At 49.8% G+C, this 286,163-nt stretch overlaps 4 protein-coding genes across 7 annotated transcripts; 3 read left to right on the top strand and 1 right to left on the bottom strand.

Annotated features, from left to right (window-relative positions):
• The first annotated feature begins 21,704 nt into the window (after positions 1 to 21,704).
• On the top strand, positions 21,705 to 37,114 carry LOC135982135 (uncharacterized). Of its 3 annotated transcripts, XM_065587422.1 has the most exons (6): positions 21,705 to 21,795; positions 27,319 to 27,599; positions 27,713 to 29,077; positions 29,176 to 29,232; positions 30,284 to 30,403; positions 30,534 to 37,114. In XM_065587422.1, the coding sequence occupies exons 4-6, from the start codon at positions 29,190 to 29,192 to the stop codon at positions 35,354 to 35,356; spliced, it is 4,986 nt and encodes a 1,661-aa protein (XP_065443494.1). In that variant the 5' UTR covers positions 21,705 to 21,795; positions 27,319 to 27,599; positions 27,713 to 29,077; positions 29,176 to 29,189; the 3' UTR covers positions 35,357 to 37,114. The 3 variants fall into 3 exon arrangements, with proteins under 3 accessions (XP_065443494.1, XP_065443496.1, XP_065443497.1); XM_065587424.1 differs by lacking the exons at positions 27,319 to 27,599; positions 27,713 to 29,077 and having other exon boundaries at positions 21,706 to 21,795; XM_065587425.1 differs by lacking the exons at positions 21,705 to 21,795; positions 27,319 to 27,599; positions 27,713 to 29,077; positions 29,176 to 29,232 and adding an exon at positions 29,744 to 29,895.
• A 17,478-nt stretch (positions 37,115 to 54,592) lies between these two features.
• SCARA5 (scavenger receptor class A member 5) lies at positions 54,593 to 207,107 on the top strand. Its single transcript, XM_005284098.4, has 9 exons — positions 54,593 to 55,046; positions 60,352 to 60,470; positions 88,298 to 88,426; positions 133,231 to 133,905; positions 148,497 to 148,577; positions 154,926 to 155,024; positions 175,304 to 175,351; positions 198,210 to 198,404; positions 206,375 to 207,107. Exons 2-9 carry the CDS (start codon positions 60,359 to 60,361, stop codon positions 206,509 to 206,511), a joined length of 1,476 nt encoding a protein of 491 aa, XP_005284155.2. The 5' UTR covers positions 54,593 to 55,046; positions 60,352 to 60,358; the 3' UTR covers positions 206,512 to 207,107.
• Positions 207,108 to 240,058: 32,951 nt separating this feature from the next.
• On the top strand, positions 240,059 to 256,807 carry PBK (PDZ binding kinase). Its single transcript, XM_005284099.4, has 8 exons — positions 240,059 to 240,212; positions 241,696 to 241,772; positions 242,352 to 242,454; positions 245,782 to 245,924; positions 248,551 to 248,720; positions 249,756 to 249,885; positions 252,786 to 252,968; positions 256,171 to 256,807. The coding sequence occupies exons 1-8, from the start codon at positions 240,178 to 240,180 to the stop codon at positions 256,374 to 256,376; spliced, it is 1,047 nt and encodes a 348-aa protein (XP_005284156.2). The 5' UTR covers positions 240,059 to 240,177; the 3' UTR covers positions 256,377 to 256,807.
• A 2,796-nt stretch (positions 256,808 to 259,603) lies between these two features.
• ESCO2 (establishment of sister chromatid cohesion N-acetyltransferase 2) lies at positions 259,604 to 282,024 on the bottom strand. 2 transcript variants are annotated; one of them, XM_005284101.5, is made up of 11 exons: positions 281,786 to 282,024; positions 278,141 to 278,206; positions 275,485 to 276,514; positions 270,629 to 270,719; positions 269,640 to 269,700; positions 266,466 to 266,598; positions 264,800 to 264,931; positions 264,390 to 264,479; positions 262,387 to 262,530; positions 261,795 to 261,976; positions 259,604 to 260,595 (listed from the first exon to the last, which is right to left on the bottom strand). In XM_005284101.5, the coding sequence occupies exons 1-11, from the start codon at positions 282,007 to 282,009 to the stop codon at positions 260,463 to 260,465; spliced, it is 2,286 nt and encodes a 761-aa protein (XP_005284158.2). In that variant the 5' UTR covers positions 282,010 to 282,024; the 3' UTR covers positions 259,604 to 260,462. The 2 variants fall into 2 exon arrangements, with proteins under 2 accessions (XP_005284158.2, XP_005284159.1); XM_005284102.5 differs by having other exon boundaries at positions 281,684 to 281,867.
• Positions 282,025 to 286,163: the final 4,139 nt, after the last annotated feature.

Raw genomic sequence — 286,163 nt, 5'->3', positions numbered from 1 at the left:
TCAGTGCAAAAAATGTTAGGCAAAAATAGTTTTGTGCATGCATAGGAAAAGGAAAAGGGGAGCAATGCTGGGAACACTGAGCCTTGGGGGGGCTCTGGGGGATTGGACTGTCGCTTTGGTGGGGGTGCATGAAAACTCTGTGGGCACGGGGGTGGGGGCAGTTACACCTTGTGTAAAATTAATATGGCTAATATAATGTTATGGAAATTAAACTATTTCCCAGGACATGTGCAGTGTATATTGGAAAAGAGGTAAAAGAAATGCAAACAAAACGTGGTACTTAATTAAAATCCTATTAGGGCTCCAAAAGAAGCCACAATAAATTGTGCTTTCTTTTTCAAATCTCTGTGTGTTTTAAAGCAGGAGATGAAAGTGAAAAGTAATGAGAACTCTGGTGGAAGTGAAATGTGTCCCTTTTAAGACAGTCTCTGTGTAAATGCAAATTACCTAACTGATGGGGGAAGAAGAAAACTACCCATAAGTAGCAGCACAAAAAATTTGGAAATAATAAATCCATCTGGCCAGCAAACAAGCTACTAGAAGACTCAGATTATGGCCCTCCAGAAGAGGGAGGTGAAAAAACAAGTCAAGCCTGAAAATAAGGGGGACAGGTTAACCCTAACGGGGTGTGTGTGTGTATGGGGGGGGGGTACAAAGCCAAAATCTAAAGCTGTCTCTCAGCTATTACCTGAAAATAAACGTAAAGCTTGGTACAGCAAAAAAACGATTGCAAACCTGGTCTGTTGTACAAGAGGGGAAACTGAGGCACGCCACCTCATAAATTTCATAAATGACCAGTGAGTGGGGTAATTCACTAGCCTGACTATAAAACAAAATAAGAACAGCCTAAAGGTAATTCTTCTGTTTTTCCTGCAATTAGCAAGGACATTTGTAAAAGGAATTGGTATTATTATTAAGCAATAATCTGTCCCCACCAAAGGGGGTAAAAATTGTTTCTTTTGTTTTTCAGACACTCTACAAGCATGCTGGTGCCAGGGAAAGAATAACCCAGAATACTATGAATCTGTGTTTTGCGTTGTTTGTCTGTGGTGTGTGTCTTGTTGCTAGCATGACGTGGGTGGGGGATGGCTTCAAAAGGCTGACAGGGGTGGAAAATGTGTACGAAAAGGCAAAATGCTCAACGAGGAGGCCAGCACCTGTGTAACAGCTACCATGGTACCTGAAAATAGAACGGCAACTAAAATTCAGCTTGCTAAAAGTTTACCCCAATAAACATCAAATTGTTTGCGCCTTTGAACTTGGGGTATTGTTGCTCTGTTCATGCGAGAAGAACCAGGAAAGTAAAAGGGTAAAAACATAAGCCCCCTAACACGGGGGAGGGGCTGGAGGGAGCTGAGGATCTTGCTCACCTCTGATGCGTGCAGTCCCTTTGTGATGTCAGGACCCGCCTGGTCCTGGCCCTTTATGATGCGTCACTGGAACAAACAGCCTCTCGGGAGAAATCCAGTGGCAGCACCAGCAGGGAGCCCAGTGTCCAGACCGTCCTCCCCAGCACGAGGATGGGGATCACGCAGAGCTGGTTCCGGGCCTGCTGGGACAGCCCCTGGGTGTTGTACACCTGCGTCCTTCTGGTCCTGGTCATCTGGATGGCCATGGCGACCCAGCACAGTTTCTCCAGGAGAAGCAGGATGGTAGGAGGACACCCCCCACCCCAACTCCCCTGCAGCCATCCTACACTCTCAGCAGAGCTTGCCTGGACACAGCCCCATGGAAGGAAGGGAGGGAGGGTGGCCAGAGGCCCCCTGTTCTGACCAGGCCCCATTGGGGTGGCAGGACACATCCACAGAGAGAGACAGGGCCACAGACCGAGCTCGTGGCTCCATTCATTGGTTGTTCCTTACTGCCCCGACCACCCCAGCTAGCGATGATAGAACATTTGCTGCTACCTAATATTGGCATTTACAGGTATATTACAAGTTAAAATATTTATTATAAATTCAAATGAATAATTCATTACCTCCAAGCAACAAGTAGGATAGAAAAACCAGGAGTACTTGTGGCACCTTAGAGATTAACAAATTTATTTGAGCATAAGCTTTCGTGGGCTACAGCCCACTTCTTCGGATGCATAAAATGGAACATAATATTGAGGAGATATATATACACATACAGAGACAGGTGGGAGTTGTCTTACCAACTCTGAGAGGCCAATTAAGTAAGAGAAAAAACTGGGCTATCTTGATTATCACTTCAAAAGTCCCAGTGCAGACCACTGGGGGACACCACTATTTACCTCTCTCCATTCTGAGAAACGGATTATTTATTCCTACCCTTTTAACCAGTTACTGATCCATGAGAGGACCCTCCCTCTTATCCCAGGACAGCTTACTTTGCTTAAGAGCCTTTGGGGAGGGACCTTGTCAAAAGCTTTCTGAAAATCCCAGTATGTCAGTGCACTGCAAGGCCTTCAGTGGCTTTTAAACTTTCCCAATGAGACATCGGAGACATGGTCCAGTTAACTTGTGTTCAGGTCTAACAAGAACCTGCTGTGAGAAACTCGTTTTTACAATGATGCCCTTGGGCCAGCACAGGTCACAGGTCAAAATGTGTCACTTCAACAACTATGGCATTGGGAGAGCCAAAATAACCACCACACACCACAGGAATGTACTGACTATGACCCCTTACTTCAAATGCACTGTGGCCTAGTGGATAGAGCACTAGACGGAACTCAGGAGACTTAAGTGCTAGTCCTGTCTCTGCTACTGTCTTGCTGGGTGACCTTGGGTAAGTCACTGTTCTTCTCTGTGCCTCAGTTTCCCATCTCTAAAAGGGGGCTAATGCTACAGACCTCCTTTGTAAAGTGCTTTGAGATCCACTGACTAAAAGTGATAGATAAGAGGTAGGGCTCTTTATTATCTCATGATATAGGGTGCTTTTCTTAAAGCTCCCACTGCTGGAGTCAAGTGATTTATCTGAGAATCTCGGCTTTTTATTTGATTTGATTTCATTTCATTTTATTTGTTAGCACATTTTAAGCCCTCATGGTTGCAAAGAGAAGCTGGAAAATGTAAACTGTCTGTGGCAGGCTTCTCCGAGGAAGACGAGGCACAGGGATGAAAGGAAGAAACCGAAAGGTAAGCAGCCCCTGACCCCACAGCTGCGGTGGCAGACTCGGGCCCCACGCAAAGCAGAGAAATAGGGTCTATTCCCCCTCCTGCCTCCCCTCTTCCTGCGAAGGCACAGTCATGCCCACAGTCGTGCAGAGGCGCTGGCTGGGGCTCCGTTCACAGGCTGCCCCTGAAATCTGGGGCTCTGGCGCGCTAGGAAGCAGAGGATGCCCAAGCAGCTCAACGTCTCCTTTATGTCTCACTTCTGGCAGGTTTTGGACGCTGTGAGGACGAGTTGGAGGAGGCTTGTGCATCCCTAGAGGCATGGTAAGCAATGCCCCCGTCCATAAATCTGCAGTGGGTCAGTCCCCTCCTCTCTTGTCATGCAGCTCAAACCCCCCCCCCGCCCCCAGGGGCAGTAGCCCTAGTAATCCCTCCCCTGCCCCGACTTATAGACCAGGCAAGCAACTATTCTCCTTAGAATCATGCAATTCATTCCCACTCAGCAGAAGTTGCCATCTCTAATCCACCCCCATGTATCGTACAATGGGTCATTCCCTCCTTGAGCATCATGCGGCTCATTTAGCCTGGGAGGGGGGCGGTAGATTGTGCGACTGGACTGGACCATCCTCCCCTCCCAAGAGGGCGAGAAAATGTTTGAGGGGAGCAGCCCCGTGCACACCAGGGAGGTGAGGTGGAGAGTTCAGGAGGAAGGCTGGCTTTTCTGGTACGGTGAGTAGGATCCGGCAGCATCTGTGTAATGGTCCCACCCTCACCTCCAGTCCCCCAGCATGGGTTCCCAGTGGGATTTGAACCCTGGACCTTCAGCTCTGCAGGACAAAGCACCCCTTAGAGCCTGCACTCAGCTACCTGCTCTCGCTGTTCCACAGCCTTGGCAAGCTCCTGGAGCAGCTCCCCTTGGCTCCCACCCTCAGGATCGCTGAGAGGAGGCTAGAGTACGTGGCCAGACACCTGGATGAAGTTCTGATACCGTAAGGCAACAGCACAGGGGGCACCAGACTGGGGGCTGGGTGGGAGGGGATAGTGCATGGAGAGAGGAGGGAGCAGGGAAAACCAGACACTCCAGGATCCTAAAATAACAGGGGAAAAGTCACTAAGAGGCTTCAGTTTCCAAGGTGAGATACCAGTGACAGTGAGGTGAGGGATTCTCAGAAATTAAATGCAGAGACCACAAGCTGGGTTGTGAGTAGGATCAAATCCTTCTGTCCGGCAAGATCTCCCAGCAGGCGACTGTCTAGAACCTGCCCCTGCTCCCTGCTGTGTTTGAAAGAAACAGCAATCAGATGACCCCCTGGGACGGGGTGTCCACCCCACACAGGACTGGAAGGGGCTAAGGTGGCCAGGCAGACCCATTAACTCCACAGGGTGCCCCTGGAGGAAGAGCCAGGGAGCAGGGAATTGATGGCAAGCAGGCTCAGCTGGGTAGGACTAGGCGGGGCCCATAAAGCCAGGAAGCTGGCAACAGACAGGGGCTGCTGCTGGGAAAGGGCAGCCCCTCCCTGGGCAGAGGGGGACGTGTTTGGAGCTGGTGCACCCAGAGCAAGGAGGGGAGCCAGGAGTGGCAGGAAGCAGTCCAGGGAAGTAGCAGGGAAGGCTGGGAGAGGAAAGCCCAGAACTGCTGGGTTGAGGGTCCCTGGCCTGGAATCTGCTGTAAAGTTCTTTTTTGACCCCTGTTTATGGTCTTGGCCTTCACAACATGCTCTGGCAAGGGTTACACACACGCTCACATCTTCCTCACCCAGACCAATTTTTGTTAGCTAATCTTTCTATTAAAATAGCACTAGGTCCCCAGTCATGCTCAAGGCCCCATTGTGCTAGGTGCTGCACATGTGTGTGTGACGAAGGGGTTATCGTTATAGATCAAATGAGTGCCAGCTCCCCCTCTCAGTCCTTCTTCAGCCAGTTGATGTCCTTGTGTCAGAGTGTGGTGTGCCATGCATGCCTAGGCACTGCCCCATTGCACTACAGTTGGAAGGCTGTGCCCAAGCCCCGCCTTTGCTCAGCAGGGCCATGTCCCATCTCTCTGTCTGCTCTCTCCCACAGGCCGAGTGTGATGACATCTGCGGCCAGCCAGTTCTCCTCTATGGAATCCATCCCCTCTTCCCTCTGGAGTCACAGCTCCTTTTCCCTGGGAGAAGCCTCCGTGACTCGGTCAGAGCCTCTCTGCCGCACAAGGGAGATCATGCCTGCCGCGGGCTGGGAAGGATCCACTCATCCCATCCAAGCCCAGCCTCTCCCCAGGCCTCCTGCCCACAGCAGACGAGACCGGCGAGAGCAGATCACCCCCCAGAAACCCCGCATGGCTCTTCTGCCTCTAGCTCCACAAACAAAACCCCTGAGATCCGACACCAGCCCTCAGCATGCCCAGGAGATCCAGGAACCATGTGGTTCCTGCCCCTTGGGATCCCTGCCTCAAAAGGCCGACGGGATCATGGCAACCCCTGATGCCATCCTGGCCACGCTTGTGCCCACGGCAGTGGTCAAGCTGCAGGATCACTTGGCTCAGAAATGCTCGGAGATCCAAATGCAGGCGTTTCCTAAGATGATGAGAGAGTCTCACAGAAATGCTCCCCTCATGAGAGAGACTGCCCTGCCTGGGCCACTCCGCCCCCCTAGGGAGCCAGACAAACCCAGGACAGCGGCATTGCCAACGATGGGACAGCAGCCTGCCCACCGCATCGAACTCCACATAAGGCGTGAACATCTCGTCATTCAGCGGGGGCTGCTCACCCTGGACCCAGAGCCCCCGGCAAAGCTGCCTCACGCCGTCCCAGCCAGGGGAGCTGGGATGGAGTTCAGTGAGATGGAGACCGATTTCCTGCTCAATGAGGTCAGGGAGAAGTTGGACTGGCACACTGCTGAGCTGCATGGTCTTCAAGACATCACGGCTCCACACGGGTTCATTGGAACTGTGAATTCAAAGCTCTCGAGGGACCAGCCACCAATCAAAGTTTGCAAGAAGTGCCATAAGGTTCAACGGAAGAGACCAGCTGGCTCTGCAGGTGCTGACTTGCCCAGAATTCCACAGCAATGGACTTCAGGAGACTCCTCAGCATCATCCAACCTCAACAAGATGCCAGTGGTGTGGCTCCTTCCAGCAGACAGGAGCAAGACGCAGGATGGAATGGGGAAAATGGCTCCCACCAAGCAACCAAAGATGGTGTCCATTGCTACGAGTACAACAGGGCTTTTGCAAGCTGGGGAGAAAGCAACTGGGAGTCCTGACAGTTCTCCTCCAAAACCAGCAAAGGCCTCCAGAGCTAGGACACCATCCCCTTCAAGGAGCAAAGATCCAGTTCTCAAACGGATCTTAATGTGTCTCAAGAAAACCTTCTCCAAGCTAAAAAACAAAGCGAAGTCCCAAATGTCCAAGGACTCTCGTTCAAGAAGACCTGATACTAAATTTACAAAGCCACGCTTTTGGAAGGCAAGGGCCTCCAAGGGTGTCTTGTAGTAGTATAACGCCCTACCATCAACCCTGCCCCTTGACCCCTTAAGTCCCACACATGGGGGTATTACTTCCGGGGTCAAGGCGGACACATGACCGGAAGCAAAGTGTGTCATGTGACCCCTATAAAAACTACCCGCTGCCCTCTACCAATCGTGATGGGTTTCGGTCATATAGGACTGCCCCGAGAGCAGATTTCACCAATCGGGGGTGTTCTAGGGCGGGATGACCCATCCGGAAAGGGTTCATGTGACCCCTCTAAGAACTCCTCCCACCGCCTTCTACCAATCACGATGGGTTTCGGTCGCATAGGACCGCCACGAGAGCAGATTTGACCAATCGGGGATGTTCCAGGGCGGGATAACCCACCCGGAAGTGGATTATGTGACCTCTCTGAGAACTCCTCCCACCACCCTCTAACAATTGTGATCGGTTTCGGTCATATAGGACTGCCCCGAGAGCAGATTTGACCAATCGGGGGTGTTCTAGGGCAGGATGACCCATCCGGAAAGGGTTCATGTGACCCCTCTAAGAACTCTGCCCACCACCCTCTACCAATCGTGATGGGTTTCGGTCATATAGGACTGCCCCAAGAGCAGATTTGACCAATCTGGGGTGTTCTAGGGCGGGATGACCCATCCGGAAAGGGTTCATGTGACCCCTCTAAGAACTCCTCCCACCGCCTTCTACCAATCACGATGGGTTTCGGTCGCATAGGACCGCCCCGAGAGCAGATTTGACCAATCGGGGATGTTCCAGGGCGGGGTGACCCGTTCGGAAGTGGATAATGTGACCTCTCTAAGAACTCCTCCCACCACCCTCTACCAATCGTGATGGGTTTCGTTCATATAGGACTGCACCGAGAGCAGATTTGACCAATCGGGGGTGTTCTAGGGCGGGATGACCCGTCCGGAAATGGTTCATGTGACCCATCTAAGAACTCCTCCCACTGCCTTCTACCAATCACGATGGGTTTCGGTGGCATAGGACCGCCCCGAGAGCAAATTTGACCAATCGGGGATGTTCCAGGGTGGGGTGACCCGTTCGGAAGCGGATAATGTGACCTCTCTAAGAACTCCTCCCACCGCCCTCTACCAATCGTGATGGGTTTCGGTCATATAGGACTGCCCCGAGAGCAGATTTGACCAATCGGGGGTGTTCTAGGGCGGGGTGACCCACCCAGAAGAGGGTCATGTGACCCCTCTAAAAACTCCTCCCAGCGCCCTCTGCCAATCAGAGTGCAGCACCATTACCCCCATAAGTCCCACTGCCGGGGCAGAAGAGGCCATCTTTTACCAGGAACGCGTGCTTTAGAAATCGTGGAAACATGGACTCCTTCACCACCCCCGTGAGAACTTCGGACTTTGTTTTAGCCCCGAGGGCCTTTGACCATCCGCGGAGAAAGCGCTACATCAGCGACAGTTCCGAGGAGGAGGAGGGAGCGACCGAGGAGGGCCCTTTGACCCAGCCGTTGATGGATACGCCAGAACCCGAAACCCAATTGCTTGTGAGACACCCCGATGAGTGTGGTGGCCTCTTGTCGTCCACCCCCTGGAGGAGGAAGGCGAACACAGCTCAGGGGAGTCACCGGAGGACAAGGTGAATGGAAAAGACGTCGCTCAGGTAAATGAATTATTAAGAAGTGATGGTTGATGATGGCGTATAATGGGGTTAGGAACCGGGGGGGGTGGGGGGTTTGTGTAAATTTAAAAACAAGCAGTGGGAATTTACACTGTTTCTTTTCTGAAAATCTCTCGACAGCTCAACAATGCCTTTCTAGAGGAGCAGGAGGCCCTGGACAGCGTTGCATCAAGCAGCGAAGATGAACTGGGCCCACCTTGGTTTTGCTCAATGCCGATACAAATTGTTGAAGAGGACTCCGAGGATGATGGCTATGAGGAGTTTAGGAGGAGGCTTGGCATGGAACTAACTGAGCCAGTGCCACGTTGTGAACGTGAAAAAAGTCCTGCGGACTATTGTACGCGTTGCTGTTTATGCTGTCCTTAATCACTGCCTTAGGGAAAAGCTTTTTGAAGATTGTGAGGGCTGTGTCATAGCTGCGCCAGCCCAACGGCACCATGAATGTGTGACTTGGACTTCAGTGGCTATAAACTGCAAGCTCCGGGGCCTGTGTGCTGAGCTGTGTTTGGAAATCCTATTAAACACTGTTATTGCCATAGGTTATGCTATGCAATGTCTGTGCCTAACCCAAGAACATTTAGCGCCGGGGGGACCTTGATAAAAAACAACCCCAAGACATTCATTGAGATCTGCAAAGGGCCCCCACTTGGAATGGGCACTGTAAGAAGCCCTACAGAAAAATGTATTTGAACTAAAAGAAAAAAAGAAAAAAAAGAAAAGAAAAGCAGCCCAATTGTGCAGACAACTTATTCCCCCAGCCCAGACCACAAAAGGGAATGCTAGGGAGGGGTGAGCCCATCAACCTGCTGACTATTTTGAAACAAAGAGTTAGGGTGGTATAAAAACCTCAGGGAGCTTGGAGCCTGTCTCTTCCAACAGAAACGCTCTTGAATTGCTGCTGGACTGCAAGAAGAGGTATGCGCCCTGTTTTGAACTCTGAAAATAGATATTCTATAATGCCATTCTTTGGCCATGCCGTCTTAGTAAATAATGGTGCCTGGCTTTATTGCAGTGTGATCTGTTTAGCATGGAACCAGGAACTTTAAGCTGCATTTCACCACCAGGCCAAGGTAAAAACCATTTTAACTATAGATGTGCTTAATACTGTTAAATTAAAAAAAAAAAAAAACCTTCAGGTATTACACAGGTTGTATAGGGATTTGGGGGTAATCCTAACTTAACATTTTTGCTTGTTCTTTAACCTGAAGGCCCAAACACACATGGCAGGGGTGGTGGTGGTGGTGGTGGTGGACAGAACAACCATGTGCCTTTTAAATGTATGTGGGTTTATTGAAAAGTATTTTCAATGGATTTTAAAAGCAGTTTAGTTTTTATTTTGCAAAATGAGATGTCTTTTTAAAAATGTTTGTGGGTTTGTTTTTTAAAGTGGTAGAAATAAACTCGAAACCTGTGTTTGTTGTACAGCCTGAAATGGATGATTTTGTTTTAAAGCTGTGACTTTTCAAATAGAAAAACACCCTAACGAATATTTTATTTTTTTAAGTTTACAAGACAGTTTCATGTGTTTTATAATGTTGTTTGCTTCACAGTACGGTCAAAACACGAGAGGGTAAACAAGCTCAAAAGAAAAAGGAAAGAGACAGCTGAAAAGGAAAATTCACCAGCATCAATGACTGATGGATGGCTGAAGCCCAGTAAATATATTTTGCTTATTTGTTTCATGAGGTTTTGTATTTTAAGTAAATCCATAGGTGTGGGTGAGAAAGATGGTAAAGTTCAGTTTCGTAAAATGTCTTTTCTCCCCCCTCATAGGTACGGGCAGCTTTCCTGACAATGCTGTAGTCGAAGCTACAGAGACACCTCCACCAGAACCGCCAAAGAACCAGGAATCTGCTTTGAGACCTTTAACAACGCTAACACAAAACAGCACAAGCAGGAGCGCCGCCAGCTTTTCTGCCGTCCTACATGGCGGAAGGTCCCGCCCCGAAATGCCGCCCCTCCACAGAGGCGGCGGAAGGTCCCGCCACTGAAATACCGCCGCGGTCGCCGCCCCCCAAATTGTAGCGCCCTAGGCGACCACCTAGGTCACCTAATGGATTGCGCCGGCCCTGAGCACAAGGGTGCAGATGAAGCATCAGGGCAGTCCAAACCTCATATACGTCAAACCCAAGGACAAAACAAAAGATTCTGGTAAAGACCAACCACGCAAACACAACTCCAGTTCCTCAGCGGCCACCACCACACCAAGCCCTGAGAAAACTGAGCAAAAACACACACATTCACAAACCCGGAGCACGCGCTCTAGGGGTTGTGAATAAAAAACCAAGGACTGACAGACCATTCTCCCAACACCATAAGCTCGTCACAGCTCCCCCATATTCTAGTATTTGGGAAAAGTATGATGCTTCATTCAGAAAACTGGTGAAGATTTGGGGAAAATATGAGGCTTTGTTCAGAATACTGGTGGCTGCTATATCCTCAGGGGTCTAAAAGAAAGGAGAGCTGGAAACCACGTCAAAAATGCAAAAGCTCTGGCGGGTGACTTTTTGAAAAATACTTCCATTTTTCCAAAAGGGGTCTCTGAGCAGGCGTGACTAGCCGTGGAAAGGGGCCTGGGTAAAAAGGGCACCCTCAAGGGTACACATCAGCTCAGGTGTAAACAAAAGGGGGGACAGCTCTTGGTGGACAAACAAATGGCGGCCAAAAAGTTCCAGGCCAGGGTCTCAGTAAAAATTTTTAAAAAGGCTAAAGAGGTAATGAGGAAAAAAAACAAAAAGAGATGCCCCCTACTGGAGGCTCTCAAACTGGCTTGTCTGAAAATGGGGAGGTGGAACCCGACTCTCACGCAGAGTCTGGTTTAGAAAATTCCCCAGAGGGCTCTCTAGAAGGTCCCCGTCTCCTCCTGATGACCCTCACGGAGGCCCCTCGGAGTCTGACTCTCAAATAGCATCTGCTGTAGAAGATGCCGCTGACAGTCCCATAGAGGAACCCCCAAGTAACCCTGAAAATGCAGAGGTGTATATGGGGAGAGTGAGAAGTTGGCAACGTGAATTACCTAGATTTGGGGGGTCGGTGTATTGTGAGGAATTTCGTTTTGTCAATCCTGAGGGAATAAATTCAGCTCAGCAGGTTGTTGAAGCCATACACAGGGGAATACAGTTAGTTCTGGATGACGTTAATGGTGATTATGATGATTATGTTCAGTTACGTTTAGAGCCGAAATTTAACTAACCCTTTGTTTTCAGTCAGAAGAACTAGGGATGAGCTGTCTGCTGAGGAGTTCTTAACTCAGGCCTCAAAGCTGCTACAGAGCAATAGAGAGTTGCATCTCGATGGGACGTTTCACCTCGTTGTGACAGTTGTAAAAAACAGGGGTGGGGGCGCTCGTAGAGTTTTAAATTCTATCCGCGGTAGTCAAATCCTCCATAAAAAGAGACAATGTTCAATAGACCTGATTTACACCGGTACCAATCTGTGTTTTGCGGGTGGGCTCTTGGCCGTTATGTCCCACCGTAAACCTACGGACGCGGAATTGTTAGCGGGGGCGAGAAAGTTGCAGGAGAAACTGGGGTGGTCAGATCAAAAAAAGGTTCTGCTCAGTGACGTAGCAACGTTTGAACAGCATTTAGGAGTCAATATACAGGTGGTGCTGTATGCGGCGAAAGGCGGTTGGGGCTTTTTTAAAACGGGGGGCCCAGTGTACCCCAAGACTTTTTTCATCCTGTTGCACGATGATCATTACTATGTGGTTCTGGATGTGAAAAAGTTCTTCTGTGTGAAAAGTTATTGTGAGTTTTGCCACATGGCGTACAGTCACGACCACTCTTGCAGGTATCGTTGCCGCCTCTGTTTGAGCGTAACGTGCTTGGACAGCATGGGCGTGCAGCTGAGGTGTCCTAGCTGTAGACTGTATTATCGATCCAAAGAGTGTTTAGACGGACACGTCGACTGTGTATCGAAAAAACAAGTCGAATGCCTGTCTAAAACTTGGTGTGATAAGTGTCAGTCTTATGTGGACAAGCGGCACAGGTGTAAAGGGAGGCGGTGTAAGCAGTGTCAGGGTTTGATCGCTGGTGATGTAGAGTCACCTGTGTTTTATGGACAGCCTTAGAAAGCCCGAATCATCAGAAAAGTACCTTTTTTTATGATTTTGAATGCACGCAGGAGACTGGGTTGCACACGCCCAATAACATTTTTGTTATGTTCCTAAAGCCGGAAAAATCCTGGGAATTGAAGGCTGATGAGTGTCTTTCTATATTTGTTGAGACCTTTATTGGCAAAGAGTTCCGGGACTACACGTTCCTAGCGCACAGTTCCAAAGGTTACGATGCGTACTTCATCGTTAGACAGTTACTGAAGGAAAAGATGTGCCTAGAACTGATCACTCAGGGTACCTCTTGGGACCAGATTCACCAAAGGGCTTAAGTGTCTAACTGATGGTTTAGGCACCTAACTGCCAGAATCAGGCCCCACTGGGATTCCCAAACCCCCCGCCCAGCTGCTGCTCACCACTGCAGGGTCCTAAACTCACTTGAATGTCATTTACAACAAGAGGGTCCTAGAAGAAGGGTTTAAAACCCTGCCCTACGGCTTTTAAAAATGGATATGAGGTGGAAACACCCCTTTTCTGCAATTCTCGCGGGGCCTAGCAACTGCGGGAAAAGTTACTTTATAAAAAATGTGTTGGATAATGCCAAACAACCACTGTCTGTTATGCTTGAGAATGTTGTGTGGTGTTACAGTTGTTGGCAACCTCTGTATAAAGAACTGCTTGTAACAGCTGGGGTTGCTGACCGAAAACATGTCTAGCTGTGTAAAGAGAAACCTGGTCCTTTTAAAATTACTTAGCAAATCGTCCCCGCAGGTAAGGAGGGCTATACTATGTTCGTCAAGTATCAGGGGGTAGCCGTGTTAGTCTGTATCTACAAAAACAAGGAGTCTGGTGGCACCTTAAAGACTAGCAGATTTATTTGGGCACAAACTTTCGTGAGTAAAAACCTCACTTCTTCGGATGCATAGAGTGAAAGCTTGTGAAGTAACTCCCTGCTCTCCATGTGTCAGTATATAATGCCTGCATCTGTAACGTTCACTCTATGCATCCGAAGAAGTGAGGTTTTTACTCACGAAAGCTTATGCCCAAATAAATCTGTTAGTCTTTAAGGTGCCACCAGACTCCTTGTTGTTTTTATACTATGTTCGGGCTCTGACGATTTAGTAGCGGCCATCTCAGAAATAGCGCTCCAGCTCCCAACTTCCCTGGGGGTGTAATAGATTTTCTTTAACAGAGCTGCCTAGACATGACTTTTACTGGTACCGTCTTTTACTAACACAAATATGAAAGGGGACACATTCATATTGATACATTTAAATAAATACGTTTTATTAATCGCCTGGTTTAACACGACCTTTTACAGCCGCCTGTAAAAATGGACTCCATAAGGAAGTCTGAGCTGGTTCATTCTTCCATTTTGTCCTTTTCCAGATGTTCGTCTTGATACCTGTGTCTCATATCATGCATCAGCTGTTTTTGCTTATGTCTATTTACTCCCACGGGGCTACCGATGTGTAAGTTCTCAAAGGCCTCTAGAAAGGCATCGTCGAGCTGTTGAGAGATTTTCAGAAAAGAAAGTAAGCACCCCACTGCTTGTTTTTAGATTTACACAACCCGCTGGTTCCTAACCCCATTACACCCCATCATCAACTGTCACTTCTTAATCATTCATTTACCTGAGCGACGTCTTTTCCATTCACCTTGTCCTCTGGTGACTCCCCCGAGCTGTGTTCGCCTTCCTCCTACAGGGGGGTGGACGACAAGAGGCCACCACGCTCATCGGGGTGTCTCACAAGCAGTTGGGTTTCGGGTTCTGGCGTATCCATCAACGGCTGGGCCAAAGGGCTCCCCTCGGTCGCTCCCTCCTCCTCCTCGGAACTGTCACTCATGTAGCGCTTTCTCCACGGATGGTCAAAGGCCCTCGGGGCTAAAACAAAGTCCAAAGTTCTCACGGGGGTGGTGAAGGAGTCCATGTTTCCACGATTTCTAAAGCACGCGTTCTTGGTAAAAGATGGCCTCTTCTGCCCCGGTGCTGGGACTTATGGGGTGATGGTGCTGCACTCTGATTGGCAGAGGGCGCTGGGAGGAGTTTTTAAAGGGGTCACACGACCCTCTTCTGGGCGGGTCACCCCGCCCTGGAACGCCCCCGATTGGTCAAATCTGCTCTCGGGGCGGTCCTATGCGACCGAAACCCATCACGGTTGGTAGAGGGCAGTGGGAGGAGTTCTTAGAGAGGTCACATTATCCACTTCCAGACGGGTCACCCCACCCCGGGACACCCCTGATTGGTCAAATCCTACGTGGCTGAAACCCTTCCTGATTGGTAGAGGGAAGTGGGATGAGTTCTTAGAGGGGTCACATGACACACTTTGCTTCCGGTCATGTGTCTACCTTGAACCCAGAAGTAATACCCCCCATGGGTGGGACTTCAGGTGACAGGTGGTCGGGGCTTAAGGGGTCAGGGGGTGGGGTTTAAGGGGCCAAGGGGAGGTGTTACAGTTTGTTTGACGGTAGGGTCCTTATACTACTTCCGTTTTCCATACTACTGAATCCCACCCTGCCAGCATGCCCACTAACAGAAGGGGCCCACAAATTCCACCATCTCCCTAGCATTCAGCGGGCAGCATCAACACAGCTCTGTGTCAAGGCATCAGCCATCCTCCGTGGCCTGCCACGCCCCTGCTAGTCCAGTCCAAACAATGCACCTGGAGGGTGATGGACTTGAACACACAACTCTCAGTCCTGATGTGCAACTGCCCTCTGCTCTGCCCTTCTCCGCTGAGCTCTGCTGCTGCATCCCGCTCTGCTCGGCTCTGCAGCACCCTTGGCGACTCTAGACCTGTGCAGGGGCCAGATCATCTTGCCGAACTGCCTGGTATTTTTTATGATGAGAACGAACCTCAGGACCGTTGCCCTCAAACCCAAGTCACACATACGCCTGCTCAGGCTATAATCCACCCAGTCTCAGTTCCACCCGCGTCATTCGCCTTTCTTTCTTGAGTGGAAGAGTTTCTTCCAGTAATTGAAGATTTGTGGTCCATGGATTAACTATGGAGTTAAATTAACTGCAGATAATTTAAATCACCCACTTACATTTTCTGGTCCTCTGAATATCCCGACAGAAACCCGGAGCGGATAGGAATGGCTTTTGCTACATTTCATCCCAGGGTTTATCAGTTGTATTGGTTTTAGACTGTTTGGCATTTTCCTGCCATTAATCAAGTTCCTCTCGAACCCACTGCTCTGCAGATCCATTCATAACGCTCCATGGATGGATACACAGGCGGCATCACACTCGTTAGCCACCCACTTACCTGTGGCAGTTGGAAATGGGGCCCATGACCCTGAGCTCCAGAAATGCAGCCCTTGAGGAGGGAAAGGAGCAGCTCCTCCGCTATTCAGAGGAAAACAATAAAATCTAATAGATACTTAATCTGGTCTGATGTGCTTTGTGCAACAGAGGACAGCAGTGCATGTCCATACACAGTCCCCTGGAGATGTAGGGCTGGGGATCATTGCTTGATATGGCTGACTATGAATGGATTGCAATTAGGACTGGGTGGATTCGGTCTTGTTACCAGATGTGCCCATTACTTTGGGGTATGCTCATTTATTCGGGTTACTCTTCTGGGGAAGGGGATTCTGTAATTCTATCAGTGTACTGTTTGTGTCATTTGGGTTTTTATATGGAGCTCTACTTCTCCCTTCTGCAAGTCCCCTCCCAATGGAGCTATCCTGCAGGACCTAGGTTCCCCAGGGCTGGGTTTCTCCAGCCCCAGAACCGGATGAACACACTCACACCCACACATACATTAACAAAGCAAGTCTGAGCGGACCGGGTCAATCAGCACTGTCAAGCTGATCCCTTATATGTCTCTGGACTCACTGGGCTGGAGGAAGCAGCACTTTCAAGCTGTCCCCCCTTATATGCCCCATGGCTCCATGGACTGGGTCAAGCAGCACTTTTAAGCTGTTACCCTTATGTGTCCCAGATTCAGCACGTCCCTATCCCCAATCTCACAACACAATCGCACTGGCAGTAACCTACTTGATGAGCAAACCCCACAGTATTTTGGGCATTGCAGGGTGTGACGGGTTGGATCACAGAAACCCCATTGGGAGCTGCCACCTAATATACCAAGACTACCCCTGCTCCTCTTTTCCCTGCCAGCTCAGGACTCCAGCACCCTGAGCCAGGGTGAGCTGAGCTGGACACTCCCGTCTGCTCCAACACAGACCATGGGTCTGAATCACTTGTCCCAGAGCTGCAAGTTTACCTGAAAACAGTTCACAGAAGTGTGCTTGTCTTTAGCACTCAGATGCCCAACTCCCAATGGGGTCCAAACCCAAATAAATCCGTTTTACCCTGCATAAGGCTTATGCAGGGCAAACTCATAAATTGTTCGCCCCCTATAACACTGATAGAGAGATATGTACAGTTGTTTGCTCCCCCAGGTATTAATACATACTCTGAGTAAATTACTAAATAAAAAGTGATTTTATTAAATACAGAAAATAGGATTTAAGTGGTTCCAAGTAGTAACAGACAGAACAAAGTAAGTCACCAAGCAAAATAAAATAAAATGTGCAAATCTATGTCTAATCAAACTGAATACAGATAATCTCACCCTCAGAGATGCTTCAGTAAGTTTTTTCTCAGACTGGACTTCTTCCAGGCCTGGGCACAATTCTTTCTCCTGGTACAGCTCTTGTTGCAGCTCAAGTGATAGCTAGGGGATTCTTCATGATGGCTCCTCTCCCCTCTGTTCTCTTCCACCCCTTTATATATCTTTTGCATAAGGCGGGAACCCTTTGTCCCTCTGGGTTTCCACCCCCCCTCACTGGAAAAGCACCAGGTTAAAGATGGATTCCAGTTCAGGTGACTTGATCACATGTCACTGCAAGACTTCATTGCCCACTTGCCAGCACACACATATACAGGAAGACTAACAGGTAAACACAGCCATCTGCAGACAATGGTCCTTGTTAATGGGAGTCGTCAAGATTCCAAACCATCATTAATGGCCCATACTTTACATAATTACAATAGGCCCTCAGAGTTATGTTTTATATTTCTAGTTTTAGATACAAGAGTGGTACATTTCTACAAATAGGATGATCACACTCAGTAGATTATGAGCTTTGTAATGATACCTTACAAGAGACCTTTTGCACGAAGCATATCCCAGTTGCATTATATTCACTTATTATCAAATCATTATAAAACTATCCCAGTTACATTATATTCACTTATTATCATGTTTTTATAAAACCATATAGACTGCACAACGTCACACAGGGATCTTTAGCTGAGGTAAAAGAAGCGTTGCTGTAGAGTGAATGGGGGAAGCTAAAAACACAAAAGAGTAAAGTTCAGCAAGAGAGAGAGAAGCAACCAACTTTTAGCCATAAAAGTTATTTATTGAATAATAGTGATCGCTACACAAGGAGGGCTAAACCAACATAACATACATGATTAAAGGTTAATACCTAAGGTAGAAAGGAAAACCGAGAGAGAGAAAGAGAGGGGATCTCACCCACTCCATGAGGCTTGAACTGGTCGGGGTTCCCAGATGATGGTGGTAGCTGAGGGTCCTGAATGCTGGAGACAGGCAGAGCCCCCAGCACGATCAGTCAGGAGAAGATGGAGTTCCAGTGGAACTGATGCATAGTTTGGATTTAAGCATCAGAACCCTGACTGGAGGGTGAGTAGGGATTTTTGTAGAGAAATGACAATGGTTGAAGGGAGAACACTAGATTTGTTTATAGGTAAGCTGATGACTCAAGGGTTTTCTTTAGACTAGACAATAGGAGCTGATCCCTCTTGGCTATGGGTGGTGTTTTCTTCCAGGGAGCTCACAATGCAACTAGGCTGCTTCAGTATTTGGATATCAATTAAGGATTCATTACTAGAATTGGTCTGATCATTGCTGAGCTGGGTGTGTGCAGACATAGGTTCATTAGCATCTGGAGCAGAGATTCCCAGGATGCAGTGCTTCCCTGCTTTTTCTGCTCCCAGAATTCAGTGTGGTTCTCTGTTCTCCATTCTGTATGTGAACTGAGATGTCTTCCTGTCCCATCTTCCATGCAGATGAGGCTAGGGGAGTTGTCTCTGCTCTCCATTCTGTATGCAATGGAGATGTCTTCATCTTGTCACCCTTGTCAGGAGGGGTCTAGGTGTGTCTCCCAACGCCCTTCACTGCTCTCTGCAAGTTTTGTCCTCTGATGGGTTTTGGTTTATGCAGAGGATGGGGGGGGGGCCTCTAGGTGCTACTGTAATATTAATAATAGGCAGCCACCCAAAACTTTACCCAGAACTGTAAGAAAACCAGCAGCATCTGACTCTGGAGTGCTTAACAGCATGACCGGCAGGGTCCCTTCATGTGGTTATTAGTGACATTTCTGAGGCTTATTTAAAATAAATGCCAGGATTTGGAGCTATTTGGCTGGGCCATGGGGAATAGGTGTTAGCTCAGCAAGGCCAGGGCAGTTTGGGAGCTCTGGCCTCATTTAGTCTGCACTGGCTTGGCCTAGTAAAAACTTTATGCGCTGTCTAGCCTTGCTCGTTTCAGTGCTGGGATTGGTCAAAAAGGATCATGAAGTTTCCTGTCCAGCTTTGTGAACTGTGAGGAGGAATGTCTCACAGACGCAGAGACTGAGAGCGAACCAGGCAGGCCTTAGCTAAGCCAATGACCCAGGGCCAGGGTTTCACAGGCCGTCGGCATGTCCTGTGCTGAGCACCTTTGAATATCTGGCCCTGGTGGTGGAGGCTGAACCCTTTAAAATCTGCACCGTGTCTCTCTGCGTTGGCGGGACGGTGAAGGAACCTAAGGGGTTCTAAATACGTGAGGCCCCTCCCTCTTGGGAGGAGCTCCCCATAAACGCCTGCAAAACGAACTCATTATCCACCCTCAGAACTCTCCCGTGCCACGATGCCTGCAGAAAACAAGTGAGAACCGCCAAGCTGCTGGTGCAGTGATACCACGGCCTGCCACGCCGACCAGTATTGTCTGATCATTTCCCTGTACTCCCCAGCTGCCCGTCTCCATCTGTCTGTGGTCTCTTGCCTTATACTGAGATGATAAACGCTGTGGGGAATAACCATCTTTTTGTTCTGTGTTTGTACAGCACCTAGCGCAGTGGGGCAGGCTCCTAGTGCTGCAGGAATACAAACAACAATAATGATTTAGGATGGCGCGTGGAGGGTATAACTAGGAGGACTGGGGTGAAATTCAGAAAAGGACGATTTACCCTGAGCAGCAGGAAAAATGCCTGGGGAGATGCGGTGGGGGCTATAGGATAGCGGGGAAGTCTCGTTATTTCAGACTTTTAAAACTAGCCTGGACATAAGAACGGCCAGACTGGGTCAGATCAAAGGTCCAGCTAGCCCAGTATCCTGTCTTGCGACAGTGGCCAATGCCAAGTGTCCCAGAGGAAATGAACAGAACAAGTAATCATCAAGTGATCCTCTCCCTGTCACTCATTCCCAGCTTCTGGCAAACAGAGGCTCGGGACACCATCCCTGTCCATTCTGGCTAATAGCCATTGATGGACCTATCCTCCATGAATATATCTAGTTCTTGTTTCAACCCTGTTCTAGTCTTGGACTTCACAACATCCTCTGGCAAAGAGTGTCACAGGTTGACTGTGCATTGTGTGCAAGAATACTTCCTTTTGTTTGTTTTCAACCTGCTGCCTCTTCATTTCATTTCATAACCACTAGTTCTTGTGTTATGAGAAGGAGTAAATAACTCTTCCTTATTTACTTTTTCCACATCAATCGTGATTTTATAGATCTCTATCATATCCCCTGTAGTTGTCTCTTTTCCAAGCTGAAAAGTCTCAGTCCTATTAATGTCTCCTCATATGGAAGCTGTTCCATAACCTGAATCATTTTAGTTGCCCTTTTCTGAACCTTTTCCAATTCCAATAGATCTTTTTTGAGATGGGGCGACCACATCTGCATGCAGTATTCAAGATCTGGTTGTACCATGGATTAATATAGAGGCAATATGATATTTTCTATCTTGTTATCTATCCTTTTCCTAATGATTCCCAACATTGTTAGCTTTTTTTTGACTGCCGCTGCACATTGAGTGGATGTTTTCAGAGAACTATCCACTATGACTCCAAGATCTCTTTCTTGAGTGGTAACAGCTAATTCAGACCCCATCATTTATATGGATAGTTGGGATTAGTCTTTTCCTTCTTGTATGGGTCGCGTTCCCTGGAGGCCTCACTCCCCTGAAGGCAAGGGAACTAAACCACTGAGAATCTGACCCCGCTGTTGGGTGTGTCACGGATTGAGTGAGACGTGGCTGATTTTTCACCCTCTGTCTCTTTGTTTAATGGTGGCTCAGGTCCCCTTTGCAGAAGGAGCAGGAGCTGGACATTGCAGTCTCTCCAGGGCAGGGACCGTGTCTCCCTGTAGATGCGAGTTCAGCACGTGGCACAATGGGAGTGTGACCGGGTGTGCCATTCATGGGGTGTTCCTTTGACACCTCCTGCTGGTCACTCCGTGGATTAGCTCCAAGGTCAACACCCTTTCCATGGTTGCATGCCGTCACACAGTCTGTTCTCTTCAGGCTGCAGCTCCTCTCTTGTTCCGGGAACCACATCCTCCTCTTTGTGACTCAGCCCCCTGGTCAGGTCACTCAGGATTTCCCCCCCTGCTGGAGTACAGTCCTTCAATTCTCTGTCACTCCTGCAGTGACCCTGGCAGTCTTCCTGTTCCCTGCCCCACTGGTCTATGCCTCACCCTCGGTGGCTGGTAGGGGAACCGGGGCCTGCCCTCTACTCTGGGTTCCAGTCCAGGGATCCTCAGCCCAGCAGTTCTTGGCTTTCTTCTCTTAGTCCTCACGGCTCCTTCCCTGGACTGTTTCCTACCACTCCTGGTTCTCCTCCACCCCACTTCCTCTGGGAGTACAAGCTCCAAATACTCCTTCCTCCTCCCAGGGAGTGACTGCAGCCTATGCATCTCTGCAGCCTCCAAACACGTCCCCCTCTGCCCAGGGAGGGGCTGCCCTTTCCCAGCAGCAGCCCTGTCTGTTGCCAGCTTTCTGGCTTTCTAGGCCTGGCCTATTCCTGCCCAGCTGAACCTGCTTGCCATCAATTCCCTGCTCCCTGGCTCTTCCTCCAGGTGTAGCCTATGGCGTTAATAGGCCTGCCTGGGCACCTTAACCCCTTCCAGTCCTGTGTGGTGTGGACACCCCGTCACAGGGAGCATGATCCTGGCTGGTGCGTTTGGGCACCGCTCTAATGTCCATTAATAGGGGGCAGGGCCAGATTCTCCAAAGCTGCCCCGGATCTCTCCAGCCAGCTTTGCTTTCCCCCAGCCTCTTTCACCCTAGAGCCCGAGTTGAAACTAGCTTCTTTGTGTGACATCCTCCTTTGGGTACCTGGCCTGCCAGGAGTTACTCAGCCAATCCCTGCTCCCCTGACAAGAGGCTGCCCAATCAGGAAAGGCCATTGGCTCGGCAGATCAGCTGGTTTGGGGGTGATGTCATGGCAAGATCCTGGCATGTTGGGCTTCCTGGTAGAAGCCTTTAACAGCATTAAGTGAGTAGCACTGGGAGCGACAGCCCAGGCGCTGGGCGTTGGGGGTAAGTAGCAAAGGAAGGCAAATTATCCCCTGGGAGCGAAGCAGTGAGGAGCTCAGGGAGGGAGGCCAGCGGGGGGGTCTGTTGCTTTGGTGGGTTTGAACCCTGGGATCCCAGGTGGGTTGTGCCTGGCATTGGGTTAGCAGGACAATCCCATGGGGAGGAAGTGGCGCGAGGGGGTTTTACAAAACCCATTGGCACCGTTTGCCGTCTTTCTATTCCGTGTCTCCTAAAAGCCCAGGCTGGGGCTGAAAGCGCCGCGATCCCCCCATGCAGAGTGGCTCCCCGTCACTGGGTGTGTCCAGCTGCAGGCTCCCTCTTTGTCTGTCCTGTCTGACTCCCATGTGCTGGCTCGCCCTCACCCCTTGGGAGGGCCCACTTTGCTTTGCTGCTTGGCGAGGTGCAGGCTCCGGTGCCTGTAGCAGCATCCAGGAGTGGGAGCCACTGGACCACTCCAAGAGAGACGCCCAGCTCCACCCCAACAGCTGGGCGCCAGCTCCTTCCTTATCATCATCCCAGAGCTCATCTGTGCTTGGAGCAGGGCTGCCTGTGCCCCGCTGGTGGGTGCATCTATCCGGGCAGGGAGAAAGTGCAGTGAGTCCAAATCTGAATGCACTGGTTGGTTCTTTCCTTTCAAAAGTGGGGGCCAGTGTTTACTCAGGGGCTGGATTCTGTATGTTTGACATTTTCTTTCCTATTAATCTGTCTAGCCATAACTGGATTGCATGCGGTTTTATCTCTCTCTCTCTCTGTGTTTTTCTTTCCTTCTCAACCCCACAATAGGTGCATTGGGCCTGATTCTGATCTCCAGCTGGTGTAAACGAGGAGTAGCCCCACTGAAGTGAGTTTACATGGGGGTAAAGTCAGTGTACGTGGGATCAGGATCAGGCCCGTTGAGTTCAAGGCTCGCGGGCTGTACCCAGAGCACAGGCGGGTCTCTGATCCCACTTCCCATCTGGCTGCAAATCACTGCCTCCCTGTCCACGCACCCCACCCACCTTTGGGTGGAAAACTCCATTAGCCCCGAGTGGGGTCAGTTAGCGTCACTCCCAGTTCCGGAACATGCCCCGAGGATGTCGCCTTTGGGGGCAGCCCCACCTGAGAGCCAGCTGGGGTGGGACGGGATTGCAGGGGCCTGGCCCGGGGGTTCCCAGGTGGGACGTCCCAGAGACGGAGCGTTCCAAAGAGGCTTCCCCTGCCTTGCTAGATGGGAACAGCAGGCACGAAAGCAGCGAGACGTGAGGAAGCAGCCAGGGGACAGGGGGTGCTGTCAGTGTTGGAAAGCTGGGGGGGGGCACAGTCTGCTTTATTGATGGAGGCAGGAAACGTTCTTTCCTTGTGATGTCTTTAAATATTTATTTCAGATGGGGGAGGGGCAGGTGAGAGAGAGGAGAACTGGGCAGCAGCTGGAGTAGGGTTACCATATCTAATAAATATAAAAAGAGGACCCTCCACGGGCCCTGGCCCCGCCCACTTTCCCACCCCTAGCCCCGCCCCTTCCCCGCCCTAACTCTGCCCCCTCCTCCCTCCCACTCCCAGCCACGTGGAAAGGGCTGCCCCAGCGCTACCGGCTTCACGGTTTGCCGGGCAGCCCCCAGACCCTGCGCCCCCGGCCGGCGCTTCCCCAGCGCAGCTGGAGCCCGGGAGGGGAAGCACCCAGCCGGGGGCGCAGGGTCTGGAGGCTGCCCGGTAAACCGTGAAGCTGGTAGCACTCGGGCTTTGGGCAGCCCCTATGCCTCCGGACCCTGTGCCCCCAGCCGGGCACTTCCCCTCCCGGGCTCCGGTGGCGCAGGGTCCGGAGGCACGGGGGCTGCCCAAAGCCGGTAGCGCTCGGGCAGCCCGGCTCTTAAACAGAGCCGAAGAGTCGGGGAGGAGCAGAGCCGCCATTTTCCCGACATGTTCGGCTTTTTGGCAATTCCCCCCGGACGGGGGTTTGACTGCTGAAAAGCCGGACATGTCCGGGAAAAAGAGGATGTATGGTAACCCTAAGCTGGAGGGCCAAGAAATGCATCGAGCTTTTAAAAGCTGAACCAGCCCTGGGGAGGCTGGAGGTTTCCCCACCTGGGGAGGGCTGTGCAGGCAAATCGCAGCAGCCCTTCCAGACGCACGGGCGCCTCATTGTTCAGCCCAGATGAGCTCATCTGGCATTATGCAGGGCGGCTGCTGCCTCTGTCTAGCAAACAGCAGCGCTCACAGCAAAACTAAATGGAAGTCGTCGGTGGGCTTGTTTTAACCTCCAGCGCCTGCTTCCACAGTCCTGGTGGGCTCCCTGCCCCGCAGCCTGTCTGGCCCTCCGACTGTTTCCAGCTGGGATGCTGGTGCCCCTCAATCCTGACCTGCAGCCCCCCTATTGTCCCAGCCCTGGGCTCCCCACACAGCCCTGCCCATGCCCCTCACTCCTGACCTGCAGCCCCCCGGCTATCCCAGTTCTTAGCCTCTCTTGAGTAAAGAGGTACAATGTGGAGATTTGTGTGGCAATGCTGAGAGATGGACAGACATGCACTGGGGTCTGGGAGGAATCGTTTCAAGCATTCACTTCAATCAGGCCTTCAGAAGGGCTAGCCCGCGGCCCCTACAGCGCACTTCTTCATTAGCAGCTGAGGAACGTGCGTTTCAATGGGAGCAGAGGGGTTCCAATCAAGGTGGCCGGGCCGCATAGAATGTCAGAGCCCCTCCAGCCTTTGTCACTATGTTGACATGGGATCAGCCCGTGCACGGCTGCAGCAGGGGGAAATTCCCCCTTAGCTGAAATGGCAGCAGCCTGGGTTGGGGGGCAGTAACCGGACATTGGGGGTCTGATCAGTAGATCTGACCGGACACTGGGGGTCTTTTCCACTGGACAGGGCACCTGGCCATCCTATCGCACGAGTGTCCAGTGCGCCCACTGCCTGACCAAGAAGATGAACAAGTAAGCAGCAAATAATGCTACAAAAAGGGGATTCACATCACCTAGAGGTACAGGCTGTCTGGAACAGCAGGAAGCAGCCAGCTAGAGAAGGGGAAGTAGGGAAATAAAGAGAGAATGGCAGACAGGGGTTGTGCAATTACTGCCAGAACTGTTCAAACAGAGCAGTGCCCTGGAAACAGGCAGACAGATTGATGGATATCAAGCCGGCCGGCACACAGCTTAGCCTGCACTGAGGGCCGATAGCCAGCAGAGGGAGCCCACGTACAACCAAAGGAGTGTGGCAGCGGAGAGCCAGCAGCGTGTGATTGATCTCGGATAGGCCATAACGCAATCAGGGCCGGCTCTACCATGTTTGCTGCCCCAAGCAAAAAACAAAACCACTCGGACTGACGCTGCCCAAACCGCCAAAGTGGGGGGGGGGGAAAGAAAAGAAAAGAAAAGCCGCCCGGACTGTGCCACCCCGAGAATGGAGGGAATGCCGCCCCGTAGCATGTGCCGCCCCAGGCACGTGCTTCCTCCGCGGGTGCCTGGAGCCAGCCCTGAACAAAACAATTCCCCGTGGAAAAGGCGTCCAGGAGGCGTGAAGTCCAGCAGGACAGCAGTGAAATGGCACCGTTTGTGGGCAGTTTTGGGACGTTCAACAGCACCTGCGAATCGTGGGTGGTTCACCTCCAACGTTTTCAGCAATTGGTAACCTGCAACACGGTTCCAGACAGACAGTGAGTTTCAGCCTTGCTGTCAGTGATGGGTCCAAAGGCGAGCGGACTGCTGCCTGACCTCTGCTTTCCAACTGGCATAAGCGCCGACTGGCATAAGTGCCGACTTTCTAATATGCCAGGGGGAGGGAGGAGCACTAGGCCACGCCCCCACTCCACCCCTTCTCCCAAGGCCCCATCCCAACCCTGCCTCTTCCTGCCTCTGCTCTGCCCACACGCCTTTTCCTCCTCTTTCCCCTCCCCTGAGCATGCCCCACCCTCAGGCCTCCCCTCTCCCCCCCAGCGCCTTCTCCACGCCGCAGAACAGCTGATCCATGGTGGGCGGAAGGCGCAGTGGGGAGGGCGAGGTGCTGATGGGGGGCTGCCAGTGGGTGCTAAGCACACAACATTTTTTTTCAGCACCTATGGTCCATTTTTTCTCAGCACCTAAGTATGCCACACTTAGTGCAGCGATGCAGGGACATTTTTCTCCTATTCCTTTGAAGATAGCAGAACGATACCAGATTCATCAGCAACATCCGGGAAGAAGAGAGTTGGTAGCACAGTTTGTTGTTGCTTTATGGAATTTGTGACATCACTGTCAGTTCGGACAAACATTACGTGACGCCCTGCACAGCCAGTTAGTCTCTGGATTACCCAATGACCAGGACCAGAAGAAGTTACTGACTGTATCGGCGCTTACATTCAAGAAGGCTGTTGAAGTAGCAGTTGCAATGGAGACCGCAGAGAAGGATTCTCTGAAATTTAGAGAACCAAGAAGTTCGCCTCCCGCATCAGCAAGACAGAGGACCACGGGAGCATAAGGAATTTCCATGTGACCATTGTGAGCAAACTGCGCACTCTGAGAAGGATTGCTGGGCGCATCAGGTTATTGGCTGAAAATGCCAGAAGAAAGGACACATCACCATGACACTGACCAAGACCTAGCACTACACGTATTATCAGAAGCGGGAGTCCGAGATAGCATCTGGGTCAGAGATGGCAGTCAGATCTCCAATCCAAGCTGGAGTTAGAGACGACATCTCCTCGATTATCTTTGGAATTTGAACCTATCGGTATTGTAGGCATTTTACCTTGGTGATGGATCGTTGCCCGTTACTTTCCGTTTTTGGACCACATCATGGAATTCTACCATTAGCCGAGTCACAAAGAGCCAACAGAAGCTCCTGGAGCAAGAGAAGGGCTGCAGACTGAGAGACAGAGATGGCGTGCAACCACAGGACGGGACGTCAGCCTCCCAGAGTTAATCCCCCAAACCGCCCGGAGGTGGCACCTGTCACGGCGTCCCCGGGCGATGCTCTGGAACTGCTCCCTAGGAAGCCAGTCAGGACTCTGGTGAAGTCTCCTCTCTGTGAGCAGACTGTCTTCAGGGCAAGAAGCTCACACGGCTTCACCTTCCTGGGTCTGACCTTGGAGCATTCAGCATCCTCTGCCCCTCCGTGCGCTTCCCACAGCGCGTCCGCCCTGGCTGGGTCCTGGCGAAGCCAGAGGGTCCTGCACCCCCACTTCGCAGTCAGACGTGACTCTTAGCCAGCCAATAAAACAGAGGTTTATTAGATGACAGGAACACGGTCTAAAACAGAGCTTGTAGGTACAGAGAACAGGACCCCTCAGCTGGGTCCATTTTGGGGGGCAGTGAGCCAGACAACCACATCTGCACCTCATTCCACATCCCCAGCCAGCCCCAAACTGAAAATGTCCAGCCCCTCCTCTCCCTTTGTTCCTTTCCTGGGCCAGGAGGTCACCTGATTTCTTTGTTCTCCAACACCTTCAGTTGGCACCTTTGTAGAGGAGGGGCCCAGGTCATTAGTTGCCAGGAGACCGAGTGTTGGCCATTTACTGTCCAGACAGCATCACATCTGCCCTCTAGGGCTCTGCAACAATCACACCCCCTTCTCCCAGCACCTAGATACTTAAGAACTGCATCGGGGAAGCTGAGGCACCCACACACTATTCGGAGAAAGCGCTACATCAGCGACAGTTCCGAGGAGGAGGAGGGAGCGACCGAGGGGAGCCCTTTGGCCCAGCCATTGATGGATACGCCGGAACCCGACCCCGAAACCCTCGTGAGTCAGACCGGTGAGCGTGACGGCCTTTCTTTGTCCATTCCCTCAGAGGTGGAAGGCGATTGTGGCTCGGGGGAGTCACCAGTGGACAAAGCGAACGGAAAAGACGGCGCTCAGGTAAATGAATGCTTAAGAAGCGGCGGTCGATGGGTTAGGAACCGGGGTTGCGTAAATTAAAAAACAAGCAGCGGGGGTGCTTACACGTTTTCTTTTTTGAAATTTTTTAACAGCTCGACGATGCCTTTCTAGAGGACCCGGACAGCGATGCATCAAGCAGCGAAGATGAACTGGGCCCACCATGTTTTTGCTCAACGCCAATACGAGTTGTTGAAGAGGACTCTGAGGATGATGGCTATGAGGAGTTTAGGAGGCGGCTTGGCATAGAACTAACTGAGCCAGTGCCACATCGTGAGCGTAAAAAAGTCATGAGGACTATTGTACGCGTTGCTGTTTATGCTGTCCTTAAGCACTGCCTTAGGGAAAAGCTTTTTGAAGATTGTGAGGGCTGTGTCATAGATGCGCCAGGCCAAAGGCACCATGATTGTGTGACTTGGACTTCAGTGGATATAAACAGCAAGCTCCGGGGCCTGTGTGCTGAGCTGTGTTTGGAAAGCTTATTAAACACTGTTGTTGCCATAGGCTATGGTATGCAATGTTTGTGCCTAACCCAAGAACATTTAGCGCAAGGGGTGACCTTGATAAATGCTGTGCAATTTAGTGCAGACCCTGACCGTGTTCTAAGGAAAATGACCAAACCGGAAGATGCCTGCTTAGAGCGTTATATTGACCGTCTAGTCCGCACAAAGAGTTACAGAACCCTGCTTAAGAAAAAAACTATTTGTAAGAAATCTAAAAGGATTAAGTTAGAGAATGGTGAGGGGACAAACATGCGATATAAAACTTGGTAGCTGTAATTTTTTTTTAAAAGGGGGGCTTGTGACTATTTGTGTTTTGTTAGAAGGCCTTTGGCCTTTAAGTGCGCTAAAAAGTTTTAATAAAGCATTTTGGTTTTGGTTTTAAGAAGCTGTATGTTTTTTAAATAAAAAAAATAAATTGTTTGTGAGAATTAGCTCTTGTGTTTTGTGTGTAGCAAAAAGCTGAAATGTATGTTGTGGTGGGGAAGGGGAAAAAATCCTAAAAATGTGCTTACAATAAAACAACCAAGGCTAGTTCAGACATGTGTCTGAGTACAAGAAAGTTAATATGGAGATATACTTATCTCATAGAACTGCCTTTACTAGCAGGGCCAAATATTGATTTGAGAATATTGAGAACCAGAGCCCTAAGTGGTTCTCTTAAGGCTTGAACTCACAGCCCTGGGCTTAGCAGGCCAATGCTTAAACCACTGAGCCATCCTTAGTCTGTTAAACTGAATGGGTTTTAACCATACACACACACACACACACACCCACCCACCCAAACTGGTTTCACTCCCAAATTACAAAAGGGAATGCTATGGGTGGGGTCATTACATTAACCTGTTAGCAAACTATGTTGAAGTTTTGTTTAACAATGGGCTAAGAGGGGATAAAAACCTCAGGTATGCAGCACTTTGTCCTTTTTCAACTTGGATAGCTGCTGGACTGCAAAAAGAGGTAAGACTTGCTGTCTTTAACTCTGAAACTATATATTATAGAAGGCCACTTTTTGCCCAGGCTGTTTTAGTAAATAATGGTGCCTATCTTTATTGCAGTGTGATCTGTTAGCATGGAACCAGGAACTTTAAACTGCATTTTACCACCAGGCCAAGGTAAAAAAAAAAAAAAAAAAAAAAAAACCATTTTAACTATAGTTGTGCTTAATACTGTTGAATTAACAAAAGTATTCCACAGGCTGCATAGGCATTTGATGGTAACACTAACTAACATTTTTTGCTTGTTCTTGAACCTGAAGGCTTAAGCACACATGAGGGGGAACAGAACAACCATGTGCCTGCAACACTTTATCCCATAGTGAAAGGGAACTTTTTTTTACTGTGTATAATGTGATGGGTTTAAGGCCCTGTGGGGGGGTGGATGCGACTAACTAAACCAAAGGCACATGGCTGGGGTCAGAACAAACCATGTGGCTTCTAAATGCCTGTGGGGTTTTTGAAAAAAGTGTATGGCTGCAAACTTGGTTTGGTGTGTTTTATAAAGCTGCTGGTGTGTGCAAGGCAGAGGTTTTTTAAAGTACTTGGCATAGAACAAGGAGCAATGGTCTCAAGTTGCAGTGGGGGAGGTCCAGGTTGGATATCAGGAAAAACTATTTCACTAGGAGGGTGGTGAAACACTGGAATGCGTTACCTAGGGAGGTGGTGGAGTCTCCTTCCCTGGAGGTTTTTAAGGCCCGGCTTGACAAAGCCCTGGCTGGGATGATTTAGCTGGGAATTGGCCCTGCTTTGAGCAGGGGGTTGGACTAGATACCTCCTGAGGTCCCTTCCAACTCTGATATTCTATGATTCTATGATAGGTTTTTTTTTTTTTTTTTTTTACTGTGTATAATGTGATGGGTTTAAGGCCCTGTGGGGGGTGGATGCTACTAACTAAACCAAAGGCACATGGCTGGGGTCAGAACAAACCATGTGGCTTTTAAACTAACAAGAGTTTTTCTGCAAAATGGATTTTTAAAAGCCGTTTTGGTTTTTATTTTGCAAAATGAGATGTATTTAAAAAACCTGTTTGTTGTACAGCCTGAAATGGATTATTTGGTTGTAAAGCTATGACTTTTTAAATAGAAAAACACTTTAATGAAGTAAGTGTAATGTATGTTTACAAGACGGTTTCATGTGTTTTATAATAATGTTGTTGTTTGCTCCACAGTACAGTCAAAACATGAGAGATCCTTAGACCAGAGGGAAAACAAGCTGAAAAGAAAAAGGAAAGAGACAGCTGAAAAGGAAAATTCACCAGCATCAGTGACTGATGGATGGATGAAGCCCTGTAAATATATTTTGCTTATTGGTTTGGCTGTTCTATGAGGGTTTTTTTTTATTTTAAGTAAAATACATAGGTGTGGGTGAGAGAGGTGCTAAAGTTCAGTTTTTGTAAAATGTTTTTTCCCCTGTTATAGGCCTGGGCAACTTTTCTGACAATGCTGTAGTCAGAGATACAAGGACATCTCCTCCAGAACTGCCAACAAACCAGAAATCTGCTTTGAGACCTTTAACAACGCAAAACAGCGCAAGAGCGCAGCTGAAACATCAGGGCAGTCCAAACCTCATATACGTCAAACCCAAGGACAAAACAAAAGACTCTGGTAAAAAACAACCACGCCACCACAACTCCAGTTCCTCAGTGGCCACCACCACACCAAGCCCTGAGGAAACTGTGAGCGAAAACACACACATTCACAAACCCAGAGCACGCACTCTAGGGGTTCTGAACGTGCGCAAACCCGGAGCATGCGCTCTAGGGGCTGCGTTTAAAAAACCATGGACTAAAAGCTTCTGCGATGCTGAGGTATTGCAATCACACAACCAGCACTCCAGTTCCTCAGCGGTCACCACCACACCAAGCCCTGAGGAAACTATGAGCAAAAATGCCCACATTCACAAACCCGGAGCATGCGCTCTAGGGGTTGTGAATAAAAAACCAAGAACTGACAAACCATTCTCCCAAAACCATAAGCTTGTCCCAGCTCCCCCATATTTTAGTAGTTGGGAAGGGGTTGAGGCTTTCCTCAAAAAAGTGGTGGAGGATATATCCTCGGGTAGGCTAAAAGAACGGGATTCTAGAAAGAAATGGAAAAAATATGATGCTTGGTTCAGAGCCATGCTGAAAAACATAAGGGATGGAAAGGGTGGCTCTGAGCAGGCAGGACTAGTCGCAAAAAGTGGCCTGGGTAAAAGGGACACCTTCCAGGGTACACATCAGTTTATGTGTAAACAAAAGGGGGGACAGCGTTTGGGGGATAAACAGATGGCTGCCAAAAAGTTCCAGGCCCGGGTTGTTGTAAAAATTTTAAAAAGGGCTAAAGAGGTAATGAGGAAAAAAAAACAAGAACAAAAAGAGATGCCCCCTACTGGAGGCTCTCAAACTGGCTTGTCTGAAAATGGGGAGGTGGAATTAGACTCTGGTTTAGCAAATTCCCCAGAGGGCTCTTTAGATGGGGCCCGTTCTACTCCCAATGACTTTCATGGAGGCGCCTCAGAGTTTGACGCTCAAATAGCATCTGATGTAGAAGATGCCGCTAATGATCCCGTAGAGGAACCCCCAAGTAACCCCGAAAATGCTGAGGTGTATATGGAGAGAGTGAGAAGTTGGCAACGTGAAGTATCCAGATTTGGGGGGTCGGTGTATTGTGAGGAATTTCGTTTTGTCAATCCTGAGGGAATAAATTCAGCTCAGCAGGTTGTTGAAGCCATACACGGGGGAATACAGTTAGTGCTCGATGACATTAACGGTAGGGTAGGCCCTGATGATTATGTTCAGTTACGTTTAGAGAGCCGTAATTTAACTAATTCTTTGTTTTCGGTCAAAAGAACTAGAAATGAGCTGACTGCTGAGGATTTTTTAAATCAGACCTCAAAACTGCTACAGAGCAATAGAGAGATGCATCTCGATGGGACGTTGCGTCTCGTTGTGACAGTTGTAAAAAACAGGGGTGGGGGCGCTCGTAGAGTTTTAAATACTATCCTTAATAGTCAAATTATTCATAAAAAGAGACAGTGTTTAGTAGACCTGACTTACACCGGTACCAATTTGTGTTTTGCGGGTGGGCTCTTGGCCGTCATGTCCGATCGTAAACCTACGGACGCGGAATTGTTAGCGGGGGCGAGAAAGTTACATGAGAAACTGGGGTGGTCAGATCAAAAAAAGGTTATGCTCAGTGACGTAGCAAAGTTTGAACAGCATTTAGGAGTTAACATACAGGTGGTGTTGTATACGGCGAAAGGCGGCTGGGGGTTTTTTAAAACGGGGGGCACAGTGTGCCCCAAGACTTATTTTATCCTGTTGCACGATGAGCATTACTATGGGGTTTTGGATGTAAAAAAGTTGTTCGGAGCGAAAAATTATTGTGAGTTTTGCCACATGGTGTACAGCCACGACCACTCTTGCAGGTATCGTTGCCACCTCTGTTTGAGCGTAACGTGCTCAGACAGCATGGGCGAGCAGCAGCGGTGTCCTAGCTGTAGACTGTATTGCCGGTCCAAAGAGTGTTTAGACAGACATATCGACTGTGCATCAAAAAACCAAGTCGAATGCCTGTCTAAAACTTTGTGTGATAAGTGTCAGTCTTACGTGGACAAGCGGCACAGGTGTAAAGGGAGACGTTGTAAGCAGTGTCAGGAGTTGATCGCTGGCGATGTAGACGGCCACCTCTGTTTTATGGACAGCCTTAGAAAGCCTGAATCTTCAGAAAAGTATATTTTTTATGATTTTGAATGCACGCAGGAGACCGGGGTGCACATGCCCAATTACATTTTTGCTATGTCCCTAAAGCCAGAAAAATCCTGGGAATTTAAGGGCGATAAGTGTCTTTATGTGTTTGTGAAGACCTTTATTGGCAAAGCGTTTCGGGACTACACATTCCTAGCACACAATTCTAAAGGTTATGATGCATACTTTATTGTTAAACAGTTACTCAAGGAAAAGATGGGCCTAGAACTGATCACTCAGGGTAGTAAACTAATGTGCGTGGAAGTTAAGGCCCTGGGCATTCGTTTTATAGACTCTTTAAACTTCTTGCCCATGAAGCTTAGCAAGCTACCGCAGGCGATGGGGTTTGAAGGGTGCAAAGGGTATTTTCCACACTTTTTTAACACGTTAGAAAATCAAAATTATGTGGGGCCTATGCCCGGTATGGAGCACTATGGTGTAGAAAGCATGATGCCCAAAGAAAAAGCAGAGTTTCTCGACTGGTATCGGGACCACAGCTCTGAGGTGTTTGACTTGCAAAAAGAGCTCGCGTATTACTGTCAGCAGGATGTAAAAATTTTGAGACAGGCCTGTATCCTATACAGAAAAGAGATTATGAAAATGACGGAGAAGGGAGATGTAGTAGAGAAAGAACCTGGTAAATTCACTGAGATAAAACTGTGTCTAGATCCATTCCGGTACATAACACTGGCATCTGTCTGCATGGCTATGTACAGGTTTATGTTTTTGGAGCCTAACACGGTAGCTCTTCTCCCTCCAGACAACTATCACAGGCAGAAAAAGAGATATTCGACCCCATCTATTCAGTGGCTGTTGTATATCTCTCACAAAGAAAATATACAAATACGGCACGCTTTACAGGGTGGGGAACTACAGGTAGGCCCCTACTTTTTAGACGGCTATGCCAATGTTGATGGGGTACGCACAGCCTTTGAGTTTAACGGTTGTTTTTTCCATGGCTGTGTCACCTGTTATTGTGAAAAAGCACAAAATCCTATGACGGGGACATCTTTTGGGTTTCTTTATTACAAGACGCAGCTCAAGACCGACTATTTGAAACGCCTTGGTTTTGTAGTGAGGACTCTTTGGGAGCACGAGTGGGAGGTGATGAAAGAAACCGACAGGGAGCTTGCAGACTTTTTAAACCGAGCCCGGTTACCCCAGCCTCTCGTGCCTAGGGATGCTCTTTTTGGGGGGAGGACAAACGCTATCCGCCTATATTACAAGCCTAACCCCGGGGAAGAAATCCACTATTATGATTTTACCAGCCTGTACCCTTTTGTAAACAAAACCAAAGAATACCCTCTCGGACACCCCGATATAGTCTATGACAAATTTGGGCCCCTTGCAAATTATTTTGGAATTGCAAAAGTTAAAGTGTACCCCCCACGAGGCCTCTTTTTCCCATTGTTACCCGTCAGAGTGGGTGGCAAGCTTATGTTCCCGCTATGCCGAACCTGTGCGGAAACCGAGCAGCGGGAGACATGCACCCATACTGACGAGGAGCGGGCCATCCTGGGGACTTGGTGCACGGTGGAATTGAACGCGGCCATAGCGAAGGGGTACGCGGTGGCTAAGATCTATGAAATCTGGCATTTTAATGAAAAATCTGATAAACTCTTTTCAGAGTACATAAAATTACACCTCCGTCAAAAACAAGAGGCTTCAGGGTATCCCAGTTGGTGCACAGACGAGGAAAAACAAAATAAGTACGTTAGCGATTTCTACCAGAAAGAAGGCGTGCATTTACGCCAACACAAAATCAGATCAAACCCTGCTAAACGCCAAATCGCTAAACTGTTTTTAAATTCTCTGTGGGGTAAATTCGGCCAAAGATCCAACCTACCCAACACCAGCATCGTGAGAGACCCTAACGAACTTTTGCAGTACCTGTTCTCCCCCAATTATGAGGTTTCATCCTGCGAGTTTATCGATGATGAAACAGCGTGCGTGTTGTGGAAGCACGCAAAAGAACGGTACTCTGTTTCTGGCAACACCAACGTTTTCATAGCCTGTTTCACCACCGCTTATGCCCGCTTAGAATTATACAGTCTCCTAGACGGTTTGCAAGAGCGGTGCCTGTACCACGACACTGACTCGGTGATCTTTGTGAAAAGGGAGGGTGACTGGAATCCCCCTCTGGGGGATTATTTAGGGGACCTCACGAGCGAAATTCCGCCAGATCAACACATCACCGAGTTTGTGTCGGCAGGCCCAAAAACCTATGGGTATAAGCTGTCGGGTGGAAAGGCCTGTATGAAAGTCAAAGGTATTACCCTAAACGTAGCAAACTGCGAAAAAATCAACTTCGACAGTTTGAAAGACCTAGTCTTGGACTATTGCACGGGTCTGCAAGAAAACACCTCAAAAAAGATAGAGGTGCAGCAGGCCTCTATCGTAAGAAACAAAAACCAGTGGCAAATAGAGACAAAAACCCTTAAAAAGACACACAAAGTGGTTTACAACAAAAGGGTCCTAGGAGAAGGTTTTAAAACCCTGCCCTACGGCTTTTGAAAAAAAAATGGATACGAGGTGGAAACACCCCTTTTCTGCAATTCTCGCGGGGCCTAGCAACTGCGGGAAAAGTTACTTTATAAAAAACGTGTTGGATAATGCCAAACACACACTGTCTGTTATGCCTGAGAATATCGTGTGGTGTTACAGTTGTTGGCAACCTCTGTATAAAGAAGTGCTTTGTAAATATCCCTTTATCAATTTTGTGGAGGGGCTGCCTGAGGCTTTTGACAATGACCGTTTGTTTCCTACTAATAAAGTAAATATGATTATCATAGACGATCTGATGAACTCGGCTTGTGAAAGTGATGAAATCGAGAAAGCTTTTACCAAGTACGTGCATCACAGAAACCTGAGCATTATGTATATAGTTCAAAACGTATTTTGTCAGGGGAAAAAAGAGTCGCACGATTAACCTAAACACAAAGTACATGGTTCTGTTCAAAAACCCCAGGGATAAATTACAAATCGCTACGCTCGCTTGGCAAATGTACCCCGGCAAAGCTCAATTCTTTCTAGAAGCTTTTGAGGATGCTACCAAAAAACCTTACGGCTACCTGGTAGTGGATTTAAATGCTTCCACACCAGAAGCTTATAGACTAAGAACTGGTCTTTTCCCTCCAGACTGGCCGGCGGTTTATACTTTGAAAAAAACAGTCGGGTATAAAAAGAGAACTTATCGGCAGGCCCCTTTTTAACAGCCAGGGCTGCTACCGAAAACATGTCTAGCTGCTTGAAAAGAAACCTGGGCCTTTTAAAATTACTTAGCAAATCGTCCCCACAGCAAAGGAGGGCTATGCTGTGTTCAGCCTCTGACGATCTAGTAGCGGCCATCTCAGAAATAGCGCTCAATACCTTAAAAGGAAACGTTCCTTTAACACAGAATCAAGTGCGTGTACTGAAAAAGAAACGCACGCTTATAAAAACTTTGTGGAATAAAAGGGTTTCACTTAAAAGAAAAAAGCATCTGGTAAAGCAGTCTGGGGGGTTTATCGGACCTCTGTTAAGTTTTGCTATCCCTCTCATAACGGGGCTTTTAAATAATCGATAATGGAGTATGCAGAAAAAATGTTCCTGGTGCCCAGCCACCAGTTGGAGCAATTAAGGGCTCCCCCTCCGGCAGAGGAAAATATCAGAACAACCGCAACTCGCTTACTGGATGCTGAAATGAAGTCTGTTCTTCAAAGAACTGACTTGACTGAATATGAAAAGGGTAAACTTTACAGCGCCGTGCTTCAAAGGTACCTAATGTACGTGAAACAGAGCGAAGCGGATAAAGGGAAAATAAGTCTGTTTCTACCGGAACAGGAACAAAGTGTAACTGCCAAACCCCCAGAAACACCAAAGAACTCAGACTTTGGTGCTCAGGAGGTGTTGGATAACGTCAATAAGCGTTATAAGAAAAATGCAATAGTATTGCTAAATAAGCTGGGCCAGGATAAAAATCTCTCTTCGTGGAACGATAAAGGGGCTTTTGTGTACAAAGGCTCTGTGGTTAATGGTTCTAACATGCTCGACTTAGTCAGGGCCGTCACCCAGACTCGCTCTGTTCCTAGCAGGCATGTACCTAAAGGATGGGATGTGTTTATGAATGCCATGGCGGAACTGAACGTACCATCTTCCGTCATGGGCAATGCGGCCAACAGAAATCTTTTGGAACGCCTCAAGGCCTCGACTGCTGACACCGGGGTGGATCGAGAAACCGTGACCCCTTTTTTGCCACCTAAAAAACGAAAATTGGCTAAAAGAGCCGAATGGCTCAGTGTGTAACATTTTTCACATTCTAATTTAAAAAAAAAAATGGTAATGTTTTGCTTTAAATAAAACACTTCTATCATTTAAAAAAAAAAATCTGTACTTTTTTCCTCAATTGGTTTAAAAAAAAAAAAAAAAAAACACACCAAACATCATTTGTCTTTAAACCCCTCACCTGGGGTGCTTTATTGGGTAACATGGCTATGAAAATCATTGCAAGATACACATGTCTGGGCTTGTTGAAACCTGTTTTGAGCAAGGCTAGGCATGCCCAAGAATTTAAATTTACTTTTTACAAAATTCATCACCATCCGGTCGTTTTGCACTAAGTCGTTAGAATACAAATTTAAAATCCGATCAAAAGATAAACCCTTGCTACGTTGATGTAAGAAAAACACACAGTGATAGCCACAGGCGACGGAGCGGGGGTCTTGTAATTGTCTATTGTGAAACACCATGTCTGTGGCATTTTTGTTTAAAAATTTCATAATGCTTTTAGGAAACAACACACTGTTCGGGGGGTGCCCATATGAGTCAAAAAACTCTCCACGGTTACGCTCCGCCAGATACAAGGCAAGCCAGTGTTCACCCGGTGGGTTGTGTGGATGCGTGTTCACCACCAAGCCTAGGGGTCTCTGAGACAGCTTGCGTTCTGGGAGCCAATCGCAAGGGAACACATCTAAGAAATTCTTTTTCGTGTAAGGGTTCGTTGATAAGACACGTGAGAGCTGCACGGTGTCCATGTTCACATATAGTCAAACAGAACGTTTCTCCTCTGATTTATTTCTATGACATTGTCAAAAACCCCATACACAATCATATTAACGGTAACCGTTAAAGCCTTCCCAAAACGTATTTCTGCTCTCAGGTTCCCGGTTTTAATCAGGGAATAGTGATCAGCGCATTCCTGGTCGGGAGACAGGTCAAAGGCAAACAAGGTGTAACCCTGTGCAAACTCCTCACGGTCAATTAACAGAGAACGATCTTTCATGTGTTTACCAGCTGTCTGTACCAAATTCATGTATTCTCTCACGCAGCGTCCTGCCTCGAAGTCTGGTTGCAGAGGCTTGGTCAGTATCTGTTCACCATCCACATACAAGGCCACAAAATTAATATCGTAATGTTTAAAATGAAAGGGATTTTTAGCGTAACTTCCGCTAAAGGCATCGTTATCCACAAACCCTAGGACAAGCATTTTGGGTAACTGCCCCAAGAACAGGTTCTCCTGGTTACTGACCCTGCTGCCCGCGGGGATGCTAAACACTTTCATTCCCACGCGGTCCACAGGGTATTTAGCATTAGCGGTAAGCAGGGCCTCCGCGTGCCCCAGACGAACTCCCGGGGCCACCCGTACTTTTTTCACAAAAAGGGACGCTGATACAATGCGCAGTTTAAAGCCTTCAGCCGCACTGCCCATTAAACAGAAAGCGTCTTTACTGCGCGTCAGTTTAATTTTCACATCCACTCCGTTTAACAAAAGTTTTTCTTGAAAAAACAGGTCGCTATGTAAATGGCCCAGCAGCTCTACCGTTCTGCTCCTGGCCGTCAGCTTTGCACGCCTCACAAACCCTAGATTCCCTCCATCCAACTCTGTTTCTTCATGCTGTCCAGCAGTGTCTTTGTAAAACAGGCCGGCGGAAAATTGCGTGGCGAGGGTGTCGTCGCTGTAATTGAGCACCGATTCTATAAAGGCCCTGTAAGGGTAGCAGTTGTTGCTTTGGCTTATGAGGCGGTCTCCCAGCGTAACATCCAACTGACTAAAAATAGAGGCCACGGGGTAATTTACCAGACCCACTTCGGCGTCCGCTGCAAATTCAGTTCCGTCTCCTTTTACAATCTTGCAACACAGGTACAGCAGCGTATTGTTTAAATCCATATAATCTATGCCATTCCCTGCTATAAAAAAGTCAATGGGGGCAGACTCCGTAATGGCCGATAGAGGCGGCACCTCGATGTAGATGCTTTTCTCGATGCTGGTCTGCGTAGGGGCTATTTGAAACAGGTCTAGTTCGGATTTGGTGCACTCTTCAGACCCGCAGTGAACAAAAGCCATGTTGATTAAAATATGTCTCTTTTACCAGGCAAAGCGCGTCTCCTCTTTCGCCCAGGCTTCCTCTTGGACTTTCGCTTATGGCCGGCCTTGCGTGTCAAAGCCCTTCTTTTAAAGGGTTTCGGGGGACCTGTGCGTCGCGGGTATGACGTATTTCTCTTTCTCTTCCTCCTTTTAATGTACATCAGCCCCGATCCTTCCTGAGAAGCTGTATTCCCCACCTTCTGCAGAACAGCACGGGAGACATGCCCTACCACATGTTTAGCTATGTTTTGAGTGGCGGTTTTTACGTGGGGTTTAATAATCTCTAGCCCCCTCCTCAAAAGCGGTATGGCTTTTCGAAAGAGGTTACGAAATATTCCACCCACACCCGCCCCGTACATCACGGGGGCCCCATGATATCCAGGAAGGGCGTGTCCAGCCTGGGCTTTGTAATAGTTTCTGTAGATGGTGGGGTCGCCATAATTTTTTGGGATCACCATAATAGGGTTTTGCTTTTTTTAGAAACCTCGCTCTCTCCGCGGCCGCAGATGCAGCTTGACAATCACCTTGCCGAAGCGAAATGAGACATCTCTGTTCTGGTCTGTCTTTATTTCAATGGTAATGGTGTCGATGTGGTGTTTACTGACAGGGACGTAATGAGGTTTGTCGCAGGTAATGGTAACAAACTCGTTGTTCCTTCCTCGGACAGGGACGCAGCGTAACAGGGGAACAGAAAAGTCCCCCACAAACTGGTGTTCTACAATATCCGTGTATACATACAAGGAGTTAAAACCGCCTGTGATGTCTGCCGAGAAGGGGAATTTTTGAACGTTGCGTTTGTGGCCCAAACCCAGAATGTTAGCTAGCTCCCCGCCAGTAGAAAACATGTACATAAAATCGGAAGATTTAAGTCTCACTTTTCTACTCACAGGATCGTAGTTCATGACCACCTCAGGCGGTCCGGAATGCCGAGCCACGTTGCTGTTCATATGCTCCAGTAATTCGGGTATGGTCGAGTAATAACCTCGCCGTAGGATAAAATTCCACGTTGTAGCTCCAAAGGTAATTTCAAAAGGGGTGTCTTCGTTGATAGTATTCCAGCTGTGCGGGTATTGTATTTCCACTAACCCCACCTCCCAGGCACCCAGGAGATCCAAGGGTTTAATTAGCCGTATTGTAAAGTTCGAAATGGTGTTTTGGGGAAAAACTGCAGAGCTGGCATTGCTGGGCAAAGTAATGTAAAACCCGCCGTCACTCATTTCTCTTTGTCCTTGCAGAAGGAATCTTTTGTTTGTTCGTGTCTAGATGTCACAGAGTTGAGAAGCTTCCACCCAGCTGTTAAACTTATCAGGCCACCCCAACCATTTCACCAGTAGCTGCTTTTTTCTCCCTTTTCCTTTCTCTGCTAAAACTTTTTCAATCCTGTAAATCCTGTCTCGTTTGGGGTTTACTTTTTGTAATTCTTCAGGGTAAAAAGATCCAGTAACTGCCTCACCCTCGTAATCTTTTAAGCGGTATACAGGTCTCTGGCCCCTGGTTAAGGCTTTATCCACTATGAATATCTCATCGGTAAACGTCTGTTCATAACCTTTTTCAAAAGCGCCTTTGGTTTTAGATAGTCTCACGTGGTCACCTTTTCTAAAAGGGGCAACAACCGGTTTTATTTGAAAATTATCTCCGTAAACCGTTTTCCATACCTTCAAAGAATTTGAAGGGTTAACATCAATGGGTCTGGTACGTATAGTTCTGTGAACGCTCTGGTTGTAACTCTTTATAAAGTCAGGTAAGACGTCAATGTAGCGAAAGGTGTTATGGGCTGTAAAATATCTCCACATCCTAGTTTTTAAAGTTCTGTTAAATCGCTCCACAACCCCTGCTTTGACTTCATTATTGGTAACAAAATGGTGAACTCCATGCCGCTTTAACAATCCACTTAAAGGTTTGTTTAAAAATTCTTTCCCCCGATCGGTTTGTAATTTTTGAGGCACACGACCTTCACTGAAAATAGCTTTAAAGGCCTTGAATACTTCAGCACTCGTCTTGTCTTTTAGGCCTAAGGCCCAGGCATATTTGGATAGAATGTCTATCACTGTTAAGATGTACTTAAAACCGCTGTTGTGTTTGGAGAACTGGTGCATATCCACCAAATCTGCCTGCCACTGCGCATCCACCTCTGAAACAATGGTCTTGTTTCTTTTAAAACGTATTCGAGCCGGTTTGTGTAAAGTGTAAGCATCCTGGTCTGAAAGCCATGCTGTTACCTGTCTTCTGTTCAAAGTTTTACTGTGCTTTCTGGCCGCTTGAAAAAGAGGGTTAACCCCGCCAAAGCTCCCAACTTCCCCGGGGGCGTAATATATTTTCTTTAACAGCGCCGTCTGTGTAGACATGACTGTTACTGGTACCGTCTTTTACTACCACAAGTATAAAAGGGGACACATTCATATTGACACATTTGATTTAAATAAGTTTTATTAATCGCCTGGTTTAACACAACCTTTTACAGCCACCTGTAAAATGGATGCCATAACCCCCTACCATAAGGGAGTCTCAGATGGTTCATTCTTCCATTTTGTCCTTTTCGGCTTGAGATCTGTGTCTCAGACATGAGCAAAGGCAGCTAACGCACGATATGTTTACTCCCACAGGGCTTCCAATGTGTAAGTTCTTAAAGGCCTCCAAAAAGGCATCGTCGACCTGTTGAAAGATTTTCAGAAAAAAAAAAAACATGTAAGCGCCCCTCACTGCTTGTTTTTTAATTTATGCAACCCCAGGCTCCTAACCCATTACCCACCCCTCCTCGACCGCCGCTTCTTAAGCATTCATTTACCTGAGCGTCGTCTTTTCCGTTCGCTTTGTCCGCCGGTGCCTCCACCAAGCCACAATCGCCTTCCACCTCTAAGGGGGTGGACAAAGAGAGGCCGTCACGTTCATCGGTCTGTCTCACGAGGGTTTCGGGTTCGGGTTCCGCCGTATCCATCAACGGCTGGGTCAAAGGGTCCTCCTCAGAACTGTAGCGCTTTCTCCACACAAGGTCAAAGACCTTCGGGGGTAAAACAAAGTCTGAAGTTCTCACGGGGGTGGTAAAGGAGTCCATGTTTCCTCTGTGCTCTCCCCTGCTCCTCAGTGCAAAACCTCACTCTCCTGTTAGTGTCTGTTGTGCAACCAGAACAATAAACGCTGGCACAGCAGACAGCTGTGTGTCCATCACCTCCCTTTGCGTCCATCTGTCTGCCTAGCTCCTTCTCCGCTGGCTCCAGCAACAGCACTGCTCTCAACAGAACATGTTTTCATGACCCTCTGGGCCTTCTAACTTGGCTGGATCTTGAGGTCTTTGCTCAGGAAAGACTCCCATTGACTTCAGTGGGAGTGTTGACTGAAGAAGGACGTCACGCCATGGCCTGGGATTGTCATGGTGTTCCCTACCCCCGTGCAGTCCTTGTACCTGCAATGTGTATGCACAGACCCCTACTCTTGACCAAAGCCCCCCACTGAACTCAATGGGGGTCTGCAAGGGAGTGATGGTTTGTGCGTGAACCTGTCTGCCCAGGACCTCACACTGAAGGCCTGTTGGTGGGTGGTGCCTGGGCCTCGTGCTGTGTCTCTGCACAGGGTGAATTCTACCCTTAATGAGTAGGATCAGGTGAGTCGACACAGGTCCTTTGGGCCTGACTCTGGTGTAAATCAGGGCTAGCCCCACTGAAGTAAATGGAATTACGAGGTGGCGAGAATGGCCCACCGGGGAGTCAGTGGAGTTACACCCTGAGGGAAATCACCATCTCTGGCCCTTTCTCTGCACCTGGGCCCAAGCCAGCTGTTTGCCTTGTTAGAAAACGGTGCAATGAAATGTGTTAGACAAATAGACACACACACACACAAATGTTAGAGAAATGATGATAATATCAGGAAACAGGAATTTTTACTTTTTCTTTGGGTCTCTGCTGATGCAGCATTCCAGAACTTAACTGAAACAACTTCAGGCTTGCGTGAAACCTGGCTTGTGTGTCTGACTTTGTAAAACCTTGGTCCGTGTAAACAGCCGGGTGAAATGGGGACTTGGTAACTTCAGGGGCCTCCCAAGACAACCTAACAAGCAAAACCTAAGGCCGCAAAAACAGACCTGTAAGATAAGAGCAACTGGATGGGGCCAGTGAAATGAACAGCGGAGAAAAGATGATAGAAGTAGACAGATAAAAATAAGTTTTCATAGGATAAGCAATAATATATTAGTTTGGGATTGTTATTGTGATTCATGCATAAGAAGGTTTTAGTCAAGTATCAGAGGGGTAGCCGTGTTAGTCTGAATCTGTAAAAAGCAACAGAGGGGCCTGTGGCACCTTTAAGACTAACAGGAGTATTGGGAGCATAAGCTTTCGTGGGTAAGAACCTCACTTCTTCAAATGCAAGTAATGGAAATCTCCAGAGGCAGATATAAATCGGTATGGAGATAACGAGGTTAGTTCAATCAGGGAGGGTGAGGTGCTCTGCTAGCCGTTGAGGTGTGAACACCAACGGAGGAGAAACTGCTTCTGTAGTTGGATAGCCATTCACAGTCTTTGTTTAATCCTGATCTGATGGTGTCAAATTTGCAAATGAACTGGAGCTCAGCAGTTTTACTGTGGAGTCTGGTCCTGAAGTTTTTTTGCTGTAAGATGGCTACCTTTACATCTGCTATTGTGTGGCCAGGGAGGTTGAAGTGTTCTCCTACAGGTTTTTGTATATTGCCATTCCTGATATCTGACTTGTGTCCATTAGTCCTCTTGCGTAGTGACTGTCCAGTTTGGCCAATGTACATAGCAGAGGGGCATTGCTGGCACATGATGGCATATATAACATTGGTGGACATGCAGGTGAATGAGCCGGTGATGTTGTAGCTGATCTGGTTAGGTCCTGTGATGGTGTTGCTGGTGTAGATATGTGGGCAGAGTTGGCATCGAGGTTTGTTGCATGGGTTGGTTCCTGAGTTAGAGTTGTTATGGTGCGGTGCATGGTTGCTGGTGAGAATATGCTTAAGGATGGTGGGTTGTCCGTGGGCGAGGACTGGCCTGCCTCCCAAGGTCTGTGAAAGTGAGGGATCATTGTCCAGGATGGGTTGTAGATCACTGATGATGCATTGGAGAGGTTTAAGCTGAGGACTGTAGGTGATGGCCAGTGGAGTTCTGTTGGTTTCTTTTTTGGGCCTGTCTTGTAGCAGGAGGCTTCTGGGTACACGTCTGGCTCTGTTGATTTGTTTCTTTATTTCCTTGTGTGCGTATCGTAGTTTTGAGAATGCTTGGTGAAGATCTTGTAGCTGTTGGTCTCTGTCTGAGTGGTTGGAGCAGATGCGGTTGTACCTCAGTGCTTGGCTGTAGACGATAGATCGTGTGGTGTGTCCGGGGTTGAAGCTGGAGGCATGAAGGTAGGCATAGCGGTCGGTGGGTTTTCAGTATAGGGTGGTGGTAACGTGGCCATCGCTTATTTGTACTGTGGTGTCTAGGAAGTGGACCTCCCGTGTAGATTGGTCCAGGCTGAGGTTGATGGTGGGGTGGAAGCTGTTGAAATCATGGTGGAATTCTTCCAGGGTCTTCTAACCTCGCTTTCTCTATACTGATTTATACCTGCCTCTGGAAATTTCCATTACATGCGTCTGATGAAGTGGGCATTCACCCACGAAAGCCTATGCTCCCAATACTTCTGTTAGTCTTAAAGGTGCCACAGGACCCTCTGAAAGTTTTAGTCGGGGGTTTCGAGTAGCTAGGTGCACAGCCGAGCAAGCAAGCTGAGTCTGCGGGAAGTTACGGAATGGGGATAAAAGCCAAGTGACTGACAAGTGGAGAGGGCAGAAGAACCAGGGTGAAGAACGTAGCAGAGATCAGAGATTTGGAAGGAGTCACCTGTCCTCAGAAGAGATAATTTGGCCAATTATCTTTCTTGCCTTATCTGTTTTGCCATGTGTATGTGATTCACATAGGTAATCATATTGTCTTAAAACGAACCAAATATTGGCGACAAGAAACCATTTTAACCTAAATGGGAGTGGATCTAGTTTGTCACCCAACAGCATTTTGAATTCCTTTAGTCTTTCAGCAGGGCCCCTGTGCCACAAAAGTCTCATCACGTCGGCCCTCTTGGGTCCAAACTCCAAAGGAAGGTGAGGAGTTAGAATAATACAGGGTGTAAGGGAAGCTATCAGCGTCTGCACAAGGAAAGTTTGTTCCTGCCTCCCTCCTGTTCCTGCCAGGAGCTGGCAGAAACCTGAAGTCCCTTCTACCGTTACTGCTGTGTCTGGAAAGTAAGGCAGGCCCCCAGCTTCCCACTTGCCAGACCGTATTGTCTTCGTTTGCCTTGAGCGTCCTCCTGAACAGCAGAAAATGATCCTCTCTCTGGACGAGATCTCTCCACCGGGTTCTGCTGTCACAGGCGCTGGTATCATCACCGAAGTATATGCATTTACTCCGTATTTACACTGGCGTAACTGAGACCAGCATCTCGGGCCGGATCCAACACCCCTTAATGGGCCTCTTCCCTTTGACGTCAGCCAGCATTGTTCAGCATCTCTGTGCTGCCTTCTAAAAGAGTCACCAAAGAGCTCTGAGAGAGACACAACTCACCCCACCTTGGTCTAGGCTGGTTCCTTCTAAACTGTGACCACACCACACACCGCCCGGCAGCGCCCACTAACCTGCCAGCAGGACTAGGAAAACCTCCCCTCAACACACACTCCTAAGGCAATAGCTTGCAACCCCGACACAGTCCTCAGTGCACCACAATATCTAGTACCGCCCTTATCTCCCACGAGGGATGGGGCAGGACAAAGGGCCCTGCTCCTGCAGACTCACGGGGGGAGACTCCAGAGGCTGGAAGAAGCCAACACCTTCCTGTTGGCCCCAGCAGCTCCTGTACAATCCAAGCTGTGTCTCTTTTTAACTGCAGTCTTGCAGCGTCACCCCCCCCCCCCCCCGACTGCAGCATTCCCTCCTTAAGGGCCAATCACATTACTTTCCCCGCCCCCTTGGGTCCTCCCCTCCAATCAGTGCTTAGATACCAGAGTGAATGTGAATAAGGGAAGGGCTTAGCTAGGCACAGGGGTTCTTGTCCTTAGATGTAGGGGGTCACTCACTGAGTTGCTTTCTGGCCTTAATCAGTTCTATATGGGGCCCCCTGTCCACACAGGGGACAATCTGCCCCGGCCCACCTGCTGGCAGTCAGCTCCCCTCCCCCATTGTGTAGGCATGGAAGGGGTTAAAAGCTGCATCACAGCAGTGTGCGTGTGTGGCGAGGGGGTGGTGAAAACCCCTACAGGGGTGCAGAGTAACAGGGTGTTTCGGGCAGCGTGGGTGTGGTGGAACGCTAAACCTGTAGTACACAGATCAGCCACTAGGAGGCACTGTGTGTGACATACCTTACCTGAGCCAGTAACAGCCACACCTGGCCGTGCATCAAAGCAGACACACCCCTGGTATCTCTCCCCAGGATGGATGCTCTGTAGCCAGGCCAAATCTGGCACACAAGCTGAGCTGCTGGGAGCAGCCCTGCAGCCTGCCGGGCACAAGGAGTCCATGACGGTGCATCGCATAGGAATCACAGAGGGGCTCGGCTGGGCCCTGCAGGGTAGGTCGAGGGCATGGCTGAGTGAAGGAATCCGCTGAGCTCTGGTTTCTTTAGGGGAGGGGGTGACCTGGCCCCGGTTGGGGGTGGGTGGGCAGAGTAGCCGTGGGGAGGTGAACAGCCCCATGTACTGCAAACACTGCTGCCAGCCCTGAGCCCTAGCGGGGGGGGGGGAACCCCTTCCTGTACACTGCCCCTCAGGAGCACATGGGCTGGGAGGACTAAGGGGCAGGTGGAGCGGGCGTGAGGAAGTGCTTAGTGTTGTTTGTGGTGAAACCATCACCGGCATCTCTGGATCTGTCATCCCTGGTTCCCAAACTCGAGCCCACCGTGTGCTTAACTAGACTGACAGGAAGTTTTTCCTAATGTCCAACCTAACCCCCCTTGCTGCAATTTAAGCCCATTGCTTCTTGTCCTATCCTCAGAGGTTAAGAAGAACAATTTTTCTCTCTCCTCCTTGTAACAACCTTTTCTGTACTTGAAAACTGTTATGTCCCCTCTCGGTCTTCTCTTCTCTGGACTGAACAAACTCAATTTTTTCAATCTTCATGTTCTGTAGACCTTTAATTGTCTTTGTTGATCTCCTCTAGCCTTTCTCCAACTTGTCCACATCTTGCCTGAAATGTTCCTCCAGTCGACGCCTTATCACCGCAGAGTAGAGCAGAAGATTTACGTCTCGTGTCTTGCTTACAATGGTCCTGCTAATACATCCCAACATGAGGTTCGCTTTTTTTACAGCAGTGTTACCAAAATAATGAGGCTTTCAAATCAACTCAATGGCAGACCCAAATCACCAGGAGGCAGGGCACTGGTGAATAAACCACAGGGATCACCGTGCCTCTGGTACAAACAACGTACCCTGGGGGCCACAAGGAGACGGCAAGGAAGACAGCCCTTCATCTTGCGCCTGGGATGTGATCGGGCAGGGTGATCACATTGATGAGAATGGGATCTCGACCAGCCTTGGCTGAAGTGGGATGAGATAAGTTGCTCCAGACAGAAGGTGAGCCTGGGAAGTTGAGCTTACTCTCTCGAGAGCGTGTTCTGGTTCGGATGTAACCTCTTGTTTTCACTATCTTGTGAATCTCTGGTGATAACCGTGTTGTTTCCATTAGAAATCTCCGTGCTGGTTGCTGACCCAGAGTGGAACCATCCAAGCTGGGGTGCGCACGACTCTCTTGGGGGCAGCAGACCTGCTGTTGCTATGAGCAGTCAGTGGAGAAGGGGGCTGGGCACTACAGGGGAAACCTTCCAAAGGGCTCGGGAACTGGGTGCACCAATTGTCACCCTGCACGGCAGAGCAAGGTCTGGCTGGCACAGCCCAGAGGAGAGCGCTCGGCTGACTGACAGGCACCCCAGCCTATCAGGGAACTGACACCTGGTTCAACCCAAGTAAGACTCTCATGTCGGGGCGGCCGAGGGTAACGAGGAGACTCACGGTCCTGGGCACCCTGAGAACCATCCCAAAGTGAGTGGGGGAGGAATAGGGAAGGGGCAGTGACCCCAGCCCGAATGGATCAGCTGGGGGTTGGCCGTCCTGGCCCGCTCTGCTGTGGGCGTAGCCAGGAATGCTTTGCAGGCTTTTCATTCTCCTGGCGGCAGCTGCTTTGGGGCTGGCCCGTGCTAGAGAGCAGTACAGCTCAGCGCGCTCCCCTCCTGCAGCCGGGCGTGCGTGAGGAGCGCCCTGTGCGAGGTGCAGAGCCTCTCTTGGTTCCCAGCACCAGCCCCACCAAAATCAATGGGGAAATGACACTGTCCTTATTTATTGGCCTAGAGGCTGCAGCCGAGCGGCCCCTGTTGGAGATACGGGCCCCTCTGTGCTCGGTGCCGGGAACGCATGGAGTGAAAGGACAAGGAGCTCCTCATCGAAGCTGTGGCTGTCAAACGGAGGCGTGGCTCCCTCTCTCAGAAGGCGTGCAGCCCCTGGAAAGCCACGCCCAGCCATGCGGCTGCATCCCTGAGATGAGGGCCTCAAGGACATGAGAAACGTCCATTGGTTCACAATATGGCCAGAATCCTGGACCTCTCCGCCGTGGCCTATCCCTGTACACTCAGGTGGGTTTTCTCAGAAGAAAACGTTACACTAGCGTAACACAGTGGCTGCATGTATTGGGTCTTCCATTGAATACTTGAGCCGCATAGAGCAGAGGTGGCCAACCTGAGCCTGAGAAGGAGCCAGAATTTACCAATGTACATTGTGTGACAAAGTTCCTCCTCTATCTTGGTGGGTCCTGCGCTTATTGGCGGATTTTCTTGCTGCAGAGATTCACCATGTGGGTTGGGGAACAGCCCAGAGACCTTCCCCTCTGGAAGAACCCACAGTCCAGGTCAATTGGGAGGTTTGGGGGAACCCAGGCCCGCCCTCTACTCCAGGTTCCAGCCCAGGGCCCTGTGGACTGCAGCTGTCTCTAGTGCCTCCTGTAACAACTGCATGACAGCGACAACTCCCTGGGCTACTTCCCCATGGCCTCCTCCAAACACCTTCCTTATTCTCATCACAGGACCTTCCTCCTGGTGTCTGATAACACTTGCTCGGGGGGGAGAGCTAGCTCAGTGGTTTGAGCATTGGCCTACTAAACCCAGTGTTGTGAGTTCAATCCTTGAGGGGGCCACTTAGGGATCTAGGGCAAAATCAGTACTTGGTCCTGCTAGTGAAGGCAGGGGGCTGGACTTGATGACCTTTCAGGGTCCCTTCCACTTCTAGGAGATGGGATATCTCTAAAAAGAAAAATTGTGCTCCTCAATCCTCCAGCAGCACACCCTCTTGCTCCCAGCTCCTCACACTCCCACCACAAACTGAAATGAGCTCCTTTTAAAACCCAGGTGCCCTGATTAGCCTGCCTTAATTGATTCTAGCAGCTTCTTCTTAATTGGCTCCAGGTGTCCTAATTAGCCTGCCTGCCTTAACTGGTTCTAGCAGGTTCCTGATTACTCTAGTGCAGCCCCTGCTCTGGTCACTCAGGGAATAGAAAACTATTCATCCAGTGACCAGTATATTTGCCCTCTACCAGACTCCTGTACCCCACTGGTCTGGGTCTGTCACAATTGCCAAATAGCCACCGTAATACGTCAGCAGCCCCCCATCAGCTCCCCCACCCCGCTCCCAGCACCTCCCACCCACCGGCAGCTCCACCAATCAGTGCCTCCCCCTCCCTCCCCGCATCTCCCGATCAGCTGTTTCGTGGCGTGCAGGAGGCTCTGGGGGGGTGGGGGGAGGAGCAAGGGCATGGCAGGCTCAGGGGAGGGGGCAGGAAGGGTTGGAGTGGGGGCAGGGCCTGTGGCAGAGCCAGGGGTGGAGCAGTGAGCATCCTCTTGCCCATTGGAAAGTTGGCGCCTGTAGCTCCAGCCCCCAAGTCGGTGCCTATACAAGGAGCCGCATATTAACTTCTGAAGAGCCGCATGTGGTTCTGGAGCCACAAGTTGGCCACCCCAGGCATAAAGTAAACAACCTACTACTGCTACTGGTTTTTCGATTTTTTTATTTCTATAATCCAAAGCGCTGTAGAGGCTGTTTGAGTCTGTGAGTTCACCAGTGTAACCCAGACATCCCCGTGCAGCTGGTATGCTGCACTCTCTGCTGCCCCGTACGTTAAACAAACTCTGTTACCAAGCGTGCAAAGAATCGGTGCGTTCTTTAGCATGACTTAGTCCGGCTGTTTGCAGGCTGGGCTCTGAATGCCGCATTGTGCCCCATACTCCAGCGTATGGACAGTTTGGCTCGTGGCCACCTTTTCCCTGCAGCCCCCACCCCGCTGTTTAAGGCTGGATATGAAATACAGACCCCGTATGATCACCCTGTACAGACGCATTCCCAGTGTGCCGGGCATGGCTAAGGCAGGATCTACCTGACAACGGACTTTAATGCTCTCTTTGGTCCAGCTGTAACGACAGAGGAATTGGCGACAGGGTATATGGATGTGGGGAGGAGCTGAGTCCTTTTCCAAGCCATTCGTGGCTCCGAGAAAACCGATTAATGCTGTTTGGTGGGACTAGAGGCAACCTAACAGTAAAAGCCCACTAGGGGGCGGCAGGACTCCTGGGTTCTATTCGCAGCTCTATTCCCCGATCCCCCTCTCCAGGCCTCAGTTTCCCCCAAACTTTTTTGCTCCGGGCCCAGAATAGCATTGAGGTTGGTTTACGCACATATCGCTGTAGACCAGGGAGAATTACACCCACCTTCCTTCCGCCTGGGTGGCTAAGACTTAAATCATGACTCTGTAAAATCCGATCAGATGCTCCCCTGAGATGAGCTAGCGCCAGGCAAAGCGCTGGGGGTTTGTCACAAAGGGGGGCAGTGAAGCCAGAGAGCCTCTGATTTTTCTTTTCCCCTTTGTCAAGTATCTTAGGGCCAAGGACCTTCCCCTCCCGGCCGCTCCTCCCCCTCACAAAGAGCTGCTTGAATGAAGTACCGGACACAACAGCAGTTGTTAGTGGTGGAAGAGATCGTGTGAGGCTGTGAACTGGGCTTCCCAGCAGAGCAGACTTCTGGGATTTGGCCACCGCTGCAGAGGATCGTAGCTGGAAGCTGGAGACAAAGTGATCTCAAAGCGCAGCTCCAATCCGGAGTGCACACAACGATGCTGAGAACACGATGGCTGCTGTCTCCTCACACATGCAGAGCACTCAGAGATGGAGACAGAAAGCCGAGAGTTCATGTATTTTATAGCCACAGGCACCCAAAGAAGCCCCCGGGTTTGGGATCTGCAGCCCACAGGAACTTGGGGCGCCAGCCTTGCAGTTCTAGGAAGGCCCCTTGATGCCGCTCTGACAGGATCAGGGGGCAGACGCGATCCGCTAAGTGAACCCGCAGCCCAGGAGGGCTCCCCAGCTGGGGTGGAGCTGGGGTGAGGTTCTGCGTGCGGAGGAGAGGCCAGGTTGGGGGCACAGACAAAGTGCGTTTCACGTCAGCCATTCTCGGCTTCCCAGGGCCTGTAGCCAGCCACGGAGAACGCCTACAGCAGGGGCGGGCAGGGCCCTGCACAGATCCAGGCCGTAGCGAGGGTAAAGGTACCTGAGCCCACCCCCGTGCCGTTCTTGCCCCAAGCGCAGGGATGGGGTATCTGAGAGACTGGAGTAGCTGACATGTTCCCCAGTCGCCCTGCTCACTCGGGAGAGGTTACGTCGAAGGGAGCCGGCCTCCTCTTCCCTGTTAAATCATTCTCATCCGGCTCCAAGGACTAGGAGGAAACCAAATTAAACAGCCCGGCCCCTCCCTGGGCCTCGCCTGGGCAGCTCCACGGAACCCAGCCCCAGGGGGCTAATCCCGGAGACAACCCAGCTGGGCTGGCTGCAGCGTGAGACCGGCCAGAGCTGTTTGCTAGGGACAGCGAGAACCTGCCAGTCAGGGGCACCGTGCCAACGGCCCTATTAACCAGCTAGGCCTTGGCACAGCAATTCCCAAGGCGCCATGTGGCAGGGCCAGCTGCCTGCCAAGGGGCGAGGGGGGTCGGCATTGACGATGGCTCCTTTCAGCCCCCGTCCATGGCACAAGAGGGGCCCAGGAGCTGGGGGGACGATGCTGGGCAGAGGGGTGTATACCCGGGTGGGTGTGTGTGGAGCCCAGCTGAAGTAGCTCCTGAATGTCAGGGGGCAGATGAGGGGCAGGTAGGAAAGAGGATCATCTTCTGTCCCCCCCCCCCCGGAGCCCTTAGAGCAGTGGTCCCCAAACTTTTTACCTCACGGCCCCCCTTTTCCCTGTGTGTACCCCCCCCCCACGGAGCTGGGAGCAGGGCTGCAGCGATGCAGACAGGGGTAAGGAGGCCAAGGCTGGGGCCACAGCTGGGGAGGGAGGCGGAAAGGGACCCTTGGCCGGGGTCCGAGGCCTGCAGCCGTGACAAGGGGCAGATCCCTGGGCATAGGGTGGGCAGCTGGGACCCCAGGCGCGGGGCCAGGAGCGAAGCTGGGGGGCGCTCCCTCCATGCTCCCTGTGGGGGCTGGTCCAGACCCCAGCCATGCCCCCCGAATGTTACTCTGCGCCCCCCTAGGGGGGCATGCCCCACAGATTGAAGACCTCTGCCTTTGAGGGAGGGAGGGGTTTCTTCCCCCTTCTCCTCCCGTCGCCAGGCACAAGGTAGCTCCCGTTCTGCTCTGAGGGGAAACAGGGCCACGTTCCTTCCCGGCAGGGCGGAGGTATTCGCCTCGCCGCTCCGAAACACCGAGAGGCGCCGGGGGAAACGTCTGTGCAGCGTCACGGAAACATTCATGCTTCTGCGAGGTGGGGCTGGGGTCTGCGATCCCCGTAACCCCCACGTCTGCAGTGGGGCTATGAAGCCACTGTCATCATCCTCTTGTGGGGAGGGGAAATACACTGGCAAGGTGGGTCACATCTCTGCTCCATCCACACACACGCTGGTTGGCTCACTGGGGGATACCAGTCTACTACGGCTACCAGCCAATGGAGTTACTCTTTAGCTTGGGTGCTAGAGAGCTGTGCTGTCGGTCCGGGGTTCAGACCCAGTTGAGAGCTCCCACTAGGGCTAGTGCATGTGGCTGGAGCCGGGGAGGCCATTCTTTGTGCCATCCTGACTCTTCCTGCGAAGGATGAGAGGGAGGGTGAGTCAGTATTTCAGGCACTAGCTGGGGACCGGGGTTCCATTCCCCACTCCGCTCCAGACACCCTGTATCGGTGGTTTTCAAACTGCGGTACTGGGTTGTGGAACGTAAGGCGCAGGGTCACAGCGGCTCTGGTCAGCACCTCCTACCGGGCCGTTAAACGTCCCATCGGCGGTGCTGCCCGGCTAAGGCAGGCTAGTCCCTGCCTGTTCTGACACCGCGCTGCACCCCAGAAGTGGCCAGCAGTAGGTCCAGCTCCTAGGCGGGGGTGGGGGGGCATGGGGCTCCGCGCACTGCCCCTGCCCCAAGCACAGGCTCTGCAATCCCATTCGCCAGTTTCCAGCCAATGGGAGCTGGGGGAGGGCGGTGCCTGCGCGCGAGAGCCGCACGGAACCGCTTGTGCACCTCCACCTAGGAGCCGAACCTACTGCTGGCCACTTCTGGGGTGGCGCGCGGTCTGTGGTCCCAAGACAGGCAGGAAACCTGCCTTAGCACCCCTGCTTCGCCACTGATTGGGAGCCGCCTGAGGTAAGCAGGTGCCCCAACCCTGCGTGCCAATCCCCTGCCCCGGCCCTGAGCCCCTCTGAAACCCAGAACCCTCTCCTGCACCCCAAACCCCTCATCCTCGACCCCACCCCAGATCCTGCACCCTCAGCCCAGAGCCCTGACCCTGTCCCGTACCCCAATCCCCTGCCCCAGCCCTGAGCCCCCCCAAACCCAGAGCCCCCTCCTGCACCCCCCAAACTCCTCATCCCCGGCCCCACCCCAGATCCTGCACCTTCAGCCCAGAGCCCTGACCCTGTCCCGTACCCCAATCCCCTGCCCCAGCCCTGAGCTCCCCAAACCCAAAGCCCCCTTCTGCACCCAAACCCCTCATCTCCAGCCCCACCCTGCAGGCCTCAGCCCCGCAACCCAACCCTCTGCCCCAGCCCTGAGCCCCTCCCACACCCCAACCCCTCATCCCCAGCTGCGTTGGGTCACGGGCATCAACATTTTCTTCAACTGTATCACCAGAAAAAAAGTTTGAAAACCACTGCCCTGTATGACCTCGGGCAAGTCACTTAGTCCCTCCGTGCCTCCGTTTCCCCTCTGCCCATTGGGGAACAGCCTTCCCCCCTGGCGGGAAGATAAAGAGGAAGGTGCTCGGATACTCAGGGGACGAGAGACCATAGCTAGGACGAGCCCCTGGCTATTTTCCTGAGTTTTTCGCCCTGTTGTGCATTGCCCTGATACGCCCACACTGTAGCGTCTTGACCACAAGAGGGCGCACAACCCCCCCCAACTTTAGCCTTGGCAACTCCTCCAAGAGCTACAAAAGTCTCCTGCCAAGGAGCAACTTCAGTTCACAGCAGCCCAGCCCTGCAGCTGCCACTGGCTCTGCGGAGCATCCTTCGGTGCCCTCTTCCCCCAGGCCGGGTGGCTGCACACAAGAGCCTGGAAAACCCGCTCGGCTGTGGCGTTGCCTGGTCCTAGAGGAGGGCTGGGGTCTCTCTCCTAACTTCTCCCCCACTGGGAAGAAGCCTGGAAGGAGCAAGGAGGATTTGGGGAAATCTCTGCATCCCCCCAGCGCAACCTTGCAAGAGGCTGACCAGCCCCAGCCGACTATGGAAGGAGCTGCAGATGCTGCCTAGTTCTTTTCTTCCCTCCCCGAGTTTCTGGAGCTCTCGGTAAAGCACAAAGTTCGGTTCCCCTCCCTGGGCCATGCTGCCTCCTAGGAACTAAGAGGAAAACGCCTCGTCCTTCTAGCTGCAAGATTTCAGCCTGCAGGTGAGTCACTGCGCGCAGCTTTACCCTTCAGACCCAGCTTAAGCAACTTCTCCAGGGTGGCAGATTTCCCACGGCAATGGGTGGGCCGGTGAACTCAGGGGGTCCCAGAGTGCGGATGAGGGGGTCGGGCATGTGTTTCAAAGCCCCAGCCTGGCTCTAGAGAGGCCGCTCGCTCTACTCTGGGCTTCAGGCCCTGCTCAGAAGGGCTGGGGGAAAGGTTCTGAACTGGGGTCACTCTGATTCCCTCTTTGCAGCGTCTTTCCCGCCCGGGGCTGGGTTGCTGGGACCGTTGGATAGCAGGGGACACGGGGATTTTTGGCTGCTCCTGGTAATACACTTAAAAGGTCAAGAGGGATTTAAAGGAGCCCAAAATGTTTGTACCGGGGCAACTTGGTTAAGGAGCTGCTTGAGAAGGGATGCATCATCGAAAGAGTTGCCTGGGAAGGAACGTTATCTCCTGATGAGTGTAGGGGGCTGGGAGCCAGGACTCTTGGGTTCTATTTCTAGTTGTACGGTGTAGTGGTTAGAGCAGGGGGCTGGGAGCCAGGACTCTGGGGTTCTCTCTCTGGTTGTACGGTGTAGTGGTTAGAGCAGGGGGCTGGGAGGCAGGACTCTGGGGTTCTCTCTCTGGTTGTACGGTGTAGTGGTTAGAGCAGGGGGCTGGGAGGCAGGACTCTGGGGTTCTCTCTCTGGTTGTACGGTGTAGTGGTTAGAGCAGGGGGCTGGGAGGCAGGACTCTGGGGTTCTCTCTCTGGTTGTACGGTGTAGTGGTTAGAGCAGGGGGCTGGGAGCCAGGACTCTTGGGTTCTCTCTCTGGTGTACGGTGTAGTGGTTAGAGCAGGGGGCTGGGAGGCAGGACTCTTGGGTTCTCTCTCTAGTTGTACGGTGTAGTGGTTAGAGCAGGGGGCTGGGAGCCAGGACTCTGGGGTTCTCTCTCTGGTTGTACGGTGTAGTGGTTAGAGCAGGGGGCTGGGAGGCAGGACTCTTGGTTCTCTCTCTGGTTGTACGGTATAGTGGTTAGAGCAGGGGGCTGGGAGCCAGGACTCTTGGGTTCTCTCTCTGGTTGTACGGTGTAGTGGTTAGAGCAGGGGGCTGGGAGCCAGGACTCTGGGGTTCTCTCTCTGGTTGTACGGTGTAGTGGTTAGAGCAGGGGGCTGGGAGGCAGGACTCTTGGTTCTCTCTCTGGTTGTACGGTATAGTGGTTAGAGCAGGGGGCTGGGAGCCAGGACTCTTGGGTTCTCTCTCTGGTTGTACGGTGTAGTGGTTAGAGCAGGGGGCTGGGAGCCAGGACTCTGGGGTTCTCTCTCTGGTTGTACGGTGTAGTGGTTAGAGCAGGGGGCTGGGAGGCAGGACTCTTGGTTCTCTCTCTGGTTGTACGGTGTAGTGGTTAGAGCAGGGGGCTGGGAGCCAGGACTCTTGGGTTCTCTCTCTGGTTGTACGGTGTAGTGGTTAGAGCACGGGGCTGGGAGGCAGGACTCTTGGGTTCTCTCTCTGGTTGTACGGTGTAGTGGTTAGAGCAGGGGGCTGGGAGGCAGGACTCTTGGTTCTCTCTCTGGTTGTACGGTGTAGTGTTTAGAACAGGGGTTTTGGGGATCCAAGAGGCTGCTACTTTTGTGACTCTGAGCAAGTTACTTAGGCTACCATTTTCCAAAGTAGCCACCAGTTTTGGGTGCTCAAATGTTGGGTCCCCAACCTGGGTCCAACCACGGCTCTCCCTGTACCTGACCGTGCCCCTCTGTAAAACCGGGGCAGTGACACCGTTTCTGCCTGGTTAGTGCCTCAGTGCTGACAAGAGCTGCCCACATGCAGCGTGTGATGCACTGAGTCACTAGCTGCCAGCCTCAGCCCCAGCCCTGCGCAGGGGGCCCATGGGGCAGGGAGAGCACAGGGGGGGACCGCCAGTGAGCTCAGGCTTGGATTGGAAGGTTTCCGTCGAGGGCTGTGTATGTTCAGGACCCCTCGCCCCCACCCAACTGGAGCAGCAGTCAGGGCCGGCTCCAGGGATTTGGCCGCCCCAAGCACCTGCTTGGTAAGTTGGTGCCTGGAGCCGGCCGTGGCAGCAGTGCCCGATGGAAATGCCCAGGGTTTCTGCACCATGTGCCAGGCACGGCTGGTGTTGGCCAGACGGCCCGGCTGGATCTGTATTAAAGAGACTGAAGAACCCGCCTCTCGCTCTGAGCGAATCCGCGCTGGGGTGTGAATGCTCTGTGAGCGTTCAGTGCAGGGCTGGGCGTGTGAGAGCCGAGTGGAGCCGTTTCCCACCAGGGCAGCCCTGCAGGTCCCCCAGCAGATGGAGCCGGAGCCGTTTGCCCGGGGGTCTCGGTGACTAAACCCAGTGGAGTTAGCAGGCGGCAGCTGTTGGTGGCTGGAACCAGAAGGGGCAGGGAGGGGGCTTGGCGGAGGGAGCAGACCCTTATCCACCGTAGCCAACGCCTGAGGGGCACACGTGAGATGAGTTTGGGGGTGCTCAGCACATTCCACCTGGCAGGCTCAGCTCCAACGGAAGCAGCCCCATATTAACCCCCTCCACACCACAGCCCTTGTGGAGAGCGCGTGGGGCCTGGCCTGGCTCTCCTTGGCCAGCGGTGTAATACCCCCCGTTCCCACCCGGCACTGCTTTACCCCCATGGTGCAGGCCAGCAACACGAGGGGAATGGCCGGTGGGGGCTGGGGCCATCAGGCCTGATTCCCCTTTCCCTGGCACCCCGCAGACCCTGATATATTCCTCTGTGGAGCCGGCCCGACTCCCACCGGGGATCAGCCCCATTGGTTCCAAGAGGGGCCGCCTGGCTCTGCGTGAGCCGTGACGACACAGGGCCAGGCCGTCCGCTAAGAGGGTTGTTGGATGGACCCAGGCGACCCAGAGTAGTCTCTCTCGCCTGCCCCGTGTGGGAGGCCAGGCACTCTAAAGGCAGGGCCTGGTGGAAGCGGGGGCCCTGTGTGGGGTTGCCGAATGACCCGGTTCCACCTCTCCGGCCCTCGCGCTCGCAGTAACCACCAAGGGTCTCTCTAGGCCCCGATTGCAGGGGAGTTAACACACGCTGGCAGCCATGTCTGAAATCCCCGGCATGGTCCGGACGCCTTGTGTTTTAATCCCTGGCCAAGGAGGACCCTAGGGTGCTCCAGCTACACCCACCTCCCCTCGTGGAGGGTCTGGGCCGTGGGCTCCATCCCAGCAGCCTGCGCCGTGAGGTGGCTTGACGTGGTTCTAACACGGCTGTTCCCCGAGACCAACCTGGGCTGTGGCAGGCTTGGGCCAGCGCCATCTTGAGTGATTCTGGAGACCTCAGTTCACCCCCCGCTTGGGCACATCTGGCCTCTCCGATGGCCTCAGGGAGATGTCAAGACCTTTCCAGTCCCTGGCTGAGCTGTCAGTGTGTGAAGAATTCATGCGCTGAGACGACCCGGATGATGGGATGGATTGCACCCTCAGCAAGTTTGCAGATGACACTAAGCTGGGGGGAGACGTAGATACGCTGGAGGGTAGGGATAGGGTCCAGAGTGACCTAGACAAATTGGAGGCTTGGGCCAAAAGAAATCTGATGAGGTTCAACAAGGACAAGTGCAGAGTCCTGCACTTAGGACGGAAGAATCCCATTCATGTTACAGACTAGGGACCGAGTGGCTAAGCAGCAGTTCTGCAGAAAAGGACCTGGGGGTTACAGTGGACAAGAAGCTGGATATGAGTCAGCAGTGTGCCTTCGTTGCCAAGAAGGCCAATGGCATATTGGGCTGTGTACCTATTCGGTTCCAGGAAGTGGGCGGGTGGAAGCCTAAGGGGAGGATCTACAGGATCTGAAACCCAACTGATTTTGGGGGACAACTAATAAAATAACAGGGACAGGAGTGTGGTCACATGGTCATATTGGGCTGTGTAATGGGGTGGCTACCCTGCTCCTAAAATAGAAGGGGTTAAAAGCAGCCCTGGAGAGGGCTGTGTCTGGGGAGGACTGATTGGGGAAGCAGCTGCAGCTCGGCCATGCCCCAGTCAGGCCCCAGCCGGCCTGTATAAAAAGGCTTGGTGCTAAGAGCTCAGCAGTCTCTCTCTGTGTTCAGGGAGAGAAGGGCCTGGCTGCAGGGAGCTTAACCAAGTGCCTAGAGTGGAGCAGGGCTGGGGAAAGGCCAAGGGAACTGGGGAGCTCCGGCCTAGGAAAGCCCCAGGCTGCAGGTCTAGGGTAAGGCCAAAGGGGCACTTGAGTTGCAGGAGGCAGCAGGTCTGAACCCCTTTGCCGGTGATGAGTGGCTGATACACTGCAGTCTGCCCCAGCGCGTGGGGCTAGATGGTGACTGGCAGTAGCCCAGACTGACGCGAGGTGGGGTTAGTGGGTGGGGGTTCCCCTGGGTGGGGAGACCCAGAACCTGAGAGTGTGGGGGTACTGCCAGGGGGGCAGCACCTCAGAGAAAGGGGCACAAGGGTCCCGGAGGGACACTGGGGCCCAGCGGTAGTGGATCACTGGCCAACAGAGAGTGCTCCAGAGGGCTGGTAAGCTAATTCCCATGGATGACCAGCAGGAGGCGCCGCGGGGTGAGTCCTGCTCGCTTACAGGCTGCATGAGTAGGAGCATTGCCAGCAGATCGAGGGATGTGATCATTCCCCTCTGTTCAGCACTGGTGAGGCCGCATCTGGAGTATTGTGTCCAGTTTTGGGCCCCACACTACAAAAGGGATGTGGACAAATTGGAGAGAGTCCAGTGGAGGGCAACAAAATTGATTAGGGGTCTGGAGCACATGACTTACGAGGAGAGGTTGAGGGAACTGGGATTGTTTAGTCTCCAGAAGAGAAGAATGAGGGGGGATTTGATAGCAGCCTTCAACTACCTGAAGGGGGGTTCCAAAGAGAATGGAGCTCGGCTGTTCTCAGTGGTGACAGATGACAGAACAAGGAGCAATGGTCTCAAGTTGCAGTGGGGGAGGTCCAGGTTGGATATTAGGAAACACTATTTCACTAGGAGGGTGGTGAAGCACTGGAATGCGTTACCTAGGGAGGTGGTGGAGTCTCCTTCCTTGGAGGTTTTTAAGGCCCGGCTTGACAAAGCCCTGGCTGGGATGATTTAGTGGGTGTTGTTCCTGCTTTGAGCAGGGGGTTGAACTAGATACCTCCTGAGGTCCCTTCCAACCCTGATATTCTATGACCCACATATTTCCCCCCACAACCCTGCAGAGCCAGGGCGAAAACCCTGCTCCATCAGCTCCAAACCCGGAGGCATCTACCGCATGAGCTAGTGGAGAGCCCTGTGTTGTCTGTGTGTCGTCCCCCCCCTCCCCCTGTGCAGTCTCTCACCTGCCTGTTCTGTTTCCCCGGCAGCGAGAGGATGGAGAACAAGGCCATGTACCTGCACACCTTCAGCGAGCGGGAGAATGGCTCCATCTTCGAGGAGTCATTTGATGGAAGGAACCTGTCCAAACTGAACCTCTGCGAGGATGGTAAGTGCCAGGAGAGCCTCCCTGAGCAAGGCTCTGCAGGAACTCTCTGCCCATGGAAAAATGGGCACCACTCCCACGCCCTGGGGGCATGAGCTCCAACAAGAGCTGGTGTTAATCCTCACAGCTGCTTTGGGGTGAGGGGGAGCTCCAGATGCAATGGAACCACTCGGCCCTTTCGCTCAGCGGCCATGTGCACGGAAAGGTAGCAGAGAACTCACCGTGAAAGCTGTTCTCTGCATCTCAAATTTTTAAGCAGATGGACCAAGGCCTGGATGGGCCCCTGGGCACCGAACTTGCCCTCCCCGCACTAGAGAGATGAGGCAGCTGGGCAGGGCAGCTCGGGGGACGCTTGCACGGTTACCGTGTTGTACCTGAGCTGGGGATTTCAGTCCCTAGGACTGTCAGGCCAGCACTACGCACTGAAATCCACCAACACAAATAATGCAACAGTTTCCGGGGCGACCATCGCTACGTTAAGTCTAGGGATCGCGTTTAGGGGTGCAAGCGGGCAAGGGTGCTGGTGAGAACATGAACCCCAGGCCAGATGAAGCGTGGATGTTGGCTGGATGTCAAAAGCCCCAGAGTCCTACCCATACATCCATTGCCTCTGTTTCTGGTTGGATTGAATCGTAAAAATCCCAGACAAGACAAAGCTCCTAGCATGTGCCTCAAGGGGCTTTCGGGTCCCCTGCCCTCAGGAGGTTTCTTCCACTGGGTCCAAAGAGCAGAGGTTTGTAGGGACCTGTTCAAACCAGATAATTATAGAACCATAGAAATGACAGACTGAAAGGGACCTCGAGAGGCCATCAAGTCCCGGCCTCTGTGCTGAAGCAGGGCCAAATAAACCCGGACCAGCCCTAACAGGTGTTTGTCCAACCTGCTCTTAAAAATCCCCCATGATGGGGATTCCACAACCTCTCTTGGAAGCCTGTTCCAGAGCTTAACTCCCCTCAGAGTTAGAGTGTTTTCCCTAGTATCTAAATCTCCCTTGCTGCAGACAAAGCCCCTTCCTTCTTGCCCTACCTTCAGTGGCCAAGGAGAATAATTGATCCCCACCCTCTCTATAACCGCCCAGAACATATGTGAAGACAGTTATCGGGTCGTCTTTTCTCAATACTGCACATACCCAGTTTTTTTAACCTTTTCCTCCAAGGTCAGGTTTTCTAAACCTTTATCCTTTTAGTTGCCCTCCTGTGGACTCTCTCCAATTTGTCCACTTCTTCCTTGAAGTGCGTTGCCCAGAACAGGACACAGTCCTGCAGCTGAGGCCTCCCCAGTGCCAAGAAGAGTGGGATGATTACCTCCCCTATCTTCCATATGACACTCCTGCCAATACACCCCAAAAGGATATTCGCCTTTTTCGCAACTACACCACAATGTTGCCTCATGTTCATATTGTGATTCACTGTAACCCCCAGACCCTTTGCAGCAGTACAATCCCCTAGCCAGTTATTCCCCAGTTTGTAGTGGTGCATTTGATTTTTTTTTTTTCCCCCTTCCTAAGTGACATATTTTGCACTTGTCCTTGTTGAATTGCCTCTTGTTGATTCCAGACCCATTTTCCGATTTCTCAAGGTTGTTTTGAAGTCTAACCCTGTCCTCCAAAGCACTTCCCCGCTTGGTGTCATCCACAGATTTTATAAGTGTACTCTCCACTCCATTATCCACATCCGTAATGAAAATATTGAATAGCGCCCGACCCAGGGAATACATAGTTATGGGAGAATGCTCCCCGAGGGGCTGACAAGTCCCTCCTGGACACCCGGCGTCAGGCCAGGCAGTGTCCTGACGTCCTGCAGCCCAAGCGGGGCCTTGGCCAGACATGTGAAGCCTGGGTCCACGCTCCATTCCGGCTAGCTGCTGCTCTCGGGAACAGGCTGCATTGATTGACCTCACCAGGCTGTGGACTCCCTGCGGGCCAGTCTCAGGGACCACGTCTTAGGGCTTGGGGTGGGGGATGCTCTCGGGCTTTGGGTTTGGATTCAGCTTTGGATATTCCAGCATGCCCTGGTAGAGTGGGGCCAGCTGGAGCACGGACGCGGCTGCCAAGAGAGGGTGGGGCGGAAGGAGTGTGGGGCTGGGACTTGCCTCTCCATCCGGCAGCGTTGCCAAATGGGCGTGGAGAGTCCCACTGCTGGAAGGGGAACTCCGGGCCAGCCCTTCAGCTGCAGAGCTTGGATCTGTGTGCTCATGGCCAGGCCTGGCTGCGGCTCCAGCCCTTTGGCCCAGACCTTGCTCGAGCACACGGCCATTGCCTGCCGCTGCGTGATGAGTTAGTCGCTGACTGCATCAGTGCACACGTGGGACACGCACGGCGCCAGAGAGCGGGTTGCACATGCAACTGTCTGTCTGGCGTTTCCTAACTTCCGAGTGCTCGACTTTGCAGCCTAAAGAGCATTCTTTGAATGTAGGTTTTTGTATGTGATTAATAATAATAATGTGTCAAAATGGCAGCTGCTTAATCAGCAGATCTCTTTTCCCCTGAGAGTCTTGCCGAGCCACCATACTACACCTCCAGCGAGCTGGAGTCTGTCCCTCCTTGGGCATCAATTGCCTCCTAAATTACAACCCAGAACACTTGGGGGAGGGATAGCTCAGTGGTTTGAGCATTGGCCTGCTAAACCCAGCATTGTGAGTTCAATTCTTGAGGTGGCCACTTAGGGATCTGGGGCAAAAATCAGTACTTGGTCCTGCTAGTGAAGGCAGGGGGCTGGACTCAATGACCTTTCAGGGTCCCTTTCAGCTTTATGAGGTAGGTGCAATCCCATAAACAGCAGTGCAGGTTGCTCAGGTGCAACCAACAGCATCTTGGCCCTGCAAAATGTTTATTACTGGGGATAATGCATGGGAAGGGAAGGACCCAGCTTGACTCTCAGATCCCAGGTGAATCTGCAGAGCTGGAAAACCATCACCTATAAGAGCTAGGTATTATTATTTTAACTGGCATGCTGGTCGGATCTGATCTGGAGTCAATGAGCACAAGTTAGAGATTTTAAATGCTAGTTGGTGGAGGAGACTTGTTACTAGGCCATGGGGTCTTTCACCCTGACAAATCCAGCCCAGGTGAGACGTGACCCAAAGCTGTTATTCACAACAAACTGGACTCAGTCAGGAAAGAGTTACGGTTGAGTGTGTGTTTCCGTGGAGACCAACTAACGGCCGAAAATAATATTGCATTGTTTGAAACAAAATTTCTACAGCCCAACCTTAGCAAGTCTGGAAATGGCCAGTGAAAGGATCCAGCCGGTTCCCCACTGCCATATAATCTCTATTACTGACTCCCACCCCACCCAGCCCACCCGGCCTGAACTCTGGAAGGGAGACAGGAAACCCAGCTTACAATGGGACAGCTAATTTCAGCCTTGAATGATGGGCCTTTGTGACATGAGTTTGTGTGTGTGTGTTGGGGGGGGGTGTTTCCATCCTTATCTCAGTGGACAAGCATCCGTCTGGGGGAAAAGCCCCACATCTGTGACTGTCACGAATTGGCCCCTTGGTGGCAGTCTCAGTGGAGATGCCAAGAACTGAATGGGGCATAGAGAGTCAACATCCTCACTTTGCCATTTAAACCACCAACCCCCCCCCCACCCCCCCGGGTGTGTGGTAAAGCTGGGATTCTCGTTGGCTCTGACTGGATACTGATGGATGGGCTGGGGGCTGATCGATCGACCTCTGACTTCTGTGGTAGCTGAGGGAAAGGTGGTTGGCAGGACAGGCTGTCTTGGAGGACAGGGCAGGACTGGTGGCTTTGCTGCAGGGGGCTCCATTTTTAAGCCTTCGTAGGGGGGTGGAGTTATAGGACTGGCTCCACCTCTTAGCTCTCCCAAGACCCACCTCCAGCTAGGGAGAGTTTATAAAAGCCTCCTTGAGTGGTGGCTGCCATGGAAGCACGTTAAGATTATGTTTCTTGCAGGGGGCGGCTCTGACGCTTTCACAGCTCTAGACTAGGCGAGCTGGGTGTGCGTTCAGAGAGACCCCTGGGCTATCCCGGTGCATGACTCATAAAAGCATAAGAACGGCCATATTGGGTCAGACCAAGGGTCCATCTAGCCCAGTGTCCTGTCTTCTGACAGCGGCCAGTGCCAGGTGCTTCAGAGGGAATGAACAGAAGGAGGTAATTATCCAGTGATCCCAGTCGTCCAGTCCCAGCATCTGGCAGTCGGAGGCTAGGGACACTCAGATGATGGGGTTGCCTCTCTGCCCATCCTAGCAAATAGCCGTTGATGGACCTATCCTCCATGAACTTATCTAGTTCTTTTTTTAACCCTGTTATAGTTTTGGTCTTCACAAGATTCTCTCCAGCAAGGAGTTCCACAGGTTGACTGTGCGTTGTGTGAAGAAATACTTCCTTTTGTTTGTTTTAACCTATTTCCTATTAATTTCATTGGGTGACCCCTAGTTTTTGTGTTATGTGAAGAAGTAACTAACATTTCCTTATTCACTTTCTCCAGACCAGTCAAGATTTTGGAGACCTCTATCATATCCCCCTTAGTCGTCTCTTTTACAAGCTGAAAAGTCTGTCTTTTTAACCTCTCCTCATACAGAAGCTGTTCCAGACCCCTAATCATTTTTCTTGCCCTTTTCTGAATCTTTTCCAAGTCCACTATATCTTTTTTGAGATGGGGCGACCACATCTGCACACAGTATTCAAGATGTGGGCGTACCATGGATTTATACAGAGGCAACATGATTATTTTCTGTCCTATTATCTATCCCTTTCTTAATGATTCCCAACGTTCTGTTTGCTTTTTTGGCTGCCGCTGCACATTGAGTGGATGTTTTCAGAGAACTATCCACAATGACTCCAAGATCTCTCTCTTGAGTGGTAACAGCTTATTTAGACCCCATCACTTTATACATATAGCTGGGATTATGTTTTCCGATGTGCATTACTTTGCATTTATCAACATTGAATTTCATCTGCCATTTTGTTGCCCTGTTGCACAGTTAGTAAGATCCCTTTGCAACTCTTTGCAGTCTGCTTTGGACTTAATTAGCTTGAGTTGTTTTGTAGCATCTGCAAATTTTGCCACCTCACTGTTTACCCCTTTTTCCAGATCATTGATGAATAGGTTGAATAGGACTGGTCCCAGTACAGACCATTGGAGGACACCACTATTTACCTCTCTCCATTCTGAAAACTGACCATTTATTCCTACCCTTTGTTTCCTGTCTTTTAACCAGTTACCGATCTATGAGAGGACCTTCCCTCTTAGCCCGTGACAGCTTACTTTGCTTAAGAGCCTTTGGTGAGAGACCTTGTCAAAGGTTTTCTGAAAGGTCCCCTTTTGCATTGGGGCAGTGTGTGTTTGCGTGTGTGTGTGTGTGTGTGTGTGTGCTGGGTGGAAACACACACGGCTGAGCAGTTCTATCAGCCTCTCTACCAGGGACAACTTAAGCATTAGGCACCCCGAAGCAGAGGCTCCTTTTTAAATGTCAGCACCACTTGTCACATTGCATGTTAGTGGCAGATCTGAGCCCAGTCACGCAGCTCCCTGTGCCAGGCTCTAACCATTAGGCCATGCATTGCTCCCGGAGCTTCTCATGAATCTGTTGTCTCCAGACAATAGACACCATCACCATGATATTCCTCGCACACAAGGGGAGCTGGGAGTAGAGTTCTCATCCTTCTGTGACTGGCACTCAGGCCCTTGGCAGTAGTAGGTCTTGTATCCTGGGTTTGGCTCAGCCACCAGAGGGCACCCTCACTCATGCACACACTCACAAGAGTGGTGAAGACGGAACGCAGCAAACTGCTCTGCAGGGTGTAGAATTCACTGCGTCGCGAGCCGGCCGTCTTCCTACGGAGCATTTCTGGCCTAATAGCCCTGCCTGCCAGCAACACGTACTCCAGTGTCTGCCCCAGCACACCCAGTGCAATCCCCCCCAGGTCCCAATCAACCTGGCCAGCCTGGAGACTGTTTCTTCTGGCAGTGCTATGATCACTGCATCTCTGCCAGCCTTGGCACCACGCGCGGCTCTGCTCAGGCCAGTGCTGGTCTCCCAGGAGCTCCCCGGGGAGTTATTGTAGCCAGCCATACATTTAGCCCCAGGTGCATGGAATTGGGTTGCACATTGATCGCCAACAGCTCTGCATTCCACAGGGTAGGTGGCTGGGATCCACTGGCACTTTATCAACCCGTCGCGAGGCCTGTGTGGTCTGGGGTGAGTGCACCGATCTGGGAGGCAGAGCTATTACCACAGGCTTGCACGGAAAAGTTGTAGCTACCACGAGGTGGCAACATCCAGCAGACGCTGCCTGGGTAACGTGTGGGGTGTTCCAGGGGGCAGGATTGGAAGGTCCTGCTTTTTACTGATTGCAGAGGTACGTCATGTCCAGTGCTCCAAGAGTCCCGTTGGTTGGGCTACATTGCATTGGAACATGGGGCTTGGGGGTGACCTCGAATGGACAGAAAACTCCAGTCTGCCTGAGAGGGTTTGTTTGAATGTTTGTACTGAGCCGATGGCTTAATTTTCGTTTGGCTGTTACAACAGGAGATCTGATGCCAGTGTATCGCGGTGTAGTGATCTTCCCCTCCCCCTCTCTGTTAGAAACACCAAAAAATGGTGGTGATTTCTGGTTTGACTCGTGGAATTTCCCTTTCTTCATTCCCCCTTCCTCATTGATATGCAAAAATTTGACCAAACCCTCAGATCATCCCGCATTCCTTTGACCTGCCTTCTCTAACATAAACCTAGAGCAACATGTATCTGTCTGCCTGGGAGTAAAATCCAAAGCAAGACTCTCTCCTGCACATGCTTCTCCCCCTGGGGAGAGGAGGAGAGAACAAACATGGGCCAGATGTTCCTCATCTTCTTCTTTCTGTCGGGCAACCTTAGAAAAGCAGCAGGCTGGGATTATAATTGAATCTAGCGATTCCAAAGACCCCCCCCCCCAAGGTGGTGGTGTCGATGAGTTTCCATTTGTGGTGGAGAGATCCGCGCCTTCCACGCATTGTCCGACCGCGGTTGAGTGCAGTCCACTGCCTGTGGGCAAGGCAGAATCCTGGGGCTTCTTTCATCGGCGCTTCAGTCGGGTTTGGGACATGACAAGCGGCCCCCGAGTCGAGCCAGCGAGTCCGTCCTTGCCATTGGCCTGTAGCACTGATGTTAGTTACTTTCCTTAAGGCGGGACTGGAAGGCGCTCAGATACCAAGGTGGTGAGTGTGGGATAAGTACCTACATAGGGCAGAATAATACCAATATTAACTCTTTATAGAGCATGTTTCATGGATAGATTTCCAGGCTCTCTACACAGGAGAACAGTGGCTGTTATCCGCACGGTACATGCAGGGGAAATTAAGGTGCACAGAGGGGAAGGCCTGCAGCGTGGGGGGTTTCTAGGCCGGTGCTCCTCTGGCCTTCCCCCAGCCCTGCCCACAGTACCTTTTTCTGGCCTCTAACAAGGCCTACAGCCTGGGGGGTTTCTAGGCCAAAGCTCCCCAGCTCCTCTGGCCTTCCCCCAGCCCTGCTCCAGTCTTGGTACCCTCTCAGCTTCCAGGCCCTTCCCTCTCTACCGCTAGAGAGAGACTCTATCTCTGGCTTCTGGCCCCAGCTCTCTTATAAGGGCCAGCTGGGCCCTCATTAAGCCAGACTCGGCCTGATTGGGGGGTGGCCACCAGCTGAGGCCGCTTTCCCCAAACAGCCCCGCTTTTCCTTCCCTGCCACAGCCCTCTCCCCGGGATGTTTTAAGCCTTTTAAGGCAGGAGCAGGTGACCACCCCACTACAAGGTCAGTAAACAGAACCCAGGTGTCCTGACTCATAGACCAGGCTGCCTTATGTCTTTGCTTTCTTCTGTAACGTATTTCAAACGGAAGTGAGACCGGAGTGGTTCCTAGAGGGGACTGGCTCCTTCGCAGCGGTGGTGTGGCGGCTGTAGGCGTCTATCGCAACAGTTTTAGTTAGCCTTGGCTGCTGGCAGGCAAACCTAGTAAAGGAGGCAGAGGGATTTGGGATGGATGCCAGCTGTCCACCTGAGGGCATTTCCTAATGGCCGCGCTGCCACCACCCGGGGTGGTCCGGCTTGTAAAGCTGAGCTGTTTGGGAGACCCGCACCTGCACCTGAATCTGTACAATATTTCTGCAGCTAGAAAGGCAGATGGGCCAAATTCTGCACTCCTGGGCCTAGCAAAGCTCCCATAGACTTCGTGGCTCGGGTCCTGTAGCTCCTCCGCGCTTGCCCGGCTCAGCCCAGGTCCCAGGAGGAGGAGGGACAGCTGGAGAGGAAGGCTGGTCTAGTGGGTAAGACATTCAGAAGCTCTGAGCTGAATTCCTAGCTGTGCCACAAACTCCTGCAAGATCACTGTGCTGTAGGGGTAGGACTGAGCCCTCGGTCTCTCTATAAATTACTTCTGGTGGATACTTCTCCACCTCCGAGGGGGGTTGTGAGACTACCGCCACGAATCCTAGGGAGCTGCTTTGACAGCATGAGGATGGATGTTAGGTGGGGCACTGCCCAGACACAAGGGCAAAGCTTCTGCCCCACAGCGACCACAATCAGAGATGTCACACTGGGCTGGGGGGGCTGCTGGGTGCCAAACAGGGCTGTGGCATTAATACTCTTTGGAGCTCGAGTCTGCCTGCCGGGTTTTGTTGAAGGTTGCATTGTATCTGTTGAAGCCGAGTACTGTTGACCTGAATATAGCCAGCTAGCGGACTAGCCCCATGAGCTCCACATTCTGAGTCCTTCTGCAGCACTGGACATGCCAGGGCCCTGTGAAGGAGTGTGCCACCCCTTAAGGGGCTGGCTGGGTGTAATCCAGGAGGCTCTGAGGCTGGGCTGTTGGAAGGGGGCGCTGCGCTGAGGTGGGAGCAGGTCTGGCTGCAAGGCCTAGGGAAGGGCTGTGACGTCACCGAGCCTACAGGAGGCGATGCGCTCGCTCCTGGATTCTACCCTGCCCAGACTCAGAGACTTCACATGAGTTTGGGACCCCGGAGGACGCTGAGGCAAGGGCTTTATGGGCGGTCTGTTGTGATTTCTTCTTCCCTGAGACCTGCTTCCAGGCGACCGACGGGTTTGGATTAATTTGTTCCGGCTTCCCCCGTTTCAGATCCTTTATAGGGAACATTTTGACTCCCCAACTGGGTGAAAGTAAGGGTGGGGATCACCTGCAGTTCCACACCTGGACACCAGGGGGTGTGCAGGACCGTGCACACCTTTACAGTCTCCAAGGTCTTTACAAACACAAACTAAACCGCACACACACACCCTTCGCCATATTTCTTTTCAGTTTTATTGCTAAAGTTGAAGGGTATGTCTACACTGCAATTACAAGCCCATGCTTGGCCTGTACCAGCTGACTCGGGCTCAGGCTAAAGGGTGTTTAATTGACATTCGCGATGGAGTCCGAGCTCCAGGACCCTGCAAGGTGGGAGGATCCGAGAGCCGGAACATTTATGCTGTAGTTCAACAGCCCCTTAGCCCGAGACCCATGAGACCAGCCAGACACCTGCGGCTGGCCCGTGCCAGCTAACTGCAGTGTTTGTGACTGGCCTGGGCTCACGTAGCCAGTTGGTGGCCCAGCTGAGGATACGACCAAGGTGGCCTGCCTGCCTGCCTGCCTCTTACTCTGACCATCAGACCCAGCCCCCATCCTCCCCCACTTCAGCATATTCCTTCTTCACCTGTTCTCAGATGTGAGTTATTTATAACAAATTAATTCATGGGGGCTTCCTCCTTCGACCTTCGGGAGCCCCCTTGGGCCATGAGATGGTACCCTAATGAGCATCTTGGTGGTTTGAACTGTCGAAATGTCTAAAAATAACTGTAACAAATGTGTGGCCCTGTCCGCCATCCTAGCTGGCACTAGGTGCTCAGAACGTCACAGCAGTAGGAGGGATGGAATTTGGCTCCCAAAATGGAGCCCTTGGAGTTAATGGTGCCTCTCCATTAGTTGTTTGCCGTATAAGGCTTATGACACACTTGAGCCGTTCTGATGCCGTCCTGCCATGGGCGGTGGCACTAAGACCTACGCACCAACCTGCTCGTTACAAAGTGAACCCTGGAAAATGGGATAGCAGCAGCTCTGGGCAAGGCACAGCGAGGGGGCCGGAGCTGGCTGATCGGGGTGCCCCACTGGGCTGGCTACATTGTAAAATCCTTTGTGGGGGGGAAAGAGGGGGAGGGAGAAATATTTGCTTTTCCCCTTGGTTACCGATGAGAGCAAACCCTAAGCCCTGGGCTCCTTTTGGAAGGTTGTGAAAGCGAGAAGGGAGTGGGTGGTTTCGAGGGCTGAGGCCAGCTCCTCGTGCGCCCTCTGAGGACCTGATCTAAGTGTTAATGTCAGAAAAATATTGCAGCTCTCCTCGTTCTGAACCCCCCAGCTCCATCTGTTTGGCCAGTGACAGAATGCCCTGGCCAGCAAATGGGAACCGCATGCTGCTAATGAATTGCAGATTGACTTCCGCAGGAGAGCTGGGGATGCTGCATTTCACAGCTTAATCCCTGCTCAGCATCGCCTCTTAAAACAACGTTTCCTCGAGGGATCCGGCCCCGCCCGCGGTCAGGGAGTGACCTCAGCGTTTTATCATTTCATACGCCGGCTGCAGCCCCTCGCAGCTCTACACCCAGCGTAACCCTTTGGAGGCTGCAGTCGTTTGCATGAGGATCCAAATTGCACGCAGGCTCTGGGGCGGATGAGGCTGGCGTATCACTAGCAGCTCCTCCGCACGCTCTGTCAAGCCTGGGTTTCAGTGAGTGGTGAGCACTTGCTGTTCCGCTGCGAAGTCAATGGGAGCTGTGGATACGCCTTGCCACTGCAAATCAGAATCTCGCTGCCGGCCGGAATCAGCACCACCCAGTAAATAGTGAGGCCAACTGACCGCCAGGGTGCCTGGGTTCTCTTCCCGTCCCTCGCTGTACGGTGCTGCACGGGGCACTCGGATCATTTCACACATGGGGACACAGAGGCTCCCGGAGTTTATGGGCCAGGCTCCCCTCCGTGGCCTCTGATGCTGGGTCCCTCGCCAGAGACGCCTTGGTCTTGCTTGCGGGACGTGCTGACCATCGGCCGCTCCAGCGGACTTGATTTGAAGTTGTGGGTGCTCTGCGGCTCTAAAAAGCGGGGCCAAAATGTCTCGAAAGGGGCACCCCCAAAAACGGGAGGGACCCAGAGTTAGAGGCCACCTTTGGAAAATAGGAGTCTTGATCTCTTGTGCCTCAGTTTCCCCCGCTGTATAATGGGAATAACGTTACTTGATCTACCTTCGTGAAGCGCTTTCAGATGAGGTGCCGAATGCTGTTCCACAGCAGTGCTCAGTACTGTATTGTTGTTATACCCTCTGTGACCGCCTGGGAGGCTATGTGTGACCTTGTGCAGTCTATATGGTTTTATAAAAATATAAGTGACTATAATGTAACTGGGATATGCTTCATGCAAAAGGTCTCTTGTAAGGTATCATTACAAAGCTCATAATCTACTGAGTGTGATCATCCTATTTGTAGAAATGTACCACTCTTGTATCTAAAACTAGAAATATAAAACCTAACTCTGAGGGCCTATTGTAATTATGTAAAGTGTGGGCCATTAAGGATGGTTTGGAATCTTGATGACTCCCATTGTCTGCAGATGGCTGTATTTACCTGTGAGTCTTCCTGTATATGTGTGTGCTGGCAAGTGGGCAATGAAGTCTTGCAGTGACATGTGATCATGTCACCTGAACTGGAATCCATCTTTAACCTGGTGCTTTTCCAGTGAGGGGGGGGTGGAAACCCAGAGGGACAAAGGGTTCCCGCCTTATGCAAAAGATATATAAAGGGGTGGAAGAGAACAGAGGCCTTGGCTACACTCTTGGATTCACAGTGTTGCTGCGGCAGCGCTGTGAAGCACGAGTGTAGTCGCGCCACCTCTCCGAGGGGAATAGCTTGCAGCGCTGTGAGCGAGCGTGCAGTGCTGCAGGCGCTGATTACACTGGCGCTTACAGCGCTGTGCTCAGGGGGGGTGTTTTTTCACACCCCTGAGTGCAGCAAGTGCAACGCTGTGAATTGTCAGTGTAGCCAAGGCCAGAGAGGGGAGAGGAGCCCTCATGAAGAATCCCCTAGCTATCACCTGAGCAGGAACAAGAGCTGTACCAGGAGAAAGAATTGTGCCAGGCCTGGAAGGTGTCCAGTCTGAGAAAAAGCTTACTGAAGCATCTCTGAGAGTGAGATTATCTGTATTCAGTTTGATTAGACATAGATTTGCGCATTTTATTTTATTTTGCTTGGTGACTTACTTTGTTCTGTCTGTTACTACTTGGACCCACTTAAATCCTATTTTCTGTATTTAATAAAATCACTTTTTATTTAGTAATTTACTCAGAGTATGTATTAATACCTGGGGGAGCAAACAACTGTGCATATCTCTCTATCAGTGTTATAGAGGGCGAACAATTTATGAGTTTGCCCTGCATAAGCCTTATGCAGGGTAAAACGGATTTATCTGGGTTTAGACCCCATTGGGAGTTGGGCATCTGAGTGCTAAAGACAAGCACACTTCTGTGAGCTGTTTTCAGGTAAACTTGCAGCTCTGGGACAAGTGATTCAGACCCTGGGTCTGTGTTGGAGCAGACGGGAGTGTCTGGCTCAGCAAGACAGGGTGCTGGAGTCCTGAGCTGGCAGGGAAAACAGAAGCAGGGGTAGTCTTTGCACATCGCGTGGCAGCTCCCAAGGGGGTTTCTGTGATCCAACCCGTCACAGTATGTCTGCACAACAACACAATACCTGCGGCTGGCCCGTGCTAGCTGACTCAGGCTCACCCGGCTGATTCACTGCAGTGTAGACTTCCGGGCTCGGGCTGGAGCCCAGGTTCTAGGACCCTGTGAGGTGGGAGGCCCCAGAGCTTGGGCTAGGTCTACACTGCAGTGAAACAGCTGGGCAGCCTGAGCCCTGGGAGCCCGAGTCAGCTGGCACAGGCCAGCTGCAAGTTTTTCTTGGCAGTATAGACGTAGCCAGGGTTGGAAGTCTGGCAAAGCTAAAAAGGAGATTTAATTTTAAAAGAGGGACTGCTGCATCAAAATTCCACTGGAACTGAGACATGGAAGACCTCAAGCAATTGAGAATAAGCTCTGTCAGCAGTCTCTGGTTCAAATCTGGCCCAAGTAGGCGCTAGCAACCAGCAATAGTTAATATCTGATGGCATACTTGGTAGCCATCATTAACTGAGCCAGAAGGGAGTCATGGTCTGTCTTCTAATAGGCACAGGGTCAATGTTGGGCCAAAAACTGACCTTAATGCAATGTTAAGGATGGGGAAATACAGAATTAACCTTAACTCTGCCCCTTTGTGATTCTGCTTTAGGATATGCTCTCGTTTTATTTCAGCATAAATTATTTGTCAATGAATACAATAAAGGATTGGAAAAACAGGCCTTAAAGTGAGAGACTCAACAAGCTCGATCTGTTTAGCTTACCAGAGAGACGGTTAAGGGGTGACTCGATCCCAGTCTGTAAGTACCTACCTGGGGAACAACTATTTAATCATGGGCTCTTCAGTCTAGCAGAGACAGGTCTCACACGATGCAATGGGAGGAAGCTGAAGCCAGACACGTCCAGACTGGAAATAAGGTGTCCCCTCTTAACAGAGCAATTACCCATTGGAGCAGTTTCCCAAGACTTGTGGTGGATTCTCCATCACTGGCCATTTTAAAATCAAGACTGGCTATTTTGCTAATAAGAGCCATTCTAGTGCAAACGGGGATTAATTCAGGGCAGTTCTCTGACCTGTGTTATACCGGAGGTCAGACTAGATGGTACCTTCTTGCCTGGAATCTATGAATCCCAGGGGGTGGGGATAAGATGGATGTATCTCCACCCTTGGAACACCTATGAAGGAATTGGACACTCATTTCTGCTTCTTCCCATCTCTTTTAGGAGATTACATCTGGCTAAGATATAATATCAAACTGGCTGGAGCGCTTTATGCAGCCTAGCCTCTGTTTGCCAGAAGCTGGGAATGGGCCACGGGGGATGGATCACTTGATGATTCCCTGTTCCGTTCATTCCCTCTGGGGCACCTGGCATTGGCCACTGTCGGAAGACCGGATACTGGGCTAGATGGACCTTTGGTCTAACTCAGTACGGCCGTTCTTATGTAAAAACAATCTATTATGGAGCTATAAGTGTAGAGACATCGGTAATGACTCCACAGTTAGGGTTGTGCTGTGATTTCCATTCTGGCAGGACTAAAATATATCAAGGGCTCTTATTATCTGGTCAGCTCGGGCATGGAAGGTGGCAGCTCCTAAAGTCAACAGCAGTGCTCTGACAGGGGCCTGGGGAGACCACATCCCAGCGAAACCGCAAGGCAAATTAGGGAGGCGGCAGGCCATGATTCAGCTGGGAATTTGGCCAAGACCTTAGGCATAAAGCCCGTGTGAGCTTGTCAGCTGCAGCTGGTCAGGGTCAGACGACCAGCACTCAGATTTAATATAAAAAACAAATGCCAGAGGCAGGATGGGGCAGTAGGTGATGCACTAGACTGGAACCCAGGAGATCTATTCTTGACTCTATGGCTGGGGAAGACATTTCATCTCTCTCTCTCCCTCCATCCTCCACCTGTTTCCTTCTTCCCACCCTCTGCCAGCCTTGCCTGTTTATAATGTAATCTCTTCAGGACCGGACTGTCTCTTCAGAGCGCCCAGCACAACTATTAGCGGTAAATATGCCCAATGGCTTGTGATAGGACATTAGATAGGGTGGGATCTGAGTTACTACAGAGAATCCTTTCCTGGGTGTCTGGCTGGTGAGTTTTGCCCACATACTCAGGGTTTAGCTGATCACCGTATTTGGGGTCGGGAAGGAATTTTCCTCCAGGGTAGATTGGCAGAGGCCCTGGGGGTTTTTTGCCTTCCTCTGCAGCGTGGGGCACGGGTCACTTGCTGGAGGATTCTCTGGACCTTGAAGTCTTTAAACCACAAGTTGAGGACTTCAGTAGCTCAGACACAGGTCAGGGGTTTGTTACAGGAGTGTGTGGGTGAGATTCTGCGGCCTCCGTTGTGCAGGAGGTCAGACTAGAAGATCATAATGGTCCCTTTTGACCTTAAAGTCTATGAGTTGCTAGGTGCTACTGTAATAACCCAACACTTCTTTGAAGTTCGACTGACTTGTCAGGTGTTGCCTTTTTCTTAGTCTTCCTTTGCGTTTTTACTGGCTGGATTTGGCAGGGACGCACAGAGGAAATACCACGATCACTTGGGGATGCAGAGACTCTGTTAGCACAGCTGGCAGGGGCCTGGCTGTTCAGTGCACGAAGACCCGGCTGTGACGTCCCAAACGTGAAATGCAACGTAACCAACCCTGTAAAGCCTTGTCTGTGCATTCGCCATGGCTGGAACCAGGCAGTGCTGGGAAATCTTGTAAGATTTGCAGCTCTGTTTCCAGAGCAAACTACTTGAGATAAGAAGCATCCTAGCTTTCAGCGGCTTGTCCATCTCTGGAGTCATCTGAGGTCACCCAGCCACTAGTTACACCTGCTTTGCACACTTATCGAAGCCCGAGTGCTCACGCTGTCTTTACGGAGCTGTCTGCTAGAGGCACAATGAATCTGGTTTGCAGGGAGCTGCTCCACGCTTTTCTGGATGATTCTGGTTCAGATGGGGTCCGAGCTGCACATGTGGGTTGGGATTTCACACACCCCAACGTACGGGAGGCTGCTCGGAGCAGGGCTGTTAGTTTCAAACATCAGAGAGATAATAGCTCTGAATGTGAACTCACTTGTAAACCCACCATGCTTGCCACCAGTGAGTTTTCCATCTGAGCCCACGACCTGGCCCAGATGCCTGTAGAATTCAGTTTGAGTTTCAAATTCAGACAGAGCCTGGAGCCAGGTGAGTCCTGTCTGCTTACGGGCTTCATTGCAAATGTTAATTTTTCTACCCAGCTCTGCTGATGATACCTTGTGGGAACCCCTCCAAAAAAAAACCACTGGGCCAAATTCAACCCTGGTGTAAGGGGGCACAGCTGTGGAGTGGAGGGCGTTCCACCAGGGCTGTGGTTGTCTGACTTTATTGAAATAATGGTGCCGGATCCTCAGCGGGCATCAATCATGGAGCTACACTGTAGAGATATTCTTCTGCTCCGGCTGTGACGCCTCTCCTGGAATCTGTGCCGGTTGCGATCCGATCGACCCAGGATCATCCCAGCACAGGAGAAGGCCCAGCCAGATGTTTCCACAAGCAGAGGGTAGTAACTAAGCTGTGAGGACAGCCTAAATCCTTGGCTTGCCAGATTAGGTGAAAATTTGCCTGTGGAGAGAATCTCTGGCCGCTGCCAGGAGACCGGAAAACCAGATGTGCTGGTGGGTGTAATTTGGGGGGGTATTACTCTGCATGTGCCTGGCATGTGGCAGTGGGGCTGATCGCTTGTTCAGAGGGGCCCCCTGGGCCCTCCACCAGCGTGGAGGGGAGATTGGAGTTTTATAAATTCCAAAACAAGGCTGGAAAATACCGCTCGGTGGCTCAGCCCGTCTTACATCCCCTTGCCCACAGAATTACTCCTTAAGGCAGGGGTGGCCAAGCTGAGCCTGACAAGGAGCCAGAATTTACCAATGTACATTGCCAAAGAGCCACAATAATACATCAGCCCCCCCCCCCCCCCCCCCCCGGCATCAGCTCCCTGCACCTCCCGCCCACTGGCAGCCCTGCTGATGAGCGCCTCCCTTTCCCTCCCTGCACCTCCTGATCAGGAGGCTCTGGGGGGGAGCAAGACCACGGCAGGCTCAGGGGAGGGGTCGGGAAGGGGTGGAGTGGGGGCAGGGCCTGTGGCAGAGCCAGGGGTGGAGCAGTGAGCACCCCCCGGCACATTGGAAAGTTAGCGTCTGTAGCTCCAGCCCCGGTGTCGCTTCCTATACAAGGAGCCGCATATGGACTTCTGAAGAGCCGCATGTGGCTCCGGAACCCCAGGCTGGCCACCCCTGCCTTAAGGAGTAACGCCTGATCCCCTCCCCCAGCGACAAACTCAGCAGTGCCCATGCTGGTCCAGTGCACAGGGCAGAGGCAGGGTGTGCAGAGATAGACACACCCCATGCTGCGTGAAGCTTGGTGCTGCCGGGTTCCCAGCGTGGACAGTGGGTTTGGAGGAAGAGAAGGGTTGAGCTGAGGTATAGATGGGAAGGGGCTGCTGCAATCTTGCAGACCCACTGGCCGTTCCCCCTTCTTCAGCAGCCAGCCAGGCACTGGCACCAGGGCTTGCTCCTGAATCCTTCTCGCTGCCCAAGGCGTTCCAGGATAGCCCCAACAGTGACGATTGGATCGGCTCCCTTGTTAGTCTTAAAGGTGCCACAGGACCCTCTGTTGCTTTTTACAGATTCAGACTAACACGGCTACCCCTCTGATACTTGAGAGTCTGTTCCTCTGCGCAGTCACGCTAGTGCTTAAGGGCTACTCCCCAAATGCCTGGCCTACGCTCTCCTTCCCACAGCTTCCAGACCTTGCTCTTCCTCTGACCGTCTCCTGAGACGCTCAATAAACCCCTGCCATCGTGTCCTCCCTGGGTCCTCCCTTTTCAGTGCCCTAGGAACCTGGTGCTTCCTGCACTGAACACCTGTGCAAATCAGGAGCGACCCCTTGCAGGGTTTAGCTAGTAGACGTGAGGTCAGGCAGTCAGAGAAGAGCCATGAGAATGGATTAAAGGATTAGAAAACCTGTCTTATGGCGATAGACTCAAGGAGCTCGGTCTGTTTAGCTTAGTAAAGGGAAGATGAAGAGGTGATTTGATCACAGTCCAGACGTACCTGCATGGGGATCAATATATTTGGTCTTCAGTCTAGCCAACAAAGGGCTAACGAGCCCCCGTGGCTGGATGTTGAAGCCAGACACACTCAGGCCATGAATAAGACGTACATTTTTAACAGGGAGGGTAATTAACCATTGGATCAATTACCCAAGAGTCCTGGAGGATTCCCCATCACTGGCAATGTTTAAGTCAAGATGGGATGTTTTTCTAAGAGAGATGCTCTAATTCAAACAGGAGTTGTTCTGGGGACGGCCTGTGGCCTGTTGTTACACGGGAGGTCAGACTAGCTGATCTCAGGGGTCCCCTTGGAATGTATGAAAAGCCCCCCCCAAAATTCAACAGAAATGGGGGTGAACAAAATCATTTTTATCAAAATATCACCTCCCAGCCAGCACTAGGATGGGAACAGACATGGTGGGCTCGGTCGGGGTCACTTCAGAGCCAACCCCTTGTACCAAGTAGTCCTGTGCTGAAGGACTGTGGCCACTGGCAGCGTCTGGCTTGTGAAGTAACTGCCTCCTGAGGTGATCAGCACTTGTGCCGGGCTGCATGTATCCTTACACCTGACGCCCCTCCTAAGTTCCCTCCACGGCTGCACCTAAACTCCCCCAGCTCTGGGGCTGCAGTGGGGAGAGGCGCCTTCCCTCAGCTCCACCCCCAGCCTCAGAGCTCTCACTCAGCCCAGGTGCTGCTGTGAGGAGAGAGGGCTGGGGGGAGTCCTGTCTCCCCGCTGCAGCCCTGGGGCAGCCTGTGCCCCAAACCCCTCATTCCTGGCCCCACCCCAGAGCCTGCACCCCCAGCTGGAGCCCTCACCCTCTCCGGCATCCCAACCCTCTGCCCCAACCATGAGCCCCCTCCCGCACCCCAAACCCCTCATTCCCAATGTGATGTTCTGTAGCTCGGGGGAACACCCTACACCCCCATGTTGATTCTTGTAAAATGATTGGGTGGCAAAGTTTGTCATGTTGGATGTCTTCGGAAGGCTCATGATGCATTGAGCATGGTTGTTTTAGTGATGTTTTAGGAATGGTTACAGTAAGGGTATAGGTTATAATTTCATGTATATAGTTATGAGGCTGAAAAATGTATCCTCATGGCTTAAAGCAAGCCCATGCGTGAACATCCCAGGAATGGGGGTTCTCAGAGCGGAGCAGGGTACGGCTGGCTCCCAGAGTCGAGGATTGGAGTGACCTAGCAGATCACCGGTCCAGACAACACCAGGAGAACGTCCCAGTGAAGCAATGAGCAGGTGTGTGTACTGCTTGTTACTCCAAGTGAAGTTCACACTTTAAGCACTGATAGTTGTGATTTTAAGTGAGTCTTAAGTGCAGTGGCTAAGGACAGTCAGGAGGAGGTCAGAGTTTTGTTATCTTCTGTTTGCTTATTTCAGGAAAAGGGAAGTAGGAACAGAAAAGCAGGAAGTGAAAGTAGTGAAGCAATTGTGAAGTTAGACTCGCAGGAGTCGGCAACCTTTCAGAAGTGGGGTGCCGAGTCTTCATTTATTCACTCGGATTTAAGGTTTCGCGTGCCAGTCATTCATGTTAACGTTTTTTGGAAGGTCTCTCTCTATAAGTCTATATTATATAACTAAACTATCGTTGTATGTAAAGTAAACAAGGTTTTCAAAATGTTTAAGAAGCTTCATTTCAAATTAAATTAAAATGCAGAGCCCCCCGGACCGGTGGCCAGGACCCGGGTAGTGTGAATGCCACTGAAAATCAGCTCACGTGCCGCCTTCGGCACGCGTGCCATAGGTTGCCGACCCCTGAGTTAGCGCTTTCTAGGCGTCAGTCTGCAGAAAAGGAGAGGGAGCGCCAGAGTTTATTGCCACTGAAAGAATTGGGGATAAAAGAAAAAGAGGCAGCCAGAGAGGAATCTGCATACGGAAGAGCCATGGAAGAGAAAGAGAAAGAGAGCGAAAACTCCAACTGGACCTGCTAGAGAACCAGAACCAGAACCAGAACCCCCCGACCCCAACGACGCCCATCACTCCAAAAATCCACACATGGGAACACTTCTGCCCTGCATACAGTGAAGATGATGCTATTGCTGAACATCTGACTACCTTTGAGAAGCGGCGTGTGATACATGAAATCCCTGATGATAAGGGAGTTCCTACTCTGACTGCAACATTAACTGGTAAAGCTTGAAATGTATTCAATGGAATGCCTATTGGGAAACAAGAAGACTTTTTATCAATACATTATAAGCAAGAGGAAGACCAAAGACAGGATAGGCCCACTGCTCAGTGAAGAGGGAGAAACAGTAACAGGAAACTTGGAAATGGCAGAGATGCTTAATGACTTCTTTGTTTCGGTCTTCACCGAGAAGTCTGAAGGAATGCCTAACATAGTGAATGCTAATGGGAAGGGGGTAGATTTAGCAGATAAAATAAAAAAAGAACAAGTTAAAAATCACTTAGAAAAGTTAGATGCCTGCAAGTCACCAGGGCCTGATGAAATGCATCCTAGAATACTCAAGGAACTAATAGAGGAGGTATCTGAGCCTCTAGCTATTATCTTTGGAAAATCATGGGAGATGGGAGAGATTCCAGAAGACTGGAAAAGGGCAAATATAGTGCCCATCTATAAAAAGGGAAATAAAAACAACCCAGGAAACTACAGACCAGTTAGTTTAACTTCTGTGCCAGGGAAGATAATGGAGCAAGTAATTAAGGAAATCATCTGCAAACACTTGGAAGGTGGTAAGGTGATAGGGAACAGCCAGCATGGATTTGTAAAGAACAAATCGTGTCAAACCAATCTGATAGCTTTCTTTGATAGGATAACGAGTCTTGTGGATAAGGGAGAAGCTGTGGATGTGGTATACCTAGACTTTAGTAAGGCATTTCATACGTTCTCGCATGATATTCTTATCGATAAACTAGGCAAATACAATTTAGATGGGGCTACTATAAGGTGGGTGCATAACTGGCTGGATAACCGTACTCAGAGAGTTGTTATTAATGGTTCCCAATCCTGCTGGAAAGGCATAACAAGTGGGGTTCCGCAGGGGTCTGTTTTGGGACCGGCTCTGTTCAATATCTTCATTAACGACTTAGATATTGGCATAGAAAGTACGCTTATTAAGTTTGCGGATGATACCAAACTGGGAGGGATTGCAACTGCTTTGGAGGACAGGGTCATAATTCAAAATGATCTGGACAAATTGGAGAAATGGTCTGAGTTAAACAGGATGAAGTTTAACAAAGACAAATGCAAAGTGCTCCACTTAGGAAGGAAAAATCAGTTTCACACATACAGAATGGGAAGAGACTGTCTAGGAAGGAGTACGGCAGAAAGGGATCTAGGGGTTATAGTGGACCACAAGCTAAATATGAGTCAACAGTGTGATGCTGTTGCAAAAAAAGCAAACATGATCCTGGGATGTATTAACAGGTGTGTTGTGAGCAAGACACGAGAAGTCATTCTTCCGCTCTACTCTACTCTGGTTAGGCCTCAGCTGGAGTATTGTGTCCAGTTCTGGGCACCGCATTTCAAGAAAGATGTGGAGAAATTGGAAAGGGTCCAGAGAGGAGCAACAAGAATGATTAAAGGTCTTGAGAACATGACCTATGAAGGAAGGCTGAAAGAATTAGGTTTGTTTAGTTTGGAAAAGAGAAGACTGAGAGGGGACATGATAGCAGTTTTCAGGTATCTAAAAGGGTGTCATAAGGAGGAGGGAGAAACTTGTTCACCTTAGCCTCTAAGGATAGAACAAGAAGCAACGGGCTTAAACTGCAGCAAGGGAGGTCTAGGTTGGACATTAGGAAAAAGTTCCTAACTGTCAGGGTGGTTAAACACTGGAATAAATTGCCTAGGGAGGTTGTGGAATCTCCATCTCTGGAGATATTTAAGAGTAGGTTAGATAAATGTCTATCAGGGATGGTCTAGACAGTATTTGGTCCTGCCATGCGGGCAGGGGACTGGACTCGATGACCTCTCGAGGTCCCTTCCAGTCCTAGAATCTATGAATCTATTGAAGATGCTTTAGACTATTGTAAATTTAAAGATACTGTTTTGCGAAGTTTTCAGATTATCCTTGACACATATAGAGTTAAATTTAGGACTCTTAAGAGGGATATTGGGATGAGTAATGGGGAATGTGTAAACACAATGAAAGATTTGTTGGGAAAATGGGTCCGGGGTAAAGAGGTGGCAAGGTTTGAGGGAATGTGGATTTTGTTGCTCAAGAGCATTTCCTAAGCGTACGTAAGGCTGATGTGAAGCAGTGTCTAGGGGACAAAGAGGTAAAGTCTGGGGACGAGATGGCTTTTTTAGCTGATGCCTTCGAACAGAATCAGGCGTCTATTGAGGGCGAGCCACAGAAAGGGGTTTAAAACTGGTGGGAACGGAGGATCCCATTTTGCCCCTGGGAGGAGAGGAGATGGGGAGCCTAAACATTCTCTTACCCCAAAACATTCCTCTAACCCTCATCCCAAATCTCCTGTAAAAGTAGAAGAGCCCAGAAGGTGCTACCAGTGGAATTCCACTGATCACCTGAGGAATAAATGCCCTGTGCTAGGAGGAAGCTGGTAACCAATAGCTCGTGAGCTCTGTTGCCCTCAACACAGAACCCCCCCCCCCCCCCCCCAAGCAATTGAAACCTGTCATATTGGTTCTGTGAGGTTAGCCTCTGCAGAGCCAGACATGGAGCATGTTAAGGTTGTCCCAATTGATGGCAGGGAATACTTGGGGCAGAGGGATACAGGGGCCCAGATCTCTCTGATTAAGCAGAGTGTGGTCCCAAAGGCCAGTATGTTGCCTGGCCAAATGGCAGAGATGGTGGGCGTGGGTGAAAGCAGATTCCTCGTACCACTAGCTAAAATCCATGTGGGGTGGGAAGGTTTGGGAAGTGTTTTTTGACTGTGGGTAATGGAACACTGCCTATTCGAGCTGCTCCTGGGTAATGATTTTTTCCATGTTGCTCAGGTTAAAGTATTTACCTGCAGCAGGAGGGAGTGTTATGCTGGGATGCCCGAAGGAAAGGGGAAGGTCTCAGGAACTGCTGAGGGAATGGGAGAGAGTCCCCTTGATTCTTCTGCAGCTGGGGGAAGCAGTGTGCTTCCAGGTGGGAGGGCGGTTGAGAACAACTCCTACACTGCAGCTGGAGGCAACACCCCACCCCAGAGTCCGCACCCCCAGCTGGAGCCCTTACCTCCCTGCACCCCAACCCTCTGCCCCAGCCCTGAGCCCCTTCCCAGGGGTGAGAGGTCCAGTACAGGAGTGGATGGGTGAGGTTCTGAAGCCTGCGATGTGCAGGAGGTCAGACCAGCTGATCACGATGGTCCCTTCTGGCCTTAAAGTCTATGAGGGCTGCAGAAGCTCAGACTGAAGGCTGGATGAGACAAGCGGACTGTCTCGGAGCTGAGAGCTGGGCACAGCTCTGAACCAACAGGCCTGTGTCCACGGTGCAGGGGTAACCCCGCCTGTCTCTTTACATGACACTCCAGGAGAGCTTCTCTGATCCGCAGAGCCGGTGATTCTCACCACAGCGTCACTAGCTGAGCGGCTGTGGCCAGGTTTTGCCCACGTGCAAACTGCAACCCTTCTTTTGGAAACACCCTCTTTGAACAGTATTGGGACAACACCCAGAAGGAAGCCGCACAAAGGACCAATGGACACAGATTTTGAATCTGGTATAGATTTGCCTGAAGGGGAAGCTGCTATAAATGTGAGGTGTCTTGCAGAGGACCCTGGGTCTTGTCAACATCAGAGCATTGATACAGATATGCAGAAGCCCGGCTCCACCCCTCCCCCATCTAACTCACCTGGCCAGTGAAGTTAAGAGGAGCAACTAGTTGGTAACAACAACAAGATGGAGTATGTGAGTGCATGAGTGTAATATAGATCATATGCATGTGATACAGTGTTGATTGATGCATGTATTACCAATGAATGTGGGGTTTACCTTATTCCCCCTGAAAAGATCCTGTGCAGTACTTTAAGTACAACAACCCCACCTCCCCTACACCCAGACTCCCCCCCCCCCCCCCCGCTGAGCTCCAACCACTTTCACGTGGTCACCCCTGCAGACTCCCATTGCCCCTGCACCTGGCACCTCCCTGTGCATCCAGATCCCCCGCTGAGCTGCCTGCACCCAGACCCCCCCCCAGAACCCTCTTTCCCCCCCCAGAACCCTCTTTCCCCCCCCAGAACCCTCTTTCCCCCCCCAGAACCCTCTTACCCCCATCTAGATCCCCCCACACTAAGTCCCTTAGAATCATAGAATCACACTAAGTCCTCTGCACTCGGATCCTGCTGCCGGGCTGAGTCTCCCTGCCCATATCTGGGGAGCCTGGCCCAAAAGGGGCAGGGCCCCAGGGTGGTTCTGTGGCAGGCCTGGCCCTTGTGCTGTGTCAGGGTCAGGTTCAGTCTCACTGCCAAGTCCCTGTCCCAGAGGGGCGGGGGAGGCTGCAGGGTGATCTCCCACCTCCATGCAGCCAGTGGCCCGTGCTCCCCACTGCCATGGTGGAGCTTCCACATGTATTTATTATAAAAAAAAAATCAGAATTTTAAAATATGATGCACAGAATTTGATGCAGAATTCCCTCCGGAATATGGGGCACGGTACAGCTGTGATGGTGGGACTGGGAAGGGGGTGCTGGACAGTCGGGGATCTGTGGGCGGGGGGGATCTGGGCAGGGAGTATGGTGTGCAGGGTGCTGTGTAGTTGTGGTGGGATGTCAGCGGGAGGGGTCTCTAGGCAGGGGGTGCTGGGCATAGGGATCTGTGGGGGAAGTCTCTGGGTGAGGGGGCACTGGCATAAGGGCAGGGCACTGGGCAGGGGGCAATGTGGAAGGGGCAGGCTGGCAGCGCAGGGCTGGGCAGGCCAGTGTGCGTCTAGCAGTTTGGGGTTTGTAAATAGTGCCCTTGTGCTGGGCTGAGTGGGGCCACTCCTGCTGCGCTGCGTCTCATTGCCCCCAACCGGCCCCTCGCTCTGCGGACCACCCCCCATCACATGCCCTATTTCCCCAATGGGGGCCCACAAATACGTTTGGCGCCGGGCCCACAAAAAGTTAATCCGGCCCTGGGTAGAGGTAGGGTTGCCAACTTGGTAATATTTAAAAAACGGACACTCCAGCAGGAGTGCCGGAACATCCCCGGCCTCGCCTCTTTCCCCCAAGGCCCTGCCCCGTCTCTTCCCCCGAGGCTCCGCCCCATCCTCTCCTCTTGCCCCCCATCCCTCGCTGCTTTTCCCCTCCAACCCCCCCATCTGGGTCAGGTGGGACACGGCTGCTTTGCTGCGGCTGGGAGCTGTAGCTGCCCGATGCAGGTAGGAGGAGGCCCCAGCTGAGTAGGGGCTGGCGCAGGTGATGACCCAGTGCCTCCCTGCCTCCCCCGCCTGCAGTAACTGGATTTTGGGTGTCCAGTCAGTAGAGTTGACCGGACACTGTCAGGTCCCCTTTTTGAATGGACTTTCCAGATGAAAACCAGGCACCTGGCCACCCTAGGTAGAGATGGCTCAAAAGCAGCCGGCCGTCTGACCTCCTCGATAGGTGCAAGGCCTGCAACAGCTGGTGGGATAGAGGAACACGTCATCTATTGCCTGATCGACGTGCTCCTGGTATGTTTGCAGAATCCAGGTACAGCCCGATGGAGATAGGGGGCTAGCAATGGATAGAACTGTCCTAAGTAATGGGCCCCTGCTGGGATCAGGGTCCTGTTGTGTTTGGTGCTGGACAGACACTTCAGTAGACACGGCCCCTGCCCTGAGACGTGTCCAGTCTCATTCCAACTAAATTCCACTTGACAAGGTAAAGTTGCAGTAGCATCCTTAGGTTTTAGCAAGTCTTTGTTCACTTCCTTGTTGGTACACAAACTTTAGCAACCTCAAGGAGTGTGTGTGGGGGGGTCTCCCCCAGCCCTGGACCAGTGGTGCCATGGACTAGTGGAATGAGCACAGGGCTAGGAGCCAGGAGTTCTTGAGCTTGTGTATCCATCTGGCCACTGATTCCCTCCAGAGACTTGGAGACTTAATCCCTGTACCCATTTTCCCTTGTGTAAAAACGGTGTTGATAATGCAGCCCCATCTCTGCAGTCCCTGTCGTGAGGTTGTACTTAGTGTTTGCACAGGGCTAGCAAATGGCTGAGTATTGGGGTTCGGGGGAGACAGTGTGACCTAGTGGGTTCCTGGATTAGGATTTGGGGACCTGGGTTTCCATCCCAGCTGTACCACTCACCTACTGGGTGACTTTGGGCAAGACACTGCACCTTCCCGTGCCTCAGTTTCCCCATGTGTACAATGGGGTAATGGTGGTGACCTCCTTTATACAGAGCTTTGAGATCTACTGATGCAAGTGCCATATAAGAGCTGGGTATGATTATGATGACCACAGTCATTAGAGACACTTGGATAGACCCAGCCTCTAATACGTTTAAGGAGGAAAGGTGCAATGTAACAAGAGGGGCTCCCCAGTCTGTTTGTTGTATCCACTCGTTGTCTCTTGTCAGATATGTGGAGTGTAAGCTCCTGGAGGCAGGGGCTGTCTTTTTGTCCGTTGTTTGTACAGCGCCTAGCGCAACAGGGTCTTGGTCCATGACTGGCGCTCCTAGGCACTATGGTAACACAAAGAAATAACGATTTGCAATACCTGCGGAAGGACATTCTGCGTCTCTGGACAGCAGTAAACAAAGGGCTTTTTGTCGGGATTTCCCGAGCACAGGTCTTAATCAGTTTCTCTCTCTCCCCTCTGTTTTATCTGCGCTCCGGCCGGCCCCATGTTATTTTTGCCCTCTCGAAGGCATGCGATCGATTTGTTGCTGGAAACTTGCTGCATCCTGGCCTTATGTCTCAAGGCCAGGCGGTTTTGTTCCAAGCTCCCTCTCGAAGGCAGATGCTCGAGGTGCGCCTGGCCCGGGGCTATGGCTGGTGGTCTCCTGGCAGAGCCGGTCTGGCAGGTCCAGGGGCTTGACAACGTTGCGGTGTGAGATGTGCACGGGCGGCGCAGGTGTCTGCTGAGCCGTCGCCCCGCTGGAGGCCTAGCTCTGGGAGTTAGCGTTGGGCTAGGCGCTCTGACCAGCTCCATGGCCATCCAAGTGCCATGGCTTGGACCGAGTCACGGCTGGCCCTGTGTGGATGGGAAAAGAGGGATCCCTGAGATCCTTCTCCTCCCTATGTCCACACAGGAGGCAGCTGCCATTTGAACGGGGGTACGGCTGACTCTGTCCTGCCAACCCAGAGAGGGGGTGTCTGAGCAAGGCAGGAACGGTGGCCAAACCCCCCAATCCCGCCCCGGCTCCAGATGTCAACAGGAAGGGAGTTGCTATTCTGGCCAGTTCACTGCCCCCACCCCAGGGTGCCTCATATATAGGCCTAACTCCTCCGTCTGCTCTGCTGAGCACAAGAGATGCTGTCCCAGCCTCCACCCCCAGGCTGCAGAGGCCAGAGTTTGCCCCCCTGCACAGTGGGGTTCACACCCAGAGGTATGGATGGTTTTTACAGTGTTCGGCAGTTCCCAAGGGTTGCTAGGAGGCGGCCCCGCTAACCTTTGTTCAAAGGTTTTACAGAGATGGGCGGGGCGGAGGGGGGAAGAGGGCCAAGTTGGCTCGTCTGCTCCTGCCTTGCAATGCGCTGAGGCGCGACTGGCGCGACCACCCGGCTCCCTCCCTAACCCGTCGTCGGGGACGACCCTGGGATTGTTTCCTTCCAAAATCCCAGCCGCAGAGCTGCCCCCGCTCTGGGCCCGCTGCTGGCCGCACTGCTCTCCGATGCTGCTTGGTGATGACAACCTGACCGCTGCACAGGGATGGCTCTCGGCTTGTTCACAGCTCTCACCCGCCTTCTCTTTTTCATTCCTTTCTTTCTCTCCCGCTTTCCTTTGGGCTCGCTCGTTTTCCCGGTGATCTGGACACTGGCTCTGCCCCACAGAACAGGTCCGATCCTGCCCCCATTGATGGTAGCGGAAGCTGTCTGGGTTCCACCCAATCAGCCTTTACAGCCAGCCCCCAGGTTCCCACGCTTTCGCCTCATTCTGGGGCCAGTGGGTTTTCCTCCAAACTTGTTAATTCTTAGCATTGCAGCGGAGCTGGATCGGGGCCTGGCGGGTGAGGGCGAGCAAGCTGAGAGGAGAGGAGAATTCTGTTCCTAACGGGTCTTTGTCCGTCCGTCCCCTTAGGTCCAGGCGGCAGGAGGAGGGGAGCGGGGCGCTGTGGCCGGCTGGGCTCCATCGCGGCTCTGAAGTACGCGGTGGTCGGACTCTACCTGCTCGTGTTCCTGATCCTCGTCGGCGTCTTCATCCTGGCAGGTAAAGGCGCCTCCGGTCTGCCTCCCGCTCTGAGGAGGAGCGGAAAGGGGTGGGAAATGTCGCATTCGTACCGGAGCCTCCGGGGCCGTCTCTGGGCTGCCACCACTTTCAGCCAAGCGGGGCCGAAAATGCTCATGGTCCGGTACAAGCTGCATAAGCTCACAGCAGCGTTGGGTGGTTTCATAGAATCTCAGGGTTGGAAGGGACCTCAGGAGGTATCTAGTCCAACCCCCTGCCCAAAGCAGGACCAATCCCCAACTAAATCATCCCAGCCAGGCTCTGGCTCCAGCAGGGGTCAACGCAGGGAAGTTCTCTGGCTGTGCTATCCGGGGGAGGGCGGTGTGGGAAACGGGGGTCAGACGGGATGATCACAGTGGTCCCTTCTGGCTCTGGAATCTTGTCACGAGTCCTCAGGACCCAAATGCCCAGCGGCGGGCGCCCTGTGTGTCTCACTCTTTCACTACGTCGTCCCTCAGGGCACCTGTCAGCCTGCAGCCCTGGGCACTGCCTTTAGTGACCACACGTAGGACTGGACAGGAGGTGGGCTACCGAGAGCTAGGGGCTATTCCTGGCCCTGCCACTGACTTGCTGCATCATCTTGGGCAAGTCATGTTAAAAACAAAAATCTCCCCGTCCTTCAGTTTCCCCATCTTCCTAGTACGGGGATAACAATAGTACCTCCCTCCCAGGGCTGTTGTGAGGCTTGTCAAGTGCTTTGAGATCTTCAGGCACTAGAAAAAGGCAAAACATAGCGAGTGGGCCAGATCCTCCTCTGCTTTTCCGCGGCCGCGTTCTTTCTCCGCCAGTCACTGCACCTCAGAGATTTCCCTCAGAAAGCCCTTAATCCCCCCAGCATGTCTCCAGGATCCTGTGTTTACTCCATCACCCGGTGTCTTGGGTGTAATCGTACCCGATGCTCAACCAGGCACAGCGTGAGTAATTCTTGGCTCCAGAGGGCTGTGTCGCCTCAGGCCGAGGCATACCAAGCGGAGGATTAATGAGCAGCCTTGACCTGCCCCGGTCCCAAGCTGATGTATTGGTTTTGTGGGTTGGGCTGTTTCCACCCGAATGTTTTGCAAAGCCACTTCCACTGCAATCGCTCCCAGCTGCCACGAGGCCAAATTGCGATGCAGCGCTTGGCGGTCTGGGCCTTTGATTTCACGCCGACCCTTGGAAGAAACAACCCACCCGCTTCTTGTTTAGTTTGAGAGGCCTCCCACCGAGAGCAGCATGGGCCTCCCGAACCCAACACCATGGAAATGAAGTCCTGACCCCACACAGCTCTGGAGAAACGCCGTCGCTCTGGGCCTGGCTGGGATGCACAGAAGGTTTGTACAGCCCGAGCAGAGTGGGGCGCCGTTCTTGGTTGACCCTTACGCACCACCGTAATAAACATGATTATTAATCATCATAAAGATCTCTGTGTGCATTTCAGCCGCATCTCCCAAGACTCAGACCCACAGGGCTACCCGGGATCTTGATCAGTCACACAAGTCTACTCAGTACTAGGATCGGAAGCCTGCAAAGGAAACCCAGGTGTCTCACAGGACATGAATCAGTAGGAGGCGCTTTCCCTCTGCTAGTGCCAACTCCAGTGCACCAGACTCCCACAGGCCTGATAGTCCTTTCAGCCTGGGACGTGAGAGGCTGAGTCTAAGAACTCCCCCTGCCTGGGTCATCAGCATGGCTTGAATCCCTTGTCATCAGCACCGCTATCCTGACCTTTATCACTTGAGCTACAGGAGGAGCTCCATCAGCCGGTGGCAGTAGGCTGTTACCCCTCTAGCAGCCTAGCAACTGTGCCGGTGAGTTTCTCGAGCACACTCCTGAATGCGGATCTCCCACGAGGCACCATGAGACGTCACTGTGAGGCCTTTGGCCTGGCCTGCTGCCACATACTTCTTGAAGGAAAGCGAGCGCGCAATATCTGCAGTGGGGAAGGAAACCTCACACAGCTGGGGTGCAGTACTGGATCTGGGTTGAGTTCTTACTGCTAGAATGAACTTGGGCCAGGCGGAAAGAATCAGCCTACCAACTGTGAGCCCCAGAAACCCTGCCCTGGACTAGGAGGCAGGCGCAGAGGAAACTCCCTAAAAGTCGGGGGGCCATCGGCGCCAGAACTGTGGCCCTGCCCCCCACACCACCCCTTCCCCCCCGGAGACTCTGCTCCTGTGCCACCCCTTGTCCCTAGGCCCGCCCACAACCACCCCTTGTCCCTAGGCCCGCCCACAACCTGCCCCTTCTCCCTGAGGCCCCGCCCCCACCACGTCCCTTTCCCCTCCCCCCTGCCCTTGCGCTGTCCCTTCCCCCAAGGTCCCCCCCTGCGCTACCCCTTTCCCCAAGACCCCGCTCCCCACTCACTCCTCTCCATCCCTTTCCCCCCTGCCCCCACATCACTCACCCTTACGGCTGGTAAAAAGTGATGGGGCCATGGCCCCGGGTCCTCCGTGTTCCTGTGCCCCTGCTAGGAGGTTGACGTGAGCCTGGACTTTGAAACACCTGGCAGAGACACTGTGCCTACAAAATCCATCCTCGAATGTGCACTCTGGGATGCCTCGTCCTACATGGGCCACTTGCTTAGCTGCATGCATTCAGCGGCCAGTTCTGGACTATAACGTACAGCACCGAATCCCTGGGCACTTAGAACACAGCGGGACCTCCCAGAACTTTGCAGCAACGGGGGACATAGAACCCAGCTCCACCTGTTTCAAACCCCCTGGCCTCTTCGGCCAAAGGAGAGTCTCCACTGGGAATTCACAGTATAGGGTCACTGAGACACACGTCAGCACCGGTCTCATTCAATCCAGCAGATGGTGGTGTTAACGCATACACCGCAGCCTGTTCACTACAGCATTTACTATAGCTGGGCACTTAAATGGAAGCAGAGCTAGAACTTGGTCCCTTCGACAGTTTACAAAAGAATCTAAGCAGTATCTTCCTTCTGCCCTCTTTTCACAGCCCCCCTGGCCGGAGCATGAATTAAGAGACCATTTGGGTTGTGACTTCCAGACTGGTTTGCAAGCACGTATAGATCATCTACAGCAGGGATCGGCAACCTTTGGCACGCGGCCCGTCACGGAAAGCCGCTGGCGGGCCGGGATGGTTTGTCTACCTGCAGCGTCTGTTCCCGCTGGCCGCGGTTCACCGCTCCAGGCCAGTGGGGACTGCGGGAAGCGGCGCTGGCCAAGGGATGTGCTGGCCGCTGCTTCCTGCAGCCCCCATTGGCCAGGGATGGTGAACTGCGGTCAGTGGGAGCTGCGATTGGCCGAACCTGCGGACGCTGCAGGTAAACAAACTGCCCTGGCCTGCCAGCGGATTTCCCTGATGGGCCGCGTGCCAAAGGTTGCCATCCCTGAGCTACAGGAGCCATGTGTGACGTTGCACTCGACATGATTTTATGAAAATATGCGAATGAGTGTGAATATAATGTAACTGGAATATGCTTCATGCAAAAGGTCTCTTGTAAGGCATCATTACAAAGAGAGGACGTGGTCCCAGGAACAAGAAGGGTTGGGAAGGAAACCCTGTTACTTTTTCTTCAAGGGCCTGGGGCCAAGAGCCTTGTAAAGACGATGGGGTAAGCTGGGAGGCTCATAATCTACTGAGTGTGATCATCCTATTTGTATGAATGTATCATTCTTTATCTGAAACTAGAAATATGAAACATAACTCTGAGGGCCTATTGTAATTATGCAAAGTGGGGGCCATTAATGGTGGTTTGGAATCTTGATGGCTCCCATCAACCAGGACAATTGACTGTGGATGGCTCTGTTTGCTTGCAGGACTTCCTGTGAGTCAGGCTGGGAGGAATGAAGGCTTGGGGTCTCACAGGACATGTGACCAGGTCACCTGGTACTGAAATCCATCTTAAACCTGGTGCTTTTCCATTTAGAAGGGGGGGGAACCCAGAGAGACAAAGGATTCCCACCTTGTGCAAAGCTATATAAGGGGGTGAAACACAACAAAGGAGGCTGCAGTCATGAGAAATCCCCTAGCTACCACCTGAGCTGGAACAAGGACTGTACCAGGGGAAAGGATTGGGCCCAGACTAGGACGGCGTCCAGTCTGTAAAAGAAGCTTATTGAAACATCTCTGAGGGTGAGATTTTATCTGTATTCAGCTTCTTACTGTATTAGGCTTAGACTTGCGTGTTTTATTTTATTTTGTTTGGTAATTCACTTTCTTCTGTCTGTTACTACTTGGAACCACTTAAATCCTACCTTTTGTACTTAATAAAATCACTTTTTACTTCTTAATTAACCCAGAGGGAGGGGAGAGCAAACAGCTGTGCATGTCTCTCTATCAGTGTTATAGAGGGCAAACAATTTATGAGTTTATCCTGTATAAGCTTTATACAGGGTAAAACTGATTTATGTGGGGTTTGGACCCCATTGGGAGATGGGCATCAGGGTGTTGCAGACAGGAACACTTCTTAAGCTATTTTCAATTAAGCCTGTAGTTTGGGGGGATGTTGTTCAGACCTGGCCCTGGGTTTGCAGCAGGCTAGTGTGTCTGGCTCAAACCAGGCAGGGCACTGGAGTACCAAGCTGGCAAGAAAGCAGGGGCAGAAGTAGTCTCAACACATCAGTTGGCAGTTCCTAAGGGGTTTTCTGTGATCCAACCCGTCACACCATGCAGCACCCGTCTGTCTTCCAACTAAACCCTCTGCTTTCTCAATATTGACAGTCTTCTTCCTGGAGAGCAAGGCAGCCTGGAAGCAGGCCATCAGCCTGCTGTCAAAGCACAGGATGCGCGGAGCTCTGGGGTGGGGAAGGGAACTCTTGGAAGGCAGGGTGGGCCTCATGTCAGTTGTTTGTATGTTTTTATTCTCTCCCTGCTGGGAGTATTTAAAATGTGCAGACAGATCATGTGAATGGAAGCAAACCAGACCCTGGCTCCCCATAACACATACACACAAACACCCCAATGGAGCTTCCCCAATGCTGGGTGCCTATGGAAACACCAACCCGCTCTTCCGCAGTGGTAGGGGAACCGCATCGGCTGATCCCCTTCCCTGGTATTGCTCCTTTTCACTTTGTAAAAGGGTTTAACCCACGGGACTCGAGCCAAATCTCCAAAGTCAGCATGCTGCCAACAGTCGCTCTCCTGGTAGGGTTGCCAACTTTCTAATTGCACAAAACTGAACACCCTAGCCCTGCCCCTTCCCCGAGGCCCTGCCCCCTTCCCCGCCCCTTCCCCAAGGCCCTGCTCCCCCCTCACTACATTCCGGGCAGCAGGTTGTGGTGCGGGAGGGGGTGACCAGGTGTCTGGGGTAGGGCCGGGGATGAGGGATTCAGGGTGTGGGAGGGGGCTCTGGGCTGGGGCAGGAGGTTGGAGTGCAGGGGGGGTGAGGGTTCTGGGATGGAGGTGCGGGCTATGGGATGGGGCCAGGGATGACAAGATTGGAGTGCAGGAGGGGGCTCTGGGTTTGGGGGGTGCTCAGGGCTGGGGCAGGGGATTGGGGTGAGACGGCTCCCAGTCAGTGGCGCAGCGGGGGTGCTAAGGCAGGCTTCCTGTCTGTCCTGTCACCACGGATTGTGCTGCACCCCAGAAGCAGCCAGCAGCAGGTCCGACTCCTAGGCGGAGGTGCACAGGTGGCTCTGCACGCTGCTCTCAACTTCAGGCACTTGCCCCACCCCCAGCTCCTATTGACTGGTTCCTGGCCAATGGGAGTGTGGAGCCGGTGCTCGGGGCGGGGCAGCACGTGGAGCTCTGTGGCCCCCCCACCTAGGAGCTGGACCTGCTGGCCGCTTCCGGGGCGCAGCGCGGAGCCAGTACAGGTAAGGACTAGCCTGGCTTAGCCGGGCAGCACCACCAACCTGACTTTTAACGGCCCGGTCAGCAGTGCTGACCGGAGCTGCCAGGGTCCTTTTTAGACCAGGTGTTCCGGTCGAAAACCAGACACCTGGTCACCCCATCTCCTGGGCGTGGGCAGAACTAACCATTGGGCCCGAAGGATGCTTGGGGAGGCTGCCTGGTCAGAGAGTGACTCCGCCCCAGAGTTAGGTAGCATGCAGTCGAGAGATTTATGGGTTTTGTTTTAACTTAGCTGTAGTGGCCTTCTTACCACATCCTGTCTAGGAAGCCTGGATCTGTTGGAATTTGAAGGGTAAGCTTCCGGGGCTCAGTGCTTTCTTCTGGGTCAGACAAATGTAGGAGGACATCAGCTGGAGCCTTTAGTCCCTTCTCCCCGCCCCTCCCGCTTTTGGTTGAATATTGTTATTGAACCAAGGATCCTGACCCTTTTCGTGCCAGGAGTTGTGTAGGGATGAGGGAACTGGCCCCGTTATTCCAGGTATATTTACAGTTGTCCGCTCCACAGCGGCTGCATTAGACAGGCAGCCACAGGAAATCTGTAATGTAGCCAACTCTGTCATAGGCTGTGCCTGCCCTGCAGCGCCCCCTGCTGAGTTAGTGCGGTGCTGCGGGTACTCTCTGCCTCAGTTTCCCTTCTCAGTAAGCCAGTAGCTCCATTCAGGCACCTTTGATGCAAGGTTACCCTCCTTGGGGCTTGTTTATTAGAAAAATCCCATGCAAAAGAGTCCCAAACGAAAAGTCCCAAATAAACAAAAGGTGCTTCAGGTTTCCAGGTTCCTCTGAAGCCTGTGCTCTAAGCTGTATTCCCAGTCCACTCAGGGTTATCCCTCAGTCTTCAGTGGGCATCTTCCCTGCTATGGGGGACGAGGGAGCATTTAAGGAGGTCTCCTCCCAGCTTACCCCATCGTCTCTACAAGGCTCTTGGCCCCAGGCCCTTGAAGAAAAAGTAACAGGGTTTCCTTCCCAACCCTTCTTGTTCCTGGGACCACGTCCTCTCTCCCAGTGTCTCCCAGGTCCTTATATCTATAATCAGAGCTTTCAACTCTTAAAGAGCCATGCCAGATGGCAGGGTAGACTGGCCAGTAGGCAGTACTGCCCTTAAGGGGGCAGACTACCCCATCATAAACTCTCACAATTCTATCACGATCTCTAACACTTTGCTCTAAAGCCCCAGCTCCTGGAGTCAGGTGATTACGTTAGACTCTCAGCTCTCCCGTGGGGGGAAAAAAAAGGAAGTTTCTAACTTTCATGGTGATAGAGAAGAGCTTGAAATTGTGATCGCCAAAGGCTCCAAAACCAGGAGCCAAATAAAAAGGATTCCACGCTGGTTTATTTTATAATCTCTTGATTTTTAACCCAAGCTCATGATTTGGGGGGACCCGACACATGAGTTTTGAACGTTTGGAATTGGTCAGACTGAATCTGTGCCCTAAATTAATTAAGGCACCTAATTAAGACCTTTAATTGGAGGCACTCAAAGTGCTCTACAAACAGATTAATTCATTCTCAGTGAACTGGGGATCACAAGAGGGTAAGACCTCCATTTTTAAAGATGGCCTCTAATTTTGGCAGCCGCTGTTTACTGAAGACACTTACCCACAGGCGCTTGGCTTTCAAAATTGCTGAGTACTCACCCACTTCCATTGAATTCACTGCAGGATGCTCGGTATAATAACTGGCAAAGTATGTGTTATGTTCCTCCCTAGTGGCTGGTTTACATAGAGGACAAAAACCAGCTACTGCTGACAGCGAAGGGCGTTACTCCTTTAGCTCAAGTGATAGAGCCCTGTGATGTGGTACGGAAAGTCCTGAGTTCAAACACATCCGGGGAAGGTTACTTCAGCAGCTCCAAAAATCTGTCCTCCTCCTTCTGTTTGAAGTTGGGCTTCCAAAATTGCAGGCTGTCTTTGAACATTTGGCCCCAGCCACGCAGTAAAACAAAATGCAGGAGTCCTAGCTTCCAACCCGAGTCCACGTGAGAATCTAGAATAATAAAAATAAAGCCATGTGGGCCAGGGGTTGGCGGTAGCAGCCCTCCATGCAGAGAGCCCTGCCCCCTTCAGTGGGGCTCTATGCTAGTACCTAGGTCCCTGCTAGCAGATCCCATTGTTGGATGAGGGCCTATAGGTGAAATTCACCCCTGTGGACAAGGCCCAGCACAAAGCCCTTAAAATAGGACATGGCCTAGCCCCTTGTGCTGGCTCCCTGCGTAGGGTGAATTTCACGCACAGTGAGCACAGACAAGCAGCAGAAGCCCAAAGGAACGGAAACCAGATTGCTAAAAAAGTGAAAAAGGAGAATTGCAGGCACAGAGCAAGCAGATGGAAGAGAAAAGAGAAGTAGAGCAAAATGATGCTGAAACAGCGAAAAAAAAAAAAAGAATTAGATTTTTATATACCACGTGGCTGCCATGTTGTATGGAATCCATCCATTGTCAGCAAGAGGCATTTATTAACTTAATGAAAACACCTGCAAACTACAGGCCGAAACAAACAAGCTTCTACACAGCTTGAGTTCCTGCCTTCTCTCTCTTGTTTACCAGGGACCATACCCTGGCAGGAATGCTGTACCGCCCTGTGATGGGGTCTTCACCCCACACCAGCCGCCAAAAGGTGAAGGAAGCTGGGAAAGGGATTGGTTAGTGAAATAGGCCACACATGAGGGGTGAGGCTGGAGAAGCAACCCCTGATTGGAAGATGGAGCTCAGCTGAGCAGGTGTAGGCTGGGCGAGGATAAAGCCAGGAAGCTGGCCACAGGAATGGCTGTTGTGAGGAAGTCTGCAGCTACCCTTGTGCATTAGAGAGAGAAGGAGGGATCCCAGGAAAAGAATAGGACCGTGGGAGCCTGGCCATGAGGGAAGGGTGTGCCCTGAAGAGGGAAGGAGGGAGAAAAAGCCTGTGGGAGGTGGAGTAGGATGCAGCTCAGGAAGAGAGGAGCAAGGTTGGGGCCTGAGCAAACCTTGGCTGCATGTTGTAGGGTCCCTGAGCTTGAACCTGGAGTAGTGGGTGGGCCTGGGTTCCCCCCAGCCACTGATGGGGTGGCATTGCCTGGACAAAGGGTCCAGTGAGACTCTGTACCCCAGAAGGGGAAACCCCATAGTGAGCTGGCTGGGGGGCTGAGTCACAAAGAGGCAGCTGTAGCTCCTGGGGTGAGAGAGGGGTCCCAGAGCGAAGGAGAGGACAGCAGGGGAGAGACCACAAGGGGAGGCGTCAGACCTAGAAGAGAATTAATCCTCAGAATGGCCAGGAGGAGGCAGCACCCACGGTGAGTGTGTGTCCTGGGGCAAGCCCACAGAGACCTCTAGTGCAGGGGTGGGCAAACTTTTTGGCCTGAGGGCCACATCGGGGTTCCGAAACTGTATGGAGGGCTGGGTAGGGAAGGCTGTGCCTCCCCAAACAGCCTGGCCCCTGCCCTCTCCCACTTCCTACTACCTGACTGCCCCCCTCAGAATCCTCAACCCATCTAACCCCCCCCTGTTCCCCATCCCCTGACCGCCCCCCTCGAACCTCTGCCCCATCCAACCACCCCCTGTCCCCTGACTGCCCCCTGGGACCTCCTGCCCCTTATCCAACCTCCCCGCCCCCTTACCATGCCGCTCAGAGCACCAGGACTGGCAGCCGCGCTGCCCGGCAGGAGCTCGCAGCCCCGCTGCCCAGAGCGCTGGTGGCACGGCTGCGAGGGGGGGGGGGGGGGGGCTGGGGGCTAGCCTAGTGGCTCAATAGTGTAACTCAAGTAAAGATGGCATAATAGGAATGAAAGGAAGTGACTCCAAAGATGAGGGTTGGGAAGGAATTTTGCCCCAGGTCAGGCTGGCAGAGACCCTGGGGGTTTTTTCCCCTTCCTTTGTAGTGTGGAGCATGGGTCATGTGCTGGTTTGAACTAGAGTAAATGGTGGATTCTCTGTAATTTGAAGTATTTAGATCAAGATGCAAGTTCTTTAGTAACTCCGCCTGAGGTAATGGGCCGTTACAGGAGTGGGTGAGGGTCTGTGGCCTGCAATTTGCAGGAGGTCCGACTGGATGATCACAATGGTCCCGTCTGACGTGAAAGTTTACGAGGGACCCTGGAGATCGCCGAGACTGGGTGGGGTTGGAGTGAGTCGATAGCAAAAGAAAAATCCTACGCCAGAGGAAACCATTTGGCTTTAAAGAAGAAGCTGCAAAAATCCATCCACTTTTCGAGTAGATAAATAAATGGTGGAAGTCTGAAAACATGAAAGGATGGTGTGTGGGGCCAGCAGTTCATACTCCGGTGCCTTACAAGTGAGGACATTTGCCTGCTAAAGGCATTCTCCTGCAGATAGGACCACGATGCCTCCCTTCTGCCTATCTTTGGCCCTGGCGTCACAGGGCTATTGTTTAACCTCGGCGTCCTGGCCAACGCCGGGTTCAATGCCCCTGGCTGACTGGGGACCTGATCCAAAGGTCATTGCCGTTCATTCCAAAGAGCTCAAGATCAAGCCCCCGTCGCCAAGGGCACTAGGGGTGTGCCCCATAGCCAAGGGAAGCGGATGGCGTGGTGGGGGGCTAATAGGAGGCTATAGAACCATTCACCGTGAGTTCACATCCTGCCCAGTTTGCTGGTGATCAAAAAGTGTTCCCCGTCGTCTGATAGGCACCGGGGGACTCCGCTCAGTTCCCCCGGGGACCAGGTATCCACATTGCAAAAACCAGCATCGTAGTTCGGACGAGCCTAGATGTTCCTTCCCGCAGGGGGTACGGTCCCAGCAGAGAGGCTGAGAACTGAATAGACAATGGAGCCTGAACTCCATTTGTGTGTCCCCGGGTTCAGCTCGCAGCAGGGATGGATTCTTCATGCAGAGACAAGATCCTGCAATGATGCGTCCTGTAACTGGACCTTTCCGAGTCACCCCTGTAAACCTCCCCCCAGTCTTTCCGGCCCCGTTCCTTGCCCAGTGCAACCTTGTTGTTCCGGTGGCAACGCTCCAGCCTGTCTTGTTTGTCCTCGAGCAGCTGTGTCCTCCCGGCTTTCCAGGAAAGCAACAGGTACTTCCAGCTCTAAGGGCTTTGAATGTTTTGCTGCTGCTGCTTACGAGCTTAAAAATGCGGAGATCTCCCTCCCAAGGACCCATTTCCTGAGCCAGGCGAGATCTGCATTTTCGAATGGTAGGATTTTATTTCCTCCTGCCACTGAAGACCCCAGGAGCCTGCCCCAGCCCGGAGCACTCAGCTGGCGTTCGCTGAGGTCCCTGCACTGCCAGCATCCCTGTGAAAAATGTTCTTGTGCCACCGGAATGTAAGAGTCAGACCCGGGCCCCTAGTTCCCAGCAAAGTGCCCAGCTTGTGCGAGAGGAAGCAGGACCTGAGGTGAGCAAGTCAGGGACTTACTGAAGGGGAGAAGCTTCTGTTCCTACATTGAGAGCACAATCCTCTGCTCTGCCCGTCTCCACTGAGTGCAGCAGAGATAAGGAGGCTGCAGGGGAGCTGGCTCCGCCCCTAGAGAACCTTCAGAGCTACTGCAGGGGAGCAGGTGTGTGATGCGCTTGCAGAGCCGGGAGTGAGGAAAAAGAGATGATTGGCTGGATGGGCTGTCCGTCACCCAGAGAGACAGGGGAAGGACTTCTCTTCCCCGCAAAGGGTTCTGGGTAGGGAAGCCGTCTATAAAACTCCCTGGCTTCTGTCTGAGAGCCAGGCTTGTGGGAGGACGTTTTGCCTGGAAGATTTGGTGTCTGTTATGTTATGGAAGATATTTCTTGTTGGTTTTTTTTTTTATCTGAAAATAGTGCAATTATTATTATTTATTATTTAAATCTGTCTCAATGGATCTGGTTACTTTATTGGGCAACCTTGTTGCTCTACTTGGCTACAGCTATTCTAAACTGACCTCTGCCTGTAGCCGCCCTCTAGAGACCACTAGCCATGTGTCAAGGCACTGCTGGCGCACAATATGCTCTGGTCACTCCCCCTTGCACCCATAGCCTTTACCCCCCAGCTTGACTCCTTTATGCCAGGGGTGTGCGTGGGTGGCAGAAGGCAGATACGCTGGCTTTATGCCACCTGGGGAATCTTTAGCTGGTTGTTTACAGCAGCCGTGTGGCCTCTTTGCCCCACATTGTGGTGGTGCTCAGTTCTGAATTAAGTGAGTGGTGTGCAGTTGTGGGTTGCTGGTCCTGAAGACTCCAACCCTCTAGGCAGAGAACAGCTCCCGCATAGGCAGTGATGAGGATAACTTGCCCTGCAGTTTCGCTTCCAGGTCATCTATTCAAATCTGGCGCAGCTCCAGTCTTGACCAGCCGTCATCCCATGGGATGGCTTGTCGCTGACCCAGGTGGTGGGTCTCAGCCCAGTTCCTAGCGCACAGATATCACAGTAAACCTTTTTATCCGCCCCAGCAAAGATTGTGTGGGCATCAGAGCTGGCTGGGGATTTTCCATCGGAATGATCTTCCAACGCAAAATGCCTTTTGCAAAATTGGAATTTTCCATGAGGAAATTTCAATTTGTCCCCCCAACAATTGTTGTTCTTTTTTTTCCATTGGGAGAAACTAAATGACAGCACCTCAGCTGCACGGCTGGAAGGGTCTCGTCAATCTCACTTTAAAGGGAGAAATGTAAATTGATGAGACCCTTCCAAGCAAGCAGCGAGGGAGCCAAAAAATCCCATTTCAGTTCTCCCAAGACAGACATTTTTGGAATTTCTGTACCATGAAAAAGTGAGGTTTTAACTTTTCATCCTGGATCAGGACAAAAAAACATCAGAACTCTTCCCAGGGTGGAAATTCCATTTTCCAGCCAGCTCTACTCCCCAGTCACCTCGGAGGTGGCTGCAGGTCAGAAAGCAGACAAATTCCCTGGGGGATGTTGTTAGGAAGATGATATGGCCCATGACCTAGGCTGTAGCTCTTGTGGGGATAAATGACTTTCGTCTCCAAGGCTGCCTGGCTGGAGCCCGTCATACATTCTAAAGCCATAAGGGACCATCATGACCATCCTGGCCGACCGCCTGACTAGCACAGGCCAAAGAATCTCGGCGTGATTCCTCCATGAAGCGTAACAGCTTAGGATTGTGCTACAGCATTCTGCAGGTCCTAAAGTTCGTGCTCGGAGAAGTTGATCCATAGTAGTCGTGACACTTTGGGTATCACCCAGGCCAGGCCATTACCACCTGCCCTGGATCATTGGGTGCCTTCATGCTGGGCTGTGATATCTCAGAGCCCTGACCTCTGTAGCCAGCCCACAAACACCTCTCACGCTGGCTTCAGTGCCATCAGCCTAGTTAGTCCTTGCAGCATGACCCCCCAAGCAGCCCTTCTAGTCCCCAACTCCGTCCATCCCAAGTTCTTAGCTACCAGACACTCGGACTTTACCCCTCTCATTCGTCACCCCCCAAAGGTGTGAAACCAGCGCCCAGGACACTAGCTTTTTATGGCACAGACATTCCACGCAGTTTGCTTGGGGTAAGAATAAATACAAAGTTTATTTATTAGAAAAATCACAGATTCAGAGACAAAATAGTAAGGAAAAGCGAACACAAGTGTCAGACAATAAACATGAAGATGCAACTACCGGCTTTATACTTGCAAACCAGAGAAATTTCCTATTCTAGTACAAGTTACTTATTGCTTTTGACCAGTTTCTCAGTGTGTTTCACGGACAGCACCCGTCAAGTGACTGTCCCTCAGCTTCCGGATGATGGCCTCACTTTCAAGCCTTATTTTTTAAAGGCTTTCTCCCCTGCCCCCTTTCCCTACCCCCCTTTTTTTCCTCCTGGCATGGTGACTCGTGGTTTTTAAAAATAATCTGATTTTTAAAAAAGGGCTCCAGAGGCAATCCTGGTAATTACAGGCCAGTGAGCCTAACTTCAGTACCAGGCAAATTGGTTAAAACTATAGTAAAGAATAGAATTTTCAAATACATAGATCTGCACAATATGGTGGGGAATAGTCAACATGGCTTTTGGAAAAGGAAATCACACCTCACCAATCTATTAGAATTCTTTGAGGGGGTCCATAAACATGTGGACAAGGGTGATCCAATGGATGTACTGGGACTTTCAGAAAGCCTTTGACAAGATCCCTCACCAAAGGCTCTTAAGCAAAGTAAGTTGTCATGGGATAAGGGGGAAGGTCCTCTCATGGATTAGTAATTGGTTAAGAGACAGGAAACAAAGGGTAAGACTAACTTAATTTTTCAGAATGGGGAGAGGTAAATAGTGGTGTCCCCCAGGGGTCTGTTCTGGGACCAGTCCTATTCAACATAGAATCATAGAATATCAGGGTTGGAAGGGACCTCAGGAGGTCATCTAGTCCAACCCCCTGCTCAAAGCAGGACCAATTCCCAACTAAATCATCCCAGCCAGGGCTTTGTCAAGCCGGGCCTTAAAAACCTCCAAGGAAGGAGATTCCACCACCTCCCTAGGTAACCCATTCCAGTGCTTCACCACCCTCCTAGTGAAATAGTGTTTCCTAATATCCAACCTGGACCTCCCCCACTGCAACTTGAGACCATTGCTCCTTGTTCTGTCATCCGCCACCACTGAGAACAGCCGAGCTCCATCCTCTTTGGAACCCCCTTCAGGTAGTTGAAGGCTGCTATCAAATCCCCCCTCACTCTTCTCTTCTGCAGACTAACATATTCATAAGGGGGGAGGGATAGCTCAGTGGTAAACCCAGAGTTGTGAGTTCAATCCTTGAGGGGGCCATTTAGGGATCTGGGGCAAAAATCTGTCTGGGGATTGGTCCTGCTTTGAGATAGATGAGCTCCTGAGGTCCCTTGCAACCCTGATATTCTATGATTCTACATAAATGATCTGGAAAAAGCGATAAACAGTGAGGTGGCAAAATTTGAGGATGATACAAAATACTTAAGATAATTCAGTCCAAAGCAGACTGTGAAGAGCTACAAAGGGATCTCACAAAACTGTGACTGACAACAAAATGGCAGGTGAAATTCATTGTTGATAAATGTAAAGTAATAAAGTGATTGGGTATAAATTAGCTGTTACCACTCAAGAAGATCCTTGACTCTATGTGGATAGTCCTCTGAAAATATCTGCTAAATGTGCAGCAGCAGTGAAAAAGGCTAACAGAATGTGAGGAACCATGGAGAAAGGGATAGATAATGAGACAGAAAATATCATAATGCCACTATATAAATCCATGGTACGCATGCAGTTTTGGTTGCCCTATCTGAAAAAAATAAGTATTAGAATTGGGAAAAATTTCCGAGAAGAACATAAAAAATGACGAGAGGTATGGAACAGTTTCTATATGAGAGGAGATTAAAAAGACGGGTACTGTTCATCTTAGAAAAGAGACGCCTAAGAGGGGATAGGATAGAGGTCTGTAAAATCATGACTGTGGAGAAAGTGAATAAGTGTTATTTACTCCCTCACATAACACAAGAACCGGGTTTAAAACAAACATAAGGAAGTATTTGTTCACACAACACATAGTCAACCTGTGGGACTTGTCACGTAGAAGATGATGTGGAGGCCGAAACTATAACTGGGTTCAAAAAAGTATTAGATAAGTTCATGGAGGATGGGTCCATCAATGGCTATTAACAGAGATGCTCAGGGACACAACCCCATGCTCTGGGTGTCCCTAGCCTCTGACTGCCAAAAGGTGGGAATGGACGGCAGGGAATGGATCACTCGATAATTGCCTGTTCTGTTCATGCCCTCTGAAGTACCTGCCACTGGCCACTGTCGGCAGACAGGATACTGGGCTAGATGGACCTTTGGTCTGACCCAGTCTGGACATTCTTATGCTCATGATTATTTAGGGTGGGGGAAATTCCCTCTTGAGTTGGTGGCCAGGATGTCTCAGTGTTTTTCCGTTAACTCTAACAGCCCGTCATTTGCTGCTAGGTGTTTAGAGCTAGTCTTTCCTGGCTGGGCAGGCAGTGCCCGTTCCTGCCTGACAGCCCACTGCCCCACTGTGAGGCGGAGCTGAATGCCACAGCACAAATATAAGCATGATTTTATATCTACACCAATACATACATCCCTAACCACAAAAGAGACAGAGGCCTGTCGAGTTCAGAATATTACAAGCTTTCGTAAATCTCCCGATATCGGTATAGTGTGATAACTTCGTATACAACCCCTTGATTCAACTGCTTAGTCTCTGGGGTTCACCTTCCCCATTCTTGGGTGTCTGGACCCTGAGCACAAAACAATTTGGCATCCTGGTATTTCCAAGAACATGCTGCAGATTCCCTGTTAGGGAGAGCAACTTTCCTAACTTGACTCGAGCTAGCATCACGTGACTCCCAATACGCTCTATGTAAAGGGACAGAAGAATGAGCAAACCACTAAAAATATCTTGAATTACCTTGGAGCCTTGCAAAACAGGATGTAATAGGCTGGAGATTTCGGCTGGTTTAAAATTTGGCCTGCTTTTGCTATCCTCTTTTGCAAGACTCAAGAGGTCGTGCAGTTCTTTTGGCTAATTCGTTTCTATACACTCCTGAGGACATAAACAATCTTACTCAATCTGTATCGGTCTGTTCTAGCCACTCGACAGAAGAGAGAGGGGAATCGTAAAAAACAGAGAAGGAAAAGAGTGAGTCAGATTTATAGAGCAAGATCCATAGACTTTTCGAGCCAGAAGGATTCATTGTCTCCTTTGAGTACAGGCCCGAGAGCCCACCCAGTGATTCCTGCTTCTAACACAACTTATTGTTGAGCCAGCTGTATTTTCGAAAGACATCAGTCTTGATGTAAAGACTCCAAGTGATGGGGAATCCATCACAGCCCTTGGTTAGCCATTCCAGGGGCTACTCACTCGTACTGTGAAAAATGTGCATCTTTCCCATTTGAATATTTCTAACATCAGCTGCCGGCCCATGGATCTTGTTTTGCCTTTGTCCCCTAGACTAAAGAAGCCTCTAGTGTCAGACATTTCCGTCTGTGTAGAACATGATGAAGCCATGGATGGTCTTGTTAAGAGAGAGAGCTGAGAGTCAGATCTACCAGGTTGCGTTCCTGACTTCGCTACAGACTTGCTGTGTGACCTTGGGCGTGTCACTTCATCACTTCGTGCCCCAGGTTTGCTCCTCTGTACACTGGGAATAACAATTTCTTACCTACGTCACATGCTTTGTGGGGTTCCTGCATGAGTGCTTATAAAAGACAGCGAGATTTTCGGATGGAAGGGACTAGAACAGAAATGCAGAGTATCTTGTGTATCTCTGGCCCATGCATCACTGTTGCCTGGCTTCCCCCGGCCTTTTTCCAGCCCACTTCAAAGGGCTCAGTGGAGAGCATCTCCACAACTTCCCTTTGGGGCACAAAGAATCTCCACAGTAAAGGTTTTGCCTTTTGTCTGACAAGGGAGAATACCATCCATGAGTGAATTCTACCTGGGAAAACACTATAAAGCAAAGACTAGACATCCTGCTTCACTGCCCAAATCAACTCCATCTCCCTGATCATGCTATGTTCAGACCAGCGTCCATGTCTCCGGTCCAATCATGGGTCACCAGCGGGGATTGGACCTGAGACCTTCAGTGCTAAAAGCATGGGCCTCTGCCACTTGATCTGAAGGAGTAACTTCATTAGCTGGTAACAGTAGAAGGCTCTTATCTTCTATATGGACAAACAACAAAAGGGGGACATGTTACACACATTGAGCCAGTGGCTTATACCTGGCAAATCCTTCCCATAAAGAGCAACAAACTCAGCTGTCAAGGAGGTCACCTCCCAGTAAGGATGGGGGGAGCAGGGTTAGCTGGCCATCAACTAACATAAACAGTGCATAAAAGTTGCAGGTGTATCTTCGGAGGCATATGACACCTTCAGGAAAGTTCACCTGGTCTTCTCCAACAGCCTTTGAATCTCAGTTCCATTGATGCATTGATGAGCAATTTAGCCCTGTTTCCCAGAGAGCGTCTCCAAAAGCAGAATTCCCAGGGCTATTCATAACAATAAGAGTTCTCAGTCCTATCGCACTTTGTCTTAAAGTACAGAGGGGAGAGGGAGAGAGAGAACACTCTCCTACCACTGAAAAGTGGCCGACTGAGGGCTTGTCTTCACAAGGACATAAAGGTGTGCTAAAACTCGCAACATTAAACACCACTCAGTGCAGATAAGGACAAAGCCTGTTTTATTATTACATCAGTACTTAGACCAGAGCCCTGTGCAAACCCAGAGAGGCAGACCCTGCTAAGATGGCTTCCAGTCTCAACAGCTAGTCCAGAAGGAGACATGCCGTACCCAAGACCACACAACAGGTCAGCCACGGAACCACCCCGCCACTGACCAGCACGTCAGTGACTTAGGCAATCCCAGAACCGTCGGACTGACCAGTGTTCGCTGGAGAACTCTCAGCCAAGCAGCCAACCAGCTCGAACCTTGCCAGAGTGAATGACATCAAAGCCTAAGAATTTATGGTTGTTTGGATCTTCCAGCACCTTCCAAAGAAAATAACATCTCCCGCTAGCTTGTATCCGAGAGGCATTGTTTTTCCCAGATGAACAACATTCCTTCCCACCCTGCTTTATGAGAGGGTCTCCGCCTTCCAGGCACCATGTCAGAGGGGATAAATCAGAGTCTAACCCCTCCAGCAGCCCTTGGACAGAATGGACATTCCTTTCGTAGCTGGAGCAGCCAGGATGGGGGGGCCTCTCTTTTCTCCACCTGACCAGCGTCTCCTGAAAGGAGAATCTGTTTGCTGAGAGTGGGAGCTGATACACACACATCAGGTCTAGCCCGCCGAGAAAAGGGGAGAGGAACCCCAGGGCGGGCGATGCTCTGGCAGGGCTGTAGACTGGAAGGCACTTCTTAACTCCTCCGTCTTCTGGTTGGGCACTCTGCTGCTTCCAGGGTGGTTCCTGCCCCAGATGGGAGCTTCCCCAAGACCTGAGCTGCCACAGAACCAGCCTCTGCTCTCAGTTACACCAGTGTGGTTCCCACTGATCTCAGTGCAGGTGCACGAGTGTGAACAGAGGGAGAATTCGACTCCTGATAAAGTAGATTGAGAAAGGGAGACCGAAGGCTTATTTGGCCTTAACTGCATGAAGGATTTATTGAAATGAACAGAGCAGTGAAAGGAGCGGGGCTCAGTTGCTCCTCCTCCAGACCGAGGGCTGTTTGCAGCAGGTTCAGCTCAACGGTGAGAGCAAAGAGCATTGGCATCATAGCAATCGCTATTCCTGTGACTTAGGGACACAAAGCATGTGGGTGTGCCCCAATCTGAGTGTTTGGGTGTGTGCATTGGTACACCCGCGTGAGTATACGTGAGACAGACGATGAGTGCACAGGTTACTAAGACGTGCGTGTGTGAGAGAGGGAGATTATGGGCAAGTGTGTCAATATAACTGTAAAAGTGAGCACGAACGCGCATGGATGCCTGTCAGTATGAAATGTCATGTGGCTAGCAGTGATGCGATGGTGTGAGGAACATGCATGTGTGTCGAGACACATGACAGCGTGTGGGTGAGGATGCGCCTTTGTGCTTCATGTCCATCGACATGGGAGGGAAAGGGAGTCTCTGCTCTCTGACCCCCGTCCTTGCTGCCTCTGCCCCAGGGTCTCTGCACTCATCGTCACTGGAAATCTAGCTTGTATTATCTATAAATGATGTTCAACGCGATCTGTCCCTGTCCACACTGAATGCCAGGAGGTGTTTAACATCGACTCCTCAAAGTCATGCTCTAACATGATCGTGTTTTCTAGTGGATCCGAGCCCTCAGGCCAGACCACTCAGGCAGGTCCTGTTCTTTCCCACCCCCCGGTCCAACCTCAGCCCTGGGCCCCACCGCCCGGAGCTCACTCGATCACCTCACTCGATCACCTGTCTGCAGAATGTGTGCGGGAAGGGGAGAGCCCCATTGGGTGATTCTGTAGCTGGTTCGCCCACCTCTTGATGCATTTCAAGCCCTGCGGGTTACAGTGGCACCTAGTTTTAGGGCTGATCTACAGGGATTTTGTAGCGGTGTAACTATTTCAGTTAGGGATGTGGGTTTGGGATTGGCTGGGTGTGTCTCACTTAATCAATTCCCTGCCATTGCGGGAGGCCTTGGTCCCTCCTGTTCTCTGCCTGTGGCACATAATAGCTTAGTGTCCTGAGAGCTGTGGTCCAATTCTGTTTGTGGAGGTTGGTGCAGGGGCGCTGGAACAATTTGTATAGTGGGTGTGCTGAGAGCCATTGAACCAAACTCTAAACGGTGTATATGATGGAAACCACTTCAAGTCAGGGGGTGCGGCAGCATCGTTAGTTTCTGCACCTATGGGTTGGAGTGCAGATGCTGGGTGGTGTTGGTGGTCTGTGATCTCCAGGCGGTCAGATAGATGATCCGGTGATCCCTTTCTGGCCTGCAACTCTATGGCTTTATGAAATGCACATTGTCAGAAAAATTTTGTTTCAGTCCCATTTTGACTTTAAAAACAGATGACTGCTTTTTAAAAAATTCAAATTTGGAAAATGAGAATTGAAATGTTTTCTTCTGATAGCGTGGAAACGGAAAGTGGTGCTCATGTCGAAACGCTTGGTTTCCATTCTTTGCTTTAATGACATTTCATCAAAATGTTCCCGCAAAATGTTTCCATGTGGATGACACGGCATTTTCCGACAGAAAAACATTCCACTGGAAAACTGTCAATCAGGTTTTCCAAACTAGTTATACAAGTATAACCCCCAGTGCGGATGGGAGAAGACTGGTACAAAGGTACCTTATATTGGTGTAACTTCGTCCCATTATTATTATTATTTATCTGTGTTATTGTACTGCTTAGGCACCCGAATCATGGATCAGGATACCATTGTGTTAGGCACTGTACAAACAGAGCGAAATGTCCCAGAGAGCTACAAGAGTCAATGGATAGATACAAACAGACAGATGGGGGAGTACAAGGAAACAATGTGATAATATCTTCATCAATGATTTAATAATGGCATAGAAAGTACACTTATAAAGCGTGTGGACGATACCAAGCTGGGAGGGGTTGCGAGTGCTTTGGAGGACAGGATCAGAATTCAAAATGATCTGGATAAACTGGAGAAATGGTCTGAAGTAAATAGGATGAAATTCAATAAGGAGAAATGCAAAGTGCTCTACTTAGGAAGGAACAATCAGTTGCACACGTACAAATTGGGAAATGACTGCCTAGGAAGGAGTACTGCGGAAAGGGGTCTGGGGGTCATAGTGGATCACAACTAAATATGAGTCAACAGTGTAACGCTGTTGCAAAAAAAGCAAACATCGTTCTGGGATGTATTAGCAGGAGTGTTGTAAGCAAGACATGAGAAGTAATTCTTCTGCTCTACTCCACGCTGATTAGGCCTCACCTGGAGTTTGTGTCCTGTTCTGGGCGCCACGTTTCAGGAAAGAGAGTCCAGAGAAGAGTAACAAAAATGATTAAAGGTCCAGAAAACATGACCTATGAAGAAATTTTGGAAAAAGTTTGGAGAAATCTGAGGGGGACATGATAATAGTTTTAAAGTACATAAAAGGTTGTTAAAAAGAGGTGAGAGAAAAATCATTCTCCTTAACCTCTGAGGATAGGACAAGAAGCAACGGGCTTAAATTGCAGCAAGGGCAGTTTAGGTTGGACATTAGGAAAAACTTCCTAACTGTCAGGTTGGTTAAACACTGGAATAAATTGCCTAGGGAGGTTGTGGAATCTCCGTCATTGGAGATTTTTAAGAGCAGGTTGGACAAACACCTGTCGGGGATGGTCTAGATAATACTCTAGTCCTGCCATGAATGCAGGGGCCTGAACTAGATGACCTCTCATAGTCTCTTCCAATCCTACGATTCTATGAATATTGGTTGGCATGGCAGGCTTCCTGTATGAGAAGCACCTTTATGCGGCTATAATTGCATCCAGCCTAGCAGGCGCTGTATCACTTTAACTAGACCTGTTGTCAGAGACCAGCACATGGGCGGTCATGCCTAATGGTTGGAGCAGGAGTTCGGCCTACTGGGCAGAGCAGGACTAGAAGCCCAGCGTCAGAACTGGAGTTGGAAGTCCAGAATAGGAGCTGAGGGTCAGAACTGGAGTCAGAGGCCGGATGCCAGAACCAAGGGTCAGAGCCGAAGTCAGGAATCGGCAGCGAGGGTCAGAGCCAGGTTACCTAGAGTTAGGCAAGAGCAGGGCTGGGAACAAGCAGGCGCTCTCTCAGCCATGGGTGAACGCTTTGAGCAGCTGCCAAGCTGCTGCGGGGCTTAAGAGCCGCTCTGCTGACTCCTCCCACCCGTCAGGCAGCGCAGCCAATCAGGAGCCTACTGCAGCCACCTGTTTTTCCTTAGACACATTTGGTGGTTCTCCGTACAAAGGTGAATTTCACCCCACCGGGGGAATGATGTTTGATTGGCAAAAGATTTGCCAGCTTTATTTTTTCCCCCTGCTTTGACAGAAACACTTTTACCAACCGCCAAAGTTTCCCCCCAAAGCTTGCTGGAAGCTGCAAAAAAATACCAGGTCGAAGATTTTTATAGCACAATATCCCTGGGCCTCTATATTTCAGTTTAGTCACTAATGGCACATAAGGGTGCTTTGGGCAGAAGTGAGACTTAAGTGGGGCCATCGACCTCATGCTGTCTCTCTGCCCAGGGGTGAATTTAGGCCACAAGTGTTTGTTGAAACCCCCCCCACCCCAACCCCCATATGTGCAATGTTAAAATCTCCAATAACTCTCAGCAGAGGCTCTTGGCTTGGCTTTGGACAAGGTATTTCCTTTCATCTTAGGCAAAGCTCTTAGCACTGAGATCTGATGCAAGTTCCAGTAATCACGCCCCAGGGGCTAATAACAAGTAACTGTGCTTGTAATGTCAGAGTCCAGTTTGCTAACCTCAATATTCGTGCTGACCTTCCGGCTCCTTTCATGTCTGTTTCCATTGGATTCATCTAATATACTTTGGATTGAACACAAAGGTCCATAATCTTAACACCACTGTTTCCTCCTCCATGGAGAAACTCAATTTGTCTTTTAAAATATTCTTGATTAAACAAGTGGATTACCAACAGACCCCGCATAGAAAAAAATGGATTGTTTCAGACACTAATGCCCCATCTACACATCAAAACTATCCATATTTAAGTATAGTTTTGGCTTCACCGTGTTATAACATGGTTTTTCCCTCCTGCCTGTGTGAAGCAAATCATCTTAAAACATCCGCAAAACTCATAATCCTCCTCCAAAATTCTCTTTTATCATAGTCGTAGATTCGAAGGCCAGGAGGGACCATCTAGTCTGACCTTCTGGATGACACAGGCCGGAGGCCTGCCCCACAATAATTCCTAGAGCAGAGCTTTTAGAAAAACAGCCAGTCTTGAGTTAAAAATTGTCAGTGATGGAGAATCCACCACAAACCTTGGGAAATCGTTCCAGTGGTTAATTATTCCTCTGTTTAAAAATGTACACCTTACTTCCAGTCTGAATTTGTCCAGCTTTCACGTCCAGCCATTGCATTGTGTTAGATCTTCCTCTGCTAGAATGAAGAGCCCATGATTAGATATTTGTTCCTCAGGTATTTCTACTCTGCTGTGAGGCCTACACAAATCTTGGCAAGTTAGGCTGCTGGTGTTCTGGGAACACGGCATATGTTGACCAGTATTGTCTCATTATTTCCTTGTACTCTCCTATCTGTCTGTATCCCTCTGTTGTCTCTTGTCTTATACTGAGTTTGTAAGGCCTTTGTGGCAGAGATGGTCTTTTTGTTCTGTGTTTGAACAGCCCCTAGCACAACGGGGTCCTGGCCTGTGATGAGGACTCTTAGGTGCTACAGTAATACAAGTTAATAATAATAATAATAATAATTACTATTTGCAGTAGTGCCTAGAGGAGCAAGGGTCAGGACCTTATTTTAGGTGCTGCACATCCGTAAAATGAAATGACACTCCCTGAGCCAAAGAGCTTACAGCCTAAACTGGTGCTGAGACGTCTGGTGGAGAAGCATGTTTTACTCACCATAGTTAAAAAGTAGGGCTTGTCAGAAGGTTTCTGTTGAATAGAATAATTGTCTTTTTGACTGAGACAGAGAGAGAGAGAGAGTGTGTGAACAAACTGTCTTCTGGCCATGGAAAATTTCAATTCTATGTTGAAAACCCAAATGCCCCACAACCAAAATGTTTTTGGCTGAAAATTGAAATATTTCTATCCTGAAATGCCTGTTGTAGTTTGGCTTCCTCATGCAGCTCATTCTCCTCTGTGGGTCGGGCTCCCCAGCTGGACTACATCTTCCAGGATGCATCACTGCCATGAGACAGGGCCTCCCTCCAGAAAAGGGAGCCCATGATGTATCGTGGGAGATGTAGTCCATTGAGGGAGCCTGGCCTATTGAGGAGAATGGGGATTATGAGGCACCAGAACTACAACTCCCAGAAGGCACTGCAGCAGCATTTCAGAATCAAAATATTTTGATTTTTGGATGAAATGTGGTTTCATTTGGTTTGGTTTCAAAACTCCAAAATTTACCATGGGAAGAAAAAAAATTTTTGGACCAGCTCCAGTTAAAACATGATTCTCTTCATATATTTTTAAAAAGACCACAACCATATTTAAACGTGGTTATTTTTGTTGTGCAGATGCCAAAGGATCAGTTAACATTACAAACACAAGTATCAGAGGGGTAGCCGTGTTAGTTTGAATCTGTAATAAGCAACAGAGAGTCCTGTGGCACCTTTAAGACTAACAGAAGTAGTGGAGCATAAGCTTTCGTGGGTGAATGCCCACTTCGTCAGACGCAAGTCTTGGGCATTCACCCACGAAAGCTTATGCTCCAATACTTCTGTTAGTCTTAAAGGTGCCACCGGACCCTCTGTTGCTTATTACAAACACAGCCATCATCAGAGCCCCAGTTCCAGGATGGTTGTTCCCAACCCCGACCCCATTAAACACAGTCCCGATATGCAGTGAAAATGGGCTTCCCAGATCACAAGCAGAGAAAGGAGGGACAGTTTAGATGAATTCAGGTACAATGTATTGCCTGTAGGGAATGTTTTCAGGTTTGTACATGGCCAGAAAAGAAATCTCTGCCTCTATATATTTTTGTACCGCTAGGGCCTGGTTTTTCTTTTAGAACTTTTACTCCATGCAATCAGTGGGGTTTCTTCAGGCAGGTGTGTTTCGGAAAGGAAATGCTAGCACGGCCCAGAAACAGGGCTTGATCCCTTAGAGCCTGATCCGACACCCAATGAAGCCGATGGAAAGAATCCCATTTGCGTCAGTGGACTTTGGATCAGGCCTCTGCAGCTCTAGATGACACGTGCCGCATATTCTTAGGGCCGGGCCAAATCTCAGCAGTTGGCTCCAGGTCCAGAGCTTCCGGGAAGAGGCAAGGTACCAAACGCCCCTGAAAGCTGAGGGCGCTCGCATCCAGCGGGTCTGATCAGAGTCAGGACATTGTAACTCACTGGGCAGAGGTGACAGACACTTGCTGTGAATGGGTGAGGTTTGGGGCTGGGGGTGTGCATGGAGGAGCCTGGGGCACCCAATGAGCTCGGGGAGTGCCTGGGGATCTGGCAGAGGCAGGCGCGGCGGGTGGGACAGACGCCTTGGCCTCGGAGAGGCGTGGCACGCTGAGGAAGTAGCAGGGTCCGAGTGTCTGCAGCGACATGGGGTATGGTTACGTTGCAGCTGGGTGGAGGGTCCCGGAGTCCGAGCCTGCCCAATCCCCTGGGTCCGAGCTTTGGTGGCCAGCCAGAACGACCAACACTGTCAACTCTGCTACCGTTAGCATGCTAGCTACCCGGCCCGGGACTCTCGCTCCCAGCTGTGGTGTAGCCATAACACATGGTGTCCCTGCTCCCCACCCCGGTAGCTAGAACAGCCACCCTCCCACCCACCTGGTGCCTGGCTCCCCACCTCCGCTGCTGGCAGCATCTCCTGCCCTGGAGGGGAAACAGCTCTCCTCCCCCAATCCCAAAATGAGACATCTCCACCAGGCTGTCCCTTCCGCGCCCAGCCTGGCTCCAGGGGCCCCCTCTCCCCAGCACTGAGGGGGCTGGGCCAGAGGAGGCCTGGAGCCCAGGCTGCCCCTGGGTACAGAGGAAATATTGCAGTGGTGGAACCATCAATCGCCCCACCCTCCACTATTTCCTCCGTCGCTCCCCCAGTTCCGCCACCTCTACGTTCAGGGAGGGTTTTGGTGCACCCTGAACGTTGACCCATTCACCCAGAGAGATCCACTCCCCTTTCGACCTGTGTAAACAATCCCCAGTCCCTTTCATCCCAGTACGCTCCAGTCTCTGGAATACGAGAGCACCTCAGTCCTGGGCAAAGGTTTGTTTTCAACGACGCTGAGCCCAGACTGTTGCTTGAGCCTTTCCTTCGGACGGTGTCTGTTCGCTGCACTCCTCCCTGCTCCCTCTCAGCTCTCTGAAACCTCTGGGGCTCGGGAACTAACCCTGGGCCTGCATAGCTGTCCTAAACACCTTCTCTCTCATGTTTTCCCCAGCAAACATGATGAAAACACATGAGATCATTGGGATTTATATAGACAGGTCTGGCAGCTTCTTCCTATATATCTGGCCTGTGGGATAGCAAGTCAAGCTAGGGCTCTCCTTCCAAGAAAAGGATATTTGTTGCCTGGTTAAGCATGAGAGAAGTGTGGCCTAGTGTTCTAAGCAGAGGAATGGGAGCCCTCTGGCTGGAGCAAGTCACTTCATCGTCCCGTGACTCAGTTTCCCCACCTGTAAAATGGGAATTGTAACATTTCCCTCCCTTACTGGGGTGCTGGGAGGATGTGTAAAAGCTCAGGTTGTACATTAGGGGTTATTATTTAGGGTCCATTCCTGAACATAAGAATGGTCACACTGGATCAGACCAATGGTCCATCTAGCCCAGTAGCCTGTCTTCCAACAGTGATCCATCCCCTGTCGTCCAGTCCCAGCTTCTGTCAGTCAGAGGTTTAGAGACACCCACATCATGCAGTTGTGTCCTTGACCATTGTGGCTAATAGTCATTGATGGACCTATCCTCCATGAACTTATTTAATTCTTTTTTTAACCTAATTTTACTTTTGGCCTTCACAACATCCTCTGACAAGGAGTTCCACAGGTTGACTGTGTGGTGTGTGAAGAAATACTTCCTTTGTTTGTTTTAAAGATGCTGCCTATTAATTTCATTGGGTGAGCCCTGGTTTTTGTGTTATGGGAAGGGGTAAATGTCACTTCCCTATCCATTTTCTCTGCACCAGTCATGATTTTATAGATCTCTAGCATATCCCTCCTCAGTCGTCTCCTTTTCAAGCTGAACAGTCCCCGTCTTTCACTCAGGCAAAACTCCCCCGAATGACTGTATACGTATTCTAGCTGCCCCTTATGACAATAACAGTTCCTTGTGCTTTGGTCCTGCTTTGACCCTAATTCCAGCCCCCTGTTCCTCCTCCCCGCATCTCCTGTTCCCTGAGAACCAGCCTTGCGAGCAGCTCTCATATTAAACCCAGTTTAAAACAGGTATTAGGAATAAATGAAGGTGTTAAGTTGCGCATTTCTTCAGCACAACGCAGGGAAAGATTTTCTCCCAGGGTGCTGAACGGCAACCTGCCTCATCTACCCCCACACAGACACACACCTGTGTGCTCACACATTCACACTCATACACATACACTTTTGCACACTCACACCTGTGTGCACATAGACACACACACCTATGTTCACATGCATTCACACAGTAGGTGCATGCTTACATTCACTCACACTCCTATGTGCACACACACACCTGTGTGCATACACATTTGCATGTTCAAACACCCTTCTAAGCAATGCTCACATTTACACATACACATTTTTACTTTATGTATACACACAAAAACTCACACAAACACACTTACATGTACACACACTATTCTATTCCCTATACATTTTATTACCACATCCATCACTGTAGTATAAGCACTTTCCAGTAGTGAAATAAGCAATGTGACCACACATTGACACACACACACCTGTGTGCACACTTAGAGCACACCCAGACACCTATGTGCACACAACCCCCATGTGAATGGCACACGCACACAAGTACACACACTCCTTTGCGCAGGAAATTCAGCTCTGACCAGAACATAAAACTTTCGGATGGTAGCTCCCTTTCTCTCCATTGCAACACTGCACAAGCCCACTAACCATAACACCCAGAGTGTCTGGTAGCAAAGCTCCCCGGGTTGCTCATGCTTAGGGTGACCAGATGTCCTGATTTTATAGGGACAGTCCCAATTTTGGGTCTTTTTCTTATATGGGCTCCTATTACCACCCCCATCCCGATTTTTCACACTTGCTGTCTGGTATGTCTACACTACAATTAAAAACCCTGGGCTGGCCCATGCCAGCTGACTCGGGCTCCACGGTGTGGGATGCTGGGGCTGTTTAATTGCAGTGTAGACTTCCCGGCTCCGGCTGCAGGCTGAGCTCAGGGACTCTCCCACCTTGCAAGGTCCTAGAGCCTGCATGCCAGCCCGAGCCTGAACCTCTACCCTGAGTCCTGTGAGCCCATGTGAGCGGGCACAGGCCAGCTGCGGGGTTTTAATTGCAGTGTAGACGTGTTCTAGGACTCCTGAGTTCTATTGCAGACTCTGTCCTGAACTCACTGGGCAAGTCACCTCACCTCAGTTTCCCCATCTGTCAAAAGAGGATAATCGAGAGAGAAGGTGGGCGAGGTAATATCTTTTATTGGACCATGGGAGAGACACGCTCTTCTTCGGGTCTGGACCAACACGGCTATGACAACCCCGCATACAAATGCTGCTCCCCTGCCTCCCAGTGGAGGGTGGGGGGAGGAAGACAGGAGAACAGTGGGACCTTACAAAGACAAATGGGCTCTGGGCCTAGTGCACCAAGCAAACACCAGCTGGTAGTCCTAAATGCTCCAAACCCTATGTCTCCTCAAAGCGCCTCCTTTAACATACCTGGATGCTGAGTGCAGCATCCCGGCCAGGCCTGTGGCCAAGGGGAAAGAACTCCACTGCGATCCGAGGGGAGCAAAACAAGCTAACAGAACAAAATGTCCCATGCTGTCTTGTTGTAGCCGAGTCAGTCCCAGGATATTAGCAAGACAGGGTGGGTGAGGTAATAGCTTTCATTGGCCCCACACCGTAAGCTGGAAAGCTCATCTCTCTCCCCAGCAGACGTTGGTCCAACCGGAGATATATTACCTCACCCCAAATGTCCTGAACAAAACAGCAAGGGTCAAACTCGGCCGCCTCCCGGATCTGTTCCAGGAACGTAAGCTCCCGCTGCGCTCTGCCAGTCCCGGCACGGTGCAGCTGCTTTGGCTCCGTGGCACTGAACTCTGGGCTGTGTGTGCCGGGTTAGTCATGCCGCCGTCCACTCCCGAGCCCCCCGGGTCTGTAATTTATGCAAGGCTCCAATCCAATCCCCCAGCTCAACCCTGCCCTGTGGTATTATGGGAGCTCCCCTCCACCTCCCCACTGTGCTGTGCTCCCCGCTCAGGCCTGCCTTGTAGCGCTCCAAGAGCTTTGGTGGGGTCCCCTTGCTCCCCCACCTCCCTACTGTCTCCTTGGCTCATTACTGTCCATGAGCACTAGAGGATCTCTCCGGTTCTCCCTTGTGCCCTGCTGTGTTTCTGCAGCTCCCATCTCCCCAGGCTCGGCTCCCCATGCTATGGCATTTTCAGTGCTTTCTCCTGTCCGCTTGAGTCCTGGCGGAGATGCTGTGACGGGTTCGGTCACAGAGAGCCCTTGGGACTGTCACCTGATGTGCTGAAATTACCTCTGAACCCGTTTTTCCTGCCTGCTTGAGACGTCTAGAACCCTGCCTTGCTGAGCCAGACACACTAGCCTGCTGCAACACAGACCCAGGGTCTAGAACACGCCCCCAAAGCTGCAGGCTTTAACCAAAAACTGCTCAGCAGGTCACCTAACCCCAGTACCCAGACACCCAGCTCCCAATGGGATCCAAACCCCAGATAAATCCATTTTCCTCTGTATAAAGCTTATACAAGGTAAACTCATAAATTGTCCACCCTCTATAACACTGATAGCGAGAGATGCACAGCTGTTTGCTCCCCCAGGTATTAATCACTTTGGGTTTACTAATAAACAAAAGTGATTTTATTAAGCATAAAAAGTAGGATTTAAGTGGTTTCAAGTAGTAATAGACAGAACAAAGTAAGTCACCAAGCAAAATAAAGCAAAAACATGCAAGTCTAAGCCTAATACATTAAGAAACTGATTACAGGTAATATCTCACCCTCAGAGATGTTCTAATCAGCTTCTTTCACAGACTAGACTCCTTCTTAGTCTGGGCCCAATCCTTTCCCCTGGTACAGTCTTTGTTAGTTCCAGCAGACATCTCAAGTGGTAAGCAGGGGTTTTCTCATGACTGGCAGCCCTGTTTGTCCTGCTCCACCCCTTTCTATAGCTTTGGCACAAGGTGGGAATCTTTTGTCTCACTGGGTCCCCACTCCTCCTTCTAAAATGGAAAAGGACCAGATTTAAGATGGATTCCAGTATCCTGTGACATGGTCACATGTCACTGTAAGACCCCAGCCTCCATTCTTCCAGGGCTGGCCCCCAGGTACACAGGAAGGTTTGCAAGTAAACAGAGCCATTTACAACCAATTGTCTTAGTCAGTGGGAGCCATCAAGATTCTAATCCACCATTAATGGCCCACACTTTGCATAATTACAATAGGACCTCAGAGTTATACTTCATATTTCTATACAACTCCCACCTGTTCATGCTCTCTGTATGTGTGTATATATGTCTCCTCAGTATATGTTCCACTCTATATGCATCCAAAGAAGTGGGCAGTAGCCCACGAAAGCTTATGCTCTAATAAATTTGTTAGTCTCTAAAGTGCCACAAGTACTCCTGTTCTTTTTTCATATGTCTAGCTTCAGATACAAGGATGGTACATGCTTACAAATAGGAGGAATATATTCAATAGGTTATAACCTTTGTAATGATACCTTGCAAGAGACCCTTTGCATAAAGCATATTCCAGTTACATCACATTCACACTCAAAAGCATATTTCCATAAAACATATGGAGTGCAGCGTCACAGAGGAATCTGGTTTTGTTGGTCCTGGACAAAGTGAGGCAGCAGTTTAAACCCTCTTTGGATTTAAAGAGGGCCAGCCTAGCCCCATTGAAGTTGGTGGGGGGTCTGCCACTGACTTCAGTGAGGCCAGGCGTTAGCCACCATGCTTGGATTATTTAGTTGGCAGATTTTGTCCCCAGATGCCGGTTGCACAACATTGGCGCTCCCCTTTGCGGCTGGCTCGGGGAGTGATCAAAGCGATTCTGCCTGGGCGGGATTCACTGAACTCCAACCTAATGGAATTACGAGCCGGGTTGGGAACCTTACCCAGCTCTGAGCCTGTCATCACCTCAGCAGAGCCGGGTAATTCAGCGAGATCCGAATTCAGCTCGGGGCCAGGCTGTGTGGCGGTGAGGACAGGACACTAGCATCACAAATGCACCGGGGTCTGGTCTGCATGGGTACGATCGGCTGAGCGAACAGCTGTGAGCAGCGGTCCACAGGAGGTGGCAGCCAGACAAGGGAATCTGCAATGTGAGCAGCGCGCCGGCCCCGGGGGAAGATGCGGTTTGGTCGCTAATGTTTGCTGATGAGACGCAATGTCCCGGCCTTCCCTCCAAACCACAGAAGACCCCTGAAGGCTCTTTAATCTAAACACAAAGGCTTGTGTCAGCCAGAATCCACAGTGAAAAGTGTGGTAATGATCTGGCTGGGTGACCGCTGCCTCGTGTGGGATGGAATCAGAGCTGCCCCACCACATGTCCTAGGCCTTGGGAGGTTAATAGTGCTTCTCCTTCAGCTTGCATGGCAGGGGCCTGGCCTTTGGGGGCTGTACGGCTCTGAGTTCTAGCCTCGCCGTGCCGTTTTCTGCTGTAATTCCCCAGCCTCAGAGGGCGAGAGCAGCAGGGTCAATGAGGCATGTGCTATGTAAGAACCAGAGCTGCCAGCAGGCCCTGAAGGGTGGAGCTGTTCGGGTCATGCTGCTCAAACAGACTGGTTTTTCCACCAGTTACAGAGTGTTTTCCTTCCTTCCCTGGGTAGCATGGACAGAGAGGTGGAGAAGGACAGAGGGGTGACAGCAAAAACAGGCAAGTGGCTATTTGGGGCTCCGAGCACTAGTTTTTAATTGACTGCAGCCCCATCGTGGCATTGGGGGGGGGGCAATATGTTTACTTGGCCCACAGTGCCCAGGCAGCATTAACTAGCTCTGGCCGCCCATCTAAGCAGGCTCTCTGGCATAGAGCAGAGTCTATTCCTTCCATCCGGGCTTGTTCCGCTCACTATCCCTGGCTGTAAACCCACTGTATGTTTTGGGGTGATATAAAGTCTCTGTCCCCCTCCGCACTGAGAGACCCAGGTTCAAATCCTGCCACAGCAGGCAAGAAGTTTCGTGGCCCTGTGTGCACCCTCTGACCACCCAGGCCTGCGCTCAACCCATTGACTCCCAGGGGAGATGAGGGTTTTCAGTGCCAGGGCAGTACCAGAGAGCCAGTACTGGACTAGCAGGGTGGCATATTAAGGTGCAGGCAACATCTTACATTTTTATAGCATCTTCCAGCTCTGGGGTGGAACACCAGCCACGCTGAACCAGCAAGACCCCAGAGCGGCTTAGGGTAGGGTGAGCATTGAGGTTGCAGTGGACTGTAGGGGGAAAGAATGTAATTAGCCAATGGGGCATTTCACCCTACTTAACAAACGCCCCGTCCAGCCGCATCGCACCACCCTAGTGCTGTCTTGTGATGTGTGGGACTGAAAAGGGAGGGTCAGATTCCAGGAGGCTCTTAGTTTGGTGTGATGCTCCGGAATGCAAGACGGGGGCCAGGCTACCAGACGAACACCTCTCAGCATGTGACACTGGCCTCTGGCCACGCGCAGCAAAGATCTCTTTCCTACAACTCTGCCTGCGGCATCACTGATTGCCAAGGAAACAAGCTTGGAGGGAAAAGCGCCACCTACTGAGTCACCAATGCCGCTTCCTGGGATTCCTTTGGCAGTCTCCCATCCAAGTACCAAACACACCCAAAAACTGCTTAGCCCCCAGATGAGTTCAGGACCCTCACATCCTCTTTGCAGTTGATCAGAGGGTTTGGCCATTGGGGGGTTCCTTGCCAGATCTGCCTCAGCACAGCTTTGGAGAGCTCCGTCTTCCTGGCTGGGTGATCTGGGAGAGTCTGGTAGCAAGATGTGTCTTGTTCTTTCTCAAAGCCACTTGCTTGTGGCTGTGGATTCCTCACTCCTCTGTCCTGCCGGATAATTCAGTCTTCACGCTGGAAACCGTCTTCCTAGGAGCTCTCTGCTCGGCTGCGGACTTCGCGTGCTCTTGATTTTTGTTTGAGGGGGGAGATTCGCCATCGCAGCTCAGAAGAGCTTATTCTTTCTCTGCAGTAGATCCCCTCGCCCGCAGAAAGTATCCCTCCGCACGCTAAACTGTCAGTGTGTTTGGTCAGCCCCACCCGCCTGTTAAAGGGACGCTGGCAGGTTGAAAACAGTGGGTCCTCTGGTCCCGCAGAACTGCTCCTAGGTTCTGATCCGAAGCCGCTGTGAATCGTTCCACTGATTTCAGTAGGAGCAGCCAGACTGGATCAGACCCAGGGTCCTGTCTCCGAAAGTGGGCACTGCCAGCTGCTTCAGAGGAGTAAGAACCCCACTGTAGCAGACGAGGGATAATCTGCCCCTTGTGTAGGTCTCATCCCGACGTGAGCATCTCAAGCCCTGACACATGTCCTTTGGATCAGGCCCTTATTACAGGAATGGAGGGGAAAGGCAAAAGAGGCTGTAATGCACCTCTACTCACTCCCAATCCTAATGCCGACTGGAGGCCAGTCCAGTTCCAGGCACAACTTAGAGCAGCACCAAGGCTGCTCTACATTTCGTCCAGCCACCCACAGTCTCATGGGTGGGGATTGTTGGAGCCCAGCGGCACTCCTGCCAGGCCACATGTCCCCAGAAACACCCCCTGCCTGGGCAGCCGCTGTGCACAGCAGCTGTAGCTGGGGCTCCCATGTATTTAAAGATCCTTGCACTTCCCTCTATATGTCACTTGGCAATTGCCACCCGAAAAGACGAGCGGAAAACAGGGATGATCATACTTCACAAGGGCTAATGACCTGAGGCAAACGACCTGATCCCACTGCTGCTGACCTACCTGACAAAGCCCCCTTTGGATTTCGGAAGGATCAAGCCCCAAATGAACAAAGGGCTTTGGCTGGACAGGGCCATAATTGTGCAAAGTGTTAGGAGCCTGATTCGTGCTTGCTACCCGCCGGATTCTGGGGCTTGGTAAGTAATAGCTCTTGCAACAGGCTGGTAGCAATGGGGTGCTGGGTTGGAAGGACCCGGCTGTCTTGCTATGGGAAGTATATCTGAAAGTGGCCCATTGAGCTTGGTATCGTGTCACCAGGGCCAGTGCGGAGTGTTTCTGAGGAATCCCTGTAGCTCACCAACGTGTGCTATAGTGTCTCATGGGAGGAATTCCTTCCTGACCCCATTGCTGATCACCTCTTGCCCTGAAGCATGAGGATTAGTAGCCTCTGTAGTTTTATCCCAGGATGTGGAACTGCAGTTGCTGCTTTTATTCTGGAGAGACACTAGCCTCTCTATGGTAAAGATAAAACCCAGTGTGATGTCCCTCTTCAAGGTCTGAAGCCAGGATCTCCATCCTTGAGTTAAAGGAATTACCCTATTAGGTAACGGTAGTAGGCTATTATCCTGTAATAGACCAGCCACTAGAAAGGCACATGACACACACTTTGCCAGTGGGTTACCTAGCTTTCCAGCAGAAACCCAGTCGTGACCAACTTCCACCCCCATCCCTCTGATTTAGCCAAAACTAAATCAGTCCATCTGTAATTTCTCATGCATGATCCTATGCCAGGGTACATATTTTGTGGAAAGTTTGAGGCAAATGGGACAAGGCATTTTGGAGATATGAGAGTTGTTGTTTAAGAAAAAAAAAACCCCATGAGGTGTTTTCATTTCTTTAAAGTTTCCCAATGTTTTTTGGCTGGTCCTCGCATCGCAATGCCCTGGCCTGGTACCTCCCCGTTTGTTTCAGCCTGTTGGTCTCAGGCGAGTTCTGGGGTGGGGTGAGATCACGTTATTCATTGTGATGGATGGATGCATTAGGAACGCCACGGCGTGCTGGAGGAACGCATGGCACTGATACAGGCCTTGGGAAGGCTGCAGCTGGCTGCTGTGAATCTGAAAAAGCCCAAGCCAGCGTTTCACAGCAAGCGCATATGTTGTAGTGTTTGGGGCAGTGGTTCTCAGCCTGTGGGCCACTTGTGGCCCAATCAGCACACAGCTGCAGCCCAGGTGACATCCTCAGGGCCACACAGGTAGTATGTATATTGTGTGGATGCGGCCGACATCACACATAGAGAGCTGCATATGTGCCCCACAATAATAAATAGGTTGAGAACCACTGGTTTGGGGGAGGGAGGTTCATTTCCTGGGTTTAACATTTGTGTCCTTTCCCCTACAATGTGCCAATACGATTGTTTTCCCTCTTAACTCTGCACCACTAATACATGTTGTAACAAATCCGTGTTGGGATTGTCTTCAAGAACTTTTCCATTCAGCTTATCCAGACTATCTCCCCAAGTTCTAGGAGCAAACTTCCTCCAGTTCTCTGGGATCTGAAAACTCAGTTCAACTCTGCCTCGTCACTCAGGTTCCGCTCTGAGGTGCGTAGCAGCTCTATGCCAGGCCCAGGGGCAGGGGTTTAGGTACAGGGTGATACCACAATTCCAAATCATGTCACACCGTACACAGCTTATAGAATCATAAACATGTAGGAGTGGAAGGGACCTCGAGAGATCATCTAGTCCAGTCCCCTGCGCTCATGACAGGACTAAATATTATCTAGACCATCCCTGACAGGTGTTTGTCTGACCTGCTCTTAAAATTGTCCCATGACAGAGATTCCACAACCTCCCTAGGTAATTTGTCCCAGTACTTAACTACCCTGACAGGAAATTTTTCCTAATGTCCAGCCTAAATCGCTCTTGCTGCAGTATAAGCCCATTACTTTCTGTCTTGTCCTGTCCTCCGTGAATAAGCAGAGCAAATTATTACACAACTCTTTATAATAACCTTTTATGTACTTTAAAACTATTATCATGTCCCCCTCAATCTTCTCCAAACTTTTTACAATCTTTCTTCATAGGTCATGTTTTCTGGACCTTTAATCATTTCTGTTGCTCTTCTCTGGACTCTCTCCAATTTGACCACATCCTTCCTGAAATGTGGTGCCCAGAACTGGACACAATACTCCAGCTGAGGCCTAATCACTGTGGAGTAGAGCGGAAGAATGACTTCTCGAGTTTTGCTTACAACTCTTCTGCTAATACATCCCAGAAAAGATGTTCGCCTTTTTTGCAGCGGCATTACACTGCTGACTAATATTTAGCTTGTGATCCACTCTGACCCCCAGATCCCCTTCTGCAGTACTCCTTCCTAGGCAGTTGTTTCCCATTGTGTATGTGCGCAACTGATTGTTCCTTCTTAAGTGGAGTACTTTGCATTTGTCCTTATTGAATTTCATACCATTTATTTCAGACCATTTTTCCAGTGTGTCAAGATCATTTTGAATTTTAATCCTATCCTCTAAAGTGCTTGCAACCCCTCCCAGCTTGGTATCATCCACACACTTTATAAGTGTACTCTCTATGCCATTATCCAAATCATTGATGAAGATACTGAATAGACCCAGAACAGATCCCTTTGGGACCCCATTAGATATGCTCTTCTAGCCTGCCTGTGAACCATTGGTAACCACTCTCTGAGAAGTTTTCCAACCAGTTGTGCACCCACCTTATAGTAGGTTAATCTAGGCTGTATTTCCCTAGTTTTCTTATGAGAAGATCACATGAGACAGTATCAAAAGCCTTACTAAAGTCAAGATATACCACATCTACTGCTTCCGCCCTCCCACCCTCCCACCCCCCATCCACAATGCTTGTTAGCCTGTCAAAGAAGGATATTAGGTTATATACATTTTTCTTCTCTACTAACATCTACTTCTTGAATCTAATTGGTTTTGGCATCATATGGAACATGTAAGGACCAGTTGCTTTGCAGATCATGTAAGGCCCAATCACTGAGGTCCTCACTTCATCTACATTTCAAACTTATCAGTGCAGGGTCTTCCCACTTATCTCAGTTAGCCTGAAAAGGCCATCTGGGAGTCCAGCATGCAGCCTGTCACACCCTTGTTTACAGCTTAACCTTGCACTCAAATCAAGCTAGATGCAAGGTTAATCACCCTAGCAAGATCTCTGCGTACAGCATGGTCTCCTAGGAGAAGTCCCATGTCCTGGCACATGTTGGACTGGACTGGACAAGACACTGGAAAGCATCCCATAGGGAACAGTGCTGCAGTGGCAGGAAGAGACAAGAGTGGATGATGATCTAAAAAGCCTTTTTTCCATCTCTCTGCTGCCTGGGAAGATACATGACTCCTTTCTGTTATGGCAACAACCTTCCCATCACAGAGATGTAAATACAGGGGCACCTCACCAAGAACTAGCCAGAGGAGTGATTTCTGCTGGCAACTAGAATTTCAATGGGCATTTCTCCCCCCCCCCCCCTTCGCCACAGACTATTATCTAAAATCCAGCCATCCTGTTCCCCTTCAAGCAGTACCCTGCGCAATCAGTCCCCTACTAACCTTGCAATAAGTGTGAACTTGAGAACTTCACCCAGTGTGTTTGCTGGGGGTGGATCCAAGCCAGAAGCCCTGGAAATCTCTCTCTCTCTCTCTCCTCTGTATATACAGGCCCCAGTGTGTGTGTATGTGTGTGTGTATGCGCGTGTGCTCTGTATATACAGGCCCTACTCTGTGTGTGTGTGTGTGTGTCTGTGTGTGTGTGCGCTCGTGCTCTCTGTATATACAGGCCCTACTCTGTGTGTGTGTGTGTGTGTGTGTGTGTGTGCGCGCGTGCGCTCTGTATATACAGGCCCCACTGTGTATGTGTGTGTGTCTGTATGTGTGTGCGCGCGTGCTCTCTGTATATACAGGCCCTCTGTGTGTGTGTGTGTGTGTGTGTGTGTGTGTGTGTGTGTGTGCTCTGTATATACAGGCCCTACTCTGTGTGTGTGTGTGTGTGTGTGTGTGTGTGCACACATGCACTCTGTATATACAGGCCCCACTCTGTGTCTGTGTGTGTGCGTGTGTGTGTCTGTGTGTGCGCGCGTGCTCTCTGTATATACAGGCCCTACTCTGTGTGTGTGTGTGTGCGCACATGCACTCTGTATATACAGGCCCCACTCTGTGTATGTGTGTGTGCATGTGTGTGTCTCTGTGTGTGTGCGCGCGTGCGCTCTGTATATACAGGCCCTACTCTGTGTATGTGTGTGTGCGTGTGTGTGTCTGTGTGTGTGTGCGTGCGTGCTCTCTGTATATACAGGCCCTACTCTGTGTATGTGTGTGTGCGTGTGTGTGTCTGTGTGTGTGCGCGCGCGTGCTCTCTGTATATACAGGCCCCACTCTGTGTATGTGTGTGTGCATGTGTGTGTCTCTGTGTGTGTGCGCGCGTGCGCTCTGTGTATACAGGCCCCACTCTGTAATTTGAACCAAATGTCCTCATTTTGTTTCTCCTTTTTATAAACAAGAGGGTAAGTTGCTAGGCAATTCCCAGATCCGGTGGCTTTCGGCCAGGTGAATCCTAATAACATTTTAACTGATGATGATTTTTTATGTGGTTGGGTTTGGCTTTGATCCCTCACACCTCAGGCTGCACAATAAATAGAACTTGAGTGAAGGGAATGAAATCCCGAGCCCGGATCCACAGCACGGTGTTGTCCCCCTTCCCTCCTCAATGGGTCCATCTCTCAACACAGGTTTGGGGAATCTTTGATCTTAACTGTTTCACCTGCTACTTCCAAACAGAATTTTGAAAACCGAGCTCCTTTGGGCCTGATTTTCAGAAGGGCAGAGCACGGCCATTCCTGATGGCTTGCACTGGAGTCCTGGGTGTTCAGCGCCTCTAAAGACCAGGCAAACTCTGTGTCTCTGTGTGCGTGCGTGTGGGCACGTGTGCCTGCTTAGCGTATATACACATTGTTTAAGTGGCAGTCACATGCCTGTGGTCAATTGCAGTTCCCAGGCGCTATTCATGAACTCATAGACTTCAAAGCCGGAAGGGACTATCGGGATCATCTAGCCTGACCTCCTGCACATCGCAGGCCGCAGAACCTCACCCACCCACTCCTGTACTAGACCCACGACCTCTGGCTGAGTCGCTGACATCCTCAAATCTTGATTTAAAGACTCTGAGTTACAGAGAATCCACGCTTTACACTAGTTCAAACCGGCAAGCGACCTGTGCCCCACGCTGCAGAGGAAGGCGACTTTCCGCCAGGGACTCTGCCAATCTGACCTGGGGGGAAATTCCTTCCTGACCCCATAGACTGTGTCACCTGCACTCAGGGCCGGCTTTATGAACTGCGGGGCCCAATTCAAATACCCGGCAGTGGTCCGGGGCTTCAGCGGCACTTAGGCGGCAGGGGTTCCGCTCCGGGTCTTCCGCGGCACCAAAGGACCCCCCGCCGCTGAAATGCCACCGAAGACCCCCGGAGCGGACCACTGCCGGGTGAGTAAAAAAAAAATAATTAAAAAGGCGCCTAAGACGCGGGGCCCGATTCCGGGGAATGGGGGGAATCGGCCTAAAGCCGGCCCTGCCTGCACTCTGCCCCCCAGTCCATCTCCCCTGGGACTCATTCTAACATCCCAACCCCCCTGAGCTATTGGACACATTTTCCATTTGTTTTTAAGCAAAGCTGTCAGAGACTGTGATAGACCCAGACCAGTTGGGAACAGCAGAGTAGCAGAAGGGAGATATACTGGCCACTGGATAAGTAGTTTTCTGTTCCCTGAGTGACCAGAGCAGGGGCTGCTCCAGGCTAATAGACCCCCTGACTCCAATTAACCTGCTAAGAGTCAGGGGAGGCAGTGAAGCACCTGACTCTAATTAAGGCCCCTCTGATGCTATAAAAGGGCTCACTCCAGTCAAGCCAGGGGGAGCCAGAGGAGAGGAAGTGTGTGTGAGGAACTGGGAGCAAGAGGTGTGCAAGAAGCGGAGAGCGAGTAGGCGTACTGCTGGAGGATGGAGAAGTACAAGCGTTATCAGACATCAGGAGGAAGGTCCGGTGGTGAGGACAAAGAAGGTGTTGGGGGGAGGCCATGGGGAAGTAGCCCAGGGAGTTGTAGGTGTCGTGCAACTGTTCCAGGAGGCACTCTAGACAGCTGCAGTTCACAGGGCCCTGGGCTGGAACCCGGAGTAGAAGGCGGGCCTGGGTTCCCCCCATACCTCCCAACTCCTGATCAAACACAGGAGGAATTGACCTGGACTATAGCTTCTACCAGAGGGGAAGGTCTCTGGACTGTATCCTGACCCACAGGGTGCATCTGTGAAGCGAGCAAATCTGTCAATAAGCGCAGGACCCACCAAGGTAGAGGAGGAACTTTGTCACAAGACACATTGACTCCCTTTGTCCCAGTTGTGGGATTTCCCCCTCCAAATATGGCTGTAGTCAGGGAAGATTCAGTGCAGGGCCAGTGTTGGGTTTAGTCCATTGGGAGTCTGCAGGTTCATGCATTTGGAAAGAGCAGATCGCCACCTTTCCCGGGCGGCAGTGCTTGGGGCCAGCCCTGGAAGAGCCCGAGATAGCCGGCTTCGGAGACATAACATAGAACAGCTGCTTCGGTTTGTTTTCCTAGCGTCTCCGTGCTAGGGTGGCCGTGCGTCGGTGCTGGTATTGCCCGGCGGTTAGCTGGACACAACTCCACCAATGCAGGTACAGCAAGTGTGGGATGCCGTGACACCCTCCCCCTCTGGTGACCTGCTCCAATAAACGGGGCGGGAAGGGACAGGGTGTAGTGTTACATGAGTTGCATGCAAAAAGCAGCAGCTGCAGCCCAGTGTTTGTGTATCGTTAGCGCACCTAGAGAGCGCCATCTACTGGCAGGTTAGAGTAGCGTCTGGAATATTGTCCCTGTGCTTGAGGGTTCAAGACAGTTGCTGTTGTGACACCCCAAGATGGTTTCTGAGCGGAGCAGCTCTTAGCCCGTGGTGCTAGGGGGATTCCTAGCCGCACTGCAGACTGGGACAAGTTCGGGCTCAGGATCATTTGAACTCCTGAAGCATCTCACCTTGGGTATGCCACATCCCCCAGGCACAGCACAGAACCGGACCCCTTGCAACTAAGGCACCTGACTCTCCCCCTGAGCCGGTGGTGAGGCCCTGCTGGCTTCCTCTTCCGCATGGCACTTGTCTGAGCTCATTGCCAGCCTCTCCCTGCGCCCCCCCCCCCCCACTACTGCCACCAGGCTGAGAGAGGGGCTGGCATCCAGCAGTGGTTGGGGGGCAAATCCATGGGGTGGGGTGATTCTTGGCAGGGGGAGGGGCCAAGGTCTGACTTTAGAGCTTCCTGGATGGCACACACCTGCTTGTGGTCTAGGGTAGATCCTAAAAATCAGCTTGTACCAAGGTCACACTGGTGGGGAAGCAGCCGGTTTCCTGGAGAGTTCACAGTGCCCCCCGCCAGGCGCAGCTCTTGGGACAGGAAGTGGGGAAGAATCCTGTAGCCAGGGGGCAGTGAAGAGCAGCATGTGGTAGTCACCTGGCTAGAACTTTTGGCCAGGACTCCAGGGCTAGCTGCCCAGCAGTGGAAAGTGGTCCTGTCAGCGATGGCAGCTGGGAGCCATCACCTCCTCGCGGGCTTTGCCAGGCTTCTCGCTGTATTAATCGAGGCGATGTCTCCGATTTCCTGCAGGGTCCCCTGGCAATAATGGGCTGCCGGGAGCAGGGATTAGGCTCCAGCTGTCGCTGAGCTGCTGGGCCTAACAGGCTGGTAGCGTCCCACCGGCCAGACACTGGCATTAAAGCCATTTGTCATTACGTGCTATGGGTCCTGCGCCGACGGTGCAGTGGTGGGCGAGTCTGAAAGGGCCAGATTCCGGGCCGCGTTCTGGCTGCTTTGTGCAGTGTCAAGCAGCCGTCAATCTGGCCTAATCAGCTGCCTGGTGCTTTCCCAGGTGGGGCCATGGCCAGGGGGATACGGGTGTGGTCAGGCCACCTCTGCGCTCTGACTGCACACGTTGCACCGGTGAGTGACCTGACTCGAGTCTCCAGAAGCAAAGGGCCAAGGCATTGCCTATAGATAATAGAATCATAGAAGATTAAGGTTGGAAGAGACCTCAGGAGGTCATCTAGTCCCACCCCCTGCTCAAAGCAGGACCAATTCCCAACTAAATCATCCCAGCCAGGGCTTTGTCAAGCCTGACCTTAAAAACCTCTAAGGATGGAGATTCCACCACCTCCCTAGGTAACCCATTCCAGTGCTTCACCACCCTCCTAGTGAAATAGTGTTTCCTAATATCCAACCTAGACCTCCCCCACCGCAACTTGAGACCATTGCTCCTGGTTCTGTCATCTTTCACCACTGAGAACAGCCGAGCTCCATCCTCTTTGAAACCCTCCTTCAGGTGGTTGAAGGCTGCTTTCAAATCCCCCCTCACTCTTCTCTTCTACAGACTAAACAAGCCCAGTTCCCTCAGCCTTTCCTCGTAAATCATGTGTCCCAATCCCCTGATCATTTTTGTTGCCCTCTACTGGACTCTCTCCAATTTTTCCACATCCTTTCTGTAGTGGGGGGACTAAAACTGGACACACTACTTCAAATGTGGCCTCACCAGTGCTGAATAGAGGGGAATAATCACATCCCTTGATCTGCTAGCAATGCTCCTACTAATGCAGCCCAATATGCCATTGGCCTTCTTGGCAACAAGGGCACACTGCTGACTCATATCCAGCTTCTCGTCCACTGTAACCCCCAGGTCCTTTTCTGCAGAATTGCTGCTTAGCCAGTCGGTCCCCAGCCTGTAGCAGTGCCTGGGATTCTTCCATCCTAAGTGCAAAACTCTGCACTTGTCCTTGTTGAACTTCATCAGATTTCTTTTGGCCCAGCCCGTCTAGGGCTCTCTGGACCTTATCCCTACCCTCCAGCGTGTCTTCTACCACAGACAATGCAACAGATGCAGCCATGTGAGAGGCCTCCAGGGGAAAGCCAAGTATTAACCCAGGAAGGGTTTAATTTATACCCTCACATTCCGAGTTGTCTAGTTAACCTTGACAGCCCTTTAATCTCTGCTTCCTCGTTTGACGGGTTGACAGCTCCCGGGAAGCGCTGCAAACCACTCCCGGAGCCGGTGGAGCCAGGCTGCTGGTGTTAATTAGAGAGCAAAGAACTCAATCCCGGGCCCCAATTCCTGGCCAGCCGGGAAACCTGACTGTGCAACAATTACAGACTAAAAATAAAAAGCCCAGCTGGGCAGTTTTTAGCACCGTTTAGGGACGGGAAATGGACATTTTTAGCAGCCGGAAGGTTAAACGTAGGAAAACTAAATCCAGACCAAGCTGTAATCTGCTCCCCACAACACCTCCCCAGCTTTCTGGCAATGCTGACTCCCAGACCCATGTGGCTCAGAACCTTGCCCCAGAGCCAGGGATGTTCAAGGCACTCAGCTGAGACATAAAGCAACGTATGGGTCACTAGCCAGACTTTAGTGTATTCCCAGGTGTAACGATGCTGGTTCTGGTGGGACCCAACTGAGAGTGCCAATTCAGGACAAATTGCTTAGAGCAGGGCAGTTACACCCCAAGGCTGGGGTTTTTCCACCTCTAAGGCAAACCAAACCAACCAGACAGAGAGGACTTCGGTCTCACCCCACTGGCTAACCACAAGTCACACAAGCAATTCGCTTAGACACTCCAGTTTCCCAGTATCACCACCAGTGCCACTTGTTATGGGGACAAATGGTTATGAAAACCAATGCCCCAGTAAAAGAAAAAAGGTTCTCTCGATCCCAAAGGACCAAGCCCCAGACCCAGGTCAATCTGCAAATCAGCTCTTACCCACAAATCACGCTGTTGCCAATCCTTCAGAATCTAAAATCTAAAGGTTTATTCATAAAAGGAAAAAGATAGAGATGAGAGCAAGAATTGGTTAAATGGAATCAATTACATACAGTAATGGCTAAGTTCTTGATTCAGGCTTGTAGCAGTGGTAGAATAAACTGCAGGTTCAAATCAAGCCTCTGGAATACATCCCCAGCTGGGATGGGTCATCAGTTCTTTGTGTAGAGCTTCCATTTGCAGCAAAGTCCCTCCAGAGGTACGAAGCAGGATTGAAGACAAGATGGAGATGAGGCATCAGCCTTTTATAGTCTTTTCCAGGTGTAAGAACGCCTCTTTGTTCTTACTGTGGAAAATTACAGCAAAATGGAGTTTGGAGTCACATGGCCAAGTCATTTTGCTGAGTTGCAGGGTGTATGTGCCTTCTCTCAATGGGTCATTTGTATAGCAGATGGTCCTTAATGGGCCATCAAGCAGGCCAGGCAGAGCTGACACCAACTTGTCTCGGATGTCACCCAGAAGCACAGCATAAGTTTGAAATACAGACAGTAAAGAGCCAATATTCATAACTTCAACTACAAAAATGATGCACACATATAGACAGCATAAACCTAACCGGCACATCATAATCTTCCCATAGACACCTCACAGAACAACCTTTGTACAATATCTGCTGCAAATATATAACAGTGGTTGCACCAGTGATCTATACGGTTACAGATTCTGTCAATAACGTCACACCAGGCAAGCTCCATGTGGCTGAAGGAGACCATGTGCATTTCCTACCCAGTCCCACACAGATCCCCACCCCTGCGGGGTCTAGAAAAAAGGGACAGTGGCCGATAAGGGCTCAGAAGGGATGGGTGTAGGTCTAGGCACAGACGGTCCCCTCCACACTCCTAGAGCTTGGGGCCAGAATTTGGGAATAGGCAAATGAACAAGAGCCATATTCAGGTCCCTATTTGCACCTGCAGGTGGTGCTATCAGTTTTGGGCCGTGCAGACCAATGGCCATATTGCATAGTGGCAGCTGTCAGGCGAGGAGAGAGGTGTGAAGAGTGTTCCTTGGGAATCGGAGCTGCCGTTACCAGCGGCTAGCGGCCTGCCCCCTCCCAACTCCCCGTGCACGTCTGACACCTGTTTCCTCTCTTTCTCCTGCAGTCTCCAGGCCGCAGAGCTCCCCCGAGGACCTGAAGGCGCTGACGGGGAACGTGAACCGCCTGAACGAGAGCATCAGGGACATGCAGTTCAAGCTGCTGCAACTGCCGCTCAAAAGGGACATCCTGGACCACATCTGGCGGCTCCAGGATCTCCTGCAGAATCACTCAGACTCCCTCTTCCTGATGACGGGCTCCCTGCAGAAGCTGGAGGGGTTCCTCTGGAACCTGCAGACCCAGGTGAGCCAAACGGACAAGGCCGTGGCCAGCCTGAGAGACAGCTTGAACCATCAGAGCGACATGGCCCAGCTGGAGACCTACAGGCTCTCGGTGGAGGGCAACAGCAGCCGGCTGCTGCTGGAGCACCACGACAGCCTCCTGACGCACCTGGCCGCCCAGGTGGAGAGCCTGAGCGACCAGCTGACCGAGGTGGGCGGGGCCGTGGGCACCATCAACAGGACCTTCTCCTACGACGTGGGCATCCACCACACCCGGATCCAGGACCTGCAGGTGCTGATCAGCAACGCCACGGAGGACGCCCGGCAGATGAGGCGGATCCATATCGCCATGGAGCAGCAGCTGAAGCATGAGCTGGCCATCCTGAACAATGTGACTGAGGACCTGAGGCTGAAGGACTGGGAGCACTCCATCGCCTTGCGGAACATCTCCGTGATCCGGGGTAAGGGCTCTCAGCTGGCTCTCCTTTTCCAAGGCTGATGGGGCTATGTGAACCCATCGCATCACATGCGCCATTGACTGTACAGCACTGCAGGGAGATAACAACCTACTACCACTGCCAGCTGATGGATTTACTCCTTTAGCTCAACAGGTGGAAGTTTCCCCCGCAGCTGCCTGGCTAGCTAAGGACAGGGGTACGAGGTTCTCTTAGCAGTGCTGCAAGCTGAAAGCGTATTAATCATGTTTATGAATGTAGTGCCTCAGGACTGCCTGAGCTCGAGGTCCCAGTGTGCTAGGAGCTGTACAGATAGGGAATAGTAGACGGTCCCTGCCCTACATAGATTGGCCACAGGGTGGGGAAAGTGATGGAACACAGAAGCCAAGTGCTCAATGTGGTGACCTCCAATGGCATGTTAGTGCTATCATTTTTGCGGGGCGGGGGGGGATGTAGTTTGGAGGGGATCAGCGAAACAGAAAGGCCAGGGAAGGGAGGAGGGGAACAGGGCAGGGGAGAGGAGCAGGTGTGGGGTGAGGCTGAAGTGAAGGTGAGGGAGCAGGTTGGCGGGGCGGAGAATGCCCGGTCAGAGTTAAGGGTCCTTAGATCCCCGCTTGAGCTCCTTCTGCCGGCTTCAGTCTCTTCTGGCTCCCCTCCACGGTGACTTAGGGCTTGTTCATGCTTGAAATGCTTCAGCAGCGTAGCTGCAGCGCTGGGGGAGGGGTTCTCCCATTCACCCCCCCGCTGAGTGGCGGTAGCCAGGCTGACAGAAACATTCTTCTGTCGACCTAGTGCTGTCTGCACCAGGGGTTAGATCACCTTAACTATGTCGCTGAGGGGTGTGGATTAAAGACACATACACCCCGAGTGACGGAGCTGGGCCTACTGACCTTCTGAGTGTAGACCTGGCCCTTGCTGGAGAGGGAGAGGAGGCACCTCGGGGGTCCTAGCGCAGGGCGTCTTTCCCCCCTCCCGCCCAGTGCAGCAGCCCCTGCTTCAACTGCTGCTGCAGCTACTCTGCCAACGTCAGCCTGTTTGTGCCCCCCGGCCGGGCAAAGGGGAACATTGCTGACAATCCATGGGGCCACCTGTCAAGGCACTTAAATGGCTTCAAGCACCGTAGTGTCTGAGAACCTCGTTGTCCCTAAGGGCCCTCAGGAGGCAGCGACGTCGATTTCGGGACTTGCCCACGGTCACAAGAATGGAGCTGAACACGGGAAGAAGCCCCAGTCTCTGGAGCCCCTGTCCGGTGTCTCTGGCCTTCCAGCCCTACTCCCTAGCCCATTCTTCTGACCTTCCTGCCACGTCCTTGCTGTCCCTGGGCTGTTCTGCCTCAGGGAGGGGCAGCCGGCTTTCACCTTCCTGCAACCTGGGCGCAGGGCCTACAGCAGACATCTGTGGAGGTGGCTCATGTGCCACCGGCTGCAGTTTCCAGTCAGCACTGAAGATGGAAACTTGTGTCCTGTAGGGTAGGGTTGAGTCTGGGAGGTGGCAGTCCCTTCCGGCCGGCTTGCTTGTGGCTTGGTTTGAACCATAACGTGTGGTTTGGGATGGCTTTAACCACCCCTCTGGGTTTAGCGGCTCACCCTCACGCTCAGCTTATTGCAGGGAAGCAGAGAGACAGCCCGGTCTGTGGCACGGACATGTCGGTCGAGAGAGTGTATACAGTGTTGTTGTAGCCGTGTCAGTCCCAGGACACTAGCGAGAGCAGGTGGGGGAGGCAATATCTTTTATTGGACCAACTTCTGTTGGTAAGAGACAAGCTTTCGAGCTTACACAGAGCTCTTCTGCAGGTCTGGGAAAGGTAACCAGAGTGTCACAGCTAAATACAAGATGGAACAGGTTGTTTAGCAAAAGTAGTTAGCACATATGTCAAAGGACTATTCAAGGTGAAGTTGCCTATTAGTACATCTCCAGTCATAGGGTAAAAGGGGGAGGGGGAAGGCTGGGGGGTTGTTAAGTGGGTTATAGATTATTGTAATAAGCCATAAATCCACTGTCTATTCAGCCCATGATTTGTAGTGTCTAGCAAAGTTATGAATTTAAGTTCCCGTGCTGGTCTTTTGAAGGTGTTGTGCAAGTTTCCTATGAGGCTGAGGACTGAGAGGTCAGCTATGAAGTGATCGCTTTGTGAAAAGTGTTCACCCCAGACGACAGGGTGTTTTCATCTTTTATCGTTTTCCTGTGCGAGTTCATTTGCGAATGTAGCAACTGTCTCTTTTCACCCACATAGTTGTTATTGGGGCATTTAGTGCACTGGGTGAGGTACCCCACATGTAGTCACAGACATGGGTAGGACCCATGGATCTTAAAAGGTGTGTTCGGTATTGATCATTGTAGTGGTGGAGATATGTCTGCAGGTTTTGCATCTGTTGTTCTTGCAGGGTCTGGTGCTGCTTTGAGTTGGTGTGTCCTGGTTTGGGCGGAGCTTGCTTCTGATAATGAGCTTGGAGAGATTGAGGGGTTGTGTAAAGGCCAGAAGAGGGGGTTCAGGAAGGATTTCATAGAATCATAGGATATCAGGGTTGGAAGGGACCTCAGGAGGTCATCTAGTCCAACCTCCTGCTCAAAGCAGGACCAACCCCAACTAAATCATCCCAGCCAGGGCTTTATCAAGGCTGACCTTAAAAACCTCTAAGGAAGGAGATTTCACCACCTCCCTAGGTAACCCATTCCAGTGCTTCATCACGCTCCTAGTGAAAAAGTTTTTCCTAATATCCAACCTAAACCTCCCCCACTGCAACTTGAGACCATTACTCCTGGTTCTGTCATCTGGTACCACTGAGAACAGTCTAGATCCACCCTCTTTCAGGTACTTGAAAGCAGCTATCAAATCCCCCCTCATTCTTCTCTTCTGCAGACTAAACAATCCCAGTTCCCTCAGCCTCTCCTCATAAGTCATGTGCTCAAGCCCCCTTTCAGGATGGGTTGTCATTGTTTGATGATATCCCATATGGGTTCCTTTATGGGGTGGTTGGTGACAACTAGGGGTGTGTGCTCGGAGCGGGTTTTAGTTCTGTGTTGAAGCAGGTTCTCTTGCGGTATTTGGATGGCTCGTTCCATGATTCAATCTCCTTCTCTGATGAAGTGACCTTGTTTGGTGAAGGCGGTTTTGAGTGTGTTAAGGTGCATATCCCGCATTCTCTCCTCAGATCATATTTGGTGGCATCTGAGGGCCTGGCCGTAGAGAGCAGATTCAGAGAGCCTGGGCATGTGGAGTGTTTCCCTTGGGCATGGGTGCCCTGTGCCATGAACTGTAGTTTGAGTGGCTGGAACTGAAGAGAGGAAGTTGAGCAGCTGAGAGAGGAAGCCAGGGGTTTTATAGTTACACCAATTAAAGCTCTCTGTTTGAGGGGACATTCTTTTCCATGACACCGATTTCGCTCCAGTGACCAGTTGTGTCGTGCTGGAGAAAGGAAGTCATTGCTAAAGGTTCCACACCCTGTGTCCCTCCAGTTAAGCCAGTGTTTCCCCGACTTTTGAAAGCTGAGCTCGGGCTTCCAGAAAATGCAACCAGCTGCACTAGGAGGTGTCAAAGGCCCACTCGAAATGAGCTGTCACAGTAGATCATGTAGGTCTTCTTAATCTGATTCTTCCTCGCCTTTCTTCCTTACCTTGATGAGCTGTAAAATGGTTAACAATGCTGACGTTTAAAGTATCAGCATTGGCAGCTGAGTGAGCAGGCAGAGCTATTGTCTCAGGCTCTCTGCAGACTCAGGCAGGCGTCTCTACATCAGCTTCACTCAGGTCACGTTTTCAAGGCTTTATTCACAACGCTAGTTCATCTTGTGTCCCACTCTTTGGAAAACACTGAATTCAGTGTTACAGATTGCAGCATCCATGCCGGGGAAGACCAGATCGATGGTCCTAAGGTCAAAGAAATAAAACTCTCTCATTAAAATGCACCCTCCTGGCCTTCTCTTTTCATCCAAAAAAAAAAAAAAAAAGCAAAAATGACTCAAGCCTTATTTTAAATAAACTCTTTGCAGGTCGCCTTTAAATACTGATGTAGAACCCATGCTGGTACAGTGTGGGCCTTTGTCCCACTCTAATGGCTGGAGCTTGTAAGAGGCTTGTGAGCTAGTGGCCCTGGAGTGTTAAAGGTTCATGCTTTTGGCTCCACGTGCCCTGGGTTCAGTTCCCCCAGACAGCCCGCGGAGGCATTTCCTGGCAGATTTTAGCCGGCCAACAGCACGAGATTTCCCAGTGAACTCAGCCCGGGACCGTACTGTGCCCTGGAAGGTGAGGCTCTGTGTCACTGAAAGACAAAGTCTCCTGAAAATAATCACGCCGTGCCCCTAGACCCGGGTGTGTTCATAGGACATCAGGGTTGGAAGGGACCTCAGGAGGTATCTAGTCCAACCCCCTGCTCAAAGCAGGACCAATCCCCAGACAGATGTTTGCCCGAGATCCCTAAGTGGCTCCCTCAAGGATTGAACTCAAGCCAATGCTCAAACCACTGAGCTATCCCTCCCCCCCCCCCCCCCCCGAGGCATGGCTGGCCGGCTGGCTGGCTGGCTAGCAGTGAGTGGGTTGGAGGGCGTCTTCGCAGGTTTGCATCAAGCTAGGTTTATGTGTGTGTAAAAATCAAGCAGCCTGCATGGAAATGAAGGATTAAATGCACAGAGTCTGAATTTGAACCCGGAGGTCGCTTTCGGTTCATGGGAGGCAGATTCATAGATTCTAGGGCTGGTCATCGAGTACAGTCCCCTCGGAGAGCTGGGAGACAGAAGGGCCAGAGGATCAGGGATAGCATCGACCAATTATCCAAGCACAAGCCTCATAACGCTGGCTTCTGCTAGCTGCAAAATGGGCCGGCTTGGGCCTGGGCTACAGTGGGCCAGGGGCTGGTACCCCGGTGAGCCAGGTAACCGGTGTTCTGAGAGGAGGCAGGCACATGTCAGTGGGCTTTGTGTGTGGATGGGCGTGGTGGACGGTGTGTGGTGGATTTGGGCTTAAACATGGGTCAGAACCCGGGTGTGCTGTGTAGACATAAGGCTGTGCACCTGCCCCTCCAGCACCACTGCAGACCTCTCTAGGTTTGGCGTCTGCTCCCCTGCCTGAGGGATTGGTGGTGGCTGAGGGCAGGATGGAGCCTCACACACGAGGTGTCTTACTGTGATGAATACAAGCTCAGCAAACTCTCTCCGGATGGGCCAACCTCTGGGTTGACTTCCGCCGTGCTGACAAGTTCTTGGCAGTCTCGTCCTCCACTCCCTCTCTTTTTGGATCTCCATCTCTCCCGCGCTCTCGCTTCCCCCCTCGCTGTCGTCACCAGCGTGCTGCGAATCAGGTAATTTACGATTCCGGCGCCCTGCTTGGCCGAGCCGCCTTCCAAAAGGGCTTTCTCCCGCTCAATGCAGCCAATGTTCCCAGCTGGGGAAGGGGGAGGAGGGAGCCCTCCTGCTTAGGTGGTGCCTTGCACTCCATATAGAGCAGAGGCTGCCCGGGGCTCTGGCATTTCCAGGCCATTAGGAGAACAAGACAGCATCATGGTCCTAACTGCACAGCTGTTTGAAACCTCTGTGAGGATTTTTTAGTGTGTGGGTGACCGGATTCTCCCCCCATAGAACGTGTTCATACAAAGGCCCTTGTATATTTTAAATCCACCCACATCCAGCAAGGGTTCTGACAGGCAGCTGAGTGGGACTGTGCTGTAAATGAACTGATCATGCACGAGACAAATCCAACGTCTGCCCTTCAAAATCTGTGACTCTATGGCTCTGTGAACACCAAAGACCAAATCCTTCCTGCTTTGAACACTCTGGGGCCCTGGTTACGGTTCCTAGGTGCTACTGCAATAGAAACGATCAATAATCATCGTACAAACTTCAGGTCAAATCCATCCCTTGTGTAGCTCCATTGAAGTCAGTCTAATTAAACAAGGGATGAATTTGGCTTGGTGTTTTCTTCCATTAGTACAGGCTACAGCCCCCACAGCTGTACCAGTCCATCACCCTCCCCTCTTCCCAGCTCCGCCAATGCACCTCAATCCTTATCTGCGTCCCCACTGGTCTGCCCCGCTTCAGCTTAGCCAGTGCAACCCAACCATGATGTGCAGGGTCCCACCTGCTAGCCCAGTCCGGGGCTCCCCACACACAGTTCTGCCAATGCCCCTTCCTCCTGGCATGCCGCACGCTCTGCTATCCTGTCTAGGTATAGCCCCCATTAGCACCATGTGGGACTTTGGCTCTCCAATACCGGAGAGTTATTGGAGTTAGCCTTGTCTCTCAAGTGGCCCTGGGTTCAAGTATTATTGTATGTAAGACATGGGAGGTTGTGGAATCCCCATCATGGGAGGTTTTTGGGAACAGGCGGGACAAATACCTGTCAGGTTTACTTGGTTCTGCCTCGGCGCAGGGAGGCTGGACTTGATGACCTCTCTCGAGGTCCCTTCTAGCCCGACATTTCTAGGACTCTATGAATCCCCACCCCCGATTTCTGGTGACAAATAGCGTTTAATGGGAGACCGAGATTCCTGTCTAGTTTACATGTAAAACTTCTTCTGACGTCTGGCCCCAAAGCACTCGTCATCTTGGGGTGGACGTGTTGTCTGATCTGTTGATTGTGTATTAGTGATATTGATCAATTAGAAATGCCAGTGAGCACTCAGTTGTTTGGTGGGGTCCTGCTTCGCGATCAGAGCCGGAGGTATTCGAGTTATGAAGAGAACCCCGATGTGCACGCCAGAGACGGTCACACTTAGGCAAGGCGCTCTGCCCTTATATGAGCACAGTTAGCAAAAGCACAAACAATCCAACCCAGCACAGAAGATAGCGATATTACAGAACGCTCCGAGCGTCCGTGTACTCACACCATCTCTCACGGAGGCTTCAAAGGGCTGGGACAGATGATCTGTGCATGGTTCTATCTCTTATGTGCCAGGAAGAGCCCAATGGGTTGAGCCATGGATAACTCTATCACAGGGCTCTGTGGCCACCATGAGTATTCGTAAGGATGTTTGGCATCCGTGGTCCATATCTAAACTGCCTCACCCTAATAATGCAGTGTGTCTTCTCCTTATAGGCTAGTATATCGTTTCCTGCAGGCTCATTGGCCTAGACGGCAGTTGGTTACCATAGCATCCTTGCGGTTGAACATCTGTGCATGCCCCTATCCTAAAATATCCCATACGAGCATTAGCTGGTGTTTTGCGGTTACCTGCCAGGAGTTTTGTCAGACTAGTTTATGACAGCTTTCCGTCTTGTGATATCCGAGAGCTACTCCCGGTCAGCTACTTGGGCGAAAACATCTGCTCCAGCTTCATTGGGCCTTATGCTTCAACTTTGGCTAAGCTATTATCTTACAGGCTTTGAGGCTATGACTGTTTTCGTTTATGCCTTTACTTTACTGGGCAAATACTTACACCTATACGCTGCAGACGATATCAGCCTGAAACTCTTTCTCCTCTTTACCTGTCCCGCCTTCCCCTTTACGCTGCTTCCCCTTGCCACTAGTAGTGCTGGTCATACACACAGCAGTGAACTGGCAGGTGTGTATGTGTGTGCACCCTCTACTGGATGGAAGTCAGAACTTCCCAATCCTGTGTCATAGATCCTATACTGCTGGCAGCTAATAGAAGATTTTCCTTTAGTTCAGGTAGCTTTTGAAGCAGGAGGCTCTGAGTTCGATCCCTGCTGCTTGCTTCTGGGATTCCTTCGTGGGCAGCCTAGTGGTCAAGGACTCATTACAGCACTTTTAGGAGCTGTCCCCTCCCGCGCTCCAAGGCCCTTGGTCTGCTCTCCTCCTGTCCACTGTCTTCCTCTTGCAGTGTCAGGAGGGCATGGGGGCACCACAGATGACCATCTGCATGGTCTTAAGACCAACTCCTGCCTTTGCGTGAGTGGGGGAGCATTGTGGGGGGGGGGAGGAGGGTCTTTGCCAACTGCAGGCAGACAGCTTCGGAGGGGTGCTGGCTTTCATGAGTAAGCCCTCCCCCGCCCCCATCTTAAACCTGTAATTTACTGAGGCACTTAAGATTTCAAATCATTAAGCTAGTTTGATTGTCGCCCCTGGGGAGGGTCTGGAATGAAAACAAGCTGGTTGCTCTGAACACATGGAAACTGTCTTTAACAAAACCATCCTGCCCCCCTACACCCTGTTCTCGCTAATGTGGGGGCACGGCTTGGAGAGCTTGAATCTTAGATAGTGGGGGGGGGGGAGTGATGGAAATGGAATGGGGGGGGGGAAACCTGCTATAGGTTTTGGTGTGAAAGGGGCCGCTCAGATCCGCTTTACGATGGCCCTGGGGAAAAGCACACACATGTCTCTCCGGCTTAAGGGAAGTCAGGCGGGGCCCTGGTTCAGGTTATTTCCCCGTGCGCCTGTAATGCGAGGCCATGTGGAACTTTATGGAGCAGTTGCTGCATAAGGGACCTTGAATCCAGCCACGCTGGAGCCAGCTGAGAGCAAGAGTAAGAGCTCTTGAGCCGTGGGATGGTTTGGAGCCTTCTCTCTAGGTATTTCCTGGCTCCGGATCTGTTTTTTGGGGCCCCTGTGAAGTGAAGAGACTTTAACTGAAGGCCGGAAAGGGACACGCAGGTCAAATTTGAGTCCCAGTGCAGGCTCTGTGAACGCAGAAAAGGAACTTTTCTAAGAGCCCCCAGAGCAAACGGAAACGTTTCCAGGGTTGGCTTTGATTTTAAATCCAGTGAAGAGATCCTGGGTTAAACAAATGACTGGTCCCCCGTGGGGTTCGCAGCCCGGACATGGTACCACGGGGCTAGCGCAGCAGAACTGGAGCGTGAAACCGCCCACGAACCAAAGCAATGGGGATGAGTCTATGTTCAGGGCCTGTCCTGAGAGAACTAGAGTAGGAATAGCAGGAGGGGGGCTGTGGGTGAGACTGAGTGGCATCAGCAGAGCTGGATTTATGGTGGGGAAGGAAGGTTACAGGTCAGGACTGAGGGGCATTGGCAGAGCTGTGTGTATGGAGAAGCTTCCAGAGCACCTGCTGTCATAATCTCCCTTCTCTGAGAACTTGGACAAATCACAGAGCAAGCAAGCAAAGATCCTGCCTTCAGAGCTGCTGTTTTTTCATCTCATTGAAAAACTCTTCATCCTCCCCTTTAATAGCTGACATAGCTCCACCCTTCATCCTCCCCTTTAATACTGACATAGCTCCGCCCTTCATCCTCCCCTTTAATACTGACATAGCTCCACCCTTCATCCTCCCCTTTAATACTGACATAGCTCCACCCTTCATCCTCCCCTTTAATACTGACATAGCTCCGCCCTTCATCCTCCCCTTTAATACCTGACATAGCTCCGCCCTTCATCCTCCCCTTTAATACTGACATAGCTCCGCCCTTCATCCTCCCCTTTAATACCTGACATAGCTCCACCCTTCATCCTCCCCTTTAATACTGACATAGCTCCGCCCTTCATCCTCCCCTTTAGCTCCGCCCTTCATCCTCCCCTTTAATACCTGATATAGCTCCACCCTTCATCCTCCCCTTTAATACTGACATAGCTCCACCCTTCATCCTCCCCTTTAATACCTTACACAGTTCCTGCCTCACTTGTTTCTTTGCTCTTTTCCTTTCCTGCCTCCCCCACCCAGCTCATCCCTGTGCTCCTCCTTTCTAGCAACCCTCTGCCTCCTCCCACTCTCAGCTTTGAACTTCTCTGCATGTCCGCCTCTCTGCAAATCCCACTACTGCCACCATCTCCTTACGAGCAGCACCCACTTGCTTGTGGGCCCTCACCTAGTGTATCATATCCTGGCATGCAGGCCACTCAGGCAGGGGCCTTATCCCTGACTCTGGTCTCAGCGACACCCGTGTAATCTCAGCTGCCCTCCTTCCTGTGCCACATGTGCCTCCAGGGAAGAAACCCGATTCCTGAGAGAAAGAGTCTGACTGTGTCCTGTTCTCTGAGCGGCTAGAGCCGAATCCTAAGTGCCCTGCACAGATTTTGTTCAGCTCTTTCTCAGGTGACTGACTCTCGGCATAAAGACTGACCACAAATGAATAAGGACCTCAGCAGTTAGCCCATGGAGCTGGGTCGTCGAGAGCCATGCCTTTTAATCCCAGCTCTTCTGCCAGCTCACTCTGCAACCTTGGGGCAAGACGCTTTAACCTCTGTGCCTCGGTTTCCGCAACTGCGAAATGGAGAGAACAAGACTGACCCAGGGGGCTGGGGAGCTGTGGGATGGGTATAATGGGTGAAATCCTTGCAGGCTGAGGGGAAGACACCTGAAGAGTAGGGGGTGTTTAGAAATGAAAGCACATTCTCCATCAGTTTCTTTGGGTTAGGGGTTCAGGTGAGGTGTGGCCATGGGGCCAAAGGTGATGCCAAATGAACTGGGTAGTTGCAAAAAGAGTACTGTGCCGGAGCTGATAGATAACAGCCATTACCCTCGGTGACCCAATGGCTCAAACCTGAAGCTAGATAAATTCAGGGTAGAAATAAGGGATAAAAAAGGGGAGGACAATTAACCATTGCAGCAAATTACCCAGGGACGAGCTGGATTCTCCGTCACTGGAGTTTTTACGTCAAAACTGCACGTCTTTTTAAAAATATATACTCGAGTTCAATGGTTCTCAACCTTTTTGGGCTCAGGACCCATTTGTAAATGTTTACGGGCTGTTGCGACACGGTGAATAGTCTGGGGGTGGAGGCCCTGGGGTGGTTTCAGTTGTGTCCTGCCCCCTGGGAAGGTGGGTCCCTCCTGGCATTCACCCCACCATGGTGGCTCCTGGAGTTTCTGTGCTGTGGGGTGGCTGGGCTTGGTTCTGGGTGTTGCAACCTCCAGGCTTGCAGCCCCGCTCAGGTTGGCCCAGCTCCCCTGACTGGACCAGGTTTGTGAGAGTGGAGTTGTGACCTGGCTCACGGGGTGGCAGTGCCACTCACTCAAATTTGGCCTATCCACACTCTTGTCGTCATGACGGCTGGGCCAGACCTGGGTGGCGCTGGGAGCCCAGAGTTTGCAGAGCCTGGAGCAGGGAGACAAGCCCAGCCAGCCCCGTGGGACAGGAGTCACAGGAGCTTCCACGTGACGCTTTGAAACATTCTGGAGACCCAATTTTGGGGCCTGTCCCCCAGGTTGAGACACCCTGACCTAGTTCAACCAGAAGACATGGGCAGAGCTGGTCAAAGTTTTTCAGACCGAACAGTTTTCCAGCCATCAGAAAATGCTGGTTTGACAAGATTGAAATGTGTCACAGGAACATTTCAATTTCATCAACTTTTTTGATGAAAATTATCAAAACGTTTGGATTTGGTAAGGTTGAGGTGGTTTGTTTTGACATGCAAAACATAACAGATAACAGATAAAAGCTGAAATGAAAAAGTCGAAATGAAGAACTTTGATCTTATTGAAAGTAACCTCTTCAACCTTATTATTATTAATTATTACTATTACAGTGTCTGGGAGATCTAGGCATGGACCTGGACCGATTCATAGATTCTAAGGCCAGGCGAGACCATTGCGATCATCTAGTCTAACAGAAGCCGTAGGACTTCCCCAAGATAGTTCCAGTTTGAACTAGAGCAGATAGCTTAGAAAAAACATCCAATCTTGATTTTAAAATTGCCAATGAGAAGAATCCACCATGGCCCTTGGTCAATTGTTCCAGTGGGTAATCAACCTCACTGTTAAAAATACTGTGCCTTATTTCTAGTCTGAATTTGTCTAGCTTCGTCTTCCAGCCATTGGATCAGGTTAGACCTTTGTCTACTAGACTGAAGAGCCCATTATCAAATTTCTATTCCCCCTGGGTATTTATAGACTGATCAAGTCACCTCTTAACCTTCTCTTGGTAAGTGAAACAGACTGAGCTTCGTGAGTCTCTCAGAATAAGGCAGGTTTTCCTGTTCTTTAATCATTTTTCCATCCTCCTTGAATTGGGGACACAATAGTCCAGCAGTGGTCACACCAATGCCAAATACAATGGCAGTATAAGCTCCCAAATCGAGATTCCCCTGTTTATGAATTCAAGGTTCCCATTAACCTTTTTGGCCACAGCATCGCACTGGGAACCCATGTTCAGCTGATTATCCCCCATGACCCCCCAAGTCCTTTTCAGAGTTACTATTTCCCAGGATAGAGTCCCCCATCCTGTAAGTATGGCCTACGTTCTTTGCCCCTCGCTGTATCCATTTACATTTGGCCATAGTGTGGACAAATTGGAGAGAGGCCAGCGGAGGGCAACAAAAATGATCAGGGTGCTGGGGCACATGACTTATGAGGAGAGGTTGAGGGAACTGGGCTTGTTTAGTCTGTAGAAGAGAAGAGTGAGGGGGTATTTGATAGCTGCTTTCAACTACCTGAAAGGGGGTTCCAAAGAGGATGGAGCTCGGCTGTTCTCAGTGGTAGCGGATGACACAACTAGGAGTAATGGTCTCAAGTTTCAGTGGGGGAGGTTTAGGTTGGATATTAGGAAAAACTATTTCACTAGGAGGGTGGTGAAGCACTGGAATGGGTTACCTAGGGAGGTGGTGGGATCTCCTTCCTTTGAGGTTTTTAAGGTCAGGCTTGACAAAGCCCTGGCTGGGATGATTTAGTTGGTGTTGGTCCTGCTTTGAGCAGGGGGTTGGACTAGATACCTCCTGAGATCCCTTTCAACCCTGATAGTCTATGATTCTATGCTTCTATTCTAAAACATATATTGTTTGCTTGTACCCAACTTACCAAGAGATCCAGATCGTTCTGAATGAGTCACCTGCCCTCTTCATTATTTATCCCTCCCCTCATCTTTGTATCATCTGCAAACTTGATCAGTGATGACTTTATGTCTTCTCCTAGATCAGTGATAAAAATGTTAAATATCGTTGGGCCAAGAACTGACACCTGCAGGACCCCACTGGAAACACACCTGCTCGAAGATGATTCCCCGTTTACAGTTACATTTTGAGACCTATCAATTAGCCAGATTTTAATCCATTTAATATGTACCTTGTTAATTTTATATCATTCTAATTTCTTAATCAAAATGTCTTCTGGTACCAAGTCAAATGCCTTACAGGAATCTAAGTATATTAAATCACTATTACCTTTATCAACCAACTTTGCAATCTCATCAATAAAAGATACCAAGTTAGTCTGATACAATCTATTTTCCATAAATCCATGTTGATCAGCATTAATGATATTACCCTCCTTTAATTCTTTATTAGTTGAGTCCATATCAGCCACTCCATTATCTTACCCCGGGATCGATGTCAGGCTGGCACGCCGATAATTATACGCTTGGTCCCATTGACCCTTTTTAAATAATGGCACAACCTTAGCTTTCTTCCAGTCTTCTGGAACTTCCCCAGTATTCCAAGACTTACTGAAAATCAGTACTACTGATTGGGAGAGCTCCTTGGCCAGCTCTTTTAAAACTCTTGGATGCAAGTTATCTGAACCTGCTGATTTTAAAATATTGAGCTTTAGTACTTGTTGTTTAACATTCTCCTGGGTTGCTATTGGAATGAAAAGCATATCATAATTTGATCTGAAAATATCATCTAGCTTTTTCCCAAATACAGACCAGAAATATTTATTGATCACTTCTAACTTTATTGCATTATTAGTGTCAGTTCTGCCATTTCTGCCAGTTCTGCTAGGATTCCTTTGGTTCCTAATATACTATAAAAACTCCTTATTGTCCTTAACTCAGGTGGCCATAGATGGCTCCTTTTCCTCTTTGCTTCCCTTATCAATTTTCTCCTATTCCTAGTTTCTGCTTAGAGTTATTACTGTCAACTGTCCCATTCTTCCATTTATTATATATGTTTTTTTTTAATTATAGCTGCTTTCACTTCTTTCTGCTTCTAAGTCCAGTTATTTTTGTTGTTGTTGTTTTTTAAAGCAGTGTAATGTTCTTTCTCTATTGTGGGATTGTGGCTTTTTGGGCATGTATACAATATTCTTAAGCAGTTCCTAATTATTATTCACATTTTTCTGTTTAAATTCTTTCTCTCAACTGATCTGGCTCATAATTGTTTTCAGCTTTGTGAAATTGGTGCTTTTAAATCACCAACTATATGCATGACTGGTTTATACTTTATTCTGTTTGCACATAACAAATGTAATCAAGGCGTGATCCCTTGTACCTAAGCTACCACTAATTTTTATTTCTGTGACCAATTCCTCGTTATCTATTATGATGAAATCTAAGACAGGATTCCCCTGCATTGGAGGGTTTAATAGTTCCGAAGCAAATTTTTTCAGAAATGTTTGCAGAAAATGGTGAAATGTGGACTTTTCATTCCGATTCGGGCTGAAAGGAAATTTTGACATGTCCGAATTTCTTCTGGGATGGAAATTCTGAATTTTGACCATCTCTAAATAGGAGCCTCAGACAGGAATCACTTGGTGAATTTCTCTGCCCTGTGCTATTCAGAAAGTCAAATGAGATGATCATGGCCTTGAAATCCATGAATCGGGGAAGAAGGCACATGGCAAACTTCACCTCAGTCATGGCGCTTGTATGTTTTGGGGCAGGGGCCTGCCTTTATTCCATGTCCATTAGGCACCTCCCACACATCTGGGCATTTGCTAAATAATAATTGACAGCTATGTGCAGAGTTGTGCATGTTTTCCATCTGCTGCTGCTACTGCTCTGTCTAAAGAGAACCACTAACCATCTTTACGTGTCATATTTCAGGGCCCCCAGGACCAAAAGGAGACCAAGGCAATGAAGGAATGGAAGGCGAACCTGGAGTTCCTGGTTTACCTGGACTAAGAGGTAACAGACTGTGACGGGTTGGATCACAGAAACCCCCTTGGGAGCTGCCACCCGATGTGCAAAGACTACCCCTGCTTCTGTTTTCCCTGCCAGCTCAGGACTCCAGCACCCTGTCTTGCTGAGCCAGACACTCCTGTTTGGCTCCACACACAGATCCAGGGTCTGAATCTCCTGTCCCAAAGCTGCAAGTTTACCTGAAAACAGCTCACAGAAGTGTGCTTGTCTTTAGCACTCAGATGCTCAACTCCCAATGGGGTCTAAACCCAAATAAATCCGTTTTACCCGGCATAAAGCTTATGCAGGGCAAACTCATAAATTGTTCGCCCTCTATAACACTGATAGAGAGAGATGCACAGTTGTTTGCTCCCCCAGGTATTAATACATACTCTGGGTAAATTACTAAATAAAAAGTGATTTTATTAAATACAGACAGTAGGATTTAAGTGGTTCAAAGTAGTAACAGACAGAACAAAGTAAGTCACCAAGCAAAATAAAATAAAATGCGCGAATCTATGCCTAATCAAACTGAATACAGATAATTTCCTCACCAGTTCCAGAGTGCTCCCTTTTACAGGCTAATCTCCTTTTAGCCTGGGTCCAGCAATCACTCACACCCCCTGCAGTTACTGTCCTTTGTTTCAGTCTCCTTCAAGTATCCTGGGGGGGGGGGGGGTGGAGAGGCTCCTTCTTTAGCCAGCTGAAGACAAAATGGAGGGGTCTCCCACAGGTTTAAGTAGACTCTCTCTTGTGGGTGGAGACCTCCCTCCTATGCAAAGCCCAGCTCCAAGATGGAGTTTTGGAGTCACCTGGGCAAGTCACATGCCCCTGCATGACTCAGTCTTTGCATTGTCCACATGGCATCTTGCATGTCTCCAGGAAGACTTCTCATGTGGATTGGAGCATTCCAAGATGCATTGTTCCCTAAGTGTCTCCTGATCAGGTACTTAACCTGGCAAATTCCTTCCTAAAGAAGCTGACCAAATGCCTCACAAAGCTTACTTAGAAATCAGGCAAGCATACAGCCCATATTCTTAAGCTCGAGTAGAAAATGATATATACGTACAAATAGGATGAATAGATATAGTAGATCATAACCCTTACGGAGATATGTTACATGGCACAGGCAGCACAAAACATATTCCAGTTATGTCATCCATACATTTATAAGCACCCCCTCCCCATAAAGCCTTATGGGGTACACTGTCACACAGACCATCTACTAGGTGCCTACAGGAACTGCTCCAAAGCCCAGTGAAGTCAATAGAAAGATGCCCATCGACTTCACTGGGCTATGGCATGCTGTTAGCACTACACAAATAATAAATATCAGTAACACAGAGATGAGCAAGACCCATCGGGTACCAGCCCTGCAGCCAATACAGGCTTGTTTCCCACAGTCGATTCTCCAGCACTTTGTCCAGTCTGGTTTTAAATGACTCAAATGATGGCGTTTCCATCACATCCTTTAGGAGACTGAGCCGTAAACTAGGAGCTCTCATTGTCCCAACATTTCCCCCTGTGCACCTCATTTTTATTGTTGGCTTAATTCTATTCAGTTAGTGTTACAACACATAACTACCTTTGAGCGGCTTTGTAGAGCCCCAGACCTAGCAAGTGGTCTTGCGATGTGACCTACAGGTTCGGACACTGGCTCCACAGGCAGTCAAGGGGCTCTATTCCCAGCTGTGCCATTGATTTGCCATGTGACCTTGCTAACTCGCTGCCCCTCTCTGTGCCTCAGTTTCCCCACTTGTAAAACTCAGGGTACAGATGCCAGCCCTCCTTGAAAGAAGCACCTCGAGGCGCTCTGGATAAAACACACTACAGAAGGGCTAATTATTACCCCTCGTTATGTCACCCTAGACAATTCCTCTCCCCCTCGTCTGCAGCATTCCAAATATTTTGGAGCAACGATCCCGTTCCCCAGGTTCCTGGGCGTGCTTAGAGGCTGACTTCCAGAGGTCACCGCCCTGGAATCTCAGCCCATGTTACTTCTTGACCTCTGTCCCCTCTGTAATCCGATCCCCTTTCTCCTTCCATTAAGCGAGATTGGGTGGGATAGTTTGACTTCCTTTTGGTGTACCAGCTGTACTGCCCCAATATGCCACTATAGAGTGACCCCTGAATTATGGCAGGCTTATGGGGGCCTTCAGGTGTCCATCAACCATACCCACAGGCTTCCCAGATAGGGAGGCTGCCCGGGTCCTTGAGCCACTGTAGGAATTAGCGCTTCTGGGGTCGGAGGGGGAGTGGCACATCAGTCATCATCTGCCAGTCGCTGCCGTCCAACGCTGCGATGCCTTTGCCCTACGAACACCGTGATTTGGGTATGGAGCTAAATAAACTCCCTGCTCCTTTGCATTCCTATGGACGCCCCCACGTGCTCAGAGACGCAAGGTGAGCCTTTGTCTCTGGCAGTGCTGATGGCTTGCTGGGATAGTCTGCCACCATGGTCCTTTGATATCCTCCAATGCTGTCTTCATTCACTGGCGTACTAATTTAATGTAAACAAACAAAGCATCTGATTGCCTGCTCCTTTCATAGCCGCACGCTGCACTGGTCAGTGGAACTAAAGTTTGCAGCAAACCGATAACTTCTAAGCAGATGGTTTGCAGGCAGGAAACAAAGAGTTAGTATCAGCGACAGTAAAACCAGAGGCAGCGGGAAGCAGCCGCACATGGGGTCCTGAAGGGCCGGGGAAGGGGAATTTGAGATCCTGGTGGGGTTGGGGATCTGGACCTTTCTTAGGGGTTACATGGAACTGTTTCAAAGTTCAGGAAACATTTCCCCCCCTTAATTGAAACCATTGTTTGTCAAGGTAAATTCAATTAAAAACAAAAGGAAAACCTGTTTTTCTATCTAAGTGAAAGTCTGTGTATTGGTCGAAAGGGGCTGAGACAGACATCGGCAGCAGCCCAGAACTCCCAAAACCAGGGCCGGCTTTAGGCACCGTGGGGCCTGATTCGAAGGAGCTGCCGTTGAAGTCCCGCCGCTGTCTTCGGCGGCAGCTCAATCACCGCCGCAGAGGAAGGTCTCTCCGCCGAAATGCCGCCGAAGACAGCGGCAACGGTTGAGCTGCCGCGGCCGACAGTGCTGGGACTTCAGCAACATTTCAGCATTTCAGCGATTGAGCTGCCACCGAAGACCGTGGCGGGACTTCGGCGGCAGCTCCTTTGGGACGTTGCGGGGCCCTCTTAGGGGCGTGGGGCCTGATTCCGGGGAATCGGCTGAATTGCCCTAAAGCCGGCCCTGCCCAGAACCAAACTGAATCAGACCACAAAAGTTCTGAGCCTCGTTTAGTGACCAGCCCGGATGGATACAAACTTACCCAAAGTTTGGGGGTGGTTTTTTTTCAGCCCCTTTCCAGTTCTGATCCAAATCTAGAATTCCAGATTTGCGAGCAAGTCTTTTAGGTGGCGCAACCAGTATCATAAAACAACCTGGAGACGTCAGATGGGGAAAAGGCCTATTTGACCATGCAGTTTATCTCCCAGGCGATGCAAGGCTGTTCCCTCCAGGGTATTCTCCAGGGCTTTGTCTAGCCAAGTGATGGGGCTTTCACACCTTCCAGTGGGAGACTATTACACAGCTTCATAGACCTCCCTCCCTGGGTCAGGATGCCGTGGGGGAGAAGTCCTTCCACCCCCCACATCAGACAGTTTCCCATTGAGCATGTGAAGAAAAATCACTGGGTTAGGCATCTAATCCCATTGACACCCCAAGACACTGACAATATCCAAATGACTCTCCTTTCCCAACACCCTGTCCAATGGATCCTGGCGACGTTGCCGGGGTGCAGAGAATCCCAGAATCCATCACCCTACACAGGGCAGCCAACACATTCTCGGTTTCATCCCACTCCCCAGCTGATGAAAGAGTCGCTCTCCGTTGGCTGCGAATACTATCCTCTCGCCTGGAGAGGACAGGTTGGGTTTGACCATGTCAGCCGCGTGACCCGCTGGCTGAGTGCAAGCATTCCTGTCATCCTCTAGTGGCTGGATCCACTACACCTGCTGCTTGCTGCTGGCCTTCCTCCTAGAGCTCCGATGCTTAAAGGCATGGGGTGTGCTGCTAGAAGCCCCATGTTCGAGCCTTGCTGATGACTTGGGTGTGCTAGGCTGGCTGGCCCTGTAAGATACACTCCCCTGCCCCAAGTGGGACTGTAAAACCAGCCAAGCTGGCAGAAAAACCCATCTGTTCTACTAAAGAGCTGGTCAGCAATGGCTACCCCTGTTTGCTTCACGCTCCTTGACAGATTAATGGCTGATGTTATTTGGGTTTAATCAGCAGCACAAATGGATTGTCTGGCAGCTGCCGCCGCTGCTTTTTTTGTTTTGTGTTTTAACTCTTTACGATTTGTTTCAATTTTGAAACGTGCATGTACATGTCCGCCATTGCTGGCTCCTTTGCCTTTCGCACGGGATCAAAGAAATTCTCCCAGCCACGGCACCCCCATGGCCCGGAGCTTAGAAAGGAATTCAGCCTGTGATGGGGTGCAGGGGCAGTATGGAAACGGCTACCCAGCCAGCATTAATTCCCCTTGTGCATAGCACCTTCCCCCAGTCAGACACCTCAGACAGCTGCGACTAATCAGATCCTGAAGCCCCACGCCTGCCCTGGGAATTATGATGTCCCTAGAATGCAGCACAGAAAGGGTTAGGGCCCAGGCGGTATCCCCTGCCACCGATGGGAAAACTCCCATTGACATGGGCTGCTAGGATGATCAGAGGAACAGAGAACCTGCCTTGTTAGAGGGACTTCAGGAGCTTGGCTTGTTTAGCCTAACCAAACAAAGGCTGAGGGGAGATGTGATTGTTCTCTATAAATACCTCAGAGGGATAAACACCAGGGAGGGAGAGGAGTTATTTCAGTTAAGGGCCAATATTGACACAAGAACAAATGGAGAGGAAATTGGCCATCAATATGTTTAGGCTTGAAATGAGGCGAAGGTTTCTCCCCGCCAGAGGAGTGACGTTCTGGAACAGCCTCCCAAGGGGAGCAGTGAGGGGCAAAACACCTAACTGGGTCCAAGACTGAACTTGATAAATTGGGGGGGGGGAGGGTGGAATGATACTATTGCTTATGACTCATCCGTGACTTCTGTTAGCATCTACAATGGCCAGAGATGGGGACACTAGCCGGGGAGGGCTCTGAGTCACTACAGAGAATTCTTCCCCAGGCATCTGGCTGGTGGGTCTTGCCCACATGCTCAGGGTTTAACTGATCACCATATTTGGGGTTGGGAAGGAATTTTCCTCCACATCTGATTAGCAGAGACCCTGGGGGTTTTCCACCTTCCTCTGCAGCATGGGGCACGGGACACTTGCAGGTTTAAACTAGTGTAAATGGTGGATTCTCTGTAACTTGAAGTCTTGAAATCATGATTTGAGACTTCAGTGACTCAGCCAGAGGTTCTGGGTCTGTCACAGGAGTGGGTGGGCGAGGTTCTGCGGCCTGCGAGGTGCAGGAGGTCAGACCAGATGATCATGATGGTCCCTTCTGGCCTTAGAGTCGATGAGACTTCCCTGGCCGCAGCACTGGGCCCTGAGGTTCAATTCACCCATGCAGAGGGACCAGCACAAGGCCCAGGTACTGCTTAAGTCCCACTGACACCCACAGATGGCACATAGTCCTTGTACTATCCCTCTGGGCGGGACATACGTCACCCTGAGTGAGCTGCCAGGGCACAGGCGGGCACGACGGGATGGGATGGAGTCGAGATGCCATGGTTCCCAGTAACCAGCGCTCTCAGAGGAGCATATCGAGTAGAGAGGGAAAATGAGATTGGGACACAATGCCCAGTGCTAAGTCAGTTCAGGGTTCTTTAAAGGCCCTTTAGGGAGGCTGTGGGACGGACCCAGGAGGTCGGGGCATCCTGTGGATTCTGGAGCCGCCCTGCTCCCATCACATGTCCTGCGGGGAGGTTGCCCTTTTGCATTTGGCTGGGTCGCTCTGCACCAAGCCCGAGCCCCCGCGAAGGCACCTGAAATGTTGCAACGTGAGCTGTAGATGTACCAATGGGTTCTTCACCGTGGAGGTTCGGATTAGGCTTGGGCCCGGACTAGAAGCCTGGATCCAGAGCCCCACTGAACACTGGGGAATTAGGGAGCTGTGTGTGAGCTTTGTAGTGCAGGCCCGTCTCCCGTTCCGATCCGCCAGGAGCAGCGAGGGGATTTGGTTTAGCAGGACGGCGGGATGGAGAGGGCGCGCCTGTCGTTGGTCTCATGCTGCCAGGTGGGCCTGGCAGAGCCAGTTAGCACGCAGCCGGCACGCAGGGTGCGTGCTCTTTGCCGGTTTGGTTTCCTGCTGTAATAACAACACCTTGTCTGTTGTTCGTTCCCAATCCAGGGCTCCCTGGGGAGAGAGGGCCTCTGGGACCACCCGGCCTGAAAGGAGACAAGGGAGACCTCGGCCCATCCGGCCCTACTGGGATGCGAGGATTCAAAGGTACTGTTCAGGGTTCATGCTCCAGGCGCCTGGCATGGGGGTTCTTGGTTCTGTCTGGCCTTCCCGAAACGTGTTGGCTTTGGTGACACCTGCTGGTCAAACGTAGAGGAGAGACGATATCTCCCAGGTGCCCATATAGGGCCTGTTAATTAGTGGCCATTTAGAGGCCTGGGATGAAGGAGGATAAAACAGGGCCAGGATCCACCCAAACTCTGTGTACCTGGACTTGCGTCAGGCTTTTTATACGTCCCTCAGGATGGGAGGGGAGTTCTTACGTGCACACTCACTAGTTAGCCTTATATCAGGGTTTATTTTCTGCCACCTCTTTTTGGTTTCTTGTGGTTTTGAAGCGGCTCATTATATCCCAGGTTAAAAACAGGTGTGAGATCATGGAGCACAAACCGTTATTTTGATGCCATGGTACAGCTAGAGTTTATGTACCTATTTTAGCAGAGCAAATGAGTAGGTAGGCTGTCTAAAAAAATCGCATACCGTAAACTTAAAAAACACCCATAAGAAATGGTTATGTTTCCAAAACACGCACTTTCTGACTCAAACACCGTTTATTTTAGCTTATGGTAGCCAAGAAAGAACAGAAGTCAAGTCTCCCTGAGAGGTGCACAGTGTGTGTGTGTGTGTGTGTGTGTGTGTCTTTGTAACACTCTACAGCAACTCTAAAAACCAAAGTGGCTGCTCTCTCTGCAGGTAGGCGTTGCACTTAGAGATTTAAAGGTGCAGAAAATGAAAGCATCATCGTTTCAAGCCAGGTGCACCCACAGAAAGTTCCCAGTGAGGCCTGCTTTGTCCTGCTTTGCATAAGAACCCCAGAGGGGTGAAGTGTGTGTATGTGGGGAGGTGGTCAGGCAGGGTTAATGGCATGCAGTACATGCTTCTCACACAAATAAACAACCCCTAACACAGAACCAGAGCAATTGACATGCAGCCCCTGTTAGTCTGGTGTCTTGTCTCTAAAAGAAATCAGGAAGGTGAAAGAAACCGTCCAGTGAACACTTATGGAATAACCTGCCCTGAAAAGAACTTTCTTCCTGACCCCAGGCAGATACTGGTGGGCTTCTACGATAAAACATGAGGGTTGATATTCCTCACACATTTTTTGCCCTGTTCCTGCAGATGATTGTCATATAAATGTCTAAACTGTTTAGAAATTCCACTATGCTCTTAACTTCAATAATATACTGTGACAGTGAGTTCTCCAGGTTAACGGTGCATTGTGAAAACAAAACAAAAGTGTCTTCTTTTAACATACCTCTCGCTCTGAATCACACACATGCACCTGGTGCACCATGGGAAAAGTACCACAGAGAATGAAACCTTTCAGCTTATCTGTACATCCATCAGAGACAGGAGACTGCATTAGATGGACCTCAGGTTAGGAACTGCCAGTCTGGATCAATCTGTCTACTCCCAAATATGTACTCAGCACCACAGCAATTACCACCAGCATCATTCCAGTCCATTGAAAGGCCCAGTTCCTCCGTCTGTCCCTCGTTTCATGCCACCTTTGTAAGAGGAACTATTCCTGGTGGAATACACAGATTGCAAAGCAAAATTGCAGCCCGAGGAAGCTCTGTCCTAAAGGGAAGAGATGTGGGAAAAGAGATTTATTGGTGACATTGCAAAGTGGAGAGGAAGCCACACAAAGATCTCAGAGCTGCAGCCCTAGGTAAAGAAGGTGTCCTGCATATTTAGATCCTCATAATGCAAACCAAAGAAGGGGGAGTGCAGTAGATGGTGCTGACTAGCTCTTCTCCAGCTCTGATGCTCTGTAAAAGAGGGAGAAATTAATTCCCTGGGGTGGTTGTTTTGCAGCCAGGGAATGGGAGGCAAAAGAATTTCCTTGACCTCCCTCTTACAAGATTGAGTCGGGCCTGGTTGCACTCTGGGGTGGAAACAGCCCACCCCACCCCCGCCACCACCAGCACCACCACCACCCATTTCCCAATAATTCAGTATGTCTTGGTTAAGTTGACTTGGCTTTGTTTGCCAGGTAAATATTCAGCAGTCCGCAATGGGCTAATCATGGGCAAGGTGTCCCGCTGATTTGCTCATGTCACCCTCTCATAATGGCCCATAGAGGAGATAAGCGCTAATATTACTACAACTAGGAAGGATGTGGACTACAGAAGGGATGTGGACAAATTGAAGAGAGTCCAGCGGAGGGCAATGAAAATGATTAGGGGGCTGGGGCACATGACTTATGAGGAGAGACTGAGGGAACTGGGCTTGTGTAGTCTGCAGAAGAGAAGAGTGAGGGGGAATTTGATAGCAGCCTTCAGCTACCTGAAGGTGGGTTCCAAAGAGGATGGAGCTCGGCTGTTCTCAGTGGTAGCAGATGACAGAACAAGAAGTAATGGTCTCAAGTTGCAGTGGGGGAGGTTTAGATTGGATATTAGGAAACACTATTTCACTAGGAGGGTGGTGAAGCACTGGAATGGGTTACCTAGGGAGGTGGTGGAATCTCCATCCTTAGAGGTTTTTAAGGCCCGGCTTGACAAAGCCCTGGCTGGGATGAATTAGTTGGGGTTGGTCCTGCTTTGAGCAGGGGGTTGGACTAGAGGACCTCCTGAGGTCCCTTCCAACCCTGATATTCTATGATTCTATGAACTAAGAGAAATTCTCCTTCATCTGGAGTCACAGGGGTCTGAGAGCTTGCAAGAGACAGTCCTGAGTTCTACTTCCAATGTTGCATGTGTGCAGTTGAACTGGTGCCTGCGATGTGTGCATTGTCTGTCTGCAGCCATGGAGTCATTAAAATAAGGTAATGGGATTCCTGGTAGCTTATAGGTGAGATGCACCAGGCTGGAATAGTAGCACTTTGTTTAGCCGCATGGATGTGTCCCCTTGACTATGCAGCACTGTGCCTGTTTCGTGGCCCCCAGGGTGCACTGCAGCATGCTAGCACTGGGAGGGGAGATGTTTGAAACTCATGCACCTCCACGCAGGGGTGTGCTGTCCCTGTCGCATGCTGCAAACATGTGAGAAGAGGCGGGATTCTCGACCAAAAGGGCAGTGCCAGCAGGAGGACGGAGAGTCCTCTTCCCTCAGTGCCATGCAACAGCGAAACAAGAAGGATGCAGAAGGGCTCCCAGCTCTTCAAGGCAGATCCGGGGCACCATGATTTTGCCTTGTTCTATCCGTGCCACAAATCAAATGACGCTGCTTCAGCCCAAGAAATATGTCAGGATGCTTGGATCATGAGCCTCAAAATCAAAGACTGTCCTATAAGTTGTGGAATGAGTGGCAACCCCACCCCCTTGTCACTGCGGTAACTTTGGCGACCATGTACCAGATCCCAAACTGGTTTGTCAAGAGGGGGAATCTGTTCTCCGCATTGGCCTCCCAGATGTCCTCTGCTTGGCACCGTCTTGCCTTCAAAAGGTTTCTGTGCTCCGAGGGCTGCATTGGCTCTTCAGATCTCCCGGCTGACTAGACAGTGTTTGTGCAGTGCTTGGAAGATGGAAAGCACTTGACACTGTGAGTTGCTGTTATTAGCCCATGGCTCCCTCTTGTTGGAAAAGAACAAAGAATCCATAAGCCCTGGTATGTCTGTGCGGGGACAGGACTGGAGCCAGTTCTGGGATATGTGCAGAAAAACACAGCTAGCTTCCTTCTCAGCCTACACATGGCTTGATGCAGACAGCAGGGCCCTCACCCGTGTGGGCCTAGCCCTCGGCAGGATGTACTGGCACTGAAAGGAAGGAGGGAAGAAGAAGGGAAGACGAGAGAATAAATGTGTGGGTTGCAGTAGCACCAGTTTGTTTTCTTTGTTTTACAGCCACTGACAATTTTCCTTACCGGGATTTTTAGAGATGAGTACAGTCCCTGAGGGCATGGGGCTTCAGCATCCGCAGCGGTGCCACTCGCCAGGCGTGGTGGCCATCACACTCTAGCTCAGTCACAAGGTACAGGCTTGATGAAGGAACCACTGGCCGGTGTCCTGCAGCAGGTCAGACTAGATCAGGGGGTCTCAAACTTTTGTTTCTTTTTGCTGGGACCCCCTTTGAAAATATTTCAGGCTGTGACGACACCCACCCCAAAAATGTGACAACCCTCCCATACCAGGCCACCCTTACTTCTGCACTGCTGCTGGTGGCCGCGCTGCCTTCAGAGCTGGGTGCCCGGCTAGCAGCCACCGCTCTCCGGCCGCCCAGCTCCGAAGGCAGCACAGAAGTTAGGGTGGCAATACTGCGACCTCCCCTACAATAGGTTTGCAACCCCCTTTTGGGTTGGGACCCGTGTTTGAGAAATACTGGACTAGATGATCATCACAGTCCTGCATCTTTTTCAAGAGCACTGCAATTCTTGGGGGGGGGGGGGGCAGAAGCCCCTGATATCACAAAGGAGCTAGCGATCGGTGGTTACAATGTGGCTGGAAGCCAATCACACAACCTGCTTTTTGGCATCCCCCAGCCAAACCCACATGATAGTTATGGTCTGTGGTTTCCTTTCCTTTCCGAGACAAGGGGACGGTAGATTTTTCTCATCGACTGTTGCCAAATAACGGCTTGACAGGCAAAGAGTATTAAGCAAAGCTGAACTAACCTTTACTTCAGTCCCGGGCAAACACTCCCCCTCTTAACCCTGGAGTATGTTATTAAATACACATGTTTCCTGCACACCCATGCCAGTGTGTGTGTGTGTGTGTGTGAGAGGGAATGTTTGAGTCCTCGGCCCTGTAAATGTTTGTCCAACTTGATTAGACACATTCAAGGCCAAAGTCTGGGTGAAAACAAAATTTGCCCAGCGGAAGGAGCGGCTCTGCTTTCCAAGAGATGAGTCCAATAAGGAATCGCATTCTCTGGGTGGACAATGTTATTAGAGTTGCGGTTTGAACCTGCACACATAAAATAAATACATTAAACTGTCCTGTGTGTGACTTAACGACTTCAACGTGGGCCTGTCGGGAAATATTACACTGGGAATCGCAGCCTATGATCCGGGAACACTGCCAAACCAGCCGGGCTTTGTTTTTCTCACGGCGGGATAAGCTTTTCTCGTGTTCAAGACGATGTTTGAGAAACTCCTTCAAAAGGTCTCTCCTCTTTTAGTGCCTGCCCTTCCACTCCTCATCCTACATAAGGAAGACAATCTCCACCCCCGTCCCATCATTTTTACAGTGAACTCTGTTGTCAAGATCATTTCATTTACTTAAATCAGTCTACGTGCCCTGAGCTGGGACTCACACTCTGAGTGTGAAGTCTGGCTGCTGGGTCAATAGTTTTCGTTAGCTACATTAATATGATGGCCAAGACATTAGGAATCAGCCTCCTTCGTGCTGAAATAAGAGAACGGGGCTTGTTCATTTTCCCCACTCATATTGGCTTAATAGATATTGACCTACCTGCCCAATGCATCTTAGACCCTAGCAGGCTATCTCCAAGGTTTGCGTATCAGGCTGGGGCTGGGGACAGGAAGGTGACCTTTTCCAAGGTCAGGCGGGATCTCAAACATGGTTGTCAGAGTAGAGCAACAAGCAGGATGGGAAAAGTCATGAACTTCTCCTGCGTTGCAGTAGATCTGCCTGTCCATCCACCCAGGTACTTACATGATCTTCATCATGGTAGAGAAGCCAGGAATAGGCTGACAGGGGGTGGATCACTTGATGATTCCCTGTTCTGTTCATTCCCTCTGGGGCACCTGGCATTAGCCATTGGTCTGACCCAATATGGCCATTCTTACATTCTTAGAGTCTGGTGCTTGGTTTAATGAGAGGCTAATTTTTCACTGTTGGCCTCAGGTGGGATATGTCGCTTGGCAGGCACACCCAGCGTTTGTAGGGGCGAGACAGCACTTTTCCCACTGGGCAATAAGTGATTAGGTTAAATTCACTTGGATCTGATTTCTGATTGTCCTGGGCTTCCGGGCAACAAGGCTGCTGGGGCCTATATGATAAATTGTGTCTCATGATCTCATGCCTCTTGCAGCTCTGGGCTTAGACTAATCGTTTGATCTCATCTGGCCCCTATGAGAGGCCCCTTGACTTTAGGTGAATGTTGCAGTCTTTGAGGTGCTGCCCTCAGGGGGTTAGAAATGACTGATTTTCTTTACCATCTAATGCGTAAGCTGGTCCCCTGGAGGGGTCACTGGTCCATGCGCAGGAGGGGATGGAGACCAAAGCAGATTGTGATGAACTTCAAAAAGATCTCACAAAACTAAGTGATTGGGCAACAAAATGGCAAATGAAATTTAATGTAGATAAATGTAAAGTAATGCACATTGGAAAAAATAACCCCAACTATACATACAATATGATGGGGGCTAATTTAGCTACAAGAAGTCAGGAAAAAGATCTTGGAGTCATCGTGGATAGTTCTCTGAAAATGTCCATGCAGTGTGCAGAGGCGGTCAAAAAAGCAAACAGGATGTTAGGAATCATTAAAAAGGAGATAGAGAATAAGACTGCGAATATATTATTGCCCTTATATAAATCGATGGTACGCCCTCACCTCGAATCCTGTGTACAGATGTGGTCTCCTCATCTCAAAAAAGATATACTGGCACTAGAAAAGGTTCAGAAAAGGGCAACTAAAATGATTAGGGGTTTGGAACAGGTCCCATATGAGGAGAGATTAAAGAGGCTAGGACTCTCCAGCTTGGAAAAGAGGAGACTAAGGGGGGATATGATAGAGGTCTATAAAATCATGAGTGATGTGGAGAAAGTGGATAAGGAAAAGTTATTTACTTATTCCCATAATACAAGAACTAGGGGTCATCAAATGAAATTAATAGGCAGCAGGTTTAAAACAAATACAAGGAAGTTCTTCTTCACGCAGCGCAAAGTCAACTTGTGGAACTCCTTACCTGAGGAGGTTGTGAAGGCTAGGACTATAACAGAGTTTAAAAGAGAACGGGATAAATTCATGGTGGTTAAGTCCATTAATGGGTATTAGCCAGGATGGGTAAGGAATGGTGTCCCTAGCCTCTGTTTGTCAGAGATGGCATGGCAGGAGAGAGATCACTTGATCATTGCCTGTTGGTCCACTCCCTCTGGGGCACCTGCCATTGGCCACTGTCGGTAGACAGGATACTGGGCTAGATGGACCTTTGGTCTGACCCGGTACGGCCATTCTTATGTTCTTATGAAGATGCGTGACCGAGAATACCCCACCCTCTAGGGTTTAAACATTTAGAAATTTCCTCCCCGCTGTATCCATGATGGAACAGTCCAGTGTTACCGCCCACATTCCCGCACATGGGATCCCTTCCCCCAGTCCTTTTTCTGACTGTCATCCACAAATGTCCCCTCCTAGCGATTCAGACTCAGGGGTAAATGGGGATGCCTCAGCTTCCAAATGTGCGTTTCAAAACTCCCTGAGTTTCAGGGGTGTTCAGATCTGGGGGACTGGTCCAGGCCCATCTCCAATAAATGGCCAAATACGCTGGCGGTAATTGCTGAATTTCTATGATTTATAGTCATTGCTGTAACTTGTAGGAAGCAGACACATGGGGAGGCAATACCCCAGTTCCATGCTTTCAGTGAAGGGCTGGTTTTCTGGACTAGTAACCTTTCATAGACACAATGCTTTTTGTCTGTGTATACTGAGCATAGTCATGTCACCGCTGAAATGCAGTCACATCTGGGGTGGAGTGCTGCACCCAGCCAGAATACTCCACAATGCACCGTGGCATTGAGGAGGGGAGATTTTAGCTGTGGTCACTGGGAAAAATCCCTTCTCGTTAGTAGCACCACCAGTAGAATAGATAAGACCTTGGTTTTAAGGTCTCATGAAAAAAACACCCCTCACCCAATCCAAAGCCTGCCCAAAGGTCAGTTTGTCTACCTGGGAAGTACCACATGGAGGAATTGGATGGGAACTCTAACCAATGCAGGAGTTTGGCAGCTGTTACTAGAGCTAATTCTGATTTTTTTTGACAGCGATTTCAGCAAACAGAAATGTGATATTGTTCTGGCAGGCGCCCGCTGTTACACAGAGTCTGGCACATTGTTGTTCTTGGTGTGCATGTTATGGTCAGTCTTTGAAGAAGTGCGGTGTTGTTAGCGTTGTAGTGCACGTCTATGAATAGAAGCATTGCGGCTTGCAAGCAGCAGCAAGTTAGAAGCACTGGGCAGCATTGGCGCCCTGCCTTAATCTCTCTCACTGGGACAAATTCTTAGGGCAGTGTTGCTCCCTGGGAACGGGGCACTGATATGGGCTGAGGGTCCTGGAAGAGGAGCTTGTCTGCATGTCATTTGTGACCACCTCTGCTTCAAGACTGGTGCGGTGTAAAGAAACAAGCTGCACTAGCAATATGCCCAAACGCCACGTCACTGATGTCTGCTGCAGCGGGAGGCCAGCCTGCAAGGCCCCGACATCTGCTACCACTCAGCAGTGAGGTGACAATATGGGTCTCCCCCAAATTCCGTCCCTGCCCCCCCTCTCTGGACGCCTGGGTGAATCCCCAGAACACACCCTACTACCTCTCATGCAGGGGTGCTGGAGCAATTTTTATAGTGGGAGTGCTGCTGATGGAAACCATGTATCTGGTGTTTGTTATTACTAGTTCAATCCAGGGGGTGCAGCAGAACCCCCAGCACGCACAGTCCCAGCATGTCACGAGGCAAATATGCCCTGTCCCCTTTTTTGGGATGGGGTAGGGGTCATTATAGCCCCACAGTTAAGTCCATTCAACCACCCTTAGCCTCGGGGTGGTGCGGCCTATGGGCCAAAGTCAATATGGCTGCCTTTCCCTCAGGGCTGTGTGGTGTAATAGCCAGAGTGAGTATGGGCGTCCTGAGCCTTCCGGTAGGACATAGCTGCAAACAGTCCAGTTAACTCAGCCCTCAAGCAAGGTGGAGTTAAAAGTTGTCTAAGGATCAGGGGCTCTCTGACCCTTTATGTGGGACAGAGCAGTAGACAGTCTATCGCATGGTGTTTTGGCTCAGGTAGGTGGCAGACAAATGAAGGCCTCTTGGCCTAAGGTGGGGAGGCTGCTGCCCCTGGGGTGGAGATGGCAGCAGGGGGTAGGAGGACCCGGGCCCACCCTACTCCACCAGGTCCCAGCCCAGGGCCCTAACAGTGGCAGATGGTTCCGCCACTGGGTCAGCAGGGATCTGACCGCAACATACTGACAGCACCCGGCCCAATGGTCAGCCCCTGGCCACTTCCTACCCCGTCTCCTAGTGTGGTGGTCTGGGCGTCCCCAGTGTCTCAGGGTTCCTCGGTTCAGGCAGTTCCCAGCAGTTCCAAGCTGTCACGGGCATCCTCTTGTGTCGCGGTGTGGCTGGCTTCCGCAGTCTGGGGTGGCAGCGCCTCCCAGGGTGGAGCTGGCTGTCTGCATCCTCCCTCTTCAGTGGTCAGCCTTGACTGATCTGAGTAGTTGCTCCCTGGTGTGACGTTGTGCACTCCATATGATGTTATGAAAATATGCTAATGAGTGTGAATATAATGTAACTGGAACATGCTTCATGCAAAAGGTCTCTTGTAAGGCATCATTACAAAGTTTATAATCTACCTAGTGTGGTCATCCTGTTTGTATGAATGTATCATTCTTGTATCTGAAACTAGTGAATATAACTCTGAGGTCCTATTGTAGTTATGCAAAGTGTGGGCCATTAATGGTGGGTTAGAATCTTAATGGCTCCCATCAAATAGGACAATTGACTGTAGATGGCTCTGTTTACTTGCAAGCTTTCCTGTGAGTCGGGCTGGGAAGAATGAAGGCTTGGGGGTCTCACAAGACATGTGACCAGGTCACCTGGTACTGGAATCCATCTTTAACCTGGTGCTTTTCCATTTAGAAGGGGGGGGGGAACCCAGAGAGACAAAAGATTCCCGCCTTGTGCCAAAGCTATACAAGGGGGTGGAACAGAACAAAGGAGGCTGCAGTCATGAGAAATCCCCTAGCTACCACCAGAGCTGGAACAAGGGCTGTACCAGGGGAAAGGATTGAGCCCAGACTAGGAAGGCATCCAGTCTGTGAAAGAAGCTTATTGGAACATCTCTGAGGATGAGATTTTATCTGTAATCAGTTTCTTAATGTATTAGGCTTAGACTTGCATGTTTTTGTTTTATTTTGCTCGGTAACTTACTTGGTTCTGTTTGTTATTACTTGGAACCACTTAAATCCTACATTTTATACTTAATAAAATCACTTTTGTTTATTAATAACCCAGAATGAGTAAGTAATACCTGGGGGAGCAAACAGCTGTGCATATCTCTCTACCAGTGTTATAGAGGCCGGACAATTTATGAGTTTACCCTGTATAAGCTTTATACAGAGTTAAATGGATCTATTTGGAGTTTGGATCTCACTGGGAGTTGGGTGTCTGGGTGCTAGAGACAGGAGTACTTCTTAAGCTGTTTTCAGTTTAAGTCTTCAGCTTTTGGGGGACGTGGTTCAGACTTGGGTCTGTGTTTGCAGCAGGCTAGCATGTCTGGCTCAATAAGACAGGGTACTGAAGTCCCAAGCTGGCAGGGAAAACAGGCTCAGAGGTAGTCTCAGCATATCAGGTGGCAGTCCCAAGGGGGTCTCTGTGACCCAACCCATCATACCTGGGCAACAGCAGGAGCACGCCCAGCAGGGCTGAGCAGGTGTGGCCTCCTCAGCCAATAGGGTGGGGTTAACCCCTTCCAGACCAGGGTGGGGCAAGCGTGCCCTGTTACACAGCACCACTGCCACCTTGGCAGAAAAAGGACACAACTCAGCTGTCATGATATCCAGGAGATTATTGCCGAGGCTGCTGGACACAGACAGACCCTGTGGTTCTCTCTGGATCTCTAGCTCCAAGGCCTGTGCTGTTTAGGTGTCAGCACACAAGGGTCGGTCAGTCACGGAATGGATGACTATATGCCAGTCACCCGTGTACTTCGGTGGAAGATCCATGAACTTTAACAGCTAGATGAGCTAACAGAGACAGGAGGGGAAATCAGAGGTAAGAGGCTACACTCTCTGTTCTCTGACGGAGCTGTCTCGGAGGGGGAGAAGGGTAGATAAGCCTTCCAGGAAGCCGAGGAAATGAAAGGCTGTTTATGGGGAGATGCCAAGGCAAGCAAAGAAGGCCAAGACAAATTCTAAAATAAGCAAGCGAATCGAAGCGCATGGAGCACAAAGCGTTTGCCCTGGCCCCGCAGGACGTGGCTGAGATGGAGCAGCCGGGGAAGGGGACCATGGAAGAGATCTATGTCCAGTGTCTCATGGATGCAGCGGCTGGTGCTCCTGTTCCTGGGCTAGACGGCCACAGGTTCAGTTTCCAATCTAGCGATGGGGCATAGCGCCATGGAGACCTCCCCCGTGTTCCTTCCTTGGAGCAGCAAACAAGATTTGGAGGGGGGAGACCTTCAGCTGGTAGGAACTGGCATTGAAGTACATTTGCATCAGCTGAGATCTGGCTCAAAAAGCTGCTCCCATTAGCAAGAGGTGACGCTTAAACCTAAAGGCAACTACAAAGAGCCTGCATGCTGCATCTAAGGACAGCTATCCCAACATCCTCCCCTTCCCAGCAGAAGGTGGGGCTTCCCTAAGCACCGCCTACCCTGTTCTGATCCCTGCTCCACCCCATGCTGGGAACGTGAGGGGTAATTGGTTCATCTCCAGGAAGCTCTGGAGAGAGAGAAGGGGTTAAGAAGAAGAGGAATGGTCCATACAGCACCTGGGCCATATCTGCAGGGAGATGGTGGAGACGGTTCCCAGGATCTGCTCAGTCCTTCACCCGTGTGAAGGGGTAGGAGGGGGAGGGATAGCTCAGTGGTTTGAGCATTGGTCTGCTAAACCCAGGGTTCTGAGTTCAATCCTTGAGGGGGCTACTTAGGGATCTGGGGCAAAATCAGTACTTGGTCCTGCTAGTGAAGGTAGGGGGTTGGACTTGATGACTTTTCAAGGTCCCTTCCAGTTCTGAGATAGGTATATCTCTATATTAATATGAATTAGATGCACTGGGCAGCATTGACCTGCCCTGAAGCTGTATTGGAGGCAAATGAGTTACGCTGAGGGGGAATGTGGCCCTTTGAAGCTCCTTGTCTTAGCAGTTCGGGTGCTAGACCTAGGTTTACACCCCTGCTAAGCTACAGCCTTCTTGTTCAACCCTGGGCAAAGCACTGAGGGTAAAATGGCCCAAAATGCCTCTGTCCGACTGAAAGTTTACCCATAGTCTCTCTGGCCCCGGTCCCCAAAGGTATCAAGATACCTAACTCCTGTTTGTTTATCTGGGAATTAGGTGCTTTAAATACCTTTTGAGAAGCGAAGACTCTGTGCCTCAGTTTCCCTTATGTGTTAAATGGGGATAATCCTAGAAATGTAGGGCTGGAAGAGACCTCAAGAGGTCACCAAGTCCCAGCCCCTGTGCAGAGACAGGACCAGCTAAATACTGACCTCCTTTCTAAAACGCTTTGAGATCTACCGATGAAAAAGCTACACAACAGCTTGTTGTTATTATTGTTATTTATTGCCATAGAAAGATACAGTTTACTGTCTAGCTGGGCGTGCGGCGGGTGGCCTTTGAAGTGAGCCTTAATTACAAATTTCCCCTCTGCTTTGCGCAGACGTTACAGATGCCCTGGAGCTGTGTCTCAGAGCTGACATTTGCCCTGGTCTCCTTGGCCTACATTATTATTATTTATTCGCATTGCCTTCATTATTTGTAGCAACTAGTGGTTCCAGTCAGGAACCAGCGCCCCATTGCGCTAGGCACTGTACGTACATGAAATAAACAAACAGTCCCTGCCTCAAAGAGCTGACAGGCTGAACATGTGATGAGAGACAATGGGGCAGGGATAGGGGTAGCAGCAAACTGAGTTTGGTTTAAGAAGTACCCATCCGCAGTTCACCCAGGGCCTGATCCAAAGCCTATTGAAGTCGATGGAAATCTTTCCATCAACTTGACTGGGTTTTTGATCGGGGCCCAGCTGACAGTATTGTGTGTGCTGTGTGCCTGATTACGCCTCCTTCCACCCCAGAGGTAACTGCATTTTGATGGCACTGTATGTATTTGTACTCGGTTAGAGTTTTGCCCAGGTAAGGGCTAAGTGAAAACTGAGTGACTCAGGAGTTAGGCCTAAATCTATCAAGTGCTTGGGATAAAAGGTGCTATATACATTTAAGAGGCTGTTCTTGAAAGAACCAAATATACAGAAGAATCACTTCTCTCACGACTGAAATGCTGCCACCTCCGGGGTGGAACATAGCAGCTGTTTAACAATGCACAACAACAGTACACTTCACCCTGTGTTTAAATGCAGCCACCTCTGGGGTGGAACATAGCGGCTGTTTAACAATGCACAACAACAGTACACTTCACCCTGTGTTTAAATGCAGCCACCTCTGGGGTGGAACTTAGTGGCTGTTTAACAATGCACAACAACAGTACACTTCACCCTGTGTTTAAATGCAGCCACCTCTGGGGTGGAACATTGCAACCTTTTTAACAGTGCACAGCCATACTCCCAAGCAATTTAGAGAAGAGAGAGAAGATTACTAAATCCACTTGAAACTTCAGGGGGAGTTGAAGGAGTGTAAGTAACTCAACCTCCTTGTGGCTCAATTTCTGCCACAATTAATCCTCCCAACACTCCTATGATTATGAATTGGGGATTAATTCATGAATGAATTAATTCATTCATTCATTAAGCAGGTAGTGTTTGAACAGCTCACTGAAACCGGACAGTTCTGTGTAAATGCCAAGCACTATTACTATTTTCTGGAGTGATTGGTAATAGCTGAATTGTAGTACGTTAAAAAAAGGCTTATTAGGTTATTTTATCCATCCTCCCAATGCAGAATTTCCCCCTGGACCTTATAGTGTCTCATTTTAAATTCCCCGGCCAAATGGGGCTCCGACCTTTCCACTGACTTTCTCCTTCCCACTTTGGAATAGATCTGCCTGTTAGACAACATTTCCGGAGATGCAGCTTGGGTTTTCCTTTACTCATTGTCACCTCATTGCTTCCAGTTCCATATCCTCAAATTAATCCAAACAGTCTTCTCCCTCCTTGGCATTTTACCCTTCAAATACTTGCAGTCAGTTAGCAGCACCTCCTGTAGCTGTTATGTGGCTAACCTCTTGCCTTGCATCGCTGCGCGCTGTTAAACAGTTGCTGGGTTTCTTCTCAGAGGTGGCTTCCTGTCACTGGAGGAGGGGCATCTACACCAGCCCTAGTTAGAGAATGGAAAGTATTTTACATGGAAAAATTAGAAAGAAACAAAAAAATAAACTTTTTTTTTTTAAGTTTTCTCAAAAATAAATCAGGTTTTTTGACCAAAATCTGGACATTTTGAAGGAAATGACAATTGTGTGAATACAAAGGCTGGGTTCTGTCAAGAAATAAGGTTTAAATCAGCATACACAGTAAGCATGTGAAGGCCTGGGGGATCATTTGGGATAGGAGGTGCTGTAGAAAGGGGCGGTCACGCTGGGCTAAGAGAGAGGGCATCCTGTGGATGGTGTCCGTTCTAATGGATTTGCTGTAACCCAGTCAGAGCCCTGGGTTATTCAGGCAAATAAGCTTTGAGTGGACTTCGTAATCCCTCTCCCCCACAAGCCTGAAATGTGAAGGGGGCAGAGACGTGGGACGATGGAGAATCAGTCGGTGGTTACGGGTCTATAACCAGACTCCCAGTACCATGCATTGCACAATGTATAGCAGCATCTCTGACCTCTCTCCTGCTGTTCTCTGTTCTGCACTCATCTGCTTTTCATCAGCAGAGCGGGCTCTGGGCAGGTTTCTTCCATTGGACACAGCTGAGGCAGCCCTTGGGAGCAATCGTCTTCCCAAAGCCTCCAAGCTAAAGGGCAAAAATTTCCTTCATGGATTTTTTTTCATTGCAACTCATGTGTGTTGTTTGTTGTTACCACGCGGAGACCAAATAGAAGGACGTGTCAAAGCCGGGCCTGGATATCGCTCGCAGCATGGGCTTTGAAGGGCTCGGGCCCGGGGGCAGCTTGCGGATGGTTCGTGGAGAGTACCAGCAATCATGGCGGTGCCCTTTCGTTCCTCTTCTCGCTTCCCTTCCGGTGACCCGCCAACAGGTACGGGAGGGCGGAGAAGCAAAGGGTTTTAATAGGGGACTGCGATCCAGTCTCTGGGTGTCATGTGTACGCGCCTAGAGCAATAAACGCGTGCATTTTAAAGGCATCTCGGATAGGGCAGGGTTCTGTCCTGCAAGTTCCACTCAGGACGTAGTCCATAGGCAGCAGCATCGACTGAGGAAGGAGCAGCCCATGCTCCGTGACAGTTCTGGAATGGCCATACATTGCGTATGATGCAGTGTAGCTGGTTGGTTTGAGCCAGTACATGGAACAGATGGGAATGTATAGGAAGATGGGTACTACCATTCTCCATCTAGGCCTCTCTCCTGCCTCTGATAGTAGCAACACCAGATGCTTCAGCGGGACGCTATGCACACAAGCCTCACGCACACCATTAGTAACAGCTGTGTTTATGTAACCAGTGTTGTGACACTCTTGTCTGAGCCGATTACAACACCGCAGATCGGTTGTGTGCACCTGGCATCATTCCTTCACCACGCAGCCATGTGTCATCTGTGTTCGTGGGTCCCCACCCACCACCCCTTCTAACCACGTTTGTTTCAGAGCATGCTGGGAAAACTCTGGGCAGCTATCCCATAGTGCCTCAGGAGTGGCCTGGGGGACATGCCTAGAGAGGAATGTCCTAATGCACAGAGAGAAGAAAAAACAACCAGTCCATTTACACAAGCACAGTGAAGGGGTTCGCACAGCATATAGCAGTGTGAGGACACGATTGCTGGAGGACAACCACGTGCAATCCAAACCGCTGACAGAGATGACACACTGTTCATTATCACGGTTACTAACCCTATATCAACCAGGCTGTGTCAGGACACAGCACTATGTTTAAAGCCAACCTGGTTACAGAGTAGAGGCCTTAATTCACCAGGAGCATGACTAGGGCTGGTCAAAAATTTTCCACCGAGATACTTTTTTTTTAACAAGAAAATGGGGGTTTGACTAACCCACGTTTTTTGTGAGACGTGCCTGCTCTCCATGGAACATCTCAATATTTGGTCAAAAAGGCAAATGCCCAAAAACCTGAAATATTTCAATTCAAAATCGTGCTGCTGCACCTCATGGGAGTTGTAGTTCAGATGCCTTATGCTCACACTCTCTTCTGTGAAAAACAACGAGGAGTCCAGTGGCACCTTAAAGACTAACAGATTTATTTGGGCATAAACTTTCGTGGATAAAAAACCCACTTCTTCAGATGGATGGAGTGCAAATTACAGGTACAGGCATAAATACACTGACACATGAAGAGAAGGGAGTTACCTTACAGGTGGAGAACCAATGTTGACAGGGCCAGTTCAGTCAGGGTGGATGTGATCCACTCGCAATAACTGATGAGGAGGTGTCAGTACCAAGAGAGGGAAAATTGCTTTTGTAGTGAGCCAGCCACTCCCAGTCCCTATTCAAGCCCAAATTATTGGTGTTAAATTTGCAAATGAATTGTAGCTCTGCAGTTTCTCTTTGAAGTCTGTTTTTGAAGTTTTTTTGTTGAAGGATGGCTACTTTTAAATCTGTTACTGAGTGTCCAGGGAGATTGAAGTGTTCTCCTACTGGCTTTTGTATGTTACCATTCCTGATGTCTGATATGTGTCTATTTATTCTTTTACGTAGAGACTGTCCGGTTTGGCCAATGTACATGGCAGAGGGGCATTGCTGGCACATCATGGCATATATCACATTGGTAGATGTGCAAGTGAATGAGCCCCTGATGATGTGGCTCATGTGGTTGGGTCCTCTGATGGTGTCGCTAGAGTAGATATGTGAACAGAGAAGGCAACAGGGTTTGCTACAGGGATTGGTTCCTGGGTTAGTGTTTCTGTGGTGTGATGTGTAGTTGCTGGTGAGTATTTGCTTCAGGTTGGGGGGCTGTCTGTAAGCGAGGACTAGCCTGCCTCCCAAGGTCTGTGAGAGTGAGGGATCGTTTTCCAGGATGGGTTGTAGATCATTGATGATGTGCTGGAGAGGTTTTATCTGGGGGCTGTACGTGATGGCCAGTGGTGTTCTGCTATTTTCCTTGTTGGGCCTGTCCTGTAGTAGGTGACTTCTGGGTACCCGTCTCGCTCTGTGGGCCGGGCTTTCTGGCTGGACTACATCTCCCATGATGCATTGCCTCCCCTTGTGAAGAAAAAGTCATTTTAGTTTTTTCAAATTTTCTCAGAAATAACATCTGTTTTCCAACCAACGGTAATCATGACCCTTAGATCTGGGGAGGGCAGATATTTCTATTAGTCAGTCAGGCAGTCTGGAAACCCAGCTTAGTAGATCAGCTTGGGTCAGAGTGGGAAGGAGGAACTGAAATCTTTGTCAGCACTTTTAGATTCAACAGCAAAATTCAGATTTTCCCAGCTCACCTCATCTTGGTTTTTGATCCTTCTGTCCCCAAAATGTCCATAAACTTCCTCACTGCCCAGATTAACCTCTCTCTTCGCCCACTTCCCGACTTGTCTCACCTAACTGCTGGGTACGGCAGGGGAGCGTATGTACAGATAAAACAAACATCTGCAGCGTACATATCCCACATCTGCAGCTAGGATCCAAACCCCATATTCTCCATCACCCGGTGGCGCACCAGTCCCGTTCCTCTGAGTAGGACAACAGGGTCTCGCTAAGGTTTAGATTTCTCTTGCGCACTGCGTGGCTGTTCAGAGCCAGCTTCCAAGCTCTCGCTACTCTGCAGGGCCAGGCCGGCCAACCCAGGGGAAAGGGACCCTACGTGAGTTTTAGAACAGTACCTTCCCCTATAAACTTGGGGCTCAGATTGCGGAGGATTCAAACCGGACCTCTTTAATTATATTGTTGGGTTTCTGTGAGTTACAGCTTTCCTCTTGCCCCGCTCACCACACCTTGACTTCCACAGAGCTCTACACGGCTGTGCACAAGGGAAACCAGCACACTAGCCCGCAGCGACAAAACCTTGCGTTGCTCTTCAGGAAGAGTTAGGAGCAGCAAAACAAGGGGAAAATGGGGTCCTCCATTTAGGGATGCAGAACCGCACCATCCACTCAGAGAACACAAAACCAACAAGGAGTCCAGTGGTGCCACCGGACTGCTTGTTGTTTTTGTGGATACAGACTAACACGGCTACCCCCTGATCAGAGAACACAAGCCGCCAAAGAATCAGCTCCTGGCCAGAAATAGGAAATAACCCTCTCTTGCCCCCTTTGTATTTATATCGCCCCCCAGCAGCTTCATGCAGGTGTGTGACAGAGCAAACTGCCACAGGGTGGGAGAAAAAACCCAGCCCAGCGGCTGGCTCCAGTTATCCAATCCTCTCCCAGGCTGCTAGAAGGGGCGGGGCCTGGGCCTATATAAACCAGACTCATCTCATCCAGTGGTTCTCTAGCCTGGGAAATGTCCCAAAATCTGGGAATTTTTGAGTCAAATGTTTTGAATGAAAATTCCCAATTTCCCAAGTTGAAACATTTTACTCACAAATTCCCAGGTTTGGGGACATTCCCCAGGATATAGAAGCACTGTAAAAAAAACTTTATCGGGGAATTTTTCACCAGATTTGGGAAATTTTTAGCGCTAGGTTGGGAAGAGTTGGCATCACGATATAGAAGCACTGATCTCATCCTAGAGAGGGGGCAACGCTGCAGGAGGCTGAAGAAAGGGCCCTGGGGAAAAGCAGAAAGGGACCGGATCTTGGAGGAGAAGGAGAGGCAGTCACCTTGGGGGAAAAGGTTCTAAGTTTGGAGAAAGTTGGCCACAGGCGAGGGCTTGCTTTCCCAGGAAACACTGGACTTGCCTGGGAGATCAGAGAACGTATGGGGAAATGTTGCTAAGGACTCTTCCGTTGCTGATGATAACTAAATACTGACACCCCCTTTTATAAGCACTCCTGTGCTCTCTCTGGCTTCCTTTCTCCCCAGTTTTCCCGAGGTGGTTAAATCACACCAGGGAGTGAGTAGCTGGGTATTGTCATGTTCTCCAAGGGAAAGGGATGATCATTTGCAGCAGCAGCAGCCATCTGGTTATAGGGTGATGATGAAAACTGCCGTTCACTGGTAAGAAGAATGCTCTTAATCAGGAGGGAGTGGCTGAGGCATCTAAGCTACAGTGCCTAAGGTCTCTAGAGCTACAGGTTGCCATCTCGGCATGGCCAACTCAGCCCTTCATCCAAGGTAACGGAGTCCCTTGCTGTTTACTGGGTCAGATCCGGAAAGGTTTTGCGCTCCTGCTGCTTTGCACAGTCTTTGGTCCAGTGTAGGCTCATTCAGAGGCAAGCAGCCACTTTTTCCTAACATGGGGCCCAAGGTCCTCCTTTGGCATGCCCAGGTACTGCCCGTGGGCCTGTAGATTGAGTCTTTGTATGTGCAGATGGGAACGGAGGTGTCTAGAGACCCATTTGTCTGTGCAAATGGATTGGTCGTAACGGCACTCACAAAAAGAGGAGTCTGAGTGTAGGCAGACCTTGGGCAAACCCCCGCCCATGCCAAGGACTAGCACAACGCTGTCTGCCAGTGATGGGATTTAAACTCCGAGGGGAGGCTAGTGAGAGTCAAGTGATGCCCAGGGCTCAGGCTGCATCCGGGTGAATTTCACCTTTATCAAGGTTCTGCCCCAACAAGCCCACAGCCTATTTTGTAAGAATCCGGGATTGCCTCAGTGTCCTAGGGCAACATTTCCACTCCCAGAGCTGTTGGGCGGTGCCGGGGCTGCTGTTTGCCCGTAACTGAAATGTTCCTTGGGAGGAAAGGTGCTACATTACTCCTCCCGGACCCAGTTTCGAGAGTGGCTCAGACTGTGTGCTCCAGAGGAAGGTGTACGTGCTGCTCCGACATTTAATACCGTGTCCCAGGGAGAAATCTCTTCCTCAGCTCAGCTGGCAATCGGTTTCGGACCTCCTCATATCTTATGCTGTCATTTGTATCCTCAGATATTGTTCTTCTCCATATAAATGTCAAATCCTTTTTAATCTTAGTAACCTATTTGCTTCCATCGTATCCTGCAGTGGTGATTTCCACGGGTTATTTGTAAGTATATATGTGTGTGTGTGTGTGTGTGTGTGTGTGTGTGTGTGTGTGTGTGCGCGTGTGTGTATGTGAAATGAAAGAAATAAAGCACTGGGTTTTATCCATTTGGCATTGGTTGCCAAACAGGAAACAGCTCGTGAAATTAACACGTCCTGAATGTTCTCTTCCCCCAAAGTTTTCTGGCTTTATCTCCATTTGGTTCCTGAGCCAGAGATATTTTAGCAGATCTGAAGTTTATCCACTTTCTTGCACTGTGATGCATTTAGTCCGTCACCACCTGATACGATCTTTCTCTCATTTCTCAGGTGATCGAGGCCAGAAAGGAGAGAAGGGAGACAGAGGTGGCGAAACAGGTAAGCGGCTGCTATTGTGAGTGGTAATTGCCGTTGCACGTCTCCCAAGGAGGTGCTGTAGGCCCTGCTGTTGGCCTATTGTAGATACTGCAATGGGGTACAGGGCGTGAGGAATTGCTTCTTTATTCTCCCCCAACATGTAAGTGACTAGTCTGTGCCCTGAAGAATTTGATGGGATTCCCACTTTGTGTCCCTTGTAGCTGTTCTGACCAGATGTTCTGGTCATCACATGATTGACTCCTCCTTAACAATATTCTGCCGTTCTCTCTGGAGCTGCCCTGTGTGTAACACTGACGTTTATACGCGGCCTGTGTTTATCCCTCTCTGTTGGGCTTCTTCAGTGTTCTCCTTCCATATCCCTCCAGGTTGCATCCGAAGAAGTGAGGTTTTAACTCACGAAAGCTTATGCCCAAATAAATCTGTTAGTCTTTAAGGTGCCACCAGACTCCTTGTTGTTCCTCCAGGTTAGTGTCCATTCCAGCTCTGCCCCCTCCGCTCTGAGGAGACTGTGTCTGCACCTGTGAAATGCTCCTCAGGCTTGGGTGTGCCTGAGACTCAGGGCTCTTGGGTAGCCTGCGAAATCAAGCTGCGTGATCAGAGAGGCTTTAAGGCAAAGGTTATCCTTAAGAGCAGTTCTCTTGAACCTTCTGTGCACTAAGGGCTTGCCTACGTAAACAATTAAGCTGTGGCAAGCTGGTGTGTGAATCTAGCCTGTAACTAGTGTTAACCGTTTGTCAGAGCACTTTGAAGCGGGATGAGCTCAGACCACATTAACGAACGGTTCACGCGCGTCAGCAGGGCGCACACGGACAATTTAGTCTGCGGCAGGCTGGTGCTGGATTGAGTCACGCCCCAGGGTGCCGCGGTCTAATGGCTCATATGGACAAAGATCTAAAAGAATTTGGACCTGTGACGCTCCACTGACGCAGCTCCACTGGTGGTAGCAGGGGCGGAGTCTGCCCTTTGCCACTGTGGAGTCAAAGCCTCTTCGGGCTGTTAAGGAAGCTAAGTAGTTGTGAGGTGAGAGAAAAAGATTTAGCTGGGGTTGGTCCTGCTTTGAGCAGGGGGTTGGACTAGATACCTCCTGAGGTCTCTTCCAACCCTGATATTCTATGATTCTACTGTCATGGATCAGGAAGGACCTGAGATGGAGAACAAAAAGTAGGAGCAAATCATCCATCTTCATCATGGCCAGAGGTTAACGGCGGGTACCACAAGGCTCTGTACGAGGACCAGTGTTTACTAGTAATCTGGAAAAAGGGGAGGATAAAGTGGCAAGATCTGCAGGTGACACACAATGAACTGGGTTTGACTCATTGAGTCTACAAGACTATGAGGTCACGTCTACCTTACAACGACCCAGCTGCAGTTGTGCCACCACGGTGCCGGAGCATGGACATTTCCTACATCGATGGAAGACGTTTTTCCATTCTGTGGGCAATCCACCTCTCCGAGAGGCGGTAGGTAGGACACCTCAGTGTGTCTACATTGGGGATTGTCTCCCTAACTACATTGCCCAAGCGTGACATTTTTCACAGTCCCGAGTGATGGAGCTAGGTTGATCTAGTTTTTATATGTAGACCAGGCTCCATGCCAGCTGAAATTCAGTACTGACAAATGCCACGGCACTGCACCTCGGAAGACATAATTCGGAGGGGGGATATGATTGCTCTCTTTAAATATATCAGAGGGATAAATACCAGGGAGGGAGAGGAATTATTTCAGCTCAGTACTAATGTGGACACGAGAACAAATGGATATAAACTGTCCGTCGGGTAGTTTAGGCTTGAAATTAGACGAAAGTTTCTAACCATCAGAGCGGTGAAGTTTTGGAACAGCCGTCCGAGGGAAACAGTGGCTTTAAGATTAAGCTTGATAAATTTATGGAGGGGATGGTTTGATGGGATAAAGTGATTTTAGTCAATAGGTCAATAACGTGCCACCGCTGGTAATTAGTAACAATGGTCAATGATGGGATATTAAAAGTTACTACAGAGAACTTTTTCCAGAGGGTCTGGCTAGAGAATCTTGCCCGCATGCTCGGGGTTCAGCTGATCGCCATATTTGGGGTCGGGAAGGAATTTTCCTCCGGGGTAGATTGGCAGAGGCCCTGGAGGTTTTTCGCCTTCCTCCGCAGCATGGGGCAGGGGTCGCTTGCTGGAGGATTCTCTGCGACTTGAAGTCTTTAAATCATGATTTGGGGACTTCAACAGCTGAGTCAAGGGAGAGAATTCTTCCAGGAGTGGGTGGGTCAGCTTTTGTGGCCCGCATCATGCGGGAGGTCAGACTAGACGATCATAATGGTCCCTTCTGACCTTAAAGTCTATGAGTCTCTGAGTGCTGGTACGCAGTGCTGAGTCCTCCAACATGGAGGAGATGAATTCTGCGTGCCTGGGGACTGAGGCGGGAGGTAGACATATTTATCACCATACACATAGCCTTTATTCCACTGCCCAGCAGCTCTTATTAATATCCAGGTATTGGATATTGGACTCTCCAGAGCAAACCCTTCCAGTGCTGTGAAACAAAACATGTCCAGGCTGATTCCGCTGCAGCCAAGGCTCTTGGCAGGAGAGGGTTGGCTCCATCGAGGCTAATCAGGATCAGGATGTTGATACCTGCAGCTGAGTCTGACTTTCTGCCTCCCGGTTCTTCCCTGGAAATAAACAAGGTCGGTGGATCAAGTTCAAATCTGCGAATTCATTTGGCCAGGCCCATTTATTTATTTTTACTGGCAACTTAAGCTCGTTGCCTCTAAACTGGCTGTGGAGTGCCAGAGTTTTGACCTTGTTCCTTCCCGGGCACAACCCTTCCAGAGCAGCCTGTCCTCAGGCTCCGTCAGTAATGAACACCAGACATCCCCTTCCGTGCACTAGCACTAGGGTGTTCTTTCACGAGGACAGCATAAGCATAGGGATGGGGCGTTGGGGCTGACCTAAGACTAACAGAATCAGGTGGTGACGTGTCCTTTATAATCTGGGCTGGGACTCTGGAACAACCACCGATCCCAGCCGAGCCATCCCAGTTTTAGGGGAATATCCAGTGGGACCTGGGACCAGATGTTACGGGAGTGTTTAGCCACTCGTGCACAGCTCTCCAGCCCGGCTGGATGTACTGAATAAAGCTGCAAAAAGAAGAACAGGAGTACTTGTGGCACCTTAGAGACTAACAAATTTATTAGAGCATAAGCTTTCGTGGACTACAGCCCACTTCTTTGGATGCATATAGAATGGAACATATATTGAGGAGATATATATACACATATATTGTGTCTTAGACAACTCCCACCTGTTTATGCTCTCTGTATGTGTGTATATATATCTCCTCAATATTATGTTCCATTCTATATGCATCCGAAGAAGTGGGCTGTAGTCCACGAAAGCTTATGCTCTAATAAATTTGTTAGTCTCTAAGGTGCCACAAGTCCTCCTGTTCTTCTTTTTGCGGATACAGACTAACACGGCTGTTACTCTGAAACCTGAATAAAGCTGCTAGGTCTTTGCCTTAGCTAGCCATGGTGTATTCAATGTAGGCTGGGATGCAGCAGTGGCAGAAGCCAGTGGCCTGGTGGGCTAGCAATTAGTAGGCTGTGATACCATGTGGGAGGAGGCGGGTTCTGTTCCTTTCCCCAGATCGGCAGCAGTTGGCGGGGCCAATCCAGGAGAGGCTGCATCCAGCCTTCTTTCACCAGGATGGCTGCAGCCATAACCTGAGGATGGAGGAAGCAATAGGGAAGGGGAGTGGGGGGAGCTTGATGGGCTCACAGAACCCAGGCCCTGAAAAACACCAGGATGCAGATCCAGACTCTGGATTCTTCCACCTCTGGATCCTGCCTCCCATGACAGCTGTGCTCCACCAGAGCCAGGAAACAGCCGAGAACTTTCCCTGGGGCTGGACCTAGCCTGTGGAACTCACTGCCACAAGAGACAACTCTACCCACTAAATGCAAGACTCATCCCTTTGACTTAGCTTTCCCGCCCTAAGTGCTTCATGCAGACACACACGGACGACAGACTCCTCTGCCATCAACCCGAGCTCTTTCTCCTGCCGCTGGGAAGGGAAGCAGAGCAAGAAATTGTTGTTCTCTATATTTCTTTTTAACTCCTTAGGAAGTGCTCAGACCTGGCACGGATGGGCCCTCTGAGCGGACAGAGTGTGAGCTGGGGCACTGGCAGGGAAGAAAGCCTTCTCTGGAAGCATGAAATCACTACTTCCAGGAATGCATGATCCCTCCCCTGCAAGCTGGGGACACGCCGAACTCTCGAATAGCCTCCTCGTGCCTTTGAATGGCTTTTCCAGGAATCCCTGCCCTGCAGAGGCTGGCCTGGAGGAGGGACCAGCCAGAGAGACCTCTTCTGGGAAATGAGAAATCCCAGAGAGTAACCAGTTCCCTCAAGCTGTTTGTTTTTATTCCGGGCGTGGGAGAGGGACTGGAGGGTAAGCCGTGACATTATCTATGGGGCAGAGATCCTGGACGAGTAAACAGAGCCCAGGGAGTGACACGCTCTCATCCCCTGCGTATGCTTCTGCAGGGTCGGGAGGAGTGAACGGCAGGGGGGACGGCGCTGGGAAATAGGGGCTGACCGGGGCAGCGGGACCGCCCGGAGGACAGAAGGCTCAATGGGCAGGAGGCAGTTAATGCATCAAAAAACAACGGAGCCAGGCCATAGGCACCGAGTCTGTGGGTGCTCTGGGGCTCAAGCACCCACAGAAAAAAAAATAGGGGGTTCTCAGCACCCCGCAACCACAGCTGTTCAGCGGGGGCTGCCGATCAGCTGTTCGGTGGCTGGCAGGAGGCACTCGGGGGAGCGCAGCGAGCGGTGGGCAGGCGGGGGGCCTCGGGGGAGGGGGCAAAGTGGAGGCAGGAAGAGGTGGAGCAAGGGCAGGGCCTTGGGGGAAGAGGTGGAGTGGGGGCGGGGCCTTGGGGCGGAGCGGGGGTGGAGCACGCACCTGGAAAAATAGAAGTCCGCACCTGTGAGCCAGGCAATGAAAGGAGGTTACAGGGTCAGGGTAAAGCAACAGCAGGATGCAGCCGAACAACGGGGAGCGGAAAGCCTGAGCCATAGAGGGGAGGGGAGGGGAGCCGCCAGGAAGGAGTAGGGCTGAGCTGGCCCAAGATGTCCAGGTGGGCCACACCTGGGAGCCATCCAGTGCTCCAGGTGGGGCCTCTGGAGCTAAAGTAATGGAGCAGCTGAGCTAGGAAGGAGGTTGCTGCTGAGAGGAAAAGGAGTTCTACCTAGAGAAGCCCTACAGCGGCTGAGGCCGGGAGGAACCCCCAGGGTAGAGCAGGCCTCGGCGGTGGGGCAAGCCCTGGATGAGCCCCAAGAGAAGTGCCCGGTTTAGGATTGCCAGGCGCCGGTTTTCTACCGGAACGCCTGGTTGAAAAGGGACCCTGGTGGCTCCAGTCAGCGCCGCTGACCGGGCCATTAAAAGTCCGGTTGGCAGCGCAGCAGGGCTAAGGCAGGCTCCCTGGCTCTGCGCGGCTCCCGGAAGCAGCCGCCATGTCTGGCTCCTAGGTGCAGGGGCGGCCACGGGGGCTCCGTGCACTGCCCCCACCCCGAGCGCCGGCTCTGCAGATCCCATTGGCCAATGGGAACTGCAGGGGCAGCACCTGCAGGCACGGGCAGTGCGCAGAGCCCCTTGACCCCTCCGCCTAGGAGCCAGAGGGACATGCTGGCCGCTTCCAGGAACCGTGCAGCTGGGAGCCACCTGAGGTAAGCGCCGCCCGCCTGGAGCCCGCACCTCAACCCCCTCCCGCACCCCAACCCCCTGCCCCAGCCCTGAGCCCCCTCCCACGCTCCGAGCCCCTCAGCCCCAGCCTGGAGCCCACTCCTGCATCTCAAAACCCCTCATCCCTGGCCCACCCCAGAGCCCGCACCCCCAGCTGGAGCCCTCACCCCTTCCCGCACCCCAACCCCCGTCCCAGCCCGGTGAAAGCGAATGAGGGTGGAGGAGAGTGAGCGACGAAGGGAGGGCGGATGGCGTGAGTGGGGGCGGGGCCTGGGAGAAGGGGGCAGGGCATGGGTGGGGCCTCAGGGAAGGGGCGGGGCCAGGCAGGGCAAGGGGGTTCAGCTTTGAGCAATTAGAAAGTTGCCAACCCTAGCCAGACTCCCTGGGGAAGGGAGACAGTGAGGGGAGCTCAGAGAAGGGAGCTGGCATAGGTCTCTGGACCAGAGCCTCCTATAGACAGCGATCCTAGCGATCCCTGATTTGCTCCTTGATCCTATGGAAAACCATGGGGTGGGCATACCAGGAAGTGTCCAGGCAAGAATGTGGATCTCTAGCTCTTTTTTCCCAAACTCCCAGTGCTGACTCTGGATTGATCCCTGGAATGCCACCATGGACCCTGATACTTGGTATTGACCCTGAGCCTAATGCCTGACTCTGCCTCTGGGTCGGACCTTTGGCCTAACTCCTGACTTTGACACTGGCTCAGTTCGGCTAGCCCAAGATCCTGGCACTCGTCCTGCCTGGATCCTGACACCTGGAGCCTCCCATCCAAGCGCTAGCCTGGCTCAAACCAGCTAAAAGACCAATATAGAATCCTAGCCACTTAGCCTGGAAGGGAGCTTGAGAGGTCATCTAGTCCAGTCCCCCATGCTGAGGCAGGGCTAATTAAACCTAGACCATCCCTGACAAGTGTTCGTCTGACCTGTTCTTAAAAACCTCCAAGGGGGACCCCACAACCTCCCTTGGTAGCCCGTTCCAGAGCTTCACTCCCCTTCCCATAAGGAAGTTTTCCCTAATCTCTAGCTTAAATCTCCCACGCTGCAAACCAAGGCAATTACTTCTCGTCCTGTCCTTGGTGGCCATGGCGTGCAAACAATCACCGTCCTCTCGGTAACAACCTTTTTCTGTATTTAATGACTCTTATCATGTCCCCACCATCTGAGCTGTCTTTTCCCAAGACTAAACAGGCCCAGTGTTTTTAACCTCTCCTCACAGGTCAGGTTTTCTAAACCTTTGATCATTTTTATTGCTCTTCTCTGGACTCTCTCCAATCTTAAAGTGTGGCGCCCAGAACTGGACGCAGTACAGCAGCGGAGACCTCACCAGTGCTTAACAGGGCGGGACGGTCACCTCCCGTGTCTTACGTTCAACCTGCCTGTTAATGTGCAGCATTTGAGAGCACTACAGTAAGAAGCTGCTGTGGGAATTGCTGACACACAAAAACACTCTCGGTCGCCAGAGACTCACCCTGTTACCATGTGTCCCTTCCTCACATGCGAGGGACACTACCGCCTCCGTATCAAAGAGCAAACTGTGACCTGCGGACAATACCGATGGCGGCTTTGAGACTTTCTGCTGCAGAAAGCCTTCCTCTAGCAGACGTGAACTCTTCTGTTCTAGGGCATCAGTCCTGTCCCACTTCCTTACCAAGCAGATGGTCCCAATTATCCAGAAGGCGATGATATCTTGGTGCAGCTGTAGAGAATCAGGCCCTTGTTTTCTTAGCCACTTGGGTTTATTTCGCTTCTAAAACGTTTCCTTTCTTGTTTTTCTTTCTGGGATGGGAGGGGAGCCGGGGTTGGAAGTAATTGACGCAGTAAAAACAAACACGCGGAAGGAATGGCGATCTCAGGGTTTTATTGGGTATGATGCAGAAGGAACAAGTAATCCCCCATGCGCTGGGAAGTTGTTCCAAAAGAGACAGGGCCAGACCGTGTTGGAGGCAGTAGCTGACCTGGGAGCAGGGAGCACCGAATGCAATGCAAAAGGCTGTATTTTCTTTGTATTAGCTGGTGCCTGCAGGACCCTCTAGCGCTGGGTGCTACACAGAACAAAGGGAACATCTACCCTGCCCCCGGGAGTGTGATTGCGGTATGGGCTTCTATACCCCTACTAGCTTCGAACGAGCGAGCGTGACTAAAAATAAACCCAGCGCCGGCTGGCCCTGCAAGTACACACCCAGCGGCCCGGGTGTGTGTGCACAGCCCACACCAAGCCCGTGGTGCTGCATCTTCGCTGCTATGTTCAGTCTTGAGAAAAGAAGACTAAGGGGGGAGGACCTGATAGTCTTCAAATTAGATCAGGTCATAAAGAGGACAGGGATCAATTGTTCTGCACGCAGGGCCGGCTCTAGGTTTTTTGCTGCCCCAAGCAAAAAAAATTTTGGCGGCCCCCCTCTTTTTTTTTTGGCTTTTACACGTTTGCACTTTGCAATGGGTTTGTTTGTTTGTTTGTTTGTTTGTTTGTGGGTTTTTTTGGACTGTTTAAAATTTTTTAAAAAGCACCAGAAAGTCGTTTTCGTTTTTGTCCCGGCATTTCAGCCCTATAACCACTGGCTCTGACGCGACATGGAAATTGGCGCGAATGGCGCCGATAGGGCGGCACAGTGCACACAAGTAATTCCTGATTTAATTAATCAATAACCATTAACATTTACACATTTACGCATGTTCACATTATGAGTGACCGTGTCATGACGTGACACGATATTTTTCACGTCATGCTGCTATCGCACTACTGGAGATTTTTTTTGATCTTCATGTATTATTTTTTTTCGTACATTGGTGGATTTTTTCCAAAAAAAAAAAAAAAAAGGATGGCCGGAATGCCGCCCCTGGAAATGTGCCGCCCCAAGCACGTGCTGGTGCCTGGAGCCGGTCCTGTCTGCACGTCCACTGAAGGTCGGACAAGAAATAAATGGCTTAGTCTTCAGGAAGGGAGAGTTAGGTTCAATATTAGGAAACACTTTCTACCTCTAAGGGAGCTAAGTTCTGCCACAGGCTGTGGAATCCCCGTCCCTGGAGGCTTTTAGGAACAGGGATGATCTGGGTTTACTTGGCCCCGACTCAGCGCAGGGGGCTGGACTCGATGACTTCTTGAGGCCCCTTCAAGACCGACATCTGTATGATTCTCTTTTAGTCCCACTAGTTAGATTCAAGCTAGCGCAGGTACGTGTGCCTGAGCTGCAATCACCCGTCCAGCTGCAGTACCGACAGGCCCATCGCGAGGGGCAGCTCCTGCTCTGAGCAGCTCACCAGCGGAGAAGGATAAAGGAAGGATTTTGAGCTTCATTTTACAGATGGGGAATGAAGGCCTAGAGAAACAAGGTGACCGGCCAAGGTAGGAACTGAACCTACAGCTCCTATGTCCTAGTCCAGAGCCCTAAGGCCAGCTACCTACGGCAGGAAGGAGAGCCTTAGCCACTTGATTTTTTCTGCCCTTACCCTGCCTCTACACTGATGATATAATGATGCTTTGCAGTAGGGCGGCAGAGATGAGGTGTCTACACATCTGGGTTTAGACTCTGAGCTTTTTAGATCGTAAGCTCTTCAGTGCAGGCACCCTGCTTTGCTAGGCGTTCGTACAACTCCGCGCACACTGCTGGCCCTGGTGTCGGATGGCCTTGTGGGTGAGTCGCTGGATGGTGTGTTCCATCCCTCATGAGCCGGGGCTCTCGTGAGCCTAGGCCAGTTTGTTATCGTAGGGTTGCTCATTTGGGCTGGGCTGGGCCCACGGGTTTGTTGTTGCAGGGCAGCTTGTCAGAACGGGCTCGCTGGCGTTAGTGTGGTGGGGAGGGCAAGAAAGGGAATTTGGGTTTGGTTTTCTTAACCCTATGACTGATGTCCTGGATCTCGCCCACAGACAGAGTGAAAGAGGGTTCTCCCATGCTCCCGTCTGTTCCACTGTAGCTCCATTACCCGTGCTCACCCTAAGACTTAATGGGAATGTCTCCTTCCCAGCAGCCTGTCCTTGAGTGCTTACCACCTCCCTGGCCTGCCCTGGGGAGGGCACGGTGAGCGCTCTGCTTTAGTGCAGAGCAAGCTTCGAGGAGGCTTATCCCCAACCAAGCCCCGTCCCCTGCACAAGGCACGAAACTCTAATAAACCCCCCAACGGGAGAGAGGAGCCGGCCACCCGAGAGACACCCACCTGGCATCTCACTGAGTGGTACGAGATCTCTCCTCAGCGCTGCAGGGAAGGCCCTGTCGGAGGGCGGGGGAAGGGGCATAGCTGTGGCCGGGCTCGAAGTGGGAGGGCATTTGTTGGTGCATCTGAACAGCCCGGATCTCCTTGTCTGGAGCCCCCAGGCTCCCCCTCTGTCAAAGCAAAACTCAGTTTGCAAAGCTGAGCTCAGCGGGGATGGGTCGGGCACTAAGTGCCCTGGAGTGGGTCTGCTGCGCTGGGAAATACAGACCCTAGTCCAGGCCAGATCATGGCAGTCTGGAGTCCTGGCGTGCCACAGTGCAGGGGCCTCTGGCTCTGTCGGGGCTCCCCTTGGGAACTGCAAAGCTTCTTCCAGACCCCCAGAGAAGCAAGGGGGTCACCAGCTCCTCGCAGCAGCTGGAGTGTTTCTGATTGAGGGCTGAGCCAGGCAGGCTGCACTCTTCTTCTGCCAGCCCGGTGTTGGTGCAGGGCCCCTGGAGCACTGGCTTTTGGGAGCCAGCACCCCACTGAGAGGCATGGGGCAGTTCCCCTCCTCTCTGAGCCATTGCTTCGGGATCTCTGCCGACTAGAGCTATGTCTGTCCTACCAGCTAGGGGAGTGATTCCCCTGCTCGAATACTCACGCTAGCTCCCATCGAGCTAGGACGAGTATAAACGGCAGTGCAGCCATGCTAGCACGGGTAGCAGAAGTGGAGGCACAGCCGAGCCATGCCACGTACCACCCACCTGCAACCATGGGTACTTAATTGACATGGCTAAGCCCGCTGCCCGTGCTCCCGCAGCTACACTGGGACTTACATTCACGCTAGCTCAGTGCGAGCATGTGCACACGAGCAGGGGAATCCCATGCCTAGCTCGGAGTGTCGACGTAGCCTCGGGCAGGCGTCGCTGCATTGGCGACACACGAGCCACATTTGTAACCACGATGGTTAGAAATTTGCTTTCCATTAAACTTTCTTTTTAAATTAAATCATGCGACTCCCGGAGTTTTGGGGCCTATAGTGTCTATGGCTGAACCCAGCTGCTGGACATACCAAATACCTCAGGACGTGCCGTTAATGTATACACAGCCGCGCCTTCTCTGGAGTAAAATGGTTACACGGTAGTGAAAATGTGCCAAAGGTTCAAAGCACGAGCCTGCTTAGGTATTTGGTTCTCAGTCGCTTCCCAGTAACAGTCACAGATGTGATGTAACGGCTCCAGGGAAAAGATCCTCTTTTCTGGCCATGAGTTTCTTCTCAATAGGACACAAGGCCATCTCCAGCCAGCACTCCCCAGAGCCACGGGCTCTCCAGGTGTCCTCAGAGCAGACGTGTGAATGGTTTCAAGATGTCTCAGGCCCACCGTATTCCACAGGAAGCACAGACCTCACCAAGCGTGACAGGCAATGACTGGTCACAGAGCTTGCTTATACTCACCAGATGTGTCCATCGGAAGATCCTTTAATGCTCTGCCAGGTATGGGTGAGGTTAGCTGAAATAAGGTATTTACACTGTCACGCTGTCTTTGAAGTCCAGTAAGGATCGGTCTGTTAAGTGTCTCTGCATCGTACTGTTTTGCTAATTGCCCAACCCGAACATGTAACATCATGGTCATCTGGCTGTCCATTAGTTACAACAACAAACCGTGGTCGGTTTGGAATTTTTGAGTCGTCGTCTTGTTCTGCATCTGCTATCGGTAGAGTTTGCTCCGTTGATTGTTCTTTCTGTGGAACAAACTGTAGATGTTGACGGTTTCTATTGAACTCTCCATTGTTGGTCGCAATTACACATGATCTGGGTGCTGAATTCTTTCTCTTTAGGACAGCTGGAATTGTCCATCCTCTTTCTCCATCCAGTTTGGCATGAACACGGTCACCGGGTTCTAGACCTGGCAGTTCTTTGAGTGACATAGGTTGTAAAAGTGTTCGTTAGCTCTTGTAGCCTTTTTATCCAATTTGGCAACTCTTTTTGTGTCTGCCCACTTTTCCAAAAGTTGGAACAGTAATTTTGAATTGTCTTCCCATCAGGAGTTGTACTGGACTATATCCAGGAGCCACTATTGGTGTGGCTCTGTGACTCAGAAGAACGGGAATGGATCTTCCCACTGTAGGATTTTCTTGGCTGTCTGTACAGCTCAGTCTCTCTGTTTGCTTGTGGGTAATGTGGGCTGCTAGTAATCAAAATCATATTTCATTCAGAATGACTTAAATTCTGCTGCAGTGACTTCTGGTCCGTTGTCCGTCACTAATTGTCCTGGAAAACCGAAGTGAGCAGAAGTGCACTTCAGTTTCCTAGTAACACTGTGATACGTTATATCGTTCAAGTACATTATTTCTGTATACCTGGAAAAATAGTCCACTACGGCCAGGTAATGATGTCCTCTGAATTGGCGTAAATCTGCAGCTCCTCTTTTTCATGGTCTCTCTGGTAGGCGTGTTTGTACACTCCATGGTGCAGCATTGTCGCTGAAGTTGATTTGTACTCGATCTCCTCTCAAAAGTCCAATATCATCAAATACTCCGTTGAGTTCTTCCACCTTTCTCACTAGGCCCATCCTGGTCTGCCATGCTGTGGCAGAGCAGGGTGTTGATCTGTGGTCCTTTGATCACATTAACCCTGAATGCAAAACTTTTGTCTTTGTAAGTTGTTTCTGTGATGACCTGGCCCAGGCCAATCAGAATCCCTGCAGGCCTAGTCAGAGCTGTGTCAGGTGACTGCAGCGCTGGGCGGGGTAAAAGGTGATTATAAGCCTGTTCTCAGGTAACTGTGATGTCAGCTCCTGAGTCAATTTTAAAGTCAATAGTCTTGCCATGACTATTCAGTTTCACTCTCCAGGCAGGAACTTCTGTGTCATCACTAGTGATAGATCCCAGAAACAATGGCTCTAGTCTTGAGTGGTTTGAGCATTGGCCTGCTAAACCCAGGGTTGTAAGTTCAATCCTTGAGGGGGCCACTTAGGAATCAGGGGGCAAAAATCAGTACTTGGTCCTGCTTGTAAAAGGATCAACTCCCTGACTGCTTTGGTGCATCAAACAGCTGCAGAATGTCCATATTTCGTGCATGTATCACACCATGCGCCTCTGGCTGGACATGCATCATTGCTTGGCATATGACTTTTTCCATTCCTTCGGCGTATACGCTGGGATTTGTCCCTCTCAGCCTGGGAGTTCTCTCTCCTTGCCTCGGAGTTTTACGATAAGGACTTTTAACACTCAAGTGTCTGTTTCTAGCTTCTAAGATAGTTCCAAGTTTTTCAAGTTGCTCCTGGATGTTGTTTGACTAATTGATTCTGACTGCTTTGCTGTCTGTATAGCTCTGGCTAGGATTAAATCTCTCTTCACTTATAGCTGCTGTGAAAAGTTTCTATCTGCTAACCCAATAGCCAGCCTGTCTCTGATATTTTCATGTTTTGCATTCCCCAAATCAGTTTTCAGTCAATGTACGCAGAGCTCTTATAAAACATTCAACATTTCCCTCTCTGGTTCTTGGATTCTCTGGTGAAAACATACTCTTCCATAAATCCATTTCTCTGAGGTATAAAGTATGCGCCAAACCTAGCCAGAACCCTTTCATGGTCACTTTGTGACTGTCTTCAGTAAAAGGATTTAAAGTAGGGCTGTCGATTAAATGCAGTTAACTCACGCAAATAACTCAAAAAAATGAATCGCACTGTTAAACGATAGGATACCAATTGAAATTTATTAAATATTTTTGGGTGTTTTTCTACATTTTCAAGTGTATTGATTTCAATCACAACACAGAATACAAAGTATAAAGTGATCACTTTATATTATAGTATAAATAGCATTTTTCAATTCACCTCATACAAGTACTGTAGTGCAATCTCTTTATCATGAAAGTGCAACTTACAAACGTAGATTTTTTTTGTTACATAACTGCACTCAAAAAAAAAAAAGTAAAACTTTAGCGCCTACAAGTCCACTCAGTCCTACTTCTTGTTCAGCCAATCGCTAAGAGAAACAAGTTTGTTTACATTTACGGGAGATAATGCTGCCCTCTTCTTATTTACAATGTCACCACAAAGTGAGAACAGGCATTCGCATGGCACTGTTGTAGCTGGTTTTGCAAGATATTTATATGCCAGATGCGCTAAAGATTCATATGCCTCTTCATGCTTCAGCCATCGTCCCAGAGGACATGCTTCCACGCTGATGATGCTCATTAAAAAAATAATGCATTAATTAAATTTGTGACTGAATTCCTTGAGGGAGAATTGTATGTCTCCTGCTCTGTTTTACCTGCATTCTGCCATATATTTCATGTTATGGCTGTCTCGGATGATGATCCAGCACATGTTGTTCGTTTTAAGAACACTGTCACTGCAAATTTGACAAAATGCAAAGAAGATACCAATGTCAAATTTCTAAAGATAGCTAAAGCACTTGACCCAAGCTTTAAGAATCTGAAGTGCCTTCCAAAATCTGAGAGGGACGAGGTGTGGAGCATGCTTTCAGAAGTCTTAAAAGAGCAACACTCTGATACAGAAACTACAGAACCCAAACCACCAAAAAAGGAAATCAACCTTCTGCTTGTGGCATCTGACTCAGATGATGAAAATGAACATGCGTTGGTCCACTCTGCTTTGGATCGTTATCGGGCAGAACCCATCATCAGCATGGACGCATGTCTTCTGGACAGGTGGTTGAAGCATCAAGGGGCATATGAATCTTTAGCACATCTGGCATGTAAATATCTTGTGACACCGGCTACAACAGTGCCATGCGAACGCCTGTTCTCACTTTCAGGTGACATTTTGTAAACAAGAAGCGGGCAGCATTATCTTCTGCAAATGTAAACAAACATATTTGTCTAAGCGATTGGCTGAACAAGAAGTAGGACTGATTGATTGGACTTGTAGTCTCTAAAGTTTTATATTGTTTTATTTTTGAATGCAGTTTTTTTGTACATAATTCTACATTTGTAAGTTCAACTTTCATGATAAAGAGATTGCACTACAGTACTTGTATTAGGTGATTTGAAAAATACTATTTTTTTTCTTTTTTACAGTTCAAATATTTGTAATAAAAAATAAATATAAAGTGAGCACCATACACTTTGTATTCTGTGTTGTAATTGAAATCAATATAGTTGAAAATGTAAAAAAGCATCAAAAATGTTTAAATAAATGGTATTCTATTATTGTTTAATAGTACGATTAATCACGATTAATTTTTTTAATCGCTTGACAGCCCTAATTTAAAGATATGCTATGGGGAAGCAAGCAGAGCATAAATTAGAGAAGATACCCGTGTCTCTCCGGTTTCTGTGTGGAGTTTGCAATGTGAAATCTTGCAAAATCTTGTTTCCAGTCTGTCCCTTGGGAAGGTCTGTCAAAGCTGAAGTTCTCTGGGGCATTGAAGAGTGACATGTGACATGTGACATTGAAGAGAATAACATGAAGGGGAAAGGAGTTTAGGAGAGCTGGCTGTATTTTAAAGAATCCTTATTGAGGCTGCAGGAACAAACCATCCCGATATGTAGAAAGAATAGTAAATATGGCAGGCAACCAGCTTATCTTCACAGTGAAATCCTTGCTGATCTTAAACACAAAAAAGAAGCTTACAAGAAGTGGAAGATTGGACAAATGACAGAGAGGAGTATAAAAATATTGCTCAGGCATGCAGGAGTGAAATCAGGAAGGCAAAATCACAACTGGAGTTGCAGCTAGCAAGGGATGTTAAGAGTAACAAGGAGGGTTTCTTTGGGTATGTTAGCAACAAGAAGAAGGTCAAGGAAAGTGTGGGCCCCTTACTGAATGAGGGAGGCAAACTAGTGACAGAGGATGTGGAAAAAGCTAGTGTACTCAGCGCTTTTTTTGCCTCTGTCTTCACGAACAAGGTCAGCTCTGTGGATGAGGAGAAAGCAGTGGACAAGTTATTCCTGGACTTTAGCAAAGCTTTTGATACAGTCTCCCACAATATTCTTGCCAACAAGTTAAAGAAGTATGGGCTGGATGAATGGACTATAAGGTGGATAGAAAGCTGGCTAGATTGTCGGACTCAATGGGCTCCATGACTAGTTGGCAGCCGGTATCAAGCGGAGTGCCCCAAGGGTCGGTCCTGGGGCCGGTTTTGTTCAATATCTTCATTGACGATCTGGAGGATAGCGTGGACTGCACTCTCAGCAAGTTTGCAGATGACACTACACTGGGAGGAGTGGTAGATATGCTGGAAGGTAGGGATAGGATACAGAGGGACCTAGACAAATTAGAGGATTGGGCCAAAAGAAATCTGATGAGGTTCAACAAGGACAAGTGCAGAGTCCTGCACTTAGGACGTAAAAATCCCATGCACTGCTACAGACTAGGGACCGAGCAGCTAGGCAGTAGTTCTGCAGAAGAGGACCTAGGGGTTATGGTGGACAAGAAGCTGGATATGAGTCGACAGTGTGCTCTTGTTGCCAAGAAGGCTAACGGCATTTTGGGCTGTATAAGTAGGGGCATTGCCAGCAGATCGAGGGACGTGATCATTCCCCTCTATTCGACATTGGTGAGGCCTCATCTGGAGTATTGCGTCCAGTTTTGGGCCCCACACTACAAAAAGGATGTGGAAAAATTGAAGGGCAACAAAAATGATGAGGGGGCTGGAGCACATGACTTATGAGGAGAGGCTGAGGGAACTGGGATTGTTTAGTCTGCAGACGAGAAGAAGAGTGAGGGGGGATTTGATAGCTGCTTTCAACTACCTGAAGGGGAGTTCCAAAGAGGATGGATCTAGGCTGTTCTCACTGGTACCAGATGACAGAACAAGGAGTAATGGTCTCAAGTTGCAGTGGGGGAGGTTTAGGTTGGATATTAGGAAAAACTTTTTCACTGGGAGGGTGGTGAAGCACTGGAATGGGTTACCTAGGGAGGTGGTGGAATCTCCATCCGTCTTGACAAAGCCCTGGCTGGGATGATTTAGTTGGGGATTGGTCCTGCTTTGAGCAGGGGGTTGGACTAGATACCTCCTGAGGTCCCTTCCAACCCTGATATTCTATGAATCTCTCATTCTATGTTGATGAGATCCTGCAGCCTGTACTGCTGTTTTCCTTCTGCTTCTGTCCTTAGTTTATGCCTGACTCCATGTCATGCTCCTGTACCAGATAAGGAATGGCTGCAGAGCTTGCTTATACACACCAGATGTGTTCATCATCATCCTTTAATGCTCTGCCAGATATGGCTGAAGTTAGTTTAAATCAGGTCTTTTATACACAGCATCTCCTAGTGGCTGAGCTGCGTAATACAGTTTAGCATTCTGTTACAGCTTAATGGGCAGGGGTCACGGACCACATGGGAGTATGCCTTTGGAGTCTGGAAGTTCCTGACACGTCGCTTCCAGTCTCAGCCTGAGACGCGGGGGTTTAGGCCAAAGGGGAGTGTTCTGAATGTTCGTATCTTGGGTTTCTCTGGCACAATCCGCTGCTGCTCGTTTAGAGCGGTGAGCCCATTTGGATCAGGGAGTTGGGAATCTGGATTTGTTTGCTAGCAGGATACATGAGTGTTGAATGGGATACCAAATTTGGACTGGATTGAGCCGATTACCTGGAAGCTTTAAACTGTGACCACAATAACAACAAAATGTTGGATACAGAAGAGTCACTTCACCCAGTACCGAAATGCCACCACCTCTGGAGTGGAACACAGCAGCTGTTTAGCTATGCACAGCAGTTTAGGGCAGGAAGTGATGAAGAATCCCATACCCAATTGCAAAAGACTGTTCACCGGCACACTTTTGGGATGATTTGCATAATTCACTTGTGGCTTCTCCACTCATGAGCAATCAGAGAAATGTCGGGCTGAAAGGGACCTCAAGAGGTCATCGAGTCCGGCTCCCTGCGCTGAGGCAGGACCAAGTAAACCTAGACCATCGCTGACAGATGTGTGTCCAGCCTGTTCTTAAAAACCTCCAATGACGGGGATTCCACAACCTCCCTTGGAAGCCTGTTCCAGACAGGGCCGGCTCTAGGCACCAGCAAAGCAGCAGGTGCTTGGGGCGGCAAATTTGCAAGGGGCACAAGAATCCAGCCTGGGAGCTGAGACCCAACAGGGGCCCTGGGAGCTGTAGTTCCTTGGTTAGCTCTCTGCCTATAGAGCCAGCCCTGGAGCAGGGAAAGAACTACATTTCCCAGCATTCCCTTGGCCACTAGCAACAGGAAAGGGAGGGGGAAGGAGTATGGAACTGAAATCTGCAGCTTGCTGTAAATGGTAGGGGCAGAGCCACTCTAGGTGTTTTGCCACTCCCCCCCCCCCGCCCTGGGCTCTCCCCGCACCCCTGTATTGCCCCCGCCCTGGGCTCTTCCCCGCACCCCCTGCCGCCCCAGCTCTGGCCCCCACCTGCACCCCCCTGCCGCCCCAGCCCTGGACTCTCCCCCCCACCCGCATCTCCTGCCACCCCAGCCCTGGGCTCTTCCCCCCCCCACCTGCACCCCCCTGCTGCCCCAACCCTGGGTTATCCCCCCACCCGCATCTCCTGCCACCCCAGCCCTGGGCTCTTCCCCCCCCCCACCCACACCCCCTGCTGCCCCAACCCTGGGTTCTCCCTCCACCCGCACTCCCCTGCTGCCCCAGCCCTGGGCTCTTCCCCCCCCCCCAACCGCACCTCCTGCCGCCCCAGCCCTGGGCTCTCCCCCAGAAAAGGAATTGGGGGGGACTAAATGGACGGTGCACCTCTCTATGTGAAGCCTAGCAAGGGAGGTACGTGGATCCCACTAGAATTTAAAATGAAAAGTAAGGGAGGGGAGACTCTACTAGACTGGGCAGCTTTAGATACTGTACCAGGCACGTAGGAGGATTTCCACTTCTGAGCCATGGAAGCAGAAATTGACTTTTCCTTTCCAGATTTAGCTAATATTCAGAAAGGGAATCTAGCACCTGCCTTCCAGATTTGAACACCTCCAAATTCAGGAGTGCTCAAGCTCAATTTGGGCAGCTGTTACCTCATTTCTCCCAAATCAAATATACTGATCCACTGGAACTTGCTGTAGAAAAAGTAGAATAAATTGAGCAAGAAATGCTTCCCAGTGGTTATTAGGACTGGAATTGCTATTTTCAACAGCCATTGCTTTTTTTTTTTTAAGTTTTAGTTTTATTTGTTTAAAAGGAAGACCGTGATAGTGCATTCCCCATAGAAACAAAGAATGGAACAAAAGAATAATAAAGGCACCTCAACTTCTCCTCATTTATGTAGGACAGTCTTATAATATGTATCCAGATATCCTCCAATCACACAAGCTGAAAATGGTTCCACTTTACTGCAGTTCTGTAACCATATGGGAACCAATCCTGTCTGTGTTCTGTGCACATCCAAAATTCCTGCTGAATGACCCACCCTGGGAGCGAGTTACCAGTGACCCAGTGCTGGGGCGGCAGGAGGGTGCAGTTGGGGGGGGGGGAGAGCCCAGGGCTGGGGTGGGGGGCAGCCAAACATTTTTTTGCTTGGGGCAGCAAAAAACCTAGAGCCGGCCCTGGTTCCAGAGCTTCACTCCCCTCAGAGTTAGAGCGTTTTCCCTAGTATCTAAATCTCCCTTGCTGCAGATTAAGCCCATTCCTTCTTGCCCTACCTTCAGTGGCCGTGGAGAACAACTGATCACCATCTTCTTTATAACAGCTCTGCACATATGTGCAGATGGCTATCAGGTCCCCCTCAGTCTTCTTTTCTCAAGACTAAACAGGCCCAGGGTTTTTTTAATCTCTCCTCCCAGGTCAGGTTTTCTAAACCTTTGCTCATTTTTGTTGCTCTCCTCTGGACTCTCTCCAATTTGTCCACTTCTTTCCTAAAGTGCAGCACCCGGAACAGGACACAGTCCTGCAGCTGAGGCCTCCCCGGTGCTGAGCAGAGCGGGACAATTACCTCCCGTGTTTTACATACACTACTTCTGTTCATACACACCACTATATTAGCCTTTTTTTTCAGCTGCGTCACACTGACTTATATTCAATTTCTGATCCACTATATTCCTGGACCCTCTTCAGTAGTTCTACCACCTAGCCAGTTATTCCCCATTTTGTGGTTGTGCATTTGATTATTTTTGCCTTCCTCGGTGAAGTACTTTGGCATGGATCTATACTGACTTTCATCTTGCTGAATTCAGACCAATTGTCCAGTTAATGTTCCCATCCCGCACTCAGACCAATGAAATATCTGTGCCACACAACAATATTATGATGTACCCTTTATCTCGAGAGAGAGCAACTAGTGTAATTTGGGCATTTCTAAACGATCCAAGGGTGCTGGAACGGGGGAGGTCAGGGGGCCATGGCCTCATCACTTTTTACCTGCCTTAAGGGCGAGCGATGGGGTGAGGGGGCAGAGAGGTGCAAGTGGGAGCGGAGCCTCAAGGGGAGGAGCTGAGCGAGGGCAGGTCCATGGTTCAGATGCCGGTGGCCCCCCACACTTCTAGGGAGCTTCTGGTGCTCCTGGTCAGATCCCAACCCCGCTGAGCCTATCAGAAATTGGGGACTGTGTCCTTCTACATTTCCAGCAACGTGGGGTGTTTGCAATGGAATCGAAAGCTGTATTGAAACTTCCCTGTTTCCCGGCATCGTTACATACCTGAAACTCAGCCAAGGTCTAGCAAAAGGTTCTCAAAGATTCTTAATTTGAGTGAATTTGAGCCCAGTTTCCAGTGGACCCTGGAGTCAGTTGATGGTCTTGCGTCAAAACCAGGTGGAGATGATGGTTTCAGTGCAAAACCAGATGAAACATGGCTCTGTCCAGAGGTGACGTGTGGGGGGATACGTGGGGTCACGTACCCCGCCCCTGCCCAGATTTGCTGCTTGGCTTGTACTGAGCATGCTAGGTAACATGCTGAAGCAGCTACCCTCACCCTGCGCCCCCAACCCCCCGCTGTCGTCAGGTACGGGTCGTCTCTGGCTCTGTCAAATGCGTTCTCTTGGTTCTTGTGGGGTCAACTCAAAGTGACAAGGGAAAGGATACAAACCCAGGAGCGCAAAACCAACACCGGCTTTGGCACAAGCCCCAGCCAACCTAGCACTGCCAAATCTTATGCATCTCTCCCGCGTGCTCTTGGATTCACCACGTGACCTCAGGCAGCAATCCCTGTGCCAGTTCTCCTCTTCTGCCTCACAACGGTGCTTCACAGTGAAACATGTCTTAAGCCCCACCCCAAGGGCCCTGCACAAAGGTGGCGACTTAGTCCAGGTGGGTCTTAACGAGATGTCAAACAAAGGTTGGAACCTTTGCGGCTACTTTAAAATGGTCGCGTAAGGCTGGGGCCACCTGTTTGGTCCTGGGAGCCCCTTCACCGCCTACCTCAGTGATACACTGGCTGAGGTTCGCGAGCCACAAGTGGCTCTTTGCAGCGCATGATATTAAAACACGGTGCGATTTAATTATTAACCAGTCTAGGTTATTAACTAATCAAGATGTTTTTACGATGTTATTGGCCAATTGTAGTTGATAAAATAATTATACTTGGTCAGTCATTTTGCTGTGAGAATAATATATATATATAAAAACTAAATATTTCTCTGTCATGCTGTTTAAATATGACTATCTAGTACTATAGTAAATGAAACAATGAATTAATACAATTGCGGCTCTTTTGGGTAATGTTGATCGCTAATTTGGCTCCTGAACCACTGAGGTTTGAGTATCATTGGCCTATGACGTTTACATTAATGGAAATGTGGCAGTTTCACACAACGCCCTTGCATGGGTGATCTGCATTAAGGATTCAACCTAGGATCTCTGGATCGAAAATCACACGTCTTTAATACCAGAGCTAACGGAGCCAGCTGCGTTAGTGCAAAGTGATTGGCCAGTTCAGTAACCTCTATGTGGCCCGGCCACATGAGGGAGACATTGCGTGCGTGAGGATTGTGTACCAGGCAGATTAGAGCGGGCTGGGAACTGTTTTCCTTTGAAAAAAATAGATGAAAACTAAATACTCCCCAGGGCTTTCATCTAAGTGTTTCTACATTTTTTCCCCAGGTTTTCATTGAAAACTTGGAAACTGAACAAAAATTGGTTTTGGAAAATTGAACATTTTTTTTTTTTTTTGCATATTTTTCAGGGGTTTCTCGTGACAGAAAAACCAAAATAAGTAGGCCAGTTGGGCAAAATTGTCCGGTCTTACTGAAAACTTTTGGAATCTGAAATTGGTTTTGGCTGAAAAATGACTTTTAAAAAAAAGAAATCCCTTTTTCAGCAAAACCCCCCAACGCCGTCAGCATTTCCATTTTGACAAAGCTGTCTACATGGAAAAAAAGAAGGTTTCAAATGAAAAAAAACTAACCAGCTGTGATTTAAAAGGAAAGAAAACAATCTCCCTTTCCTTCTTTCCGGGGCCCACTAATTGCATCCTCAGAATCGAATGCACATGAGAGTCACAGAGTGAATCCAGCCGGCTACAGCCTCTTTTCTGTCATCAGATCCAATTAATTTCTAACCCCAGATAATGGGATTCGGGGGGTGTTTATGTCAACTTAACTTAGTGCTACGGGAGGTTTTGCTTAAGACTGTTTCCCCTTTGGCCTGATTTCTCTGCTGTGTTCCTCAATCTTTCCCTGTCCAAATAGGTTGCAGTTGACCCAGGCTTCCCCCCTCCCGAAAGAGAAGGAAGGTCATATCCAATGGGAATGGGAGAGGAAAGGAGCCAGAGAGAGGGAGAGGGGGGATCAGAGAAGGGAAAAGACCTGCAAGGGGTGAAATCCTGACCCCATTAAAGTGGTTGGAAGTTCTGCCTTTGACTTCAGTGGAGCCGACATTCCACTCTTGATTGATGACATAGAGCCGGACGGATGCACCGCGGAGGTCACGGCCATTGAGTTGAGTGGGAGAAGGATCCAGTTGATAGGAGCAGGCTCTGGTCCCCAGTGAAGGCTGTGCCAGACAATGTACTTGGTACTACAGGCGCTGTAAGCTGGAGGGGGCTGAAAGGACGGGCTCCTGGCACTCTCTGTAGGGAGGGATGGCCCCGAAGGAGACGCTCACCATTTGCTCTGCGTCTCTCCTCCCTACAGCCACCGCCGAGCAGGGGCTGATCCGGCTGGTGAACGGCTCCGTCCCCCACGAGGGGCGGGTGGAGGTGTTCCACGACCGGCACTGGGGGACGGTGTGCGACGACAGCTGGGACAAAAAGGACGGGGACGTGGCCTGCAGGATGCTGGGTTTCCGAGGCGCCGAGGAGGTGTACAGGATGGCCAAGTTCGGGCAAGGTAAGATGGCGAACTGACCGCTGCCCAGCATGGGGGCTTCCTCCCCTCAGCTAGAGGCCGGGGGCAGCTACCGGGCCCTGCCAGCGTGCCTCACCCTGACCGGCAGCCACCACCGCTAAGGGGAGTTTGATCTCCATGGCCCATTCAGCCCTTGGCTTCTCTACCGAGGCTGCCACTGACAGCGGGGCTTATGAGCTGTCCAGGACTGTGCTCCTTCGCTCACCACGCAGAGGCCACGAGACAGCCCAATGTTCAGTCACTCCAGATTCCCAGTGGCAGCCTAACCCCCCCATCTCCTGAGCCATTCGGTCCCGAGGCTACTTTGCTTTGCTATGCCCGAGCTGGGAGGCCATGTGCCATCCAAGATCTCCCAGTCACAGGAGGAAATGCACGGAGAAGTGGCGGAGAAAATAAACCAAACCTGTCTCCAAATAAACCCTGCCGAGCATTGGCGGCTCCCGTGCCAGAGGGACAGAGGATGCTCTGGTGGTCTGAACTGTTGTCGTTTTGGGTTGGCTCCCGCTCCTTCCTCACCCCAGGCCCTGGGTGTCTGCAAATATTTTGACGTTTGCCTGAAGGATTGTGTGAAAACAGATCCCTGGCTCTTCTCCAGCCCAGCCCTTGCTTTTCTCTCACGCATACACCCTAACCCTGCCTGTCCAAAACCTCTGCCCTGGAAAAAGTGCTCTGGGGATTGGGCGTCTGAGACGTTCCCAGCTCTGAAAGCCGAGACTGGCTGCTGCTTCCCCTTCTTGCTTCCCAGCCTTTGTCACCGAAACCTCCAGCTCAGATCTATAAAACAACATAGATCGTTAGCAGGAACGAGCCACATGTACCCCCCTGCTTAGCACCCAATAAATCAATCGGTTTTGGAGAGGAAATATTAGTGAGCCTGGCACCAGCTCTCAGTGGCCTGCCCTGGCTGGACTGGTGTGTAATTGACCAGGTTTCTTGCGGGAGCTCTTGATTTGAGATCAGCCCCCTATGGACTGATGTGTCGATGTTCAGATGGTCTCCGTTGTGCTGCTGTGGCTTCAGGGACGTTTGCACTGGGATTTTCAGTGGATACCAGAGGAGGTGGGTGCCTGCCTCCAATTGAATATCCGTCAGTGCACGTGGGCTCCCAAACTCCCACGGACGCCTCTGAAAATCACCACCTTCTGCCATAGAGTGGTCAGGCCTAACCACCTAGAGCCTACTGCTCATAGGATTCATATGTTCTCAGAGCCTTTACCATACATGGAGACCCAGCCACAAACCCTGCCCATTCATCTGGAGCAGAAGCAGAATATAGTCAGAAGGAAATCCTGAAATACTCATTTCTGGATCCCTAAACCACCGCTCCAGAGATGGGCAAAACCAGAGGGCAGTTTAAGTTTGCAACGCTTTGCCAGTGAATCACAAAACTCAGGCCTGGGGTGGTTTTGACCCACATCCCATTTTATCCAACTCTCCCACAGCTCAGCGCAGGGGCCCTTCAGCCCCACCCACCCCTGTGAGCCAGGGCAGTGCTATTATCCATGTTGGATGGGTGGAGAAACTGAGGCACAACAGGAATTGAACCTAGGTTCCCAGCTGGTGCCCTAACCAGTGGGCCACGCTTCCTCTCCCACAAGCAGCGCTAATGCTTATGCTGCTAGGCATACAAGCCCCGTACTCCCACATCCACTCCAAACATGACACCTTCTGCACCACTACACAAATTCCCCCAACACACACACAGCCCATATACACAGTTACCCTCGGACCCACCAACACAACCCCATCTACACACAGACTCTGCTCCTAATACCACAGACCTGGAAAGGACTGAGGCAGCACCGAGTGAACCCAGACCACCCCCGAGATGCCTCTTCTTAAAAACCGTCCAGTGATGGGGATTCTACAACCTGCCTATACACACATACTCAAGCACCATCAGTTCCCATAAACACAACCCTGTATAGACACAGCTGCCCCTTATGCACAGCCCCATAACGCGCACACACACACAGACACACAGGTGTGCAGCTCCAGATCGTCTTGCTTCCTGGCTGGCGCCCCGTCTCTTGACCAGTCGAGCGTGCGTCTGGCCTGGCACAGACAAAGGCCGTGAAATGGTTTCCACCAGGAACAACAAACAGCTGGGGCTCGCCCGCTGGTGAACGCAAAGCCCTGGTTTGGAGGGAGCCAGCCACGCGGCTGTCTCCTGTGTCGGTGTTTTGGCCAGAGTGAGATCCGAGAGCCGGTTAGCTGTTAAGCCCCCCAGCTGACGTGGGAAGTTAGATTGCAGGGAGTGCTTGGCCTGCGGTGCTTTCAGCAGACACTGAAACAAATGAGGTGAAACGGAGGGGAAAGTACACAGAGAGGCAGCGTGGCCCAGTGGGTAGAGCACTGGGATGGACCTCCCAAGACACGGCCTCCTTTCCTGCCTCTGCCACTGACCTGTTTTATGACCTTGGGCGCATCACTTTCTACCATGCCTATTTAGATTGTAAACCATTTAGGGCAAGGACTGCCTTCACTTGGGGCGCACGGGGGGGTGGGAAGGGTTGCAGCAGCTAGCACAAGGGGCCTTGATCTTAGCTGGAGCCTGAAGAAGGATCAAATTGGGGATTGGTCCTGCTTTGAGCAGGGGGTTGGACTAGATGACCTCCTGAGGTCCCTTCCAACCCTGATATTCTATGATTCTATGATTCTAATACTGAGAGCTCTGGGTTTGTTTTCCACAGCCTGAGGTCTGGCCCCCGCCTGGATCCAAAGCTCACTGAAGTCAGTGGAAGTCTTTCCACCGACTTTAGAAGTTGAAGGTTTGACCCATGAAGGGTATGTCCGGCCCCCGGTCATCGCTTCCAACCGACCCAGGCCTAAATGCAGGTCTGTGCCAAAGGCCCAAAATAAAGGACACTAAAAAATTATCCACTTAGGAAACTGAAAAGTGCCTCTGGATTCCTTCCGTCAGTAACTCTCTCCAGCCTCAGGCCCGTGTCTCTTTATTTGTGAGGGCGCGGCAAATGGAGGGAGAACACAGAAAGTATCCCATGCACTAAGCCAGCAGAAGACGGCAGGATTTCGCCAACCCCTGGAACACCCTGGGGAGGGAGGTAAATAATATTATCCCCATTTTACAGGGAAGAAAGGTATTGACATCTGACTCCCATCAAAACACCTGGGACCTATGCAAGGCGACAGAACAAGTCATAGGATGAGAGCACAGGAGTACGCACGCATGCCATTGGACCTCAATTCATCTTGCTTTTGCTGTCCTTTCCCCCCCCCCACACACACACACCTGCAGCTTCCCCCTAGCAAAGCGCCCCAGCCTATCGCCATTTATCAAATCGAGCTGCGGGGAGCTAATCCCGAACATCTGGCAAAACTCATGGTGATTTATTGTGGCACGTAGGGAATTTTTCCTCTTGACGCGATCGTAAAGCCCCGAATCCCATGCGGCGCGGAAGGCCAGCTCGCTCGCTAGCCATCTGTTGTTTCAGCCCAGCAGTGATTTCTTGGCCAAAACTAACTCATCTCTCCCATTAACGCTGTCCATTTCCTTTCGTAGAAGGGGTTTTATCAGCTGCCCTTCCCTCTTGGGGGGGAGAATCAAACAATGGCAAAGACAGCAGAGGAAGTTTCCCCCGATCCGGTTTAATAAAAGAACAAGTCGCATCCCGGCCCCTAATTCTAGGAAATACCCCACTGAGGCCGTCCAAACATTTCGTGACTTGGCGCGTTCGGCTTGAACAGCCTGCGTTGTGAGAGACCGTACTTGCCACTTAAAGAGGCAGCGTCCCTCTGCCGAGGTGGCTGAATTTACCTTCCTTGATGTGTGTTTCTCCTCTGTTAAGTGACTCTATGGAGATGGCATCGGAGGGGCCCCTCTTTCTGGCGTCTCCATGTTCCCCAGATCAGACCTGCTCCATTTCCAAGTACAGACCTGTTCACCGCCAGCCCTGCAAACGCGGCCTGGGATCTGTGAGTCAAGCTGGGTCTTTCCGGCTGGAAAGAGTCCGCAATTAGGAAATTGGAAATTAATGGAGATATCCCATCTCCTAGAACTGGAAGGGACCTTGAAAGGTCATTGAGTCCAGCCCCCTGCCTTCACTAGCAGGACCAAGTACTAATTTTGCCCCAGATCCCTAAGTGGCCCCCTCAAGGATTGAACTCACAACCCTGGGTTTAAGGACTCAGTTAACAAGTCGCTTGATGACGCGCGAGCCAGGAAAGACTGCGGCTTGCTCTTCTGCAGGGCGAGTGGGCATAAAACAGAGTAAAAGCTTAGCACTGAGGGCCTGATTCTGCTACCCTTACTCACTTAGAGTAGTCCCTTATGGCCTGAGCCAAAGTCTGGGAACCTTACTGCCCCCTGCAATCAATGGGATCATAGGCGCCAACTTTTCCGGGCGCCAGTGGGTGCTCAACCACCCCCCTGCCCCTGGCCCTGCCCCAACTCCACCCCTGCCCCGCCCCCTCCCGTCCCTGCCCTGCCCCCATTCCAACCCTTTCCCCAAAGTCCCCACCCCAACTCCGCCCCCTCCCTGCCCCATTGGACACCTTCCCCAAATCCCTGCCCCTACCCCACATCTTCCCCAAGCGCGCCACGTTCCCCCTCCTTCCCCCCACCCCCAGTGCTTGCCGCCGCAAAGCGCTGGGAGCTAGGGGGAGAAGCGGGCCGCGGAAGTGGAGGCAGAGCAGAGGCAGAGATGAGCTGGGCCGGGGGGGGGAGGGGGGCAGGGAGCTGCCCCACCGATTTTTCACCGTGGGTGCTCCAGCCCCGGAGCACCCACAGAGTCGGCGCCTCTGAATGGGGTGACTCGCTGATAAAGTACTGCTCAGCTTGAGTCAGGAGGTCTGACCTTGAACGCACCTGGGAAGCAGATCTGCTGAGTAAGAAGAGGGTCACTAAAAGAAGAACAGGAGGACTTGTGGCACCTTAGAGACTAACAAATTTATTAGAGCATAAGCTTTCGTGGGCTACAGCCCACTTCTTCGGATGCATATAGCATCACTGTCACTTTTCTGAGTAGAAACACACTTAAAAGGGGAGAGGTAAATCTACAAGAAGAACAAAGACAGCAGGAGCCAATCACAACGAGGAAAGACATAGCCTGGATTCCTGGCAGATGGAGCTGGTCCCTTGGGGGGTATCCGCCAGGAAGCAATGTGCCAGACCGGGCTTTGTGCCTTTCTGTGCCGTCAGGGTGAATCTGGGTCTGACTCTTTAGCAGAACTGGACGGGCAATGGATTTTCACTCCCCTGGGAAATCCAGACATTTGGGAAAAAAAATTTCTTTTGAGTTGGGATGAAAAATTGAAATGTCCGAATTCTTCACGAAGTGGACTGTCAGTTTCAGAAACATCAAGACATTGCATCCTGAGAACATTGAAACAGTATACGATCATATCCAACATAACATACACCCTAGCAGCTAATACTATTAAAGTTCATATGATACTCTCATATAAAAGTAAAAAAAGAATAGATGGAACGACCAAGTCCAAACGAACCTGACGGCAGCGAAATGTTTTGACATTATCAAACCACTTTGGTTCAATGGATTCCTCTCCAGGGGTGGACAGGAGATGGTCCCAACACCAGGTCCCCGGTGCTGTCCGTCAAGGGAGAGCCTTTTTAGACTGCTGGGGACTCCACATCATAGAATCATAGAATATCAGGGTTGGAAGGGACCTCAGGAGGTTCTAGTCCAACCCCCTGCTCAAAGCAGGACCAACCCCAACTCAATCATCCCAACCAGGGCTTTCTCAAGCCTGATCGTAAAAACCTCTAAGGAAGGAGATTCCACCACCTCCCTAGGTAATCCATTCCAGTGCTTCCCACCTTCCTAGTGAAAAAGTTTTTCCTAATATCCAACCTAACCCCTGCCCGCCCCCGCCCCCCACTGCAACTTGAGACTATTACTCCTTGTTCTGTCATCTGGTACCACTGAGAACAGTCTGATCCATCCTCTTTGGAACCCCCTTTCAAGTAGCTGAAAGCAGCTATCAAATCCCCCCTCATTCTTCTCTTCTGCGGACTAAATAACCCCAGTTCCCTCAGCCTCTCCTCATAAGTCATGTGCTCCAGCCCCCTAATAATTTTTGTTGCCCTCCGCTGGACTCTTTCCAATTTTCACATCCTTCTTGTAGTGTGGGGCCCAAAACTGGACACAGTACTCCAGATGAGGCCTCACCAATGTCACATAAAGGGGAACAATCACGTCCCTCGATCTGCTGGCAATGCCCCTACTTATACAGCCCAGAATGCCGTTAGCCTTCTTGGCAACACTGTCAACTCATATCCAGCTTCTCGTCCACTGTAACCGCTAGGTACTTTTCTGCAGAACTGCTGGCTAACCACTTGGTCCCTAGTCTGTAGCAGTGCATGGGATTTTTATGTCCTAAGTGCAGGACTCTGCACTTGTCCTTGTTGAACCTCATCAGATTTCTTTTGGCCCAGTCCTCTAATTTGTCTAGGTCCCTCTGTATCCTATCCCTACCCTCCAGCGTATCTACCACTCTTCCCAGTTTAGTGTCATCTGCAAACGTACTGAGAGTGCAGTCCACGCCATCCTCCAGATCATTAATGAAGATAGTGAACAAAAACAGCCCCAAGACCGACCCTTGGGGCACTCCGCTTGATACCGGCTGCCAACTGGACATGGAGCCATTGATCACTACCCATTGAGCCCGACGATCTAGCCAGCTTTCTATCCACCTTACAGTCCATTCATCCAGCCCATACTTCTTTAACAGATGTCGTGGTTTGGGATGTGTCGTGGGCTCTGAAGCCCGCCCCTTCCTAGGCCTCACAGCCCGAGCTCCCACCCAAATTGCAACTTCAAAGCACAGTCTCTGCAGCTATTTTTAGCACAGGAGCATGGGCCTCGGTCTGTTGAGCCAGGTTTGGAGGCTCGCTGCCACTTGCTGTGTAGACGTTCCCTATAAGACCAGACCGTCCTCCGTCGCCATGGCCGTGCCCTCAGCACCCCTCCCCTGCAGCCAGCGCCCCCTTGGCCCATGCTCACGGGCTGGTCGGACCAGGGCCGGCTCTAGGATTTTTGCCACCCAAAGCAAAAACAATTTTGGCCGCCCCCCCCCCTTCTTTAATTACCCGGCCTCAACTCCGCCCCTTCCCCAAATCCCCAGCCCTGCCTCCTCCAACCAGGCTCTCAAGCCTAGGAGGGAGGGAGGGAAGGGGAGAAGCGGCGCCCGCGCCATGGCCACTCGGAGTCTTCCCCTCCCTCCCAGGTTTGAGAGCCTGGGAGGGAGGGCGAGTAGCGGCGCGCGAATCACCTGATTCGCGCGCCGTGGCAGCAGCAGCGGAGGTGAGCTAGGGCGGCCGGGGCACATTTTTAGGGGCAGCATTCTGGCGCCGGCCATGCCGCCCCTAAAAATGTGCCGTCCCAAGCACCAGCTTGTTTTGCTGGTGCCTAGAGCCGGCCCTGGGTCGGACTTGCCAGCTCTCAGGGCTGTGCAGTCTGCGCGTAGGACTCCCGCCCCGCCAGCTCTGGGAGAAGCTGGGGCTCAGGGCGAGATGGCTCCTTCTCAGTCTCTCTTGTGGGGGTCATGGGGCATTGCAAACAGAATGACAAACACGGAGGCCTTGCGAGGCAGGGTTAAGTACTATCTAGACCTGCCTGTGGCTGTCAGCTAGCCCTCCAACAAACCCATTCTGGACATTCCTGCTCTTCTTGAATTAAAGAGGAAGCAGGAAAAAGGTTTTGAAAAGGCCGTCCAGGCTCTCTTAGTACATCAGAAAGAAGCAAACCTGCCAATTCTCCCCTCTGCAGCGGTATCTCAGAGGTGGCTGCCTATCAGTGGTGGGTGACACGATCTTTGCAGGCCAGTGATGTGATGCTGCTGCAGGAAAGCTGCTGGGTTTGAAGGTTTAAGCATTATCCCGGGATAAGACCAGGCGGTTACTGAAGCGGGCCGCCCCCTGGAGGCAGCCTGGCATTGCAGCTAATGTCGCTGTCCCAATGTTTCCCCAGGTATAGGGCGGATCTGGATGGACGACGTCGCCTGCAAAGGCACAGAGGACAGTCTGTTTCAGTGCACCTTCTCCAGCTGGGGGAAGAGCAACTGCGGCCACGCCGAGGACGCTGGAGTGAAGTGCCTCCCGCAGTGACCTCAAGGACAAGCCACCAGCGGGAAGCCAGATTATCCCACCGGGAGGGGGCTGTGCCGAGGGAGAGGGACACACTGAGACATGCTGCAGCAACCACCCGTATATCCTTAGCCCAGCCGCCTGCTCCAGGGTGACTGAGCGTCTGCCTTTTGCCTCCGGGCTCACTGCCGAGACTGTCGTCTTCTGATCTGCTGCTACTCCTCTCCCGGGTGCCCCACCGTCCTGGGTAATATTAGCACTTCCTGTAGCCTTCCCCCTCCTTCCTTGTCTGTCTCTTGCTCTCGCTTCTAGACCAAAGTTAAGGCTGCAAAGCCATTATCCCTATCCCCCCCTTCTCCTTTCTCCAGCCCTGTGATATACATGGGTATTTTAACAGCACCTGAGACTCAGCATCTTGCCGCGGGCTCGTAGGACTGGACTATGAGACCAGTGCCGCGGCTCGGAAAGACTCCGAGGTATATACGACGAGGAGCAACTGCGCTTAGGCTGGCCGGAGAGCGACGTATTCTACTGTTTAGCTTAGCAAGCCAGCGGACCAGCCCCAGCCTGTGCGCCCTCAAACATTTTAGTAGAGAAATAAATGTCTTTTTACTCTTCTCGACTTCCCCACATTGCATTACGTGGAAAGCGGACGGCAGATGACTGGGGCCCGCGGGGAGGCGCCGGTCACAAAAGCCGATGCAAGCGAAGCCATTGCTGAGGGAGATTCCTTACTCATTACACCTGGTGGGTGCAGAGGCTGCATCAGTTTATTTAAGCCCAGTAATGTCCGACCTTGCGCTATTCTTTTATAGCTAGGCGTGCCCACATATATAAAGATACCAGAGTTGCTTCAGCTAAAGGTGTAAGTCAATGACCTGGTTAAGTAGCAAGCTGCTATAAACGCGGTGGTCAGCCACTAGGGGGAGACACGCTCACACACACTAAGCGGCTGTATTAGGTGCCCAGGTTAATAGCATTACGTGCCACGGTACTGCCATTCACCGGCTTGCAACACAGCTGCCACGCTGCTTTCATTCTTGCCGTGGGATCCCGTGCCCGCCCAAAGGAGGGCAGTGCCACAGCATGGCTGGTCAGTGGCCAGGCAGCCTGGAAACAACCTCATGGACCCTTCCATAGTCGCTGTGCTGAAAGGAGCTGGCAGCCCCGTGAAAGAGCCGTGCAGAAAGACACCACGCCCTTTGTACCGCTCACTTTATTAAGGCCTGGACTGTCTGTCTCAGGTCAGCCTTAGCCACGGTCTCTGCTCCAGCTGAGCGCAATGTGGTCTCGGCTGGTCTCTATCCTGCATGGTCAGAGGGAACATCAGCTAACTCCAGGGGTATAAGTTTGTCTTTATGGCCCGGTCCATCCGTGGCCTCTCTTCTGGGCCTGCCACAAGGTGCCTGATTCGCCTTCATGTCGCTCCTGTGTTTTTGAAATCAGGGCCGTGACTCTGATGAGTAATCGGAGTGAGGTGGGCCCATGGCTGAGTCGTGCCCATTGGGAAGGTGGTCTTTGTGGAACGGACACCGGTTCAGTGTGGGAACTGGAGAGAGACCAGCCATGCTCCTTTCTTGTAGGCTGCCAACAATTTCTGGCGATAGCTGGCAGAGGACAGATTCAAACCAGCGACCTATAGGTGAAAGGGCTCATGATAAGCTAGTGAGATTGCATCTCTATTCCCAGCTGTAGGTGAGTAAACGCGTTGCTTCTCTGCGGTCCCCACTCTCCATCCTCCGGAAAGGGCCTAGCATGCACACAAGCATAAAGACATCACTGACCCTTTGGGAGGACCGCATGGGTCTTGTCTTTCCCAGAGCAGTGAGCCAGGATCTGACGGTAAGAGCAAGTTGACGTGCCACACGTGATTAAGGTTCTGTCATGTTCTGCAGGGGGCGGCGCATCCAGAATCATCCTGTCTTCTTCAGTGTAATTCAATGGCTATTGTCAGTAGAAGCTACTGATTTTGACCCCATATCTTTATGTTCCGTCATGATGAGGCTACATATACCACTGGATGCTCATGCAACACAGCCACCCACCCACCTCCCAGGAACATTCAGAGGGGCCCTTACACACACACACACACACCACAACAACACACAACCCCCTCTCCTGTTTCACCGCTAGGGGGATGGTTTGTGGTGACCTCTCATGTTAGTTCTGTGAATCTTCTTCAGACATCAAACTGTTCCCTAAGAACCGTGCACTACGGAACCAGAGCCAAAGACCACTGAAATCAGTGGAAGACCCTCATTGATTCCAGTGGGCTTTTGGGTCAGGCCTCCAGTCTGCCTGGTAATCTAGAGAAATAAAACACATGGGGCTATTGAGGGACATAAGACATGGATCCTAAATACAATGATCATAGAGGTAGAGAGTTTCAGGCCAGACGGAACCACCCGATCATCTAGACTGACTCATCTATCTCAGGCCACCAACGCCAAGCCCAGTGGTGAATGGTTCATTATAAAGGTGGTGGATTGGATTAACCTTGGCGAGAGGCTAGAGATGAGACACATTCTCGGGTTCTAGGAGTGAAATCTTGCTCCCACTGAAGTCGAGAGGAGTTTTGCCATTGAGTGCAGTGGAGTCAGGACTTGACCCTATCATTCTCAATCCAACACTGAAACTGAGCACAACAGAAGAAAGATGGGAGAGGAACTAGCACATTCTCAGTGCCACACTAAGTCCCGTGTTCAGCCTAGTGCTGGGAGATTAAAGTCCCACTTCAGCATCAGTTACCCTGTGGTTTTACCATGGCAAACATTTCCATGTAGCAAAGGAGTGATTGTACCTTTGTGCTGGCGCTAGTTAAATCACAATAGTTCTGTGTCTTGGCTTTCACACCAAACCCTTTGGGCCTGTTTTAGCTGGTGTACATTAGTGTCATTCCATGGCGGCTGACGGTTCACATAGCTGTTAAAGCCAGACAGGCTCATTATGACAAGCTAGTTCAGTGGTTTTTAACCTGCGGTCCATGGACCCGGTTCATTTCCAAAGGGATCCGCACCACCAGTCAAAATGTTTGAAGCGTCTGCAAATGAAGAAAGGTTGAAAACCATTGAACTACTAGACTGCCCTTTTTTTTAACCTGATCAGTGTACCAGAGAGCGTGGTGGAGTCTCCATCACAGACAATGTTTAAATCAAGACTGGACGTTTTTCTAAAAGCTCTGCTCTAGGAATTATTGTGGGGCAGGTCGCTGGCCTGTGTTATACAGAAAGTCAAACTAGACTCTCACACTGATCCCTTCTGGCCTTGGAGTCTATGACTCTGTGACCTTCTGCACACATAGGTCCCAGAAGTCAACCCAGTAGGTCGTGCATTGAGCCCAGCAGTTCTGGAGGAGGGAGAGCAGAGCTGTTAGAAAGAGACATCCTGTCTTGATTTATGGTATTTTACACCCTCTGAAGATCTGGCTCTACAGTGTTTGCTTTTTTCACAAGGATGACGAAAACTTTTGCTTTAAAGATTGAATTAGCGCTCAGATGTCTTCAGACTTCAAGGGTCCACTTAAATATTTATGTCGCTGTGGTATCTATAGACAGATCCAACCACAAACAAGACTATGCAGAGCCAGGGCTTGGCGCTCCATCACAACTGAAGTTATGTGTACACATTAAACGCATCTCAATGGAAAAGACACTCTGGGGGCCATTGATGCTGGTTCTAATTCTGGGGCGGCGCTAGCTGGACTCCTCGGTGCTGAAAGGGCGGCAGTGCCGAGGGCTTTTTCCAGCACCAAATTCCAGCCAAAGAAATATCTAATCAGGTACCATCTTCTTTGCTCTTGATGCGTCAGGGTGTAATTCACCCTTGTGCTGAGTGTTTGCAAACAGCCTACGCGCCATTGATGCTCACTGGGTCCCGAGTGATGCCTGGAGAATGTGCCGGCCTGCTGGACTGGGGTGAATTTCATCCCCGGTAAATCCAGAGCTGGTACGGGGTGCTGGCCTATTGAATCCCTGTAAGGAATGGAGGAGGAGGGGGAGTTCTATCCAACACAGTAAATAAAGGGGGGCAGGCAGCAGCAGAACAATTAGCTACAGGGGGACAAAAACAGCAACAAACAGGGATGGGCGTATAGGTCGTAGAGTTAAAACAAGGGACCAGCGAGCAGAGAACCCACTGCTCTGAGAAGGAATCCAGAACTCTGCATACCTCAGGCAGGGAGGGATGCACAGCCCTGGAGACGGAAGTTCTCTGTTCATGCCCAGGGTTGTGTTTATGGGAACTGATGCTGCTTGAGTATGTGTGTATAGGCAGGTTGTGGAATCCCCGTCACTGGGGGGTTTTCAAGAAGAGGCATGACAAACCCCTGACAAGGGTTGGCCTCGGTTCACTTGGTCCTAGAATCATAGAATATCAGGGTTGGAAGGGACCTCAGGAGGTATCTAGTCCAACCCCCTGCTCAAAGCAGGACCAACCCCAACTCAATCATCCCAGCCAGGGCTTTGTCAAGCCAGGCCTTAAAAACCTCTGAGGATGGAGATTTCACCACCTCTCTAGGTAACCCATTCCAGCGCTTCACCACCCTCCTAGTGAAATAGTGTTTCCTAATATCCAACCTAGACCTCTCCCACTGCAACTTGAGACCATTGCTTCTTGTTCTGTCATCTGCCACCACTGAGAACAGCCGAGCTCCAGCCTCTTTGGAACCCCCCTTCAGGGAGTTGAGATGGTGGGACCCTTTTCCCCATCCTGCTCTGCCAGCAGGCCTCCATGCTGTTCTTATTTATACTGTAAGGCGATGGGCCAGGGACGGTGCTTGCATCTTTGTCTGCAACATGCCTCCTACATTTGGGATGAGACTCTAATGAGAAGAGATGAGACGCCCTGCCAGGACTGGGCATTTCGCCATCTCGAGGACGCTCTCACCTGCTCGGTGTCGTTCCCTGCCCCTGTTGAGGCCAATCAGGGCTTGTGCCAAGCCCCCGTTTACTTGTCGTTAACAAGCCCGGGGAGCATTTGTGCAGCATTTTAAAGTGGGGATCACAACGAGGCGCTGCACCACGCATCAGGCAAGGGGCCTGCTAAGTGGTTTCCCTGACTCTGAGGGCACGTCCCTTACTGCACAGTTAGCCCGGCCCCAGGCGATCAGCACCTGGCTTAGCCCAGCCTGGATGTTAGCAGCCACCCTGCAAGCCCTCCCCGAGGTAGCGTCCTCACTGGCGCTGGGACCTTGGGAGGGGCACGTCCTGTAGCTCTTTGTGCCGCAAAAACCTGAGCCGCTCTACGATTTTTCCCAGTGGTTGATGGGAGAACTTGTCTGTCCTTCAGGGCATGTGGGGGGAATTGTGGGACAACATCAGAGCACTCGCAGCACCAGCGTGGCTGAGCCTGGCAGGCTCCAACCCACCCGCCCCAGCCGGGCCGGCGAGCCCAGAGTGACAGCACCAGTGAACCTGTGTGAGAGGCTTTTGTGTGCTGATGGGAGCGGGGTTAGGGGCAACACCCGGGTAATAGCTACGGTGAAGACAGACCCAGACAGTGTAACGCCCCTGGCTAGCAATTGTTCACGGGGCTGTTTGTTCCAGGGTAAGGCATAAAAACGCCAACATGGTTCTGAAGCACTGGCTGCTCCGTTACACGTTCTGCACCGTCGTTACTTCCCCCAAAGAGTGGGCTGTTTTTTCTTGTTTTCATTTTCGCTTTGCTTTTCATACAGCAATTTAGAGAGTTTCAGACCAGGTGGGCCCATGAGATCATCTAACCTGGACGCCTGTAGAGCACAGGCCAGCAAATTTCAGGCGGTGACTCCTGTCTTGAGCTCAATAACTTGTGTTTGCCGAAAGCATCTGCCGGAGAGGCAGCCAGTCTGGCTCGGAAGAGATGGAGGATCCACCATTCCCTGGGTCAGTCGTTCCAATGGCTGATCACCCTCACAGCCAAACATTTGTGCCTTATTTCTAATGTGAATGTGTCTGGCTTCACTTCCAGCCGGCCGGTCTTGGCCTGCCCTTTGCCAATGGCCTCGAGGCTTTCCTACACTTGAAATGCTACCGTGGCAGAGCGCTTCAGCGGAGACGTTCTGTTCGCTAACAGGAGGGGCTCTCCGGTCGGTGTTGTTAATCCTGAGAGGTGGGAGCTGGACCGACGGAAGAATATTGCGTGGTCTATACCGGGGTTCGGTCTGATGTAACTCCGTCTCTCGGGGGTGCTGATTTTTCACACCCCTGCGAGCCGTAGCTACGCCCATGTCAGCTCCTAGTATAAACCAGCCCCAAAGAGCCCTCTAAGACCTGGTATTTTCTCCTTGTGATGATCCTTAAACACTGTAGTCAAGTCACGCTGCACTCAGGGCATAATATGCACGGCAGGCAGTCATTTCTCCCCCCGCCCCCCCAAATTTTTTCTGAAATCACATCCCCGTGCTCAGCCTGCTTGGTGATCAGCTACACGTCGCGCTCCTTCCGCCTCACCCTGGCAGATGGTTTCTTCAGCCCGTAAATCGTTTCTGGGGCTCTCCCCTGTCCGAGCAACAGGCCGGGCTCCAGCAGGTCCCTGGGGCCGCAGCGCGGGGCAGCTCCCTGGGGACATGGTGGTTAAACGCTGAGCGTGACGCTTCATGCTGACTGGCAGCAAGTGCCTCAAGCCTGCTCCAGGGCTCGGTGCTGTTCCTGGCTAAGGGTGCCAACCCTCCAGGGTTGCCCTGGAGTCTCCAGGAATTAAAGATTAATCTTTAATTAAAGAGTATGTCATGTGCTGACAGCTCCAGGAATACCCCCCAACCTAGGGTGACCAGACAGCAAGTGTGAAAAATCGGGACGGGGTGGGGGGTAATAGGTGTCTATAGAAGAAAAAGACCCAAAAATCGGGACTGTCCCTATAAAATTGGGACATCTGGTCACCCTACCCCATCCAGAACTGGCAACCCTGTTCCTGGCTTTGCTATGGACTTGTCAATGGGCGCTTGGGGCAGCTCCTGGCCCTTCTGTGCCTCGGTTTCTCCATCTAGAATAATCCCCACCACTGAGATGTGTCGGGAGGCAGGAACCAAGTGTGCTGAGTTCCCGGAATGGCAGCCAAAGAAAGGCGGAGTATGACCAGCACAGCCAGGGTTTGGCTACGCTTGGCAATTTCCGGAACGAGCTCTTCCAGCTTATTCTGGATCGTTCTCTCAGCGTACGCCCCCATGTGGACACGCTTACTCCAGACTAGCTAGTTCAGTAACTATTGCCTGGTCTGTCTCCTCCGCCCAGGCACCTACGCCGGCCTGCTCCCCGCAGCTCATTTTCTGTAGCTCTGTCTAGGTTTAACTGGCCCAAGCGCTCAGGCTCCTACCCCCTTCTCTTCAACCGAACAGTTCCCTTGGTTAATGCCATTGTCAGGCCATACAGCACGTCAACTCTCTTCAGGAGAGCTGTATGGGGCGGGGGGGTTAGATTATTAATAATGATGAATTCATTAATTACCATAGCACCTAGGCGCCCCAGTCCTGTGACGGTTGCTTTGCAAACGCAGAACCAAAAGACAGAACCTGCCCAAGGGACTTACGAGCTAAGGTGGGGACAGGGAAGAGCGTGCATGTGTGTGTGTGTGTGTGCGTGCATTTGTGCATCCGTGCATGCTGATGTGGTTGTGTGTATGATTGTTTCTCTGTGGGGAGGGCATGTGTGTATATCTGTGTGTGAGTGTGTGTGTGTCTTTTGTGTGTACATGTGTGTCTGTGTGGATGTGTCTTTTTTGTGTGTGCGCATGTGTGTGTGTGCATATATTTGTGTGGTTTTTGGGTGTGTAGGTGAGCGTGCCTGTGTGTGAGTGCATGTCTCGTGTGTGCGTGTGCATGTTGATGTGGGTGTGTGTATGATTGTTGCTCTGTGGGGGGGGGCATGTGTGTGTGAGTGTGTGTGTCTTTTGTGTGTGCATGTGTCTCGTGTGTGTATGGTTTTATGTGTGTATGTGAGCATGCCTGTGTGTGAGTGTGCATGTATTTGTGTGTGCATGCATTTGTGTGTGTGTGCGTGCATGTATTTGTGTGTGTACAAGTGTGTGCGGGGGGGAGGGGGAGGAATGGGTCTCAGTGGGTGCGAATAACCATCTTCCTAACTCTCCTGTCACTGCACCATTATTACCGAGGTCGCTGGAGCTGACGCTACAACGTTAAACCCCCTTTTCCTGTGTCCTGTGCTGCCAGATCACTAGCTCAGAAAGCAGCTCGCGCCAACGTGCTTCCCCTGCCCGGCCCCTTGTGGCCTGAGCAGCTCGGGTGGCCTCTGGCTGCAGGCTGGCCGGCAGTGGCGTGACTTGAGCAGTTCCTGTAGCGGGGGTGGCGCTTGTAGGGCTGGTGGCCCGTGTGTCTTCCGACTCCTGGGTGGCGTCAGCTCCCTGCATGGCTTCCGCCTCTGCCCTGGTGTCCTTGTGTGGCTGCAGCCCAGGAAAAGAACGGTGGAGATCCTCCAGGTGGGGCATTGGATGGCTCCAGGCCATCTCAGAACTAGTCCTTCTCTGCCACGTTCATGTCTCCCTTCCTTGCAACAGGCGCTGCGAAGCTCACCACACCCAGCACAATCCCCCTGCACGCCAGTCCCATGTAGGGTGACCAGATGTCCCGATTTTATAGGGACAGTCCCGATTTTGGGGCCTTTTTCTTATATAGGCTCCTATTACCCCCCACCCCCGTCCCGATTTTTCACATTTGCTGTCTGGTCACCCTAGTCCCATGCTAACACCCTCAGGGCTGGCTTTAGGCCGATTCAGCCGATGAATCGGGCCCCGCGCCTAAGAAGGCCCCGCAGCTGTCCACCCCGCCCCCGCCCCCAGCTCACTTCCCCCTCCTCCCCTCACCTGAACGCTCCGCCCCCTGCTCCTCCCCCCCCTGCTTCCCGCGAATCAGATGTTCGCGGGAAGTCTGAAAAGAAGCAGGGGCAGGCGGGAGGCAGCAGGTAAGCTGGGGCGGGGGGGCGCGAGGAGGGCTCCGGGGAGGCGCGGCCCCAGCGGCTCTGGCTTGGGCCCCAGGGCACCATCCCAGTCCCCGGCCGAGCACGCCTGCCCGGCCCCGGCCCCGGCCGAGCAACTCTGGCCAAGCACCCCCAGACCTGACCCCAGCGGCTCCAGCCCGCACCCAAGCCCCGCGACCCCGGCCGGAGCACAGCCTGATTCCTGGGGGCGGGGCTTGCTGGCGGCAAGCCCCGCCCCCAGGAATCGGGCCCCGCTCTTGCTAAGGCCGGCCCTGAACACCCTCCTCTGTTCAGTGCCCTCTGGTAACGCCAGTGGCCTGCAGTTTGGGGGCTGCACTTTCAATCTAAAGCAGTGGTTCAACTTCTCAACCTACGTACCAGTGTGGGCGCATGTGCAGCTCTCTCTCTGTGATGTGGGCCGCGTCCACACAATATAGAGACTACAGGTATGGCCCTGAAGATGTCACATGGGCCGCTGCTGTGTGCCGATTGGGTCACAAGCGGCCCCCGGGCCACGGGTTGAGACCCACTGACAATATAAAGGCATTCTGGGAGCCTGATACAGCCCAGATTACATGGGAGTTTGGCAGGGTTTCCAACTTTCTAGTCGCACAAAACCAAACACCTTAGCCCTGCCCCGCCCCTTTCCTGAGGCCACCCCCCCCCCCGCTCACTACATTCCCCCCCCCTTGGTGGTTCCCTCTCCCCCATCCTCACTCACTTTCACTGGGCTGGGGCAGGAGGTTGGAGTGCAGGTGAGGGTGAGGGCGCCGGCTGGGGGTGCGGGCTCTTGCGTGGGGCTGTGGCTGAGGGGTTCAGGGTGTGGGAGGGGGCTCTGGGCTGGGGCGGGGGGGAGGTGAGAGCTCCAGCTGGGGGGTGCAGGCTCTGGGGTTGGGACCTGGATGAGGGGTTTGAGGTGCAGGAGGGGGCTCCGGGTTTGGGGGAGTTCGGGACTAGGACAGGGGGTTGGGGCTCAGGGTTGGGGTGCAAGCTTACCTCAGACAGCTCCCGCTCAGCAGCACAGTGGGGCTAAGGCAGGCTAGTCCCTACCTGTCTTGGCACCGCGCTGTGTGCGCCCCAACTAGGCAGGGGGAGCCAGGAGGCTCCAAGCACCGGTCTTGCCCACAGGCACCACCCACTCCCCCACAGCAGCTCCCATTGGCCAGGAAACAGCCAATGGGAATGCAGAGCCAGTGCTCGAAGCAGGGGCAGTGCACGGTGCCCCATAGCCCCCCCACCTAGGAGCTGTCTGGACTTTTAACGGCCCGGTCAGCGGTGCTGACCGGCGCCACCAGGGCCCCTTTTCGACCAGGTGTTCCGGGCAGAAACCGGACAGCACCTGGGCCAGCACCTCGACTGGTGTCAATCAGCCCATCGATGACTTCAGTGCAGTTACGCTGATTGACGCCAGCTAAGGATCTGGCCCACTGTGCCAGGGCCGAAGGATTGGGTCTGCTGGGGTGTACACCTCCCCCGCAGTCACCTGCCACACCTGAAGAGTCCGTATGGACCATGCTGCCGTGCCCAAAATGTTCCCTAGTGCGCTTGATTTGGCATTCAAGGCCAGGAGGGACCGCCAGAGCACCTCGTCTGACCCCCCGGACTTCCCAGCCACCAACACCTGCACACCAAATCCAGCCACTGACATTAACCTGCAGTATTGCAGCTCATAGGAGACTAGACTATTATGTGCCACAGGCAGCGAACGGGAGGGATTTTGAAATGGGAATACAGCAGCGTGTGTGCGCTAGGGACCTTTTAGTGCGTAGCAGCAGGGTCCACACAGGCACTAGAGCGCGGGGTAGATTTACACCCCAGCTCGCCATGAACTAAGTGTTCCTACAGAAACACCCTCCGTCCTTTGCATGGGCAGCAGGCGTCCCAGCTGCTCACCCGTAATGGGGGAGGGAGCCGAGAGGAGGGAGCAGGTTGCAGGGCCTTGGGGGAAGAAGTGGCCTGGAGGGAAGAGGCGGTGCAAGGAGGGGACTCGGGGAGAAGAGGTGGCGTGGGTGCGGAGCCTGGAGGGAAGAGGCGGTGCAAGGAGGGGACTCGGGGAGAAGAGGTGGCGTGCGGGCAGAGCCTGGAGGGAAGAGGCGGTGCAAGGAGGGGGTTCGGGGAGAAGAGGTGGCGTGGGTGCGGAGCCTGGAGGGAAGAGACGGTGCAAGGAGGGGGCTCGGGGAGAAGAGGTGGCGTGGGTGCGGAGCCTGGAGGGAAGAGGCGGTGCAAGGAGGGGGCTCGGGGAGAAGAGGTGGCGTGCGGGCGGAGCCTGGAGGGAAGAGGCGGTGCAAGATGGGGGCTCGGGGAGAAGAGGTGGCGTGGGAGCAGAGCCTGGAGGGAAGAGGCGGTGCAAGAAGGGGCTTGGGGAGAAGAGGTGGCATGGGTGCGGAGCCTGGAGGGAAGAGGTGGTGCAAGGAGGGGAGCTCAGGGAGAAGAGGTGGTGTGGGGGCGGAGCCTGGAGGGAAGAGGCGGTGCAAGAAGGGGGCTCGGGGAGAAGAGGTGGCGTGGGAGCGGAGCCTGGAGGGAAGAGGCGGTGCAAGGAGGGGAGCTCAGGGAGAAGAGGTGGCGTGGGGGAGGGGCCTCAGGGGAAGGGGTGGTGCGGGGGGGCAGGGCCAAATTTCGGATGCCGGTGGCACCCTCACTTTTAGGGAGCTTTTACTGCTCCTGCCTTGAGCAAGGCGAACGGCTCTGGTTCAAACCCCAGAGGAGCAAGCAGGAGAGACAGAGAGATGAAAAGAGATTCACGGATGTCAAGGCCAGAAGGGACCGTTATGACCATCCAGTCGGCTCTCCTGTGTAGTACAGACAACAGCTTCCTGCCCAGTTCCTGCACCACGTCTGGAACTTCGGAGTGAGCGAGAGCAGAGCTTTTAGAAAGAGATGCCTGGTCTTGATTAAAGACACCAAGTGATGGAGAATCCACCACTTAAGAAGGTGTTCCAATAGTTAATTACCATCCCTGTTCACACATTGCACCTTATTTCCAGTCTGAATTTGTCCAGCTTCAGCTTCCAAGCGATGGCTCTTGTTACACCTTTTCCTGTTCGAGTGACGTGATCTCTTCCCCACACAGGGACTTGGAGACTGGGATCAAGCCACCCAGTGGTGAGCTGGAGTGGTTCCCACCGGTTAGCTGGAGTGGTTCCCACCGGTTAGCTGGAGTGGTTCCCACCGGTTTGCAGGAACCGGTTGTTAAATTTAGAAGCCCTTTTAGAACCGGGTGTTCCAGGACAACCGGTTCTAAAAGGGCTTTTAAATTTAACAAAAGCTTTGGCAGCTGTCCACCCCACCCCCGGCCCCAGCTCACCTCCCCCTCCTCCCCTGAACGCTCCGCCCCCCTCCACCTCCCCCTCCCCTGCTTCCCTTGAATCAGATGTTCGCGGGAAGCCTGAAACAAGCAGCAGGCAGGTAAACTGGGGCAGGGACGCGCAAGGAGGGCTCCAGGGAGGCGCGGTGCGGCCCAGTTCGGCTCCGGCCGAGCGGCTCCCTCCAGCCCCGGCCGAGCGACTCCTGCCCGGCCCAGCTTGGCTCGGGCCCCGCGGCACCGGTCCCGGCCGAGCAGCTCCGGCCCAGCCCCAGCCCCAGCCGAGCGGCTCTAGGCAGCGCAGTAAGGGGGCAGGGAGCAGGGAGGGGGTGTTGGAAGAGGGCAGGGGAGTTGTGGGGGGGGTGGATAGGGGTCGGGGCGGTCAGAGGGCAGGGAACAGGGGGATTGAATGGGGGCAAGGATCCCGGGGGGGCAGTCAGGAAGGAGCAGGGGTTGAATGGGGCAGTGGGGGGCAGTCAGGGGCAGAGGTTCCAGGGGCAGTCAGGGGACAGGGAAGGGGGTTGGATGTGGCAGGAGTCCCGGGGGGGGGCATGACCCCCTCGTGGGGTGAGGAGGAGGGAACCTGTTGTTAATAATTTGGCAGCTCATCACTGAAGCCACCTCTTAACCTTCTCTGCCTTAAACTAATCAGGTGAAGCTCCTTGAGTCTCTCACTCTACAGCAGCTGTCCCAGACCTTGAATCATTCTTCTCACTGCTGCCTGAACCCTTTCCAATTTGTCCCCCTCCTTGCTGAAGTGTGGCCACCACAACTGCACAGTGTCTGGTAAGGGAGAGACAGAAAAGGCCACGTGAGCCAAAGAAAAACCTTACTTCACTTTGCCATGTTTGGTTTTCCACCAGCACCTCTTCCAGCTATTGAAAGAGAGAAAACACAGCCGGTGCACAGAGTGTTAATGTAGCCAGTTAATGTAATTTACAGCAAACATACCTCTCTTTTCAGTTCCCATTCTCTCTCAGCATCTCCCCCAGCTAGAAAAAACACGACAAACCACTCATGACCCAGTCATCACAGCACTGGTACAATCACCATATCACCCATCCGGTCCCCGTAGCACCAGACTGATCATAACAGCAACTGAAAAAACACCATAGCAACTGCATAGTCACCGTAGTAGCAAAAGTCGGCAAAATTACCAAAGCACCTGCATAATAACCATAGGAAGCAGCAATAACAACTTTTTATAAAATCATGACTGGTGTGGAGAAAGTAAATCAGGAAGCGTTATTTACTCCTCATAACACAAGAACTAGGGGCCACCCAATGAAATGAATAGGCAGCAGGTTTAAAACAAACAAAAGGAAGTATTTCTTCACACAACGCACAGTCAACCTGTGGAACTCCTTGCCAGAGGATGTTGTGAAAGCCAAGACTATAACAGAGTTAAAAAAAAAAAACTAAATAAATGTATGGAGGATAGGTCCATCGATGGCTATTAGCCTCTGTTTGCCAAAAGCTGGGAATGAGCGACAGGGGATGGATCATTTGATGATTCCCTGCTCTGTTCATTCCCTCTGGGGCACTTGGCATTGGCCACTGTTGGTAGACAGGATACTGGGCTAGATGGACCTTTGGTCTGACCCAGTCTGGCCGTTCTTATGTTCTTTTGTGATAATAACTCAATTGTCCTATAATGCTCATCAGAGGTGCTCAAAGAGATATGAGCAATGGATATCCATCCATCCAGCTGATCACTATTGTATCTGCCATATAGATCAGTCTCTCTGTCTAGCTGCAAAATATGATCATTCATAACATCACACCGATTAGAGGCAGGTAAGACCTGTTGGCTCATCCCAGCGCAGCCCTGTCCACATACGGGGTTGTGCCTGCAGCACGCCAACCTATTCTTATAAGCCTCAAGCAATGCGGCTCCTACCCCTTCCCTTGGGGAGAAGAAGTCACCGCCGAACAGATCTCCCTGTCAGCAAGGTTCGCTTGAGACTCAGCTCAGGTTTTATGGAGCAACTCCTTTCAATCGCTGGGACTTGAAACTGAGCTCTTCAACACTAAGCCCTTGGGCTACACTGGGAGGGCGGGGGGATAGATCTAAGTTACGCAACTTCAGCTACGTGAATGACGTACCGTGGTGTCTTCACCGCGGCGAGTCGACTGCTGCCGCTCCCCCATCAACTCTGCCTGCGCCTCTCACGGCGCTTGAGTACAGGACTCAACGGGAGAGGGCTTGGGGGTCGATTTATCGTGTCTAGACTAGACGCGATAAATTGATCCCCGCTGGATCGATCGCTGCCTGCTGATCCGGCGGGTAGTGTAGATATACCCTAAGAGCCCAGACCTCTACCACTTGAGCTAAAGGAGTAACTCCGTTAGCTGGTAGCAATAGTGAGCTCTTATCCTCTTATGAACCAACCACAAGAGGGGGTCACAACACAAAGTGAACCCGAGGATTAATTTTAATCTTAAAGACACTTCAGCTATCCATCAGGTATCATGTTCCACCCCTTTAGAGGTCACAGAAGGCTACTCACAGTTAGCTCATGGGGTCTTTTCAGTCAATCCCCCACAGCCCCAAGGAACATTCTTTTCTCTCTTTCTGTCCGTGCTGTGCCCAGAATTTACTAGAATTTACTAGGGGTAGGCCCCACAGAATCACAGAGAGAAGGACGGCGGCCTTCCTTCCTGCTTTGTGCCATGAAGCCCCTCTGGAGCTCAAAATTGCACCGGCCCCTGGTTTAGTAGGCAAGAGCAAAGCATTATTATCATATCCAGGTGAGCGGCTGGGTCCCATGGGATAACCGCAGAGGCGGAGAGGCTCTGGGTTAATCTAGCTAGGTTAGCACATACAGCTAGGGCCAGCACTCACTTGACAAGTCAGACCGTTGCTTTGGGACTTGACGCACTCCAGCTCCAGAACCTGCATTTGAAAGAGAGAGGGAAACAGAGTCGAGCCCTTGGAGCTGTGCGGCTAAATCCCCTAGTTGGCTTTGAAAATCTCAACCTAATGCTTTGATCCAATTACAGAACATGGTTACGGTCCCATCTGTACTGTACGTTGTTACCAGGGAAGAGAAAAATCACTTGTAACGACATCCCCTGACTTGTCTCTATTTGCTGCATAGCCCATCTTACTATTATTAGTTATTATTTGTGTTGTCAGAGCACCTAGGAGCCCCAGGGGCTCATAGTGGTAGGTGCTGTACAAACAGAACAAAAACACAGTGCCTGTCCCAAAGAGTTGCCAACCTCAGTATAAGACGAGACAATAGATGGATACAGACAGAGGGGGGCATTCAAGGGAACAATATTAGTCAGCATGACAGACTATGGTCTCGGCCCATCCCTTAGGACATAGGCTTATTGAGACTACAGATTATCAGAAACAATAGCAGTAAGAAAGGCATTCTTCCCAGCTGAGGTGTTGACTCTGAAACCTAGTGATGACAAAGTATCAGTATCTTGAAGTATTTAACTGCTGATCGGATCAGTCGAACTGCTCACTGCTGGTGTGCTGTGGCCTGAGAGGCTGCAGTCGTCTGAAAGAAGAGGAGATCTGGAAGGATTGGGACAGCAGGATCTGCAGGAGATGGGGTGGGGAATGAAAGAGCTAAGGACGGTGGAAGAGGGATTATTTTGAGAATTCAGGCTATCAGATTCTTATTAGGGAGACGGGGATGAATCTGGAATTAGAGTCTGCAATCCCACGCCCATTGAAAGCAATGGAAGAACATCTCTCAGGGCCTTCACCCATTACTAGAACCAGAACTCAGCCCATGTGTTGTGAAGGTTCGGTTCCATTTGTTGTCACGGAGTGTGGGAGAGTCGGCCCTGCACCCCCCGCACTTCCTGTGATTCACCGTGACTCTCAGCCAGCCAGTAAAACAGAAGGTTTATTAGATGACGAGAACACAGTCCCAAGCAGGGCTTGTAGGTACAGAAAACAGGACCCCCTGAGTCAGGTCCATCTTGGGGGATAGGGAGCCCTCCCTCCGTTTCCCTAGACAGCTCCGAACAGAAACTCCCCCCAGCCCCTCCTCTGGCCTTTGTCTCTTTCCCCGGGCCAGGAGGCCACCTGATCTCTTTGTTTTCCAACACCTTCAGTTGGCACCTTGCAGGGGAGGCACCCAGGCCATCAGTTGCCAGGAGACAGAGTGTCGGCCATTCTCTGTGCAGACAGCATCACCCTGGCCCTCTCGGGCTCTGCAACAATCACACACCCTGATCCCACCACTTAGATACTTAAGAAATGCATAGGGGAAACTGAGGTACCCACACAGTATTCAGAGAAAACATTAAGAACATAGAATCATAGAATATCAGGGTTGGAAGGGACCTCAGGAGGTATCTAGTCCAACCCCCTGCTCAAAGCAGGACCAATCCCCAACTAAATCATCCCAGCCAGGGCTTTGTCAAGCCGGGCCTTAAAAACCTCTAAGGAAGGAGATTCCACCACCTCCCTAGGTAACCCATTCCAGTGCTTCACCACCCTCCTAGTGAAATAGTGTTTCCTAATATCCAACCTAGACCTCCCACACTGCAACTTGAGATCATTGCTCCTTGTTCTGTCATCTGGTACCACTGAGAACAGTCTAGATCAGGGGTAGGCAACCTATGGCACGCGTGCCGAAGGCGGCACGCAAACTGATTTTCAGTGGCACTCACACTGCCCGGGTCCTGGCCACTGGTCCAGGGGGCTCTGCATTTTAATTTAATTTTAAATGAAGCTTCTTAAACATTTTAAAAACCTTATTTACTTTACATACAACGATACTTTAGTTATATATTATAGACTGATAGAAAGAGATCTTCTAAAAATGTTAACATGTATTACTGGCACGCGAAACCTTGAATTAGAGTGAATATATGAAGACTCGGCACAGCACTTCTGAAAGGTTGCTGACACCGGTCTAGATCCATCCTCTTTGGAACCCTCTTTCACGTAGTTGAAACCAGCTATCAAATCCCCCCTCATTCTTCTCTTCTGCAGACTAAACAATCCCAGTTCCCTCAGCCTCTCCTCATAACTCATGTGCTCCAGCCCCCTAATCATTTTTGTTGCCCTCTGCTGGACACTCCAATTTTTCCACATCCTTCTTGTAGTGTGGGGCCCAGAACTGGACACAGTACTCCAGATGTGGCCTCACCAATGTCGAATAGAGGGGAATGATCACGTCCCTCGATCTGCTGGCAATGCCCCTACTTATACAGCGCAAAATGCCGTTAACCTTCTTGGCAACAAGGGCACACTGTTGACTCATATCCAGCTTCTCGTCCACTGTAACCCCTAGGTCCTTTTTTGCAGAACTGCTGCCTAGCCATTCAATCCCTAGTCTGTAGCAGTGCATGGGATTCTTCCGTCCTAAGTGCAGAACTCTGCACTTGTCCTTGTTGAACCTCATCAGATTTTTTTGGCCCAATCCTCCAATTTGTCTAGGTCCCTCTGTATCTGATCCCTACCCTCCAGCGTATCTACCACTCCTCCCAGTTTAGTGTCATCTGCAAACTTGCTGAGGGTACAATCCACACCATCCTCCAGGTCATTAATGAAGATATTGAACAAAACTGGCCCCAGGACCAACCCTTGGGGCACTCCGCTTGATACCGGCTTCCAAATAGACATGGAGCCATTGATCACTACCTGTTGAGCCCGACGATCTAGCCAGCTTTCTGTCCACCTTATAGCCCATTCATCCAGCCCATATTTCTTTAACTTGGCGGCAAGAATACTGTGGGAGACCGTATCAAAAGCTTTGCTAAAGTCAAGGAATAACACATCCACTGCTTTCCCCTCATCCACAGACCCAGTTATCTCCTCATAGAAGGCAATTAGGTTAGTCAGGCATGACTTGCCCTTGGTGAATCCGTGCTGACTGTTCCTGATCACTTTCTTCTCCTCTAAGTGCATCAGAATTGATTCCTTGAGGACTTACTCCATGATTTTCCCACTTTGTCACACACGCCCATTGAAAGCAATGGAAGAACATCTCTCAGTGTCTTCAACCATTACTAGAACCAGAACTCAGCCCATGAGTTGTGAAGGTTCGGTTCCATTTTCGCCCATCACTTGTCATTTGCACAGCAGACCTGGTCAGGGCTAGAGTGGGAAGCAATGACACTGCTTATGTAGTTGGTTACAGCCAGTAACGAATCAGTCCTCACCTCACCTGTGTGAGGCAGAGAGCTCACAGACCCATAGCACTGTAGGGCTGGAAGGGCCTGCAAGAGGTCACCAAATCCAGCTGCGCCGCTGTAACACTGGACATGAAGACAAGCCCTGAGTCTGAAGATAAAGGAAAAACCTAACTGCCCGGGAAATGGGCTAGGCCAGGGAGCAGGCTTCTTGCTGTTGCAAGTGACATGTTTTGTGGCGTGTCGTACACGCACCCAGCAGCGTTGTAGATTTACTAAAGAGTCTCTTTCTAATTCGGCAAGTTCAGGGCCTTGCGCTACACAGATCTTTTATTGCTCATTCAAATCAAACTGTGCTGCACAACAAAGGCAGAGCTTTCCATGTGCTCTGCAGTGATTGCTCCCCGGCTGAAAGTCAGAGTAACGGCTCACAGCACCGGCGTCTCAGTTAAAAATGTTCTGTAATCGTTCCCCCCGGGTAGTGCAAAGAAAATCCAGAGACGGGTTCAAAGCTAGCTGTCAGGAAGTGGGGGAGAGTCAGGGCCCTGCACCCCCCGCATCCTGCGATTCACCGGGACTCTCAGCCAGCCAGTAAAGCAGAAGGTTTATTAGACGACAGGTACAGTCCAAAATAGGTCTTGCAGGTACAGACAACAGCACCCCCTCAGTCAGGTCCATATTGGGGGGCAGGGAGCTTGGACCCTGACCCCGGGTCTCCCTCCATTTCCCCAGCCAACTCCCAATTGAAACCCCCTCCAGCTGTCTCCTCCTGCCACACCCGGCTCCTGCTCCAGCCTTTGTCCAGTTTCCGGGGCAGAAGGGGTCACCTGGCCCCAACCCCAGTCTGGCTCAGCTTACGTACTCAGGTATCATCCCTCAAGTGATGTCACACCCTGATATCCCATCACCAAAGCAGACAGTACCTGCAAAACTCCCCCACAACATCCCCAAGTCAATCCTCCCCACTCCCTGCTCCGTCACGCTAGTATCCTCCTGACACAAAGAATCAGCTCTTAATTCCCCAAGATCAGATCAGGACACATAAGACCCATGTGGTTCAAGTTAGTGGAAACTCAGAAATTCCCTCCGTTCCCTTACAGCTCTAAGAGTCCAGAAGATCTTTATCCACGACTTGGACGAAAACACAAAACCAGCACTCATAAAGTTTGCAGAAGACACACAAATTGGGGGAGTGGCAAATAACAACAAGGACAGATCACTGACTCAGAGCAATCTAGATTGCTTGGTAAACTGGGTGCAAGCAAATAAATATGTGTTTTAATCTGGCTAAATGTCAATGTATACAGTACATCTGGGAACAAAGGATGCAGGCCGTACTTACAGGATGGGGGACTCTATCCTGGGAAGCCGGGACTCCTACAAAGATTTGGGGGTTATTGTAGATAATCAGCTGAACCGGAGCACCCAGTGAGATGCTGTGGCCAAAAGAGAGAATGTGATCCCGGGATGCATAAACAGGGGAAGAATAGAGAAGTTATTTGGCAACTGCTTCTGGAATCCTGGATCCAGTTCTGGCGTTCACATTCAAGAAGGATGTTGATACATTGGAGAGGGGTCAGAGAAGAGCCACGAGAATGATTAAAGGATTAGAAAACCTGCCTTGTCGTGATAGACTCAGCGAGCCCAATCTATTTATTTTAACAAATACCAGGTTAAGGGGTGACTTGTTAAGTCACCTGCACGGGGAATAAATATTTAATCATGAGCTCTTCAATCTAGCAGAGACAGGGATCGCACAATCCAATGAATGGAAGTTGGAGCTGAACAAATTCAGACTGGAAGTAAGGAGTAAATTTTTAAGGGTGAGAGTAATTTACCATGGGACTCACTGGAATTACCAAGGGTTGTGGTGGATTCTCCATCACTGACAATGTTTAAATCAAGATTGGTTTTTTTTTTCTAAAAGCTCTGCTGCTCTAGGAGTTACTTTGAAGCAGGTCTCTGGCCTGTCTTATGCAGGGAGGTCAGACGAGATGATCACAATGGTCCCTTCTGGCCTTGGAATCTATGAATCTATAAAATCTCCATTTCTCAGGATGCTTTATATCCTCTGTCATTCTGGTGGGCTCTGAAGCTGTCTCCTCTAGTTCACTTGCCCCTGAAGTATGATAGACTTTGAAATGCGTATGTGTTGGGAGAGAGGGTTGGAAACTCTGCCTGGATCAGAAGAGGGAACTGACTGGGCCAGGGAAGAAGTGTTCTACTGGGGGCAGAGCACCTGCCCAGGCCTCCCAGAGTGGGGTCAGGTGGCTGGGAGCCTGAGGAGAGTTTGAGAGAAAGTGGGGGATGCTCTGTTCTCAGCACCAAGCTCTGGACCCATAAGAACATAAGAACGGCCGTACTGGGTCAGACCAAAGGTCCATCCAGCCCAGTATCCAGTCTACCGACAGTGGCCAATGCCAGGTGCCCCAGAGGGAGTGAACCTAACAGGTAATCATAGAATCATAGAATATCAGGATTGGAAGGGACCTCAGGAGGTATCTAGTCCAACCCACTGCTCAAAGCAGGACCAACACCAACTAAATCATCCCAGCCAGGGCTTTGTCAAGCCGGGCCTTAAAAACCTCTAAGGATGGAGATTCCGCCATCTTCCTAGGTAACCCATTCCAGCGCTTCACCACCCTCCTAGTGAAATAGTGTTTCCTAATATCCAACCTAGACCTCCCCCACTGCAACTTGAGACCATTGCTCCTTGTTCTGTCATCTGCCACCACTGAGAACAGCCGAGCTCCATCCTCTTTGGAACCCACCTTCAAGTAGTTAAAGGCTGCTATCAAATCCCCCCTCACTCTTCTCTTCTGCAGACTAAATAACCCCAGTTCCCTCAGCCTCTCCTCATAAGTCATGTGCCCCAGCCCCCTAATCATTTTCATTGCCCTCCGCTGGACTCTCTCCAATTTGTCCACATCCCTTCTGTAGTGGGGGGACCAAAACTGGACACAATACTCCAGATGTGGCCTCACCAGTGCCGAATAGAGGGGAATAATCACTTCCCTCGATCTGCTGGCAATGCTCCTACTAATGCAGCCCAATATGCCGTTAGCCTTCTTGGCAACAAGGGCACACTGCTGACTCATATCCAGCTTCTTGTCCACTGTAATCCCCAGGTCCTTTTCTGCAGAACTGCTGCTTAGCCAGTCAGTCCCCAGCCTGTAGCGGTGCATGGGATTCTTCCGTCCTAAGTGCAGGACTCTGCACTTGTCCTTGTTGAACCTCATCAGATTTCTTTTGGCCCAATCCTCCAATTTGTCTAAGTCACTCTGGACCCTATCCCTACCTCCACCCCCCACCCCCCCCCCAGTGTATCTACCTCTCTCCCCAGCTTAGTGGCATTCGCGAACTTGCTGAAGGTGCAATCCATCCCATCACCCAGATTATTAATGAAGATGTTGAACAAAACCAGCCCCAGGACCGACCCCTGCGACACTCCGCTTGATACTGGCAATGAACTCGCCCAGGATCTAAGGCCCATCCCAAACCATCTTTGAACATAATCACAGAGCACCCTGTGTGTGTCTATATTATACTCCAAAAAATCCAAACCAAACCACTCCACCCCACACACAAACGCGCGACAGACGTATAGTCGCATTGCTTCACGTACGATGGGAAGACGCCCAGCCACTATGGTGATGAGCGTCGTATCAGATCTGATACAGAATAGAATGGAAGTGGGTCTTTAACACAGTTACAACAATTTTTTTTTTGTCCACACACACAAGAAAACTTACCATTTTCTACAACCAAGGTTCCTTTTGCAGCACAAACTGGGCTTGAAGCTAATGTGTTGTCACCCGGCGTGTGTGTGTGAGAAAGCGCGGGGAGAGGAGAGCGCAATAATGCGATTTTTCAGCCATTGTTAAAAAAAGTAATCAAGTTGTTTCTGCAGCCTTCAAACAAATCCAGGCTCACTTCGCTACCTCATCACCATAACGCGGAGGCATGGAGGGCTGTGATTATGCTTTTGGCTGGGGAAAGGTTTTTTAAAACCTCTCAGATGGGTCCGGCCAGGAGGGCTAGAGGCAGGGTTTAAAAAATGGTAATATATGGCCTATAAAACCTTAGCAAACAGCTCCAGCTCCTCCCTCTGCTGCCTATAATTACCTATGGCAGCCTATTGGTTGCTCGTTTAAAGGAAACCCTTCATTTAAACAGATATTTTTAAAAAATAGGGAAGAAAAAGGTTATTTTAAAAAGTGCTATGTTTGTTTGGCTGCCAAGTGTTGCGTTTATTGGCTTTTAAGCTATATTTTATTGCTAAAGAAACAAATCATTTCTACTGGATACATAGTGCTTTTGCCATTTTCATCATGCCCAGCACATGACAAACCCCAGTCTTAATCATGCCAGATGGTCCTGCTGGCCTTGTTAAGTTTATAGGAGGACTGTTTGGAGGAAGGATGGTCCGGTGGTTAGGGCGCTACCCTGCATCGTGGGAAACTCGGCTTCAAGCCCCCTTTCTGCTACAGACTCCCTGTGTGACTTGGGCAAGTCACTTATTCCGTGCCTCAGTTTCCCATCTGTGCAATGGGGATAATTGCCCTGCCTCACAGGGGTGTTTGTGAGGCTAAATCCATTACAGACTGGGAGGTGCTCCAGTGTGGGTCATGTAAGTACCTCAGATAGACAGTGAGCATCAGGGATCAACCATGCAGGAGGGTCTTATTGGCTCTGGACTGTATTGTACCTTTGGGGCAAAATTCAGATGTGGTGTAAGGGGTGCAGCTCCCAGTGAAGTCTATGGATTTGGTGCTAGGGGATTCAGAACTGATTTAACTTCCAGTGACTTTTCTGTCAACGTTGCTTATTAGCGATGGGCCCAAAGCTTTTAACGGGACCATCTGGACTTTGTTGGTTCTGATCAAAGGGAACTTGGATTTACTAGTCCCAGCTCCACTTCTTATGGACTGTCTTGTTTATCAGAGCTTGGGTCGGGTCAGTCAGGAATCTCCCCACTTTTACCATTCATCGGTGTCTGCTCTTATGGGAGCGGAGACTTCCACACAGCTCAAGGGGGCACAGTCTATGAGAATGATAGTGATATCAAGCACTTCTCATCCTCACAGATCAAACCACTGCACAATGGTGGGTATCACCATCCTCATCACACACCTGAGGGAAACTGAGGAAAGGGGATGTGATTTGCCAAAAGTCACGCAAGAAGTCATATTAAGAAAGGTGCCCTGGTTTTCCACTTTGAACTTCTGATCACCCTACCAGTAAAACCCAATTATCCAAAGGAGAATCTCCACTAGATGTAAGCAGTATAAGTCTTATGACACACAGCTGGGCAGTTCTGATTCCATTCAGTATTAGGCACTGGGTGTACACACACACACATAAACACTAACCAGCTCATTATAACCTCTAACGTACAATAAAATGGGGAAGATCAGGCAGTAAATGCGCCCTGGGAAGAAGCTGGATTAAAGGGATGGATTATTGTCCAAGGTATTGCAACAGGAATTATTTTCATCTCTTTAGCATACATGCAACGTAAGATCAACAAGTTAAAGGAAAAAGAGTAATTGCCCGTACAGCCAACAAATATCCATGCTGGTAAATATGTATCCATAATGCCTATGGTAAAAATCTATCAGGAGGTAGATCATTATAATAACCTGCCTCCACCTCGAGAGGTGGAAAGTAATGTGGAACCTGTTTCCACACATCCACTATCCACCCCTTCTTCTATGTCGTGGGGTTTTTAGACAATCACCCCATCAAAGGGGGAATTTGTAGCCCATAAGGCCAGTTTGCTAGCTTGCTATATTGCATAATGTGTTTTCTTTATTGGTTTGATTCATATTATTTTGTTATATCCTATTATTAGTGAATCGTAGTATTTTCTTGGGTTTTGTTTATGTGGAATTCCAGTTTATGGTATTCATAAGAGTTACTCATGGTTATTCATAATAGTTGGCTGTAATGCAAGCAACCTACAGGCCTGTATCCTGTATGATTAGCTAGAGCAAGTCAGTAGGAGTGTTTGTAACCTTTGGCACAGATAAATGGCTACCAGTCACCCCACTTAACTTTGGGGAACTGAATGGGGAACCAAACAAAGAACTGAATCTGTTTACCTGAGGTCTGGAGCAGATCAGTAACCGGACGGCACACTGCAGAACATGGAAGTCATGAGTTAGGCCAAGTGTAAGGGTTTCGGGATAATCAATACTAATACGTATGGATATATGTCATAACATGTTAACCTATAGTGTAAGTTCACCTGAAGATTTATGTGGGTGAGGAAATAGGATTTGGCCATGGTAGGTTGGGCCTAGATTCCGGCAGTGAGCAGTACCGGGACCCTATAAGCAGGAGCGCCGCCAGCTTTTTTGCCACCCTAGGCCGCGGAAGGTCCCGCCCCCGAAATGCTGCCCCCGACAGAGGCGGCGGAAGGTTCCCACCCCCGAAATACCGCCAATGACCAGGGCGGCCGAAGATCCGGCCGCCGCGGTCACCGCCCCCAAAATGTTAGTGCCCTAGGCGACCGCCTAGGTCGCCTAATGGGTTGCGCCAGCCCTGCCTATAAGAGGGCAAACAATCATGCAAAGAGGTCGCTTTTTCCTATCTTCTATCAAGCGACCAGCTCAGCTTCTCAATACAGCCTAGCTACTCAACACTCGAACCTAATCCCTACCAACTTGGGAGCCTGGACCATCAGTTCCTCAGGCCTGCCAGAGACCTCGGGCCTGCCTCTCACGACCAGGTCTCCAGGGAAGGGGGTGTGTGTGCTAGCAGAAGTAGTCTTTTAGAATAGAGATGTTACCACCAGGGGTCATAGAATTGTATCACTTCTTTGTGACTCTGTGTTTTGTAACGTTTATTCTTCTTTCATTCATTTTAATTAAGATCTTAACAAGTTGGTATTGTCCTCAGTATAAGTGTCCTTGCCATGCACCCCGAGAGTCCTTTCACGATATTGAACTCACTGTGTTCTCTATCCCTGGAGCCTGAATTGGGACAAGATCCTAAAATATCTTCTGATCAGATCAGTGGCGAGCCATAATAAACTAGCCCATAAATTCAGGTTAACAGTCTAAACCCCAGGGAGGGACATGGATTCTGCACGGTGATCTGAAGGGGTAAGGGGGGCTGAGGAATGGGGTGAAACTGAGGACAGGGAAATGGAGGCTGAATATCAGGGAAATCGTCCTGACCATGTGGCAGTGAAGTAGTCTGCAGAGGGGAAGGCACGGGAGCCCTGTCGTGCGGGACATTCAGAACGGGACTGAACAAAGTCCCAGAAAATATGGCACCAGTTGGGGGCACTGGCAGCACACTCAGTTTCCTACAGCGAGAATAGAACTGGTGACCGCCTGGGTGCTCCTGAAACACCTTCCCCCCCCGCCCCTCATCACAATCAACTTCCTAATTGTCACAGAACCATCCAGGCTCCCACGTTCCATCTGAGAGACCTTCCCGAACGCCATCCCTCCTTTTGACAGGAGTGCTATTCTTTCCCTCTATCGAAGCAGCACCCGAGGTTTGCTAACCAAAGGAGAGATGGTGGCTACCCAGAACGAAGGAGTGAGCCGCATTTCTAGGCGGTAACTGACCTGCTGCAGTCACACACCACAGACTGGTCACCTTTCAGAGACCGCCAATGGAAAGTCAAGAATCAGAGCCAAATCTGGGATTCTCCTGCATCCGGTTGCAAGGTTCCAGTTCACAGAATCATATTAAACAACAGAGGGTCCTGTGGCACCTTTAAGAATCATATTAGTTACTTAAAACCTGTTTTAGGGGTGGGCGGATGTAGGAAACGAACAGCATAGCTGTCAGGGTTCCCTCCCCACTCTGAACTCTGGGGTACAGATGTGGGGACCAGCATGAAAGACCCCCTAAGCTTATTTCTACCAGCTTAGGTTAAAACCCCCCCAAGGCACAAATTCTCCCTTGTACCTTGGATTAGGTAACGCTGCCACCACCAAGTGATTAGACAAAACTCAGGGAAAGGACCACTTGGAGTTCCTACTCCCCCCTAATATCCTCCCAAGCCCCTTCACCCCCTTTCCTGGGGAGGCTGGAGAATAAACAAGATGAGCACAGACCAACCTTGGGTTTTTTTCGGACACTAAAAAAACCAATCAGATTCTTAAAAAAACAGAACTTTATTAGAAAGGAAAAAGGTAAAAGGACTAGGTGGGAGGCAGAGAACAAGGAGCGATGGGTTTGTGGATGGCACCAGATTCCATACACCTAGAGTTAATTGTTGGTGGGAAATCCAGAAAGATTCCACCGTAGGATAAAAGATCCACCTATGACTCTCAAGTCAAGTACCTCCATCGCTGAAAGCAACTAAAGGAAGCCTTGAGATGCTCACTTTCAACCCACATGGGCAATGTACGGCAAATTATGCCTCTTGCAAGTGTCATGGGCGCTGGGGAAAGACCAAGGAGCATTGGGTTCACCAAAGATCTGGTGGATCTTGCAGAGCATGGTTGAGGTGATTCTAGAGGCTTCTAGGTGTTGAGTCAAGCAGAATAAGGTGCAGACATGACAACCCGGAGAATGGTTTGCTCCAAACAGTCACAAGTATGGATCCCAAGTTTGATTCCCTCGTTCCTGAGCTGGGAGAGTCCAGGGCATGGGAGGTGTAAAACTCTCAAGCATTAGAGATCTCATGACAGGTAGAGTCTTTATTCCCACTACTGGTAGGGCCGTTTGATAAACTGTTTTCGGTCACTTATAAAACTGACTAAGGTGAACTGAAAAATGGCTCCAAAGCATTATAGTATGTGCTGCATCCACCCACAATATTTCTAAGAGCCTCTCAGTGTCGTAGCTAGTGCTGTGGTCGTTCAGAAAATGCAAATGGGAAAAGAGCAGGCAAGCTGGATTGAATGCAAGAGAAGAGGGGAGATGCTGTGGGTGGATGGAATATCTTGGGGTCTGCATTGAGAGGCACAAAAGATGGGGTACATTGGATAATGTCAAAGCAGGTTGGACTGGATGGGAGGTGAAGTATCAGGTGGCCTTTTCCTGTTCCTAAAGTAATGTATAGTCTTCTGATTTCCACTCTCCCCTCTAATCCACTGCCCATCTCAGAGACAAGCCGTGAGAGTGTCAGTAGAACTTTACACCCACACATACTGCCTGTCTGCCACTAGGATGTTAACTAACAGTCGGGTATTAACTAGGGGGTTAGCTTACACCATCTCATGCAGAACACAGTACAACAGGAAGACATGGAAATATCATCAACATGGTTTTGCAAGTTGCTTTATAAATTTGATTCCAACTCCCACAACAGATGAGATGGGATCTTTCCAGATTTATAATTCCTCTGAAAACACCCCCGCCGCCCAGCCTGCTTTTCCATGGAAGAGAAATCAAGACCTATTTCTTTTGGCACACTGAGTGTTTCATCCCAGCCATTTGTCCAGTTCCCAGGCACACTAGACAGAACAGTTTAGTTTTTCTAGAAGTGAAGGACAAGCTAACAAGACCCTAGTGGACCTCAGAGAAGCACACACTAGTAAATACGCCAATTTACCCCTAGCAAATGCCTTACTAGACCATCAGCCATGTGGCCAAAATGCCAATGATGAGTTTAAGCTAACTGCTGAAGGTTTTTGCAGAGCATGTGTGTGTGTGTTTGTGAGAGAGAGACAGACAGACAGAATGACTAATAAAGAATATCAACACTATTTTTTCCACTTAAGCTTCTTTTACATTGCTACTGCCAAATAAATAAACACACAATACTGACCTCTTCTAGGGTGTTTTTCTTCTTTAAAAGCACTTTACAAGCAACAACTTATTAATCCTGTATGTTACGAGCATTAAAAATAGCCCCGCAATCACCTTACTTCTGGCCTGATCCCAGCAACTTCAATGGACCTTGGAACTGGATACCACAGAATTGCAAATAAGAACATAAGAACGGCCAGACTGGGTCAGACCAATGGTCCATCTAGCCCAGGATCCTGTCTTCCAACAGTGGCCAATGCCAGGTGCACCAGAGGGAAAGAACAGAGCAGGGAATTATCAAGTGATCCTCTCCCTGTCACCCATTCCCAGCATCTGGCAAACAGAGGCTAGGGACACCATCCCTGCCCATCCTGGCTAATAGCCATTGATGGACCTATCCTCCATGAACTTATCCAATTCTTTTTTGAACCCTGTTATAGCCTTGGCCTTCACAACATCCTCTGGCAAGGTTGACATTGTTGAATGACATTGTACAGAATTAAGATCAGTTCAGTGAAGATACAGGAATGTGAAATGTTTACTATTGAAATATAAACTTCTTATCCATTTTGAGTTTTTTTAACACCATGTATAGTTAACCTCTGGAACTCACTGGGGTAGGATATTATTGAGGCCAAGAGCTTAGCAAGGTTTTTCATAGGATTAGGTATCTTTATGAATAAGAATAGCAACGGCAGTTACACAAGCTAGGATCAGAATTACAAAGTTTTTCATTCCTCATGCTTCATATTGCAAGAACAGGAAATTGCATGTTTTTTTCCCATAACTCCATAACTGTTAAAAACAACAAGGAGTCTGGTGGCACCTTAAAGACTAACAGATTTATTTGTTTAAAGACTAACAGATTTTTTTATTTAACAAATAAATCTGTTAGTCTTTAAGGTGCCACCAGACTCCTTGTTGTTTTTGTAGATACAGACTAACACGGCTACCCCCTGATACTTGACTCCATAACTGTTGTGTCCCTTGTTCAGTGTTGCCAGCTCTTGTGGATTTATTGCAAATCTCACCATATTTGATGTTTTTCTTCAAGCCTCGGCTCCTGTAATCATGTGATTAGGTAAGCATGGCAGCTTTCATTTAAATAAAAAGTAAGTGTCTAGCCCTCATGTTTGCAGAGAATGGTTGAAAACAAACAAAAGGAAGTACTTTGTCTCACAACACACAGTCTACCTGTGGAACTCCTTGCCAGGGGATGTTGTGAAGGCCAAAAATGTAACTGGGCTAAAAAAAGAACTAGATAAGTTCATGGAGGATGGGTCCATCAATGGCTATTAGCCAAGATGGTCAGAGACACAACCCCATGCTCTGGGTATCCCTAAACCTCTGACTGCCAGAAACTGGGACTGGATGACAGGGGATGGATCACTTGATAACTTCCCTGTTTTGTTCATCCCCTTTGAAGCATCCAGCATTGGCTATTGTTGGAAGACTGGATACTGGGCTAGATGGACCATTGGTCTGATGCAGTATGGCCATTCTAATGTGATCCATGTGCACTAGGAGGCTCAAAAACTAAATGGCAAATGAGAAGAACCCAAAATCTATGTCATGATTTTTTGACCTGACTCATGATTTCTGAACACTTCGGCAGAGAAGTATCAAGGCTTGGTTGTAACAAACATAACGGGGATTCTTTATGGAGGCTATTGGATACAGCCCAATCCTATGGTTCTCTCTGGCTCTCCAGCTCCCAAATTGCATAACTGAAATCCTGACCTGGCCTATGCAGTCAAGGAAAAGACAGCTGACTGTCTACAATAACCAGAGTCCCAAATAGTTCCACAGCAAAGCCCCTTGATTTCTGTGGCATGATGCTACTGAAATCTGTGGCATAGTAGGGATACCATGGCTACCTGAGGCACACCCTACATTAAATTATATGCAACAGTACTGACTGTGTTATTCATTGGGATCAAAATCCCAAAGCCCTTAATTATGTCCTAACTCAGGCAGGCAGCCGTGCGTGAAGGAAGCTGGTGGCAATAAGGGGGAGGAGGAAGTGTAGGGTCCTTATGCAGGTGGCAGTGGGTGAAAAGCAGGTGTACTGATACTACAGTGATAAGCCTGGGCTAAGAACCTACACAGAACAGAAGATAGAGCATGAGAGAAAGAGAATTTCTGCTACAACCTGGGAGCTCATCACATGGAAGCAAAAGAGGAGGAAAAAGACCTGGGTGTGTGCGTTGATCACAGGATAACTACGCGCCACCAAGGTGATGTGGCTATGAAATAGGCCTGCGACCCTAGGATGCATTCCGCCAGGCATTTCCAGTAGAGAAATATGAATGCTATTGCACAAGGTGTTGGTAAGCTCTCATTTGGAACACCAGGTACAATCCTGAGCACCCATGGGCAAGAAGGATGAATTTAAACTGTAACAGGTGCAGAGAAGAGCTACTAGGATGATCAGGGGAGTGGACAGCCTATCTTCTGAGAGAACAGTGGAAAGCTTGTCTTGTTTGGCCTGGCAAAAAGAAGGCTGAGAGGGGATGATTGTTCTCTATAAATACATCAGGGGGGTCAATACCACAGAGGGTGAAGATCTATGTAAGCTGTTGGCACAAGAATGAATGGAAATAACCTGGCCATGAACAAATTCAGGCTGGACTTTAGAGGAAGGTTTCTAATCATCAGAAGGGTGAGGTTCTGGCACAGTCTCCAAATAGGAGTTGAGGGGCAAAAAACTCAGTTTTAAGAGAGAGCTGGACACATGTTGAGTGCACACGTCTGATGGGGCTGCTTGTGATGGCGGGGTCAGGGCACAACAGCCATGGGGTTCACTGTTACGGCTTCCCCCTCGTCCTTCCCTTGGTTCTTGTCACGCAGACAGAAAGCAGAAACCCAGAGTCCGACGTGCAGGCAATGCAGTGTTTATTGGGTTAATCAAGCAAGTATGTCCGTAGCTCTGCACACCAATAGAGCTTTCTCCTGTCCCTATTCCTCCTCTTCTTAACAATACCTGCAGTGCACGCTCTGGCAACACCCCTTACAGTGTATGGCCAGGTTCCGTTTTGGAGGGTCGTGAGTCTGGGGGCTTCGGTACCACCTCTTTTGTACCCCATGGGAGGGGTAAGGAGTGAGGTTGTGTCTTGGCCAGGGTCACCGTTTCTTTGGCTACTTAGTGTTTCTTATGCCTCCCCTCATCTTCCCTTGCCCCTCCCAACTGGTTGCCTGACCTTGAGTCAAGGCAGTTGTATATTAAACTCCCACCGAAACCCAGTAATGCTTTAGCTCTATTCTTTCTCTCTTCTCATTACACTAACAAACCCAGCTCGTTGGGCAGAAGCAGCACACGGTGTCTTTGTTCTTTCTTCACACATGTAAGCAGGGTCTGAATGATATCAGTACAGATATAAGAATATCGTAAGTCAAACAAACCCCAAAATTCTATCTCAGGCAAATATACAGGCCTGAATGCTATATTAAAATCACTAACATTCATACCTATCTCATAGAGCTGGAAGGGACCTTGGAAGGTCATGGAGTCTAGTCCCCTGCCTTCACTAGCAGGACTAAGTACTGTTCCTAACAGTTTTTTGATTTGTTTTTTTGCTGCAGATCCCTAAATGGCCCCCTCAAGGATTGAACTCACAACACTGGGTTTAGCAGGCCAATGCTCAAACCACTGAGCTAGCCCTCCCCCATGTCTGGTTTATGTCTTATGTTCCTAAAGCACATGGCTTAGGGTTTCAGCAGCCCACTGGCAGGGATCAAGAAGGGATTCCCCCCCACCCCCGGCCCCCACCACAGTGTGTACTGGGGGGCATTTTTAATCTCCTTCCTTTGAAGCATCAGGGATGTCCCTGGCTGGAGATGGGACATTGGCCGGGGTGGGCCAGGGCTGGGAGGTGGCACGGAGCGTTCTCTCGCTCAGGGGCTCAGCTGGCTGGTTCTTGCTCACAGGCTCAGGGTCCCCGTATGTGGAGTCAGGAAGGAATTTCCCCCCAGCTCTGATTGGCAGCAACCTTTTGTTTACTTTCCTCTGCGGCAGGCACGTGGGTGTGGGTCACTTGCTAGGGTTATCTAGGAGTATCTCACTTAATCATTTCCCTGTCATGGCAGAGGCCTCTGGTCCTTCCTAGTCTCTGCCTGTGGGTTCCATTGACTTTGGTCCAATCTCGTTTGTTGGGTTTAGTGCACAGGTGCTGGGTGGTGTCTGTGGCCTGTGATATACAGGAGGTCAGACAGATGATCTGGCGGTTCCTTCGGGCTTTAAACTCTAGGACTATGAGTCTATGAGAAAGAGGGCTGGGCATGCAAATGGGGCAGCACCCGGAGCAACGTGGAGGGAGAAGAGGGAGTCTGCTGTCACTTGGAAGGGAAGGATCAGAAAGGCAGCAGGGAACATGTTCCAATTTGTGGCCTTGAGCATGCAAGGGGTGGAGACAGGGATCTACAATCTTATTCCCAGTGTCCAGTTAAAAAATGCCTGGCTGGACAACATTTTCTCCTCCAGGAGCAGGCTTAGCGTCTAGCAGGAGGCAGGGCCGGCTCCAGGCACAAGCCGACCAAGCACGTGCTTGGGGTGGCCAATTTTGGGGTGGCGGGGGGCGCTCGGGTTTTTGTTGTTGTTGTTGTTTTTGTTTCGACCGGTGGCACTCGGAGGGTTGGGTTGTTTGTGTTTCGGCGGCGTGGCGTGGCGCTCGGGGGGGGGGGGTGTTTTGGTGGCGCGGCCCCGGGGGGGCTGTTTTGGCGGCACGGCGCTCGGGGTTTATTTTTGTTTCGTTTCGGCCAGGCGGCGCTCAGGGGGGGTGGGTTGTTTTTGTTTCGGCGGCGCAGCGCTTGTTGTTTTTTTTTTTTTCCAGCAGTGCGGCACGCGGGGGGGTGTTTCGGCAGCACGGTGTCCGGGGTTGTTTTTTTTCCGATGGCGCGGCGCACGGGTTTTTTTATTTTTTTTTCCGATGGCGCAACGCTGGGGGGGGGGTGTTGGCGTGGCAGCATGTGTGTGTGGGGGGGTGTTTCGGTGGCCCAGCACTCGGGGTTTTTTTTTTTCAGGGGGGGGTGTTTCGGCGGGGCGGGGTGGCGCTCGGGAGGGTATTACAGCGGGGTGGCGCTCTTTTTTTTTGCTTGGGGCGGCCAAAAAGTTAGAGCCGGCCCTGGCTGGAGCACACTGAAAGCAGCTAACGCTCTCCCTTGTGATGGGGAGCAAGAGGCAGGCGGAGAGAATTTCTCCAGGGAGCGGGCTTCAGCTGGGAACTAAACCAGAATAAATAATCATCCCTAGCTGTTACATAGCACCTTTTCTTCCATAGATCTCAAAGTGCTTTACAAAGGAGCTCAGTATCATTATCCCAATTTAACAATGGGGAAACTGAGGCACGAGGCGGGAAGAGACGTGCCCCAGGTCACCCAACAGCCAGTCGCAGCGTTGGAAACTGAGCTGAGCTCTCATGGGTGCCAGCCCCAAGCCCTGTCCACTAGGTCACAACCCCATAAAGGCTGATCGATTCCCCCGCCCCAGTGTCCCGTGGCTCCGCCCACCCGCAATGGGCCCGCCCCCTCGGGCTCCGCGCCCCGCCCCTCGTGTCGCAAGCTCCCGACCGACCCTGTTTGGGCCGCGCGGCCGCCGTAGCCGCTCGGGGAGGCGGGGTCTGGCTCGGGCTCCGGGAGCAGCGCGCGCGGATTCAAATGGCAGCGGTTAACGGTGGCCGGAGCCGGGGCAGGTAACGGGCCGGGATTCCGCCCCCCTCCCCCACCCCCGAGCGGGAGGGGACCCAGGAGTCCTGTGCGCCTCCCCTCCACCCTAGCTGGGGAAGGGACCCAGGAGTCCTGTGCGCCCCCCCGCATCCACCCGAGCCGGGGAAGGGACCCAGGAGTCCTGTGCGCCCCCCCGCATCCACCCGAGCCGGGGAAGGGACCCAGGAGTCCTGTGCGCCCCCCCGCATCCACCCGAGCCGGGGAAGGGACCCAGGAGTCCTGTGCGCCCCCCCCGCATCCACCCGAGCCGGGGAAGGGACCCAGGAGTCCTGTGCGCCCCCCCGCATCCACCCGAGCCGGGGAAGGGACCCAGGAGTCCTGTGCGCCCCCCCGCATCCACCCGAGCCGGGGAAGGGACCCAGGAGTCCTGTGCGCCCCCCCGCATCCACCCGAGCCGGGGAAGGGACCCAGGAGTCCTGTGCGCCCCCCCGCATCCACCCGAGCCGGGGAAGGGACCCAGGAGTCCTGTGCGCCCCCCCGCATCCACCCGAGCCGGGGAAGGGACCCAGGAGTCCTGTGCGCCCCCCCCGTATCCACCCTAGCTGGGGAGGGAACCCAGGAGTCCTGTGCGCCCCCCCCCCCCGCATCCACCCGAGCCGGGGAAGGGACCCAGGAGTCCTGTGCGCCCCCCCCCCTTCACCCTAGCTGGGGAAGGGACCCAGGAGTCCTGTGCGCCCCCCCCCTCCACCCTACCTGGGAAAGGGACCCAGGAGTCCTGTGCGCCCCCTCCCTCCACCCGAGCCGGGGAAGGGACCCAGGAGTCCTGTGCGCCCCCTCCCTCCACCCGAGCCGGGGAAGGGACCCAGGAGTCCTGTGCGCCTCCCCCCTCCACCCGAGCCGGGGGAGGGACCCAGGAGTCCTGTGCGCCCCCTCCCTCCACCCTAGCTGGGGAAGGGACCCAGGAGTCCTGGGCGCCCCCCCCCCATCCACTTGACCTGGGGAGGGGACTCAGGAGTCCTGTGCGCCGCCCCCCCCCCATCCACCCGAGCCGGGGAGGGGACCCAGGAGTCCTGTGTGCTTTCCCCCCACTCCTCCTATCCACTCCAGCTGGGGAGGGCGCCCCAGGAATCATGCGTCCACCTCTGATGCACTTGAGCCGGGGAGAGCTCTGTGTAAGCTCCCAAGCTTGTCTCGCTCACCGACAGAAGCTGGTCTGATAAAAGCTATTCCCTCCCCCACCTTGTCTCTCTAATATCCTGGGACCCGCAGGGCTACAACAACACTGTAAACAACAACTTGTTATGGCAGCTAGAAAGCTCTGACCTGGGTTGCAGTGTCAGCTCAGGGGTCCGTTAATCTACAGCACACGTTTATAGAATGTGCCAATTAGTATGAATTACAGAATGTGCTTAAAGATATAGTATGAGATTTATATATATATCAATAAATGTTCTGCACTGGAGAAATACATTGCAAGCTAATCGGATGTAACTCTCTTGTGTCATAAAGCTCAGGACAATTATCCACAATGGAAACAGCAACTGCGTTCAAGACTCCTAATAAAATAACTAATAGGAAGAAATCTGGTAAGTTATATTCAAATGTCACCTCTGGTTAACTATTGTAGAATAGGGTTAATTTATCCCCTATAACACTTCCATTGAAGTATAATCAATACTGAAGTTTTCTAATCAGATTATCTCTGGGCCCAGTGTTTCACAATATAAAGCTAGTGGTGGTGTGGTAGTAGTTGCCTAATAAACAGGATAGTGCTGATCATGTCCTGTTAGAATGACTATTTATAAACACAATCATTACAATGTGGATTTGAAAGTGAGAGGAAAATAAGTTTGTTTTGAGATCAGACTTTAAATTACTGGGAAAATAAAACTCCATGTGAAGTTTTGTTAAAGATTTCCATTGAGATTTACACCAAGGAGGGTATGGCGCGTACATATTTGGATGGTTTCCTGAAGTCTAATCAAAGAAAAGGAGGTTTCTGAAGAGCTTTTTTAAAAAACTCATCAACCTCTCTTCCATACAAAGCTCCAAGTATAGTTGTAGTAAAAAAAAATTCTTTAGATGCTTGTAGGAAGAGCTTTGAGATCTTCAGAGGGAAGATGCTATAGAAATGGAATGATTTTTTTCTTATTTTTTGTTTTTAGACAATGGGTCATGTGGACCTTCAGCTTCTGTAGTTATTCCAGCCTCTCCTTTCATGCAGAAGCTTGGTTATGGAACTGGGGTAAATGTTTACCTTATGAAAAGGTAAGTGTAAGAACATAAACAGGATAGGGGGCCATTACTTGGGACTTTAGATCACATACTACTAGGATAGATTTTTAGAGAGAATCATAGAATATCAAGGTTGGAAGGGACCTCAGGAGGTCATCTAGTCCAACCCCCTGCTCAAAGCAGGACCAATCCCAACTAAATCATCCCAGCCAGGGCTTTGTCAAGCCGGACCTTAAAAACATCTAAGGATGGAGATTCCACCACCTCCCTAGATAACCCATTCCAGTGCTTCACCACCCTCCTAGTGAAAAAGTTTTTCCAAATATCCAACCTAAACCTCCCCCACTGCACTTGAGACCATTACTCCTTGTTCTGTCTGCTACCACTGAGAACAGCCGAGCTCCATCCTCTTTGGAACCCCCTTTCAGGTAGTTGAAAGCAGCTATCAAATCCCCCCTCATTCTTCTCTTCTGCAGACTAAACAATCCCAGTTCCCTCAGCCTCTCCTCATAAGTCACGTGCTCCAGCCCCCTGATCATTTTTGTTGCCCTCCACTGGACTCTTTCCAAATTTTCCACATCCTACTTGTAGTGTTCAGAGTAACAGCCGTGTTAGTCTGTATCCGCAAAAAGAAGAACAGGAGTACTTGTGGCACCTTAGAGACTAACAAATTTATTAGAGCATAAGCTTTCGTGGACTACAGCCCACATCCACATCCGAAGAAGTGGGCTGTAGTCCACGAAAGCTTATGCTCTAATAAATTTGTTAGTCTCTAAGGTGCCACAAGTACTCCTGTTCTTCTTTTTACTTGTAGTGTGGGGCCCAAAACTGGACACAGTACTCTAGATGAGGCCTCACCAATGTCGAATAGAGGGAATGATCACGTCCCTCAATCTGCTGGCAAGGGCACACTGTTGACTCATATCCAGCTTCCGTCCACTGTAACCCCTAAGTTCTTTTCTGCAGAACTGCTGCCTAACTACTTGGTCCCCAGCCTGTAGTGGTGCGTGGGATTCTTCTGTCCTAAGTGCAGGACTCTGCACTTGTCCTTGTTGAACCTCATCAGGTTTCTTTTGGCCCAATCCTCTAATTTGTCTAGGTCCCTCTGTATCCTATCCCTACCCTCCAGCGTATCTACCACTCGTCCCAGTTTAGTGTCACCTGCAAACTTGCTGAGAGTGCAGTCCACGCCATCCTCCAGATCATTAATGAAGATATTGAACAAAACTGGCCCCAGGACCGACCCTTGGGGCACTCCGCTTGAAACCGGCTGCCGACTAGACATGGAGCCATTGATCACTACCCGTTGAGCCCGACAATCTTGCCAGGTTTCTATCCACCTTATAGTCCATTCATCCAGCCCATACTTCTTTAACTTGCCGGCAAGAATACTGTGGGAGACCGTATCAAAAGCTTTGCTAAAGTCAAGGAATAACACATCCACTGCTTTCCCCTCATCCATAGACCCAGTTATCTCGTCATAGAAGGCAATTAGGTTAGTCAGGCATGACTTGCCCTTGGTGAATCCATGCTGACTGTTCCTGATCACTTTCTTCTCCTCTAAGTGCTTCAGAATTGATTCATTGAGGACCTGCTCCATGATTTTTCCAGGAACTGAGGTGAGGCTGACTGGCCTGTAGTTCCCCGGATCCTCCTCCTTCCCTTTTTTAAAGATGGGCACTACATTACCCTTTTTTCAGTCATCTGGGATCTCCCCCAATTGCCATGAGTTTTCAAAGATAATGGCCAATGGCTCTGCAGTCTCATCCGCCAACTCCTTTAGCACCCTCGGATGCAGCGCATCCGGCCCCATGGACTTGTGCTCGTCCAGTTTTTCTAAATAGTCCCAAACCACTTCTTTCTCCACAGAGGGCTGGTCACCTCCTCCCCATACTGTGCTGCCCAGTGCAGCAGTCTGGGAGCTGCCATGTTTGTGAAGACAGAGGCAAAAAAAGCATTGAGTACGTTAACTTTTTCCACATCCTCTGTCACTAGGTTGCCTCCCTCATTCAGTAATGGGCCCACTCTTTCCTTGACTTCCTTCTTGTTGCTAACATACCTGAAGAAACCCTTCTTGTTACTCTTAACTTCCCTTGCTAGCTGCAACTCCAGTTGTGATTTGGCCTTCCTGATTTCACTCCTGCATGCCTGAGCAATATTTTTATACTCCTCCCTCTTCATTTGTCCAATCTTCCACTTCTTGTAAGCTTCTTTTTTGTGTTTAAGATCAGCAAGGATTTCACTGTTTAGCCAAGCTGGTCGCCTGCCATATTTGCTATTCTTTATACACATCGAGATGGTTTGTTCCTGCAACCTTAATCAGGATTCTTTAAAATACAGCCAGCTCTCCTGGACTCCTTTCCCCGTCATGTTATTCTCCCAGGGGATCCTGCCCATCAGTTCCCCGAGGGAGTCAAAGTCTGCTTTTCTGAAGTCCGGGGTCCGTATTCTGCTGCTCTCTTTTCTTCCTTGTGTCAGGATCCTGAACTCGACCATCTCATGGTCACTGCTGCCCAGGTTCCCATCCACTTTTGCTTCCCCTACTAATTCTTCCCGGTTTGTGAGCAGCAGGTCTAGAAGAGCTCTGCCCCTAGTTGGTTCCTCCAGCACTTGCACCAGTAAATTGTCCACTACACTTTCCAAAAACTTCCTGGATTGTCTGTGCACCGCTGTATTGCTCTCCCAGCAGATATCAGGGTGATTAAAGTCTCCCATGAGAACCAGGGCCTGCGATCTTGTAACTTCTGCTAGTTGCCAGAAGAAAGCCTCGTCCACCTCATCCCCCTGATCTGGTGGTCTATAGCAGACTCCCACCACGACATCACCCTTGTTGCTCACACTTCTAAACTTAATCCAGAGACTCTCAGGTTTTTCGGCAGTTTCCCGAGACTTCTGTGTTGATGAAAGATGCTGGCTTGATTGTCTTGGAAACTGAAATCTATCCACAGTTCGTGTTCAGCACAGGCAGTGGCAGTGCAAGATGCCCCATATGGCCTTATCGGTGCGCCTTAAACCTAAATTGGAGACATCACCACTAGCTCAGTCTTCATGGCTCATTAATTCTTGGAGACTTTGCTGGGTTTACCCCACACTGCTGGAGTTCCTCAGAGGTTGACTATAATAGATGACTGTAGTAAAAATTCGAACTCTGTACAGTGTATGATTTATTATTAACTTGGCAAATTTAGTTTGAGTTTTAGGTTTACTGTTTAATTCCACAAATTAATTGTACATCCATCATTGTTAATGATACTCTTGGCCAACACTGAATAGATGCCTATGATAGATCTTTCATCACTGATGTCAAATATGGATGGGACGATGCTGCATTTTCTAACTGAGTGAATTTTTTCCATACAGATCTCCTAAAGGCTTGTCTCATTCCCCCTGGGCTGTGAAGAAAATTAATCCAAAATGTGACAATAAGCAGCAAAATATATATCAACAGAGACTGAATGAAGAAGCCAAGATTCTGAAAAACCTTCAGCACCCAAACATTGTAGGTAAGTTTCAGACACAACTTAAGATGCTTAATTTGCAAATGTAACTATTGGAGCCATCTCTGAGGCTTAATAAGGCAGGATTCTCCTTCCTGATGTTACCTTCCCAGAGCCACTCTGGGCCGGGGGGAGCACAAATGGCCCTGGACCTTGTTTGAACAGCAGAGGGTGTATGTGCATATCCCCTGACCCCTACGTTCCATAGTCAGAGAGTACAAATGCACTGGCCCTTCCAACTCTCCCTTCATTCCTCTCTATCCACCAGCTGGCATGGTCGCAATGCAACTCGTTCCTTCCTCCATCGTGTATTACCTTAGCCTTATATAGAGTTCCAAATCTATCGATTTGGCTTAACAGGTCATGTAACTCTCTATGTAACATTAAGGGTAACCTTAAAAGATCTAATTCTGGCCAGCGTACTGGTGCTGCCGTGAAGGAGAATTCAGAAATACCTCAATATCTCACTTCTAGCATGTGAGTTGTCAAGGCATTGTAGAGTCGCTCTCCTTCTGTCCCCACAGGAGAGGAATGAACCAGAGCTCTTATTCGCAGGCATGCTAGGCTTATCCCAGAGCAGCCTTGCAAAGCTTTAGATTGCCTGCTGGCATCCTGTAGACCTCCTTCAGTGCCCAGATACTGCAAACTCTTACACGGGTTTAACTTTACTGTATGGGTATAATTGGTCCTGCTTCAGCACAAGGGACTGGACTAGATGACCTTTCAACGTCCTTTCCAGCCCTACATTTATATGATTTTTTCCCCACTGACTACAATTCGGCTTCTCACATGCACAAAATTAAGTATGTGCCAGTATTTCTAGGTTCAGGGCCTGAGGGGAACAGTGACAACATATTAGAACGTGTCCAGTGTAGGGTGCTGGAAATCTTTTATTGATATCTGGGGTAGTCTCATTAACACACACTGAATAAAATGCCAAACTTGACCTTTCAAAAAGCAGACAAACAGAAATAAGCACAGCGTCATGTGCAAAAAGTGGTTATTGCCAAAGATTGTTCTCTAAATACTTTGTATCTTTGATGCTGTGCACTCAATAATAATAATAATGAATTAATGTATGCAGAATAAGCCAGTTCCTGAGTTATGGAAAGTCTGGAGCCTCTTGAAAACAGCTTCTATAAAAATTCTTGACTTTCAGTGTTAGTAATACACCTTTACCCCGATATAACGCAACCCGATATAACACGAATTCGGATATAATGTGGTAAAGCAGTGCTCCGGGGGGGAGCTGCGCAGTCTGGTGGATCAAAGCAAGTTCGATATAACACGGTTTTACCTATAACGCCATAAGATTTTTTGGCTCCCCAGGGCAGTGTTATATCGAGGTAGAGGTGTAGTTTGTGAAACCATGGTATATTCAGTGAAGTTTTGGTTAATACTGTAATATATCTCATTAATCCCTGGGATTATTATCTTTGTCACTGAAATCAGCAATTGATTTAGCTTTTTTCTTTACTGTGCATTTAAAAAAAATCAAGACGTTTTCATTTTTGCTAGAAATACCATATGTGCTCCAGGAGAACTTTACCAATTTATAACCCCCTCCCAAATGATGGGTGTTCTCCCTTCTCAGCAAGAATTCAATGGCCAAGAACATTGTATTGAGGTTTCATATTGCAAAGATCTCATTGCTTTTGCAAAATGTACTACAGAAAACGTACGTGATTATTTGTCCATGTTATACAATGGGAAAAATCATGCAAAAACGCAAGTGTCATCTTTTTAGTTTGGGAGACATTTGCAAAGACGTAACACAATATGTTAATATCAGGGAGTTTGTCCTGGAAAATCACGTGAAGTCAACGAATTATCCTTTAACTTACAATAAAATAGTCTAAACCATTTATTAAATGCTGAAACCATTTTAAAACCCCATGCGCCACTCTATTGAACATAGTCAAATGCTAGCACTGGCTAGGGTGACACATACCATGGCCAAGACTGTCAAAAGGGGCTAGTGATTTTTGCGGGCCTCAAATTTTAGGTGTCCAGTTTGAGACACTGTACATGAGTCTGATTTCAGTGCAGAGGCACTCAGCACTTTCTGAAAATTAGATCCCTCTCCCTAAAATGACTCAAGTTGGGCACCCATTTCTGGAAATCTTGGCCTGTGGCTTTATATGGAAAAACCTGAAGGCCAGTCTGTGCTGTAAAAACTTTCCCAAAAACTCTTAACTGGTTTTCCCAGGTCCGCTAATTTGAATTTTAAATGGGTTGGAGGTATAACGTAGAGCAGGCTCCACGTGGCCTTTCAAATGGTCCAGGCTGCCTAAAACCTGGCCTATATTACGGCTCCAAATGGTTTTAAAATTGGTTTTGTTGAACTGTTGTTAAAACCAGTTAGAATTTTGGGGAAGAAACCCGAGCGCCGATCAGGGCAAAGGTGTTACAGAAGTTGTGGTCATTACAGTCATACGGCCGTAACTGTGAACACTTTGATATTGTTTGTTTACTTATTCACAACATTTCATAATGATGGGTGGCCTAAATAGCGCTGTGAATTAGTGAGACTCTGCTGTCAAATTGTGCTACTAAGCATACGTGTAAAATGCCTACAGATACTGCCTCTTGTGGGCCCCTAAAAACAAATGACATCTCTGATTGTTTTAAGGATACCGTGCATTTACTCAGGCCAACGATGGAAGCATGTGCCTTGCTATGGAATACGGAGGAGAAAAATCTCTCAATGACTTAATTGAAGAGAGAAATACAAAACATCAGGGCCCTTTTCCTGCTGCTACAATTCTCAGAGTTGCCTTGAACATGGCAAGAGGGTTGAAGGTATGTTTTCTAGTGATATTAGTTTCATGGCAGAGCTGTATACAGGGGTGATGCTGGGAAAATAAAGTAACTCAACCCGAGAGATTCTAAAGGATGCTGCACTAGTGTTGGCACATGGTTTGCAGATGCCACAAGTCCTTGTTAAGGTGCCACTCTGGTTTCATGGAACGTGATATTAAGACCAAAGAGCCCGCAATCCCATTGTGCGAGGTGCTGTACAAACACAGAATGGAATGATGGTCCCTGCCCCAAACAGCTTACAATGAAAGTAACCCAATAAGTGATACAACTTTGTTTTTGTTAATACTGGCCCCCCCTGGCTTACTCTCACTTTTCCATTCCTTTGGGAATCACCCACTTTTCCTCCTTGCTAGCTGCTAGAGTCCACCCTCAGCCTCACGCTGGCAGCCAATAAAGGAGATCTGGCACCAGCAGAGGTTGTGGGTAGGTGGGATGGGCAGGTAATCTGACCTGGGAGGCTGAAGGGTTTGGTCCTGAAGATACTGGAGGGGTACTCAGAGAGAGGCCGGAGGCATAAGGGGGGGGAAAAAAACGCCGGGTCGCCCTCCCCCACCACCTGCGGGACCCCCGGGCCGTGAATTTTTGTTTACTGCCCGTGGCCTGTCCGTGACTTTTACTAAAGATACCGGTGACTAAACCGTAGCCTTAGTTATAAGCCATGAAAATAGAAGGTTGCATGGAACAGCCTCATCAGTGATAGTGTCACAGTAGCAATGCGAGAACTAACAACAATGTAAAAACCGTGGGCTAGAGTCTCAGCTCATGTAAATCCGCATTGCTCCATTGAAGTCTGCTTGTTCGTCTCATTCGTCTGATACGTTATGTCTTCTAGATTAGTAGATTCTTTGGGGCAGGGACTGTTGGACCTAGCACAACTGAAGCCGTAAGATGACTCTGCAGTATGAATGTTAAATAATAACATGATGATTCTTCACAGCCCAAAATAGCCTCTTTCTCTATTTGTTGCTTCTCCTCTGTAGGCGGGATGCTAATGTTCCTTTTTCTGCCTTGTAGTATCTGCATAACGATAAAAAACTGCTCCACGGAGACATCAAGTCTTCTAACGTTGTCATTAAAGGTGACTTTGAGTCGATAAAAATCTGCGATGTGGGAGTGTCCCTGCCACTGGATGAAAACATGACTGGTATGTGGGGCTGTCAGCTTGGAGTGCTTCAGTCATCTGGACACTATGGGTGTCTGGGACCACAAAACTTTAAAGCTAGCTTTTGACCTGGAAGGGGCAAGGATGGCCTACTGGTCTAAACTGAGGTGGTGTCTGCTCTGTGTAGACATAAAAGATCCCATTGTGCTTTCATAATAGGCGTTTGCTGTGCAAGGATGCAGTTTCCGTCCCTGGATCTATGCCATGCGGTTGCTATTCTTCGCCCCAGAGGTGGCTGCGTTTCAGTGGAGGTGGTTCTTGTAGTTTAAGTGCCTTGTGATCCTTCCAGGTGAATAGTGCTGCATAATTGCAAGAAACTTCCACGTGACCCCAAAGGGCCCCATATTGTATTTCTTGGACCCCCGAACTCACCTTAACGTGCTTAGGAGTTCCAGTGTACAAGGAACACTGGATTAGGCCTAACAGATTTTGAATTGGCATCTGGCTGTGGGGAAACCTTAACTCCTGCTTGAGAGTTAAGTAAATTAACCTTCTATTTCGTAGTTCTGGAGACCAGCCTGAGCCAATTGTGAAAATTATAAATGTTTTACTTAACTACAACAAGAAGCAGATGTCTAATGGCCTGTTGATATAGCTGTCTAAAGCAGGAATGTGTTTGGGTTAATTACAAAATCACTTTTCTCTGCTGTTTCTTTCCACAGTGCTTGGGTTTGCAACAGCTGACTGATTGATGAAACAGTTACTATTAGATTTGTATTAGTCACGGTTTCATTTTATACGGGAAGAGAACGCAATGCTGCCATGACAGCCTGGGGGGTGTAGGGCCACAGGAATGACCCCAGTGAGGAGGGCAGTTAAACATATTAAACGATAGGGTGACTACAAAGAACACGTCCTCCCAAGTAGAGGAACCTTCAGCCCAGCTCTGAGTGAAGCCTTGTGGTGTGTCACGTGGAGACAATATCCAACCGGCCATAAAAGGATACCGAGTCCTTATCCATAGGGAAAGCTGCACGTTCGTCACGGAAATCACGGATTCCAGGACCTCCGTGACTTCTGCCGCGGCTGGCCCAGAGGCCGCCTGTGCAGCTTAGGCAGCCCCTGGGCCACTCGCACGGGCCACTGCTGGGGCAGTCTTGGGCCACCTTGCCCCCCCCCACAAGCACACCCCCGCCAGCAGCAGCAGGAGTTTGGGTGTGGGAGGAGGCTCAGGGCTGGGGGTGAGGGCTCTGGGTGGCGCTTACCTCGGGGGGGCTCCCCAGAAGCAGCCACAGGTCCCTCCCTCAGCTCCTAGCAAACGTCTCCGCGCGCTGCCGCCGCCCGCAGGCACTGATCCCACAGCTCCCGTTGGCCGGGTTCCTGGCCAATGGGAGCTGCAGAGCTAGCGCTCAGCGCAGAGGCAGCGTATGGAGCTGTCTGGCCACACCTCTGCCTAGGGGGGAAGCCACGAGGAGCCAGGTAGGGGCCCTGTCAACCCCCTTCTCTCCCCCAGCACCAGCAGGGGTGCCGGGCCGCACGCTGCTGCCCACTCCCCCCAGCACCAGCGGGGGAGCACTTGTGGTGCCCATGGGCCATTCCCCTCAGAGCACCCAGGTTGCTCCCACCTGCCCCTAAGATTTAGTTAGGGGTACATAGTACAAGTCATGGACTGATTATGGGCCATGAGTTTTTGTTTACTGCCCATGACCTGTCCATGACTTTTACTAAAAATACCCGTAGCCTTAGCCATGGGGCATCCAAGGATTGAAGAGGGTTAAGGATTCTAACATTCATTTCTCATTAGTGCCAGATACTTTTGAAGATCAGCCTTGCAGCACAAGAGCAACGTTTCTCAAACAGCTGTGAGCCTTCTGATAGCTCAGTGAATTATTAGGCAACGGGGACAGTGTGCCGCCACCACTGCTTGCCAGAGCGTATGCATACCGCTCCGCATGCTGGCTTCACTAGAAAGCAACCTGCCGTGCCAAAATCTCTTCTGCAGGAGTGAGTGGGCATCAAGTCAGTGCCTGGGTTTCCTTTTTCAGTCAGATACAGACATGTTTTCGACTCTATAAGATTAACTAGGAGCTTTTGGAGACTTTAAAAACATACTGACCAGTAATAAACCTTTGCTGGATTAAAGAAAGGTACATCATTTTCTGCTAGCAGCAGGTCACCTAGCATGATGTAAATTCATCCCTCCATCCCAGCCACCTTCAGACAACAGCTGGGAAATGGACTCTATCAGAGGCTTTGTCCTCTGGCTTTAATAGAACTCTTGTTGATTGCCTGGGAGAGGTAGAGTTGATTCATCAGTGTAATAGATTGCAGGTGCTGCGTCTCAGGATCATATTCCAATCCAGGCCTCTCTGCCAGCATAACGGTCCCACGAATCACAAAGGTGAGAGATGGTAACAGCCTACTAGGTCCCATTTAATCCATCACTTTGTCTTTGCAGGATTTTTCCCTATTCTTCAATTTGCATTGATTCCAAGGCCAGAAGGGACCATTGTGATCATCTAGTCTGAGAATTTCCCCCACAATCATTCCTACAGCAGATCTTTGGGTGCAAAATGTTACCCTTTCTACAGTATGTAGCTTAGTCCGCCTGCGCTCTTTAGGTGTGAATAGAATCACTGGGTGTTGAGACACCCCCAAACTTGATGCTTTCTGTTCATTTTAAGGCCTCTTCTAAAGTAAGGGGAGAAAGTGTTTTTAACAGTTAATGCACGGTGTTAAAATCCTAATGTGGACAAGTCAAGCCATAGTTTTAACACCCATTAGCTGGTCATGGTGACCTCTCGCTTATTCCTAGAGGTTACTTCGCCCAGCTAACGTATCTTCAAGTCCTAGTGTAGACGAGGCAGTTATAGTTTAACACGTTAAGTACACCGTTTTTCCTAATGTGGACATGGCTTGAGTCACGAATTGTTTCTCTTCAGTGAGTGACCCGGAGGCACTTTACATTGGCACAGAGCCATGGAAACCTAAGGAAGCTCTGGAGGATGGTGGTGTTATCACTGATAAGGCGGACATCTTTGCTTTTGGACTGACTCTGTGGGAGATGATGACCCTTTCCATACCGCATCTGAACCTGCCTGATGATGATGAGGATGACGACGAAGGTCAGCTTTTATTTCTTACAATCCCAACTCTTAAAATCAAGCACCTCTTGCAGGAAGCTGCCCTTAAAGATGGATTTACCCAATAGTGGAACTGACTGTGTTGAATATTTGTGTGTGCAGGGGATGCCTCAGGGCTTGTCTAAACTACCGAACTTACACTTGCACTGCTGTAAGATTGCTCGTGTAGCCACTCTGTGCCGACAGGGGTGAGTTCTCCCGTCGACATCATAAAACCATCCCACAAGCAGCAATAGCTATGTTGTCAGGAGAAGCTGTCCTGCCGACATAGGGCTGTCCCCACCGGTGTTTCTGTCGGGGTAACTTACATTGCCCAGGAGTGGTTTGTTTGTTTGTTTTTCACACCCCTGAGCGACATAAGTTATACTGACAAAAGTGGTAGTGTAGACAAGCCTTCAGTGTTTCTCCACTAGCGAAGACACATGTGAATCATGGATCTGCTAGAAAAACAATTAAACTGTCTTGTGTTCATCCACTCCAATAGCCTACGGAAGGAGGACATAAGGAAATAGTGTGGGGAAAGGTTAGCCAAGACCTTTCTCTGCTCACCGATTCTTTTTTTAACCCCTTCTCTTGCTCTCAAGAACTGGTTTGTTCCCAGTACTGTCTCACCTCGCCTGGAGCGCGCTGCAGCACAGAAGAGGCCTTCAAAGCTACTCAGGGGCTTGCTGCAAACCGCGTGCCTGGCGGCGCACCATGTTTTTGCAGGTGGCCGAGCTACTTTAAAGTTTGTTTGGGTTTTTAGATCCAAATGAGGAGTTGATAAATGGGCCTAATGAATCATTTTAAATCCTGACGTGCCGCACAAGCCGTCCAGTGCTTGTTAAACAGCTGCAGGAGAATTCTCCCTGGAAATTCTGCTGCTTATCAAATTCCTCTCAACACTAAACTTGGCATGAGAGCCACGTTACAACTGGATAGTCCCTCAACATGGTTCCCATTGTGTAGTGTAGATGGGACCAAAGCATGTTTCTGAATCACGCTACAGCCCTGCTAAAAGCCGCATGAAGGTGCCTAGACTATGATTCTGGTCCATCTATACTGCAAGACTGAGTCGTGTTTTAACTGTGTTGGGGAAAGGATCTGCCATGGTGGTAGCTGCAGTTTAACTAGGACCAAAGTGGTGTGGTCAGCACGACAGTCAAAGAATAACAACATAATTCCTCTCCAGTCCAGCAAACTGAGCTCAACAAAGCATCAGAGGCAACTGGACTACTCGGACTCGGAAGCCAAAGTAGATGCATAACCTAGTCGAACAGTGTGAATTTGTCCCTAGGATCTCTAGATCTGAAAGCATCAGCCTCTACTGCTTGAACTAAAATCCAGCTCCTAGACTTAGTCCTTGCAGATGGCCCAGCCAGTGCATTAAACAGCTCCTGGCTTTACTTTTTCGGGGTAGGGCTTATATTTTACTAACTAAGTGATATTTCCATTTCCTTGTTAAAAGGCCAGTGTTGATCCAATTCAGTCACCTTGTCTCTGCTGTACAAAAGCAGAACAGCCTCGCTGATCTGTGACTGCTGGTTTAGATGCTGCCTGGCCCAAGTGCCAGTGCTTTCCTCCTTCCACCAAAAAGTGGTCCTCAAACAGAACAAAACTGCACTTGAAAAGGAGGCACTAGATGGCACAGGTGATTGGGGATGAAATCTGTAGGGTCATAATGTGATAACCTCAGCTCCCTAGATTGTCACCTTAGTTCCAGTCAAGGCCAGAAGTGATCAAAAGTTGGCCCTTAATTATCTGGCTTTTTTGGTGGGTTGTGCGAAGAGGGTTGGGTGGTATCAGGCAGATCTATAGGCAGAGATATGCATGTTGCCAAAAACCCCACCTCCTCTACTGACACTGAAACTTGTTGGCTGACTAAACAGACCAAAGAGGGAGTAGGTTCTGGAGACACCCTCCTTCTCCTACCTTTAGAAGTGGTCCTGCCAGGTTACTTTTGAGGCACGCTGGCAGAGTGGAAGGAGCATATACTGTTGACTGCCTATGCCGTGTCTGTGCTGGATACGTGGAGGTTTCAATCTCTAGGGCTGTCAAGCCAGCACTGAACTCACTATTTTTTTAAGGCGAGTGGTAACTTTATCCAAAAAATCAATATAAATAAGACCAATGTAATTTGAATCCTGAAACTATCATTCTAGGGAGAAACTCTTCCCAAACTAAGTCTGGTAGAGAAGACTCCCTTTGCTCTGGCCTTCAAACAAGCTGGCCAGTCCAGCAGCAAACCTAGAGCTTTCTTTGTTCATCTAACTCAAGCCCCAGCATCTCCACTAAATTCCAGAGCACTCGCAACGTATTGACATACAAATATGCACAGACAGCATCTCGCTGAGCTTCCTAATCCCCACCCCTCTTTTAAGCTGGAGTAGGGTTGCCTAGGCCAGGTGTGCGACCAAGACTGTTTCACCCTGTTGGAAGTAGGGAAGTGTATGACTTTAAAGTTAACAGCTGGAAAACTAGTGATTTTTTTTTTAACTTTCACCTTAAATAACAGAAAATTTCAGGGTAGAATCTGATCCGAGTGAAGCTGATAGCTGTACTGCAACTGACTTCAGTGGGATAAGAGTAAACGTGTCAATTAAACAAGGAAATTACAAATTGGTATTTAAAAATCTCTGGAAATACTTCAGAATCTCCATGGCTATAAACCATGCAGCTGTGTAATCGCCGGGGGTCTCCTGTTTTAATGAGAGTCCAACAGGAAACGTGGCTTGCTGGCAAGTACCTAAATGTGGTAACTGCAGGGAGGCTTTTGCATTTGTCCCAACGGTCCAAAGTTGGCGCTTTTTCTGAGGGGTCTAGGAAACCAAATGATTGATTGTAAATGCAAAGGGACTGAATCAGCAAACCAAAGTGGCAGAGGCCCACCTGCTGCTGAAGCATGGCTGTGTGAGATGATAGATGGGCTTGTAAGCAAAACAAACGAGCTAAGGTAGCACTTGCTGAACTCTGGCTCTAGAATGGCAAGCAACTCTTCAAAGGACCAGTTCCGTGGTTCTTACAGAGTGGGCTTTCTCCCGCTCCCTACCCTTCAAACCCCCATTTAGAGGAGGAAAAGACTGCACGGGGTTAAATGGATGATGGCCCTTGGGAAGGTGGCATTCACTTTCCAACACACATGACATCTAAGGCAATTGAGACTGCCAGTTAGTGCTGCTGACTTGTTTTAAATGGTCTTTGCCAGAGACTACATTTGATGAAGATGACTTTGATGATGAGGCATATTATGCAGCTCTGGGCACCAGGCCACCACTGAACATGGAGGAGCTGGACCAGTCATACCAGAAAGCGATTGAAATGTTTTCCATCTGCACGTGCGAGGACCCGAAGCAGCGTCCCTCTGCTGCACACATTGTTGCAGTCTTGGAGGAAGAGATGCATCACCAGTAACTGCCGACTTCATATCTCTGCATTCTGATGTGGAGGCATCTACATGTAATTTCAGTATTTCTCCTCCTACCCTGATAGTTATGCAAGAATCCAGTGTAACCTAAATTCTTGGTATCCGGGCTTCTTGAGATGATCAGCAGTGAGACAATGCCAACCAGAGGGTTAGCTTTAGATATATATTGCGAAAACTTGGTTTTGTAAATACCATAAGAAACTCTTTGAGTGTATAAACTTACTTTACATGTCCTCTGGTATTTACAACTTTTTCATAAGATATAGGGAATTCTTTAAGAAATAACCTTTGCACTGGATGAGTTTATAGCATTCTGTAGCTTTAAACAAGTATGAAGCATTTGAGAAAAGCCTAGTAATTCCTTAAAACAGATAGTTCTGATGTGAATTTGAATTAATAAAATATTGGCTTGTAGCAAGATCGCTGTGTTTGACCTAAGCACTTAAATCTTTTTAAATATCAGGTGCTTGTCTCAATTCCACTTCAGGCATTTTTATAAATAGTAAGATAACAGCTTAAGTACATGACTTCCTGCAATGCTGAGAGCTCAGTGCTGTCCAGTCATCTGGCTGCTAGTTGTGTCCAAATCAGGAAACTTTTTTTGAACCATATTTTGAGAAGTGTTATTGGCATCAGGTATATGGAGTTGGAGCTCTGACTTATTTCCAACTGTGTCAAGTATGTGCTGAGAGAGCTTATCAATCAGGTATGCCTTGAGTTTCCCATTTGTAAACTGAGGACAAGCTGGAGTACTACTTCGTTAAGTGCTTTAAGAACCCATGAGTTAGTGCTCAGGTGTTAAGTGCCTTAGACTGTTATGGATGGTTGGAATTAGTAGTGGGAATGAGGTGGCCTTTGCCTGCATTTCCTCATGTGGTACTGGAACTGGGCAAAGAACAGCAAAAGGGTATTCAGACAAGGTGGGACTGAGGGGCTGCAAGAGACTCAGGGAAGAGGGACATAGAAGCCTCATTTGGAGGCTACCGATAAAGTGTTTTTTTGGGGGGGGCTTCATTGTTGTCCAGCTAAGAGGCCATCATACTTAAACCACCATGAGCAGTAAGACATCACTTACCAGAATGTGCTCTTGATACCAATGGTTCTTAATGGGGGTCAGTAGCCGCCTGGGGGGCTATGAGCAGGTTTTAGGGGGTCTCAGAAGCAGGGCTGGCATTAAGCTCACTGGGGCCCAGGAAAGAAAGCCAGAGCCTGAGCCACATAGCTTTGTGGGGCTTCCTGGTGCATGGGGCCATGGGCAAGTGCCCTGTTTGCTACTCCCTAATGCCAGCCTTAGGTTTTATAGGAAGAAAAACAGGTTGTGGCACAGGTAGGCCTTTGAGTTTTTATAGCATGGGGGGGCCTCAGAAAGAAAAAAGTTTCAGAATCCACTAAATGAAGGTTAGTTCATACTTCATTGGGCTGTCTACACTTGCAGACCCATCAGTGGGTAATGTTTTCAAGGATCTTTGTAATCAGAAGAGCTAGAAACAAATTGTGTAGATTTTTGACTACAGCTTTGTAACAAAGTGAGGACTCCCTGGTTATGCAACTGCAAAATACACACATGTCCATGCTAACAGAACTCTATGGAACAGGCTGTGACGAACCTGGAATGTCAAGCATTTCAAGTGTAGGCCAATGACTACAGTCCAGGCTAATTATACTCTGTATGGTAGTAGCCATAACAAAAATGAAAGGGAAGTGGACACAAGGAAAACAAAGATGGCAAAACAGAAACTAAAGCCAAAGCACAAGAAGAAAGATGTTATATGCTTGTAAGGCCACAAGTCAGGTGAGTTTTATCAGAGTTGATGAGCAGGTTGTGCCAGGACAACAACTACAGCAACTCCTCACTTAACATAGTTATGTTCCTGAAAAATGCAACTTTAAAGTGAAACAATGTTAAACGAATCCAATTGTCCCATAAGGTTTAATGTAAATGTGGGGGGTTAGGTTCCAAGGAAATTTTTTGGGGGCAGACAAAAGGCATTATATACTGTACTGTGGTTGGGAAGTGCCCCTGGCTTACCCTGCACAGGCACAGCCAGCTGCAGGCAAGGATGCTAGGAAGCACCTTTGCAGCAGGAACAGCTTCCCCGGAGAATAGGCTTGGATTTTGCTGGGAATACTCCAGGCCCACCTCTTCCCACCCTCACTCCACCTCCTCTCCAGAGCATGCTACATCCCTTCCTGCCCCCCTCCCCCCCAAGAGCCACCAAACAGCTGTTTAGCAGCCCTTAAGACTTTCTGGGAGGGAGGGGGAAGAGTGGAGCTACAGCGCTTCCCTCCTCCTCCTCCCCAGAAAGTCCTAAGCTCCTCCAAACAGCTGTTTGGCCATAGGAGAAGCACTGGGAGGGAGGGGGAGGAGGCAGAGAAGCTGAACTTGTGCAATGCTCCTTTGTAAAGTCACTGCTCTTCCACAGAATCTTACAAGCAGGCAGCCAAAGGATGTTATAAGGGAGCATTGCGCAACTTTAAACGAGCATGTTCCCTAACTGAGCTGGTTCGTAACACTGAAACAACGTTAAATGGAGGAGTTAGTTTAGTATGTTTACAAAGGCTAAAATAGTTGTAGACACTTAAGCAAGTCAGTCCACCTAGCTAACATCCTACGAAACTAAAGTGGTAATCCACTGCATTTAGAAACCTGACAGCAGCAGAGAGAAGCATCCTTAGTAAAATAAAGATATTGGCAATAGCATTATCAGTTTAGAGAACAAGCCATGCCTCAAAACTAATCAAAGATTATATCTGGAGGGAAATAAATACATGCCAATTTCAATTTGCAGGGGCCTGGAAGAGTAGTTGGACTTCACTCAAATACATTTATAGTTAAGGGGAGATGTGGTACTTGTGGAGGTCAAGACCAGACACCTGTTTCCTGGAGAATAGCATGGCAGTGAAACTAGGGATTAAATGGAGCCTGCAAGTGTTTCCCTCAGGCTCTTTTACATGGGTCCTCTAATGCAGAAGACTGGGGGAAGTAGTTAGCACTGCTGCTGCTTGATTTGTTGGTGGAAAGGTGGAGAACAACCCTGCAAGCCAGAGAGTGACTCAGACAATTTACATGGGATTGTGAAGTCAAAGGGGCCACTGGAGCCTTAAAGTAGATTGAAGGGATTCATTGTTTTAAAAAACAAAAAACACACCTCTTCTGAACCCAAGTGTTCATCCAACTGCTTGTGCTTGTAACCTTCAGAAATGAGGCACCAAATTAAATTTCAGAGGACTTTTATTGAACAAACTATCCACACCACCACCACCACCAGTGCAAGAATACTTGAGTCTGTATACAGCAAGATTTAGGATCAATCTTAACTTTAATCCCCGAGCAGCAAGTGGAGATTCATATTAATAGTTTCGTGCATAAGGGGTTCAGGCCACAGCTACACGTGCTTTACATCCACTCCTGTCTCAGGTAAGCTTTAGTGCTGTGTCAATAACAGCAACCAGCAGGTATGTTTTGCTCTGTCTTCTGTTCACTGCAGCTCCCACTCTGGAAAGGTACCATATAGGTGTAGAGTCCTCACCCATCACTTAACTCCCAGCATGCAACTTCTAGCACCAGGTATAATCTAGATCTGCAACATCCCTGGCCCATTGGTACTTCCCTCAGCAGCACAGATAGCATAACACTGGTGTCTCCAGCTGTAGCATACATATAAAGTTTCAAGTTTAGCTGGAATCTCCCTCATCTCCTGTGGTATGAAGTAGCCAAACATTTATCCAAGCCAAATCTAACTCAGAGAAATCTTTATATTAATATAATTATTTTTGAAATTTACAAGTTATTGCAATAAAAACTTTAGCTTTCAGAATAAACATTTAGAATCACAAACTTGGGTTTAGTTTCACAAAGTACAAACATTAAAATACAGAACACAATTATGTACAGAAAGTGACAACATTCTTTTAACTCCATGGCTTTTAACTTGATCAAGAAGCAAGAGTTAGCACTCAGTAGGAATCTAAAATGGAACATGGCTGAATAAGAATTAAACATTCAAATTGCTTTACATTTAGCAGACCAAACAGCTCTAGTTCAATTTAACTGTGATTGTTTGGAATTGGTCTTAACTAATAAAATTGTAAACAAGGAAGTTAGGGGTTTGGCAGTATTTAGTTGCAAACAGCTTGCCATCTGGTGTTGGGTCAGAGAAGGCGATTTCATCAGTGCTTAGGTAACAGCCATACATGAATGTGTTTCTGAAACAGATAAGGACAGTGATCAGTGCAATGCAAGAGTTTGGTTCTGCCTAGGTATTTATATGGCTGTTATTACTGTAATATAAGTGCCTGTGTTTTGTTCCCTGACCTCTTCTATACTTTGACAGCATTTCCATTATATATACTGTTTTCCAAACTGAGGGGGAACCATTTTTGTATAGAGAATTTACTCCATGAAATTGACATAAAAAGCAGCAGCACAGGAGTGATGACCAGATTTGAAACAGGAGAATAGAGCAGGTACAGTACTACAGCAGTTTTATTTAGACGTTTGGTGGTTTCAGATTACCAATATCACAGTCAGGATTTGGTAAGTGAAGTTCCCCATAGTCATCTATTACATTTGCTCTATGCATTCTCACATTAAATTTATACTGGAGAACAGTTGCTTGGAGGCATCTGCGGGTCAGTGACCAGAAGGATGCATTCTAAACAGTCTGCAACAGCTAACCAACTATGATGGTAACAGTTCTCAATTGAAGAGAAAATCCATTCATTTCATATCCCTACAAATCTGAAAGTTCCCAACCGCAGAAGCTACTTACCAGGAATAAACTGGTGTTTTAAGAAGCTGCATTACAGCAAACATGTGAAATACAGACGCAATGGCAGACTAAGTATTTATTCTTTTTGAAGTCTGACAAATTCTCAGAGTACTGGGCAGACAGCAACTGTTAACTTAGGGTGTTTTACAAGTGAACAAAACCCATGCCTATTAAATGGTTCACAGACTATATTCTATTTGGTTAAACATGAAATAAGCCCAACCCAGAATATACAGGGTGATGTTTTGAAAAGTGCTCAGCCTTTGCTAAACTCTGGTCTCATGGTGACTTCAGTGGAAGCAGAGTCTGGCCAAAGCTGAGCACTGTCAAAAATCCAAGCCACAATACTTATAGTTCTATGCATTTCTCTTCCACCCACCATAAGGGCACAGACTGATGTCAGATTAAGTGCATATTTCAATCAGTTCTTTGCACTGTTACATGAACCTCTCAGACTTGCTGAATGACATTAGCTTACACCTTTCTGAAAGACATTTACTTAATGTTTCTGCTGTGAGCACTTTCTTCCCCCTGAAAATAAACCAAGCTGAAATCTTGTTCCCATCATGTGTGCACCCATATTAATGGCTTACTTAGCAGTTTCATTTTGGGAGAGGCATCCCTTTTCCTTACCTGACTACATCCACCATACGACGTGCAATGCCTCTTCTCCGCATCAGGCTGAACACCCAGATTCTACTGATCCCACAAATGGCAGCTTCCGGCTTTATGGAGCAACGCCAGGCACGATGGTGCTGCAGGACATCCTGATTAGGGGACTGTGGAACATTAGGCTCAGACAGCACCCGGAATGCCTATCAAGGACAAACACTAAGTCAAATGAGTCTCTGTTGTGAGGGAAATACAGAAACTTATGCAGGTGAGTTTGCTGCTGTAACACCAAAGGCAATTAACTATTTATTACACTGGTCCTTTAAAGAAAGATAAATGGTTACATAAACCACCTCGGCCCAACATCTGAATTCAGTTGAAAGATTTTTGTACCTATCACTAACAACTTGGTTAATTCTTGTCAATTGCATTTTCATGATGGTGAGAGTGTAGAGCTCTAAAACCATCCAGCCAACCCCCATTTCCCCCTCCCCCCACATACACTTTACAAGGCCAGGAGTACCTGTGACATACAGGTTTGCTAACAACCCCAAGTGTCTGAATGTAATTTTCTTTCATCTTATACAATTAAGATACTATTTAGAACACATACCTGTTTGATTTGTTCAGCAATTAAACAACCAACTATCTTCCTTTCATTGGATACAAAAAAGTAGGTTTTAATCTTGGATGGGCAGCTTAACACAATTTGTTTAAATCCCAGTTCATTATCTACAAGTTCTCGCACATCTTCTGCCTATAGATGTTAGGACAAGAGGTTCAGAGATGCACATTAGAGTCTAGGATAGACAAGTAATCAATTTCAAACAGAGGGCTTGTGCACCTGAATGGAACCCAGTGATCACCACAATGGAAGTTCACTGTCCAACTGCAGAGCATCTAGCAACTCATTAAAAGCACTAGCAGCCTGTGCCAAATACATAGTTTGGTAGGTTTGCACTACTGAGAGATTTATGCAATTGGAATAGTCGCCTATGGAATGGTAGAAGCTTCATTGTTTGATACATTTGAGTAGACATGCCTTTATACTACAGTAGACCTTTTTCCACAGGCAGAAAGGTAGACTCTAAGAGACTCTCCCCACCCTTTAATATCTATACAACATGCAGACCATTGTCTTTGTGGATGATGGGAGCTCAGCCTAAAGCTATGGGTGGGGGTGTCATTGCACACCGGTACAAGGCTCACGTGGCAAAGGCAGCAGATTGGTATTTCCCCCCTCCATGACTGACGAGATGTGAGAGGAAGGGCCCAGGCAAAACTTAGCCTGTGACTTGAATCACGGGAGTTTTGTTAACCTAGCAGCAGCTGCTGCTCACCAGCTGCTATGTGGACTGATTCCAAATCAGCAGACAGGTTTTCATTGCTTTTTAACAAAGCACAGTAAAAGCTAAGCCGCAGAAAACCAGCCACTCAAACCAGCACTAGTGCTTTATACTGGGTAGACTCCAGGACTGGGGACTTCCCTCTCCATTTTAGGATACTCTGGACTAATGTATCCCTGCTCAGTCCTCAAATCTCTCCCTTGGCTCTTCTACTGCTAATCGCCATACTACCCGAGCACATGTACACCCTCTCAGAGCCACTGGGCTTCTGAACAGTGCTATTTTTCTACAGCAACAAAAGAAACCCACGGGGTACTTCCAGCACCTCAGGTAGTTTTACTTCAACAGAATCTAGAAAAACAACATACACAACTGTATGAACATTTCTTTTGATAATCAATTTAGCTAAAGATTTTCCACTGAGCATGAAAGCTGCATGTTTCAGGCTGGAATTTACAAACACAATCTGGAGCATGGAGGACAAGCTCTTACCAAGTGTTTTTACAACAGGGTAGCAAGAGCAATGTTCTACAAATGACAGCATCCCAAAAGTCTGTTCTTGCCTCAAATACCTAAGGGCCAGATTGTGAACAACTTGCACTGATGAGCAGTCACTCACACAAGTAGTCCCATTAACTCCAGTGAGACTACTCCTATGAATTAACTGCTCATCACTGTGAATAAGTGGTCCATAGCTTGGCCCTTAGTGAGGCATCAAGCAACTGAAACAGGTGGCAAATGAGAAAAGTGACAGGCCATTCTCCTCAGTAAGGAGCAGACTGGGTTATGCTGGTAATGTAAGAATAAGATCAAAGGAGTCTTCAGCACTGAGGAATGGCTCATTTGTGTGAGCAAAGATGAACTGGAAGACTAACATGGCTGCAATAAGATTACTTAGCTCTGAGATTTGTAAAGGAGAAAAGTGTTTAACCAAAGGCAGGTATCAGCCCTATCTGCAGTGAGGTCAGTGACTTGCCCAAGGTCATAGAGGGAGTCTGCGGCAAAGCTGTGAGTAGAACCCACATCTCCCATCTCCTGGATCTGTGAATCGGCCACAAGTTCATCCCTCCTCTAAGTATGGTAGAAACCAGCCACGTTAATTCCTTGCAGAGTGATCACTGAGTGAGAGGTTGATCACTAAATATGGATTTCTCCTGACAAGTGGGAAACAAGTGATTATTATTTAGAATTAATATCGTAGTAGCACCTACAGACCCCGGCCCTATCATGCTAGGCACTGTACAGACAAAGCTAAAAAGAAATATTGCACCTTTTTGATGGCATATTTTGGATCATCTGGAAGGACCAAAACCATTTTCCCATCCCAGAACTCTGCAACAACACGCTCTTTCTTCCAACCCTACCACAGAGAAAAAAAATAAAGTTATCTGCCAGGAAGAAGAAGAAGAAAAAGGATTCAGCTAAGGCTTCTTTAATAGAACAGCCTCCATAGTTGTAATGTGAACCCTAGCAGTTTGCAGGCAGGAAATCAGATCATGTATGTTAACCCGTTAGTTCACGTATGTTAATAAAAGGCAATTGCTGGAATAATAGATAAGTAATTTAATTTGATCATGTTATTTGGATACAAAACCTTTGCCTAGTGTAGCCTTAACTCTATACCCAACAATAAGTACTACTTCAAGGGTTCTTTGGCAAAAGGGTCAGCCATTGCCTTACCACATATTTAATTCCCTCAAGGAACCGCTGGTGATGCTGGATGTGTTGGGCTTCATCCTCTGGGCTGGCAGCTGTATAGATCATGCCACATGATTTGCATATGATGGCACCAAAATGCTTCTGTCCAGCGTCCTGTCATTACAAAAGAAAGTCAGAAGTGTCAGAGGACAACCTTTTGTTTATTTATAGAATATTCAGAACTGTACATAGCACTTCACATATTCAAGGCATATAATTAACATAATCTCTACAGTATGCCCTTCATGAGATAGGTGTCCTTGTATGGATAGAAAAACTAAAGCAGAGACTGAGGGAATGGCATAAGGCCACAGAGTGAGCAGGGGGCAGGACTGGGATTATTTACTCAATTCCATGGTCATTCCCCCAGACCACAGTGCCTCCTGTTTATACCAAGAATTCACTAAGTCGTTCTGTATTTGTTTTGTTTTTTTTGGGAAGGCAATGCAGAGACAAGGAATTAAATGCTAAGAATTTTTTTAAAAGCAGATAAAATTAATAAAGAACAAACTGTAATCAAAAATGCAGCTCTAAATGTAAGGCACGATGGGAGTCCATTGTTGGAGTTCCCCAAGACCTCAGTTTAATTCCAGTCTCATCACTCAGGTTCCTCTATATGATATATAGCAAAGGTACACGGAGTTGATGAGACTCAAACATAGGGAGTTAGCCTCTTCCTTTACATGGTACATTGCATCACAGCTTGGGATTACCTTGGTTACTTACTCTGTAGGAACCAATCCCTATACAGCATGATCTGTCCACACACTGCCCATGTACGACTTACATTTCTGACTTATGAGGTAAAAAGTAAAGATCTTATCCATTGTTATCTTGCCCACTGTAAATGGTTCCCTGTTGTTCCCCCTTATCTTAGCTAGTACAGACATTCGGTTCCCAGCCTGCTGATCCATTTACCGCCCTAATCCTGTCTCCCAAGAAATGAAGCCTCACCTATGTCCAATTACTCATGTCAAGCCAGGCCTACATGCATACAGGTGACTTTAGCTTATTGCAAATGGCACACAGGGCTTAATGATGCCATTTGGTCGCATTCCATTGTAAGGCCAGGACTTCAAAGGGAATGAACTATACACACAGGACACCACTAGGTGAGTATTTCATCCCTCATATCTGTTCTATGAAACCCTCCATTGATTCAGTGGGGTTGCATTTCAGTCACAGATAAACTCCCAGGTACAGAATGTTTTAGACAACATCCCTACTGTGGTACTGGCCTTCATGACGTTAGTTGTCTACTAATGTGGCTGCAGCATTATGCTGGCTCTGCTCAGGCAACAAATCACGCAGCAGTGGGAAACAGTATTTCTGTGTCCAGCAAATTCACTCCTATGGTATCCATACAGGCATTTTTAATAGCAAATTCTACAAGTTTCCTATTGATTCACAGATATAGTAAAGCTTTAACCCCAAGGAAACCTTAGAAAAGAGTTTCACAAAGTGTCATAATCTTTACATTTGAAATTTTGGAGAAAGATTTATACAATTCATTAGAGCTGTATACAGTGTTTGAGATTTATAAGTAAGGGAATCTTGTATTGGTTAGCCTGAAAGCTCATTTCACTACTACCACATGGTAGTGCAAGCTCCCCTAAGAATGAGTAACAGCCCACAGAGGAATACTCACAATGATCATCTGGTCTTTAAAGTCTTTGCTTAGTTCTTTTGTTTTCTTGCTGGTTTTCTGGAAGGTATGAACCATTTTTGTAGGTGGGCTGAATCCCAGGGGAGAAGCCAGATCATCTGGGAAAGGCTGTGGTCTGAAAGTAGTTTCAGAGTTGCATCTGAATTAGTCATTTCACACTCACAGTCAGATTGAATACTGATGTGACTAGCTCCCCAGAACAGACCAGTAAAGGAACTCAAGACATGTGTTCAGGTTAGTTCTTCTTGTTTCAAGAGACCCCATACTAAAATTGATAGTAGGAAGCTGGCCTGATGGCAGTGTCGAGATGCAAACAACCAAGGTTCTAAGGGCTGCACCAAAAAACAACTCAAGGCTTTGAGGAACATCACTGCCTCTAGACTGTAACCCAAACCTGTGGCTCTAGAACTGTTCTAGAGGAAGAATACAAGAGCCTACATCTCAGGTGTTAAATCTGAACTCAAGCACATTCCATACTGCAGATATGAGTCAACAGAGCTGAGCTGCCAGGATTCCTCTTCCTTAAATTCACTGAGGATGGTGGCTATAACAAGGCTGATGACCACTGATCTAAGTGTTCCTGTGCTGAGAGGGAGAGAGACAATGGGTGGAATCCCTTGCTACTCCATACACTCAAACATGGGCACACCACTCCCTCTCTCATCCCCCTTTAAGAAAAGGAACATGAACTATGAAAATGTTTATGGCTGGGGCATTAATCATACAAAAAGTTGGGACCATATCTTTGAATGTCCTAAAAGTAACTGTAACTTGGTCTCTTAAGCACATCCTTCACATGCCCTAGAGTACCTCAGACCATCTCTCCCCTTGACTTCTGCTCCAGCAGTGGAGATTATCTGAGATTCTGAAATAGGTACCAGATTTAGATAAAAGAATTGGAGGCATTTTCAGGGAAAGGCCTGCAATTCTGGGACTCAATTCTCCATTCTGGTCCAATGGAGACAAAGTTTTGCTAACTTTTAAAACAAATAGTAAGGCTAACGGAGGGCATGGGTAAATTGAGGGAAGATCTGGAAAGGATTGTTCATGAGACTATTGATCCAGATGGAGTCTTTATATGAATTTTTAAAAACATTTATATGAGACTTGCGCTTTGGAGAAGCACATATTAAAATTGTTAATAAGTAGTGCTTTATAGATTTACCTTTAGTGCTTTAGCTATACGCAAGCTGGCAGGGTTACTTTAGGAACCACCACTTTAAATTTGCTAACTGTTGTACAATAACCTTAACATGGGATTAACAGAGATAAGCATTGAACAGTTTTCTAGGTATAGATGCCAAGGAGAGTTCCCAAAGCAGAAAGCTAAAGTATAGTTCTCGTAGAAAAAGTTTCTACTCATCTATTCCCAAGAGACAGTGTAGGAGGTAACAGCAAATCCAAGGCCATATTTTGGTTAATCACAAACACCAGGATTTTGGCATATTCCAGAATTCCATTTTCAAATACCTTCCATATTGATGCAAAGCCCCCACAAGGGAGCAATGTAAATATGTAATCAGATATCTCTCTCACTCTTAAGTGGCAGAGAATTATAAGTTTGACAAGTTTTTTTTGGCTCTTTCAGAACTACAACAATTTTAAGTGATTTTATGTTCACAACAAATTCAAATCAGAATGTTTTGATTACTAGCAATCTGCTCCAAAGAAAGATGATTAAATAAGACAGAGGGATTAGTGGTTTTGGTTCTGGTTCTGCATGGGAAAACAGAACATTTCCACTGGAAACATAATATGGCAATGGATTTGTCAAACATAAGTAATCAGAGTCATGGACACATTAGCATGAGCATATTCTACAAGGAAGAATATTTGCAGGGCTGTACTAATCTATTTAACAGCACAAGATGTTAATATTGTTACAGATAATCACACAGATCAATCCTATAAAGTTATGCAATATAACGAAGGGCAATGCTAAAGGCCAGTGCCCAACAGACCTTTGAAAGACATGCTCAACTAGATAAGGGTTGGGTTAGAACAAAGGGAAGAGAGAGAATAGAAAATAGAAGCTTCAATTCTTTTCATAGCTGCGTGTCAACTTTTATCTTCTCTATCTTGCAATCCCCTTTCCACACAAAAAGATGGTCTGAACACCAGTGTCATTGGGTATTATGGAAAGGCTGATCAGCTGAGAAACGTTGAATGTACCGTATCTGGTATAACCATGTCATACTCCTTACGCAGTTAAAGATTTAACGAGAGACAACACTTTAACCAGTGCAATTATATTAAAACGATGAACTTCTCAGCTGGTTGAAGGTACTTCCCAGTGTACCAGATACCCTCACATCTCTGGAACAATCATATTGCTAACATTAATCACTACAACGTACAGAAAGCCACACTACTAAAAGGCAGCAGCAGAAAGGTAGTCTACCAAACTGACATCAAGTTTAAGAAGCGACAGTATTTTAGAACATTCACATGGGCAAGTTACACAAGCATTCTGGGGACTGTAGTTCAAATAATTTCAGTAAACATGACTTTACTTCAGAAACGGTAACTATTTCACTAGTTTGAAACTTAATATAGGATAGTAATAGTCAGAGATGACAACCTAGTAATATTTTTCCAAGTCCCTCTGCTAAGGCCTGATATTGTCTTCCTCCATTCCACTAGACAATTTTTATTATTTACATTACAGCAGTATATACAGGACCTAACTGAGATCAAGGCTCCATTGTGCTAGGCTAGATAGATTCACACAGGAGACAATCCCTGCTCAGAAGAGTTTATAAACCAAAATGACAAGTCAGACAAAAGATGGGGAAAGTAATATTATCCTCACTTTACAGATGGGAAAATAAGGCAGACAGAGATTAAGTAATTTGCCCAACATCACACAAGTAAAGCGTTGTAGAGACAGGAACTGCACCCACATCTCTAAATTCCAAGTCTGCAGCTTAGCCCAAAGAAAGAATAGTGTTTCATCTTCCCTCTCAAAAATAAGATCCAACACTTTCATATCTTAATGATGGCTATTTCTCATCCCTCACCACATCTCATTGGCAAAGAGAAACTGTTTATTATTTTTGGAATTTATGGTCTTGTATTTTTTAAAATCTGATTTCTGGAGGTATTGTTCAAACTTCTGTCTCATTCTTGGAGAGTGTTAGAGTAAGACAGACATACCTTGTTTTGTTGACTGAGGGTGTACTGAATATGGGATAGACAACATCTGCTGAAGGGGACACTGGAAAGAGTCACACAATTTGTTAGTATTAGACAATGACGATACAAAACATGTGGGTATCTAGAAATGGGACCTAGGTGAACCAGTAGTTTCAGTTGATACACAAGCATGAAAAACTCTGAACTCCCAATACCCAAGAGCTTACATTAGCATTAGAAAAATTTTGGTACTGCAACAAATAAAAACCCACTCAATTTTTTTTTTATATTGAACTAGCTATTTTTGATCCAATTAACTATTGACAGAATATCCTGTGCTTTATGCTATGAAAAAAATTGTTGCAAGCCAAGGGTCAGGGCAAACCAAATCTCCAGTAGAACCTTCACCGGGGAACATGTAAAAATTTATATTAGAGCAAATTGTTGCATCAATAGCTTAATAATTTTATTAATGGCAGAAGACTATGTCTAACACCATTTATCATAACCCAGACTTGCCCAACTTGTGATCTCATCGCTAAAGCATACCCTGTATTCATGGCTTCGCAATCTTATCAGAGAAAGTGTGGTGTCACAAATACAGCACTAGACTTCACTGCAACAGGAGAAATTTCAGTCCATTTTTTAAGCAAAACTGATGAGGAAAACCAAATAAAAAAAAAAGGTAAATATTGTCCCACAAGGGTGGAAGACCTTCTTCATAGTTCAGCTGTTGGACTGCCTTTAATTTCCATAGTATTTTGACTGTATTGCCAATAGCCAAAGATCAGCATTTTTGCCTCCCATCAGATTCCACATCAGACACAGAAGCCAGACACCAATACATAGGAAAGCCAGAAGAGAGGCCTAAGCAATAATTTTATAATCAATCCCTTTAAGTAAATGAAAAATACTCTATGAAGTTGAACTACATGATTTCTTACTTACTGAACTTGGGACATAAACATCATGACAGGTGCCTAGACCAATACAGCTGCAGCACTATTTACCTTTATTATTCTCTGTTGGAGACTGACTGAAAGGAATATTCTCTTGATCGTCCAACTCACGGTTTATGGAAGATCCAGCTTCATCCACATTCTGTAATACAGATAAACATTCTCAAAGACCAAAGAAAAACTGTCACCTTGACTTAGTTTCCAGTTTGCTAGTTACTCAATCTCAAGTAGCTCGAGCACTCAGGCATAGGCCAAATGTGGCCAAGGATATTCTGAAATGCAACTAACAGCCTTTATCCTCTTCAATACAGAGACGTGGTTTGCAGAGGCTAGAGATTCCACCATGTAATGCTCCACCTTGAGCTGAACAATACTGGATAATATTGTATGCTGGAACCTGCAGTCTTATGGGCCGCACCTCAGTATTGAAGAAGCTGCTCTTTTGGGGGCACAAGTTACTTATGGCCAGGTTTATGGCAAGTTGTTGATGTCCCTCACGTGCCTTTCTACTACTTCTAGCTGCAGTTCTGTAAGATTATTTCTTCATTTCAACATTTTTGGTATCCTGGTCCTACCTTGGTGTCTATAATTCTGAAACTGCAAAGCCTTTGGGAATTTCCTGCAAAGATTCAATTAATGACCATGCTAGACTGATTTTTACCTTAAATTTCTGCCCACTTTTAGTTTCTATGACAGCTAGAACATATTAATCCTCCCCTCCATTACCAAAACCATAATCCCATGGACAGCCACCAACTAAAACCATCAGCTCAAAAAGGAGCTGTTTGAGACTAGATCAAGGCACAAAGTTGGCCTATAATTTTGTGATAGCAAATCCAGTGATACAAATTCATTTCCATAAACCCAAGGCTTCTGAAAATGCAGTTTATTATCCTAAGAACCTGCAATCACAGCAGGTCCAGCTGCTTTGAAGTTATATTTTTTATTTTATATGCAAGATTGTTGACCTACCCAACATTTGTATTTTATTAATGTTGTATTGTAAAAACACACTGGCAATCAAGTAAGGAATGTGATGGATACATTAATACAGGAGAAGTGAACAAAGAAGGCAATAAATAGCTCTTTATTAAACCAACACAGGAGTATAAAACTCATTAGTCCAATAAAAGCTATTACTCACCTTGACTATTGTTTCCCTTCAAGGACCAGTACAGCTATGAAAAAGTATTCCAATACTACTTATCCTCTCCTCCAAACACCTTTTAGGTGCCAGAAAATGGCAGTAAAATGTGACATTAAGTATAATGAAATAGGCCCCAAACCTGGTTTGCATTAGGTATTTTATTGCTGCACTCTTCCATTGTCAATCTTACCTGTGGCATCTATATGCTGAGTTAGGTTCTGGTTTCTATCTCCAAAACTAAACAATTCTCTAGCAATCCACAAAAGTGAGACTTCGCAGGAGCTAACTGGTCAGTGTTGATTTTTGAGAGCCATTTTTAAATTTAAACCATTTGAGTGCTGAACATGCTTTTGATCCTCATACAAGGTACGTTTTTAAGAGTCATACCCTTACTCTGTCCCTAGAACTAGAGGCCCCACTTTTCAAAGGCCTAGTGATTTTAGGTGCCTCATTGTCTGAGACATCCTAAAGCAGCCTGGTTGGGAGTGCTCAGACCTATCTAAAAATTAGGCCCCTATAAGTTGTCTCAGGTTGTACACCATAACACTGATACATTCAAAATCACTAGACACTTTTGAAAGTTTGGGTCAAAACATTTGGCCATTTTGAATTTCACCCTTCTTTATTATGCAACCACCTCCTCTCTGGTCTCCCTAATACCCACCTTACTCCACTAGTCTATTCTGCAGACAGCAGCTAAAATCCCTTTCTTCGCCCACCACAAAACATGTCACCACATCTCTTTGAACCCAAGCCTACACCATTCTTCTTTGACTTGCTTCTGAATTGTACTGCACTTTCTATCCTTCCCACTCTTAGCTTCACATCTCCTGATACTACCTCCTATGTCTGAATTCCCACCCTGTCTCCAAGCCTACATACACCAAGCCACCTATTACCAAAAGAAAGATGCTCTAAGCGAACAGTTTCCCCCAAATCTCACTGTGCATTCACTTTTCCATCGGTTTGGACTTAGCTCCTCTCAGAACATCTCCTTTCTTGTATAGCACTGAACAGAATGCCAGTACTTAATAAGTTATTCCTGGGGGAATTCTGTGCCCAAAATTAAAAATTCTGCACACAATATTTTAAAATTCTGCAAAATTCTACATATTTGTTAAAACAACACAATATAATCATGCCAGTTTAAATTATTTTGGTAATTTATTGCAAAATATCTGTCAGCAAGTATGTTTGCCACAATACAGACAGCAAAAAAGATTCAGGAAATGTTTTTTGACAACTAGATTCCTTACTAGGCATATTAATACAGAACTTTGAGTAATAATTTAAACTACAATCCAAAACCATATTTCCCAGACCCCTCAGAAGTGTTGCAAAAGCTTGGGGAAGTTAGGGGTAACGGAGGAGCTGAGGGAGAGAGAAGTAATTGCTGGGAAGGAGCCTGGGAGTGAACCTGGAGGGTTGTTGGGTGTGGGTGGGAGAAGTTCAGAATAGGGTTTTTGGGGAGGAGGGACTGTTAGGGAGTTGGGGAGCCTTCCCTATGCAGACACTGGCTGACCCCTAGCTTCTCCCATTCAGTCAGGCAGATCTGCCCCATCCTCATGTGTTCCTGCACCCCACTTCCCCCATCCCCATGTGTCCCTGCACCCCCCTCAGCCACCCCCACATCCCCTTCCTCCATCTCCCGCACCCCATTTCCCATTCAGCCCCTGCCCCAGTCTGTCCCCCCCACTAGCCCTTCTGAACCCCAGTCTATGTGACCCCCGCCAGCAGCCCCATGTGCTCCGCTCTGTCTCTCCCTCCCCATATCCTGTGTCTCCTAACCAGGCCCCACGAGCAGGGTGCTGTGAGGAACGCAGCCGGCTGCTACTGCTCCTGAGCCACCTGCTCTCTGTTCTGGTGCCACAACAGCCTCTGGTGGGCCAAAGGCGCAACTGCAGTACCTCGCCAGCAGAACGTATTTTCTGCAGAGAAAAAATTTGCAGGGAACAGTAGTGCAAAATCCTCCCACCCCTTTATCTTGTACTGCTCCTTATCTTATTTTGAAGAGCCACTGTCCTCAGAAGATAGAAGTTTAAAATGTTTTGGATAGAGACCAGCTCAGTAAACCCATTGTTACTGCTTCACTTAAGCATAATAAGCTTGGGTTTAATCTCACGCCCTGGGCTGGGGAATCTGTAGAACCAGCACACTCGGACTCTACAGGGAAAGGAATTACTCTAGGGCAATCTTTACATTCAAGATTGGAGTTCATTTGTAGCATTCCTACGTCACCACTCAGGCTGCATTGGCTACCAGCAAGGGTGCAAACAGAATCCCCAGGACGCAGGAGAAGGCTCAAAACAAATCTGTTTCCAGATTTGCTCAAAGAATTTTTCTTTGCTCAATTGTTTGTTTCACTTGCCTTGACACTGAGGCCAACAAGGAAACATCCCAAAGAGAATACCTTGACAGGGACCTTGGGAATTCTGGCTTCCTCTGGAGACTTGAGCCTGATCTTTTAGGATCAGTTAGGGTATGCTATTATCAATTCCCTGGAACTGCAGGGAACCCATGGCTTTGCACACCTCTTGGCACAGTAAAAACAAACAGTTGTAATTATTTGATGTCCCTTCCATTTTATATTATGCGTCTCAACAGATTGCTTTTTTAAAAGTGAAGTCAATATTTTTGCATACAATACTTACTGGTAGACTTAATTACCAGCCTAATTAGGACACAAAGGGGATATAAGTGTAGACCGAGTGCATTAAAGGTGGACTACAAAGAACAAATATATTGTTTTTTGTGCCCTTATGGTTAAGATTATGAAGGCAACCTGAAAGTTCCCCAACTACCAAGTCAAATCCCACCCCCTTTTAAAAAAAAAAAAAAAAAAAAAAAAAAAAAGGCATTACAATTTCAGGTCTTGTCTACCCTGAAGATTCTCTGGTGACTGATGACTAGTTAAATGACAACACAAGATTTAAGAGACCAGGCTGAACAATTAAAAGGGTAAGAGATTTTTAATCTAACAGTTTAAGCCTGCATTTTTACTAACTATGCAACTCTTGCACCTAGTACACTTGGGAGAAAGGATGGCTTTGTTGAAGATTCAACACTGACCCTTCAGTTAAAGTATGACACAGACCAGGAGAATGCTCGGACTATAAATCTGAGCATCAACAAGTCCTCCAGTCAAACAAGGGAGGCCACACTTCATATTCTTGATATTTATAAGGTTTTAAAAAAGCAGATTTTTTTTTTAAATTGTCTTTTATGCTGCATTCATAAAAGCAAAAAAGGGTATGAGTCCAATTTTACAAAATCTCCTTTTGAGTAAGCTTTCCTCTCATCTAACCTAAACCTAGATAGTATATACAATAACTATAGTTATTACAATAATAATAACAATAGTGACCAGTGGATGGGAACAAAGCAGCAGTGAAGAGATGAGAGTTCAATTCTCAAGACTTCTCTGTACATTTACACATGTCATTCAAAGTATGTATTTAAGTTATTAGTTTCAGTGTTGCCCTACTCCACAACATCCTGCATCCACATGCTCAGGAATTCAAAGCCACACTGACAAAGAGCTTTCTAGTTACTGCCTGAGGTCACATGAATCAGGAGTAAATCTTTTAAGGAATATCTTTCTTTGATACAGCTCTGGAACACGCCTTGCTTAATGTACCATACACTTTCCCCGTGCCTCAGAACAACTAGAACTAGCAATGCAACTACATCCTTGCTGAATAAAGCAAGTACCCACTTAATATACAGACATATGTTAAGTGACACTCTCAGTGCTACTTACCAGGTTCCTTGTATCAGTCTCCTCTGGAGTCAAAGGCTTTGAGGAATCAGAGCGACTAAATGGGATCAATTCAATTTTCTGCATTGAGATCTTCAATTTGTGAATGACCTCCTTTTGACTTATGCTATTGGCCAATTTCTCCCTATCCTCCTCTATATCTTCATTCCCCTTCTTCTGGGGCACACTTGCATGTTTTGATACCTCACTGGCCTTGGCAACTTCCTTTTTATCATCGGAGTGAAACTCTGTATCTCCAGATCGTCTCAGCTGGTCACCCTCTGCTGCAGAACTAGAGAGAAGCTGGGAAGGTTTAAGGCCTGAAGGCAGCTTTTTAGGACCAGAATGGGATTTCTTCCCAGTGGAAAAGAATGCTGCTCCCATCTGGAGCTTCAGCAAGGGTTTCATTTTCATGCTTAGGACTCGGAAAGGAGCCTCCATTTTCTTTTCAATTGGACGAATAATGTTTTCCTTTTCCACAACAGGTTTGACAGGGGCTATATCTACCTTGGCTTTCTTAGAGTTTCTTGGTAAAGTCTTGGTGTGCTTAGAATCAGTCTGACGTTTGGCTGTTTTTGAGCTTGCATTCCTGATGAGGTTCATATTTCCCTGTACTTTCTCCGTCCTATTGGCACTGGGGAGGTCTCCATCATCGTCCCTCCAACTAAGAGGGCGGCTTTCATTTACCAGTTTCCTCTCCAGTGGGGTGAGGTACCGGTTTTCTTTGCTGTAGAAAGATGCCGCGGGCACAATGGGCTTGTATGGGGAACCAGACTTTGGAGACACTTTACCCAGGAACTCCCTACATGCTGTCATTGGGATGCTGGCTATTTGAAGTGGGGAATTATCAAGCTTCCTGGACATGGAGGATTTCAGAGGCGAAGCCTGGTTTTCTTTATCCTCATCACTGAATCTAGGTGACCATTTTGTTCGAGAAGCAAAGGTCCGATTTGTAGATGTCTTGACTGGAGACAGATCCACAGTGATGTCCATCATCAATTTTTTTGCCGGAGTCCCAAGTGCTAAGAATACACTACAAAAATAAAAAAATAAAATAAACATTTCCCTCTTCTACAGATTGGAGAATCCTTCAGGCATAGTCATGGCTCTGTTTAAGTCACACTAAAGTTTCTCTTAGAGTAGTTTCCTCTATTGGTAAATAATCACAAAATCTACCTAGGGTGTTTTGTTTTTTTAAACCACACTCACTGTAGCATTCAAGCACCTTAACAAAGAGCTGTATACTACCTTCCATCTACAGTTTCTATAAATGTCACTGGGACCTGCAAATATGGACAGAGGGCAGCACAGGGTCTAGGATTTTTCCACTAATAATAGTGACAAACAGATCTCTTTGCCTGCCTGTATTAAAGGCTTGGTCTACACTTAAAAGTTAGGCTGACAGCCACCTCGGGCAGGAGTATGAAAAAAATAAATCACATCTCTGAGTGACAGATATGCTGACCTAACCCCTAGTGTAGATGCAGCTATGTTGACAGAAGAATGCTTCTGTCAATGTAGCTACCGTCATTTGGGAAGGGGGTATTGCTAGACCTACTGAAAAACCCCTTCCCTCAGCTACCTTTATGGTAGAGGGCTATGCCAGCATGACTACAGTGGCGTAGCTATGCTGCTATAGCATCTGTAGTGCAGAAAAGTCCTTGGAGCACAAGGTAACGGAACTGCCATTTTACTTCCTTATTAATCATGAGCAGCATCAATTCTGCCACTAGAGCTCCAAGAATAACATTTGACATCTTATACTCCCTTAAGCAGAGCAAAAAATATTGTAGATCTTCACCACTTGGCTCATTTTAGAGCATCACTCAACTTAAATCACACTTCCAAAAATGTTTTTTCTTACACTTGTTATGAGTAACACCTATGATTATTACAACTAAAAGAATAAAGTAATGTGCAGACTAAACAGACAGATGGGGCTATTTGTTACACTGAAAACAGATTCTTTAATGGTTCACTTCATGTACTGAGAACAGAAGAAATGTTTTAACTCCCTCAATGCTTTTACTATAAAATGGGGGGAACAGTTATGAGATGCAATAACTTAAGTGGCTTTTTCATTCTTTAGTAACGCATAATACTTTACACATGTATTGTACTGAGCAGCTTGACAGCTTTTTTTTTTTTTAAGGTAGAAAGCTGGAGAAGATTCTACATCTAATAGAATATATAGACTTAAAAATGATGATAAAAAGATTAAACTGACAGTCTTCTGTAAGTCTGGGTTAATGGGGCAACACCACACTGGTTTGCACTGGGCTGGTTTTATCACTTGTGTAGTAAGTGAAGGCCCTAATGAAGGCCCAGTATGAGGCCTGAGGCCTGAACCAAACTAAAGTGGTCAAGACTTTACTAATTTTAAATACAGTACTTTGAGGGTATTTGAGGGTATACTTTCATGATGCTTTGTTATGTTTGGGAGCCAAAGGTGGAAACCTGTTGAAAACATGGAAACTTGTTGAAATTGTTTGGTTAGCTTTATGCATAAATTGTTATTTTAAAACATTTTGGTTATGACATTATTATAACTATATTTAAAAGTGCAAACAAGTTTATAAAAAGCGCAAACAAGAAATTAACATTTTGTTAATATTATTGCACAAATAGCAAAGACAAGATTATGAACAGATAAACACACCTATCAGAGCTAGTAGAACTACGATTCCTTTTTCTTGGAGTAACAGCTGCCATCTCAATAAAGTGCCTGAAAGTTAGAAGACATTTCAAGATATAATTTATGAAGTTATATTACACACAAATGTAACTGTATTATAAATTATATGATATTCACTCTTTAAAAGAGCGTTAAAATATCTAATACTAAGTAAAAAAAAAGTTAAGAAGCACATGCATACCAACCTAAAAAAGCCACTTTCCATTGGTTTCTAGAGCAAACATTTTCTTATTTTTAAAGAAACATTTAAAGGAAAATGACTGTTCCTAAACCTAATTTCCAAAGATCTTCCATCTCCCAAATATCATGGCCCATTAATCTCAAACTTTCCCCCCCAAAAAAACCTTCTCTTGGCAGGGGACCACACCTGAGACACTTCAAACAGAAAGGATTTATGAAGAAACCCTTTTGAGGAGACACGGAAAAGAAAGGGCCCCAATCAGTACTGAAGCAAAATTAAAGTATTAAAGCCCATTTCTCATGTGCCATGTACAAATGCATCAGTGTACCTCAAGATATATTTATTGCATAATGCCAATGTGCCTAAAAAGCCTTTTACATAGTTTATTGATTTTGGTATTATGAGGCTACAAGAAAGATAGGAATTTGAGGAGACAGCATAAATAGGGCCAAACCATTTTACAGCAATGTTTAAACGTTGGTTCCCAAATTTGGTTTAAGCCATAATGTAGATGGAGTTACAATGATGCTGGAAAAGTCTCTTTACATTAGCTGACCCTCATGCAACATAAGAACTGAAATCCCAGCTCAGACAGTGGTCCCTGTAGTCAAGCATCCTATCTTCAATGGTGACCAGTACCAGGACTGGTCTACACTGAGGGGGCAATCGATCTAAGATACACAACTTCAGCTACGTGAATAGCGTAGCTGAAGTTGAAGTATCTTAGATCGATTTATCTTGGGTCCACACGGTGCAGGATCAACGGCCGCGGCTCCCCCATCGACTCCGCTACCGCCGCTCGCTCCGGTGGAGTTCCAGAGTTGACGGGGAGCGCGTTCGGGGATCGATATATCGCGTCTTAATGAGACGCGATACATCAATCCCCGATAAATCGATCGCTACCCACTAATACAGCGGGTAGTCTGGACGTACCCTCAGATGCTTCAGAGGAAGGTGCAAGAAACCTGGATAAGGTATAATTGTTGACTAATCTGCCAATAATCAGTTTCCTCCTGACCCACATCAGTAACAGCTCACTTCTGCCTGGAAGTATGAGGGTTTATAATCTATATAATTAAAAAATTGCTATCCTAACTAATAGGACTCTGGATATTCTCAATATCTATATAAACATCCAATCCTTTTTTTGAATCCTATTAAGATATTGGCTTCAATCATATCTTGTGGCCAAAGGTTAGTTATGCATTGGGTAAATAAGCATTTCCTTTTATCAGTTTGAAATTTATTGCTTTTCAATTTAATGTATGTCAACTTGCTCTTGCTTTATGGGTAAGGTAAATAAAAGTGTCCAATTTACTTTTTCTACACCATTAATTTTGCATAGCTCAATCATATTCCAGTTTAGAGAGAAGACAAACTAAAAGAACGTGAGTACTTGTGGCACCTTAGAGACTAACAAATTTATTTGAGCATAAGCTTTTGTGGACTACAGCCTACTTCATCGGATGCATAGAATGGAACATATAGTGAGGAGATATATATACACATACAGAGAGCATGAAAAGGTGGAAGTTGTCCTACCAACTCTAAGAGGCTAATTAAGTAAGAGAAAAAACTTTTGTAGTGATAATCAAGATAGCCCATTACAGACAGTTGGACAAGAGGTGGGAGAATACTTAACATGGTGAAATAAACTAAAAAGCCCTACCTATTTCCATATGAAAGCTGGACAAGCATCTAGAGAGTGAAGAACTACCAGATGAGAGTGTTACCCCAGAGAGGGATAGCAGCATTCTGCACTTGCTCTTCCCTGCTCCACTATTTGATGTAGAGTTGTGAGTTAATTTGCAAGCAATCAGTGCTTTACAATACTACAGAGCCACCAAGACCACTGCTTGCAATTCTATTTTTTTTTTTTAACTTTCCTTCCTAAACACACACAATGGCCAGAAAATTATGTGCAAAATAGCTAAAGATGACCACAACCTTCCACTTTCTTTGGGCACAAACAGAACAAAATACCTTTTCTTCCTTCTTTACATGGTAACCCAGGTCAGGTACATAATGAGGATGGGAAAACATGAGCGGGGAAAAGTGTGAATGCATGATTCGTTATTATTAATCACGGTAGCAGCTAAGGATCAACCAAGAACGGGGGCCCAATGTGCTAGGCACTGTATTAACACAGGTGGGGGAAGTGGTAGCTTAGAACACACCAGCAGAATGAACAATGGCTACATGTATCAGAGGGGTAGCCGTGTTAGTCTGAATCTGTATCTGTAAAAAGCAACAGAGGGTCCTGTGGTACCTTTAAGACTAACAGAAGTATTGGGAGCATAAGCTTTCGTGGGTAAGAACCTCGCTTCTTCAGATGCAAGTGAGGTTCTTACCCATGAAAGCTCATGCTCCCAATACTTCTGTTAGTCTCAAAGGTGCCACGGGACCCTCCGTTGCTAATGGCTACATGTACACTGATAGCAGGGGTAGACTACTGCCACTACACATGGTAGCTACACACCACAATGAAAGGCTCTGGCGAGGGGAGAGGGGGAACAGCAGGACACCACACTGCTGAAAACAGCAGCATAGATTGGGGGGGGGGGGGGGGGCATTGTTTGGACATATAGGAATCCCAAGTAGGGTATACAACCTGGAGGGTCAGGCATGCAGCGCAGGCTCTTCTGCTAAGCCATGCCTCCCCCTCTACACTACTATTTATAGCCATGCTAGCTGAGCATGCAGTGCCCACATGCTCCAGGCTACCCTAGTGTAGACGTAACCACTGGGATGGCAGCAAACAGCACTTCAATGCCAGGATTGGGGTTTGGGGGGGTTAGTAAACAAGAGGGGGCTCAGCAGAAATAAAACGGGCGGGGGGGGGGGCAAAGGGCTCAGAGCAGGAGAGAAGAGGATGAGGGAGGCAGGGGTGGAGCTAAGCTGAGGGGAAGCGATGGGGGGGGAAGCAAACAGCCGATCAGCAGAGGGCAAAGGCCACTCTCATGCCCGGGGGCGCCCTGTTCTGGCTGCTCCTAGGGGAGTCCGGCGGGCTCCTCCGGCGGCCCTTCCCCAAGGCAGGCCCCGGGCAAAGGGGGCCGGGCAGCAGGTGCCAGCTGGCTCCCCATTAGCTCAGAGAGGCAGGGTCGCCGCTGGGCGGGGCTGTGAACCCAGGGCCCAAGCCGAGCTCTGACGCCCAGCGGCCCACGCTGCTTGGAGGGCTGGGTCGTTTTTCCGTGCCCATGGCAGCCGCACGGGTAAGGGCCATGTTAAGCCCCCGTCCCCACGTCCCGTCCCCCCCGGGACGCTCTTTATCTGGGACCCGGGGGGGGGGGGCGCACGCAGCCCCCCCGAGGCCGGGAGCCGCTGACCTCAATCCCCCAGACCGCCGCTCTTGATCCGAGAGAGGGCCGGGGTCAGCCGCTCCCTGCAGCTCAGGCCGAGCGGTCCGGCCGCGCCCGGGCAAAAATCACCTCAGCGCTGCTCCCGCCGCCGCCAACCGCCGCTCCTTCGAATCCGCGCGGCTCCGCCACCAGCCGCGCGCGCCCCAGTCCCACCCCTCTGCCGCGCGCCCGGGCCCGCCCCTCGCCGGCCGCCCAGCCTGGCTCCCATTGGGCACATCTGTCGTCATTCGCCATCCCTCACGTCCATTGGCCAAGCCTCTTCGGACACGCCCCGACGGCGTGAAGAGCGCCATCCCCACTACCGCCCGCCAGCCAATCAGAGCTCTGGAACGCACGCGGCGCGCTCAGCTTCCTTTGTCAACATTGGCCCCCTCACTCAGGTCCGGAGACTGCAATTCCCACCATGCACTGCAGGAAAAAAAGGCGGGGTCTTCTACGAGGACGTCCTGTCGCAATGCTTGCCGGAAGCTGTAGTCCTTTTGCGTCACAGCTCGAGCGAAGGGAGCATTGCACGCTGGGATGTGTAGTCACAGAGGACTGCAGCACTGTGAGCAGGCTAGAGTATTGCATGCTGGGATAGTTGTCTGCAGTAATGCCCACCACAGTACAGTCCCATGGCCATGGTGTGTTATAACATAGTCCCTCCCACATGTTAGTTCTTCTGTTGCAGACAACCTCTTTAATCCACTGCAGATCAGGCCTCAATCTACTGAACGCTTATTGACTTCCTATTGATTGTGCCTCTGGTGCTAGGGTGACCAGATGTCCCGTGTTTATAGGGTCAGTCCTGATATTTGGGGCTTTTTTTTAATATGGGCTCCTATTACCCCCCCACCCCCTGTCCCTATTTTTCACACACTTGCTATCTGGTCACCCTATTTGGTGCTGTAATTCAGACTATCAACCTTAGGGTTACCATATTTCAGCAAGCAAAAAAGAGGATGGGAGGAGCCCCGCCCCTGCCCCTCCCACTTCCCGCCCCCCTCAGAACCCGCAACCCTCCCCCTGTTCCTTGTCCCCTGACTACCCCCTCCTGGGACCCCTGCCCCTAACTGCCCCCCAGGACTCCACCCCCTACCTAAGCCTCCCTGCCTCTTGTCCCCTGACTGCCCCAACCCTTATCCACCCCCCCCACCCCCAGACAGACCCCTGGGACTCCCACACCCCATCCAATCACTCTCCACCCCCTGACAGCCCCCCCCCCAGAACTCCCAACCCCCCACCCCCCCGCTCCTTGTCCCCTGACTGCCCCCTCCTGGGACCCCTGCTCCTAACTGCCCTCCAGAACCCCACCCCCTACCTAAGCCTCCCTGTTCCTTGTCCCCTAACTGCCCCCTCCTAAGACCCCCCCCAACTGCCCCCCAGGACCCTACCCCCTACCTATACCCTGACTGCCCAAAACCTTCCCCACCCCCCGTGAAAAGCCCCCCCCGAACTCCCGACCCCCCCCGTCTCTTGACTGCCCCCTCCAAAATCTCCCTGCCCCTTCTCCTGACCCCCTTACCCCGCTGCTCAGAACATGGTGTTGGGCTCTGTGCGGAGCCGGACACGTGGCTGCGCTCCCCAGCGCAACACACAACCTGGTCCCTGCCCCTGCACAGTGCTGCCGGAGCGGGGCGCTGGGCTGCAGGCGAAGAGGAGCTGCCGAGGCCCGATGCAAACGGCCCGGCAGGCCGGCCGGCTCAGAATGCAGGGCGGGGGGGGGAGGAGCTCTACAGCAGCTCCTGAATCTAGCCCGGCAAGCTGCAGGGGAAGGGCTCTGGCTGCCAGAGCCCCAGGTGAGAGGCTGACTTTCCTGCAACCCTCCCAGCCGCACCTCGTTCTGCCTGGGGGGGAATCCCAGACATTTTGAGTGATTTACAAATCCCCCCCCGGACGCTATTTTTAACACAAAAAGGAGGACATGTCCGGGTAAATCCGGACGAATGGTAACCCTAATCAACCTAGAGATGAAATTCCAGTCTCCTGTGAGCCATCAAGCCCCAGGAGCTCCAAAATCTGTCAGCAGTTACTAATTTTCTTCTTAAAAAACTTTGCAGACTGTTGCCTTTAAAACATGTTCTTAACTATTACTAGACTTTTGTTCATTAGATTGCTGTGCTTATTAGTGTTTGAGCATTTCAATGGTCCCATCTTTGCTCAGAAATTAACAAAATGGGAGGTGAATGGTGGTAATTTCTAAAACGAAAAGCAAAATCCATCAATCCTAAACAAAACTGGGAAATAATGTTGCTACATGGGGCAGGAAGTGATTGCTGCATTGTCGAGAGGAAAGACAGGCAAACGTTGTTTGTAGTGTTGTTGTAGCCCAGAATATGAGAGAGACAAGGTAGATGAGGTAATCTCTCTTATTGGACCAACTTCTATTGATGAGAGCTCGAAAGCTTGTCTCTCTCACCAACAGAAGTTGCTCCAATAAAAGATATTACCTTGTCCCTTATAGTATGTATTAACTACTTAATGCTAAACAATTTGTTCCATCTTGTATTTATCTGTAACACCATTTCCCAGACCTGAAGAAGAGACGAGCTCTGTGCAGCTAAAAAGCTTGTCTCTTTCACCAAAAGACATTGGTCCAATAAAAGATATTACCTCACATACCTTGTCTCTGAGGCATAGATGGTGTCAGACTGAAATTTGTACGGGGCTGAAGAGTGAAATGTAATTGTTGTTTTTAAAAAACCTAATTCTAACAGGCCCCATCTACATGAGACAACTTTATTTAGTAGATGTGTAGCCTGGGTGCAACTGTACTATGTTACTGACTGTTAAAGTGAGGTATACACAGGGTCAAGCATTTTAATACAGTCAGCTAGCCCTGCTCTCTGTCATGTACGTAAAATTGTATATTGCTGTTGTGACGTTATTGATATAATCTGGGACCGTATAGATCATTGTTGCAACCGAGGTCCTGTAGTGGCACGCAAATCTTGTATAAAGGGGGTCAAATGGGGTGTCTAAGACAAGATTATGGTTTACTGGTTATGATTATGCTGTCTATATGTGTGTATTACTTTTGTAGTTGAAGTTATGAATATTGGCTCTATACTGTCTGTATGGCAAACTTATGCTATGCTTCTGGGTGACAAGGATTGGCAACAGCGTGATTTGTGGGTAAGATCTGATTTGTATATTGACCTGGGTCTGGGGCTTGGTCCTTTGGGATCAGGAGAACCTTTTTCTTTTACTGGGGTATTGGTTTTCATAACCATTTGTCCCCATAACGAGTGGCACTGGTGGTAATACTGGGAAACTGGAGTGTCTAAGGAGATTGCTTGTGAGACTTGCGGTTAGCCAGTGGGGTGAGACCGAAGTCCTCTTAGTCTGGCTGGTTTGGTTTGCCTTAGAGGTGGAAAAAACCCCAGCCTTGGGCTGTAACTGCCCTATTTGAGCAATTTGTCCTGAGTTGGCACTCTCAGTTGGGTTCCGCCAGAACCGCATTGTCACAGCTGCATGTGCTCGTTTTATTCCACTGTAAAATCTCTGGGGCAAGGCATTCCCAGAGGCATAGAATGCAAGTCACAGGAGGTGATCATACCACTATATTTGGCTCTGGTTAGGCCTCAGCTGGAGTACTGTGTCCAGTTTTGGTTACCAGTGTATAGAAAGGATGTAGATAAACTGGAAAGGATCCAGAGGCAAGTGACAAAGATGATCAAAGGAACAGACTGCCTAGGGCAGTCGTGGAAGCTCCTTCACTGGAGGTTTTCAAAAACAGGCTAGAGAGCCATCTGCCTTGGATGGGTCAGACACAACAAATCCTGCATCTCAGCAGGGGGTTAGACTAGATGACCCTTGCGGTCCCTTCTAGCCCTATGGTTCTAAGACAGAGTAAGGCCCAGCAGAAGTAAAAAGGGAATTATAATACACCTCTACCCCGATATAACGCTGTCCTCTGGAGCCAAAAAATCTTACCACGTTATAGGTGAAACCATGTTATATCGAACTTGCTTTGATCTGCTGGAGTGTGCAGCCCCCCCCGCCCCCCCGGAGCACTGCTTTACCGCGTTATATCTGAATTCGTGTTATATCGGGTCACGTTATATCGGGGTAGAGGTTTAGTAAAATTCCACACTGCAAAGGGCTAAGTAGAAATCTCGCATATTCAGAGAACTATTTAATTGAGCTCTGTGGTAGCAGGACAGAACCAAAACCAAGTAGTGACATTCCCTTGCTCCCAAAGGGACTATGACAGCCTTCAGCCTGCAGCACCCCACGCAGGGGAGTCCCATCTTGTCTTCCTCAGCCAAGGAATGTACTCAAGATGTAGGTAGCATCTGACAAGAATGAAAATGAGAGTTTTATACACTTCATCTTACTGAGGATACAGGAGCCCCCACAAGGTGAGGACTGAGCACGGCTGGTTCAGTAACTCCAGATGTGTCAGATCCATCATCTCCAATTAATTAACAGTGACTTGTGCATTTTTTTTTTTTTTTGCTAAACT

Source organism: Chrysemys picta, chromosome 3, assembly GCF_011386835.1.
Source record: "Chrysemys picta bellii isolate R12L10 chromosome 3, ASM1138683v2, whole genome shotgun sequence".
NCBI classification, from domain to species: Eukaryota; Metazoa; Chordata; order Testudines; family Emydidae; genus Chrysemys; species Chrysemys picta.
This window is presented reverse-complemented; position numbering and strand designations above follow the sequence as displayed.

Excerpts from the sequence above, each read along its gene's own strand:
- LOC135982135 (XM_065587422.1), top strand. The coding sequence starts at position 29,190 with ATGGAACCAGGAACTTTAAACTGCATTTTACCACCAGGCCAAG. Across the intron at positions 29,233-30,283 it reads CATTTTACCACCAGGCCAAG|TACAGTCAAAACATGAGAGA; the intron begins GTAAAAAAAAAA and ends TTTGCTCCACAG. Across the intron at positions 30,404-30,533 it reads TGATGGATGGATGAAGCCCT|GCCTGGGCAACTTTTCTGAC; the intron begins GTAAATATATTT and ends CCCCTGTTATAG.
- SCARA5 (XM_005284098.4), top strand. The coding sequence starts at position 60,359 with ATGGAGAACAAGGCCATGTACCTGCACACCTTCAGCGAGCGGGAGAAT. Across the intron at positions 88,427-133,230 it reads CGGCGTCTTCATCCTGGCAG|TCTCCAGGCCGCAGAGCTCC; the intron begins GTAAAGGCGCCT and ends TTTCTCCTGCAG. Across the intron at positions 155,025-175,303 it reads TGGGATGCGAGGATTCAAAG|GTGATCGAGGCCAGAAAGGA; the intron begins GTACTGTTCAGG and ends CTCATTTCTCAG.
- PBK (XM_005284099.4), top strand. The coding sequence starts at position 240,178 with ATGGCAGCGGTTAACGGTGGCCGGAGCCGGGGCAG. Across the intron at positions 241,773-242,351 it reads AACTAATAGGAAGAAATCTG|ACAATGGGTCATGTGGACCT; the intron begins GTAAGTTATATT and ends TTTTGTTTTTAG. Across the intron at positions 249,886-252,785 it reads ACTGGATGAAAACATGACTG|TGAGTGACCCGGAGGCACTT; the intron begins GTATGTGGGGCT and ends GTTTCTCTTCAG.
- ESCO2 (XM_005284101.5), bottom strand. The coding sequence starts at position 282,009 with ATGGCGCTCTTCACGCCGTCGGGGCGTGTCCGAAGAGGCTTGGCCAAT. Across the intron at positions 270,720-275,484 it reads AGACTGATACAAGGAACCTG|AATGTGGATGAAGCTGGATC; the intron begins GTAAGTAGCACT and ends TCTGTATTACAG. Across the intron at positions 261,977-262,386 it reads TTGCTGAACAAATCAAACAG|GCATTCCGGGTGCTGTCTGA; the intron begins GTATGTGTTCTA and ends TGTCCTTGATAG.